General features: G+C 52.4%; 71 protein-coding genes across 71 annotated transcripts; 33 read left to right on the forward strand and 38 right to left on the reverse strand.

Annotated features, from left to right (window-relative positions):
• Positions 1 to 1,204: 1,204 nt before the first annotated feature.
• Positions 1,205 to 2,733, forward strand: AYO20_06663 (hypothetical protein; the record flags this gene model as incomplete). Its single annotated transcript, XM_022644952.1, has 5 exons — positions 1,205 to 1,320; positions 1,426 to 2,096; positions 2,164 to 2,212; positions 2,284 to 2,433; positions 2,550 to 2,733. 5 exons carry the CDS (start codon positions 1,205 to 1,207, stop codon positions 2,731 to 2,733), a joined length of 1,170 nt encoding a protein of 389 aa, XP_022499027.1.
• A 1,197-nt stretch (positions 2,734 to 3,930) lies between these two features.
• On the reverse strand, positions 3,931 to 5,931 carry AYO20_06664 (hypothetical protein; the record flags this gene model as incomplete). The annotated part of the gene is made up of 1 exon (XM_022644953.1): positions 3,931 to 5,931. The coding sequence occupies one exon, from the start codon at positions 5,929 to 5,931 to the stop codon at positions 3,931 to 3,933; it is 2,001 nt and encodes a 666-aa protein (XP_022499028.1).
• Positions 5,932 to 10,574: 4,643 nt separating this feature from the next.
• On the reverse strand, positions 10,575 to 11,177 carry AYO20_06665 (hypothetical protein; the record flags this gene model as incomplete). The annotated part of the gene is made up of 1 exon (XM_022644954.1): positions 10,575 to 11,177. One exon carries the CDS (start codon positions 11,175 to 11,177, stop codon positions 10,575 to 10,577), a length of 603 nt encoding a protein of 200 aa, XP_022499029.1.
• A 2,797-nt stretch (positions 11,178 to 13,974) lies between these two features.
• AYO20_06666 (hypothetical protein) lies at positions 13,975 to 15,039 on the forward strand (the record flags this gene model as incomplete). The annotated part of the gene is made up of 1 exon (XM_022644955.1): positions 13,975 to 15,039. The coding sequence occupies one exon, from the start codon at positions 13,975 to 13,977 to the stop codon at positions 15,037 to 15,039; it is 1,065 nt and encodes a 354-aa protein (XP_022499030.1).
• A 101-nt stretch (positions 15,040 to 15,140) lies between these two features.
• On the forward strand, positions 15,141 to 16,856 carry AYO20_06667 (hypothetical protein; the record flags this gene model as incomplete). Its single annotated transcript, XM_022644956.1, has 2 exons — positions 15,141 to 15,285; positions 15,340 to 16,856. 2 exons carry the CDS (start codon positions 15,141 to 15,143, stop codon positions 16,854 to 16,856), a joined length of 1,662 nt encoding a protein of 553 aa, XP_022499031.1.
• Positions 16,857 to 18,099: 1,243 nt separating this feature from the next.
• On the reverse strand, positions 18,100 to 18,777 carry AYO20_06668 (hypothetical protein; the record flags this gene model as incomplete). The annotated part of the gene is made up of 3 exons (XM_022644957.1): positions 18,100 to 18,195; positions 18,255 to 18,708; positions 18,767 to 18,777. 3 exons carry the CDS (start codon positions 18,775 to 18,777, stop codon positions 18,100 to 18,102), a joined length of 561 nt encoding a protein of 186 aa, XP_022499032.1.
• A 1,618-nt stretch (positions 18,778 to 20,395) lies between these two features.
• On the forward strand, positions 20,396 to 21,366 carry AYO20_06669 (hypothetical protein; the record flags this gene model as incomplete). Its single annotated transcript, XM_022644958.1, has 2 exons — positions 20,396 to 20,460; positions 20,511 to 21,366. The coding sequence occupies 2 exons, from the start codon at positions 20,396 to 20,398 to the stop codon at positions 21,364 to 21,366; spliced, it is 921 nt and encodes a 306-aa protein (XP_022499033.1).
• A 784-nt stretch (positions 21,367 to 22,150) lies between these two features.
• On the reverse strand, positions 22,151 to 22,531 carry AYO20_06670 (hypothetical protein; the record flags this gene model as incomplete). Its single annotated transcript, XM_022644959.1, has 1 exon — positions 22,151 to 22,531. One exon carries the CDS (start codon positions 22,529 to 22,531, stop codon positions 22,151 to 22,153), a length of 381 nt encoding a protein of 126 aa, XP_022499034.1.
• Positions 22,532 to 23,099: 568 nt separating this feature from the next.
• AYO20_06671 (hypothetical protein) lies at positions 23,100 to 23,495 on the forward strand (the record flags this gene model as incomplete). The annotated part of the gene is made up of 1 exon (XM_022644960.1): positions 23,100 to 23,495. One exon carries the CDS (start codon positions 23,100 to 23,102, stop codon positions 23,493 to 23,495), a length of 396 nt encoding a protein of 131 aa, XP_022499035.1.
• Positions 23,496 to 24,359: 864 nt separating this feature from the next.
• AYO20_06672 (hypothetical protein) lies at positions 24,360 to 30,386 on the reverse strand (the record flags this gene model as incomplete). Its single annotated transcript, XM_022644961.1, has 10 exons — positions 24,360 to 25,706; positions 25,817 to 26,341; positions 26,428 to 26,464; positions 26,522 to 26,866; positions 26,918 to 27,505; positions 27,562 to 28,266; positions 28,327 to 28,452; positions 28,501 to 28,723; positions 28,776 to 30,146; positions 30,203 to 30,386. 10 exons carry the CDS (start codon positions 30,384 to 30,386, stop codon positions 24,360 to 24,362), a joined length of 5,451 nt encoding a protein of 1,816 aa, XP_022499036.1.
• An 846-nt stretch (positions 30,387 to 31,232) lies between these two features.
• On the forward strand, positions 31,233 to 31,751 carry AYO20_06673 (hypothetical protein; the record flags this gene model as incomplete). The annotated part of the gene is made up of 1 exon (XM_022644962.1): positions 31,233 to 31,751. One exon carries the CDS (start codon positions 31,233 to 31,235, stop codon positions 31,749 to 31,751), a length of 519 nt encoding a protein of 172 aa, XP_022499037.1.
• Positions 31,752 to 32,194: 443 nt separating this feature from the next.
• AYO20_06674 (hypothetical protein) lies at positions 32,195 to 32,566 on the reverse strand (the record flags this gene model as incomplete). Its single annotated transcript, XM_022644963.1, has 1 exon — positions 32,195 to 32,566. One exon carries the CDS (start codon positions 32,564 to 32,566, stop codon positions 32,195 to 32,197), a length of 372 nt encoding a protein of 123 aa, XP_022499038.1.
• Positions 32,567 to 33,917: 1,351 nt separating this feature from the next.
• AYO20_06675 (transcription elongation factor S-II) lies at positions 33,918 to 34,844 on the reverse strand (the record flags this gene model as incomplete). The annotated part of the gene is made up of 1 exon (XM_022644964.1): positions 33,918 to 34,844. One exon carries the CDS (start codon positions 34,842 to 34,844, stop codon positions 33,918 to 33,920), a length of 927 nt encoding a protein of 308 aa, XP_022499039.1.
• Positions 34,845 to 35,668: 824 nt separating this feature from the next.
• On the reverse strand, positions 35,669 to 37,794 carry AYO20_06676 (hypothetical protein; the record flags this gene model as incomplete). The annotated part of the gene is made up of 5 exons (XM_022644965.1): positions 35,669 to 35,766; positions 35,818 to 37,286; positions 37,337 to 37,574; positions 37,628 to 37,696; positions 37,758 to 37,794. The coding sequence occupies 5 exons, from the start codon at positions 37,792 to 37,794 to the stop codon at positions 35,669 to 35,671; spliced, it is 1,911 nt and encodes a 636-aa protein (XP_022499040.1).
• Positions 37,795 to 39,928: 2,134 nt separating this feature from the next.
• AYO20_06677 (hypothetical protein) lies at positions 39,929 to 40,966 on the reverse strand (the record flags this gene model as incomplete). Its single annotated transcript, XM_022644966.1, has 1 exon — positions 39,929 to 40,966. One exon carries the CDS (start codon positions 40,964 to 40,966, stop codon positions 39,929 to 39,931), a length of 1,038 nt encoding a protein of 345 aa, XP_022499041.1.
• A 1,643-nt stretch (positions 40,967 to 42,609) lies between these two features.
• Positions 42,610 to 44,644, forward strand: AYO20_06678 (hypothetical protein; the record flags this gene model as incomplete). The annotated part of the gene is made up of 4 exons (XM_022644967.1): positions 42,610 to 43,018; positions 43,084 to 43,376; positions 43,429 to 43,553; positions 43,612 to 44,644. The coding sequence occupies 4 exons, from the start codon at positions 42,610 to 42,612 to the stop codon at positions 44,642 to 44,644; spliced, it is 1,860 nt and encodes a 619-aa protein (XP_022499042.1).
• Positions 44,645 to 45,040: 396 nt separating this feature from the next.
• On the reverse strand, positions 45,041 to 46,183 carry AYO20_06679 (hypothetical protein; the record flags this gene model as incomplete). The annotated part of the gene is made up of 3 exons (XM_022644968.1): positions 45,041 to 45,400; positions 45,778 to 45,923; positions 46,099 to 46,183. The coding sequence occupies 3 exons, from the start codon at positions 46,181 to 46,183 to the stop codon at positions 45,041 to 45,043; spliced, it is 591 nt and encodes a 196-aa protein (XP_022499043.1).
• A 365-nt stretch (positions 46,184 to 46,548) lies between these two features.
• On the reverse strand, positions 46,549 to 47,748 carry AYO20_06680 (hypothetical protein; the record flags this gene model as incomplete). Its single annotated transcript, XM_022644969.1, has 1 exon — positions 46,549 to 47,748. The coding sequence occupies one exon, from the start codon at positions 47,746 to 47,748 to the stop codon at positions 46,549 to 46,551; it is 1,200 nt and encodes a 399-aa protein (XP_022499044.1).
• A 920-nt stretch (positions 47,749 to 48,668) lies between these two features.
• On the forward strand, positions 48,669 to 49,696 carry AYO20_06681 (hypothetical protein; the record flags this gene model as incomplete). Its single annotated transcript, XM_022644970.1, has 2 exons — positions 48,669 to 49,337; positions 49,496 to 49,696. 2 exons carry the CDS (start codon positions 48,669 to 48,671, stop codon positions 49,694 to 49,696), a joined length of 870 nt encoding a protein of 289 aa, XP_022499045.1.
• Positions 49,697 to 54,552: 4,856 nt separating this feature from the next.
• On the reverse strand, positions 54,553 to 56,755 carry AYO20_06682 (hypothetical protein; the record flags this gene model as incomplete). Its single annotated transcript, XM_022644971.1, has 4 exons — positions 54,553 to 54,807; positions 55,017 to 56,254; positions 56,306 to 56,579; positions 56,720 to 56,755. 4 exons carry the CDS (start codon positions 56,753 to 56,755, stop codon positions 54,553 to 54,555), a joined length of 1,803 nt encoding a protein of 600 aa, XP_022499046.1.
• Positions 56,756 to 58,795: 2,040 nt separating this feature from the next.
• Positions 58,796 to 60,444, forward strand: AYO20_06683 (hypothetical protein; the record flags this gene model as incomplete). Its single annotated transcript, XM_022644972.1, has 2 exons — positions 58,796 to 58,942; positions 59,011 to 60,444. 2 exons carry the CDS (start codon positions 58,796 to 58,798, stop codon positions 60,442 to 60,444), a joined length of 1,581 nt encoding a protein of 526 aa, XP_022499047.1.
• A 507-nt stretch (positions 60,445 to 60,951) lies between these two features.
• On the forward strand, positions 60,952 to 63,603 carry AYO20_06684 (hypothetical protein; the record flags this gene model as incomplete). The annotated part of the gene is made up of 1 exon (XM_022644973.1): positions 60,952 to 63,603. One exon carries the CDS (start codon positions 60,952 to 60,954, stop codon positions 63,601 to 63,603), a length of 2,652 nt encoding a protein of 883 aa, XP_022499048.1.
• A 986-nt stretch (positions 63,604 to 64,589) lies between these two features.
• On the reverse strand, positions 64,590 to 68,144 carry AYO20_06685 (hypothetical protein; the record flags this gene model as incomplete). Its single annotated transcript, XM_022644974.1, has 2 exons — positions 64,590 to 64,908; positions 65,104 to 68,144. 2 exons carry the CDS (start codon positions 68,142 to 68,144, stop codon positions 64,590 to 64,592), a joined length of 3,360 nt encoding a protein of 1,119 aa, XP_022499049.1.
• A 538-nt stretch (positions 68,145 to 68,682) lies between these two features.
• AYO20_06686 (hypothetical protein) lies at positions 68,683 to 71,761 on the forward strand (the record flags this gene model as incomplete). Its single annotated transcript, XM_022644975.1, has 3 exons — positions 68,683 to 68,714; positions 68,761 to 69,700; positions 69,749 to 71,761. The coding sequence occupies 3 exons, from the start codon at positions 68,683 to 68,685 to the stop codon at positions 71,759 to 71,761; spliced, it is 2,985 nt and encodes a 994-aa protein (XP_022499050.1).
• Positions 71,762 to 72,058: 297 nt separating this feature from the next.
• AYO20_06687 (hypothetical protein) lies at positions 72,059 to 73,561 on the reverse strand (the record flags this gene model as incomplete). The annotated part of the gene is made up of 1 exon (XM_022644976.1): positions 72,059 to 73,561. The coding sequence occupies one exon, from the start codon at positions 73,559 to 73,561 to the stop codon at positions 72,059 to 72,061; it is 1,503 nt and encodes a 500-aa protein (XP_022499051.1).
• A 609-nt stretch (positions 73,562 to 74,170) lies between these two features.
• Positions 74,171 to 76,399, reverse strand: AYO20_06688 (hypothetical protein; the record flags this gene model as incomplete). The annotated part of the gene is made up of 1 exon (XM_022644977.1): positions 74,171 to 76,399. One exon carries the CDS (start codon positions 76,397 to 76,399, stop codon positions 74,171 to 74,173), a length of 2,229 nt encoding a protein of 742 aa, XP_022499052.1.
• Positions 76,400 to 78,521: 2,122 nt separating this feature from the next.
• On the reverse strand, positions 78,522 to 79,458 carry AYO20_06689 (ribosomal RNA small subunit methyltransferase NEP1; the record flags this gene model as incomplete). Its single annotated transcript, XM_022644978.1, has 3 exons — positions 78,522 to 78,998; positions 79,054 to 79,313; positions 79,413 to 79,458. The coding sequence occupies 3 exons, from the start codon at positions 79,456 to 79,458 to the stop codon at positions 78,522 to 78,524; spliced, it is 783 nt and encodes a 260-aa protein (XP_022499053.1).
• Positions 79,459 to 82,734: 3,276 nt separating this feature from the next.
• Positions 82,735 to 85,805, reverse strand: AYO20_06690 (hypothetical protein; the record flags this gene model as incomplete). The annotated part of the gene is made up of 2 exons (XM_022644979.1): positions 82,735 to 83,589; positions 83,640 to 85,805. The coding sequence occupies 2 exons, from the start codon at positions 85,803 to 85,805 to the stop codon at positions 82,735 to 82,737; spliced, it is 3,021 nt and encodes a 1,006-aa protein (XP_022499054.1).
• A 1,311-nt stretch (positions 85,806 to 87,116) lies between these two features.
• On the reverse strand, positions 87,117 to 88,747 carry AYO20_06691 (calcium/proton exchanger; the record flags this gene model as incomplete). The annotated part of the gene is made up of 3 exons (XM_022644980.1): positions 87,117 to 87,263; positions 87,324 to 87,533; positions 87,590 to 88,747. The coding sequence occupies 3 exons, from the start codon at positions 88,745 to 88,747 to the stop codon at positions 87,117 to 87,119; spliced, it is 1,515 nt and encodes a 504-aa protein (XP_022499055.1).
• A 1,230-nt stretch (positions 88,748 to 89,977) lies between these two features.
• On the reverse strand, positions 89,978 to 92,854 carry AYO20_06692 (hypothetical protein; the record flags this gene model as incomplete). Its single annotated transcript, XM_022644981.1, has 2 exons — positions 89,978 to 90,352; positions 90,419 to 92,854. The coding sequence occupies 2 exons, from the start codon at positions 92,852 to 92,854 to the stop codon at positions 89,978 to 89,980; spliced, it is 2,811 nt and encodes a 936-aa protein (XP_022499056.1).
• A 1,146-nt stretch (positions 92,855 to 94,000) lies between these two features.
• Positions 94,001 to 95,736, reverse strand: AYO20_06693 (hypothetical protein; the record flags this gene model as incomplete). The annotated part of the gene is made up of 2 exons (XM_022644982.1): positions 94,001 to 95,371; positions 95,428 to 95,736. 2 exons carry the CDS (start codon positions 95,734 to 95,736, stop codon positions 94,001 to 94,003), a joined length of 1,680 nt encoding a protein of 559 aa, XP_022499057.1.
• A 2,574-nt stretch (positions 95,737 to 98,310) lies between these two features.
• AYO20_06694 (hypothetical protein) lies at positions 98,311 to 100,119 on the reverse strand (the record flags this gene model as incomplete). The annotated part of the gene is made up of 1 exon (XM_022644983.1): positions 98,311 to 100,119. One exon carries the CDS (start codon positions 100,117 to 100,119, stop codon positions 98,311 to 98,313), a length of 1,809 nt encoding a protein of 602 aa, XP_022499058.1.
• Positions 100,120 to 100,427: 308 nt separating this feature from the next.
• AYO20_06695 (hypothetical protein) lies at positions 100,428 to 101,813 on the reverse strand (the record flags this gene model as incomplete). Its single annotated transcript, XM_022644984.1, has 1 exon — positions 100,428 to 101,813. One exon carries the CDS (start codon positions 101,811 to 101,813, stop codon positions 100,428 to 100,430), a length of 1,386 nt encoding a protein of 461 aa, XP_022499059.1.
• Positions 101,814 to 102,295: 482 nt separating this feature from the next.
• On the forward strand, positions 102,296 to 103,957 carry AYO20_06696 (hypothetical protein; the record flags this gene model as incomplete). The annotated part of the gene is made up of 2 exons (XM_022644985.1): positions 102,296 to 102,368; positions 102,576 to 103,957. The coding sequence occupies 2 exons, from the start codon at positions 102,296 to 102,298 to the stop codon at positions 103,955 to 103,957; spliced, it is 1,455 nt and encodes a 484-aa protein (XP_022499060.1).
• Positions 103,958 to 104,820: 863 nt separating this feature from the next.
• On the reverse strand, positions 104,821 to 107,015 carry AYO20_06697 (ATP-dependent Clp protease ATP-binding protein subunit ClpB; the record flags this gene model as incomplete). Its single annotated transcript, XM_022644986.1, has 5 exons — positions 104,821 to 104,950; positions 105,015 to 105,071; positions 105,204 to 105,364; positions 105,558 to 105,673; positions 106,517 to 107,015. 5 exons carry the CDS (start codon positions 107,013 to 107,015, stop codon positions 104,821 to 104,823), a joined length of 963 nt encoding a protein of 320 aa, XP_022499061.1.
• A 1,704-nt stretch (positions 107,016 to 108,719) lies between these two features.
• AYO20_06698 (hypothetical protein) lies at positions 108,720 to 110,612 on the reverse strand (the record flags this gene model as incomplete). The annotated part of the gene is made up of 1 exon (XM_022644987.1): positions 108,720 to 110,612. The coding sequence occupies one exon, from the start codon at positions 110,610 to 110,612 to the stop codon at positions 108,720 to 108,722; it is 1,893 nt and encodes a 630-aa protein (XP_022499062.1).
• Positions 110,613 to 112,207: 1,595 nt separating this feature from the next.
• AYO20_06699 (phosphoglucomutase) lies at positions 112,208 to 113,986 on the forward strand (the record flags this gene model as incomplete). Its single annotated transcript, XM_022644988.1, has 3 exons — positions 112,208 to 112,254; positions 112,314 to 112,624; positions 112,677 to 113,986. The coding sequence occupies 3 exons, from the start codon at positions 112,208 to 112,210 to the stop codon at positions 113,984 to 113,986; spliced, it is 1,668 nt and encodes a 555-aa protein (XP_022499063.1).
• Positions 113,987 to 115,304: 1,318 nt separating this feature from the next.
• On the forward strand, positions 115,305 to 116,272 carry AYO20_06700 (hypothetical protein; the record flags this gene model as incomplete). The annotated part of the gene is made up of 2 exons (XM_022644989.1): positions 115,305 to 115,476; positions 115,548 to 116,272. 2 exons carry the CDS (start codon positions 115,305 to 115,307, stop codon positions 116,270 to 116,272), a joined length of 897 nt encoding a protein of 298 aa, XP_022499064.1.
• Positions 116,273 to 117,166: 894 nt separating this feature from the next.
• On the reverse strand, positions 117,167 to 118,399 carry AYO20_06701 (hypothetical protein; the record flags this gene model as incomplete). Its single annotated transcript, XM_022644990.1, has 1 exon — positions 117,167 to 118,399. One exon carries the CDS (start codon positions 118,397 to 118,399, stop codon positions 117,167 to 117,169), a length of 1,233 nt encoding a protein of 410 aa, XP_022499065.1.
• A 740-nt stretch (positions 118,400 to 119,139) lies between these two features.
• AYO20_06702 (hypothetical protein) lies at positions 119,140 to 119,898 on the reverse strand (the record flags this gene model as incomplete). Its single annotated transcript, XM_022644991.1, has 1 exon — positions 119,140 to 119,898. One exon carries the CDS (start codon positions 119,896 to 119,898, stop codon positions 119,140 to 119,142), a length of 759 nt encoding a protein of 252 aa, XP_022499066.1.
• Positions 119,899 to 120,566: 668 nt separating this feature from the next.
• AYO20_06703 (hypothetical protein) lies at positions 120,567 to 121,841 on the forward strand (the record flags this gene model as incomplete). Its single annotated transcript, XM_022644992.1, has 1 exon — positions 120,567 to 121,841. The coding sequence occupies one exon, from the start codon at positions 120,567 to 120,569 to the stop codon at positions 121,839 to 121,841; it is 1,275 nt and encodes a 424-aa protein (XP_022499067.1).
• Positions 121,842 to 126,443: 4,602 nt separating this feature from the next.
• AYO20_06704 (hypothetical protein) lies at positions 126,444 to 127,749 on the forward strand (the record flags this gene model as incomplete). The annotated part of the gene is made up of 2 exons (XM_022644993.1): positions 126,444 to 127,032; positions 127,094 to 127,749. 2 exons carry the CDS (start codon positions 126,444 to 126,446, stop codon positions 127,747 to 127,749), a joined length of 1,245 nt encoding a protein of 414 aa, XP_022499068.1.
• A 5,391-nt stretch (positions 127,750 to 133,140) lies between these two features.
• On the forward strand, positions 133,141 to 133,494 carry AYO20_06705 (hypothetical protein; the record flags this gene model as incomplete). Its single annotated transcript, XM_022644994.1, has 1 exon — positions 133,141 to 133,494. The coding sequence occupies one exon, from the start codon at positions 133,141 to 133,143 to the stop codon at positions 133,492 to 133,494; it is 354 nt and encodes a 117-aa protein (XP_022499069.1).
• A 366-nt stretch (positions 133,495 to 133,860) lies between these two features.
• AYO20_06706 (hypothetical protein) lies at positions 133,861 to 134,641 on the reverse strand (the record flags this gene model as incomplete). Its single annotated transcript, XM_022644995.1, has 2 exons — positions 133,861 to 134,401; positions 134,547 to 134,641. The coding sequence occupies 2 exons, from the start codon at positions 134,639 to 134,641 to the stop codon at positions 133,861 to 133,863; spliced, it is 636 nt and encodes a 211-aa protein (XP_022499070.1).
• Positions 134,642 to 135,121: 480 nt separating this feature from the next.
• Positions 135,122 to 135,793, forward strand: AYO20_06707 (hypothetical protein; the record flags this gene model as incomplete). Its single annotated transcript, XM_022644996.1, has 1 exon — positions 135,122 to 135,793. One exon carries the CDS (start codon positions 135,122 to 135,124, stop codon positions 135,791 to 135,793), a length of 672 nt encoding a protein of 223 aa, XP_022499071.1.
• Positions 135,794 to 137,064: 1,271 nt separating this feature from the next.
• Positions 137,065 to 137,403, forward strand: AYO20_06708 (hypothetical protein; the record flags this gene model as incomplete). The annotated part of the gene is made up of 1 exon (XM_022644997.1): positions 137,065 to 137,403. One exon carries the CDS (start codon positions 137,065 to 137,067, stop codon positions 137,401 to 137,403), a length of 339 nt encoding a protein of 112 aa, XP_022499072.1.
• Positions 137,404 to 137,951: 548 nt separating this feature from the next.
• AYO20_06709 (hypothetical protein) lies at positions 137,952 to 139,110 on the reverse strand (the record flags this gene model as incomplete). The annotated part of the gene is made up of 2 exons (XM_022644998.1): positions 137,952 to 138,902; positions 139,036 to 139,110. 2 exons carry the CDS (start codon positions 139,108 to 139,110, stop codon positions 137,952 to 137,954), a joined length of 1,026 nt encoding a protein of 341 aa, XP_022499073.1.
• A 1,874-nt stretch (positions 139,111 to 140,984) lies between these two features.
• Positions 140,985 to 141,935, forward strand: AYO20_06710 (hypothetical protein; the record flags this gene model as incomplete). Its single annotated transcript, XM_022644999.1, has 1 exon — positions 140,985 to 141,935. One exon carries the CDS (start codon positions 140,985 to 140,987, stop codon positions 141,933 to 141,935), a length of 951 nt encoding a protein of 316 aa, XP_022499074.1.
• A 742-nt stretch (positions 141,936 to 142,677) lies between these two features.
• AYO20_06711 (hypothetical protein) lies at positions 142,678 to 143,833 on the forward strand (the record flags this gene model as incomplete). The annotated part of the gene is made up of 4 exons (XM_022645000.1): positions 142,678 to 142,740; positions 142,996 to 143,433; positions 143,511 to 143,593; positions 143,647 to 143,833. The coding sequence occupies 4 exons, from the start codon at positions 142,678 to 142,680 to the stop codon at positions 143,831 to 143,833; spliced, it is 771 nt and encodes a 256-aa protein (XP_022499075.1).
• An 89-nt stretch (positions 143,834 to 143,922) lies between these two features.
• On the reverse strand, positions 143,923 to 144,922 carry AYO20_06712 (hypothetical protein; the record flags this gene model as incomplete). The annotated part of the gene is made up of 2 exons (XM_022645001.1): positions 143,923 to 144,827; positions 144,877 to 144,922. 2 exons carry the CDS (start codon positions 144,920 to 144,922, stop codon positions 143,923 to 143,925), a joined length of 951 nt encoding a protein of 316 aa, XP_022499076.1.
• A 330-nt stretch (positions 144,923 to 145,252) lies between these two features.
• On the forward strand, positions 145,253 to 146,216 carry AYO20_06713 (40S ribosomal protein S0; the record flags this gene model as incomplete). Its single annotated transcript, XM_022645002.1, has 2 exons — positions 145,253 to 145,425; positions 145,535 to 146,216. The coding sequence occupies 2 exons, from the start codon at positions 145,253 to 145,255 to the stop codon at positions 146,214 to 146,216; spliced, it is 855 nt and encodes a 284-aa protein (XP_022499077.1).
• A 2,940-nt stretch (positions 146,217 to 149,156) lies between these two features.
• On the forward strand, positions 149,157 to 151,250 carry AYO20_06714 (hypothetical protein; the record flags this gene model as incomplete). Its single annotated transcript, XM_022645003.1, has 1 exon — positions 149,157 to 151,250. The coding sequence occupies one exon, from the start codon at positions 149,157 to 149,159 to the stop codon at positions 151,248 to 151,250; it is 2,094 nt and encodes a 697-aa protein (XP_022499078.1).
• Positions 151,251 to 151,804: 554 nt separating this feature from the next.
• Positions 151,805 to 154,359, reverse strand: AYO20_06715 (hypothetical protein; the record flags this gene model as incomplete). The annotated part of the gene is made up of 2 exons (XM_022645004.1): positions 151,805 to 154,158; positions 154,266 to 154,359. The coding sequence occupies 2 exons, from the start codon at positions 154,357 to 154,359 to the stop codon at positions 151,805 to 151,807; spliced, it is 2,448 nt and encodes an 815-aa protein (XP_022499079.1).
• Positions 154,360 to 154,788: 429 nt separating this feature from the next.
• AYO20_06716 (hypothetical protein) lies at positions 154,789 to 156,342 on the forward strand (the record flags this gene model as incomplete). The annotated part of the gene is made up of 4 exons (XM_022645005.1): positions 154,789 to 154,873; positions 154,931 to 155,708; positions 155,766 to 155,987; positions 156,042 to 156,342. 4 exons carry the CDS (start codon positions 154,789 to 154,791, stop codon positions 156,340 to 156,342), a joined length of 1,386 nt encoding a protein of 461 aa, XP_022499080.1.
• A 76-nt stretch (positions 156,343 to 156,418) lies between these two features.
• On the reverse strand, positions 156,419 to 158,602 carry AYO20_06717 (hypothetical protein; the record flags this gene model as incomplete). Its single annotated transcript, XM_022645006.1, has 1 exon — positions 156,419 to 158,602. The coding sequence occupies one exon, from the start codon at positions 158,600 to 158,602 to the stop codon at positions 156,419 to 156,421; it is 2,184 nt and encodes a 727-aa protein (XP_022499081.1).
• A 662-nt stretch (positions 158,603 to 159,264) lies between these two features.
• On the reverse strand, positions 159,265 to 160,122 carry AYO20_06718 (hypothetical protein; the record flags this gene model as incomplete). Its single annotated transcript, XM_022645007.1, has 1 exon — positions 159,265 to 160,122. The coding sequence occupies one exon, from the start codon at positions 160,120 to 160,122 to the stop codon at positions 159,265 to 159,267; it is 858 nt and encodes a 285-aa protein (XP_022499082.1).
• Positions 160,123 to 160,798: 676 nt separating this feature from the next.
• On the forward strand, positions 160,799 to 162,677 carry AYO20_06719 (hypothetical protein; the record flags this gene model as incomplete). Its single annotated transcript, XM_022645008.1, has 4 exons — positions 160,799 to 161,333; positions 161,397 to 161,768; positions 161,864 to 162,056; positions 162,134 to 162,677. 4 exons carry the CDS (start codon positions 160,799 to 160,801, stop codon positions 162,675 to 162,677), a joined length of 1,644 nt encoding a protein of 547 aa, XP_022499083.1.
• A 515-nt stretch (positions 162,678 to 163,192) lies between these two features.
• AYO20_06720 (hypothetical protein) lies at positions 163,193 to 164,251 on the forward strand (the record flags this gene model as incomplete). Its single annotated transcript, XM_022645009.1, has 1 exon — positions 163,193 to 164,251. One exon carries the CDS (start codon positions 163,193 to 163,195, stop codon positions 164,249 to 164,251), a length of 1,059 nt encoding a protein of 352 aa, XP_022499084.1.
• A 464-nt stretch (positions 164,252 to 164,715) lies between these two features.
• AYO20_06721 (hypothetical protein) lies at positions 164,716 to 166,101 on the forward strand (the record flags this gene model as incomplete). The annotated part of the gene is made up of 1 exon (XM_022645010.1): positions 164,716 to 166,101. One exon carries the CDS (start codon positions 164,716 to 164,718, stop codon positions 166,099 to 166,101), a length of 1,386 nt encoding a protein of 461 aa, XP_022499085.1.
• Positions 166,102 to 166,511: 410 nt separating this feature from the next.
• AYO20_06722 (sulfite reductase (NADPH) hemoprotein, beta-component) lies at positions 166,512 to 173,950 on the forward strand (the record flags this gene model as incomplete). The annotated part of the gene is made up of 7 exons (XM_022645011.1): positions 166,512 to 171,302; positions 172,248 to 172,269; positions 172,326 to 172,628; positions 172,684 to 172,829; positions 172,889 to 172,917; positions 173,230 to 173,468; positions 173,523 to 173,950. The coding sequence occupies 7 exons, from the start codon at positions 166,512 to 166,514 to the stop codon at positions 173,948 to 173,950; spliced, it is 5,958 nt and encodes a 1,985-aa protein (XP_022499086.1).
• Positions 173,951 to 174,595: 645 nt separating this feature from the next.
• Positions 174,596 to 176,824, reverse strand: AYO20_06723 (hypothetical protein; the record flags this gene model as incomplete). The annotated part of the gene is made up of 1 exon (XM_022645012.1): positions 174,596 to 176,824. The coding sequence occupies one exon, from the start codon at positions 176,822 to 176,824 to the stop codon at positions 174,596 to 174,598; it is 2,229 nt and encodes a 742-aa protein (XP_022499087.1).
• Positions 176,825 to 177,181: 357 nt separating this feature from the next.
• On the forward strand, positions 177,182 to 178,733 carry AYO20_06724 (hypothetical protein; the record flags this gene model as incomplete). Its single annotated transcript, XM_022645013.1, has 2 exons — positions 177,182 to 178,576; positions 178,629 to 178,733. The coding sequence occupies 2 exons, from the start codon at positions 177,182 to 177,184 to the stop codon at positions 178,731 to 178,733; spliced, it is 1,500 nt and encodes a 499-aa protein (XP_022499088.1).
• Positions 178,734 to 179,566: 833 nt separating this feature from the next.
• AYO20_06725 (hypothetical protein) lies at positions 179,567 to 181,301 on the forward strand (the record flags this gene model as incomplete). Its single annotated transcript, XM_022645014.1, has 7 exons — positions 179,567 to 179,787; positions 179,856 to 180,277; positions 180,346 to 180,354; positions 180,405 to 180,597; positions 180,690 to 180,810; positions 180,874 to 181,035; positions 181,209 to 181,301. The coding sequence occupies 7 exons, from the start codon at positions 179,567 to 179,569 to the stop codon at positions 181,299 to 181,301; spliced, it is 1,221 nt and encodes a 406-aa protein (XP_022499089.1).
• Positions 181,302 to 181,768: 467 nt separating this feature from the next.
• Positions 181,769 to 183,619, reverse strand: AYO20_06726 (hypothetical protein; the record flags this gene model as incomplete). The annotated part of the gene is made up of 3 exons (XM_022645015.1): positions 181,769 to 182,618; positions 182,680 to 183,166; positions 183,271 to 183,619. The coding sequence occupies 3 exons, from the start codon at positions 183,617 to 183,619 to the stop codon at positions 181,769 to 181,771; spliced, it is 1,686 nt and encodes a 561-aa protein (XP_022499090.1).
• A 570-nt stretch (positions 183,620 to 184,189) lies between these two features.
• AYO20_06727 (hypothetical protein) lies at positions 184,190 to 187,977 on the forward strand (the record flags this gene model as incomplete). Its single annotated transcript, XM_022645016.1, has 4 exons — positions 184,190 to 184,248; positions 184,296 to 186,027; positions 186,081 to 186,345; positions 186,527 to 187,977. The coding sequence occupies 4 exons, from the start codon at positions 184,190 to 184,192 to the stop codon at positions 187,975 to 187,977; spliced, it is 3,507 nt and encodes a 1,168-aa protein (XP_022499091.1).
• Positions 187,978 to 188,400: 423 nt separating this feature from the next.
• On the reverse strand, positions 188,401 to 190,380 carry AYO20_06728 (hypothetical protein; the record flags this gene model as incomplete). Its single annotated transcript, XM_022645017.1, has 2 exons — positions 188,401 to 189,984; positions 190,057 to 190,380. 2 exons carry the CDS (start codon positions 190,378 to 190,380, stop codon positions 188,401 to 188,403), a joined length of 1,908 nt encoding a protein of 635 aa, XP_022499092.1.
• A 523-nt stretch (positions 190,381 to 190,903) lies between these two features.
• On the reverse strand, positions 190,904 to 191,875 carry AYO20_06729 (hypothetical protein; the record flags this gene model as incomplete). The annotated part of the gene is made up of 2 exons (XM_022645018.1): positions 190,904 to 191,297; positions 191,403 to 191,875. 2 exons carry the CDS (start codon positions 191,873 to 191,875, stop codon positions 190,904 to 190,906), a joined length of 867 nt encoding a protein of 288 aa, XP_022499093.1.
• Positions 191,876 to 192,523: 648 nt separating this feature from the next.
• AYO20_06730 (histone H3) lies at positions 192,524 to 193,039 on the reverse strand (the record flags this gene model as incomplete). Its single annotated transcript, XM_022645019.1, has 2 exons — positions 192,524 to 192,951; positions 193,003 to 193,039. 2 exons carry the CDS (start codon positions 193,037 to 193,039, stop codon positions 192,524 to 192,526), a joined length of 465 nt encoding a protein of 154 aa, XP_022499094.1.
• Positions 193,040 to 193,846: 807 nt separating this feature from the next.
• AYO20_06731 (histone H4) lies at positions 193,847 to 194,264 on the forward strand (the record flags this gene model as incomplete). Its single annotated transcript, XM_022645020.1, has 3 exons — positions 193,847 to 194,073; positions 194,128 to 194,198; positions 194,251 to 194,264. The coding sequence occupies 3 exons, from the start codon at positions 193,847 to 193,849 to the stop codon at positions 194,262 to 194,264; spliced, it is 312 nt and encodes a 103-aa protein (XP_022499095.1).
• A 5,971-nt stretch (positions 194,265 to 200,235) lies between these two features.
• AYO20_06732 (hypothetical protein) lies at positions 200,236 to 201,915 on the forward strand (the record flags this gene model as incomplete). The annotated part of the gene is made up of 1 exon (XM_022645021.1): positions 200,236 to 201,915. One exon carries the CDS (start codon positions 200,236 to 200,238, stop codon positions 201,913 to 201,915), a length of 1,680 nt encoding a protein of 559 aa, XP_022499096.1.
• A 5,324-nt stretch (positions 201,916 to 207,239) lies between these two features.
• AYO20_06733 (hypothetical protein) lies at positions 207,240 to 208,169 on the reverse strand (the record flags this gene model as incomplete). Its single annotated transcript, XM_022645022.1, has 1 exon — positions 207,240 to 208,169. One exon carries the CDS (start codon positions 208,167 to 208,169, stop codon positions 207,240 to 207,242), a length of 930 nt encoding a protein of 309 aa, XP_022499097.1.
• Between the last annotated feature and the right edge of the window lie 5,942 nt (positions 208,170 to 214,111).

Below are 214,111 nucleotides of genomic sequence, written 5' to 3' on the forward strand. Positions count from 1 at the left end.
TTGTTTGTATGTGCTCGGTCCCTAAAGCTATTTTGTTGTCTTGTCCTCTTTAATTTTCCTGTGGGACGGGACAGGGGACCAGGGGGGGCCCGAGCGGGCGGCGGGGCGGAACCCAAAAAGACAGACGCACCCATATCATGCAACGGCGACCAGCAATCAGTACCAGCAACCAGAACTGGAATGGGAAAACGCGCAATATATATATATAAGTAGTCCCCGAACAGTCGTCGCCAACGATTTTTTTCGCTGACTCATCGCCCTCCGGTTTGCTCTCCCGCTAACGACTATTTAGTCCATTCGCGGATTCGTCCGCTCTCTTCCACTCGCTTCCTCTCATTGCGCTCCCCTTTCACTCCCCCATGCTCCTCCATACTCCCTCACGGCTCTGGCCCGCTCCTGCCGTTCTCCCTCGTGTGTCGGTGAGGCTCCCGTTCGGGCTCTCGTCTTTAGCCTGCTCTGTTTTGCTCTCAAGGCTGAGCAGAGCCGGGGAGAGCCATGATACAAAAGAAATCTATCAAGCCAAGAATTCTGGACTACCACTAGGCCAGAAGAAGAAGGACCCTATCCTGGGACCTGTCAGTCTCGCTATCCGCCTGTCCACTACAGCAAACCTCCCCATTACATTATTCCGCTCGAGAAATATCATCGCAAGCAGAATTGCCTTTTTACTAGTTTTTACATGTTTAAATCGCTCGCTCTCTCTCGTCAGGAAAGCGGACTTCCCCGAATCTTAGAGATAAGAGAAAAACATACAGAGCTAGCGGGTTAGGACCCGTCAGGCACCAGACTGGATTGGACCGCTGTCCGCTGTGGAGATCTTAGTGTCTGCGATTCCTGCTATGCGGAGGCATTTTCTCGACTTACCACTATTCGGGACCAGTCAATACAAGACCAGAAGACTAGTGTCTATAGATGGAGAAGCCTCACCTTCGCTTTCTAGCCTAGGCGAGCCTCCAATGCCGTGTACCGCGTGCGGATGTCCTCAATAGCTTCGACACGCCGGGATAGTTGCTCCGATCGGCTTGACGTACACTGTACCGAGTAGATGGTTTGTCAACGGGAAAAGATAACAGGACTTGTGGATATTTAAGGGCGACGAACGCACCTCCCACTCTACAACTCGGACTAATCCTCTGTCTGCTTCTTCTGCTTCTCCTGCTTCTCCCGCTTGGTTTGTACGTTGCCCACCTGAGCTTTTGACATGATGTATGCTCGTCTCGTTGCTGCCGTTTGCCTGGCTGCCGGAGCTCTCGCTGCTCCTCATGGCGGCGTAGCGACCCTTGACTATATCTCAAGCAATGCCTCGTTGCCCAAGGTTGTGTAAGTCTTCAGCAATTCCCTTCGTTGGGCTCCCAAGCTATCATCAAGTGGCCCATCTCGGTATAAGTCGCTCAAAAGTCCACCCCGGCTAACTCGAAACTATAGTGTTTTTGGACCGCTCTCAGCCACCCTAATGTCAGCATCCAACTGGAGTCGGGTAGACAACATCAACTATGGCAGCGGTGTAGGCCCAACATTCCCGGAGCTGGTTGCCAACGTATCAGAGGTGTTGCAGGTTGCTCAGCTATCTTATATCAGCATACCATCCCCTGGCGGCAGCTCAAACATCAACTCGTCCACTTTCCTGAACGTATCGCAGATCGCAAACCGGTTGCTCTGCTCGCCAGGCTCTGATATCACTGCCGCCGTCATGATCCACGGCACGAACACACTGGCGGAGACGGCATTCGGCGTGGACCTGACATTCCAGTGCAACAAGCCCTTTATCGTTACAGCTGCCATGCGTCCCGACACGTACGTTTCGCCGGACGGCCGTGCCAACTTCTATCAAGCAGTTGCCGCTGCCGTGTCTCCTGATACCATTGGCCGCGGCGGCCTGATATCGTTGAACGACCGCCTGACCAGCATATACTACTCAACCAAGCTGGATGCCAACACACCCGATACTTTCAAATCGCTTGAGCAGGGCAACGTTGGCGTCTTCCTGGCCGGTCAGCCGTACTACTACTTTGACGCTGCCCTGCCTACGGGCCGTCCCTATTTCGACATCAGCACCACCACGGTTCTGCCGAGTGTGATCACTCTCTACGGACACCGTAAGTCCCCATCAGGATTGAGCCAGAAAATAGCTTCATATGTTTTCAGTGCTAACCCTTGCCACAGAGGGGTTCGACGCCTCTCTCATGTACGCTGCAGTCGCCAACGGTGCAAAGTAAGTCGCAGTGCGCGCAGGACGCACTAGTAGTAGTTGCGTTATGTCCAAGGTCTGACTACTCTCTCTAGGGGCTTGGTGATTCTCGGTGCCGGCGCCGCTTCGCTCAGCTCTACGGCAACAGCAGCCGCCACCGACCTGTATGCCCGTGGAATACCCGTCGTCGCGGCGCCGCGACCCATAACTGGTGCTGGTGTTCCAGGAATCACCCCCGGTCCAGTGTAAGTGCATGAATCAGAATTTTTGCCAGCTCAAAAATCCCCCGTGATCAAAGCATCTTTTTAACCTCCCAAGCTTTTCATTTATATATATCAAGGTTTGCTAATTGTATCGGTAGGATCAAATCTGGTTATGTCGGAGGTGATCAGGCTCGCGTCATGTTGCAGTTGGCCATTAATGCCGGTTACAGTCTCGACCAGATTCGCGACCTCTTCGAGGGCCCCCTGCGTAAGGCTGTCTATGGTCCGTGGGCCAACCAGCTTTTCTACGGTCTCGTGTCAAACCCAGGGAATATCTTCTAGAGATAGGAGTAAGTAGTGTGACAAAATTTGCCCTCACTGACTGAGTTTTTTTTCTTATACTAGCTTTGTACTTTGGTTCCATTCCCCAATGCTCCGTCCGTCACGTGCCCGAGTAAAAAAGCTGCCTGACTCTCCCCTTTCCTGAAACGAATATGGTAAAAGGATAAATCACAGTCCGGTATATGAATATTACTCGTAAGAAAAGAAGAGATTGGCTAGAGCGAAAAAAAGAATAAGCGAATGAACAGGCAGGAAACTCGGGAGTGATCCGATCTGGGTTTGGTCGGATATGGACTGGATCTAACATGGAAGGCACGAATAGTAGTATAGTGTACGAGGTACAAGTACGAGTAGTGTATTTATTGTCTTGATGTGGACCGTACTGGACTGGAGTGGCAAGGGCGAAGGTAAGGGTGGTAAGGTTGTAAGGTACATGTAACTAACTCGGCAATCGGGGAGGGTGTTGGAGGGTAATGTACTCGGCGAGTCGGTATGTATGTACGTACTCGGTATGTACTCGAAACCCGGCACGCGGTACTCGGTCCTGTACTCCGATCACACACTTACCCCGAACTTGTCTGTAGGTGTGTTGCGTTGTTCTCTGTCTGGCTGTCTGGCCAGCTCACTTGCCCTGTCCCCCTGCTCGACACAAGTCCTCGTACTCATTTCACGGCAGAGACTCGCGATTCATCCATATTCATATTCATATCCATTGTCGCATTCACATCCGAAACAAGAACGAAGCATATCGTCATGTTCCATCTTTTGGCATTATCAATACTCCCTCGTAGCAGTAGCAGTAGCAGTAGCAGTAGCAGTGTATATATATATATATCGCAAGTGGTGAGCCGTGGTATCAACCGGGCAAGGAAAAAGGAAAAAGAGAATGGAGTGTCACCAAAATTACGAGTGGGCGTAGTCGGGATGGTCGTTTAGGTTGTTGGGTCATAGGGGGGAATCTCTCTCTCACACTCTCAAAAGCAACGGTCCTTTGCTGCCGGTACATGATCCACACGCACAGACACTTGTTCTTTCGCAAAGAAGGTCTATCCCGCTTTTGTTGCCACTCCCCAAAGGTACAAAGAGAATCGACGTTGTTGTCACAGGGTCCCACATCGTCCACCTCGTACGATCCCTTCTCTCCTTGCAGTGCGTCTCATATCTCCTATTTCCCTATCTCCGAAACAAAAACCGAGTTTAAATACCATTCTGGCCGTTCAATTCCCGGTCCTCGGGGATCTTCTCATTCTCCATTCCCTTTAGGTTGGGTGACTTGGTGGACCGCTTGAAGTAAGACGACACCTCAGAGTGGAAGTCATCATCATCCTCAGCTTGGGCAAGGTCGTCGGCCTCCTTCTCCTCGGCTCTGGCTTGCATGCGGGCTTCCCACTCGCCGCGCATCTCCTCAATCCGCTGCTTGAAGTCGAGCTCAGGGTCATACGGCTTGCCGACTCCACGGAGGCGCTCCCACAAGCTCAAGTGCTTGGGATGGATGGCGATACCGTGGTAGTCCTTCTCGCGACCGGCGCGGATGTAGGCCCACCGGCGTTCTTGTTCCTTGAGATCGAGGCCGGTCGTGTCGGGCATGAAAAGAACGTTGATGATGACACCAGCAAGACCGAACCACGGGACAACCCAGAACTTGGTCTGGGTGGACCAGTAGCTGTAGCCGACGGCGGCAGTCAGAGCGCCCAACTTACCCACAGCAGCGGAGAAACCGTGGGCCGTAGCACGGACGGCGACAGGGTAGACTTCAGCGGCCGCAAGGAAGGTGACACAGTTGGGACCAAATTGCTGGAAGAACGACGACAGGAAGTACATGGTCTGGAATTCCTTGATGTGGTCGCGAGAGGTGTAGTAGCTAAGCTGGGTGCCGGGAATGATGAAGAAGATAAAGTCCATCATGAAGCCGAGCGATTGCATGTGCTTGCGGCCATAGAGCTTGTTGTCAACCAAGAAACTGGCCAGGTAGTAACCGCATAGCGACACACCGACGTTGATCAGGTTGTACAGCCAACCGGGCATGATGGATTTCGTCTCCGGCATGATGACACTGATGAACTCGCTCTGGAACAACTTGTTGCCATAGAAAAACACGTCGTTCATGTACCACGTGCCAGCAGTGGCGATGACACGACCACCAAAGTAGTAAAAGGTCAACTTGAGGGATTCAACGTCGTAACCGGTGACGGCGTTCTTCTTCTTGGCAAGTCTCAGCTGCCTGTTGGCGCTGGCCTTGACCTTGAAGGTACGGAAGTAGATCAGCCAAGCGGTACCGACGGCGGGAATGGCAAAGGAGACACGGTAGGTGTACTGGGCAGCGACCTTGGAGTACGGGGCGTTGCCGCTGCCGTGGTGGAAGACCAAGAGCAGAATGATGAGGATGACCTGGTTGAAGAATTGACCCCAACCTTGCATCAAGAAGGCGCTGACGACCTTGCGACCTCTGTGCAGACGATCCTCACGGGTCGACACTTTGCCGGAACCGACGGCGTTCTCCATACCAGAGGTGGCAGTCATGGGATATTCACCTCCGACGCCAATGCCGTAGAAGAAGAGCGACCAGGCGTAGCAGATGACCCAGCCGTTTTGGGTGACACCCCAGGCGCAGACCAGCATAATGAGACCGATGAACATGATTGTGGCATCCTGGATCAGACCCCAGCGACGGCCGATCCAGTCACCAATGACACCGACGAGGATTTGACCACAGATGATACCACAGATTTCAAGGTAGTCGACAGCATTGATCCACGTCTTGCTGCAGATCTTGTTGGATTTCCAGCAATCGGGGAATGCGCCCTGGAAGAGCGGCTTGATGTTGCCAATGGAGAAGAGCACGTAACCTTCCAGACCGAGACCGGCACCGGGGAGAACCATGTTGCGGAAGTAGAAACCAACGGGCGCCAGAGGGTCCTTCTTGAAGATTTCCCAGAAGGCGGAGAACTCTCTCCGGGTCTCTTCTCGGTCGACCTTGGAGACGAACTTGACTCGCTTGATGATGGGGAGGTCAGCCCAGTAGACGCCATTCTCGTCGTACAGGTCGTCGGGCTTCAGAAGGTATCGGAAGACGTCCTTCTCATTTGTGGTCATGTCCAGATGAGGATCCTCGAAGGGGGCGTGAGTACCCGAAACATCGGGACCATGCGGGGGATTGGGCCCATATCGCGTGACCTCGTCCTCTCCGTTGCCAGCCATGGTGTATCAATCAATGGGATATACCAAGGATGGAATACAGGAGACACAAGGCTGAGGGGGCGTGGAGGTTGTGGTAAAAGATGTTGATGAGTCGAGGTTGACAGAGTGGAAGTAAAGTTCAAGAAAAGGGTACCGGCTTTTTTATGGGAAAAATGGAGCGCACAAGAAATTTGTGTAGGAAAGCGGAGACTCGCACCCGAAAAATAAGAAACGATCTTGACGACAGCCAAGGCAGCTCGTCAATTGGCCAAAGCTTGAGAGTCGACGGACATGGGCTAAGCAACAGGTCAAAGGCCCCAGACCATAGTATAAAAAGGCTTGTCGCACGGAAGTGACGGATGGCTTGCAGGGGAGGTATTATCCACTGAAGAGGCGTGCCACGGGAGCTGGCAACGGGCGAAGCATACCAAAAACAGGCGGGAGAGAGCCACGAGTAGCAAAGAGGTCAATTCATTCGTCCACAAGCGACAGAAAAGGTACACGAGGGGCGTGACAGCGTGCCATTGTTATTGGTATCGGGGGAAGGTAAGGGTCATGGATGAGATTAGAAGAGGGGGGCCGAGTGCTGCCGGCGGATGATGTGACTTGTTGGGTTTAACCCCGAGCTGCACGATAAGAGGGTCAGTCGATGGCTACCGTGGGAGGGACCGTGGGAGGTGGGAGGTGGGAGGCTGGCTAGGGTCGTAGGTGGAGCGATATCCAGATGGAGAATGCTCATCAGTGAGTAATGGGCGCGTTGCCGACAAGGGTCATCATAAGCGGGACAGGGAGGAGTCGAAGAAGGAATCATCGTGGATGGTGTGTGTATGGAGTGGATGAGTGATGTGTCTGGAGATTGATGAGCGGCGTCAGGCGATAATACGCAGGCGAAGAAAAGAAAAAATTTAACATTCGCCGCTACGAGGCAGGCACAGCAGGTATTCGGCAAGTCAAAATGACGGAGATAAAAAGGCAGACTTTGGTGCTTGACACACGCGACAAACTTTGAGTTACGCCTTCTGCCAAGAATCGTTTTTATGTCATGGAAACTTTCATCATGATCTACAAACAAGTATCACCAGGACTAGATATGAGAAGATAGATGAACGCCAGACTCGTCATGTCTCTCTCTTTCCCATCCTCGACAATGGCTGCTACGAGATCGAGTGAGATCGAGTCTCAGACGACTACAAGCTCCATAAGATCGGTGATTCCGCAAAACAGTTCGGTGGAGGTGAGGTTGATCTGAGCAGGGAGGACGCCTTGATCACCGCCCGCACTAACTCGTGCCGCTTGCATAAAACATGCGGCTGCAGTTACTAGGATGAGGATACCTCGTACAGCCCTCTGGACGACCCCCATGGCATCTGGGAATCGTTGGCTCCCGGTTGCTTTGTTCTCGGTATGCCTTTCCTCCAGCCCGGCATATGAGCGGCGGCGCCGTTTGCCATCCGCGCGGTCTTTTTCATTGAAATCTTCTTCGAACCAAGCATCAGAACTAAGAGCAACCGTGTGATCGCTTACAAGGAAACCAAAATAAAATTGGGGAATGGAAAACTCGGCGCGTTGAATTTGTGGTTGCGGTCGCGAGGTGGTTTTTAAGTTTTGTCTACCAATCGAGATGCTGCATTCCCCCACGTGCAGTCAAAGGCTGCGAGTGACTGGCCGACGAGGCCTGGACCTGCGCCGATCAAGCTCATGCCCGATTTGGAGTAGCGTCTCGCTAGGTGGAGATGGCCTGTAATTTCGTATACACAGTATTCATTGTTACATGACATTTCGACAACGACGCATTCAGTACATCACCAGACTTGCCTGTGTGGGTAGGTGCCCTATTAGGTAGAGAACTTATGATAGGAGTTGGTGGTCTCGGGGTCTTCTATGTTCTTTGACATCTCACTGTATTAATTTTAGGTGACGAAAGGGGCAGTGGATAGATGGAGCACATTGACGGCTCTGGTCAAAACCGAAGACAAACGTCGGTGTTTTGATTGGACTATGTTGCAAATCATCGAGGATGCAAGAGACAGGATCGATCCTTCGCCATCTGGGTACATGAAGCCGACGGACCTGTAAACTAACATATGACGTTCCTGGCACGGGAGCACCAGTTGACTGCGGCCGCAGGAGTCGTCGTCTTCAAGCAACAGCGAATAGGTCCCGTATGGCAAGACAGGCATGGTATTACCAGGAGTGTTCAACCAGTGTGCGCAAGTCCATAATTGTACATCTTGAACCAGTAGACTGTTCGGTTCGACCTGTATCCCGCAAAGACAACGTGGTCTCGCCCTAGCAATCGCAAGGGTTACCATGTGCCAGCTGAGAAGTTTACCCATTGTAAGGTTCTCAAGTGCTCGTATCTGCCACCATCACTGGAAGAAGGAACTATTCTTTCGGTAGAAAAACAACATTCGTACTGATGTTGTTGTGGAGATTGACCACTCCTTGTGTTGATTGCATCCTAAAGCGTCACTTACCTACGAGTACGAGTAGGAGAGAGCAGTTCACACGACTAGCCTGCGGATCAGTGCCTGACCCTGGCACCTCTCCACCACTGCTGGGATCGTTCCCGCCACTGGGATTCCCCCATTTCTTCACGAGCAGGGCCATTTCGCGTACTCCATCCTCCTGCCGCAGTGTAACTTCAACTTGACGATGCAGACCTATCAGCGATAGTTGCTTTTCCCGGATGCCCCTTGATCCCGTCTGCCACTGCCACAGAAGGAAAGCAAGGCATGGATGGGTATGAGTGCGGTTCAGCAACCCGGCCAGGCTATGGAGGTCAGCTGCGCAGAGCAGGACTGCTATCTTCTGTATCTTCGTCGTGGCCACACATGGAACTGCTCGTCGTCGACATCTCGCAATGTATGGTCTTGTGCGCGAGAACCGTCCTGGACAGGGTCAATACTCTGTGACAAAAGCCAGGTTCATGGTGTAGAACATCTATGCGTCCTGAATTGCAGATACCTTGCATGAGCCGAATGCAGCGTTCCGATACGTCTCATGGCTGTCCTCAAAACGCGCCGCGCCGCTGTTTTCCCACGTGTATCTATTTCTCCTGAGCCTTCGAGGCGGTTTACTTCTTGACATAACTGTTCTCTTACACTCATTGTTCCAGCTTCCTAGCTTCACTGATCCACTTCCTGTCGACTTGGAGTTCGGAACTCATTTGACGCAGACCAATTGACGAAGGCACGGGTCGAGTGAGCCCAGATCGAAAAGAGGGAACTGTCAGCCCGTCGGACTAGTTGAGCCTAATGCGCTGCGAGGTATAGACACTTACAGGTGTTTGAATTCCATTGAATCCGTTGCCTCCACACATCTGCTGACGGTCAAGGCGGTACTGTGGCGAGCAACTTGTGGAAGGTTGACACGATGTGTCGATTCAATGAGGCTGAACGTTGTCTGAAGCCACAGCAAAGGACTACATTGGTATTAGCACGCTGAGAGGTTTGTGGATGAGTTATCGCCACTCATTTGCTCAGAGGTATTCAGGGGACAAGAGGAGGGATACCGTCCAAGTTGCTTGATGGTAGCACAATTTCGAAGGGCCAGCGCAGCCGAGTTGAACTGAAAATCGCAACGCCATCCCGTCTGCGCAAGTTACAAGTGTCAAGCACTTACGTCGACCGTGAATTGAGAGATCTGCAGAGCCACATAACGTTGACAAAGAGGTACCAACATACTTCTCATTGTAAGGATCCTGTACGAAGTCCACCAGCGCAATTCTTCATGTGGTCGTTTGACCATCATTGCGAAGAAGGCTATAGAATTGGATTGGCCACATTTTACAACAATCCTGAGGAAGGAGCTTCAGAGTTAACAGGTGCCAAATAAAACATGCAAGTATGTAGGTATGGCAACAAAGGTTCTCTGGTTCCTGAAGGAATTACTGGTATTGTACTGTGAATACTCCGTATCGTTACCCGGTACATGCCTTTCCTAAATCGAATTGGTCATGAAATGGTTCAGCTTGGCAGTAATGTAGCCAAGCAGCTTCAGCTGAACTTTGGGATCTTCGGATGCTCGTTAACGTCGATGTGCTTGCTGCACAATGCCATCTGCCCAGACCCGAACTCGCCACCGTGAGCCTTGGGATCCTGACACATGATCTATAAGTATTTGTGACATATCTGCCAATGCTGAGTGTGCACTTGGCCTTCGGTGCACAAGTAGACTTGCTCCCATGTAGGGTAGCCGCTTACCGCCATGGAGCCCGCTCTGAAGCTGCGCGCTCAAACATGTGCATGCGTCGTCAGCAGCGGACCATCACTCTTTCCCTATACGCCGACCAGCTTCTGATTCTTTATGAGGGCTTTTGGCCAGAGTGGACGCTCCAACTGTCTGAGTAACGATTATGACAAATGCGTGGCCTGATCTCGCGTCTTCAATCTCGAGGAGCCGGACGTGGCATCATCTACGAGTAGGAGGACTTGTAGATGCACGTTTCAGCCCAAGATCTGTGCTCAAAAAAGGATCACGTGGAAGGCTGTGGAAGTCAGGTATCTGGAGTATTGTCGCTTCAGAGGCCAGTCTTGCCGATGGCCATCCGCTTCTTTAGGTTATGTTCTGTCGGCTGGGCCTTTGTGGTGTTCATGATATCATTAACCTCGTGTAACAAGTGGCGTGTCTCCCAATCCCCATTCCCTGTCGGGAATACCTTATCATTCGCATGTCTCCAACATTTTCTTGATGAAACTCTGGAGGGTAGGGTTCCACAGAGCTGCAGCAACTCTCTCCTTGTCTGCTAATTGTTTATTGACTTCATCCGCCGTTGAATGTGTACCCTCTTTGATCCTGACGTCAACCCTAAATCTGGGAGGAAGGGATTCTTCCAGCCGGACCCGCACTCCCAGTCCTATCACAGTGGCCAAACTGCAATGCTGGATTGTGGGAGTGATCAAGACCGTAACTGTTTGGAGATTCGAGTTTGGCCGGTTGGGAATGGTAGGTCTGATGGAAATATCGGGCAATGACACGACGGCCAGGGAGCCGAGCGTAATAGGATGTTCAGGATCAGACATGGTGGCTACCAGGTCATAGATCTCCTGGGTATCGATAGGCTCTTCTTCTGCATCGCTGTCGCTTGCCTCTATGGATGACGGACTAGCGGAACGTGTGAAAGGGTCGACAGCGAACGACGGCGCGGGATACGCAAAGGTAGAGTTACCGAAGGTATGGTCGTCCCTTGCTGATGCGCGCCGCTTTCGGGTCGGAAGATCTGAAGGGTTGAGAACAAGGGGATTCGCATTCTTTCCGTCTTCCATGGCGCGTATTTTGGCTAGAGCTGATCTCCCAAAGGGGGGCTATCTGACTTGAAACGGAGAGAAATAGGTTACGAGTGCGCGTGGATCGAGTCGCAGTGGTCGGGAGATGGATTTTGCGCCTGAAATTGAAAAGAGGCGAAGACGACGTCTTTTGCAAGTGTTGGAGAGTACAGTCACGTGGTCAAATCTTGGCAGTTGATCTTCGACCATTGTCTGGAATTTGGTTAGTCAGCTGCGGAGCACGCCTTCAGCACCCATTCAGCAGCACATTGTGGGACAGTGTCGATCATTCATTCAAGGGCCTGTCCACCGAAGAATACGCCTTGAACTGAAGCACTCAGTATCTACAGGTATCTTTGCCGCGGGTTCTCTTCGCACAGCACACGGGCTAGAAGATGAGATGAGGACCCGTGTCCAAACTTCCAGGTGTCATGTTGAAGTCTGCTGCCCTCCAAAAGCGAATAGCTTTTCGTTCCCTGGGCCCTGCACAGCTGATGCACTCCCCGCTTGTGATCCACCACCTCCTCGCCTTCGATCGGCATTGTCTCAAGTGCTTCTGGAACCTTACTTCTTTCGGCCGTCAGCACTTTTCGCCTGAGTGGCAAAGAGCAGGATTTTTCATGGTGGAAGACACGCGAGCTGGGGTGAATTGCTTTTAACGAGTGCGAGTCCAATGTCATCACATGCGTTTCCGGCGGGCCGCTGTCCGCCTTCGTGGTGTGTCCTGATATACCCGCTTTGATTATGCGCAGAACACGTATTCGCACACATTCCGCTGGAAGTTCAGGCACTCAGTCCTTGAGGGTAGTTGGTATATCTGGTTAGATCGATGAAACAACGAGGCTTTCTGTCGAGAATAAACAATTGGGGGGCTCTGAGTAAGTGCAGAGACCGGCTCGCATTGGTGGTGCGGTCCTCTGATAATCCTGTCCTCTAACGCCACGAGCCTGTGATGGCGAGACAGATGGGGTACTCAAGGCAGCCATAGCATCACAGAGTATGTTTTCTTCCGGAAGAATCCCTACTTGTAACAGGTCCAGCTGCAGGGCCGTATCTACAAATTCTTTGCTTGCTCTTCGCAGCTCGAAACGGCCGATCGTGGCGCAGGCAAGAACCATTGTTTGTGCCTCGGGAAGAACCAACCATCTGGTAAGAGAATGGAATTTTTGAGGGCTTACTGTACAATGGAAACCACTATGGCGCTGTCTCTGACGTTAGGTCTTCGAGTTGTGGCATCAGGCTGTCCAGGGGAAAGCCTGTCTGATCTGCGACAATAACTGTCCAGTCCATCGTGGATCAGGGAGTAGCGTAACACTGAACCCCCTGAGCCTTGGGATCAGGAATTTAAGGAGCAGCTTTAGGCATGTGCAGTTATCCTTGTATCGCGCAAGCCGCAACAATGATGGTGCCCCCTTGCGCACCCGCACAGCCATATTCCTTGTAGAGTTTTGCTTCGCGAGTTTTCTTTTCTTTTTATTCTTTTTTCTTCTGAAACAAAACTGGTGGTCTTATCGCCGTGGAACCCTCGCAAACTCTCCATACGCTGGTGCGCAGTTCAATGCCTCCGGGCGCCTGAGGTGCTGTTGACGGAGAACGTGGGACATTGCTGGCACAAATAGCATGTACCCTCCGAAGCGCAAGGTAGAGATGGGATGATTGAAGTGTCGCTCACTTGTAGACGTGTAGACTGACTCTCCACTGGTCGTTGGCCACAGGCTCGTAGGGCGGCGAGCCCGAGGGCACAGAGTTTGGTCAAGCCGGCAGTCCTGACGTTGCATTTAGGGCTGACGGCGCCTCCAGCCCCTCCAGACAGGAGGCCAGAGGCAAAATGGCGAACAGATGATGGTTGGCTGAGCAGGGACACCAGGGAGAGAGCTGGTGAAAGCTGGCTGGGTAAGCAGCTCAACGATGATTCCTTCGTCCGTTCCCTGGCGCTCCGTAACACCGCCCACCACGCACCATTCACCACGCAGCAGCATTCATCCTTGCAATAGTGGTTGACCACTCCCCAAACTTGGGACTGCAAATCCCCTTATTTTGTATCTTAAACTGTCACCCCTATAGGACCAAATCCTGGTGTAGATCTGCCCTCCAACCCTTCCGGTGGCATTTTCGTGACCACAACCAAGTACAAGAACTCGGATGCGAATAGGCTGTGGCTGTTCCCACAAACTGGCAGCATACGAACACCATTCCTACCCACTCCACGGCCGCTGACTTCTTAGGCGAACAAGTCTTGTACCTCGTACGTTGTTCTTGTCGCATGTGCAAAGAGGGCCGTGTCCTGTCAACGCGCTCCGCCCGCTACCGTCGGAACCATCCTCCTCCCTGCGTTGAGACTCGAACATGGCCCAGGCATCTTCACGCCTGATGCCTCGAACTTGGTGAAGTTTTTGCCTCTGCCAACGTTCTTGTGGCTGACCACAAACCCGACTTTGCCTGAACCTGTGCATTCAAAACGCTTCAAAGTGCCCCAACGTGCCGAGGTCGAAGTGTTTCGAGGTTGCGCTACACGAAAAGAGTCCCATCATCCATCATCCAAATCTGCCCATTTAGCACGCGCTCACCCTTTGGCCTCTTCCCATCTCCGTTCAACCTCACCACGCGCCTCTTTTGCGACAGCCCTCTCCTTTGCGGTCGTTCTTATATGCGCGCAATCCGGCTGCCCGCTTATTCACGAGTTAGTCATTGATTCGACACTGGACCATCTCACCACGGCCACAACTCCTCGATCGAGGCACCCGCCGTTCTCGCACTTACCCAATGTGGTGTCAGTCCGAGTGGATGAGATGCCACTATGCAGAGCTATTCTCTGTCATCCGCGCCTCCTCCCGGCCCCAAGAACTACGTCTTTGTCGATGAGCATAACCGACATAAGCGACTCAAGGTAATGAGAGCTTGTGAAGGATGTCGTCGACGGAAGATCAAGTGCGACTCTGCCACAACCAACACATGGCCTTGCGCCGCCTGTGTCCGGCTGAAACTTCAATGCATCCCTCCGGCGGGAGGATTGGACGGTGATCCAGGAGATGTTGGGCCGGGGAGTGCTGGCGAAGAGACGGGCGGACCGCCTTCATACTCGGCCGCATTAGTCGCACCTGGCCAACAACAAGTCCAGAGCTATGCGCCCGCAGCCCCAGCCTTCCAACTCAACCAAGGAAACCCATACTCCTACGATGCATACGTGACCAATCACCAGAAGCCGTTGTTTCAAGCCAACGAAAAGACCTACGACAGCTTTTACCCAGACTCCCATCAAATCCCCGGGACGCTACATGACACCTTCCAGAATGCTTCTCAAACGTATGCGCAGACCCAATATGACGAGACACCTTTCAGGCAAGAGCGCGCTGGGTCTTCCCCGATCGACCAATTCACTGCCGAAGATCTCATGGAACACCTTGGGCAGCTGAAGATTGGTGAAAGCGGAGTCGCTCCCTATATTCGCTCAGAAAAAAGCAGCAAAGAACTGGACCTCCCCATCCAGGAACCTGAGCCTGAACCACGGATTGCTGCTGCCTTCAGCACCGATGCAGGCTCTCAAATCAGGATTCCTCCGGCTCTGATGCCGTCGCACGAGGACGCGATGCAAGCCTTTGAGACGTATTTCAATAACGTCCACCCATACGTGCCAGTGCTGAACAGACAACAATTCTACAATCAGTGGCACAATGATCAGTCATCCATCTCACCTCTTATCCTGGAAGCCGTTTTTGCCAATGCTGGTCGCCTGTCAGATGATCCAGCCCAAGGCGCACAATGGCTTGCTTTGGCCAATAGTAAGTACGATACACCCTTTTGGCTGTGCGCTGCTAACAAGCGGGAGAACACGAACCATTCTTTCTGGACAGTCCACGGTTGAGCAATCTTCAGGCCTTGTTACTTCTGCTAAAAGCGCGAGAGAGTGCCCCCAAAAGGGGTTACTACTATCGTTCATGGATGACTTGTAAAACGGCAATCACGATGGCAAAAGATCTCGAATTACATCTACACTATGAAATCCATTCCTCAGGGGAGTCATGTGGTTCCGACCCGACTGAGTGCCTGACAAAGACTCGAATCTGGCAGACACTTCTGGTTTGCGAGACCATGGTAGGAGGTCCGCAAGGTGAATATTGCTCTTCTTGCCATAGAGTGACTGCGTTGACTGACATATATCCAGGACGAACCGATTTCGGTGTAGATCCGAATTCTATTGATATCAGCGAAAGCCCGCCGGGCTCTGAAATGGACGACTACGAACGGACAATTTCGAGACAGTTTGCATACTTCGTTCGCAACGTCCGCAACATTCGTCTCATCACGGACGTCCACCGCAGACTGCAACGGAAGAAGGATTGGGCTCTGGACAAAGAATTCGTGGCATATAACGCTTCCTTTCAGAAATGGCCCGATGAGCTTCCACCAGACTTACAACTGCCACTTCCACCGACAGGCGAGACGCCTAATGTGACTTCCCATTTTCTGGGAAACATGCACTCTCATTATCATCTGGCCATCGTGATGCTCCATCGGCCACAGCTGTCGGCGTCTCAGTCGTTCGCTGCTGATAGTCAGTGGCGACACCATATGAGTGTCTGCTACAACTCGGCCAAGATCCTTTGTCGACTACAGGAAGGAATTCTCGCTAACTTCGATTTGACGGGATTGTTGGTGATGCAAAGGGGGATCAATTTCACCATCTATGCCATCCTAACCTGTATCATGATTCACCTGGTTGCGCTTTCCTCCCCGGATCCAGAGTTCAACTTTGAAGCAAAGGACTACTTTGTACGACAAATGAGGATCCTTGAGCGGTGTATCTCTGCCTGGCCAATGCCAGAAACAGAGGCTCAGATCAATGCTCTTCGAGCCGCATTTTCAGCCGACGTCAACAAGCCCTTTGAACTCAAGGAGTCGTTTCCTCATGGAACACCGTCTGAGAATTCTCGCCCGTCTCCTATTTCTCCACAGCCGTACGATCGACATCAGCTACCGCTGCAGTCACAGGGTCAGAAACTTGTCGACCTTCAACAGCCGCAGCAGCAGCAGCAGCAAGCACAGCCTGGTCCGTACGCGGCACAACATCTAGGCCAGATGACGCGACAGACCCCATACCTCTCCACGCCGCCTATTTCGGTCTATGCCGCTGATTCCAAACCTCCGACACCCTTGTATGGCCAGAACTACGAACTGGAACAGACACCCTTTTCAAGCATCCCGAGTTCCGCGGGTGGTTACTACCAGCAGCCGACGTCGGCGACCGAAATTCAGTGGAATCCGACCCCGATCATTGACCAATTTGACACGGCATTCGCTATTCCCGCGTCGGCGCTTGCTCCCCCACCGTCCCTGTACGGGGGCAGCGGTGCATCACCTCCAGGGAATATGCAATCCATGCAAGCGAGCTTTACCTCGACCAGCTCCCCCACCTACGGAGCGGCTTCGCTGCCGAGCTATACCCCTCAGCAGCAACAGCCCCAGCAACACTACTTTGCCGCACAGCAGTCGCAGTCATATCAGAATGCGTCACCGCAAATGGTGTCAGACTCCCAGCTGCCCATGTCCGCCGGAACCGCGTACGCTACAACCGGAGTGGGAGGCGCGGCTATGCTCGTGACACCTCAACAGTGGCAGCAGAGTGTTGCTAATGTGATTGATGCAGGCAGGTTGAAGAGGAGGTGGGATTATACTCATTAGTATTTTGGGTTCTCTTGCCTCTAGTTGGGTTATGAACTTTCAATCACAAGAACGCGAAGGTCGATCTGCATAGTGCCTCACCATTACAGCGAGGGCGCGTTCGCACAATGATAGTATTCCAAGCAGGCCACATACTTTGAAGGACAGCCTGGGAATACTGCTTGGTCCGCGCAGACTCGCCTTCGATGCTGTGCCTGCGCACATTCCCGTACCCGCATGTGCCTAATTTCCCCATGCTCAGCTTGGACGGGTGCGCAGGAAAGGGTTCTGCATGCGCTCCATAGTGGAGAGGGTGATCGATCACTTACCGCACGCGCAAAGGAGCAATCCTAGAATGGGCATCAGCGACAATAACAGCGCGCGAAACAAAACGAAGACAAACACCATGGTCAATGGCCACGTATGTTTCACCATATGGGCAGAAAGCTCTTGGGCGAGGAACTGTGAGAGAGAGAAAGGGCCAGGGTGAACTGGACATGGGCAATGGCAACGACTTATGATCAGACGGGATTGACTGACTGCCTGGGCAGATATGCTGCAATTCTTGCAGTCTTACGATCGATCGATCAGGATGGATACCTATCCATGCATACATGTGCCAGTCTCGGAGATATATCTACGAGAAGGGACCAGAAGCCAGCAGGAAAGCCCTATTTTGGAGCAGGTAATCTCTGCTCTAGGTCATTTGCAGACCGGATTGGAAAGATATTGATGACGATGATGACAATCGACGAGAGCGTCTATGGCCGGTTTGCACGATTCTGTGAATCGTAAAATTTTCTCTCTTGGCTTTCTATGTGGTTTTGCTCTTGCCTCTATTCTGCCCCTCCCAGAGTCCGGTTCATGCTCGTCATCGCATTGAGGCAGAGACGCCTGAGATTGCTTGAAGATCCCTCTCGCGCGCGTTTAAGTCTTGCCTTCCCGTCCCAAGGTATCTAGGGGCATGGAGTGAGGGATCAAAAATGTGTTCCTCCGCTACCTAGCGAAAGGCCGTTTCGCTAGCCGTTTCGCTAAGGCTAGCAGGCCCTACATCAACCCATTGTATCCCCTTTATTAGAGACCACTTTCCACACAGTCGGGCGCTGTCACAAGGCATTGGATACACATCGGTGGTGGGAAATCAAATTCCATGACAGAGCATGTATCTTGAGCCAGCCCGAGGAGGAATAATGCCGCTTTTCGCAGACAGTTCCTGCTTGACTGACGGGTTGTGTTTGATAAGCGACACAGCTGATAGTCCAACTCATCTCTTGAACGTTCGTTGTGCGGCTTCTGCTTGCACGTGTGCTGAAGTATATGTGAAATCGCTCATCGCCTCGTCAACCATTGTCCCAAACTCCTGTCCCACGCTTCTATCCTGATAGGCATCTCCATCTGCCAAAAAGGGTTCTTGCATACGTAGTCGGCGTACCGCTCGTAGATGCCCTTCATGAGAACGTCCGTGTTGGGCATGCTCGGGTCGGTGAAGAGGAGAAACTTTGTCCCGCTCAGCGTCTGGAAGACCGTGAGGCGGAAGAATGAGGATTCGAGGGACTCGATGCCCGAGGGCGGCACGGTCGGGTCTGGGTACGTCCAGTTCCTCCCTGACGGTGCGGTGCCCGAGGAGGACGTCACGGGGAGCTTGGGGGTGAGGGAGCGCGTGATTGCGTGCACGCCGTGGAATGTGCCGGCCAGGACGAGGTAGTCGTTCGTGGTGAGCGTCGAGGTGCCTGGTAGTCCCAGCGTGCCCACCGTCTGGGCTTGACTCTGGCCCGCGAGGCTGCCGGCGCTGGTGCCCGGGGTCGTGGTCGGGAAGGTGCGGTGGTAGATGAGCGAGCCGGCTTTGGAGATGATGAGGAGGGCGAAGACGGGCCTGTGCGCGCAAATATTGAATTTAACCAAAGATGGTCAAAAAAATAATCTCCATGGACCTCAGAGGCATTGAATGGAAGGGGGGAAACAAGACGATCGAGGTACATTTCCACACCGCGCCCCGACACCAGGTTGAACTTACATTGTGACTCTGTGAAGAAGTGGAACGAGCAGATGGGAGGAAAGGTCTGCTCTCAAGGGTGTGGCATCTCCGCTGTCGCCATCGCTAACCCGGTCACTGCATCAGGTATCAGTGGTTGCCATGGAATGGGTCAGTCAAGTGAGAACGAGGAGCGAAGATGTGTGCAACATTCTGTGGGGTCTGGGGGCGATCATCGCTCCCCCGCTTACACCTTCCATCAAAATCAATGCTCGACGGTCGTCCCAGATGTATTCATAGACGTCTATTCATTGAATCTACGAGGATATCGGAGCGACTGAAGATCTGACCAAGCCCCAGATCTCGCACTGTTGGTCGTGCTTGCAAGTAACACGCAGGCAGAAAGCGCTGGCCATAAGTCTGTCTCGCCCAGGCTATCTGCATGTATAAATCGTGACAGATTGCGGCTCAAAACAAGTATCATAAGTGCGTCTTCTACTTTCCCTCTGCACTTCCAGGCCTTGCTCGGCCAGGACGGTCGAGAGGCACTCTATCGCGTCTCCTGGCTCCCAGTGGCTAAACCACTCTCAACCCACTCTCATCTTGTCCTCCCTCTTCCCGACCTCCGTCAGCCACTGTATCAGCTCGTCTGGCTCCCTCCTTGGGTCGGTAGGGGTTGCGCCAGACATAGTATAACCCGTTTGCTCAGTCAGCGCTCCGTCTCTAAGTCCCTCTCCCACTTTTTGATGTCAAGATGGGGTTTTAAGCTCTTCGACCACCGTCTGGGGCTTCTCCTGCGAGGCCGTATCGTCCCGGCGCATAGTGAAAAGGTGGTAGTCGAACATCGACGTCCGTAAGAGCTCGATCAGTTGAGAAGGCCAGATCTCTGTCTTCCACTATACTACCCCTCCGAGTGGACACGGGTGTTGTCTGTCCGCGCATCCGCATCTGGCGCCTGAGAGGATCCTCCTTCGCCTTCCTCAAGTCCACGTCACTGACTGTCATCCATCACCCTCCTGTATCTTGCTGCTCTGAAGCGTCAACGGTGTCTGCTCCTATGTCGCAACCACGCCTCCGTCCATGCCCTATCGATCTTCGACTCGTTTCCCTACAGAAGGGTTAGTGACGCAGGTAAAGCATCTCTGAGAAACCTGAATTCTTTGAGATCATCGCACGAGGAGTTTATACTGTTATTCCCTCAATACAGTGGTCGAGCGGAATCCAGAAGTGTAGCCATTTCTAGTGCGGTAGATGAATATAGGATATAGTCGCAGATGGCAGTCCAGCTCAAGAACTCCACGCGGAGGACGCCAAGGCTGCACAGGGGTGGTGGGGGCGGCTCTCCTGCTGCTTGACGCGTTGGCGGCTGCGCCTGCGTCTGTGCCTGCATCAACCTTCAGGTTCCGCCAGCAAGAGTGAATCTAGCTTCCAGATCACTTCATTCCAACTTCCTCCGTCCACACCCTCTATTCTAATTCCTCACAGTCCACTCTCACTCTGAAACCCAAGTGGCCTTTTTGTCAACTCCCAGTTCGACCAGGAATCATTGACGTAATTGTGAAGTTCCGGTTCACACAACACCGCCAATATGGTGCTCGAGGCGACCATGATCGTTGTTGACAACAGCGAGGCCAGCAGGAATGGCGACTATCTGTATGTGAGGACTAGAAGTCATATACGAGTAGCTACTTATTGTCCGCCAGACCCAATCGATTCTCAGCGCAGTCCGAAGTTGTTTCACTCATTTTCAACGCAAAGACCTCCTCAAATCCCGAATCCGCTGTCGGTATCATGTCCATGGCTGGGACGGGTCCCAAGGTCCTTACAACCCCCACGAACAACATTGGTGCCATCCTGGCTGGCCTACATGAGACCAAGATTAAGGGCCACATAAGGTTAGGTACGGCTATCAGCGTGGCAATGCTGGCCCTCCATCACAGAGCAAACAAATCCCAACGACAGCGGATCGTCGTTTTGATATGTAGCGAACTGGATCCGAAATTCGGGGATAAGAACGACACAGAGAAGGAATTGATCAAGCTGGCCAAGAAGTGCAAGAAAAACAACGTCTCGGTCGATTTTGTGGCCTTTGGTGATGCCGTTGAATCAAGTACGAAATCAATACTGGAGAAATTTGTGGAAGCCGTAGGTGGCTCGTCGGGAGAAGGAAATTACCTTGCCGTCATCCCACCGGGACCGGGTTTGCTTAGCGACAGCCTCATCACTACGCCTATCGTCAGCATGGGTGGAGATATGGGAGCTGGAGCTGGTGGTATGGAAGGGATTGAGACTGGCGGCGGCGCTGGTCGATTCGATGAATTTGGCATCGATGCAGCGGCGGACCCAGAACTCGCCATGGCTTTGCGGATGAGTATGGAAGAAGAACAGCATCGTCTGGAAAGAGAGCGTATAGCACGTGAGGAGGAAGAGAGACGGAATGCGGATAGGATGGAGACCATCTCTGAAGAAGGCCAGGGTCAGCAGCAGGGCACAAATGAGGAAAGTCAGGACGGCGCTGGGTCCAAACAACCGCGGGTAGAGGATGATAAGCAGGAGTGATATCCGTCGACTTTGTATTTGTATTTGGGGAACATGGAATAAACCGTGCAACATTTATGGTCTGCTTGACAGATCGGAGGAAATACCACTGAAGGTGTCAAGCTATTCGGAGGGACTTTGGTCTACCCCAGCACACTATCAACTTCTGGCGAGATTCTTTATGGTTTTCCATCATTTCCTCCGGCCAACATTGCTCCAAGACACGAATTATATCCTATTCCATCCAGAACCAACCCCTGTGGTGTTCCAACGGGCCCGCGTTTCCTTGATTCGGCGCTTGCAAAGCAATGTAGATAGATGAGTCGTACGTGGAAAAGCGAATACTATCCACTCTGGTGACCACGATGGGGGTGGAAGTGACACCATAGACAAACTAGCCCCTTCGGTGTGCGCAGGAGACGATCCCCGTAGAGGATACTTCCGCACGACAAGACTTTCCGCAACGTGATGTTGACTCTGACCTACGTCGCAAGTGATCCATTCTGACGATTGCTGGATCGGTTGGTTGATGAAGAGTCGCGTGCAACCACTGCATTCTTCTTCGCAAAGAAGTAAATCTCGATGCGGCGTGCAGGTGTTGTCGGCCCAGTATTTCCGCACGATCATCCCATCCTGGATACCTCTACCAGGACAGGATTGAGGGCACGCATTCTTCTCCGTGCGAAGGGGTATGCGACGCGGATTGTTGGGTATCGTCATTACGCAACATGCCCGCTCTCTCCACGTTTGTGCGTTTGTGCGTGTGATGTGGTGTGGTATGTGTGTATTATGTATGATCGGTATATCACCGTGCACCTGCTCCTCCTCCACCTCCAGCACCACCCATGATCCTCTCCTCCCGACTCCTCACAATCCTGGCCTTGTCCCCAGGTAGCGGCTTGAGCTCGTCGTTCGGATCGATCGCCACCTGCGCCCCTGCGGCGGCGCCCACGTCGGCGCCAGATCCGCGCATGTTGCGTGCGTCGCCGGCGGCGGTGGTCGTGGTCGTCATCATCCTCCCGTCCACGCCCACGCCTGGCCCCGCGCCGCCGTTGCGGAACAGACCTTCGGGATCCTCGCCGGTCTTGAGGTACCTCGCGTAGGCCAGGCGGCGGAGGTACGCCTCCTCGAACGCGGCGATGTCTTCGTTGGTGACGGTCAGCGCGGTGGGTTTACGCCGCAGCATGGCTGCTGGTTCGAGGATGTGATATATATGATGGTGTGCGCGCGCGCGTACAAGGACAAGAGAGGGGACGGGTTCTCTGGGGAACTGGTGGATATGTCTTTCTATGTATGGTACGGATGAAAACTTGGACGGATAGGAATCTGTCGAGAGGGTTTTGTGTCGAAGGATAAAATCGATCGTTTTGTGGCTGTCGCCTGCGACGATATTGAGGATAATGATATTGGTTAGATGTGGTCATGCACAAGTGGCGTTGTGTTCCATCCCGCACTGACTTCAAGGTTGTTTACTAGGTACCTAGCGAGTATTGTACTTGCATGGTGGGTCCCCTAACTAAGAACCCCAGGGGCCGGCCCGCCTAATAATTACCAACTCCATCTTGAGCGGATCTGGTCAGTCAGTTCCAACCGACCAACCACACACACGTCTTGTCCCTACTCGGAGGTACACCTGCTAATGCAACACGCGCTCCCTGTCCACAGACCCAGACAAAACCATTGCCCTACCCAGTCTACGACGACGACCACCACTCTCCCAATCCCGTCTCATTAAAAACCGCGCAGTCATCCAAATGTCCCCGACTCGCGAGACCGGAATCCAACAGGCCATCACGGACTACCGGACGCGCAAGTATCCGTCGATCCGCGCGTGCGCGACCGCCAACGAGGTCAACTACGCGACGCTCAGCCGCCGACTCAAGGGCAGCACGCAGTCGGCCACGCTGTCGCACGAGCCGCAGCAGCTGCTGTCCAACGCGCAGGAGGTTACGCTGAAGGGGTGGATCCTCGACCTGGAGGCGCTCAGCGGCAAGCCGTTGAGCTTCGATTCGGTGAATAAACTCGCCGGTATCTTGAGCACGACGACCGGAGGGTCCGGTCTGGTCGGTCATAACTGGCTGCCACGGTTTATTCGACGGCACCCGGACATTCGCTCAAAGGTCGGACCGCAAAAGACACCAAAGCAGTAAAGAAGACGGCGGGAACCAGAAAAAAACCAATCAAAAGTGCACACGACACATTCACATTCACATTCATGGCCAGGGAACGGATATTTGTCTTGTCTCCAGTAAAACGACGCTACACTCGCCCCCTTTCGACAATATGAGCACTCATCCACAACAGGCCCAGCATTCTCTTTCGATCATAATGGAGATGACGCGTCCGAGGAGAAGATACCATTAATCGCCTGTCTTTTCGCGGTCAAACATGACCCAGCACGCCCAGTTAAGCGTCGAAACAGGGCAGACCAAGACAAGGCAATCCAATGCCGACGAGGCATTCGCTTGTATGGAGAGAATACAAAGCAAGCTCCTTTTTCTTGCTGGGCGACAACCACCACCACCATGATGATACCTAGAATGCTTGAGGCACTCATGCATGTATACGCCCACAACGATAAAGGGGGACAATGGTATTTGGGGGCATCTCGAGCTTGAAGATTATGTGACGAGGGCGATTTTCTCAGCGAGACCGTGCAACATCAATGTTGGCTTATAAACTGATCCCGATCCAGATCACGATACTGCTGGTGGACCTGGACTCACTCGGGACTCGTATAGTGGAAGTGTTTGGCCAGATGGTGATGGTTCATGGGTTTGTTACGGCTGGAAAGCGGCCTATATGCTGGTGTGGACAGCCTCGTTGATTCATATCGTTATGGACCAAGAGTCTCATGAATGGCACTAGCAATACGCAAAGCAAAAGAAGCAAGAGCAGGCCCAGAGTCGACTAACCAGTTCTCCATATTATCATTAAGTATTATATCCCCAGGGGAATCAACCAGTGATTCGACACCTTGGTCTCCAACACAACTGTTGCACTGTTGGCCGGAATCAATCTCCATGTCCCACGGCCTCGACGTCAGGTTCTTGCCGTCTTCTCCAGAAGATTGGGGCCAGACGCTTGTTCCGCCTGCGCGATTGAGTTGCCTTTTCGTCTTCATCTTCGGTGTCGCTGAAGTTAGAGACATTCTCTATCGCGTGACGGTATTTTTGCCTGCGCTCTTCGAGCTCCATTGCCCTTTTCTCGACATCTTGCCTGTGGGCGTCCCTGACCTCTCCAACCGTCATGCCCTCGGTCAAATGCTTCGAAATGTCCTTCAAGCGTGGCTTGTGCATAAAATTCTTGAGTCTTTCGTGTCGCCATTTCTCCCTAGCCTTCTCCGCTGCACGTCTCTGTGCTTCTTTCTTGTTGGAGGCGTCTACCAAAACCTTGCCTCCTTCCTCCTTGTCCTTGGTGGCTTTCTGAGTAGCTGACAGTTGCTCGTCGGATTTTGCAGTTTCGAGTTGATCCTGATGCTTTTTGCGGTTGCGTGGATATTGAGGCAGGTCGAGGAACAAGAGTTTGATCAGGTCGTAGAGGTTCAGCGCCACAAAGCCGCAGATCCATGTGAAGGCGAACAGAGGGAGAAGAAGTATGCCCAGGAGAAGCTTGCCCGCGATGTTTCTACGGTCCTTCATTGCCACCACTCTCCAGGCGACGAGGACACGGCCGGAGGGATAACGCACAAACCAGTGTTTACACTTCTGTCCAACTTTTCGCCATTGGCTTTCCGAGTGCTCGGTAAAGCCAGCCTCATCTGGTAGATCAAAAACCCACATTTTCCATTTTGCAATCTCCCTCATAAAGGTTCCAGCGTTGAGAACAAACGCAAGGGTGGCAATCAGTGCAATAATCGCAGCGGTCACAAACGAAACGGCGGTACTGTGTGAAGGGGCTCCACCCATGCTGAAAATGCTTGACGCGAAGCTGAGCGGTAAGAAGACGACGGTGGCGTAGGTGAAGATGCGCACATCGTCCGCAGATCGATTTGACACTCGTGCTTCCTTAAGTTGCAAGTCGTCAATAAGCCACTCTCGGAGTTGTTTGATATGATTCAGTTTCGCCTCGACCTGGTTCTTCAGAACAGCCATGTTTTGAACATTTGCTTTGGCTCGGCGACACCAAATAGAGACCTCAAGGGCATACGCAGCTTCATCATCACGCGTCCAACGAGGCTGAACTTCGCGTGCATTTGCTCGGTTTTCCCACTTGTCGGCAACATTTCGCACCGCTTCAAGGTTCTCGAGAACGTGACGGAGAAATTTGACCGTTTCGCCATATCGGAAGTAGGTTGTCTTGTTCGTCTCGAAGGTCTCTCGAAAGGTGTCATAGGCAGTGGCAGTGTACCGTCCATTGCGCTGTGACCAGGTCAGCTTCGACGTCAGGATTAATTCAACGGACATATACCGACATCTTCACCAAGGACACCCGAAACGACTCTCAAAATATTTTGTGTCTCCTCACATACAATCCTGGTCGCTCCCTCAAACCACCTTGCTTCCAAGATCTTGCGCTGGCTGTGTTCAGTGTCTCTATTCCCTTCTCCGGTAGGCCTCATTAGATTGAACGAGTTCACATCGGCAAACCATCGATCTTCGGTGTCACATTCTGGCAGATATACTGCGGCATAACAGGTCCAGTATCGGTCATAAAGGTCACCATCAAAACGGAAAGAAATTGCGCATTTCTCGATGCAATTTGTCTCGTCGCCCGGCAGTCGAAATGGCTTTCCCGAGAATATAGACTGACTGCGTGGATCTTGCTCGTCATCGGAATCATCATCATCAGTCGGAGCTGACCAGTCAGAAATGACTCTGTAGAAGCCAATATGCAACTCGGTGATCCAAGAATTGATGGACTTGTGCGTCTGCGATATCTCGTCAGAAATGAGCTTTACAGGCCTTCCAGGGAAATGTCTGTACATCTTCACGGTGAAATACGTCTCGTGACTGGTGGCGAGCCAGGAAAGTCGCCATTGAGTATCGCTCTTTATCTGGAACAGAAAGATAGAGCTTGTTTAAGCTGTCAGTAGAGCAACAGGTAGATGGCTCTCAGTGAGAAGCAGATCGGTGGCCGTACCGCTAATGAGAACCTTGGTCCACACTCGTATACGTATCTGGATGTCAGATGTCAATGTCAATCCCTAGGCTTGAAGCACTTTCTCACAACTCACATCAGCCTCTTCTTCACATCATTCTTGGTCCTAGTCCTGGATGTGCGCTCAAGAAGCTCCCAAGCGTTAGGGATGAATTCTTGAATCCGCGACTGACGCTTGCCGGCCCTGATCACGTCGACGACACTTCCAAGCCGTTCATTGTCAGCATCTCGAAAGAATTCGTCGCTATCACGATCATATAACTCAATAGCTTCGTTGAAAACGGCATAGGGGAAATTGTCGTCGCCATGATTCAAGGCTCTGAGAGTGTCCAATCTTAAGCGTACTGTTTCTTTGAGGTCATCTGGTATCCCATAATCCCCGCCCGACCTGTCCGCCAAACGCTCCTGTTTCGCGAAATACCTGTGAGTGTCAGTCGTCTCTCGGACATTCTCCAATGAAATTCTACAGTACCATGGAGGGTCAAACAACCATTCTGGTTCGCACACCTCAGTCAAGTCGACCACGTTGGCTCTGTCAACATTTGTAATGTTGTACAAGCCAGCCTTCGTCTTGGACCGGATGGCTTTGTAAGCCTTTTTCCAAAGTCTCTCGTCGAAGGTGACGCCATCTCTAGAACCGTCAGAGAGAGTGGAAATCTGTTTTGGGTAGAATGCAATCAGGTTTCCATAAGTTACCCTGAATAGGTAATAGGGCACCCCAAAACCGGCATTTGGAAGGTCTCCATGCCTGCGCTGAGGCTTCTTGTCTTTTGGGTCTACCTCTTCAGCCATCAGTCCGCTGCGCAAGACACACCCCAGCAGAACAGTTGTACACGTAGAAGCCATTGCTGCTGGGTCTTTCGATTTATCGAGTGAGATCTTGCTGTCAGAAGCCAAAATAAGGGCCAAGCTGTATCGGAGGGGTTTCCTCCAAAACGCCTCCAGTTGAAACTGTTGCGCCTCAACGGCATTCGACCACTCTTCAAGTCGGTATGGAGGGCGATCGGTATCAAAGAAACCGAGGTCGAACTTGGGGCAAAGTATCATGGATTCCGTATACCTGAAAGAAATCAGCTCAACACTCCAAGTCCATCGAGAATCAAATGACATATATACCAATTCCATCTCGGCCGCTCCTTAGCACAGCGCTTGATGGCCAGGAGTCTCTTCTTGTTATGTTTCACTTGTTCCACCAACGAACCGGAAATCGGTGTGTGATTCTTGAACTCGACAGATTGGATCGTCGTCTCAACAGAAACCTTCTCGATCTCGAAAGAGAAGCATTCCAAGATCTTCTCCCGAAGAGTAGAAGGGGCTAGCTCTTTCGCAAGACCCGTGCTTTCCAAACCGTCCATAAGTTCCTTTGTGATAGACCGTAGCGCAGTCCACATGGCAACGTCGCCATGTGTTTGAGAATCAGTATTTTCTGCTCGAATTTCGTTTAGGATGCTGAAGACGGTATGAAGAGCCTGCCAATACTGAATAGATTCACACAGATCGTACTCGGGGGTCGATACTTGCTCGTCCTCTCGGTAACTGGGATCCCACCACGACACTTGTATAGTCTCTCGACCCGACTCCCAGAGGCCAGAGTTTTTGTTTCGGGTCTCGTGAAGTGCCTTCAGCCAAGGTAGAAGTGTGTTTTTAAGGGTGGCCAGAACAAAATATCGGCCCATCGGAAACTCCACATAGAAATCAAAAAGTTTCAAGAAGTTTGTAACGGTGTGAAGATGATCGTCCTCAGGAGTGTGCTTAGCACCTGAAGCGTTGTAAATGTCGGTCCACAATCCACTCTGTGTCTTTTGGGCGACTTCAAAACACCTGAGCACCAGTGTCAGACAGGTCGAACGGGCATGCTCCTATTTTAGGACGGAAATTTACCACGCTAGATGACCTTTGCAGATTCTCTCAATGCTTGAGAGTAGGGAAGCTTTCAGCGAGTCGTCAATGATGCCTTCTTGGCTCATAAGAAGCCGATGCATACAACCGAGAAAACGGAACTGATACCTGTGCAGTGGGATTAGAACCGATACAACCGACAGGAACGACCCTTACAGAGTGGCTGAAGGAAGCATGGACACATCTCGCAGGTCTTCAGTACAGAAGAAGTAAGCACAATCGGCGTCTCTTTTCCCAGGTACGGCAATGGGCACCACTGTTAAAATGTGCTGCAAGTATCGACGAAAGAGGAAATTGGTTCGCTGGTCTGGAAGATCCTGGATCCATCTTCCAGGGCAGTTATGACCCAAGTACTCATGGGCATCCACGTAGCCACAAACTTCAAGAATTAGCAGATCCAGGGACAAGAGTTGCTTCACGATGCGGCTCACCTCGTCGAGTCTTGGGGTCTGCTTGTAACATTTTGAACTTGTCGGCAACAAGTGTCTTCATTTCTTGCTCATATGCTTCGCCCGCGCTTCCCCATAGAATGTCTGAGAAATCATCGGTTCTGGGAACATGATCATCTAACCACCAGCACGACCTCCATTCAATCCCAAACAGACGATGAGAGCAAAAGGGGTCGCCTCCAAGATTGTGGAAGGGGACCTGAAACATGACGCGAGCCTCGCCCTCTGGAGAAAGTGATTGCTGGTCCTTGGGGCGATTGGCTCCCATCACGAGATCCTCTAATGTGCCATGCTGTAAATCTTCTCGTGCAGGGGCCACGTGGTATCCAGGAACTCCCTCTTGTAAGAGCTTGTTTGCCTGCTCACTATCGTTGTTGGCTTTAGCATTATCGTAGGCTGTCAGGAATGCTTCCTCATGGCGGCGTTGCGATGCATAGAAACCATCACTTAGTGGCCTCATGATTTTCAAGTCATATACCTGGTCTCTTGTCCATCGTTCATAGTTAAAATCATAAACAGCCGTCAGCTCTCGTTTCCCACTCGGGGCAACCTTGGTGGGCAGGAGATGGTAAATGGCATTTGTCCGCTCGTCCTCTTTGCCCATTCTCAGCCTTGCGGGAGAAGGAGCAAGATTTGGTTCACTGCAAGACTCAAGCAGATCTTTCGCAGTGACAGGTAAGAGTGTCACTGGATGTCCATGGTCTGTGTATAGGGAGGCGCTGAAATTGGCATAACCGCCAGCATTGCCGCAGAGGACGATACAGGTATTACCTGAGACGGATATCCCTCCCTGGAACTCCGTGGGGCTTCGATATTGGGAATCTTGATAAAAGTCTCGCGAGGTATCCAGAGCAAAACTCAGGTCAAATACCAGATCTACCGTGGCTTCAACACTGCCTCTGTTAGAGAGCACACATTGATGCACAACTTTCCCATCCACAACAGCAAACACCATTTCGACTTCAATATCCTCTGCGGTGTATGAGAGCTTCGGCCACCTGTCATGGATGTACGAAACAGGGCGGAAATTTTTGTCAGGCAAGACCGATCGGTTATTCAGGCGCAGCCCGATGCCTGGACAGGAGCCTTGGGTAATGTGGGCTAATTCGAAGATGTCCGAGTTGGGACGAACGTAGATTACTCCTCTCGGACCAAAATCCAGCATGCGCCTCACCTGAATGAGTTCTCCAAACTCGCTGATGTACCCGACTGTGCCCTGTCCATCGCCGAAAGCGATGTCTGTCCTTATAGCAGGTTTCAAGTCTTGTGGCGGCTCGAGGACGCAACCTTGTCCGAGATTGCATTGTTGTTTCGTTGAGGCGGTTGAAGGAGAGGAGTGGCTTGAAACTGAGCCTGCAAACACATCGCCCAATGAGCAGTGGGCGGAGAAGTCAAGAGGCACGACGAACCTTGAAGTGTCCTCCCACTGTTTTGTGCATTCAATGTATCGTCCGTTGTTGCAGTCGACTCCGCTGGGTCACTGTTGAGCTGCAAGGACATGTCGCGACATCCTGGCACAAGGTACCTGGCAGAGGAAGGGTTGCCTTGGAGAGTTTCCTGCTCCGTGTCTTGATTGACGCGGTCGCCAGTCATCTTCCCAACGATACCGTCGATGAGAAGTCTCTGACTGCGGCAGTTGGCCGACAGAAAGGCGAAGGGATCCCATCCGGACGAACTTCAGCTCCAGAACTCAGGCCTGCAGTAAGGCTGGCGCCAGTGAGCCTCAAGCGCGAGATGGCGGCTGAGGGGCAAGCAACCTGGCCGCCAATCGCTACACATTTGGTTCGCTGCCCCATGACTGGTGTGAGAGAAGACCAGAGGCTGCAGAGATAGCGGCACCAGCCTCTCTGAAATCGCTCGATGACTTACAGCTCCACGGCAGACTTATGTCAAAACGTTCAGGGGAGGTAGTAATTTGCGTAGTAGGGCGGACCCTGAAGAATGAGTGAAGTTTATACTGAGTCCTACTGTACCTCGTACTCGGTACGGAAAGTGAGTGCCTGCTCCTAGTGCCTGCTTGTGCGACACAGTGCGAGTAGCACCCAAGTAGCAACGTATGTACCTGGGCTCGGCGGCGCGGCTCCTCCCGCGGGGCATCACCGCACCACAACTGCCTGGCAGGCCACACATCAATCTGGTGCCCACAATATCAAACCTTCAAGTCATGGAGCCGCACAAGTATCCGGCACGGTGCTGGTACTGTGGTCATTACATCTGACCGGCCAGCCGGCCTGCAGCATCTATCTGCCATCCACATCCTGACTTTTCCTGTTCCTTGTCATTTGGTCAACAAAACGCATCCTGCCAGGGTTTCATCAGATTGGTTGGAACTCAAAGAACTGTGGTGCCTACTCATGCAGCCTATTTGAACCTGTGCAGCCCTCAACACAAATCAGAGTACTCCAAACCCCTAATACAACGAAGAGCGATTAGACTGAAATGGATCATCATAAGCAGTCCATCCACCCGATCTCGCACTCTGATCTTCCATTCCTCTCCGACCTCGTCCACACCTGCAAACTCGCCCTCCCCATCAATCGCCTCTTATTCAAAGATTGGCCCAATGAAGCTGCTCAAAAACCGCTCTACGCAGCTGCTGTCGAAACAGCATTCCAAGGTGAATTTGTCGATTGTCTAAAATCAATCGACGAGAAGTCGGGGGATATTCTCGGATATCTTGCCTTGACTAGAAAACGGTCCTCTACTGGGAATACAAACAATCAACCGCCGTCCGGTAAAGGCATCGGAAGTGAAAAGCCGCAGGATATACCTGAATTTTTCAACTCGGAGGTTCTCGAAGCAGTATCCGGGGCGGTGTCTGAGATCGCCCGAAGCGCGGTAGGATTCGATCATTTCGGTATAACGTCTTGTGGCCAACGATGTCCACCTATGCTGACCAAGAGGGAGCAGAGCTCTCATATATCTGCGTTAAGCCTTCGACCCGTCGGCAAGGGATAGGGTCACAACTGGTCCATGCCTGCCTCGAAAGAGCGAAGACTGAATGTGTCCCACTTGTGGTCTGCTCTGAGCCCGCTGCACACGAATTCTTTCTCAAGTTAGGCTTCACGGATACCACAAGCGTGGACATTGATTTGAGACAGTGGGCTCCAAAATACAGTGGTTTTGGCCTATTCAGATTATTTGGAATGATTTGGTCTCCTTGATTCTTAGCCATTGACGCTGGCCAGCAGCCAGCCAAATGCCACCATTCTGGAAAAAGGAGACAGCACTCCTATACTTTCCCCTGCTATGATCAAAGTGCGAGACATGAAGCAAGTGCTCCTATCTCACTCATCGCTCCTTTAGTTTTCCTTGATGCTTGGGACAAACGCCATTGCACACAGCTTATTCCATCGACGTCCAACAGAGAAGATCGCCATGGAAAATGACCCAACACTCCCTCATGCTCGATCTCCCAACACGGCCTGAATGAAGGGCAGAAATCCGCTTGGCCCAGAAGTTGCATCCTTCAAGTGTACGCAGGTATCCCCGCTGCGGGTGATGGCTTCTTTGACAATCTCCAGGCGTACCTCGAGCTCCAAGCCCGCACCTACAAAGACATGCTGGATCGTGCGGGCCTCTTTGGCGGCTTGATCGAAGGCACTTTGTACGTCGTCCAGAGTAGTTCCTACATATACCCGCCTATCAGACCGGGGATATGGGGAGCCTTTCTCGTCGATGTTCGTCTGCAGGAGCCGGGCTTGCGCCTCGTCCAACGCGTTGCCTTTGCGGGCGACGAGGAGGACGGTCAAGGTGGTGTCGAGGGTGGCCATTATTCGTATCCCCTTGTTTTGAAAACCCTGTATGCGGAGCAGATATGGGCTTTTGATGCCTCCTTGCAAAGAAAACCGCAATGGTAACAATATGACGATGATAATATGATGATGATGATGATGAGACAAGTAAGCCACCTCAGATCATGACTGGTCGTTCCCTGGCAAACATCCTCGAATATATTTTATCTTCCCACCCGCTTTCAAGCCCGTTCCATCGCTCTCTTTATATATACATACGTACATATGTATATCCGAGTACAAGGTACCTATGCATGCGGCATGATGACCCTCCCCAGACGGACGGACGGACAAGGCTGGGCGCCCTAAGGGGCGAGGAGGTGCGGCGGAGGCAGACCGGGTGTGTGGGATATCGATCGGCACGGTCAATTCATCGCCCCCTTCGCAGTTCCCCCTTACCTACATACGTAGTACCTACCTACCTAGTACCTCGTACTCGTATCGTCACAGCCGGCTGAGCCATGCTGACCAGAAAGTCGAGGCTTAATAAGCCGAATAGGTCGTGGATCGGGTCAAGGACTTGATTCCCGCCGACTCGTTTTATCTCCTTGGACTCATACAGGTTGCATTTCAGCACTCCCCTCGCTCTCAAAGGGGGTATCGGCTTTCATCTGGCCCTGGAGCCGAGTGAGTGGGTCACCTTGCCTGCCTGTCAGGCCCGCACACCTGTCTACCCCCGGATCATTGAATGATGTTTGGATTCAAAGAAAGGTTTCATTATCTCATGTTCATTGGGGGGTTTCTTGATACAAAGCTGCAATATTCTCCATTGGGAGGACCCGACCTCTCCCTGCCCACAGACCCAGTGTTTAGCAGTTGGCCGCTTTCATCTTGCTCCGCCTTTGTGTCTGCAACAATCTCTATGCGGCCTCACAGTGAGTCTTGTCCATTGTCTCCGCCCGTTTAGAGCCGTGCTGGGCGCGTCCATGGCGGGCTTTTCGTCGACCGGTCCTCTTTCAGCATGCGCTCTGACCACTCGCTGCCTGGCTTTCCACGAGTGCGACACCTAGATTTATCAACATGCACCAGGAGCGTAGAATGAGAAGATCAGCTGGTAGTGCACTTGGCAATAGGCGCCTGGAGAACTCGGCTTCCCAACGCACGGCACGCGACAGCAGCCTGCGTTCGTCTCTCCTGTTGGCTGGAGTCAACCGCGAACAAGGACACCCCAATACCACCTCAAGCTTGTCTCTCTTCTTCTCCCAAGATCCATTTCTTTTGAAGAAACCAGCTCCAATTGTTGCCCAGGATAGCTTGCCCCTTTGGTGCCGCTTTGAACCACACATACCCCGCCCAAAAAATCCAGTAGTACATTAGTTTTGCGCAAATCTCAAGAAAATTTCCACCGGTTGCCACAATTAAGACACTCGCAAAAGGTTGTCATCGGTTCATCAGCACTCCGCGTCTGCGCTTGAGAATAGCTGACCTTTTTCTGGTGACACTTTCCGCACTCCAGAGAAGTACTCACGGACTTCTCTTCCTGTGCCACCATGGCATTATTCATGTTCTCCTTTGCTATCTTGCGGTCTTCCTCTAGTTGTTGCCGCGATTTCATCTCTTCGTGTGACATAGTGACAAATCGTTGCGCGGTAACTTCCCCGGACAAAATGCGCACTCGCAGTCCCGGGTTGGATTTATTCTTGAGGTTCTGGTACAAAGAGCGGATTTTGTCTTTGTACACGGTCGAAGCCGAGGACCCTTTAGCGTCAGGCAGATTGAGGGCAGCGGTCTCGATTTGCTTGGCCAGGTCAAGGATCTGTTTCATGGGAATTTCGGAACCCAGACATAGACCATCGTAGATGAGCCCGATACAATTGTTTCGAGCCGTGTCGGATGTCAACTCGTCGCGGGGTACTTTATCCGTTTTCCAGTTGCGTTTATCAGGTGCAACTCCGGGGCTGGCCGCCTTTGGCGTGGGTGTGGCGGGCTTCTGGGGTACCGGCGAGCTCGTGCCGTTCGACCTCGCCCCGTTGGCGGTAGGTGTAGACGTCCCGCTCGCCAACTTTTGCTCGTTCACCACATGCCGCCAGCGGGATATTATCTCTGCAGCGAGTTGGCTGACTTGAGGGTCCACATTAGGTACTCCCTTCACTTTATTAACGATCTTGCCTATTCCCGTGGCGCGCAAAAGTTCTTCGCTAGGCCGTACGTTTGCCTTTAGGTCACGCAGAATTGTCAGGATATTTGCAGACGGCTCCTTCGCGGCAATAGCTTTCTGGAGTGCCGAGCCCTTGGAGAGGATCTCCCTGCGATCCATCTCGACAGTAGAGAAATGTGTGGTTTCGGCGGAGAGAGCGAATCAGGCGTGAACGGCAGTGACGAATTCCGAATGAGTGCTGAGGGTTCGGACAGAGTCGGCGATGGTGTTTCCCTATTTACTGGATGGTGATTAGCAAGTCAGAGTGAAGTGACCAAAGGTGGGAGAGGATCATGGCAGGCAGAACGCAGTTGGAACATGAAGACTCCCGGTGAGCATCGCACCCCGGGCACTGTGCGCGCAACCTTATGGCCTCGTGGGAAACCTCCTCTCCCGATTTCCTCGCGATGAGCTTGTCTCTTCGGGTGCGCGCAGTGTTGAGCCTCGTTCAGAAGGTGGGATGTGGGCGAGATGCATGAGTACCATCAGGCAGTCCTTACCTGAATCAATATCTCGCTGCGACCATTCCGCACTGTCCCAGGGTCCACGGTCTTGGATAAGTCCTGAGATATGCCGGCCCACGAGATCAAAGCTGGTAACAGAATGAAAGATGTCGCATAAGGCCTTGCGTGGGAGTTGAGGCGAGCGAAATAACGGTTCGGGAGGTGGAGTCAAATGACTGTCATTAGAACCAGGAATTTCCGTTTTCGGATACACCGAGCAAGATCGAGACACCAAAAAGTCTCCTACTACAACAACAGGACTACAACAACAGGCATACAACATACATATTAACATGTCCCGGAAGTGGATTTGACAAAGGCAGCTTGATTTATTTTTTAGTCTCAGAACATACAAATGCTATAGCTGCACAAGATACAAGGGTCAACTCCATGCTGTCTCCCAACCCAAAATGCTTCCCAAGGAGACACTGATCACGCGACCTAATATTCCAGTCGAACTTCTTGACCCTTAACGCGGCCAATGACAATGTCAGCTGCATATTTCGGAATCACTTCGTCGTCGTGAAGCATCTCAAACTCTGTGCAGGTATTAGCAGATGTACCGTCAAATTGGAAGATTGCAGGCTTACCTTCTGTAGCATCTTTGCCCATGTGGCTGAACAGTGCTTGGGGACCACCGGGATGCTCATCGAGCCAGTTGGTGACGTCCATCACGACACCCTTGACGGCAATCCACAGGTCATCCTTCTTGTTGTGTTTGGCGACCTCCTCCAGACTGTACTCTTGCTCTGGGACCTTGAAGTTACTGATGTCGTTGACATCCTTCTTCTTGCCGGGATCTTGGCTCTTGTCGCCGTCCATCACCGGCGCCGCGCTCTTTTGGGATTGCTGTGAGATCGTCTCAGTCCTTGCTGAGGGTCCCGAAGATCCACTACCACTACCCCATTCCACTGAGATCTTCCCGGGAGTGCTGGGATCAATATGTAGCGAGATCTGACCCAGACGCTGAGAGGCTCCGGTAGCACCTCCCTGGGTAGTAAGCTTCTGCAACAGGTATTGAGACGCCGAAGCACCTGCAACACGCCCGTAGACCACACAGCCCAAGAGTGAGGAGCCACCGAGACGGTTGGCGCCGTGAACGCCGCCTGCAAGTTCACCACAGGCGAAGAGAGCCTCAAAGGGTTTATGTTCCCTGTTGAGCACTTGGGCCTTGTCGTTGATCTCCATACCACCCATGGTAAAGTGCAGCACAGGCTCCATCAGTGCAACGTGGAAAGTGTCGTTGATGTCCATGGGCATGTTGTGGAAATATTTCTTTCCCCAAGGATCCTTCTTTTCGCCTTTGGCAATAGCGTTGTACTCCTTGAACTGCTTGTCCAACGCAGCCTCACCGCATCCAATCTCCTTGGCCAGCTCCTTGCCGGTCATCTTCTTCATCAAGCCACGACCGGAGTAGTGCCGGGTATGGAAATCAAGGACATTCGAGGCCTTGGAGTTGAGAACCAGGCGAATGGGCCATTTACCCTTCTCCTTCTCCTCCCACATCTTGCCAGAGACGTAGTCACGGTGGCCGAGATCGTCACAGAATCGTTGGCCGTCGCTGTTGAGCAGAACACCACCTTCACCTCGCAGGGCCTCAGCAGCCAAAAACTTCCACTTGGAGTTGGGATCCTTAGGATCGACTAGACCGGTAGGGTGAACCTGAACCTTGTCCATGTCAATGTCATTTGCACCAATTGCCATCAACATCTTGTGCCCGTCACCAGTGGCGTGTGTGCCATTAGTCGAAGACAGATTGAACGTGTCTGGTCTGTGCTTCTTGAGAAGGGATGTTTCTGTGAAGTCGGCGGCATATCCGCCAGTGGCCAGAACGACTACACCGTCCACCGAGTGCGACGCACCGTCATATTCGTAGGTAACACCGGTGATCAGGTTGCCCTCTGTGTTCAAAGACGTGACCTTGGCCTTCTTGATGACCTGAACTCTCTCAGGGTCGGATTCGCAAAGCTCTTCCAGTCTCTGCATCAGAGCATAGGTGATTGCCATACCGGGGAATTTCGCATCATGTCCTCGGTGGGTTCGGGGGAAGGAGTGGCCACTATACACTGCATTAGACCCGGTGTCTCAAGAATTCGACATCTCACATACCCCAATCGAGAAACAAGAGTCAGGTCGAGATTGAAGACATCCTGAAGCCATTCCACGGCAGCGGCGGATTGGTATGTGAGCACTCGGATGAGATCTGGTCTGGCCTTGTCACGGGCTGACTTGAGCGTATCCTCGTAAAATTGCTTCACACTATCTTGAATGCCGAGATCGACTTGAGTTCGGGTGAGAGCACCGTTGATACCAGAGGTAGCTTTTGTGGAGTTGCCACCGAAGAAGTCTGCGTTTGTGTCAGCCACTGTCTCGTTATGGAAGACTCTCGATTCCACACACTATTCTTGTCCAAAACAAGGACGTTGCCTCCATTCAGGTAGACGGTATGGGCGGCACTGAGGCCAGACACTGTGATTTCGCAGAGTTAGCTATCAATTGCACCAGCATCAAAAGAGGGAGGGTTCCGTACGGCCACCGCCAACAACAATGACACGAGGAGGGGTCATTTTTCGGATAGACAGGAAGTAATTCGAAGGCGGCAATAGGCGGATGGGAGGAGGTGAGAGGTATGGAAAGGAAAGAGAGAAGAAGGATGATGAGTTTTCGAAGCTCGAGCGAGATGAAAACGATCACCTGCGCAGCCAGTAACGGGGACTCGACGCAGTCAATTGTCGTTTATGCCACTGGGCAACCAAGGAGCGAGGAGGAAGACAATTCACATGAAATGAACCTCGGCTTCCCGGTAACATGCCAGCTGCCAGCCGCTGACTGCCAAATATGTTCCAGCTGGTTGGTTGGTGCCCACAACCTTGAATTATTCCGCGTTCCGCTTACGAGTACGAGTAATACTCAAGTGCCAGGTCCACACACAGCGATCTTGCACTCAGCTTCGCAAGAACAAAGAATTATTGCCAGGCGTTGTTGAGTTCAGCTTTTGTACCTTGTGGGATCCAGGAAAGCTTGTCATATTTGCCGACTTCTAAAGGACTGTGTGCCAGCTTGGCCGGGGAAATTTCCTTTCCTCAGTTACAACAGACCAGATGAGGGTCGCAGTTCTCGCCTGTATTCTGTGCCCGGGGTAGTCTAGCATTGTGCTAGGGGCCCTCAATGTCCCTACAAGAGTCGCTCCAGGCTCTGTGCTGGGGTCTCCGCACAAGCCTTCTCCAAGCCCGAGTCGGCGGACTTCACATGCTTCGGTCTCAATGCCCGCGGCCTTCCAGCCTGGCCCGATCCCCGAGGGCCCCTAAACCTGATTCCCCTGTCCACACTCACCTAGTAGGAATTAACCAGTCCGAGGCATGTGAGAAATACCGAGTTTTGGGTTTTAGGTGGTCAGGACACGACCTCAGGTGATGCAATGTAGGAACACGATGTCACATGGCTTTTCCCTTTCAATCAAATCAAATGATCATTATAGCAACTTCTCGAGAATCCACTTGAGATCAAATTCATATTGGGTATCATTAGGTATACTTGTAAGCCACATGTCATGTCCTCAATTCTCTGTACTCCATGCATCATACCTCGTACATGACCAGCCATAAGTTCAAATGTCCATATTTAACAGCCGTCAATCAGTGATCATGTACGTTTCTCTCATCAATCATTAGTCCACACTGTAAGGGTTTAAGAACATCCACGCCGGTGACGCATTAACGATGTTCGGCGGCCGAGGGGGTGAGCATCCCGGTAATGTGTCTGTCCATGCAATTGGTCCGTTGTGGCTTCACCCACCAAGTGCAGGAGTCTCGCCAGGAGAGTGCTGCCTCAAGGTGTGGAAGCACGCGATCGACTTTGATATTGGGTGCGTACTTCCCGAAATTGATTCGATCCACATGCCGGTTGGATGTTTTGAAGTCCCTCCCAAAAGCCCAGGGGGAGAGTCAACTGCGCTGGGTTTTGTCTTTGGTGCGCAGAGCCACTTGGCTAAGGCGGGCTTCCACTGGGTATGAGATATACATTTGCGCCACCCTGCTCATCATCTTCTTCTTGCCTCTCCCTCACTCCTTGTCCGTTGGTCGGACGTCGAATTTGTCGAGTGTCTTGATAAAAGGGAAACTGTCGAAGTCGGTGATCGCAAACTAGATCCGGAGGTCAACGATCCGTTTGAGGGTTGCGCATTCGATACCTGTCTGGTATCATGCTTGGGCTCTTTGTAGAACATGGTAAATCGGAGAGTTTGGTATCTCATGTTTACGAAGAGCAAAGCTGGTGTGAAGACAGATGAAGAATCAAGGTAAAAAGTAACGAAGGAACTGAAAGAGTGACTCGAAACGTTGGAATACGACAGATCAGGGAAGAACTTGAGGTCTCCTACATGATCCTCAACTTGCCGAACGGCCGGCTGTTGAATAAGTATCATTTCTTGGGTTCAAGTTCCGCGGGCCAAAGAAGCCTTTTGCGACGGAGACTCATCATGATGACGCCCTGCGATTTGCGGAGGACGATTCTTGGATTGAGGACAGGAGAGAGGCTAGGAAAAAGTCGGGCTGGGTTCGGAATTGCGCGTTCCTAATAAAGTACTTTGACAGATCTATCACGTGATTCTACACGTGACACTTCTGACCACATCTTGTCCAATCCTAGAATCGTTCGAATCTAATCAGTATCTCCTTGATGGACTACTCATACGTTTCCGCTTCAAGACCAATCCTTCGTAGTGTCACGGATAGTATCCTCCAGGTTCGTCCATCCCGGTCTTCCAAACCGCTTCACAATCTCCTCCGCCCTTCCATTCGAGATCTTGCTGAGATCCCTACCGAGATCGGGTAGATCATCCATGAATTTGTGCTCAGGGTACAATTTCCTGTATATGGCCAGAATATCATTCCAGTTGAAAGGGTTCGCGAACGCAAACAAGCGCTCTCCTTGGACATCCGGACAAATCAGGGCGCCGACGTGGATGCGGGCGTTGTCTTGAACGTTCACATAGTATTGCGGCGGATTGAATGCGAGCTTCTCTTGCCCCTTGAACTCGTTCCAGAGTGCCTTGAGCCAGCCGATTGTGCTTGGTGCTCCTTGATTTTCAGGTGAGAGCACTAGACCCATGTTGCAGTTTGGCAGAACTGTGTTCAAGACAAAGCCAGGCTTCTTCTCTTTCATAAACTTCCAAGCAGCTTGCTCTCCCTGTGTCTTGCTAGCCGAATACACATCGAGTTTTCTCTGTTCGCCTTCGTAGGGAGGAGGAGCCCAGGCTGCCTTGACGGCTTCGTCATTCCAAGTCGATTCATCTGCGCTGAACTCGACATTTGGCTTTGGGCTGATCGCAGCAGTGGAAGACGAAGTCAGCACAAAGCGCTTGACTGAGGGCTCACTGGCCGCAGCTTCGAGTGCGTTCAGAGTGCCGTTTACCACGATTGGAATGCCTTCATTTGGGTCGTACGACACCATCACGGGTGTTGCTGTGTGAATGAATCCAGAGGCGCCTTTTATAGCGTCGTCGAAAGCTCCATCCTTGGCCATTTCTGGCACTTCGATCAGCTCGAACTTGCCGGGACCATATTTGTTGCCAAAATAGTCAATCAACCATGCAGACTTCTGAGAGTTGCGGACCGTTCCCCTGACACGATAGCCAGCCAGCAGAAGCTGATCAACAACGTGGCTTGCGATAAAACCATTGGCACCACTCACGACGACCAGACTTCCTGCCGGAATGGCGCGTTCTGATATGGAACCCATTTGTTCGAAAATGAAGTAGCCCTTTGTCACAACGTGGGAATGTGTTGTGTACTCACAGAAGGTCTTGACAACTGTGGAGGATGAACCTTGACAGGGTTAATCCAGATAGCCTTTATACGTCGCCTTCGAGCCCTCCTCAATGGACCTTACAAGGGTTCACGAGCATTGACGTCTTCTCACCAAGCATCTTGCTTATTCACAGAGTCTTCGAGCGAACCGTGAGTTAAGAGGACAATGCATCAAGACATTCTTGGATATTACATGGCATTCGAGTCCGAATCCCCTCCTGGGTTGGAAGACCTTTGATCCCAGCACAACGACAGCCAATTAGAGACGAGACAAGTTTAACCCAGATCGGCCACAGTGGCCAGGCATGGACTTCCAAGTGGCAGGGGTTTACAACCTCACGATTGCGCATCGGAATGCTTTCAAGGGCGAATGCAGCAATTTTCGCCCGATCGAGAGGCTCTTTCTGGGTCATATCGTATTACTCCGTCCTCGTCCTCGTACTCGACTGTTGGTCATTGGGCTGGTTTCGCTAGGGCAATGAGAGGTTAAGGTAAGTGATGCGCCGTCGTCACCTGGGACTCGGACTTAGTAAAGGCTGCTTTAACAAGTTGCAGCAGCAACATATCCTAGCTCTGGATAGAGAAGTCTGTAGGAGCTTATTGTCCTCGTTGATCGCAAACTTCTATTCGACTCGTGGACTTTCTGGCTGCATCTTCCATAGCGCCTGCCGAATACGGTAGACAAGGAGGGACGACAACGAATGACACAGGACGCCTTCAACGTGGCCAAGCACCGAAGCGACACTGAAGCGACAGATCTTCATCAACGGTCAAGATGGACCAAGCCAAGCATTGAAGTGGCTCGGGAACAAAGTCAAACGTCTTCGTGCCTTTGCCACAGGACGGAGCGAGAATATCTGAATACGAGACATTATCAATCAAACGAGCACTAGCAAGCTAGTCTGGCCTTCTGGTTGTTTGTTGCTGCTGCGCCTCATGGAAAGGGAAAAACGGCTTCGAGCTGACCCCGGATCTATTGTGCAGCGACCCTTTCATTATTGGTCAAATGACGATCGTCCATGCCCCCTCTTACAAGGCTGGATACTTGATCAATCGGATTTTAGACGGATTGCAATTGCTGCTAAGGACAGAGGAAAGTTCCGGCGGATATACACGAAGTGCTGTATCGTTTCGGCGTAGGCGAGCACATCATAGGCTGGGCTGATCTCGGGCAAAAAGCCTTGCAGCTCCTCCAGCTGTTCTCGGGTCGACTGGAACAGGAATGCAGCGGCCAGAATTGCATTTGCAATTCCTCGCCCTCAAGTCCAGAATCTCGCGCATGGGGGAGTCTCGGTCTCGATATCCCAAGCAAGCGCAAGTAGAAGTGGTTTAAATAAGCCACTTCTATTCCACCAACCTCGATTGTTGTCCCGCAAGCTGAGTCATCGATCAAAGGTTCGAGATACCTATTTGGCGCTGAATGAGGCAAATATGCAAAGCAAGGCCAGCACGGGTCATTAGCTTCCATGGCGAAGGACGGCAAGCTACATATATCATCTACAGAAAGTCCCTGGATAAATCCATTTCCATTTACGTCTTCCACCATTCTCCCCTAAGGTGATCGATCATTCGCATATGCCGGAACAGCCCAAGACAAGCAGTCCTTCAGCAAACGTTCCGGGGCACGTCTTCATTGACCAAGGTCCGGAGCCGCGTCGGAGAGACAGATCCAAGCTGGTCTCTAGCCAAGCACGGCGATTTCAAAGTGCAGGAAAACGCCAACAGCAAAGACTTTCAGCGCAGCAAGATGCTGGATATGCCCGGAGCTTGGTTGGGTGGAGGTCAACATCGTCGACACCTCCTGTCGAGAGTCGACGAAAGGAATCCCCTCTAGAAAGCAAGACACCTGCGGAACAGTCGACTGAGTTGGCCGAGTCAAACACGACACAGATGAACCTTGCTCTTCGAACAGGACTGCGAGCAGATCCCTTCAGCGCTTTTCCTGGTACTAATACAAAGGAGGTCATGTTCATGGTTGATTATCGTGAGTACACATAGCCCATGACAAACTTGAGGTTGATTCAGGGACCGTGTTGACCATTTCATCAGATATCCACGTATGGGCTCCCCATAAGGCGGGCAATTTTGACCATCTAATGGGTTACAACACACAACTGGACTTGTGCTGGCCACTTGCGATTCAAGATGCTATGCTGTTTGATGCGACCGTGGCCGTCAGCCAAACAGCGTGGGCTCTATCTCAGGGCAACAGTCCATCGGAGGACAGGTTAATGCTGTATCATCGTGGCTTAGCAATGACGAGGTTGCGACGAAGAATATCTTCCAACGATGGACCCGAAGAAGCTGTCATCTTTACGGTAGGCCGTATGATCAGCATTGCAGTAAGATTTGATTGCATACCCTCGGGTGAGAAGACCAGCTGACATCTGGCAGTACATGTCGAGTGAGGCGGATGCGTTTATTGCCCATTTCGAAGCATTCCGAAACATTGCACAACGTTACATCGACGACCACCCGAACACTGGTGTTGCTCGCGTGGTGGAGAACCGACTAGAGAGGTAAGTCTACAGTCACTTGCAACATTGGAAGACGATCGGAGTGATTGACGCTGTGCAGCTGGAAAGCCCTACACGACTACCGGAATCGAACAGTCCTCCTTCGCAATCACAGCAGCTCATCGGGACCCAAGAGGAGCGACTCGCAATCACGACGAAGTACTCCGCCCAGACGCCATATGCGCGCACACTCCCCGACGTTGCTCTCTGGTCTAGACCTCTCAGCTGAACTCGCCGCATTGCTGAATTCAATGAAACGGCTGTTGAATAGACTACAGACATTGCAGGCTGTTACCAGGCGTAGCAGACGGTCCCTGGAACTTATTGAGCAGTGCCGTGGATTTAGCCAAACACTGCAATCATGCGACGACCTCAGTCCAACGGAGCTACAGCTGTGCTGTGCGCTTATTGGATTTTGTCTACAGCTTCACCGTCGCCATTTTGGAGAAATGTCAGAGACAATAGGGGGAGAAGGGGACCAGTCTGGCTGGTTCGACTTCTTGCCAAGTCCGAAAGACATTGCCAGTACATTTATCAATCAGCAACTCGAAGGTTTCTCTGAGTCTTCTGAACAGAGAATGTGCCTGACGTGGTCTGCCATAGTGCTTGGAAGTTTCCTGCTCCAACGGCAAGACAACCGACTCCGCACAATGGGCCATATCATCCACGTCAACCTGTGGCTCAACCTCAGCCAGGGTTCCGCCGGCGAGCCCTTTCCGACTTCTGGCAGTATGTCTCTTGATGACGGGGCTAGGAGCTGGACCGAGATCGAAACCTCCCTCAACGGACCCTCGAAAATGGGCAATCTCTGGCACACCGATCTCGTGCTGCAATGGCGACGAGACTGGGAAGGTTCTGTCAAAAGGCAGAGACGATGGGAACAGGAGGGGGTCTGGATGCTCGGCGCACCAAAGAGAATACTTAATGAAGAGAGCGGTAGTCCTGGTGGTAAGGGTCAACGGGTGGCGGCGACGATGAAGGGGACCTCGTATTCACCGTTCCCCACGTTATCACTGGCTCGGTCTGGTGAGATTGACGTTATTGAGTATCTGGTATTGAGGGAGGCGAGGGACTCGTTGCCCAGGATCGAATGATGGCGTCGCAGGAAACAAGGCAGCCACGCTTAAGTGTACATTATTATTGACGGTATGATTGAGGAGCACATGATGATCGGGACTAGTCTTTGCGCTCGAATGTCTCTTTCGGTTGGTTGTGTGGTTGGACTATCTCTCCTCTGGAATTCTCTCGATGGTGCCTTGACGTAAGTCACTGTAGAGACAAAAGCACTGTGTTGACTTGACTTGATCCTCAGCTCCCCGACATGGGGTTGACGCGAGGAAGACTGGCTCGTGTTCTGTTTTCCTTTTTCTTTTCTTTCTTTCTTTCCACAGCCTCTCAATGTCCTCCAAACACCCAGTTCCTGCCCTGAGGCTGAGCCACCCACGACATTTCTCCTCTGCCATCTTCCAGACCTTCCGGATTTTTTGGAATCACATCTCACCGCACTGCACGATCCTGACGTCCAGCACGGGCCGTTCGCCCTGGCCCCTCCCCCCGGGCCCCGCGGTCCTCGTATTCTCAATCATGCGCACGACCTTCATGCTCTCCTCGTCGTCCGCGACCTGCCCGAACACGACGTGCTTGTTGTCCAGCCAGGGGGCGGCCGCGCAGGTGATGAAGAACTGACACCCGTTGGTGTTGGGGCCCGAGTTGGCCATGGACAGCAACCCGGGGCGAGTGTGCTTTATGGCAAACGACTCGTCGGCGAAGGCGGCGTTGTTGTAGATGCTCGTGCTGCCCGTGCCGTCCGAGTGGAGGAAGTCGCCGCCTTGGATCATGAAGTTTTTGATCTTTTTGGTTCCCACAAAGGAGGTGGAGGGGGAGTTAGTTGGTGTGTTTGGTTGAAGGGAAGGTGGAAAGAGAATGGGGAGGGAGGGGAGGAGACTATCTAGGTGCAGGTGTGGGTATGAAAGAGGGAGAAGGGATAAAGACTCTGACTCCTCATTCAGCATGGCAAAAAGAGAGTGCTTTCCAGTCATCATTCATCATCCCCTCCCTCCCCTCCGTCTCCGCTCATCAGGTAGTCGACAACTTCGACCCGACATGACGAACGCTCAGGAAACATTTTGAATCTTCCCTTCCCATCTCACTTTTCCCTCGGTCTCCCTCGACAAAACCCTCCAAACACCTGAGAATAACCAAACGAGGAAACAAAAAAAAAACTTACCACCCGGTGGAACTTGCTCCCCTTATACCCCATCGGCTTGTTGCCCATGCCCTTGTGCTCGCCCGTGCAGAACTGGCGGAAGTTCTCGGCCGTCTTGGGCACCGTGTTGGAGAAGAGGTGCATCTTTATCCGGCCGAGTGGTTCGCCTTTGCGGATCGATGAGATTAGTTAGTCAGTTATAGAGAGAGAGAGGGAAGGGGGCGAGAAAGAGACTTGGGGTAGGGCAGGGGGATTGTTGTTGTTGTTTGTTTCCAAGGATTTTTTTTTATCCTCGCTGTAGCGGAAAGAGAGAAGCAGAGGATCCTCCCATTCATGACTTACCGCCAATCTGAATGTCGAAAAATACAATCGGCTCGCCCTCCCCCGGTTTCGGGACGGGGATCTTGTCTGTCGCTGCTGTCGCCATGGTGGCTTGTGTCGTCGATGTATCGATGTATGTATCCAAGGATGTAGAAGCAAATGTGTGGGGAAATGAAGGAGAAACAAATCAATATCTAGAGTGTGGAGCACAAGGCTGCAGTGGCAAGGGATCTACAAACATGCAGCATCCACCAGTTCACGCGATTGATATCAAAAAAAAGGCATAGTCTTGGGACATCATTCTATTGGGGAATCTCATGGTCACGTCAGTTAACTACATAAACATAAACCAAGCATCACTTTCATCATCACACGGTACCAATATCAAGATCCTCGTCAACCACCCAACGCTAGACGCCCTCCCTCGTTACCATACGCCCGGTGCCCGCAGCAGAAATCCCAAAGCAAGGCTCAATAGGCGGTAACGTCGCGTCTCTTATCCTCTCTCCTCCAGAACTTGAGACCTTTCTTCCTCTTCTGCTCGTTCGGTTCAAGCGGCGGTGGGATGATGTACGGCATTCTCCGCGGCCCGTCGCCTTCGTCGGGCAACGTCCTCTCCATCCACTTGGGATCGGGTATCTCGCCAATCTTCGTGCTGGCTGTCATGAATGTCATGGTCGATGTCGGACGCGCCCGTGATTGTGTCGTGTGGGGCCTGCTGTGTAGCGGGATCTTTGGCGGTGGAGGGGGTGGTTGCTGGACTACACCTTGCTCAGGAACGGCTCGCATATCCTCAAAAAAGTCGCCAGGCAGGATGAGCATGCTACGTTGACTCTGTGGCCGTGGGTGTTCGCTTGACTTGCGTCTGTTGGCTGGCTTTGATCCTTCTGCTCGAAGGGCTGTTGTTTTACAGGTGCAACCGGATACTTCGCTTGCAGATTCTTCCTGCTTAGCCTTGGGAACACTGGACCGGGATACTGACGACTTCGACAATGTAAGATCTGACTTGGATCGTTGATGCTTCTCCGTCTGCTCTCCCCTTGCTTTCTTTGCAGCGGCTCCAGAGACAACTGAGGACCCGCTCCTGGATCTCACCCAGCCGCCACGAACTAGTAATGGCGCTGGAGGCGGCCTTGTAGTCTTTTTGGTCGACGATCTAGAACTAGATTTGTGTTCTTTGTGAGGATTCTTTTCGACAGGTTTCCGGCTCTCCCTCGACTCAAGGGCTAGCCTAGACGGTGACACGAGGCTGAGACGCGAGCCGAGCTGTCCGATGGCGGTCATAGTGTCAACAGCAGCGGTTTCCGAGAGGCTGAACAAGGTCCTCTTGGATGATGATATCGTCCTAGGATCTCCGGAAAGGGCATGATTGATCAAGTTGATCAACCCAGTGTTGAGGACAAGAAGCGTATGGGCCAAGCTTGACTGAGCAACGGCGTCGCCAACTTCAAATCGAGGGCCGAATTTTGCCACTTGCTGGTCGTATTCATGCTTGATCTCAACAGGCCGGTTCCTCAACGAATGTCGTAGCCATTCTTCTTCTTCGGATGGACGAGGAAGTCTGGCGCGGGGTTTCCTTTTCTTTCCTCCTAGGCGATGGAAAATGTCCAGTCCACTGCCAAAGGCCGAGATAATGGAGCTCACCACGGAGGAGACATCAATTCCGCCCATGTTGCTGAACGGTAGGACGCCTTCCAGAGTTGAGGGAATCTTTCACATTGCATTTAAAGAGGGAAGCAGACGGGGCGTCCGCAAGCTTGGGTCGACTCGTCAGTGGTAGGAGAAGATAACGCTCAGAAAGAAGGCAACATTATGAGAGAGTGGGAACATTGAGGAGCAAGGAGCAAAATGAGGAGGGCAACTCGCGGAGTGATGCTGCTGGTGTTCAGCTCTAGGACTCGGGGAATTGGAAGCCTGCATGTGCTTTGCCCAGCGCCTCGAATGGCAATTGCAGGAAGAGTTCGACCAGTCAAGGAAGCGGTGCATGGACAGTGCTGGTGGATCGAGGGGGCGAGCCGTCAACTATCACGAAAGAGATACAAGTCTCGCAGGATTGCTGTGTGAGTGGTAGAGAGACCCGGGTGGATGCTGCGAAATCGACCAGGGCGTTTGTTCCAGGCGCCTGCGGAACTGGAGCTTCATCGAATCGACTACACAGGACGCCCACGGGGCGCAGCAATGGTAGAAACATTATGCAGGAAAACGCATTTGGTCGTCGCATCTGTTGGAGGGATGGAGAGAAAAACGTATCAGGTCGTAAACCAGTCGGTGGGAGAGAACGACGAAGGAACCCGTCAACGTCTGAAGCCCCCATGAGGCTGCAGCTGGTGGCACGGCTATACTGCTGGGCGGTTACTTTGTAGAGGCACCAGAATCACCGGTGCACCTAGGTAGGCAAGTAAAACGATTAGGCTTGACGGAGCACTATTGCCACCGCCGTCCCATCCCCAGACTGCGGAACTGCACCACATAATGGAGTTGAGCCTCAGGACAAACCTTTTCTACAGTGTGCATAACCAGCACTCTGATTCCATTCCTTATCCACCACTCCAGTCAAATTCTGTCATTGCCTGTACCACCCCTTCGCACCCATGTCTTCTATTGGCCCCCAACTCCCTCCGCACCTGCAAAACCGCAAGAGAAGCCTTGATGAAGACGAAGATGAAGACGCATCGTCCGATTCCTCGACCGGCCCCCTTCCTCTAGCAAAACCTGCGCAAGAAACTACAAACCCTTCCCCAAAGCGGCCTCGAGTTGCAGGTCCGACCCTCCCACCAGCACCTTTAGATGAACGCCCACCCTCAAGTCCTCCACCAACAGACGAAGACCACTCGGACACAGATGACAGGGACGACGATTTCGGCCCCAGTTTACCCTCAACCAACGACCACCCTACCAAGTCTTCGACGTCTCCGTCGATAGGTCCGCGGACCTCTACGGACACAGTGTCGGCAGCGCCAATAAAGCGTGACGAATGGATGACAATAGCACCGTCTAACGGAGACTGGTCGGCAAGAGTTGATCCCACCAAACTGAAGAATCGTAAATTCAATACCGGCCGTGGAGCCAAGGGTCCATCACAAGTTACTGGAGGCTCAGGAGATTCTTCGTGGTATGAAACACCCGAGCAGAAGCAAGCAAGATTAAAGAGGGAGGTCATGGGCATCAACGATGCTTCTACGTCGGCCAGGTCGGCGAGTTCTGGTTCAGCGAGAAATCCTCATGACGAAGCCACAGCGCGAAGATTGAAGGAATACAATGTAAGATCTTCCCCTGTGGGCAATAAAACCCTCCTTTTGTTCTCTCTTCTCTGTCGGGATTACGTGGCATATAGCATTTTGCCGTACACCGTACTCCTTTGTACTTTGCGCCTTCAAGCCCACGTGCTGAAAGCTGATTGTCTTACCACCATTTACAGGAGACTCAACGGGGACCATCACTCTACTCCACCCACACGGCGTCCCAGGACAAACCTCTGGACGATGATCCCAGTGCTCGTGCCTTTGATCGAGAAAAGGATATAGGGTCGGGTTCGACGATCACCGCCACTCAGCGAAGGGACATGGTCAAGAAGGCCTCAGATTTCTCATCGAGATTCGAGAAGGCGAGGTATTTGTGAGGTAATCTGTGCTTATCCCTTGGACTCCTGATAGTTTCGGTAAGCTCCCACCGAGGGCTTGCTCTGTCAACCCGAGCTGAGCTCAACTCATTTTGCCCGTGCCTCATGCGCCCTCGTGTTCCGGTATGGACCTAGCAGAGTGGAGGGAGCGGTCACAATCCGGAATCGAGGTTCGGTTCATCGCCCTCGAGAAAGAGGTAAGGGGAACTCCGTGCTTTCGTGATCAGCGGCACCTTGGAGGTATTGGGCGTCGCCTATACCATTGTGGAATGCGATGAGCGAGCTGAGATTGCACACCGTCTCGATTGAGCGGAAAAGGAGCAATTTACATAGGGAGCGGAAGCGTGGATGGCGGTGTACAGTCACAAGGCGACGAGGCACATGACCGTCTGCTCGCACCATTCTTTGATGCTGTCGCTGTCCCCACTCACATGGCGATTTCCATCTCACTGCCGATCTGATTTTGGTTCGGAGCTCTGGACTTGGGTTCCCTTGAGAGACGAACCCGGTGCAACGGCCCCGCCTTGATCCCGATAGGGGAAAGCATTGGTGCAAGCGAATTTTCCTGGTTGGGTTGTCTAAGGCTGTCCTCTCGCAATATTCTCTCGACAGGGCAATAACCCTATTTGCCGCCCTAGAGGTGTCCAGATTGCGTCTCCCCACAGGTATTTGGCAAGTTTGGACTTCCAATCTTTCAGAGTTGGCCGACTCCTGAGGTTTCAAGAAACGTTCCCGCCCCCGCCTTCTGTTGATGATTATCCGGACATATTCCGGATCAGTGGCATGGATTTCCCTTGTTTGGTGGAGACAGTACCTTGTCACGTCCATCTCGCACTCGATACCTAGGTCTTGCCAAGGCTAGTCTTGAAAGAGGCCCCTCGCTAGGGTCCCAGGACTATTTCAAGGTCGTTGGGGCATCGCGATCATGGTGCCTCTTTTGGTCTGTTTCCCTTGACGATGGCACAAGCTGCGACGTGTGATAAATCTCGGCGGCATGGCTCCTGAATGATACTCTGCAGCGACGCTGCTGCAGGGTTGTGAAATCCCATCCAACCATGTAGTTTGCTACCAGGATTGACCGCGGTAGTCGAAATCAAGATGCAGGGATAGACAAGACAAGCTTTTGGCTTCCTTCTCGGCCTTATTTCCACCTGCCCCAATGAGGTTGGCACGGCCTTTGATGCCGCTCTGTGTGCGACAAAGGTGTAGTTTGGACCCCAGGTTTCACATCATTCTGGAACAAATCTGAGAAGCGAAGCGCAAGGAAGACACCCATCGTTGACGGCGGTTCCGGTTGTTCTTACTGTCCGTGGTGTCCCTAGCGTCCCAGGTCGTCTCCTTGCTGGGATGTGATGCTCCCGCTCGCCTCGTCCCGTTTGGTGCTTCTCCTGGCCTGCCTGTCTCTGTCATCCAAGTCAAGTACCAACTACTCGCATGTCCTATGTACATACAGGGCGAGGGGAAGCGGAAATACCCCAATGTTCCTGGGGGTTAATATGAGGGCTGCTGCCGTATCTGGACGTATCCCCGTGTGCGTTCACATGCAACGATGCGATGCACCGACGAGTCCTACACCGAGTCCTTTGTAGCGTGTGTCCTCTTCGCCGTGGCTTCTTGTCTTGGTGGTGGATGTCGGCGTCGGCGTCGGCGTCGGCGTGGTCCCGTCGTGTTTGATCGGAGTCCCGTTCGTCTTACGAGCATCTTGAATGTTTGTCAGTGCTTGATAATACTCGAGGTCATTACTCGGTACGCGTGAGGATGTTAGTAAGAAGTGAAGAATCGGAGGGATCTACCGACCTACGTACCAACCTGATTATAATTGTGCCGAGTAATAGTACCTACCTACCTAGTCGAGGTGCATACTCTGTAACTCTGCTCGTTGCTCGTAGCACGATATCTATCTACTCCATCCTTTGGTCCTTTGCTCTTTGGTCCGGTCTGCCATTCTCTCCTCTCACTAACCACCCAACCAACCAATCAGGGACTCCCTGGACCTTTGCCCCCTTCGGTACAAGGCTCACTCGCGCGCACACACTACGAGGTACGGGGACAAGTACTCGGTATTTGTCACTCACCCCGTGGGCTGTGGCGCCGTGGCGCCGTAGCTGTGGGATGTGGGATCGTGGCCCTGTAAGGCGCCGACACTGGCACTGGCGCCGGTGTCGCGCATGTATGTACCTATGTGCCGAGTACCTCGTAGGGATGGATAATGTACCGAGTACATTGATACGAGTAGTTAGTTAGCTAGCGCAATGATACCTAGTACCTACCGATACGAATACTGAGTATTGAGTATTATTCTTGGGTGCGGAGTATCGAAAAGGTTAGAGCCCTTTCCCTTTTTGAACCTTACGTCGACTCTAATTACTGAGGACCGGACAAGGGAGTATTAATTACTGCACATATCACGACGAGTAGGTAGGTAGATTGCCAATGTAGGTGGTGCCTTGGCGCGCGGACCGCTATTCCCACGTACTACTAACAACAGTAGTGCGGAGTGAGTACCTTCTCTTCTGTACATGCACATGTACTGCCCCATCATCTGTCACCCGCCATCTGCCATCTGTCACCTGTCACCTGTGCCTGTCTGTGTACTCGGTATCTGTACCTCGTACCTGATATCTGCACCAATGCCAGTGCCTTGACTATCCAAAAGGGCCCCCCCTCGGCACTGTGGCACTAGGTACACCAACGCAAACGCGCCTCTGCCTGGCCTCAAAACTAGCCCTACGACCCCGTCAGCCCTACCGCGTACTAACTGTCCGACGTAGGTCCAAATAGGCATTCATTTACCTCGTACCTTTTGCAGCCCCCCCCCAGCAACTCAAACATCCTACGACTTACCCTAGCTTGCCTAGTCACCCGTTAGGGCGCGATTGAGATGCCGGAGGCAGGACGAGGAAGGGGAAGCGGAAGGGGGGAGGGACGAGTCGTTTTTCGTAGCGGCACACCATCACTCGCATTCATTATTTTGCTGGAGCGAGTTCTCCGGCGGAAGGGAAACAAAAGTTCCAGTTTGATACCAGGACATGCCTGATACGGGATACCTGGTGACTAGGTAGGTTCATCACTGCCAGGTGTCTATGTGCATACCTTATGTTTACCAATGAATCGTAATACTCAAAGGTAATACGAGTAAGGTGTGGAGGAGAAGTACAGAGCACCACGTATGCTCAGAATGTGTTTCACTAGTACATACATACGTATGTCAATACCGAGCACGAGGTACACGGCGTGAGTGTGTGTGTGGCAAAACCCCCTGTTCCGGTCCCGTGCCTTTGATCGTCTCAGCTTTGGCATCGATCAATGTCCAGGTCCAATGTCCAGGGCCATGTCAAGGTCTAGATCCAAGTCGAAGAGTTGACCTCATCTCGTGACAAACAATGACTACTCGGTACGGAGTACTGGATACCTAGTCGATAGTCGATAGTATCACTTGATTGCCGCCGCCGCCGCCGCCACCGCCCCCCGTCCACGTTGCTGTCTCTGTCTCTGTCATCAACCCCCAGATCTGTCATCATCGTTGTCAACATTAACAAAATCAAACACCAATGAACAGAAGTGAAATAGATTGTCTGTCGGCATGCCCCGAACCACCGTCACGGGGAAAAAGGGGAGCCCTATCTTCTACGAAGTCACGAGGTCAAGGACAAGAATGACAGCAGAATAGAGTGGCAGTAGCAGTAGCAGTGAATTCTCATTCTCGCAGGGTTGAATATCAGATCATCCCTCTCTCCCACCCAACTATCCAGCCCTCGATCCGTCCCAAGGATCCATCCATCATCACGACCCCCCCGTGCTTGTCTTGGTGCTGGTGATGTTTCTCGACTACGTCCAGACGGGCAGTCACTCGCGTTGGGATCGACATCCTTGACCTTTTCCTTTTCCTTCTCCTTGTCTTGTCTTGTCCTGTCTTGACCTTTTCACCTGTCATCTGTCATCTGTATCTTGTCCTGCCTGTCTATGGATTGGTGATTGATTGATTGATTGATTGGTTGGTAGGTTCGCGAAGGAAAGTGGTCATCTCACTCTACCACCACCACCACCACCACCCCCCCAGCCAGCAAACCAGCCAGCATATCGAGCGGATCGAGCGAGATGACCATTCCCAAGGACAGGACAGGACTGGGCTGGGACTGAATGTCTACTACTACTGGTAGTACACTCGCTACCGTGGGGGAATTTAAAGTGATTACGCTATAATCATCGTCTTATACAGCCACTCTTCACTCTTCACTCTCCACAAAGGCTCCTGTGGTGGCCTTTCACATGTACTCTTGGACTTGTCCCCAGGACATATTGGCCAAAGGTCACAGATCGCAGATCACAAGGCCAGAAACATCCCTGCTTCTGCCTATACCCTGGCGACGGGAAGGATGCCCATGCCTGTCCCTTGTTGTCTCTCTCACTGCCTCTGTCCATATTATCTCATCATCTTCACCCCCCTTGGGTGCCCCTGATACCCCCGATATCCGGTTTCAACCGACCATCCCCAGCGTGACGAGGCCCTGCGCGCTCTTGCCCTATCTTGCGTTTGCAGGCTCACATATCACCGCCTCCATGTCTCTCCACATCACCACCCCTGCCTCCTTACCGAGTGGTTTCACTGCCTCTCGCCTGCCGAAGTAATCGCGGATTCGCGGTTCCACTCAAAAGACCAAAGACAAATTTGAGGTCTACTTGCCCAACCACTGTACGAAAGGGGTTTCAGCAGGCAATCCAGGGTTGTTGCAAGTGCAGAGGGAGCAGGAACCTCGGGAAAGCGTTTATGCCGTGTACTTTGTGGCCCACGCTCGCCAGGCTACCCACAGGCGTTGCCAATGCATGTCAATCTCAGGCGGTAAGGACTGTGTGTCTTAGACTTGGAATAGAACATCCCATTTATATCTCGGACCACCAATAATGGAATCGACCGGAAGTTCAGCGTTCTGCCCCCAGCCAACAACTGATTTCATAGTGTGTGGCGACGCATCTTCGAAGGCGAATGTTAGGGGCGCAGCAGGCCATGTTCCACACATCTTCCGGCTGCCTGTGGCTGAGAAGTGGTTGGTCCGTCGCGCAAGAGGTCCGCGAAAGAATGCTGACTTTCGCAAGCCTTTGCCTGTAAAATACTGTTGAACAGTTCAAAAGATATGCCTATTCACACTTTTGTCTTGGGTCGAAAGATCAAGGCATCCTTCGACGGCGCAATCCCACAGGAGCACCCTGTAGAGAGGGGTCTGACACCTCCTCCTTGAAATCCTCCGATGCGGATGATTCTGCACAATGGCTACAGGTCATTTAGTTTGGGGCCACTAAAGATTGGGAGCAATGTACTTACCCACTGCGCCGAGGGGCCGAAGGGACAACTCTGTAGATCCAAGGTATCCTGCAAAGTCGGACTCGATTCATAGGGGAACGCCAGGTAGTTGAGACCTGCTTGTGTACTTCGTTTGTCGGTGATGAATGCTTCCACCGGCCGGATGAGGTCGCGCTCATCTTTGAGACCAGCCCGTTTGTTGTTGATAGACCGAGTGTTTTCAATCTTGATAATCTTCCTGGCAATCAAGTATGCCGTGCAACTGGTCCAGTTGTTCTCAACCACACGCAGACCGTTGAGGTGTTTCAAGGCCGCCAGACGGGTGCCTGGATCCCGGCATTTGGTAGCCGTGAGAAATAGAGGGGGAATATATCCCATGTGGTACTCGAGATTTCCCAGGCCGGAGAAGAACTTGGTCGACTCGTCCCTGGCCCAAATCTCGGCAAAAGCGTCGTACTTGTCCACAATCCACTTGAATTCCTCCGTGTATTGTTCGTAGACGCTCTCCTGCTTGCTCGACGACACTCGAAGCATCACCAACAGCATGGTGTAGTGAACTCGGAGCAGCTGCAGGGCCAGACCGTATCGTTGCCTCTGAGCATCGTTCCGACTCGACTCGAACGTTTCAAAGTGCGTCCGCCACGACTCCAGCAACATTTCCACTTGATCCGGTGGGGATGGTCTCCACTGAGATCTTCTGTAGTCCATCATTCTTGCAATATGGTGGCCAATACCATCCAATGCATGATGGGCTCTGTGGATGATGGTGAAATGGTCGACCCACGGCAATTCCGCGCTGCTGTTGATGAGCGTGGTACAGGCGCACTCGTTGATGGGAAGATCGGCCATGCCGTATGTGGGCGCTTTGTCAATGTAGGCTAGAAAGATGGGGGCTATGGCTTGAATGATCAGCTTTGCGCCAGACGAAAGCTGAAAGTCTGAGGTTCGGGTAGATTTGGCCCATTCATCGATAATGTTCAGGCCTGCCTGTATGTGCCGTAGTCCAGGTAGGACTGAACCTTTCATGAATTCGCAACAGGCGAATAACAGACAAGCCATCAAAACGCTCTCGATCTGGGGAGACGAGCAGGTGGCTTGGATAGCCTTGGTGTAATGGGTCTGATACACCGAGTTCTTTTCGAGAGGGACACCTTCAAGGGCGGACGCCTCGACGACAGATGAGGTAGCAAGCAGCATGTGCTTGACAGCAGGTTGAGCAACACCAATTTTTGGCAACAGCTCAGCCCAGAAAGAGTGACCTGGTGATAGAAATGAGTCTCAAAGCAAGACTGGCGGTGATGGGGACGTACCAAAGTAAGAGGAAAAGATGGGAGCGGCTTGTTCGACCCAAAATTGAAAAGAACGTCTATCCTCGGAATCGCCAATAGGTGTAAGAGGAGAAATAAATTGAACAATGGCCATGGGCGTCGTGTTGTTCTTGTTGGTGGTGGTGTCTTTGACTTCAGACGCCTTTCGAGGTTTGAACAACCATGTCTGCGGAGGTTGATAGCCTTCGCATTTGCGCAAAGAGTCGGTACATTGTCGACAGGCAGGTTTCCCCTCGTCACATTTTATTCGACGTTTCTGTTCGCACCAGAAGAGTTAGAATGTAATCAAGACCACCCAGTATCAGTCGGTGGGAGCCGAAGTGGTGAACCACGCATCGTCCGGTGAGGCGAAATTGGGGGTCTACATACCCTACAGGTCATACACCCCGTTTTCACCTTCTGATGTGGTCGTTTCGCGCGCCCTTGAGCCATAGTGCCATAGCAGGATGTCGTGGAAGTTGTCGAAGAGTTGCAAGAGGGGGAGAAATGGACACCGAGTGCACGGACGCGACAATATAACTTGTTGGTCAGAGGTTGCAGAGGTGGGAGAGGTGGAAAGGGAAGTTCCGCAGTTCAACAGAATGAATTGTGCCTTGAGCCTGTCGGGCTAGTGCGATAATAATTACAATTAGAGCCACCAAAGGGACCCAGAGTCACCTAGAGCCACCGAAGTGCCACCCAAGTGCCACCCATGAGCCCTACCCAGCTACCCAGACACCTAGGGTGCGAGGTACTTGTACTCGATCAGGAGTTGGTCGGCACCTGGGGGCAACTGGGGGGTCACTGGGGGGCACGGAGGCCACTGAGGGCCATTGAACCCACTAGTCACTCGCTATCGCCCGGCGCGACTAATAACCAACAGAAACCCTGGGGGAGTTGCCGATCTGATCTTCCAGGTGCTTTTGGCTACTTTTGGCTTGTGTACCCGCTACCCGTTGTCCTCTTTGGGCTGTAAAGATTGCTCTTGTAGATGATGGCAAAAGACATGGGTTTTCACTCTCTACTGCTCTATTCCTTTCTTTGACTAACCCTCATCGTGTTTAAGCTTTGGGATTTGGGAATCCTTTGTCGTCTCGACTGGCTCTGTGCATCGACCTATCCCTCCTCGATACTCGGGGCTTGATGACCGATGGAGGAGGATGTGCCGGACAGGGAACAAGGAAGAGAGTGAGAGCGGAACCCTGGGGGACCCACGACTCTCCCTACACATCGAGAACATGTACCTGGGTGCAAATGGGGTTTTGATCAAGCGAACACAATCGATGCCAGATGATGCATGCTTACACATTTCCAAGACCTCGTACAGTGTAATTCCTCTTGAATTCATTGGGCTGAGAATATAGGCCATAGATGTCTTCTCAAAGCCCACAGGGTGTCTGATGTGCAAAGCCAAGTTGCCAGGTTTCGGGATTTTGAATCAACGACAACACCCCCGTACAGATTGGTACCGTAACATCGACATGGCCAGAGCAATACGAGTTGATGCTGGGCATTGCGCTAAGCTCTAACGAAATGGGGATCCCCAGGAGGATGGAGGAAGCGGGACGCTGCAAGGGGGACCAGTGGACCAGTTGGTGCCAGGGCCTAGAATTATTACATATTCATGCCTACCTAGGCTGGTCTGAGATGGCCCCTAACGCTCCTCAGGCTCCTAGGGTTTCTATGGAGGACTACCGAGTACTAGATAGCCTATGGGGGCTCTTTTGGAATGACCCTTCTCGTACAAGGCGCATACTCTTTCTTGGGGTCCATCTCTTTGCTCTTCACAGACTCGTACTTGTAGCTACACCATGTGCCGAGTACTTGGCGTCATCAAGGCTGTGCCCTCTTGATCTTCCGGATTCCGAAGTCCAGTTTGCCCTATCTGTGGATGTTCGACAACATACTGAAACCTAAGGTTGGCATACCCACGGCGGCACGTAGTGGACAACGGGCCTAAGAAAAGGTCCGGCATCTCGTAGGTAGGTGAGGGCAATCGGAAGCGCACGAGGCCAGGGAGATTGTGATTTGCCTCGGGGACAGGATCGAGTAGCCAGAATGGGGACCGGAGAGTAACTAGGGACACTTCAATTCGTAGGGTACGGAGGACGAAAAAAGAGTTTAGTGACAGCGTACGTCGACCTTTCTCCCAAAAGATTAGAGAATGATGATGCGCTTCATCCCACAACATGGAGTACCGAGTAATACATATTTTCAGAACTTGGGCCGAATGCTGGTGACTAGTGCTGAAGCGAGGCAAGCAGGGTGAAGTGAGGTGAGGGGAGCGGCAAAACCGTCATCGCCGCCCTTGCTTGTCCTACGCTGCCCTGCGCTTTTTTCACTTCATGCCACAGTGTTCGCAACCACTTTTCACCTCACAATATCCTACAATCACCTCAATGCCCTCATCTATGGGACACAGGTTTCTACACCACCACCTGGTTCCGTGAGATACACTAGCGCGCTCTCTTTTGCCTTCCAACACCTCCCGAAATGCCTACATCAACGCCGCTCACGTTGCTGGTCCTCGCGTTGACCTGCCTGATCAATGTACATGCTCTTTACAGCAAGTCATCTCCAGTGCTTCAAGTCACAGCAAAGACATACGACTCTCTGATTGCACAATCCAACCATACCTCTGTACGAATCCCCCGCCCTTGCCTCCCAATCCACTGGCCGAAGCTCAACTGATTGACCCTCATTGTCAGATTGTCGAGTTCTACGCCCCATGGTGTGGCCATTGCCAAAACCTCAAACCTGCATACGAGAAGGCGGCAAACAACCTAGCTGGCCTAGCCAAGGTCGCGGCCGTCGACTGCGATGATGATGCCAACAAGCCTTTCTGTGGTCAGATGGGTATTCAAGGCTTTCCAACGTTAAAGCTCGTCAGACCGGGTTCAAAGCCAGGTCGTCCTATTGTCGAGGACTATATGGGTCCCAGGTCTACAAAGGGCATTGTGGATGCGGTCAAGGACAAAATTCCAAATCATGTCAAAAGACTGTCGGGTGACACGTTGGACAAGTGGTTGAACGCCGAAGATGTTCCGGCAAAAGCTCTTGTATTCACGGATAAAGGTACAACCAGTCCCTTGGTCAAGAGTTTGGCCATCGATTTCCTCGGCAGCATCGCCTTCGCCCAGGTCCGGGACAAGGCTACCGCTGAGAAGTATGGCGTCGTCGAATTTCCTGCGATTCGACTGATCCCTTCCCATGGCGCGACTCCTGTTCCGTACGACGGCGAGATCAATAGAGACTCTTTGGTAAACTTTTTCAGCCAGGTTGCTCCTCCAAACCCCGACCCAGCACCGAAGAACACAAAGCCAGCCAAGTCTACAGGCAAAAAGTCCAAGCCATCATCATCAGCTTCGGCCGCATTCTCCAGAGCGTCAGCGGCCCATAAATCCTCCGACTTCGAAGAGCATCTCAAGGGCTCTAGCACCATCGTACTTGACGATGACACTTCTACTGAGTCCTCTCTACCGATTGTCGAAGTGGACGAAAAGCCAATGATTGTTCCAGAGGCTATCACGCCGATTCCCACTCTCTCAACCGAGGCAGAGGTAGAGGCTGCTTGTATGATGCCAAGAAGCGGCAACTGCATTCTGGTGCTCCTTGCCGATCCGCAAGATCCGCCGTCTGAACCAGCAACATCGGCATTGGCGGCATTTGCGGAAATCAATCACAAGCACAACATGCGCAAGGCCAGTACGATACCCACTTATGCTGTACCTGCTGAAAACCAAGCTGCAACCCTGATCAGAAATGGCCTGGGCCTTGGACAAGAGGGGCGGATCGAAATCATTGCAATGAACATGAAGAGAGGTTGGTGGCGACGATACTCGAGTAGTTCTTATGACGTCCTTGACTTGGAAAACTTCGTTGATGCCATCAAACTCGGCGAAGGTTCCAGGTCAGCCTTGCCCGATGGCTTTGGAGCATCGACAGAGAACTTTTCGGATCCTGAACCCCCAGAGACGATGAAGGCCACTGAGCCCATCGAGACAGCCGATGATAGTGAAGATCTTGCCGACCCTGAGCCAGAACAGAGTCCAGAGCCCGAGGCTACTAACACTGTTATCAGTGCTGCTGCCCCAGAACCTGAGCCTGAAGAGAGCCCGAGCGCAGAGCATGATGAGCTCTGATGGTGAAACCAAAAAGACTTTCACTTTTCTGGTATATCTCAGGTCAACTACGCTCAAGTTGCGCGTCATGATTTCTCTGAATCGCACGTCCTAGTGAATCTCATCGAGCTGCTAAATCACAAATGTTGTCATTCGACATCGCTCTCTTCTCTCATTGTTCTCTTACCTCGATCTCTTCCCAAGTTTCTCCTCCATTCTTTCATCTTTCACTTACCATTCTCTTCAAATACTCACTCGTTTGAAATGGGTTTGAACGACTTTCATTCTTCCCTTCAACGTCCAAGCGTGCCCTAAGCTCCTACTGCTATCTGCCCCCTTGCTGCCGCCAGTCGCTCCTCTCAACTTCCCCTTGATTTCTGGTATGATTCATTGCGAATTTTGGCTTTGAATTATCGGCTCTAGTCATTCTCTTGCCCTCGATATATTGGATGTTACCATCTTGCCGCACCACCAGCTGACGCTCTACCTCAGGGAATGGAGACCGACTCGCAGCCTGCAAGCACAGCCATGCAGTCACCGACACAGTCCTCGCAGAATCGTGGTGTAAGGGTCGGAACAGATGTCCATCCTGAGCAAAGATGCGTTATCGAAGTCGGAATCATCCGAGAAGAGGTCGATGAAGCCAAAACAAGTGCCGGGATGACTGACACGTCGTCGGCCCCAGATCGAGATGATTCAGCAGTTCCCAATCTTGTCGCCACCATCACTGAACAGCCCCGAATCACTAAGCCCCAGATTGAGACGATGGGTACAACTTATAAGAACTCCCGCGCTGCGATCAGAAAGGATCTTCAGTCTGGTTGCTTCGAGATCCCACCATTCGTATCCACCCAGAACATCGACGACCCTACACAGGAACCCGTGAGGTACCAGTTCCCTCCAGCTCTAATGCCATCCGGGTCCCGATCGCAGCACCGACGACGGTTTGATCGATCAGCCCTTCTGCCTGATAGCAATCTTCCCTTCTGTACACAGGTTATGGAGCACGTGAAAGACTGGGCGGAATGGGGAACAAGAATTCGAGACGACCAGAGACGGAAGGAAGTCCTCGATCATGTTTTTGATGTTTTATCAAAAGCCTGGTACGAGGCATTGCGTTTGGGCTACAATCCTGGTACCACCCCCACAAAGGGCGGAGCACCTCAAGTTTCCAGCAAGCGCTCTGTACAGCATGAAGACGAAATCCCCGCTAGATTGCCGCGCGGAAAACCTCGCTCAAAAAGAGATATAAGTCCGACCAAAATGCCCGTCTTGGTTGCGAGCCACAAACACGGTCCAGCTTGGGCAGTCACAGCTGGTGAACTCGAAGAAGTTGGTATTTCTGAAAGTAAGCTACGAAGACGGGCAGCTGCAAAAGACTCTTTGGGAGCTGTCGAGGAACTTCTGGACAAAGTCCTCGAGGACTATGGGGGGAAAATCCAGCCCAAGGATTGGCACCAGATCGTGGATGTGACACGACTAAACCCTATGGGACGAGATCTCATGGTTTATTGCCTGTACGAGGTGCTAAAGACCCGCGATAACCTCAAGCTGCTTCAGAAATACTACAATGACTTCAACACTGTCAGGCAGAAGGAAAACACCAAACGACGTATTGACGAAGAGCAAGAACGTCATGATCTATTTGTGGCTCTGGCGTTGGAACTTGACGAGGAAACCCCTTCGCCAGGAGATTCGACCGCGTCTAATTCTTCGACCAGTCGTGAAGGATCAGCGGATGGTGTGCCTGCGACAACTAAGGATGAAAGCCTAGTGAGGCCACTCGAGGTACTTATTCGCCTGATCAGGGGGGTTCTTGATGCGACTGATGTTTCTTCCATCGCCTCTAGTTTCGAGTACTCTGGGGTTTCTCGAGACCATCTTTTCACAGAAGCCTCGCCTGTGGGTACGTCGAGAGCTTTCGGCGAGTGCAAGCACATTCTGTGGGATATGCAGCCAAACGTGCAAGAGTGGCTCAGATTGTCCAAGATCGCGGAGCTGGCTATTGAGCAAGATGGAAACGTTGATCTGCGTACACAGATCCGGAACCTGGAGCTGAAGATACTGGACCAAAAAGAGACGCTTATGAGCCGCGCCCCTTTTCCGACGGCCGAGCAAATTGCCAGCACAAGAAGTGATGATAGGAGCAACGCCCGCACCGAGCACTTTTCGGACGCTATTAGTACCTCTGCTACATCTATAGCTGGTTCACCGACGACGCAAGATGTGAGTCGAGTGTCGTCCGACAACGCCGCAAAGCACCGTCTCGATATCACCGATGAAGAGACTGCATTACCACCCACGAAGAAGCCAAAGACGGATCATGAGAGAGGAGTTGTGGACCACCCTATTCCCATGGTGGATGAGGAGCAGGTGAACCGCAACAGTCATAAAGCCGTTACACCAAATAACAAGGACGAGGCGCGCATTTCTTGTGGCAGCCCTTTTGAGATAGCAAGCAGAGAAACACGTCATGACGGCCGAGTCAGGCTTCACATCCCGCGACATTTCAGACCAGACGATTTCACGACCAAGAGAGTCTTCTGTCATCCAAAAGGATTCAGATTCCGCTTCACAGCTGAATCGACCTTGTCTCAGCGAAAGTCGTTTAAAGAAGCTCTGGAGATGTACATAGAGTCTTCAGTTGAGAATCGCGAGGAGAACATCTTCGGCCGGTATGAGGTTGTTGCCGATCCAAACGATCCTGGAAGGACACCGGTTGTCCATGGTGTCTGGGATCTGGAGAATGGAAGCGAGCCGGAGGGATTCGAATGGTTCTACCAGGGTGACGGCACATACCCTGTCACGGAGAAGGAGATATTTCCACTTCGAGATGCAAAAGACAAGGAAGATCTGCCTACCCCGGCACCACAAAACAAGAAGCCCGTCGTGATATTGAAGTTGAAGAATCGCATGCAACGAAAAGTCTCCGACTCGCCAGCCGGTGCTGCCACTGGCACGGACACCAGCTCAGTCATCAAACCCACGAGTATGGCAGGTGCACGAGACAAGAACAAGAAACAAAAGACAGACAAGCAGAGACGAGTGCGCTTTACCGTGGAGCTGCCAGCTGTTGCGCACGCCAATTCCCAACAGTCGACCTCAAACCGACCGAAGCGAAGCGCCGTCTCAAAGAGATCATACAAACTTGAAGATGATTACTACTTCCCTTCAGACTGATACAGTGCTGTGTCATTCTCGTGCAGATTGTGCTCAACGGCCAGATGATGATGATGATGATGGATGATTTGTGTCTGCTGCAGAATTGGTGGTGATGGTGGTGGCGTCAATTCCCCATCAACGACCCACTCACTTACTCATTATGATCGAAGGGTGTCATGTCATGTCAGCGACACTCATCCTGGTGGCAAACGAAAGAAAAGCTTTCAGGCTGCTCGGCCGCCTTTGCCGCCCTTTTGTTCGTGGAACACACACACACACACACACACACACACAATCCACCTCTTTTTTGACTTTTCTCACACGCGGGGCTTGCTTATTTTTTGTGAAGATGGAGAAAGGTGACAAGGGAGGCGGGTTGGGTACCGGGACCGGGACCTCGTTCTGGTTCTAGTATACCGTGCAAGTCACAATTTTGCACACACGACATTGGGAAATAGGATGATTATGATGATGATGATGCATATTGAATTGACGTGGCACTTGCTTGGGACGAGACTAAGACTGAGACCGGACGAGCCTTGGGTTTCTTGCTTTTGTGCTTGGTTGCTTGGTTGCTTGCTTGCTGTGATGTCGCCGTCTTCTTCATCATGAGATCAGTCGACGTCGAAAGGGAATCTAAGCTACCTAGTTAGCTAGCTACGATACGATGCAATTTTCTCCATTCCCTCTCTCTACTGGGTACTAGGTATACCCGAAAAAGATGACGGAGGCAAGAGCCAAGAATTAAAAGTCAAGCATTGTGATAATGTTTGTGACAAGGTTGACACTTGAGTCTTGAGTCTCGAGTTCGACCTGACCTCGCAGTTTGGTGTTACGTTAGCCTTGCGTTCGATTAATGGCTCTTTTTCTCAAAGAAGATGCTCTTGTCCGGATCCTGGTCCTAGTCCTAGTCTCGAACCCCTGTCAAAACGCCCATACATGACGAGCGAGATAGATCCTCTCTCCAGCACAAAAGCAAGGTCGACGTGAGAGGAGGGAATCAATCATGCTTTTCTCCTTCTCTCCTTATCCTTGTCCTTGTCCTTTGTCTTTCCTGTCTTCTTCTTCCCTCCTCCGCTCCCCTCTATCCGGCCTCCTTTCTTGTCTTTCCGCCTCTTCTCCCTGTTGTGATCACCACCTCGAGCGGCGGCGTCTTCGTCTCCTTCTCCACCGTCACCTTCCGAATCGTCAATCTTCCGCTTTTTCACTTTTCCACCGGCACTTTTGACGCTCACGACGGTGCTGTTGCCGGCTTCGCGGACCTGTCGTTCGGCTTGCTCCCAGGCCCGGTCGTCTGCGGCGCTGGTGGTGGAGATTTCGTACCTGCACCGATCGAAAGTCTTATTAGTTCAGAGTGTACATCTCTCTCGTGTCTCGTCATCGGTTGTCTTGACATTGGGTTTCAGGAAGGGGCTGCGTAGGGGGAAAATGGGAAAGAACAAGCACATGAGGATTGGGTAGATAGCGGATAGGATTGAGTTGCTGTGTGTATGCGGCAAGAGACTGAAAGAGACTCACTTGTCAAGCGGCAACGCATCGATCATTGCCCTTTGTTTCTCTCGCATTTCTGGGTCGACTTCTTCCTCATCGTCTTCCCCACCGTCATCACCATTCGCAGGGCCCAGGGGTGCAATGTGTACCCTGCCACCGCTGGGGTTTGAGTTGATTGCCACCTTGCTATTCGTTTCGATCTCTTTCTTCTCGCTCAAGCTCGCCTCCACCTCGCTACTCAAAACTGCCCTCAATGCCGTGCTGATCTTCCTGACCACCTTCACAAACATAGCTAACAGCTGGTTGCTCGGCAAGTTCAGCTCCTTTTCCACGTCACTGAGGTCCTTCCTCTGCAATCCGATTGCCAGTAGTATGCTCTGCTGCACTCCAGACAGACTGACGTTGCAAGGTGGGAGCTTGAGGCGGCCAGTAAAATAGAGGTAAGCGAGGGCAGGTAGCAGGTCGAGGATGACGTGGTAATCAAGCAGGTTGTTGGCGTATGACTCAAGACGGGCAAGATCAAAAGGCGAGAAGTGGGCGTCAAGATCGGCTTTGGTGAGAGGTTTCACATTCGTCGAGGATGACTCGTCAGGGCCAGATCTGGTGGCTCGCGAGGCGGACTCCGAAATAGATAGTCCTTGGACCGAAGGAAAGGTGCGGAATTGATAGGACAGCAGAGTAAGGAAACGTTTGTGGAAATCTTGCGCATAAGCCGCCAGCCACGAGTTATCTGTGGTTGTGCTTGTCGAAAGAGGCCGGAGCATGACGCAGGAATGCTCGCCCGTCAATTCGTTAGGCGTTTGCCGCAGATACACGGGTGCGAAGGAATGTCTTTTCCAGAATTTATGGAGTGGCTGTGTCAAGCCAAACGAGACACCGAGATAGTCTAAGCGGTCGGGTCGCCGTTCGGAGAGCTTGCTGAAAAGTGGCGGCATTTCGTGTATATCGCGTACTTTGATATTGTCATCGAGCAGATTGGATTCTTCGAGTTCGGCGTCTGTGACGCGCGGCATGTGCTCTGCATCCTCTATTGTGGTCTCGTCCGTCTCAGACAAAGAGGTGAACTTGCCCTCGTAAAAGTCCCTCAGGAGCTCCAGTGCCCGTGACCCATATCCCATATTCAGGTAGTCCGGGTTCGTAGCAATTCTAACAACGCGGCTACCTGACAGTCCGGCAAATTCCGAGTCCTGGAATTGTTGACTGACCAGCCAGGGAATCAAGTCGCCCCCTGCCCTCTGACCACGGGACAAGCTGCTCAGAACCGACTTTTTGCTGATCCGACCCTCGAGAGCGACTTGGATGACACACAAAGGCTCCGGTAGTTTGTTTGCGTTCTCAGATATCGGGGGGATCAGCACAAAGAGTTGATGTGCTGGGGCGTCAGACATGAGTTGAAGATCATTGGGAGAATTCTTGTAATGCGACGCAACATAAAGCGCCATCATTTGTTGCAGGAACTTTTCGGAGACAGGATGAAAGGAGAAAAGCGTATCACGGTTGACATGGACCAATTCACATGTTGACGGATGAGGCGTCCCTTGGGTATTCATCTTCGACTTGGGCAACGTGGCGTCGAGACATAATAGCCGATTCAGCCATTTCTCAACACCATCTCCGGGTGCGTAACGGATAGGTTCTGACAGCGTGATCTCTCTCAAACTCCTTCCGCCGGTATAGACTTTGGCGCCATCCTTGGCTGCCTTGCCTGTCGCCTTGTCTGCAACCTCGACATCGTCTCCATTAGTGCTAGGTCCACCCCTAGACTGCTCTCGCAGTTGTTGGATGAGTTTCAGCGACAGCGAACGGCCAGTTCCCTCGTAGCCATTGATGGTGGATGCCATGAAGACAAGATAAGGCCCCATCAATTTCCGTACCAGCGGCAAAGGAATTGCTGCTGCTTCATCGATGACCACCAGTTCTGCTTGACCGAGGACATGGGCATCTTGAGGTTGAATATACTGGATGGTTTGCCGATGTTGCCGGTGGACGTTGATCCGTACGATGGCTTTGTTGTAATCCGGATTTGTTGATTGCAAAATCGTATAGTCGACATGATCCATATACTCTAGGGCGTCGAAGCCTTTGATGACGAATTCAAACAATGTCTTCAAATTTTCAGGACTTGGTGAGGTGATGAAGATGTTGCTGTAGCCATGAGCTATCGCAGCAGCAACGGCCACTCCAAGAGCTGCTGATTTCCCTCGGCCTCGAGCCGCCGTAAGTGTGACAGTACTCCGGAGGGTCTTCTCTGATATCGCATCGACAAAGGTAAGAAGAGCCTTCGCTTGATCGACAGTTTTGGCAAGAGTAATCAGAGGTCCGACTGGTCTGCTGTCCGCCAAACTGTCTTTGATTTCCTTCAACTCCTTCTGATTCGGCAGCACACGTTCAGCCTCGCTTTTCGGTGGGGGCAAAGGCTGAACATTCTTTCCTCCGGATATGGGCAGAACATTGAGCTCGTCATCCACCACCAAGCAAGACTCGCAATTTCCCAAAGAGAGAATGAACCTCTCATTGAATCTGGCCACCACATCATCATGGGCTTCTGTACGATATCTCGAATGGACATCCATAGACATTGTGTATAGCTGCTTCAGACTTTTCATTCCTTTCAGCAGGAGGAGAACCAATCCGCCGCCTTCAACCGTTTCCACAGTTCTGGCGAGGAGATTCGGTGTTATGGCCTCGAAATCCTGAAGAATACACATGCCATATGTGTTACCAAGGATCTTGTCCGTCTCTTTGTAGTAAACATATCGAATATTGTGCAACGTGACGAACAGCTCGAAAGGATCTTCAGTGTCCGGGTCTCGAATGCCTCGTTTGATTTCCTTCCTGATTTTGGCTTCCCGCTTTTTTCGGTGGGACGTGAAACCTAGGAGGTCTTTTTTATAAGCCCACAAGACAGATCTATTCTGCTTGATATCGACCGAGGACATGATATAGTGCAGGTGAACAATAACATCTTTGGCTCGGTCGCCCACCACGACGATGAAACTGCGCTTCTTTTCCTGAATGCCATTGCGGATCAGCGCTGGGATGCGGGAGTCGATGGCTTTTCGAGGCATCTTGGATCTCTCCCGGCCCCCCTCCGCTCGAAGCTTTGACGTAGGGAGAGTGGAATTCTCAACTAGACACCCGTCAGTCCTGGGAATTTGTCTGGTAAGAAAAAGTTCAGAAACATCTCCAAAAATTTCGCCGCAGTTTCCTATCGGAGACAATGTGGGGTGGCTACCTGTGGCTACCTATGGCACCTGTGGGCTCGTGGGGTCCAATAATTTAGGCGCAAGGGGGCAAGGCTATCCTCAATCCTCGACAGCCTTGCGACCCAAGCACCAAGACACCCAAGACACCGGACACCCTAGCCTCGTCTCGAGTTTAACACCCTGAACACAGCCCGATTGCCATTACCTCGTACTGTTTTTGCGCATCAGAAATCGCTGTAACCGCGCAATAGTCAATGATCCTCATTCACTAGAGCGCGCTGTGTTCGTGATGTCGTGCTATAGAGGAATATTGCCCATGCGATATAGTCTCTCAACACAGATCTGTTTGGGTCTCTTCCTTTGACATTTCGTTTAGGCGCAAGGGGCGCGGTCGGTCATCATGGCGACAAAACTCGATATTCTGTGCTTCTGGTGAGCATTTGCCACTTGGTATACTGGCAGATACTGACTGCGACAGCCTATCATTGCTGTTGGCAGCATCCCTAGCACACCTTGTCCCGCTTTCGACTGCTTTCGACCGACCCGTTCACACTGTGATCCTTGCGCTTACGGCTTGTTCGTCCGCTTTACCGAGTGCCAGTCGGGCAATACCTCAGTTGTTCCCGTCTCCAGATGCAAAGCAAAAACAAGGCCAATATACGGCGGTGCCTTTGGAAGAGCTTGGGGAGGAAGCCAACGGAAGGCTGGAATACCTGGAAACAACATCCGCACAATACAAACACACTGGCAAGGTTCGCGTATCGGTACTGGCCCTAGCAGTTGCTGCCTTGTCCTTGCGCATAGAGGTGTACCGGCGCATTTCACTGGCTACGGAGTGCACCATCGCCAGTGTCGAAGTGTTTCTGCCATTCTTAGTGGCAGTCTATGATTGTATTAGGTGTCAGCGCCCAATCGACTTGCAGCATGAGGAAAACCCCGACAATTCGGTTTACGAGTCCTTGTCTGCAGCTGCTAGAACCTATATTCTGAGACCGCGAACTCGGTATCTCCTATGGATGTTGATGGTATCCTACGGATGTTACCTCACTCACGGCCTATGGACTTCAACAAACTCGACCTATATCTGTCCCCTTGCCCTCGGCGATTCGAAGACAATCCCGCTAATGCAAGTCTCTGCCCTGGTGCTGGACCTTTGCCTTGTCCTCATTGCCTACGAGACTATCCCAAAATCTGATGGCAGGGGTCTTTCAGGACGACGATGCGTAGTCCTCTGGAGCTCAACCATGATTGCCACGTCTGTCGTCTGGTCGATTACGGCTATATGTGTGTACATTTTCAAACCAGAGTACCGGCGTTGGCTGTTGTTTGTATTTCCACCGCTGGATGTAGGCACAATCTTTGCCATGGGATATCACGTTCTTCTTTTCTGCCTTTTGTCTATATCTCTTCTGCACAGTGTAAGTCGGAGTGGACTCATTCGCAAAAGCTATACTGACTTTCCGCAGATTATGACTTACGGCGCATTAGACATGACAACGTATCTGACCGCTTCCATCACTATGATACCCGCTCTGGGGTTTATTTGGTCACACAGGAATCCTTTTCCTCAAATACCGTTCACAGCGACGACGGTATCCTTTTTCTTAATATTTATTGGTCAATGGGCATATCGTTGGATACAGCAGGAACTGGGTATCAGAGACGTGATGCGACCGTCGCGGCAACTCCTCCTGCTTTGTATCCTTTGCGGTGCCATCTTTCCCGCTTGGCTGAAGAAAGACTACGTCCACTTTCACCCGATTGATATGCTCATGTATGACGCCACGCTTCATCATAATAAGTATCTTGAATCGGTGGGGAGTACCTCCTCCCTCGCGGAGGCCGTGGCAGAATATAAACACAGATACAACCGAAACCCTCCTCCAGGCTTTGACACTTGGTTCGAGTACGCGAGGAACAGGTCTGTGCTGATAGTGGACGAATACGACCAGATCTATCATGATTTGCTGCCTTTCCGCGCGATCCTGCCGATTGATCTGCGAAGCCAGACGTGGAAGATGGTGTCTAACCCATGGAACGAGATTTCGGGGATTACCATCCGCGACGGAGAGGCAAAGGTCCAAGAGAACGTACTGCCAACCCATCGATGGATGCTGGAGGGTGTCGCCGTTCTCATTAACAGCTTCGCACGGTATCTGCCCGACATGGATTTGGCGTTCAACTTGAATGATGAATCTAGGGTCGCCGTGCCATATGAGCAGCTCAGGTATTTCCAAGAACAAGGCCGAGCACAGGATAAGAGTGGTAGCTCAAGTTGGTCAGCCGATCGCGCGTCAGGCTGGCTGCCAGTGCCCGAAAAAGAATATACGGAGACGATATTTCGGGACAACTCGTGGCGCAACAGCTTCCATTCCTTCGGCTCAGTAAGCTGCCCTCCTTCCTCGCTTGCACGGGCGTCGCCGCACCTTGCATCCCAGTCTCACCTCTGTGGGAGCTGCGTGGCTCCACATTCTCTGGGTCAGTTCGTGGGCAATTGGTCCGATGCAGCAGATGTATGCCATCAGCCAGATCTGGCCCGACTTCACGGCTTCTACCTCTCCCCTGCAGCATTCAAGACGAGCTACCAGCTCATGCCCGTCTTCTCTCAGTCAAAGCCGCACGGCTACAGCGACATCCTGTACCCTTCGGCTTGGAACTATATGGACAAAGCCGTCTATGCACCCAGCGAGCCTAAAGGGACACCCGGAGAAGAAGGCTATCACCCAGGATTCCCTGACCCCCCGTTCGGGGAGAAAGAAAACGTTCTGTTCTGGCGTGGCGCCACCTCTGAGGGCGTCTCCTCCAACAGCGGCGCCTGGCGAGGAATGACCCGCCAACGCTTTGTGCACATGGCCAACAATCTGACCAACCATCCCCACGATGCCGCGACTGTCCTCCTTCCCAGCCCGGCAGACCATTCCAAATACCAGTATCAGACGATCCGAGGAGGCGACGTAAAGAAGCTGGGCCTGAAAACCGACATTGCCATTGTGGATTTTATCGCCCGGTGCGGCGGCAAAGACTGCACGGACCAGGAGCGAGAATTCAACCTCGTGCGACCCACGGATTTCCAAGCGCACTGGCGGTATCGGTTCCTGTTCGACCTCGACGGGGCGGGCTTCAGCGGCCGCTTCCTGCCCTTTCTCCACTCGCGCTCCCTGCCCTTCAAGACGGCGCTGTTCCGCGAATGGTACGACTCGCGTCTCACGGCCTGGCTGCACTTTGTGCCGCAGGACCTCCGCCTGCACGGCGTGTGGAGCACGCTGGCGTACTTTGGGGGTGTCAACGGGACCATGTTCGGCCACAAGATCTGGTGGAAGCCGCACGTCAAAGAGGCCGAGATGATCGCCGAGGCGGGCCGCGAGTGGGCGAGCAAGGTGCTCCGGAAGGAGGACATGGAGTCTTACTTTTTCCGCCTGCTGCTCGAGTGGGCGCGCCTGACCGACGATAACCGGGACGAATTGGGCTTTGTGCTTTGAGCCTGCGGACTTCAGCTCCCAGCCCTCATCCTTTTTTTGGGGAGTGGGGGGTCTTTGGCTTTTTGGCCTCTGGACCTTTGCGCGTGCGTGCGATAGGTATCGTCGTTGTTCTCTTTTTCTGAAACATGAAAAGGAGAGAAAGAAGAAAGAAGAGAAGAGAGGGGAAGAAAAGAGAAGAAGAAATGATAAATAATAATCATTAAAATAATCATTCCAAAAAAGCTAGCTCGTCACTCGGCTTCTTCTCTTTCTTTATGTGCCATCCCGTCCCCTCAAAATTTTCTATTTGGGAGGTTCTTATACAAGGATCTCGGGGAATAGGTCGTTCAGCAACCCTTCTATTTCGGCGGCGTCGGAGGCGTGCATGTCAATGTCGATGTCCATACCCATACCCATACCAATGATCATATCCATCTCCATGTCAAAGTCCATACCCATAATTGGGTTCATGTCCACAGGGATCATCACGGTCTGGACGCCATGTGCGAATTGCGCCGACGGAGGTGCTGCTTGAGGTGGAGGCAGAGCTCCCTCCCATTGCCACTGCTGCGGGTGCGGCTGCGGGTGCGTCTGCGTCTGTGTCTGCGGTCGTGGATCGTTATACCCAAAGTCATAGTCATAGTCATAGTCATAGTCACAATCGAAGAGATTGTCACTGTCGAGCAGGCCGTCCATCCACTCCTCCGTGGCGGAACCCATCACAGGTAGTGGCGCAAGAGGTTGGGGACCCTGCGCGTGAGGGCGAGAGGTTGTCATTTCGTCTCCTTCCGGGATCGAAAGGGATCTGGACATGGACATGGAACTGGATGCAGCAGAGTGTGTTGGATTTGGTGACGTTGTCGCCGTCGCCTTCGCTTCGAGAATCTGCTCCGCCATCTCCCGCGGCGTCACGCCCTGGATCTTCTTAAACACGCGCTGTAGATGCCACTTACTCAGGCCGACCTGCGCGGACAGCTGGGCGAGGCTCAACGGCTGGGCCTTTTCCAGCGCCGCTTGACGCACGAGGTGTACCGCACGCTGGATTTTGGCGTGGATGTCCTCGTTCTCGTTCTCGTTCTCGTTTTCGTCGTCGTGGCCGTCTACTGCCGCATGGCTATGTTGTTCCCGTTCTTGTTCCTGGCCTTGCTGATCCGGCGCAGGTAACAAGACGGGGGAGGTGGTCCTCGGACCAGAGAGGGATTCCGCTGCTGACGATGAACCTGGAGTCCCTTCGGACCGAGGAGACGGCGCTGAAGATGTTGACGTCGACGACGACACGACCTCACCACCACCAAACACAGACGCCTTTGCCCGATTCGGCTTGCACCGCTTACAAGCCCGGAAGCCACCCCGCTCCGCCTGTGCGGCCAGGTCGAAGAACCGGACGTTCGCCCGTCGAGCCAGCCGCGCGGGGCAGTCTGGGCGACAGTAGATCTTTGTGGTGACGACGGCGTAGACGAACGCGTCGGTGGCGTGGGCATCTCGTGCCACCAGGGCGCGCCAGCGCGACGGTTCGCTTCTGTATGTATCGAGAGGACAGGCGGATGGGAAAGAAGAGGATGATGATGATGATGACGAATCCTGACTCTGTATGTCGCAAGGGCTGGGGAAGACGTTTGCCGTGTTGTCAGATCGTCGTTGTCGTCGCTTGTTGGAATCTTGGTGGTGCTGCTGGATAGGAAGAGGAACGGAGGACACCGTCCCCATTGACGTCGACATTGACATTGATAAAGGATCATACGTGGACTGAAAACTCGACTCGTCGTCATAAGGGTATGAGAATGGGAAATTCATCGTGGCGCGATTAATGGCGGCGAGCATGGCTGTGGTGGCGATCTCTCTCTGTACCAGGTACGTACAAGGAAATATCTCGGTCCCTGTGTCGTGTACCAGGGTACACTGTCTTTCTTTTATTTCCCGTCCTTCGTTCTGGTTCTGGTTGACTCGAAATGTGTCGACGCTCAAAATTCTGCCGTCGTGTGATCGAGAAGAACGGCCTGTGTAGGTACAGTGGCAGAGAGTGGGTGGTAGACATCAGATATAGCGAAAAACAAGTGGAGGAACTCCGAGGACCGGGGATACGGCTGTCAGTTCTGATTGGTCATTTCCAAAGCAATGCGCAGATCAAGAGGCTTGACTCACATGTCGACCGAAGAGCCTCCGCGGAGTCAAAGACGCGCTTATATCAGGCACGACATCCATGTCAGTATGAATTTATATTCATGTATGTATATATTAGCGGATAATCCAACGGTAGTTTGCTCGAGCAATCCCTCTCAACCAGTTTCTATGTCTCTTCGGTAATGATTTCCAAACATCCTCAGCCATCTGCTTGCGCTATGCCGCCATGTACCTTCTCCCAAAGAAATATGCCAATGAAATACTTCCTCCTGTCACCTCTCCTCGACTGCAATGCCCTTGCTGTCTCCTTCATCTTCTACTGCTGGCTTTACTTCTCCGGCTCCTTCGGCTCTCCACCGAGATCTGACTGACGCTGTCCTCCGGCATCACCTCCCGATCCGTCACATCTAACTTGGCCAACTCTTTCTGTTTGGACACCATGCTCGCCGTCTCCGTCTTATCGTCCTCATCGGTCATCTCACCTCCATCGCGCACGGGTTTGAGCTTGCCTATAATCGTCCTTGGCCCATTCGGTCCAAAGTTCGACCTCGCAGAAACAAAGCTTTTTCCGGTATCGGAACCTGTCCATGTTGCCGCACGAGAAGGCGGAAGGGGATATTCGGCAGGGTCTCTGCGACTGTGCTTTGAACTGACTCGACTCGCAGGCTTTATCGTCACCTGCGAGTCGTGATTCGAGACATAGCTAGCCGCCTTGGATCCTGCTTTGGACTGATGCGCAGACGCATGACTGCCCGCCTTGGAGGCTGCGTGGGATTCATGGGCCGAGGCATGGCTCGCTGCTTTTGAACCTGCCTTGGAATCGTGCATCGAGATATGACTAGGCGCTTTGGATCCGGCATGAGACTCGTGAGCTGACACGTGACTTGGTGCTTTGGATCCTGACTGCGACTGGTGCACCGAGATATGACTTGGGGCTCTGGATCCTGCATGGGAGTGGTGCGCAGAGACGTGACTTGCTACCTTTGATTCCGTATGCGTGTGGTGCGAAGACACACGGCTCGAAGAACGATGAACGGTCTCCGACACATGCAACACCGTCTGTGCTTCTTCGTCCTCGGCCGCATTATCTTCAAACTCATCGCGTCGACTCCTTCTCGATCTGTTGCTGTGTCGAGACTGCGATCTTGACCTCGGCTGATCTGCCGACGAGCGACCACTGAGACTCCTACCAAGGCGACTTAAACTGCTCGCGCGGGATCTCGAGCGTCCGCCACCACCAGACGCACCCGAAACTTTCGATTTCACCGTCAGTGCAGTCGGAGCACGGTAACTTGTCGGTGGCGGTGCATTCATGCTCTTTTTCGACTGCCGCGATGCTTTCGAGGCGTGCGAAGCTGCGTCGAAATCGCGAGGGACAACCCCAAGGCCAACTCCAGAATCCACGCTCACTCGCCTCGCCACTGAAGCAGGGCGGATTGTGGACGCCTCGTCGGCAAAGGTGTGAACTGTCGGCGCCGGCTGGTCGTGATCATACATGGTGATGAGCTTTTGCTCGCTGGGGTCCCGGGGTGTGTAAGTGTATGCTGAAGGAGCTGGCTCAATGGCTCGATAGCCAAATTCAGGAACTCCGGGATACTCGGATGGGACAGTTGAGTATTCCGCACGCATAACGTTGACGGGCTCGGTGGCACTGCGGCCGACGACGGAAGGGCGAGGAGGAGGAGGCACAAATTTGTGCTCCTCTACATCGTCACGGGTGTTTTCCTTGGATCGGTTGCTGAAAGCGTAGTGGAGGGCGGCGCCGGCCGCGACACCGAGGAGGGTACCAACAATGGCTTCACCTGCTCCGCTCCCACCACCCGTGGAGTTACCTGTAGATGGCGGGGCTGGAGAGCTGAGATTGGGTGCCATGCTATTGACGAGGCCGCGGGCCACATTCGCAGCGTTGCGAGCTTCGTTGATCAACGACCCAAGAACATCCCCAGACGGCTTTGGCTTGGGTTGAGTATTTTCAGGGGGTACACTTGCTGGAACCGAGACATGCGACGGAGCCTGCGAGGCAACCTGAGATGGTGCTCTGGCACTCTTCGCAGCGGAAACGACGCTTTTTGGAGGTGCCACAACAGAAGGGGCTCTCACAGTCGCACTGCGATGGGACACCATAGTTCGCGTGTCGGCATTTTCCTTGTTCGCATCGTCGCCAAAGGCAGGTCTGTAAACTGCCTCGATGGAATTCCCATCAAAGTCGATCACTGCGGCCGAGTAATATCCCGCAGCATCCCGCTGGCATGGCTCTCCGTGTATCTTCCCACCAGCCTTCAGAGCAGCAAGGAAGAAATCCTGCACCTGTGCCCGAGAAGCCGCAGGGAAAGCCACGTGCGCGGCCCCCGCGGGGACACCGGGGATTTCTTGTGTAATCCAGAAGTCGGGGGGAGTATTGGGTGGAGACGCGGGGCCAAAGCCGATGGTTTGCTCTTGTCGGCCACGGAAGACGTAGTTGAGCGGTTGGAGGGCGGAAAGGAAGAACGAAGTAGATGTCGGAAGGTGGCTGACGGTGAGGGTGATAGAGGAAGGCATGGAATCGTCGAGGAACTGAGTGAGATGGTCCCAGGTACGAGAAAACGCTCGGGAAGCAGGTAGGTGGTGGTTGATATTATACAAGATCCCTCTGCTTCTTTTGCTGGCTGGAGCAGAAGTCGTTCAGAGTCTATGTGATTTCTGACGAAGGAGAACTGGTCGGTCCTTGCAGCCTGTTTGTCTGAGGTAGTGATGGGGTCTGGAGCCCTGGGCGAGACCGTGTACTTGCAGTCTGGATTCACCGATCTTCCACGGACTGTGTCACCGTAATGAGGATTCCCTTAGATAGAAACTTGAGGGAAAATCAACGATAGTTTTTGAACCTGAACGACCCAAGGTCAAAGATTTTCGTGGGTTCAGCAACTGACACAGATACTGTCCTCTATATAAAATCCTTAGTAACAAGATGAGGAGTTGGAAGGGAAAAAAAATCAGCAATCAGCAACGAGCAGCCAACATGACTGGTACCAACCGGCGGTTTATTCGCTACAAGTCTTGTGATGATCAACCATCCATCGGAAAACAGTTTCTTTCTCGTCCACCAAACCATAGACATGGGTTTCAAGCGACCCTACAGCGGGATCTGAGGGCTGCCGATGGATGGGGTACCTGCGCCTTGCTTCCTGTAGGCGCCTGATCTTTTCCTACTAAATCCCTAGGCCCATCTGACATGGAAGACGAGACGAGGGGGGGCTGGGAAATACAATGCGTGATGCATGCTGGGTGAGGCGAGAAGAGGCTCCAGATATCACTGGTGGCGAACGAATCGAGAAAGGCGGGATGGCGATGAAACGGTCTGGTGCCGGGGGAAATGCCACGTCAAAGAGGCTTGATGTTGGCTTGGGAGGCGGATGGCAGCCTGTGGGTCGAATGAAAGGAATCGTTCGGGAGAGAGGTGATGGAAACGGAAATGGGGAGTGTTTGTCGAGGCTTGATTGGGAGCGTAGGGCATATTGAGGGAATCGGGGAACTGCGCACCCGCATGAGTGGTTGAGATGGAGGAAGAACGGCGCCAACTGCGCTGTGTTTCGGCCCGTTGCGACTTCGGTCGGGCGTCAATGCATCCAAGTCACGAGTGAGCAAGTGACTTGGTGCCTCAGTTGGGTCTCAGTCAACTGCTTCCTCCTCTAACTCAACACCCACCACCACTCCCCGCTCTCGCCCTCAACTTCGCCTATACGATCCTCCCTCGACAAAGAGTGTGACACGACCTGCATACATTCCCACCATGTAGTTACCATGTACTAAAAGCTCAACATCTCTGTCTGCCTTGGGTTGCTGAGCATCAGTCTTGGACTTTATGACAAAACAAATGATTGGCCCAGGTTGCTTTTGTCACTGGGTGGTCAAATCAAGAATCAAAGAACTTGTCTATTATAGAGAATCGGCTCCGAATTCCACGCAGAAGCGTCGCAGACAACAATCCTACTCCGGCTGCCCATTTCTCTCGTCAGGAAGACAAGCTTAGAGAATCTAGGATGACTCGGAGGTGTCGTGGGCGAACCCAGAGATGCCAGACTTCAATGACCACCAACACAAGTTTTTGTAAGAAGAGGGGCGGTTGGAGACCTCCATGCAAAGATATCTTTGGAGAACACCATTGGAGACCAGAGAACAAGAGCATGGACTTGTGCAAGGTGGCGGTATATGTTCAGGCCCAGCTGACTGCTGGGAAAGTGGCAACATTCAAGTAGATGCCTCTCGCCGCTATTCGACGGACATGTAGAGATGCCCGCATTATTACCAAACTAGATTCGCCGAGACTGGCGCCTCTCCTCCAAACCTTTGTTCATCACACATTGTTTTGATGTCTTATGGATAGCAGTGTAGGGCAGGTTGACATGCGCCTACGGGTATCTCAGACGGAGAAAAGAAATCTCGCCTTGAGGTTTTGTTGAACCATGTTATGTCTTGTTGTGAAAACAAACGCCAGATCCAACACTCCCCCAATGCAGCACAAACCGTATCGAGGGGCCCTTTCATGCAACCCGGCATCGATGTTGTGATCGAGCTGGTCGCTAGAATGGCCCACGGCTGGAAGTAGAGAAAATCTCGGCCTGGGATGAGCATCAGTCTTCTTTTTGACGGCATTACCTTGTTTGGAAAAAGCCCGGTTCGCACTTCAAATGATTTTCCAAGCATCCTCGCAGGCGTGGCAGAATTTGCTGCAAGCGATACTGGCACTGAGGCTGTAGTTGCTGATACTGATCGATTCGTCCTTAAAAGCGTCGGCAAAGTCGTCCTTACCCTTGGCCATGGCCCCGACAAAGACGCATATGCTCTCGTTGGGACCCAAGGTATCGACGTAGTCGCGGACGCGGACGACTTCGGCATCGAAACTCAGAGTGACCTTCCGACAGTTGGGTGGTAGATGGTCGGTGATAGGGTTCTTGATGACCTTGAGCAGTTTCTCCTGCGAGTTCACCGATCGAATCGAGAGCCTGTGTAGCAGCTGGACCATGAGACCAGCGAAACGCTTGAAGGTTCTGGGAATCCGGACGGTAGGGCTGACTTCGATCAAAACGCCCTTTGCTGTGTGAATGTAGATTTGTAGTTTACCCGCCTTGTTTATGGGTGAATCGAGCAGAGTAAGAAGGCACTGGACGTTGAAGTCAGCTCGCCACTACAAGAGTTTCAGTGGGATGAATAGCCACCTGGTGTGTGATATCGGGCCTGGCATCACTTATATCTCGACCCATCTTCCGCATCACACCGATATGTTCATCGCTATTCAAGAGCGAATACTTCTCTTCTTTCCCTCCGGGCTTTCCGCTGTGTGCAGCTCGGTACGTCTCGAGGGAGGCGTTGGACAACACCACAATCAGTCTCTTTGTGTCCTTGTCGGTTGCTGCAATAGGGACATGTTGTTCGGCGACGAGTCGAGGAAGTTCGGGAGGGGGAAGAGACTGCGCTCCTGAGGAAAAGTGTGAGCCAAGGAAAGGTCATGACAAAGGCCCTGGAATGCGGGTATGGGGAGGATCATTGGAATTTGACCCGGACAGTTTGTACGTACTCGAGCGCTTTCTCTTAACGCCGGCTTCAACCATTCTGGAGGACATGTTCGCAGCTGTAGTTGTCGGTGTGGAGAAGGCAGGAGAGGGTAAGCAGAATGCAGTATGGCTCAAGGACTGTTCTGGGTTTCAGACTCTTCTCAAATCATCAAACGACAGACAGGTTCTGAGGAGGAATGAAGAAGGCGTTAATGAAGGATGTACTGGAAGACAAGTAAGTGGGAAGGAAGGGAATAAGGATGACTCTTTTTTTGCAAGGCTCGGCTGTCGGATTGAAGTTTCGTAGATTTTTCTGCACACGATCAAAATTCACTCCCCACCGGGACCCGCATCAACGACGCCAACCAATACCAACTGACCCTGGCACCCTGGCGTGCCTGGTTGACACCTATCAACCCGTCGAGCCGTCAAGCCATCAGCCTGTCAGACCTGTCAACCACCCCTGCTCACCCCGCGCTGGAAATGGCTTTGGGCCTGGAGTCCGCCAGTACGAGGTACAGTCATCAATGTCACTGGCTGGTAGCGGCATCAGGCTGGCTCCTTCTATGGACGTCTTCAATCAAGACACTGCACGCCCAGCCTCTGAAACCTGTTTTTGACCTCCATGATCATAGCAATCAATCTCGACATCTCTCCTAGAGGCCAGTCTGAAGTTGACTACGATGTCTCCGAGTTTTGTAATGTGTCCCAAGGGACATACCTGCGCCTTTGTGGTGCCAGACAGAGGAAGCACACCTGCAATACTTCGCAGCGCCACAGTCATTTGTGCAGGGCAATGAGTCAAGCCGGTGCCCCTCAGGGGTGGTACGGATGGACAAGACTATGAAAAGCCAGCAGAATGATATAATGATTTCATGAAGCCCTACCAAAAGCGGTATGAGCAGACGTCTTCCTTACATGCTCCGTAGTCGTTAGTGCCGATCGCTTGGATAATCCGCCTCTTGAATTTTGACTCTTCCCGCTTCCATCTTCCCGCCCGTGGTGGATGTTGCATCCGCTTACTCGATGCCCTGTGATACCGATACTATGTAAGAGATGCGAGTCGAGGGATTCCAGTAAGATAAGGTGCTCCCATTATTGTAGCATCTTTACATAAGATAGACGATTGTCCTGCATGAACTGGTCTGGCTGAATGCAGGGCACTCTTGGATGTATCGCCTGTGCGGAAGCAATATCTGAGTGTCTGCAACGATCATTCAGGAATAACGGAAAGCATATGGATGAACAGAACAAGTTCAATGGCTTTAGAACAACCTCCAGAATAGAATCACATCGTCGATTTTCCATCATCATTACAGCAGTTAGCTCCCTCCGGTCGAAACGCGCGCAAAAACTGGGTTTGTTGTGGGTATAAAGTTGAACGTTCGCTGTCAAGACAGACCACCACCGCGTCTCTGTACTCCCGAAGTCGTTCTCGACAGATCAACCAACAAAGGGGAAAGCCGACGGGCTAGCATTCCACACAAGGATACCCTGCCTTCGCGTCTGCACAATTCCCAATCCGTCCCCTTCTCATCATTTACACGGCAGACAGCGCCGGTCTTTCATATTTCGTGATGATCCACCACGCATCTGTCCAGATCCGCACATGAGACACTCGTTAGAACATGTGCATGCATCCAAAGCAAGCATACCGCATACAGCACGCAGCATACGAGGTACAAGATTCGGAGTCTCCAAAAAGGGGGGGGGGGGGGGGGGAGAAAGAATAAACTTACGCAAAACACCCGGTAGCCAGCCCAGAATACTCAGTAGGATGTTGATGAGAAAGTTCGAGTCGCATCCGGTCTTGAAGAAGACGGCTAGCGGCGGGAGGAAGAGCGCGAGGAAGTACAGACAGACGTCGCTCTAGTCGCGCGGCAAAGTCAGTCAGTCGTCAATATTAAGGACTTCATGAGGGAGGTGTTGATGGGATTGATTCATCAATTGGAAGAGAGGGACCATCTCGTCAGGATGAGGGCAAAGAACATAACGTACGGTGGAAGACGGGGGACGGGCCATTGCTTTTCCGTCCGTCGGCTTTCTTTCTAAGACTGTTTCTTCAGTTGTGGTTCTTTTTTTCGTTCTCGCGCTGCGTCTGCTTTAGTTGCGTCCAATTATGTTATCGCGGATATCTCGTTGCTCAATCTCTGAACGAATCCTCTTAGTAAATTGTGTTGGTTGTGTCGGTGGTGGTAGTAGTAGTGGTTGTTGTTATTTGATGTTTTATCGCTTAGTGAACCTGACCTCAGCGCAAGGATAAAAGGTGCTCAGATCGCCCGTTTTATATCAAAACGTCCACGGTGAACCACGAAAAAATGTCACTTGACCCGTCAGGCGATTGATTCCATCTCCGCCGAATTACTTGGCCCTTGGATTGGTCCTGGTACTTGTACGCGGCGCAAAGGCGGCGTCGTCAGCATCGGCGGCGTCGGCAGAAACGGCATGTATGACGTAGCCACTGACCCTAGCAGGACCAAATTTCCTCGTTGGTGCCAAAAAGAAACAAAGGCGCTTAAAGGTTAATTGATGAGCTTGTTTTGTGGGCTTGCCAGCCCTGCATAGGTATGGACTACCGAGCACTCGGTAATACGTACAGCCTGTTGGACCAACAGAGAGATACGGCTCCTTGAGCTGCTATCTATAAGTAGACGTAGGTTACTGTGTGGGCTACTACTATGTACTGAGTAGTCCCGGATCTACGTATGCTAGCACCGTTATGACCGACCTCATTCCTACATACCGAGTACTGATACTCTTACTCCGACTCTCAAGATTCGGGGGGCTGTAGAAGACCAAGACAGTCAGAACCAAGTTCGCCATGTTTGCCAGGCTGCCAGGCTGCCAGGCTACCTGGTAACTTTCTGCTATCTGTACAAGATATACCTCTCTTCCCAATTCTTTCTTCTCCCTCTGGCTATGTTTGTCATCCACTTGCAACAGACGTATGGCCCTTTTTCGCAAAACTCTCGACGACGACGCCGCCTCCTTTTGTGGCTGTAAACAGGAGACATGTCTCCAAAGAGACACGCTTCCTTTATGAAATGGCTCCCCGGCAACGGCCCACTAGAAATTGGATTAGAGTTCCCCTTCCACTGACGAAGCCTCATCCTTTGTCAAGGTTTTCCCTTCTCTCTTCTGCCTCGATGTTCTTCACCTATGCGCCCGTCCCAAACCTTTCTGAACCCCTCTGAACCGAACCATGAAAACACCCCCTGTCAGGTGATAGATATGACTGAAAAACACAAATGAAATTGCTGATGCTCTCAAAAGACCGCATGCGCTCTTCGTTCAAGTCGTAGGAGACGTATAATGCTGCAAAGATGACGTGGATGAAAATGACAATCAATGGTCCCGGCCAGAATCCCGCATCTGCTCATCGAGCGACCTCAGCACGCTATCCTGAAGAGGGGACTGAGGCTGGATCAGATCGCTTGCTATTCGCGGTGGCTTCTCGTTGAACTCTCTCCCCAATTCCAAGCTCCGATTGTGCAGCGAGTGGGTGTCGTTGTCGGAGAGCGATTCTCGTTCCAAATCAAGCGGTTGGGTCGGTGGACTTGACATGCTCGTGTCGTCTTCTCCCCTTTCTGTTGCCGTTGCCAACGTCGAAGGTGAAACTCTGCGAACCCCCGGAAGTGACGAGCCGATGGGAACAGGAGATGAGGTTAGCTGAGACGCAAAATCTTCTCGTTCCTCTTCCGCCTCATTCGGTGGACTCAACGCCCGTTTCTTTTCGCTTGACCCCGCGCTTTCACCGGCTTCCGTGACGACAGGCAGTGTCATGGCGGCACGTGAATCCTCTGTTGTTTTCAATGTCCGCTCCGGCTTCTCCTCTTCATTTCTACCCCAACCCTTCTCAGATGGTGTCGATTTGTCGGTTTGTTTGTGAGCCTTTCTCATCGTCCTCTCGACCGCTGGACTCATGGGTGGTGATTGCACGGTAGATTGCTCGAAACCCGTAGTCGCCGCGCCTGATGACTGCCCCATACCCTCCGCCGATGCTGCGAGTATCGGTACCGGTTCTCCGACGCGGCGACTCTCCTCAGTTTCTCGCCTCTGAGCTTCTTCTTGGGTCATGGTGATCCCAGTGATGAAATTGATGAATCGTTCTCCATATGCTTGTGGAGGGATAGCCGATATCTGCCCTCGTGGCGCCGAAAGACCCTTCCAGTAATGCTCAATTCTTTTGATCATACCATACTGCGGAAAGTCAGTCACGGCACAGGAAAGAGGATTGAAGTTCAACTTACATGGGTCAGACAATCAATGATGCCAAGGTAGTAAATCAATTCACCACCTCGCCCATCTTCATGCGTAGCCCGAATTCCACCATCATCACTGTAGAATATGCGATCCCGTCGTTCATCCCCGGAGGCCATCTCAGACGGCATCTTTGCACTCACCATGCCCATGGGGACAGGTTTCTCCCTTTTCAGCGTCATCCTCAATTCTCGCGCTTTTCTCGCGTTCTCCAGTCGCGAGGGGGTCCGAATCAAGACCGAGGATGAATAGTCGTCCTCGTTATTCTCCCCACCAGGCTGAAATACTTGCAGCGTTGTCTCTCTCAAATTCTCCTCATTACCCTTCTCCAGGTCGTGCATACCAACTAGCAAGGAGTAATCCATAATGTGAAGCCTCTGTAGAAGAGCAACGTCTCGTTTCATCTGGTCTAGGAATATCTGTCGTATTCGAGCGTCGAATTCGAGATGCAACCCTCTCCGTAACCAATTCATGTCTTTCAGCGTCGCCCTAGGGTTATTGGCCAAATCTTCCTCACTAAAGTCCCTGCCAACGGTGGATCCCTTCAGGTCGAACATTTGATGGATATCTCGGTGGGGTGGAAATAGATTATTCATGACCACGAAATGGATCTTGCGCCCATAGGGGATTTTGACCCGGTGCAAGCCGTAAAACTGACTTATCAGCGTGTTGGGGTTATCCAGTACATGTCGATAGTAATCCCGCAGGATCTTCCGAAGCAGCTTATGCTCGGCGTGATGAATCGTCTTGATGATGTACTTGTAGTCCCTCGAGAAGTAGAAAAAGGAGCCAGACTTGCCGGGGCTGCCTAATTCTGAGAGGATATACTTGCTGGTGAGACTGACCAAGTAGTCGGCCGGATCAAGCCCAAAGATGGCTCTGAGGTGCCGAAAGACCCAGGGGCTGTAATCCTTGAACTTGAAGTCATATTTGGCGCTGGGTGTCAGTTCATTTCCGGTGATATCGAAGCTGAACTTGTGTTTTGCGTCAAAGTCGGCATCCGTCAGTTCCCGGTCCATCTTTGCATTCGTTCTCGACACAGTAAATCGAATACCGGTCAACATATTGTAGGCAGTAACCCAATTGACGTGGCCCTCCTCAACCTTTTTGCCAACAATGACGCGGTCGTCATCCTCGTCCTCTTTTCTTTTGCGTCTACTCGCACGTTTCTGCTTGATGAGCTCCGTCCAACGTGCTGCATCTTCATCGGGAGGAACTTCGTCGAGATGGGCATCTGATTGCATGGACCGAGTTGTCCTACGAACCAAGCCAAGTGACGCTCGTCTGTTCCTCACCACAGTTCCATCGTGCTGTTCTCGTGTAGGGGAGAAGCGACCAGTGGTGGTGGAGAGCGCTTCTTCAGAGGGGCCGCCTGCGAAGGAGAAGTCGCGCGAGCTCCGGCCGACTGCGCCAATGCCGCCTGCTTTCGGAACTTGTAGGGTGTGACGGTGTGTTAGTTTCGGGGGCTCAGGGTTCAATGACGATTCGGGGTATCGATCTTGTATTGAAGCACCCGGGGACATAGCGGGCGGGGAGGAGAAACGAGCAAGGGCTGGTGCAGGAGCACGAGAGAGGCCACCGGAGGTCGTCTCTCCATCTAATCGTGCAGAGTCTGGGACAGTAGAGGCGGTGACCATGTGGTAGGGATCGTACTCCGGCTTTGTCGGAGGGATGTTCGTTTTCAATTTACCCAACTCCGGTGTCGACTGCGGCCAGGGCGATTGTTCATGGATGCCATTACTCTGATCGTCATATTGTTCTCCCACATTCTCGACGCTAGACAACTTGGTCAGTGGTCCTTCTGACGAAGCCGGGCTTCTCGAAAGTTGTTCAGTGTACTTTGCGGCATTCGTACTCGCGGCCGAATTGGTGCTGCCGGCCTTGGATTGCGTGCGATCCCGCAGGGGCGCCTTGACGTTGCCATTGGGGATACCCTTTGTTAGGGAGCTGTGACTGGTATTGTTGCGCAGGCTCTTGAGCTGATCCAGTCTGTGATCAGACAATCCGGCCTCGACATCGGTCCCGTTTGTGTAGGTAAAGACGCCGCTGATCGTCTTGTCGTGGGACTTTCTCGGAGGGCCTTCCAACGACGAAGAATTCGAATGGACGCTGTTGGAGACAACGGACAGAGGGGCTTCAGATGCCACAGATGGCATCTCAGTCTCACGGAGTTGAAAAGAGACCTACGAGGGGAGGACAGATGGGAGCATTGGTCGTAGGTCACCGGTGCGTAGAGGGAATAGGATGATCGGAGGTCATATCTCGGTCGAGGTTTGTTGCTTGGTTGGGATGTGTGATTGGACGTCTGCGAGGAGAGATTGGATTTGGAACAGGAAGAAGGGAACTAGCAATGCAGCACCGAGGTCAGTGTATAGACTGTTGACTGGTATAGGCACTGTGGTTGGTATGATGCTGGATGTCTGCATACAAGTGTTGTCGTCTCACGGTGTTAGATGGGTGAAGGTTAATGTGGTACGGAGTTCCCAGCTAACTACAGGGTGACCGGGGGGTTCGTGTTTGCCAGAGTCCCAAAGTCCAGACGCCCAATGTTGACCCTACCTGTGCCCACTGTGATATGCCAAGCCCGTGAAGCACCGCCTGGGAGCCCAATCTCCCCTGCCAGCCACACACCAACCATTGCCCACGAACGCCCAGCATGGAGCCTGAATTCTGACTGGTTCTCCGCCATATCCGCCTGAATAGCCCGGTCTTACGAGTCCCTCCCCCGTAGTGTGAGCAGCTGCTCCCCATTAATAATGCCACCAGCAACCCAGAACTAATAGTTAGCCGGCTACTTGCACGTATCTAGCTGCCAACCCCAGTGACTGCATTTCCCTGCGCCTGTAAGCCAGTTCTATTTTAAAGAAACAATTTATTTTGTCTCTCCTCCTCCCGCCTTTGTGGAATCTTTATTTCATGACTGCGCCCTCTGTGGTTCGATTCGACTTCAGCCTTGTTTCACTCCGGCTGACATTCTGCATCTCGAAGACGAGTACAAGTCGCAGCCGGATGACCCTCTCTCTGCAGCTCTAGATACTCGCTGATACCTGGAATTTGTCCAAGTCGTTTCCTCGTCTGGAGCCGGCACGCCGGATACCAGGCAACGCGGAGCATGACGTAGCCTCGCGTGGCCAGAGCCTTGTAGCCACGCCTCAAGTCATCTACCTTGCCACAACCCCTGACTCCGCTTCCAACATGATATCTTGGAAGCGAGCACTAACGGCCATGTCAAGCATTTCGCAAGCATTCACAAGTCGCTTGTAGAATACCTTTTAGTCGGTAACGGATGCAAAGCTCTCGCAAACAGGATTTGCTGCCCCCAGCACAACAAAGTAGACACCAAGACGCCTTGCTTTTGGTATTTGCGCATTCCTCAAATGCATGCCTGCCAAGTTCCAGCCCCTCAGAACAATCCGAGTCTACCTCTCCCGGGCAAATCGAAGTTCGGACAGCTACATGCGCTGCTGTCAGGCCATCAGCATCTTTGCGACATGGACCAGCGCTTCAGTGCCTTCTCCACCACTACTGTTCGTTCCCCCTGAAGCTCCATTGGATGTGGTCAACTCGGCGTTGGGATAGTACCACGCGGTGACTGCGACGATGACATACACAATCTGCGCGTGATTGTAGTCAGCCATGATGTTTCTGTGTTAAACGAGCCCTGGGATACGTACCACAAGCAGGCCACCTTCTAGGTAATTGGACGATCCATCCCGGAGGAAATTGCCAACTACCAAGATAGACATGACCAAAAGCACCACCATAAAGATTTCGAAGTTGAGATCCATGGGTTTACCAAGACCCCAGCCAACAATGACGACTAATGGGGCATTGAACAGAGCGGTCTGAATCGAAGGGCCAAGGCAGTGGTAAAGAGCGAAATTCTGGAAAGTGCGTTAGCAGCCTCTTTTCTCCCCAATTCCAGAGGCAGGGAACTCACAATTTGGTTGTCGTACGCTTCGTCGACGGCAGTCAAATGTTCCGCAGCCTTTTCCACCAATGGCACGAGAATTAGACCCAAGAAATTGTCGGGAATTCCGTTTTCAACCACAAACTCAATCTCCTCCACCAGGAAGACTGCAATGAGAGAGATTAAAGCTAGTGCAAAGACGATTGCCACGATACATTCGGTCATGGTCAGCTTTGGCTTTTTGAGGTCTTTATGCCTGTCTCGATCGTTCTCTTCATCGGCTTCGAGGACTTCTTGAAAAATGTTGTCATGCGAAAGAGAATTGTAAAGTATGTACAGCGCGAATGCAACGATGAGAATGACGGAGACGCCGTGGCTGATGTTGAGGGTATCGCTGCGCAACTGTGCGGCTGTATATCCCTCTTCGCCGGCCGGGACGGTGCTGCGGCTCAACGACGAGTAAAAGGCACTGGGGATCAGGAGGGCAAATCCAGCGACCAAGAGTAAACCGGAGCCGGCTTCACTGATGACCGCGTGGAAAGTTTGTTCCTTGTGCACCAGCCCGCCAACGAGAAAGCAGGATCCTAGACAAAGAAGAAGGTTGGTAAGGATGGACCCGAGGATGGCGGCTTGGATCACTACAATCTTGTTGCCGCTGCCAATCTGGCCAGTTCCATCGTCTTTGGCGATCAGCACCATGAATAGGACGATTTCCACGACGGATCCCAGGGTCGTCTCGATAAGGATACCCATGACCTTTGGTAACTTTCTTGCCAGTTCTTGTCCAGCAAACCCAAGCAGATTGGCAGAGGGCACCATCGCGATGTAATTGATGGCAAAGGTCCAAAGATGGTGGTCGCCATGAATAAAATGGAGGGCAATGGCGGCGGGGACGAAAGGCCACAAGATGTTGACCCAGCTCGAAACTGTGCAAGACGATGTCCATATTATCTTGAAGAAATAGCCCGGGTGAATTCCGCTGCGACCACTCTCTCCGTCAGGATGAATGCCCCTTCTTATCAGATGACCATTGTGATTATATTGTGGGAGGAGACCTTCAGCAACAGGAGTGGCCGACGGGGCATCTGTGGTATCGTTGGAGCCGTTGGACTTTTCTGCGGCAGGGTTCGTGTTTGGAGCTTCGTCTGTAACGGCACCAGACTTGCTCTTCCTGTTGAACAGGCCCATGACCGAGAGTAGGTGGTATGTAGTTCGTGGCAGTCAGGTCCGTTCAGTCTCGAAATTTGAAACGAGGTCGCAGAGGGTATTGGGATGGGTGCGAATGGCTTGAACGTAAACTGGAGCAAAGAGAGATTGACCTATGGACTTTTACGGGGACATGCCGAATGAAAACAAGAGAGGACCGTGTGACAGAGTAGCAGAAGGGACCGGGGAAGAAAAAGCATGAACGGGGAAAAGTCAAGAGACACGAAAGTGAAGTGAGAAGAATGAAGGGACTTTGTAGCAGCAATCGACAAGTGTTTCAAGGAAGTGCGAGGCAAGCAAGGCAAGGGAGGCAGTGACAACACCGAACTTTGCCAAAACCTGCCACCATCTGCTGGTGCTACTGCTGTCATTGATTAATCAAATCCAAGAAAGCAAACAAGGAGTGAAACCTGGACAAGAGTTGCTTGGCCTCCGGACCCGTTGGGCTTGGTCATGTCTTGTTGGTGCTTCGTGTCGCCCTTCAGCTGGGCTGGAGGAAAAAAAGGGAAAGAATGGGATGGAAGGATTGTGGAGAAGGGGAAAAAGGGCCCGGAAGGCCTTATGGAGGAATTGATGATGGGCTGATGGGCAATGTGAAATGATCCATACCCAGCGAGTAGCGAGAGGTCTGGGCCACGCTGGGCGGGCGGGTTTGACTGACGCTGGCTGGGCTCAACAGGGGGGATGGGAGAGGGGGGTTGTCCCTTTTAGGCTCGGCTCGATACGGGCTAGACCATGAAGAGCATGTTCCAGAGAGACTGAGGTCGCTCCCTAACCTACTTATTAGGTAGATGTACCTCGTACGCACTACGGGGGCACGTTAGGGTGGTTTTGTACGTGTATCAAATGCTGGCGCCTCTTGGCCTTGTTCAGCTCGAACTCCCCGCTTCACTCACTCTTTACGTTGGAACTTAGAGCTGACAATAAGCTATCGAGTCATATTGCGAGTAGAAGACGAGACAGATGAGATAGGCAAGCAAACGCGAGCAGAGATATTCCCCCATTCCACCGCCAAAGCATTCCTTTTTTATTGGTCCGCAGCCTCAATGGGCCTTCATACATCTTGGTGTCGGCGTATATCCGGTCCTCATCCCTCATCTACACACGTCCTATGGGTGCTTCCCCTTCTCAGCGTAATCCATTCCCTTTTCCGATCAACAGCTAAATCGTTACAAATCAAGGACGGGTATCATTCTCGAAACATCAAAAACCTCATTTCTTGTCACTCATCACAGTCCACTTCCAACTTGCACCCGGTGGACTTTGCACACCCATAAACACCTCTCCCGCAGCGTTGTTGTCGTTGCTCGCACCCACAGACGAAGTTGCACTCAATTTAGGCATCTGCTGCGTCTGTCCAGACCCATCAGTCTTGGAGAGGTCTGGTGTCGACCCGGTCATCATGCTCCCCAGGGTTTGTGGATAGAAACTAGATCCTGTACTCATTCCAAAAGTAGCATCCGAAGTGGTGTTTTCGGGAGATGAAGTCTGCGTGAAAAGATTGTTGTTGGGCGAGTTGTTGGACCACAAACTTGCTGCCGGATCCAGTGTGAGACTCGAGGGTTGCATGTATTGATCCCATGCCTCCTGCGCACCAAGATCAGTATTCGTTGCCAATACCTTCCCCCGGGGGCCGGAGGGTTCGAAACTTACCCAGTCCAAATTCATGCCCTGGTCTAGGTTGCCCATCGGACCGCCAAACCATCCACTTGGGAAAGGGCTTGTCGCATTTGCTGGTCCAAATATTCCCGCGTTATACTGCTCGTTGTTCCCCCCAAGATTGGGATATAATCCTGTCTTTTCCCATGCGCCACCCGGTGATGCTGCCTGCGGTATGCCGCCTGCCTGCCCGCTAGATCCTATGCCTCCAGCTTGAAGCATGCCCAACGTCATTGCTGCATTCTGCTCGTCGTTGTTCGAACCCTGCGGCTGCTGTATTCCTATCGGGACCTGCGCGTTTTGAGTATTGTTGGGAGAAGCGGGTTGCTTGATGTGGTATATCAGTACGTTGAGAAGCTCGCTGGCCTTGTAAGCCTCGATACTCAGGTCACGGTTCGCCATCCAGACGTCGCGGCTCTCTTCCAATGCATGGATGAGATCTTCGCGATTGTAGCTGAGTCCGGGTATATAAACTCCATCTGACGACATGCTGCCTTGACTGATACTGCCGCCACTAACGGAAGTATTCGGGGTGCTCACATCGTTGGTATTACTGTCGGGTCGCTCCCGGTGATTGTACAGATCCATACAGACAATCGTTGCTGCCAAGAGGTAGTCATGTGCGGTCAGTGAGTTCACATGGTTGCGTAGACTCCTCAGTCGTCCACGTTCCCGACTCTGTTGGTGTTGAATTGCCTGGAAGCTCAGTAACTGCATAGCTGAGTCCAAACACTGTCTTCTTGAGTGCATATACCTGTTGCCATTTCTGGCAAGACGCATATACCGGCGGTGGAGGACGCATTGAGACTTGTGGTAAACCGTCGCGAGGCTGAAGCGCGCCATGATCAACGAGATGGGTGCCAGCGTCTGTTCTGCCATCGGTCGCAGTTTGAGGTGGTCGGGGATGCTTTCGTAGATATCTCTCAATCCACGATCAATCTTGAGAACTTCGTCATAACCTTTGCGGTTGACTCCATTAATCTCCTCCAACACTCGACCAAAACCAAAGGACAAGCGCCCCTTTGCAATCATGTACGAGATCGGCGTGGCTTCGCTGGCAGGACGAGCGGGCGGTAATGACGCAGAATCTTCATCGAATTCGTCGTCGTAGATATTGCGCGGCAACTCGGTGTCGGAATCGCCAATGCGAATCATCGAAGGCAACGCCACTTGAAAAGAAAAAAGAAGATCAGCACTTCGGACAAATGTCCAAACACGACGCCGCATCTCGCCTTGAAATGGGCTCAAATTGGGAAACAGTTTCGCGTCACGGTGATAGCCCATCCGCATGGCGAGACGAGCGATCATGCCAACCAACACCCAGACACTGGCTTCGGCATCTCGATTGGAAGTGTATTCCGCATGCAGGTGGAATATCAGCGTCTCGATAATGTAGTTGTGTGGTTTTGTATAGTCAGCCGTGATGAGACAGTGGGCCATTTGCGTGCGGAAATTCGCGGCCAGATCCTGACATTTGCCACGAAACTCGGGTGGTTCATCACCTTCCCGTCCATACGATAACATGGCAAGGCGCATCATGGCGAACAACATGGCCACCCATACAATCGAGCTTTTGGACGGGTCCACCCAGTGCTGATTGTAGTGTCGCTGAAATGTCGGCCCATGCAGGATGTGAGTGGCAGGGTCAAATGTATTGAAATATCGTCCGATCAGGATATCGGACATGTACCGAGATGGTATTTGTGCGAGAATCTCTGCTCGACTGGGTGGAATGGTAGAGCCAAAGAGCAAAGCTGGACCTGAGCCCACGTCTGCGCCCATGGATTTTCTGGCCTGTTCGACCTTCTCCATCTGAGCCTCGTACTCTTTCTTGTGAGCGACGAAGTAGTTCTTGACTTCGCCAATCTCATTCAGCAAAGCCGCCCAATGCGCCTCGCCAATGTAGAAGGTCTTTTGCTTTTCAGCGTCGACCTTCAGAATTCCAAAGCTCTTGGTCACACCATCCGTCTCACTTTCAGGCTCTTGGCCATCTGCATCATCCATCATCGCGCTCTCGTCCAATTCATTATCAAGATTCGGCCCCAATGAACCACTCTCAATAGTGCTCGATCCGGCCGAAAGGGCCTGGGCAGCGGCGGCTGGGCCTACGGCTGACGAGCCATTGGTCATGAGCGACAAAACCAATCCTTCCAGCCGATCTATCCGATTCTGCATATCATCGGGTGTCGCGTTAGCAGCATTTTGACTCTGACTGCCCTTCTTCCTTGCGGCGGGAGCAGCGTAGGTACATGAGCCAGTATCGCCTCGTTTTGTGCAGTTATCGCAGGGAGACTGTCGATTGCACTTCAGCTTTCGGTGTCTGCACGGCGCGCAGGATAAGGGGATTCGATTTCGCTTGCGCACGACCCGGAACTGATCGGGAGAGGCGCCAGAATGCGACGAGTTCGTCGAGGGAGGCGTGGGCGTCATTGTGAAATTGAATTGGGCTGTCTTGCAGTCCAGTCACTCAGTAATTGTGTTTGCGTTATTCGTAAAACCCCGCGGCAGAGACTGGCTGCGGACGGTTACACTAGACGCTTTAAGAATCCCCCACAAGCCTGTGTGCGATCGTAATTCCTGTTGCAGCGCTTCGGACGGATCGGTCAGCTTTTTCAATTGACGTTTGCGATTCTGGTAGACGTTCTGCCCAATGTAAAGAAAATGCGATTGAACGTGTGGTAGGATGGTAGCCTGAGTGAAGAGTGAAGTGGGCGCTCGGATTTAACACGATTATCTGCGGGTGACGGGTAGTAGAATTCGGTTGGGGCAGCACGTGAATCGCCGGAGAAGGTTTCCTCAGCGCTCAATATCTCCAGCTGAGAATGCTTGCTCTCAGAGCCACGTCTCACAGAAAGAGAGAAAGGGAAAGAAAGAGAGTCGCAAGAAGGAGAAATTGCCACGAATGAATAGAAAAGTGAAAGCAGGCTAGCGAGCTGCGAGAACCTTGGGGACGGTAAGCGACTCGATTGACCGATGCGAAGGAGCTGCACTGCCAATGCTGCCGGCGAAGCTTTTGGATAAGTCTGCGCAGTTTATCAGCACCAAATGCAGACGGCCATGTAAATCATGATCTAGCAGTGGGTGACCCCGGCTAGGCTGGTCGATGACTCACGGCACACGGAACCGTGTGCGTGTGTGGAAACTCAAAGTCATATCGCAGTACTCGATTGAAGGGGGGGAAGGAGACGCCCAGGGCGCCTTAATTCCGAGTGCGCCATCACCCCATTTCTTACCAGCATCTACAAGGTGGTCGTGGTTGTTTACTCGCCAGATCCTTCACCCGTTCCTGGACCCAGTGAGCCCACGACCCCATCGAAAAGGACGATGATGTCAATCTGCAGACGCACCAGCCGGAGCAGATCATCCGTCGCATGCATACAATACAAAGTACGATGGCATTTTGGTATTCAGCTATTTGTATCTGTTGGCGTCTGCAACAAGGCCGTGGCAATGATGCTATAGACATCTCTCATTCAATCGTCGTGCAATATCAGACACGATCAGGACAATATCGTTGTTTTTCGCTCACCTTCGCTTCTCTGTGTCCACTGTTACTGCTCGAGCTTCACAGAATGCTCAAAAGTCCCAGAAGCTCTTTTGAGTCTTGCTTTTCCCATTGGTCCCCGCCTTTTCCTCCTCGTCTCCCATGCTCCAGTGACTCTCCATCCCCTTTCTCAACCGACTCTGCGCAGGCGGGTTTTGTGGCTGGTCAGTCGTCTCCTCGTATGGATCCCAGTGGGTATCCATTTGCGATGGCTTCTTGCGGTGCTTGCTGGCAACCTTGTTCTCATTATTGGCCTTTCCATTGGCTGGTGATGCATCAGCCATTGTCCAGTGGCTGTCGAAATCATGTTTGCGGTTGGTGTTGTTGGTAATCGTTGAGAGCGGAGGCTTTTCCTGCGCTTTGCCATTTTCGTTCTCGTCGAATACATTATTTGAATATAGTCCCATGCGATCACTTGCCGAGCTGGTTGGACGATCTGAGGTACGATTGGTGGCCGGTGTCGCAGTGTCTCTCAGTTGAAAGTGTGTTTCCGCATCTTTTCGAGGCTTTGGGACAGCGTGGCGCTCGATGGGTGTTCCGTCGTCCTGGAGTTCAAAGTGGATCTCGTTGTCGCGGCGTGGCTTGCCAGCGATCTTCTTTCCCGGGGTCTCCACATCATTCACGGTACTGTCCAGGCTGAAGTGGACTATGTCTTGATCTCGCACCTTTTGTGTAACCTTCTCGGGCGTAAAGAAGTCGGCAAAATCCCATTGAGATTGCTGTCTGTTGGACTTCCCTCGTACTGGCACTGCTGGCATCGTTGTCTTCGGCTTGGGAGTAGCATCACGATACTGCAACGGGTCATCTTCCAGCTCTTCTCCGAGATTGAAATGGTTGTACTTGGCAGGGTTGGACTTGTAGCCGACAGGAGCAGGCTCGTTCGGGTCATCGGCGAAGAGGCGGGGAGGGCCGAACTTCTGGTTGCTGCCCTTCTTGGGCGCCACAACAGGCTCGACGGGGACTTTCTTTGGCGATCCTGGTTCGTGGTCTTCATGTCCCGCCGCGAACAACTCGCTCATCTCCCGTGGTGGGGGTCTCGCTGATGCCCGGGGAGCCACAGCATTCGGACCCAAGGTCCGTTCATTCTCATCAACGGGCTTCGGTGAAAAGAGGTCAAGACTTGCGTGAGGATCCTTGATGTGCCTCTTGCTTGGGGACACATTGCGTGAGGATGCAAGACTTTGGTTTTCGGAGCGACCTCGAGGAGTAGTGGGGAGTTCTGACGCAGAGAGCGCTGCGGTCAAGCTGGAGTTGATGAGTCTGACCTGGTCTTTGCCGTCGACCACAGGCCAGTTCTTGCCTCTCGAACCAATCACTTCAGTCTGTTTCAACAATGAGGCTTGATCCCAGGAGATGCGGATGACGGAGATCTTCTGTTCGGCATCGAAATGGACAATATGTGTCTAGCCAAGTCCGCCGTCAGTTGCAAACGCACTCATGCGGAGAGGAGCACTCTTACCATCGGAATTGTCGCAATCTTGTCGACAACGAAGTTCTCAAGCCCTGGCAAATATGATCCTCCTCCTGAGATGAACTCCAGCACCGTCTCAACTTCAAGAGCAACGGCATTAGGTCCCTCCACCGCCGAAATTATTCTTGCACTTTTGGTCTTGACTAACTTTTTGTTTTGAGTCTCAAGATGTCGAACAATATTGACAGGCTGTGCCAAGGTAGTCAGGGTGGTGATGTAGTGGAGGGAGGCATTCTCGGACAGGCTGATAGGATTGGGTAACTCCAAAAACCGCTGGTAGATGTCTTTGAGTGTCATATTGAGGACGACGCTGCGGGTTCAAGGTGTAACTCCGCGAAGCAGTCGTGAGCGTCTGGCAAAGGAGGAGGAAAGGGTTCAATCGTCAAGGTATACGTGTGGGAGATGCGTTCGACAAGGGATGTGTTGTTTGTGTATGTAGCAGCAACAGTCAGGTGGAAAGAGCCACGACGCAAGGGTAAACAACAGATCGAACAAGGGTGGAAGGAGAAGGCAAGCTATGCGACGTCTTTATTGGGAAAGGATAATTTGACGCTTGTTGACTACAAGGTGGAATACCAACCCGACGACAGATTTGAGTCGCAGGCAGCAGAATCTATAGGTGTCTTGGTAGTCTAAAGGGAGGAAGCAAACATGTCAATGGGCAATGGCCTGTCCCTGAAAGTTGCATTTCGTTAGCGGTGCCAGGTGCGTGAGGTTGTTCAATGAGAAGACGCGTTGCCCCGCCATCGCGTCCAAAACACCTAAAGTTGACCTTCATGCAGGTGTTCCGCCTTAGCGTCGTTTCAGAACTTTACTCCGGGCTGGGGGCCATGTTTGAGCCCTATGCCACACAAGCCTGGCCTTGAGTGATGGAGCCTTGGCCCTTCTCATCGACGGTCAGTGTAATCATCACTTTCTGATCCAATCTTTGAATCTGCATATCCAGAATACCCATCGAGGTCTTTTCATCGTGTACCACCTAATACTGCGGCCAAAGTCACAGTGTCTGCGTTTCGCCATCAGGCTGCGGTCCAACATGACTGTTTGTCACTTCAACTTGGTCGAGGACAATCTCTAGACAGGGAGAATACTGTGACTGTGGAGCCTAGAATGTTGGTTTGGGCCAACTGCACTGACATGGCGGACGACCTTTCTGCGAGAAGAATGCTGCCCTGCTGTGATCAAAGCTCTCATGCGACACTGTTCCTGTTAGTGGCCACTTCGCAAAGAAGGGGAAAGGGCTCGCGCCTACCCAAACCATTGCGATGACATCTTCCCAATGGCATACATATTACCCACATCACTCCGCAAGCCGATCAGCTGGACCCTCACGGCCGAGCCTTTCTCGATCACATCGCCGGCGTTGTTGGAGTATTGCGGTGGAGTAGCGTCAGGGTTGTGTCGCATATCAGGCGGAAGATGCTGTCGTCTTGTCAACGCTTCGACGCTCGAAATGACCACCACTGTGACCTACCAGCTTTGAAACGAACACTGTAAGCGGGCCAGCTTCACAGAAGACACCTTGGGGCTTTATGGAGGAGACAGCGCAATCGATCTGTTCATTGTCACTTGTGAGGAAAGATCTCTTCGCCCAGTCACAGCAAATATCCTTACCGTCTCTCCCTTGAAAGGTTTCCATAGGATGGCTCGATAGAGGATTGTAAAGTGCGCTTCCCCAGAACCCGGCCTCACTCTTCCAGGAGAGATGTTGTAGATGTCCATTATGCACACGATGTAATATTCTCCATTACAGCTCCCTTCTAGATCCGCATAGAGCTGATCTTTAAGCCTCTCGTTCACATTCGCCGCAAAAAAGGATGGATGGATGCTAATTTCGCGCTCGAGATATCGTAGAAAGAACATCGCGCTCGGCTGGCTTGTTTGCCTGCCTGCCTGCCTGTCTGCGGACCCGACTCGCCCCTTGGTAATAAATGCGCGTGTACAAGGGACGAGGTAGGATGTCAGCTTTTCGCTTTTCGCTTCTTCTTCTTCTTCTGCCGCTGTGTGGCCTCAATTCATCCTCTTCTGCACGCGGGGGAGGAGGCGGCGTCGCTCTTGTCACCCGGAGGTGGAGGTCTGAGACAGAAGATTAACACAAAGAGGCCAGAAATGAAGTACAGCTAGAAGACCTCAATACCTCAGTGAAAAGCCCGAAGATGAGAAGGGGGACTTTTGATTGTGCGCCGACTGGGACGGAGAGAATGTAAATGGTCGCGCGAAGGCTGTGTTCTCTGATTATTTTTTGATGGCGGCGGCGCCAAACGCATGCGCGATGATGCTGAGTGGGCTCGGCTCGTTAACCACTCAGGGCTTCCCGTGAAGTACCTCGTATGGCTATGGATATGTATCGAATTAGCTCTAGAGGGGCTTCTCACCGCCCACTACTAATAAGAGTAGTCCAGGCCTAGGTGCCCAATGCCGACAGCCTTGGCGCCTGCGTGAATCCTTTCCAACTTCACGCGATCACACTCACATATTCGGCAATGTCCATTACCCATAGAGGAGGCACCTTATACTTACCATTCCTGCTTTGCATTTCTTCTTCTACCCCTATCATTCTCCATGTCGCGTCTCCTCGAAATCATTGTTCCAGGATTGGACAGGTCTCGCTCCAGCTTGGTTGCATTGCCCACTTTGTGTTGACATCAACTACACATGGGACGAATGGCGAGAGATAGAAAGAGAACCAAACAAGAAAGAAGTGACAAGAGACCCCCGGAATGTAAAATAATGATCTGGTTTCGTTATTTACATATGTCTCGTGCTGAACATAGCCCATACGCTGGGTTTTCTTTCTAGACTCGGCCGGGTTATCAGGGGATACATAGCGCTGAGGACAGAGCCCGCCATAGGATACTACAAGGGTGAAACCTATCGCACAGCGACATCCGCAGAGCCCTGTCTCTGGACGTGGTCGCCCCTTTCTTGTCCCGCAGCCAGAGCCTCCAGCCTGGCCGCTTGTACGCGGTGTTTCCGGATAACGGATATCCATTCTGGCTCAGGCGGGGATTTTGTCCTCGTCTCTGTCGCCGCCGGTGCTGCCGCTGTTGTTCTGTCCTCGGCGCCCGCTTGGCCACTGAGGTCATGCCCGCTGTTCGGTGTTGTGGACTCATCTTCGTCCACTGTGGCTTTTGTATCCTCGGCCACACTTTCTGGGGATACCTCAGCTACGTTCTCGCCCTGGTTGACGTCTTCGTCTTCGTCTTCGTCTTCATCGTCATCTAGCTCCGCTATCATTAGGCTGAAGTCCGCACCTAGCCGGCCTAGCGAATTCGCCGCGTAGAGCACCTGCATCAGCAAGCTCTCCCTCGCTGTGGGGTCTGTCACATTCGGAAGGTATTGTTTGAGCGTTGAAATGAATATGTCAATCAAGTACAATGGGAATGTCTGCAGGGCTGAAGGTAGCGTGAGGGATAGATCTAGCGACGCTGCTGGGGTAGTTGCAGAGGAGGGGAATTGCGGCACCTGTGGTTGCTCGTCCTCCGGGAAGATGTTGCGGTACATGCTTATTGTCGCAAAGGACTGTTCGCGAAATATTTCAATGAATCGTTTTAGATAGCGTTCCGTTTGTTGGCCAGCCAGAGAGGGATTATAGCCTCCTCCGGAAGAGGACTTGCGGTTTGGTAGAGGTCGCGTTGTACTTGAGGGCGTCAGATGCGTCTGGGAACTTGATCCGGAGCTGGCGGCTTCTTTCCGCGCCAATGTCTCTTGGTCCGCCAGATCGCGTAGTGGAGAAAGAGCCTCTATCATATTCAGGAACGTGCATAGCCGAGAGACCAGGAACAGGGCGCCAAAGTGACCTTCGTCCTGGTGTGACGAAGCAGTCGTGCCTAGTCCGAGTTGCGAGGTCAGTGTCGGTGCCAATGGGCCGGGCTTATTAGTTTGAGAACCTGCTGATGGCAAGCCCATTGTTGTACTTGTTGACAGCTCTGGCGCCACGCGTCGTAACCAACCGATCATCCGTATAGCAGCAGCAAGGCGAAGATTCTGGCTCCGAAGACTAGCAATCAGGTTCGTTGTCATGTCCTTCATTGCATTTTGGGCATCGGCGAGTACAGACTTCACCAGCTGGGAGTCAGGATAGAGAACCTGAAGACGTTTGATATGGGCGAAGAGATCAAGGGCTTGAGAATAATTCGCGCCGCTGGTGCCGGAGGATGCTGAATTCGTTGATGTCGCTGATGTAGTGTGGGCTGAGGCAATTGCCGCAGAGAGTAAAGATGGAAGCTCCAGAATGTCCTGAGCTTTGTCCGCTTGCCGAGCGAGAAGCGCGGACTCCCTTCGAGCGGTAAGGAGGGCATTTCCACTGCCTCCAGTAGCGCTATCCTCTTTGGACTTGCTATAAGTTGAGGCGAACTTCACGGCACTAGCATCCAATTCAGGGATCGCATTCTTGATCGATTCGGCGGATCTTGATATAAGCGGGAGTGACGATCGGAGAATACTGAGATGGTCTGATGAGGTAGTCGTCGTTCGGTGAGACCGAGAACTCAGTGCCTGGATCGAGAATAGATTGGACTGTGCTGCTTGACTAAGTGATTGAGGCTCTGTGGTGGTCAAGTCACTGAGACGGAGGGAGACGAGGCGGGACAGATATGTAGAGATTTCCGGGTATGAAGATGGTGATTGAGATGTCGATACGAGATGAGGTTGCAGAAGTTCGTAAAGGGCATCTGTCATCTTGACATAGATTTCGAGGCTTGGAGGATCGCGGTATTTGTTGTGTCGGAACACAACGAAGCAAGTCTATCACCGTGTTGCCATCTATTCGATCGAAGTGGGATATTGGATCAGTCGGAGAGAAGGAGAGCATGAGAACCACCAGTTTCAATTGGCTGAATCCAAGATTGTCTTGGCGTAGTGCCACAAGGCTGCGAGGCTGCGAGGCTGCGAGGCTGAACATCTCCCAGCCACCTTCACCCGCCATATTCTCCCACCTGATCCCTACTAACAATGTCCGGGGTTCATCCAGTGACCCTCATGATCGTCTAGTATATACTTCGGTGACTCCGCTCCCGCCTCTCTTCATCTAGGATTTGCTGCAGCTCGCCAGAAACTCGCTCCTGTGTCCCGAGCTCCAGATCTGCCTCCTCCACCTCTGCATCACTCTGATCGCCAAGCGCATCTGCCATCTTCCTATTTGGATCGTCCAACTCTCCTCTCAATGCTCGAGCCAGTGACGAAGAGAAGGCCTTCTTGCCTTTCTCATGAGACCCCGACAAAGAGCCAAAAGACTGCGTAGTTCCCCTGGGACTCTCGCTTTCCAACTCATCATCGGATCCGAAGGGTGAGCCCTGGCCCGATCTTGTCCCGCCACCGTCTCTACCAAGGTATGATTTTATCCCACTCAGATTCGCACTTTTTCTCCCCGTATCCAATGTTAGATTAGCGACAGAGGTTCGAAGGTTGCTGGATGACCGCACTCTTGTGCGACTTTGTTCCCTGCTCGTACTATTTCTCCTCTCGGCCGGGGTTGCCCTTGGATTACGCTTGAATTCGCCTCCTTCCTGTACGGTTTCCGGCTCATCTCTGAACATGTCTATCGTACTTTTCCGTACCGGCGTAGGAATGTAACTGGCACCGGTGGGGTCATGGGCGTTTTTGGACATCGTCCAGCGTCTAACTGGTATGTTTTCGACATTTGCGGGTGTTGATGGAGAAGATACGCTGTTTTTTCTGGCCGCCTTCTCTCTCCTAAGGTCTGACCATCGCCGTAGACTGTTCTGAAGCACATACCTCCCATTTGCGCCCAACTTCATCACCAAAAATTCGCAGTGGTTGATGTTTCGGAGATCCTCAAAAAACTCCACACTGTAGTGATACCAAGCCATCAGAAATACGCGACTGCAGAGACCGTGAGTGACGAGAACAGCCACACTGGCCATTGTGTCTTCGGAAAACCGTCTCCAGAGTGAACCATTGAAGGATGATACGCGGTCATAGACGTCTGCTCCACTTTCTCCATTAGGAATGCGATAAAAGAAGTGACCATATTGTGCACGCTCTCGCCACAGTCTCTCAACTTCTTCGGTGTCTGGCTGAAAATTGCCAAAGTCCTGCTCCCTCAGCCTTGGTTCCTCATATACCTTGATGTGGTGTCGCTGGAATGGTGAAGGGGCAGGTTCATTCGAACACAGACTCTTCAGAATACCTTCTGTCGTTTCCCTGGTCCTCCTGTATGGAGAAATGAAGAAGTGTAGTGTATCATCGGTTCGGAGGAGAGCACGAAGCTTCTCTCCTGCTGCAAGCGCTTGGCGATGCCCTTCTTCCGTCAATCCGACTCTGTGGTCTGGCGTCGTCTGGTGGATAGCTTTGTCACGGTTCCCTTCGGATTGAGCATGTCTGATAATGATGATCAACCTTGGTTTGCCCATGTTGCTGGACCAGTATTCAGAATGGCTGTGGTGGCCTCTCTGCCAGCGGTTTGATGTCAACTCGTGACTTCCGCACTCCCACACTTCCTTCGTTGAGTCTTGACAATAAGCCCAAACTAACTCAATACAGCGCAAGTTTAATCCTGGGGTAAAGACCCGATATTCATACCATATGGTTTTAGATAGAAGGGAAGGAGTCATGACAGCCTTGCTTTGCAGACTGTCTCATCTGATGCCAAGAGAATTTGTGCCAGATTAGGATTAGCCCAGCCGCATTTGAATCGCGTTCTGCAATGTCGCGATCATGGCGGGCAAGGCTCTCTCTCCTTCAGCCATCTCACTCGATCACCAATGCTTAGCTGAACTTATTGACACGCTCCAGCCACCAAGCTCATGCGCAGATCGTAGTCGCGACGCCGATATCCCCTTCCTTCCCTCCGAACGATCAAGGGTTTCAAAGTGACAACAACGCCGACAACAAGATGAATCCCCAGATGCAGAATTATCGACAATATGCCCAGGCACAAGGAAGATCCCCAGCAGCACGTAGGCCAGGTGAGTGCGATTTGAGCACCAGGATACTTGCAAAACCAGATATTGGTGGAGATCCCAAGAATCCCTTCGAGGAAAAGGACAATCATGACGGACAACACCTCATGGCCCTCCTGCCCCAATACCGTCGTCTGGTTGACACTGGACAGATGGCTCTCTTATCTACTTTTCTCACCCAACAACAAGAGATCTTTCACTAACAGACCCTAGGCCAGATCCCCCCTGTCCAACATGCTGCTCAGCAGGCGCAAGCTCAGATGATGCAACAACAAGCCCAACAGCGCAATGCTGCGATTGAACACCAATTGGCACAGCGACGTGTGCGAAAACCTACCGACCGAAACATGCCGGACGGGCTAGAAGAGATTGTTATTGGAGATGGCGTCGAGCAGTATAAGAAATTGCGCGAGGCAGAGAAACAACTAGACCATCTGATGGCACGGAAGAAATTGGAAATTCATGACAATTTCAACAAAAATGTCAAGAGGCAGAAGACAATGCGGATATGGATCTCTAATACGGTGTCAAGCCAACCTTGGCAACTGAATCCGGATGAGGAAGGCTTCACATTCGACTCCAACGGCGAGCCTTCTTATAGAGTCAAGATTCAAGGAAGGTTACTGGAGTATGACGACGATGACATCTTATACAGTGACGACGAAGATGAAGAGATGGGAGGTCAAGACCAAACCAAAGAGAAGAAGATTAGACCGCCTTCCAAGAAATTCACACAATTCTTCAAGGGGATGACGGTCGAGTTCGAAAACCCGAAAGACAGCCTGGGCGATAACAATCAGATGATCACGTGGAAGAAGGGTCAAAACAGCGCTCAATCTGGCGAACATGACAGCATCGAGTTCGAGCGGAGATCCGACGAAAACGTCAACATTACAATCTGCCTAACACGCGACGAACAGCCCGAAAGATTTCGCCTTTCCAAGGCTCTGGCTGAAACTCTGGATATGGAAGAGGCGGAGCGTGCCGAAGTCGTCATGGGTATCTGGGACTATGTGCGCGCCATGGGCTTGCAAGAAGATGAAGAACGCCGGAGTATTCAATGCGACGACTCACTCAAACGTATCTTTGATACCGACACGTTCTTTTTCCCTCAGGCGGCTGAACGGCTAGTCCCCCACCTACACCCCTTGCCGCCTGTGCGACTACCCTACACCATCCGCGTGGATGAGGAATTTCATAAGAATCCCGAACCCACGGTTTACGATGTGCAGGTCGCGGTTGAAGACCCTCTCCGTCCATTGATTTTCAAACTCACCCAAAACCCAGAACACCAAAATACACTCCGCTCGATTGCCAAGTTGGACGACGAACTCGCCATCGTGGTACAAGCGCTACATCACCACAAGGCACGGCACCAGTTCTTCACGAGCATGGCAAAGGATCCGCAGAAATTCATCGAGAGGTGGCTCAGCAGTCAGAAGAAGGACCTCAGCGTGCTGCTCGCGGAGCAAGAGCGAGGGGATGTGGCTGGCATGGAGTTCTCCAAGGGTGGAGAGGACAGCGTATGGGGCGGCCAAGTCGTTAGGGAGGCGGTGAGGTATCGGCTTGCCAGGGCAGAGACCTCAGGGAGGTAATCGACTAAGGAGGGTCACCTATAAAGTGTCATGTGTCATGGAGCTCAAGACATACACACCCCCCAAAGGGAAGGGAGTTATTGTATTACGAGCAAAATGTTTCCATCCGTTCAACCAGGAACCAGGCGGCGTCACTCCAAGGGGTAATTGGAAATGGGGGACGGGGGACGGCACAGTCCACAACATGCACCGGTTGGGAGCATCACGATGTATAATTATGTAGGTATTTAGGTCGCACAGGCGTGGGCAGGGGCCGTCCATATCCTTGTCCCTGTTCCTGTTCCTGTCCCTGTCCTTGGGAAGCGAGGTTCTTGTCCTCTTACCTGTTCTTATACTGGTTCTTGTCCGTGTTCTTGATTGTTCTTGACAAGATTTCTTGGAGTTTGTGCTCCGTCCTGCTCCGGCTCCAGCTCCTGCTCCGGCTCTGGTATAGTATAGTATGGTGCGGTGCGTTGTGTTACGGTATGATATAGTATGGTATGGTATGGTCCCCAAGAAAGAGGTCAAGTCTACCCAGCAGGGTATGAAACCATATTCGTTATCACCCCGTTCGATGCCTGTTGCCTGTTGCCTGTTGCCCGTTGCCTATACTCGCCATGTATGTATATCCGAGTATGTATCTATCGATAATGTATCTGTCATGTCATGTCTCCTTCATAAGTCCCGTTTCTGGTCTGGTCATTGTATGTTTTGTTGATGTGGCATTCTTATTCTACCAATCTGCATAGAATCTACCAATGATTTGTTTTCGTTTCGTTTTCAGGTGGTGATACACATCAATTAATTACGTTTGACGAATCATGATCAGGAGGTAGGTCCTCTCTCTCCCACGCCCTCTCTCTGAGTACTCGACCAACACTGACTCATTTCAACGGACTGATGACAAAGGGAATATGCGTGCCTGTGATTCCAATATCCTTCCGCGGGTCGTACGTCTCCAAAGTATTCGATGGGCCGTATCTCTCGCAGAGGTATAGCATGTCATTGTACGCTCTGCCGAAACATTCGTGAGCGTTTCATCAACCAGGGGGGAGATAGAGGGAGAAGAAAGACTTACATCTGCCGCGACGGACCACCAGGATGTCCCGCGGAATCAACCAGGTACGGGTATATACTATATAGACGATTCCTGTCGTCCCATTCCTCGACTGGCTCCGAAGGTTCGATGTGGCGATGTGCTTATACCGGCGGAGTCCGTCAGTCTTGGTCGTCCTATGAGGGAGGAACTCGACAGCGCCGGACCAACTAATAGACCTTTTCGTAGTGGAGGGCCCAGCCGAAAGCCACGACGGAGCAGATTGTGGCGGTCATAGGAAACCACATGACGCGCAGACGGGCCTTTTCAACTGGGAAGTTGTCCAAGTCGTCAGCCACGGCCTTGTCGGTATTGAGACCAGTTCGAGCATCCTAGTGACTTCCTAGATCTGACGATGATGCGAGGGCGGAAAACGGCTGTGGCGCTTGCGCGAAAGGAGAGCTGGGAGGGTGGAGGTGGGTATCTCTCTGGCCCGAGCTTGGTCGCGGATAATGTGACAGAGGATTGACGATAGAGATTGTTTCCTGGTATCAGCGGCTTCCACCGAGCAATGTACATTCCTACCCTGTTTGCCCTCTCACCATAGATATCCGTCAGTTCTCCCTCCGGAACAGGGGCCAGGATCCGCATGCCATACTTCATATTCGCCAGATCCCTAGGCGCGCACGGCTGGAAAACCACTGATAGTGAGCAGTCAGCGCTCAACAGGTGTGCTCTGGAAAGAACCGAAGTGCATGTAGTGGGGAGAAGGAACATGGGATCCTGGGAGGGGGCTATGAGCGAAGTATCAAGTGAGTTAAGACCATCGGTCGAGCGTCACCGAGCATGCCTACGCTGTGAGGCTAACAAGTAGGTATCGATGCTGGCGTGTGATGAGAGTGTCTGGCTGAGTAACATGTAGTAGGGGTGAGTAGCCACTGCCGTAGCCCTTACCGCTAAAGTGAAGGCACGCGATCCTCGAGGAGAAGCCATTAGCACCCATTAGGATAACCAACGATGATGGTGGGTAGAAAAACACACATCTTCCCCCTAAAATGCCCTACCGAAGGCCCACAAAAAAAGGGAAGACAGAATGAGGCTATATTCAGTCCTTATCTTCCAAGACGTATGTATATATGTAGTTTACTTCTGTGGAATGTTTGTACAAGAATTTTGAAATGGCCGATATTCGCGGGGAAAAAAAAGGGAATATCGAACAGGGTTGTCATTTGCCGATCATGGTATATCGGTCCTGAACCCTGGGTCAAGATTTCCAACGTCGCCTATGGCTGTGCCGCTGTTGCGGAGCATATCGAGAGCTTCTTGGCCCTGCTTTGTTCCGGGAGCAGGCATTAGCGGTTGTAACCCTGGTTGGATCGGCATCGACGTTGCAGGTACTGAGGGAAGACGGAATTCTGTTAGTCATTTCTTATGGACAGTCGTCGAACGATGGAGGCGGCCAGACAATGGCTGCTTCCTGCTTGAAGTAGAAGAAAGTGAAACGAGAAGGGAAAGTGTGGCTGGGGATACAGATCAGTACTCACCGGGTATGCCCAGACTCATTCCCTCGATCAAACGCTTGTAATACTGCGCCTCCTGGATGCTCTCCAACACATCTGCTCGGGCGGTATGTTTGAGTTCTTTCCTTGGCGCCGCCATCAACACTGAATCACTCGCCCAGCGTCGTACCATCTCTTTCATGGCCGAGACATCAAACAGTCGGTAATGGAGGTGTTGCAGGATGACGTTCCAAGGTGGAATAGCCAAGAAAGCACGGTCAGCGTGGATACTGTTCCCTGCCAGAAGAGCTCGACCTGGTTCGGGGATGTAATGTTTAATGTATGCGAGAAGCTTGGTGGCAGCTTCTTCAGCACTGGTCGACGAAACCAGGCATGCCTGTGTGAGACCGGAGTTGCCATGCGTCTCGACACACCACTCAGACATCCTCGAGAGTTGTTCCGGGGTGTGGAATATCACAGCCTCGAAGCCCTCTGTGTCCAGCGGAGCGAGGTCGGCGGTAGTGATGATGCACGCTATGGACATGATTGTATCTTTGGCGGGGTTGAGACCCGTCATCTGGGAGCCAGTCTTCGGTCAGCGCGACGCAGAAGCAATGGCCATAGATGAAGTTGGATAGGGGTAGATGGGCCAAAAGACGCGGTAAACATATTGCAAATCAACGAGGTGCGGTCGGAGACAGATGTGCGTGTGAGGCTTCATTAGAAGTTTCTCCCCCTTGTGTTGGGGGGGAAATTTCAGCAATGATGGTTGTAACAGGTAAACAGGGGTGATTCTTTTGTGTTGCTGGAAAAGGGCCAGTAAGGGGTTCACTCGGTGTGTACACCTACCTCGCAGTCGATCCAGACCAGCGGATCGGTAGATCGGGTGAGTGCCATGGCTGGTGCTTCCTTGATAAGTTTTTCGGTTGTAGTTTGAGGTTTGTGTCTAACCTGACCAACCTCTCAACATATGTTTTTCACTCCAGTCTCGGCCTGTCAACGACGACTGTCTGGAACAAAGGCTCTGGACCCATATACCCACTTTGAAATTGGGGGGAAAACTGACTTGACAGGCCTCGCATGAATTAAAATGAGCTGCTCGACAACATTGCATCGAAGAAAGACCTGGAGGAATAGAGGAACTTCGCCCCACGAGGAACTAAACGAACCTCATCCAACGGGTGATTGAGCCCAGGGGAAAGGATAATGACGATTATCTGATCATCTGTTACCCTTCGCCACTAGTGCGGCAACGTTTCTATGGGAGAGAATTTGTGACGAAGGCAAAGAAAGGACGGTACAACGCGAGAGGTGATGACGATATGTACCCTAAGTCCAATACTGTTCGGGGCCAAGACCCACAGAATTCCCGACCAATGAAATTGCAGCGGAATCGGAAGGAGTCCGGAGTGGAACTCCACCCTCCACCCACGCAGGTCCCTCTTTACCCGTCACATATCAACAAACTACATCTATAACACTATACCAGGGCTGCCGGGAACTACAGGGCCATGGACAGCCAGATCAGCTTGCGATCAATAGGTGCTTTTAACAATTTGATAATGTCATTGGACCTCCGGCCTGGTTTGCTGGCTGGCAGCTCCAAGCTTTTTGGATCGTGCCTGTATGAGGTTTATCTTTTTGATGGGACACGAAAAGGACACTCGTCAATGCCTGGGAAATTGGTACATTTACCACCGCGGGTTGACTCGGCAGTCATGCGTCCACGTCCATGCTCATGCCTTTCCCCCGCTCCCTTGGCCTGTTGATCCCTCTCTGGCCTGAAGCACCCTTGGAGACTGTTTACAAGCCTCTGCATCCTTTCCCTAACCCATGCCCTCCATGCCTGCAGCCTCTCGGAGGGATCTATTCTGCGATCACGTCCTGCATCCCATTCTCCAAGCACAGGCTCGTGCTGCAGGCGTTTGTTTCGCACAATTAATCAAAATATTCGACGGCCAACCCTTGCTTGCGTGTATCTTCACTCTCCATCTTATCATCCTGACTCCAAATTCTGCGGTCTTGACAAAAGAAAGTGGAAGAGTCGAATTTCCAAATCGACTGCTGACAGAAGCCGCCGTATGCGGCTCTCATTTCCTGTATTCTCAGCGCGTGGCATAGTACTGACAGGCAGCATTTATGAAGTATCCACACACGTCTGTCGATAAAAGTCTTCGGAAGCCGTGGACGAAATTCTGGGTCCATGGTCAACTCGCGGCATAGAGTTTGTGGGCTTGTTAAAGGGCTTTCAGAGCTCTTCATCGTCGCCAGCTGTCGACTCTTTGACCAACGGCCCTCCGAACTGCAGGCCAGAAGCAGTTGAACTAGCCGCAGTCGGTTGAGATGGTCCCGAAGTCCCGAGAACCTCGCCGATAGCGTTCGAAAACGTGGACGTGCTACCCCCTAATCGGCTTTTGATGTCATCGTCAAAGTCCGCAATGCTAGCCCGATGTCGCTTCATCGGACTGCCGACCATGAAACTCTCATCGTCCTTTTGAACGTCCAGGCTGCTGCTCAAACCCATGGACCCCGTATTCGTGCCTGCAGGTGACGTACCAAGCTCAACAGCGCCAGCTTTGGGTGTCGAATTACCCGAAGTGCTACCAGATTTCGAGCTCTTGCGAGGTTCTGTTATACCGTTGCTATTCAGCGGTTCCGCCGAATGCTGTCGCTTGAGCTGATGATACCTTAGCCCATGCCGGATTTTCAACGGCGAAGGGTCTCTTACCTTCATTTTACGGATGCCCTCTGCAACCTGACCTGTCCGCTCAGCATCTTCTGGACTCAGCATGCTCGGATCTCTCTTTGCATCTGCATCATTGATGTCCTCCATCTTGCCAATGATGCCAGCACCGTCATCGTCGCTCTCGCTTTCCATCTCATCATCGCTTGTTCCTTTACCCTTTCGACTCCGTCGACGTTCTGAGTCGCGGAAGTTTGAGAAGCCGGCAGTACCTTCTTTCTTCAGGGGCCCAAGTTTGGGAAGCTCTGCCGCGATGCTACGTCTCTTCGTGCTGACCGCTGCCTTATCAGTTTTGGGTCCAGACAGGATGCCCATCTTCTGTAACTGGCGTTCTCCCCGATAAAGGAATGTAAAGACAGCATATGGTTTATCGGTAGGGTCAATACCAGTCACCGTCTGTGTTGAGATGGTTTTGGGGTCCAGGGTCTTGGGTTTGGCAAAGCTGGTAGTGTGGTCGACATCGGCTCGGTTCTTGCCTTCACCATTACCAGCGCCTTCTCCGACGTCTGAGCCTTCTGAGTCATCGTGGGCATCGAATTGAGGTGAATATTCTCCGCGTTTGATCTCTCCAGAAGCCAACACTCGGAACAAGGCAACCTTGATCTGCCCAGCTGCTTCTGGTATCGGGTCATCATCGTCTTCTGAGGAACCGCTCTCGCTTACCGAGCCCTCGTCATCGGAAACGTCCTTCAATTCTCCATCTTCGCCATAGCGCATGGTGTTCTTTCTTTTGTCCTTCTTTGAGAGTCCATTGGTGTCATCATCGCTCCCGGTGGTTTCCTTCCGCTTTCGTCGCCTTCTCTCCAGTTTCTGTCTGCGTCTTTCAATTGTTGCCGCGGCGTCCTTTCCATCGAGGTCCAGACCATTCAACCAGCGTTCGAGACCGACTTCACGGAACAAAAACTCGCGTTCTGCTAGTCCACCTCCCTCTTTCTCAGGAACACTGACCCATCGGGAATTCACCCACGTCTCTTCGCCCTTTCTGAGTAGTGTTGCAACCTCCTCTTTGGCTCGGCCATCAAAGTAAATGTAGGCGGCAATAGTTTCGTTGGGGGAGGTTGTCAAGGGGACATAAGGCCCAACTGAACTTGTGTATTTTCCTCGTTCGCTTGTGTGACCTGGAAGGCCCCCAACAAGTTTGGGTTTCGGATTCGGAACATCTGGTGTTGCCTTTGGGGTGGAGTAAGGTACTTCCTGACCAGGGGTGAGGAGGGTGATAGAGATGGCAAAGGTCGATTGCTCGGGTTTTCCCGTCAGAGAGTCGGCAGGGATTTGTGCAGGTGGAACGGGAATGTAGGCACTGATTCTTGAGAGACGAGAGGTTCTCTGTACAGAGTATTCTGGCAAAGGCCCTGTGGGAGTGTGTATGCTCACAGCAAGACCTTTAAAGCAGGGCATGGTGGCTGTCAGAAATTTGAAGGCTCCTTAAGGGAAAGTTGATTCTCCGCTCTCTGCGCGCAGAGATGGCGGAGAACAAATCTCCGATATGATTCGTGAGGCAACAACCCGCGCTGTGTGAATCTTGAATCCAACTTTTCCCGAATTGGAGATGCTACAGTTACCAAAGCGTCAACTCCACCGCCAAATGAGATCTCATGTGCATTCAGCGAGCCGGGGAATAGGAGGGACTGCCTGCTCCGCAGACTCGGCAAGGAACGGTGAGCTATCGGGGGAATGGCGCACGCGATGGAGGAGGACGGTCCTCAAATGAGTGGCAGGGTTGATTTGAACAAAGATGAACAAGGAGTTTGGACGGAAGTAATGAAAATGTCCAGATTGACAACGTGGATGAAGAGAGAATTGTCCAACTTAATTTACTCTTGGACCGAGTTCATAGAGGCTCCGTCAACTGCAGTGACTTCTTTGACGAGGCAGAAATGCCAAGATATCACTAAGCCTTATCCGGATAGACCCAGCCTGATCAAGCTGCGGAGAGACGAGGCTGTATCCGTTGACCCTCTCGCGAGAGTACGGAGTAGTCACAACTATACCAGGAGGAGAAAACAGAAGCCGTCCAATAATATGACTGATTCCATAACGGGCTTCAGACACAGCTTTTGCCTGCTCTCTTTCGCTAGGCTTGCAATGCTTGTTGAGTGGCTACGTCTTTGGACACTGAAGCAGATCACACTGCGCCTCTGGTATCAATCTAGCATTCTTATTCTTGGTCTCGTTCACGTTTACACAGCCATTTACACACCCCCCAAAAAACCAGGACATCCATGACAGAGAAATGATACCTTTGGATGTCTGCAGTCTAAATGCCGATGGATGTTGACGGCTGTGAAGCAGAGTCATGAACTCGTCTCCACTGGCTGTCGCCTTTGAGCAAACTTTTCAAACGTGCAAAACCAGGGAACTTACATTTTGGCAAGAAAACTGAAGCATCCGTCCCAAGTGTCCACTGAAACCCATGACCATGCTTGTAATCCGCTTTTGGCTTTCTCAGAGGTGGATGAGACTCATCAACCGTTACCGTTTGCCCTAGCTCCTACTCTATCTGGCCACGATACTTTTTGGGTCACTCACCTTCCCCTGGTTCTCACTTAGCTTACCAAGCCAGCCTTGACTGTGCGCACAATCTACAAGAAGGGTGTAAGGTGTGGTGCGAACTGTACATCAACAAAGTCGAGAGTGGTGTGAGGATGTCGACCTGCAGCATCAGCCAGCCAATCATCAGCCCTGGTTGACTGATCGGAGAAATAATGATGGTCCTGGTGGCCCCAAAGGGCAAGGAATAGCGATGACGTATCGCATGCAAGTGTTTCGTTAATGGCGGATTTGCTAGGAAATTATTGCCCCGCGATCATTTCCTCGTGGCTTCATCTTCCAGCGGTTGCGGTTGAAGGGATCTACAATTCAACAGAATTTTCTCCCGGCCAGCTGGCTGAGTTTTACCAAGTTTCCTTCCTGTTATATTTTGTCTAACTGTTTACCAACTCTCAAAGCCATACCCTTCCTCTTCAGCCTCACAAGCCGTCAAGCATTTCACCATGGGAAACGTGAAAGAAGTCCAGTTTAAATCCTTCACCGACCAGAAGTAAGCTCGAGACTAACACCTCATCGGTGACGACTGTCTTCTAACTCTTCTGTCCGCAGGCCTGGTACCTCAGGGCTTCGCAAGAAGGTCACCGTCTTCCAACAGCCACATTACAGCGAATCCTTCGTCACCTCGATCCTCCTGTCCATTCCTGAAGGCGCAGACGGTGCCTTTCTTGTCATTGGTGGCGATGGTCGATACTGGAATCCCGAAGTGGTGCAGCTGATTGCAAAGATTGGTGCTGCATACGGTGTGAAGAAGCTTCTGATCGGTCAGAATGGTATTCTCAGTACTCCCGCTGCCAGCCATATCATTCGCATCAGAAAGGCCACGGGTGGTATCCTTCTCACCGCCAGTCACAATCCAGGTGGTAAGTCAAGACATGTCGGGTAGTGTCAAAACTAGGTCTAACAGTGCCACAGGTCCCAAACAAGACTTCGGCATGAAGTACAACCTCTCCAACGGTGCCCCAGCCCCCGAATCCGTGACAAACAAGATCTTCGAGAAGTCAAAGTCCCTTACCTCATATAAAATAGCAGACATCCCAGAAGTGGATCTGTCGACGATTGGCACCAAGAAGTATGGCAATCTCGAAGTTGAGATTATCGACTCTGTAGCGGACTACATGGCCATGCTGAAGGACATTTTCGACTTTGACCTCATCCGATCCTTCTTCAAGTCTCAACCCGACTTCAAAGTTCTCTTCGATGGTCTCTCTGGGGTCACTGGTCCTTACGGGGTGGCCATATTCCAAGGGGAGCTCGGTTTGGGACCTGAAAGCACTCAGAATTGCCAACCCAGCCCCGACTTCAACGGCGGTCATCCAGATCCCAACCTGACGTACGCCCATTCTCTGGTCGAAAGAGTTGACAAGGAGGGCATCCACTTTGGCGCTGCTTCGGATGGGGACGGCGATAGAAACATGATTTATGGCAAGAATGCTTTCGTCTCGCCCGGAGACTCCTTGGCCATTATCGCCCACTATGCTCAGAAGTATATCCCTTATTTCAAGAAGCAGGGTGTTTATGGTCTAGCGAGATCGTTCCCCACGTCGGCGGCGCTTGATCTTGTGGCCAAGAAGCAGAATTTGAGCCTCTATGTCGTTCCCACGGGATGGAAGTTTTTCTGCGCCCTCTTCGATACCAATAAGATGTCAATCTGCGGTGAAGAGTCCTTCGGAACTGGCTCAAATCACATCCGAGAAAAGGACGGCTTGTGGGCCATCACTGCTTGGCTCAACATCATTGCTGGGGTGGGGAAAGATACTGGCAAGTTCCCATCTATTGCAGAGATCCAAAAGCAGTTCTGGCATGAATATGGCCGCGTGTATTTCACTCGGTACGACTACGAGAATGTGAGCAGTGACGGAGCCAACGACATGGTGAAGTATCTCAAAGAAAAGATCGGAAAGTCCGACACGGTCGGTTCAGAGGTCTCAGGCCGCAAGATCCTGGAAGCCGACGATTTCTCATACACCGATCTCGACGGTTCGGTGTCGAAGAACCAAGGTATCTATTTCAAATTCGACGACGGCACAAGAGTCGTTGTTCGATTATCGGGTACGGGCAGCAGCGGTGCCACCATCCGCCTCTACGTCGAGAAACTCGAGGAGGACAAGAGCAAGCTTGGCGAGGACACACAGGACTATCTCAAGGGCTCGGTCGGACTCGCCATTGACCTGCTGCAACTCCAGAAATTCATTGGCAGAACCGAACCGGATGTCAAGACCTAATTCATCTGTTGTTGACATGTGGCAGTGACTCGCACGGGTGGCCACCACGGAAGATTCTGGGAAGAAGAGGGTTTCATCTTCCACAAGCGGTTGTCTTTGCAATCTTGATAGCTTTCAAAGGTCGACAAAATGACCAATCAACACAGATAGACCGCAGATGTCCGTTGAAATAGCACTGTTGAATTTTTGAAACCCGGCCCTCAGATTCTAGGTTCGTCAGCGTCAAGACGCGATGACCTTGGCTTCTTGGTGTTTTAATGCGCCAAAGTTGATATGCTCCCCTCGAGCAGTGTGTTGCGGTCAGTTATGCTTTTTGTTTATTGAACTACTGTGTGTAAAGAACTCCATATGCAGCAGCAACAGAAACCTGGTCAAGCGCGGCATCTCGCACAGTAGACGAGTCCTGAGACACTCTCCGTGAGCAAAACCTCGCTTGCTATACGAGGGCAAATGTCTCGCCTGTTTTCTCAGTCGGCAAAGTCTCGCTTTCCCTTCCAATCTCTTTCCCCCAACGCCTTCTGAGAGTCTGGCTCTTCGCCACCGTTTGCTGGAGGCTGAGGATTCGTTTGTGGGAAGAGAATGGCACGGATTGCTGCGTCGAACCAAGACCAGGACGCGCCATCTCGCAGAGGGTGATACAACGCTGTAACTCCATCTCTTTCCATCGAAGATTGTTCAACTTGTAACCACATGGGTGGACTAGACGGAGGTCCAAGATTGAGCGCTGGCAAAATGACCATTGGAGCGTGGGAGAGGCGGGGAACTGGGTGGTTTAAACACGCAGCCTTGCGATGAACTTTATGAACCATCTGAGAGCTGCGATGTGGTCAGTTTCCTGTGTGTGTCAATCGGGAATGGAGAAGAGTGGCTCACTCACTCACTCACCCACCTCCAAACGACTCGCGGCCGCTGGCATGTGCGTTGCGAACAAATGCATGGCGTATCTCCCATATCATCACTGCGACACCACTGCGACCATCCTCTTGGATTGAACTGTAGGGTCCGCCCAAAGTGTCCCCCCTACCTGCATCTTGGCAGTACGACACCGTCTCCTATACTGCACCACGTCCCCTCCCCATTCCTCCCGGATACAAGAGATCAAACCCCTTCTTCCGAGCCGTTTGTTACACTGCAAGTCCATCCGACATCGAGCAACGAAACTGGCCTTGGCGCTTTGATCGTGGCGTATAATATGGTCTTGACGAGGCGAACCTGTTTTCTGAGACGATAAAAGAATTTCAACCCATCCTTCAGTTCAACACCGGAATTCCCTCCAGAGACGTCAGCGCGCCATCTGAAAAAAAGTGCGGGAAGCAGAATGGGTTGCATGGACAGGTTGACAAGAACGGCAGATGCCTCGCAAAGATATCTCTCCCAGGACCTTGATTCCTCGTACATGAGCGTGGTCCTCGTCATCTGCTTCCTCATCTCAGGTCTCATTGACAGTGTGGCATTCAACACGTGGAATTGTTTCGTCAACATGCAAACCGGTATGTTGCCTCTTGAAAATTCTCACCTCAAACATGCGCTCGATCACCATCTTTGACTTGTAACACTTTAGGAAACACCGTCTTCGCCGCCCTCGGACTGGGTGGCCAGCCACAAGCCAGTCACAAGCAGCAGTATTACAAGTCCCTGACGTCCATTGCAGCATTTTGCTTGGGTGCGCTCTTCTTCAATGGCCTGCATCGCTATCCTGCAGGCGCTGGCCAATCAACATTGTCCCGGAGAAGAGTCAATCTCATCGTGTCATTCTTTACCCAGACCGTGTTCATTGTCATTGCCGCAAGTTTGGTCTCCACGAACGAAGTGTCAAATCAACCATTCGTCGCTGGCACCTTCTCTTCCGGGAACGACGAGATACCTTCGTCCATGATCAATTTCTTGGATCTGTGTCCCATCGCCTTGATCTCCTTCCAGGCAGCCGGGCAAGTCACCCTGTCGAGAATGCTCTCCGTGGTCGAGCTGCCGACAATCGTTCTGAGTGCCTTGTACCACGACGTTTGCGCGGACCTGTACAACATCCGGGATTCCTGGAGGAAGAGCTCCAGTCTGTGGGAGTTTGTGGTGGTGAGCGAGAGAAAGCAGGAGAGACGAGCGGCGTGCATCGTGGCACTTTTCCTCGGCGGAATCCTTGGTGGTGAGATGTACAAATCATCGGCCGGAATGGGCGGAGCACTGTGGCTTGCAGCTGGCTTGAAACTCGGCATCTTTATCGGGTGGTTTTTCTGGAAGGGACAGAAGGGGGACGACGATGACTGTCGCGGCGATCAACTACCGCGGTGAACACGGTGTCAAGAAATCAGGCGAGCCCGGGGAATATCAGCAAGCACTCCACCGACATCCTTCAATAATGACGGCTCTGCAGTCGGAGAAAAGTCAGGATGAGCATCTGCTGCGCCAGTCAACAAGGACATGAAGACATGGCCACAGCCTCGACCTGCCATTTTCTCTGTGCTCGCATCGGTCTTTGGAAAGAGACACTCCAAACGGCGTAGTCAGGCGTGGAAGACACAATCTCAAGGAGACGATTGTCACTTTCGGTCCCCTCGAGTCACCACATTCGTGCAAAATCTGCCCCCATTCCGGAATGCCTCAATAGTGAAGACTGCTCTTCGCACATAGTTAGAGAAAGACTCCCACCTAGATTTAGACTGAATTTGCGTCGTCGGCGTCGATGGAAGAGACCGCGCAAGAAGTGAGGTGTCAAGGTCATGCTCTCCTGTTTTCCCTCCATTATCTTGTTCCCATCATGGCGTCTCGCCACGGTGAATGTGCCGACCATGAAGACAGCGTAAAGCCTTTGACTGAGCATGCGCACCCACAATCGCTGTAAGCACCGTACCGAATACTTTTCTAATTCCCACCGCCCGCATTGCCTGCTCGTTAGTTTCTGCGCGCGCTAGCTGACATTCGTTTGATCAGTGACGCAAAGATGCAGAGATATCTGTGAAAGATTGAGTCCCCAAACGCCGGAACTGGTTCTGGAATGACCATTCAATCTCAATACTAAAGGAAAGAAAAGGTGGAGGAATCGCGGGAAGGAGAAAAGGATAGATCGTAAGGGCGATATTTTGTGTGACTGGAAGGTCGGAACTTTTTTTTTTTTTTGGCAAGGAATCTCATGACGGGGCGTGGAGCTACCATTGTCACTTTTTTTTCTCTCTCTCTCCTGGGGTTTCAGACATGCGAGGGACTCTTAAACAGCCGCCCGCCCTTCCACACATGCGTGATGTTCTTTGGCTCTTTGAACACGTCCATGTTCTCCAGAGGATTCATGTTCAAGGCGATCAGGTCGGCGTCGTACCCGACTTCGATCCTACCGCTCTTAGGCGCCATGCCTAGAGATCCGAGCACTTCGGGCCCCATGGCCGTTGCGGCTTCAATGGCCGCCAAGGGCTCCATGCCGCCGTCGCTGACCGCGTAGGAGAGTTCGCCGCCGCTTCGGCCGTGCGCCAGTGGGTGCGTTGCGGGCGTGCTGATGCCCAGGTCGGTACCCAAGGCGATCTTGACGCCGGACTGCACAGCCAGACGATACGCGGTACGGTGGTACTTCGCCGTCTCCAGCATCTTCCGGTACGATTCCGGCGACATGAGCTCCGGATGGTCGACGCCGACTTTGACGATCGTCCGCGTCGGCACGTACACGGCCTCTCGCTCCTTCATGAGCTCGATGCACTCCTCGTCCATGTACGTTCCGTGCTCGATACTGTGGACGCCCGCGTACAATGCGGCCATAATTCCGGCCTTGCCGTGGCAGTGCGCGCCCACGACACGCCCTGCACGCCTGGCCTCTTCCACAATAACTTTCAACTCGTCGAGTGAGAACTGTTGGCGCATAGGGTCGTCGGCAATGCTCAGCACGCCGCCGCTCGCGAAAACCTTGATGCATTTGGCGCCTCGTCGAACTAGCAGCCGGACGGCGCGTCGACACTCGTCGATGCCGTCGGCGATGATCATCGGTCCTGTACCTGGGGACAATCCGTTCGCTTGAGTATCCCTCACTCCAAAGAGAGAGCCGACGAATCCCCAGGGTAGGTCAAAAACGTCTCCGTGTCCTGCAGTCTGGGATATCGCAGCTCCTGAAGAGTATATATTTGGTCCGACGAGGGTGCCTTCTTCGATCGCCTTGGAGACTTCAAGCCCGTAGCCAGCAAGTTCGCGCACGGAGGTGAACCCGCTCATTAAAATGTCGTGTACATTACGGGCAATTCTGGCGCCAGCAAGAGCCGTCGACTGGGTGGCAATCTCGGAGAAGTTGAATGTCTTGCTGCCCAGGAGGTGGATGTGACAATCCCACAGACCGGGCATCAGGACCGGGACGAACGTGGTCGGAAGGTTTTTGAAGGGTGGCGGCACTGATGCCGTGGGTTGGATCGAGGTTATGGTCCCGTCTTGTACAATCACAGACATATTGTGCTGGGGCTTGCCACGTCCGGGGATCAGAAATGAGGTGCTGATCAGGCGCGTGGACCCAGAGGAGAGGTCGGAGAGGTTGGCTGAAAGTGACGGTGGGATAGAAGCATGGCTTGCTGTGGGATGAGATGGGGCTTCTGGGCGTTCTTCGCTTGCCCTACTTGAAGCGCGGTTGATTTCATGGCCACTACCTTGTGATAGATGAGAGGTTGAACCTCCCAAAGGTATGGGCTTGCGACGGGTCATGATGCGAGGAGCTCAAGGGAGAACGCCCGTTGCCCGAGTTTGGGATCGAAAATGATGGCAAATATTGGTCTTTATCATGCAGTAATAGTCAAGCAAAAATAAGTGCCTCGCTCCAGGTCAAGACTGTTCTCTGTACAAGTGCCGGTGTGTTTGATCGCACCTGCGATGGCCCAGTGCGACGGTCACGAACCTAACGTATTGGAATGTTGCCGACACGACAATAGCAGATGTGCAAACGTGAAGGATGCGCTGACTCAAGTTCATGAGATGATGGAGGATCAGATTACCCTCTTCAATGCACGCTAAGTGTTGATTAATCCAAGAGAGCTTCGGTCGAGGTACCGTTGGTGTCGTTGTCGAAGGATGAGATCAAGCTCGAATTAGGACTAGCTTAAATAGTGCGCAGGTCCATTTACCACTCTGTCATTGGCTGAGACGCTGGATCATTATTCCGTTCCGTCGTGCATCACCACGAAGAAAAGCCAGAAAGCCTATGCGTCTATTAACGTATTTAGCCCTTCATCTTCGAGAAGGCGCCGAAGCTCTTCTTGATACCCCTCTTCTTCTACAACTTTAGTTTTCGCAATTTGGTCGACCTCCTCTTGCCATAGGGTCGATATCCGCTTCAAGTCGGCTACCAATTCTTTGCCAGTGGAGAATTTTGAAAGAAGATGATCCTCAAATATGAAGGGCCAGGCATTAAGAGATCTTATGCAGGCCCCAAACCACACTCGTTTTGACAACCAAGAGTCTCTCATTGTCTTTGTGATCTGGATGTCATGCTCATGCCGTAAATTCTTAGCTTCCTCATCCATGATCCCTAAGAAAATCTGTCGCGCCTCATCAAATTTGTCGTAACGTTCGTCGATGGTATCATCAGCACTGCAGTTCGTAGGCCAGTATGGTACTGACAACATTTCCGCTGCGAGAGCGCAGATCCACTCAAGATCGATCAAGCAAGTGATATTCCAGTCGTCGTCCACGAAGATATTGCTTTGATGGAAGTCGGTTAGTCGGAGGATGAATGGACCACTTCGTCGACTACCACTTATAAAATGATGCGACACAGCTCGAAGTAGTGTCCTGATGGCCATCCGTTCGCGAGCGTCGTCCTCATCCCGGACCGCATGAGAATCATGAAGTAAGTGGCTGTCATGCAGCGTAAGCATATCCGAAACAAAACTGTCCGTATTCTGATATACCTGGAAAGGCTGGATCGTTCGCGGAGTACCGCTGTGCTCGAATATCATCGTAGTACATAGAAGAGGCCGGTTCGTGAGAGTAATAGTATAATCACTTGGGTTGAAAACGAAGGAACCAATAGATGGTTGTGGGAGACGTGCGAGAGAAAGGATAATGCGTGACATGCCTTCTTGTTGGTATTCAATGCTTACCGACATACGTGCACGATCTACTATGTACGCTTCACATGTTTGACTTTACTACCTTGGTGAATCCGAGGTTCAGATCTTCTAGATACATTTGCCACACGTCGTGGACATCGCACTCCTGCCAGTTATTAATGATGTGGAAACATTGATGGACCAAAAAATACGAAAGTCGGTCAAGGCGAAAACTTCCATACGAACCAAGGTTAGCGTCTATGTCTATTTCTAACCAGATACAGCCCTTCTCAGCGTCAACGGTCGGCCTGGTTTTACAACGGTGCAACTTGAATAACCCATTCACCTATTCAGCAGAGCAGGTCCGGGATGTCGATATCTCCGCGCCCACTTCTTGCTGCGAAGCCAAAGGTGAAAGTTGTTTCTCAACCTTCCAATATCGCCGTGTTCAACTCCGTTGCTCGATGGACGTGCCGACAACCACTCCGTCGATTGAGCCCTATATAAGGGGTCTGGCATGCTCTGAGATGAAGAATGACCCAAGCATGAAAACTTGCCTTGGTAGAGGTTGAATCATGCGTTCCTTACTTGATTTGTCCGTTTGTGCTCTGCTGTTTGGTCTTTCCACAGCACTCCCGGCCACGTCCCTTGCAGTGTCCTCTACACAAGATACGTTCTACACTGCTCCTACCAACTATGAATCCGCCGCTCCAGGAACAATCTTGCGGGTGCGGGAGGCAACAGGCAATCTAACATCGATCTACAATTTCAGTTCATCGGTGCACAATATCCTCTTTCGCACCACCGATGCACAATATCAGCCATCCTGGGCAGTGACAACTTTATTCGTGCCGTTAAATTTCAACAACAGCTCCCAAAGCGACGCCTTCCTATCTTACCAAATTCCATACAACACGGCGGACGTGAACCACAGTCCCAGCTACGTGCTTGGATCCGAGCTGGCAACAGGCCTAGTCCTTTCGGACATCAACTCTGCACTCAGTCATGGCTGGTTCGTCAATGTACCCGATTTTGAAGGTCCCTTGGCATCGTTTGGGTCAGGAGTTGCAGAAGGACACGCCACGCTTGATTCAGTTCGAGCCGTGCTGTCTTCAGGATTTGGTCTTTCTCCCAGTGCACGATATGCCATGTGGGGGTACTCAGGAGGATCGATCGCGAGCGAATGGGCAGCAGAGCTTCAAGTCCAATATGCCCCGGAACTCAACTTCAGCGGCGTCGCACTGGGTGGTCTGGTCCCGAACGGCACGAGCATTCTACACACCATTGACGGGACGCCGGCGGCAGGATTGATCCCTTCGTTTCTCCTCGGCGTGGTGAAACAGTATCCTGCAGCGTACCAGGCCTTGACCAGCAACCTGAGACTCTCGGGCCCTCACAATGCAACAGGGTTCTTGGCTGTTCAAAACATGTCGTATCTGGAAGCGGCAGTCGCCTTCATGAACCAGAGCATCCTCGCCGACTATTTTGTCAATGGCACGGCTTTCCTCCAGCAGCCGGTCGTCCAGAGGGCATTCAACGTCGATGGTCTGATAGGCTATCATGGTGTCCCGCAAATGCCAACGTTTATCTACAAGGCAATTCAGGACGAATACAGCCTGATCAGTGATACCGACGCTCTTGTCTCTAGATACTGTGGCGCAGGGGCCAATATCTTATACCAGAGAAATAGAGCAGGTAATCACCTCGACGAAGAGACAAACGGAGATGGACGGGCTTTCGACTGGTTGAAAGCAGCATTGAATGGGACGCTCACGATGCAGCTAGGATGCACGGTTCAGAATGTGACGGTCAATATCACCTCGCATGCGCCGTTTGCGCTGCCACCCTGATTACAGTAATGTCATTTAGGAGAGTACTCAATCTACAAGTACATTATAATGATAATTTAGTCCCACATTTTCTGGTCGAGTATTCCACGACTTTACTTGCATTGTTAGAAATGGCGCAGGGGGATGGCTAAGTGAGTCTCAAACTACAAGTGCCACCCCTTCGACAGAAAGGAAAGGCATGTTCGGCATTGGTGAGCGGCATGGGATGCTGGCGTTGTGGACAAAGACAGCGGAATTTCGTTTAACCCCTCGCTGGTTGACTCCCAGACGGAACTCGCCCCTGGCTGCCTGGTCAATCGGTCGCGAGACATTGTCTTTCCACTCCCGTCCTCGGTGCGGAAGGATTTTGGGCTATCCTTACCAGATTATACGGGTAGGGCGTCGACCAAAGGAGTGCCGTAACTGACGGAAAACGATGGAGGGGTGGGACCTCCAGATGGAATCGATATACCACCAACACACCCGAACAATAGTCACAGCGTTTTCCGCGGTGGTTTGTGGAGTATGGCACTTCGAAGGCTTTGTTGTGTGGACTTCCCCAATTGAGTGGCAACTATTGCTTGCAAAAATGATCCTTTGTCCGGCCTCTATTGTTGTAGTGGTGGTCGGGACCGTCGATCCTGAACGGGCGCATCCGAACCCGGACCTGAAGAAACATTGCCGGAAGCCCTATGAAGCTAAATGTTGACACTCGGGCTGTCCAGGGGTCAGTAAGGTGAGACGTCACCAGACGCGATCTACCTGAATCCCTTCCGTCTCCAGACACTTTCTCATGCCGAATGCTGTCAGCGGGGGAAAGGCAAACTCGAAAATTCTGTTGAGAAGCCAATGCAGGACCCTTTCGCTTGAGGACAGGGGGAACTGAGGGCCTCTTGAGGTCTCGACTCGGGCATTTAACAAGGTGTGGCAAAATCGGGACAGCATCTCAAGTCAGTAGCAGACCATTGGAGCTGAGACTGACTTCAACTCTGTTCAGGGCCATGATGATCGACGAGTATGCCGGTAAATCTCTCTTTGTCCAGACGATGCTGAGCACCTTTCTGGACATCTCGATCCATCCCCGGCAGATAGACTGGAGGGGGCGACGACGACGATCATCATGCTGGATCACGCAACAGTGAATATCCTCAAGTTAGTATATAGAGAAAACCGCCTAAAGTTGCACGGTAACGGAATGGCCCTCGATCATGGGAAAGTATCGCGATCAGATTCGGAAGGCAACATTTCGATAGACGCAATCGGGAGTCGCCGGGGCATTGGATGCGGTCTTGGCAGTGGCGGTAACGTGACATATGAAAAAACGGTGGAGCAATAAGACAGTGAGGGAAACATACGGTGGAGCATAGAGGCTGCGATTTGCCGCTGGGTCTTTTGCCACCTCGCATCGCACTCTTCATCGCGCCTCTATCGAGTTGTCATCTCCGAATCACGTAAATCTGATCAAGCAGAAATTTCCCACAAGACAAGTTGGGTGCCAGTGGTACCAGAGTCCAACCCATCGCCACGTCCGAATGGGGTCTAGCAACCTCGTGATCACCTATTTTGCACGCAACCAACAGACGCATCCTTCTTCGTGGACAAGTCAGAGTATGTCACTCAGGCTTGTCGCTGTTGTGCTCCTAGCGTCCTTGCCACCCTCAATGTTGACTCGTCAGGCAACGTGGCTCGAAATCTGTCAAACCAGTCAGCTCGAAACTCACCCGCAGCGAACCCAAAGGGGGGCACTGCTGCCTCACCAGAAAAGGGCGCTTGCCGACGTCCCCATGTATTCCTCCTACGTAATCTTGTGTCACCAGGCACTAAGAGTTGTTTGACACGCTCGATGCGAAGCTCGTATCACCACCAGTCAGCGTTCGCTCCAAATGGCATCCTGGTCAATCAATGCCTCAAGTGCAAAAGCTAGGACCCCTCGCCTGTGGGCTGGTCGAAGTTTGACTGCCCAACACCCATGCAAACAAGCCCTTTGGAAAAGACGGTTATCAATGGCGATCCTGAGACACGCGAAACGACCCTCTCGCTGCAAGCGTTCCACACCCTACGCACTCGAGAACAATTTCGGTAAGGCTCAAAGTGGGGACAACTGGTCTATCCTTTACTGGCGCTATTGGTTATTGTCTTCTACAAAGTACTCCTGATCTGCCATGTTCATTCATTCTTTGGAAGAGGTCACATGGACCCGTTGAGAGCGGAGCTCCATCCACCATTCACAGTCACCCATCTGTAAATTGTGTTGCGGATCACAATCCCCTTTGCCATTTTCGAATGGTGTAGGGAGACAATTGGGCCTGCCTTACCACTAGCACACCGTGGCGAATCAAAAGGTGTCAGATAACAATAAGTTAAAAGCCACAGAGAAGTCGGCTGCCGACAATTCCGCCGAGGCTGGCACTGCAGCGTGACCCAAGCCGTAGAGGCAAATTGGGTTCTGGTGCAAAGGGGCCAACTACACTACTGGGAGCCTGGACTCTGCTAGAGCCCTCTGTGTGTGTTTGGGCGTCCCGTGCTCTCGATCTCGACAGTCTCACCACGCTGTAACTCTCTTTCAATTTGCAAAAGTTGGTGGCTGAAAACAGACTCCGGCCATTGTTTAGCAGCTAGGGGCCCCCCTATCTGTGGAATGAGTGTGCAGCAAAACACCCTCAAGGGTGAATACCTACATAGAAACAAGTGGGCTCGAAAGTTATGTGGTCAACGCAGACTACGTAGCGCTGACCAGAATGCAGCCCTCGCCAGAGATAGTAATCTCCATCGTGAAGGGAGCCTTGTGTCCGGAGTAGGCGACAGAGTGTCCGCCGCCCGGATGAGTTGCAAATCTCAGAACGCTCATGGGGGCAATTGGGCAGGAATGAGGGAAGAGCACTGCATGATGCTTCTGCCGCTATTCCAGCACACCCCCTTCGCGCTGGGGTGGAGTCTGGTAGGCCGTGCGTGATTGGACGTTCAAAGTGATTGAGAGCAAGGGATGCAGTTGAGCAAGTTCGGACCGTCAGGGTGCGGTTAGTGCTGGGGAGGCAGGGCCAGTGTCCAGCATTGTTCAGCATTGCGACCTGCGTACTTTGCAGACCGACCAGGCCGCAGTTCCTTTTTGCCCTGCCATTTTCAGAGTCTGGGCTACTGAACCCGCCATCATCTGGCATCCAGGGACCCCTTCCTTGGTTGAAACACGAGCGAATGGCGATGGATGTCTGCCCAGGCCAGCACTAGCCCCCTTCCAACTCTTTCCAGGCGCGAGGCGCAAAAAAGCAACACACGATCCAAGCGTCTCTCACCGACCAGGCCACTCCCCGACCTGCCGATGGACGATCAAATTTTTTCATGGTTGCTCGTCTCATGTCCGATGCCGTCTGTGCTGGCGCCGGGAGCACCCAATCGCCATCCACCAAAGGCCCCCTCCAATGGTGTCAACCATTCCACACTTGACAGAGACGGTTTGACCAGGCTTGCCTCGATGAAGCAGAACACGGCAGGCTGGATGGGAGTCTGCGTCTACCTGGTCGTGGCGTCACACCTGAAATCTCTCACAGACGGCCATTGGTGTTAATTTTACAGCCAACACCCGGAAGAAGGCGGGCGGCGAATTTGGGTATGGCAACCCGAACACAGTGCCCTCGTGCTTTGCGAGTCAACAGCCCAAAACAAGTGTGCTTCCGGGCATGGCCATGTCGAATTTCGCCTTCCTCCGTGGTGTGGGAACCCAACCCTGCAAGCACCCCAAGAATGCAGATTTGGTTGATTGGGGTGCTGGATAGTGCTCGTCAAGGAGAGCAGCTACTGGTCAACCTGCTAGCGCTGGCGCTCGGTCTCGCAAGGAACGCTGATCTGTTGTCGGTGGTGACAAGAAATGCGCCCAGCCACTTGGTGATCCGCTCATCGCCCACTTTTCCACCGACCCAAGACTATGCAACCCACTTGTGCCCGTGTCTCCTGCTAGACGGTGCCCGCCTCGTCTTGCTTCCTCTGGCTGGCCTAAACCAAAACCGCTCATGGAGAGCTCGTCATCCAGCGTCCCCAGCGTCAGACTACAGCCCAGGGTTTGCGAACTTTGACGCATCGATGTGGGCCCTACCCCTTCCTGGCGTACTATTCGCAGCACCCTCTGACCAGGTTCTGACGGGTTTTTGCCCCACAAGCATGGGTGGCATGAGTGTAGGCGGTCCGTGCGTCGACGCTTGCCATGTTCGCCATGCTCGCAATGGCTCTTTTCGAGTACAACGTCCGTCATACCTAAAAGGACATGATATTGCCTCTATACCTCAATACATCTACTCGCATCAACACCACCACAAAACCATCCAACATCCCACCTGGAACCTCTCAACCTCTCTCCTATATCTCACCATCTACTCTCTGCCCTGTATCACTTTGTATCCCCATACCTTCTGGTCTCTCCTTTGCCTGCTCGACTTCCAAACCGATCACCACATATAATCCATTGGACCTACATTCCATATCCAGGGACTGGCCGCATTTCTTGTTACATTTCCTCAAAACACGTCTCTGGACCTCTTCTGGACCCATGTTTTGAACTGTTCTTTTTGGTCTTGCTCGACTCTCCTCCCTTTTCCTAGACCAAGTACTCCGTACTTTTGGGCTCTCCCAAGAATGCTATTGACGCCACCATCGTCCCCTCAACTCGCGACTTGCCTTTCACCAGAGGACCGATTGGGGTGCGTTCTTGCTGGCCGACTCGAACTGGTCTCCATCCTAGGGATTGGCGCTTATGGAGTGGTCTACCAGGCCATCGACAGACACACAAACATCCCCTATGCCGTGAAGGCCCTACCCAAGATTGGATTGGATCCCAGACAACGACGCTTCCAACACCGCGAGATCGCCCTTCACCACCAAGCCAGCCAACATCCCAATGTTGTCTCGCTGCTTCGCATTCTGGAGAGCCCGGACTGCACATACGTGGTGATGGAATTCTGCCCTGAAGGCGACTTGTTCTCCAATATCACTGAACATGGCCGATTTGTCGGTGACGACCAACTGGCCAAGCATGCTTTCTTGCAGATTTTGGATGCCGTCCAGTATTGTCATTCCATCGGGATCTACCACAGGGACCTTAAGCCCGAGAACATCCTGGTTACCAACCACGGCCACACTGTCAAACTCGCAGATTTTGGGCTTGCAACGACCGATTCCATTACTTCGGACTTCGGGTGTGGATCTACTTTCTACATGTCTCCAGGTACGCCCAGCTGGCCCCCCAATATTACCCATCGTTGAGTCACTACTAACAGTCTTCGCAGAGTGTCAACAAGCACCCACACGGCCGTACGCCCGTTATGCCGCTGCCCCCAACGATGTCTGGAGCCTTGGCGTTATCCTGGTGAACTTGACCTGTGGCCGCAATCCCTGGAAGAAGGCCTCTCCCGATGATTCCACGTTTCGTGCATTCTTGAAGGATCCCAAGTTCCTCAGCTCGATCTTACCCATCTCCCCTGAGTTGAACATGATCCTGAGACGCATCTTCGAGTGTGACCCGCACAAGAGGATTACCCTTCAGGAGCTTCGCGAGTTGATCCTCAATTGTCCGAGGTTGACGACCAATTCGTACAATACTCTCCCTCCGTCGCCTCCTGCGTCTCCCTACGATTACGTGGACCCAATGGATTGTGCCAACATGGCTCTGCCACCCTCGCCACCTGCTTCGCCGTCTCCACAACAACACTTCCAACCTCAACCTTCCGAGTGGTCTTTGTTTGAACCTGCTTCCAAGCAGAGTTCCTCTTGCTCTTCGCTTTCGACGGATTCCGGATACGAATCCGAAGCTCCTTTCCATGATGCTGGTCAACGTTTACAACCTCCCGTCTTCAACTTCTATGGCAACGTTATTCCGCTGAATGAGCATGAAAAGGCTTACTATCCGCAACCGAATTTTGTTCCTTCGGTTGCTGCGTTTTAATCTTCCGACTTTGTTTTACATACGTTGTGCAGCAATCTTGTCGACGCTGTAACGAGTTAACGGTGTTACGATTGGGATTTCCCCTCCCATTTTCTGGATAACCCTGGTGGTCGATTTTACGATATTTACAACAAAAACTTCTTTACCGGAATGGACTGGACATTTTTCAGGAAAAGCCAAGGGGTGATGCAGATTTTTCGGAGAAAGTCAGCGCATTTGTCGGCATCTTTACTAGACCGTGGATTCTCTTTTATGTGTGTGTGTGCATGCGCGTGTGTTTGGGAGCTTGAGCGTCGAAAGTTATCGGATGAGAAGAAAAAAACTGGGGGAAAGGCAGGCGCGTTTGGAAGAGTATAGTCGCTGTCCCTCAAACCAAGTGCTGGCGCGAGACGACATGTTGGGTATATGGGGAGGGTTTTTTGCCACTGTTACTGTTACGCTACGAGGATTTACCTGTGCAACATCCTATCTGAGGACATATCCTAGGACCAACCATGCAAGCTGGCTCTGGCCATCCGAATCTGAGGATGATGAACACTGAGTTTCTTAACGCTGGATCTCACGGACTGACTCTGGACTTCTTGTCCGTCGCAGTCCGTGTTCAGCTGCGGGGCACATGGCTTGAAGGTTATATTGTAAATAGCTTCAATCGACTGAGAATCAAAATGTCGAATAATATCCAACTTCTCTGGGTCAAAAAAGATTGTACTCTGCTGATTCATAACAGGGTTTTGAATTTTGGAATCCTCCTTGACCTCGCCGTCGCTCTGAGGGTCACGTGGCGAATGCACGTGGCCGAGGGCGAACTTTCCAGATGGGCCTTGTAGCATGGAAGTGGCAAGAAGGGGAAATCTGTCTTCCTCCCCCCATTTCACACCCTTCCAGACCTCTTCCCATCCATCCATCGCCGATCAGTCGAGGATATCTCCCTCCGACCATTCAGCTGGGAGAGAGGGGCTTGTGGCCGCCCTCTCCCGCGGTTCTATTCCTGACGACATCATGTTTTTACCATTCAGCGCAGCCTGCGAGGCAGCCTTCGCCCCGACTGTGCCGCTGGGGTGGCTCACTAATGCAAGCCCCTTCTGTTCCAGCCTTCGTCTTTGACAGCGCATGCGTCAGCCTCTCGGCTTTGCTAGGATGCATTGGCTGCCTTATTCCTCCTCGTTGCCCCGCTTTGTCGACCCTTCGATGACTTTCTTTGGCAGGATCCTCACCCACCTGCGGGCTCACGGTTGGTCAGGCTGGCAAATCTTCAAGACTTTTGCCACTGACTACTGCAAGGTAGGCTGCAACCTTCACCTGCGTCTTCAATCCAGATGAACCTTGGTATCCTCCGCTCCTACGAATGATAGAACAAGATTTTGGGGTCTCCGGCTTCAATGGGGTGGCACGAGGGATCCCGTCCACCCTATTACCTGGAGAAAGGATATCCATGTCCGAACTTGAGGGCGAAACCGACCAGATTTACATGAGACTAACCCAAGGATATCGGAGAAATAGCCCCTCCCCTCCTGTGCCGCGCACACTGAGCACCACCGAAACCTACCGCTAAGAATATGACCACCCATCAGAGTCGAAAGTGTCCCTCCATCATGGGCGACTTATGCAGGAGCTTTGACGTTCGCTACCCTCCAGCGATCGACCCTTGGAACTTTGAGAACGACGATGGGCTCCAGACCGGTTTGCTAGGCGTAGTTTTGGGCACGGATGAGGGTTGTTCTCAGTCCTGGCTGAAAAGCAGGAGGCTTTCGATACCCAAGAACGACTCCTGCAGCCTTCCAGACAAAGGATTAGTTGGACCAAGGAGTGCGAGGAGGGGCAGCGGCGGAGCAATAACCACACAGTCCCACGATGCTGATTGACCAGCGAGCGCCCACACGAGGGGTCAACAGCCCTTCCAAGTACCTCCGATGCTTGTACAGACAGTTCAGTAACTCAGTACCCCTCTCCCTATCCCGCTTTGACAGGTTGGGCATTGTGTCACCGATAAGCCTTGATCCAATCCTGTCGACGATGCTGAGTTCTACGTCAGCCCCATGATTGTGCGCCTGCACCACCTCGATGGGAGCCACGATGTTTCAAACAAGAGAAAAACTGGGGCCGAGTTGTTGAAAGTCACAATATACCTACTGTTCGGATGCTGACCGTGGCAGTGACCGAAGTCAGCAGAGAAACAAGAAGCCAGGAGTCCCGTACCTTGAACCTGGAGAGCAAGCCCATGTCCTGGCAGGCCTGAGACGGCCGACAAAAAGCCACCGAAGGACTAGGTACTACTCTGGAGGGCCAAAGTCACTTGGGCACAATCGTTCTTGACGCCGTCCTCAGCCTCAGCGACGAGCCAGTGGCTTTCGCGAGGCCATGTGCTTTTCAAAGCGAGCTTCCTTTGTTGGAAAGGTCCATTTTCTCGAACAAACTCGGGGACCTTTGGCAGACTGTTCTTGGATTTGACTTCCACCCAATTGAGATGTCAGACTCTTCCGAAGCGAGCCGTGCTACAAACAACTCGGCGATCTGTTAGGGGTATAGATCGTTTGCGAATTGTGCCCACTCACGTCGCTTTGCGTCCGGAATGCCTGGCACGCTCAATTCTAATGACAATGTCTACTGTTCGAGCGGCTGTTCAGGTTCGCAAGCACGTTGAATAGCCCAGGAGCCACCAGATACAGTTGGCATCCTCACTCTTCGCCACTCAGTCAGCTGGAGTGTATCGCATGAAGGGGTGGCATCACCAGGCTTGATCACCTAGTCTATGAAGCCGAGCACTGCTCGACGACGACGCCAGTACTAAATCGGAGCGTCCATCTAGATGCCTTCTGTTGCCGCCATGATGGTTCTACATGGTCTCCTGACCATCCGTCATTTGAAAAGGTAAGAGTCAATTGATCGAAGCAGCATCTCTGCGGTTGGTTGAAAGACAATGTCAAGTCATACCATATATGGCTAGTTTAATTCCTGGAGCTGAAAAGGAACTGCAGATGTGTGCTCCCAAATCTTGGTGTCGATAGCCCCAGCCTGGAGTACAGTCATCATTCATTCAGCGAAGGCAGCACCCAGGCTTTGTCGGTGATGGGTGAAAAGGCCCATTCCTTTACGGATAGGTTTCCGCGAATGGTTTCCGGAGAAGCGGAACCCGCGACCAACTCTCACTCACGTACCCCTCGAGTTTCTTTTGCCAACTTGGTCTGGATGCTCGTGAATACGACATGTCCCTGAAGGCAGAACCCCCCACCGATTAGCAACGAACCACACCACTCAGGCATCAAGGTACTAGGGCCGCAGCCCAAGCAACCTCTTGAGCCACGAAGCAAAGCCTCAGCCCAACTAGCGACAAGCACATGGCGAAAATGCCGCATACAAAGTCAAGAATGGGTTGTACTCTGATGGTTTCGTGGCGATGGGTGAATTCCCCTGAGGCATGCACCGCGACTTATCCGCCAGAACACGCGCCCTCCTGCTGCGTTCGCCTTGTTCAGCGAAGCGCTATCTACCATGATCAAGATGATTGCTCTGTGGACGTCCAGGCTTGGGTCGGTGGATCAGGGGCCGAGTCTATTGCGAATTGTCACTCTCCCTCTTGTAGACAAGGAAGGTACTGGAAAAAGATATAGGCGAGAGGCATAGATCACATGACCCATCCGAAGATTTGGGAATATTGTTGGGACATGTGCCGGTAGGGTGGAAAATCCCAGTCAAGTTGAGGTTGGTATTGAGGAAGGCAGGGTGAGCCGCCGCATGCAAAGGGTATGTTGTCCACGCTGACTGGAGATTGCACGATTGATCGAGTCTAACACCTGGACGCCTCCCTCGGTGTCGACATTGGATTCCAACCAGACACAAAAATGGATGCTCAATGGATGTGTCGTCAGAGCCATCAAACAGGCCAGCCCACACGGTCGGCGGTATCTCAGAACACCTACATCAGCTGCCGAGTAAAGACGTTGAGGTAAAGACAATACTCCAGGTCCAGGCTGTACGCCAACGTCAGCCTCGTGAAAAGAAGGCCAAGCGATCTACTGATCAGAAACGCTGCTCTCATATCATCTTCGTCTAGTCTCAGCCTTGTCGATCTTAGAGGAAAAGGAAATCATGGCGTGGTTCCCATCTTGCTGTCTATTTTTGGCTGATCTTGCTGTGGACGGTGGATCTGGGGACACTTGGACAAGATCCTGACCAGGCATCAACGCTTCTCGGGAAGAGCCATTTGTGCCATTCCAAGAAAGCAGACCGAGGGGATATCAATCTACTCGAAATGATATCATCATGAGAAGAGACCGGAGATTCTTGCCACTTGGTCTCTTACCTCGGGATGCTCCAGCACTGATCCGGCTGAGGTGAGAAACCAAAGGCACTCGTGATGCTCATTGCTGAGTACCTCATACGTCGGCAGCTTGGTCTGGGGAAGTCAGATTGACGCCACATCTGGTCCGTGCCACAGGCGAGACTGCGCCTCGAACTCAGTCGCAAATAGTAGCTTAACCAGGTCTAGCGGCCGCGTGGGATTCGAGGAGGTACCTGTACCGAGTGCCGTGTACTCGCTACCAAGTATCTCCTTGCAACTAATGGTCATTGTGGGCAGCAGTTCCTCTTCCTCTCGAATAATTGATCCACTGTTACATTCGCATCGCTCTTCGTCCTCAGCTGTTCAGTCTCTCTTTGAATCTTTTCTCAGGTCATGCTTTTTCTGTCCAAATACAAGATGATAACGGGAAAGAAAGACCAAGTCCGACGTTGACAAAGTGATCGTGGCTGAGCCAAGTCACTCCCAAGACTCACTATTACGCGTCGCACTCCGCGGCGGTTGCTTCCCTCGTCTCGCAACCCTTGCCCAGCAATAATGGCAGACACAGAGTGAAACTTCCACTATATGGAATCCCTTTCTTCATGATTATTCTTGGTCTAGAGTGACCCCAGATCCTCTTCACTTGTTCACAGCTGCTCTCTGTGCGTGCAGACCCTTTCGTTTGCCCTCAGTGCGTAGGTGTATATCACTGATTAGCTTCGCATCACCCAAAAAGCAAAAATTCTCTCCGCACCTTGGAGTGACTGCAGGCACTTCTCCCTCGGCTCTTCTAAGCAGCCAAAGCCCAGCAAGTAGCAGATCAAATCTTTTGTTGTTGGTCAAAGCACCAACCGCGTTCATTCAAATCCTTCATACCAGTCCTTCAAAGCGAACAAATCGCCTTTGCCCCAAAGATTCGAATCTGACATATCCGCTCCGCCGCCTATCTGTCAACGAACCGAGCTCCAGATTAACGCGCCCTATCGAACTTTTTCGTCCTTTCTCGAGTCCCCCAGGCAAGCCAGTTAAGCGAGCACTACAACCACCACCCATCCAACACTAGCGAACGAAATTTCAAGGTATTAAGAAAGAAAGAAAAACAGATCAGAACCATGGCCGACAAATTCGACCCCCCTGCATACCCTCCTCCTGCGCAGTACGCGGCCCCCAACCACAGCCAAACGGGCTTCCAATCGCCGCCGCCCCAGATGGCCTACGATCCCAACTACCAACAACAACAAATGTACGATCCCAACCGCGGCGCGAACCAGGGTTATTACGGTGGTGGACCCCCGCCGCAGGGCTACTATGGCGGACCTGGCTACGGACCACCGCAAGGCTGGAACGGCCAACAGCCCCCACCGCAGGTGGTTTATGAGCGGGATCGAGGCGGCTCTGGCCCGGGTATCTGTACTGGGTTATTGGCCGGGTTGGCGTGTTGTTGCTGTTTGGACGCTTTGTTTTAAACAAGAAATAAAGAATAACGAGATTCCTTTTCTCTTGATGTGTGAAGGGGGCGGATACGTTAGGAGAGAAGCAAAGGAAGGGGGGAGGAAGCTGGGTGCTGGGATTATTAATATGAGTTTTTCGGTTTCCCCTACAAATGGGTGATTGTGGGAGTGGGAATGGTTCGTGGTGTTTGAAATGGGATTGTTGCATAGCGTAGCGATGCGGATTCGGGGACAACGGGGCCCTTTACTTGACTCCATCACAAGTACAAGGTACAGCTTATCGATTAGAATTGTTATATCTAATTCTTTCTATTGGATGGAATGGCCATCACAGTAGCCAGATTGTCACTTGTGACCAGATTCATTGTTCATGTCCTCTTCTCACATCACAGAACAAGTATTCGTCCCGCTCAGTCCACCACCCTCCTTTGTCGTCGTTTTCGCTGCGGTCCGGGTAATGTCTTCCAGGACCTCCCACATCAACTCGCCCGTCACGGCGCTGCACTCGGCGTAGCGATCACAATACATCTCTTGGGCGACGCGCAGCGCTTCCTGCGGCATGACGCACTCGTAGGACCCGTCCTCGCGCCTCTCCTCGGTGCGCTCGTCCCGCTTCAGGCCCAGCAGCATGACGGGCATGGTGTGCTCGAGGTCATGGTAGTGCAGGGACAGCTGGTGGCGCCAGTAGTGCTGCGCGTTGTACAGGGAGTCGCGGGACGAGATGGAGAAGGCGATGATGGCGAAGGCCGGGTTGGGGGGAAACGGGTCGATGAACAGCGGCGACGTCGACGGGTGGATGCGGAACTGGTACGGCCGACGATACAGGGTGACGTCGAAGGTCACCGGCCCGACCGGGGCGAAGACTCGCCTGTGCGGTGGCGCGGGCGGGTTGAGCTTGCCATCGCGGATGTGTTCCAGCTGTCTATCACGCCCCCCTCCACAATTTGAGCCTCGATGCCGGACATACAAGTACATACAAGCGATTGGAGCGATGGGGGAAAAGGGGGAGACGCAAAAAGGACCGCCTGGCCGAAGCAGAACTCGCACAGGGAACGAGGAGGACTTACGACAGGAAGGTGGCTTTGCCTACGCCGGGGCTGCCGAGGAAGAGAATGTCAACTTCCGGCACGGGTTGAGCCTCCTTGGGCACTTGCGCTGTCATGGCTGAGCTCTTTGATAGAGGGCGTATGCTCAGTCATCGCGACACCTCAAGGGCAGAAAGGGTTTTCGCGCCATGATATCGAGGATAGAAGTGCGTGCACCAGTAGTTCGGTGCTTGGAGGATTTGGACATGATAACAGCCTCGGCCAAGGGGAGCTAGACCAAGCCTTGACCAGCGCCACCAAAAGAAACGATGTGGGTGGAAAGGGTGTCGGTCTGACGAAATATTATTTGTTTCACGCTGGTGCATTGACACCATAGAGTATTAAAAATGGAAGTAATTGGTTCTTGTCAGACTGTGCTTATCTCAATCACCAGCCCGGAACGTGGCATGATACGTCATCGCGCTGGATGGCAGCCACCACAGCCACTGTCACCTTCCTTGACGCGTTTTCATCTCTCTTGAAACGGTGCCGCCTGCCTGCTGCGTTGTCTCAGGACCCGTCAAGTACCATTCCCTCATCCATACCCTTCCAATTTTATGCCAGTCACTCAACTGTCCCAGCTCAAAGCGGGTCAATTCGTCTCGATCGTCCTCAAAGCAGACCAAAGGACCGGGCGTCAGGTTCAAGGCACCGTCTCTCAACTGCTCACCCGCCACAATCACCCTCGAGGCATCAAGGTCAAGCTGACCGACGGCCGGGTCGGACGAGTCCAGCAAATTCTCACGCACGCACAACAACAACCACAAGCTCCATCACACGGCAGGATGTCGTCGAACAATCCCTGGGCAAGTGCCGAAAGCCAAGGGAATCCGTATACCGCCCCCACCGAGGAAGAGCAACAACAGCAACGCCAACAACAGAACCAAGGCGCCGCACAATCCTATTACCAGTCCCGTCCTCAGCAGGGCCAGACACAGCAGTTTCAGCAGCAATCGCACCAGCAGTCATTCACGCCCGCGCAAGGCATCAACCGTAGCGACACCGAACAGCTGTTGGCGCAGCAGAGCGATCGGGCCGAACAGGTCGAACACATGCAGCAGTATGAAGCGAATGCTCGGCAAACAGAGGACGACAGAATTCAAGCGCAATTGCAGCGAGAGTTCCCCAACATCGACAGCAGTCTGATAGCTGCCATCTACAACGAGAGGAAGGGACAGGGCGATCTGGGTGAGGTCAGGGAGTTGTTACAAGAATTGAATACCTCTTGAATTGAGGGACATGATCATTAAACTGAGCGCGGAAAGAAGACCATTGTCCTGGCTCCTCAATAATACGGATCAGTGAATCCGTTTGCACCAAAGAAGCAGAGAGGGCACACCGTGAAATCGAGGTTATGAGGGCTAGTGCTTCGCTCTAGACAGGGTCAACCTTGTTTTCGGTCTGCCCTCATTCATGCATCTCTGGTTCTCTTCTAGGGGCTCGAGTAAACTATGCAATTAACAGACATGCCTATTTCTTACGAGATATGTTTCACATTGATCGTGTGGGAGACTGTGCTCGAGCTGATAATGGATGTTTGCAAGTGCTATCACGGAAGTTACCTTGCAGCCAGCGTTGCCTCAACCCGCTCGACGATGTTGGCTGATCACTCTGGTGATGCTAGTGCAAATCTGATCTGCACCGAGTTCTCCGGTCTTTGGACCTTTCAATATGTTAGGGTCACAGGTTCTGTATCCCTGAAGATAGTATCCGGCAGTCAAGCATTTCCGCAGATCATATCATTGACCAAATGAACAGTATGGTGAGGTTCCCGAAGGTCGGTTCTTCGTCGGCCTGGATGTGCTGGCCTCGTCTAACAATAGATCCATGACTCTTGTGCCGCTCTGACGGAACATTTTGTTTGGCGGTCAAGGCTGTCTTCTTGCCGCCGCTTTGTGATGCTGAAACCCGACACGGTCAACTGTCAACTGTCAAGCCATGTTAGAAATGATGTCAGTGGTATCTCAACACACGCAGTAATCCCGTTGTCAGGCATTCTAGTCAGTTTGTGCGAGGTGGTTCGGAGACCGACTGTCTGACCCCCGATCAACCGTTGGTATAGGGCAGATACAGAGAGGATGCGTGAAGGCTTTCGGCGATTCAGATCCAACGTGGAAGGGATGGAGATCGCGATGACGTTGTCGATCGACCAATCGCGGTCGGCCATTCCTGCGCAGCCTTGCACAGGGTCATCATCCATGGCTTGAACACAGAAGATGTGAGGCAGCAGTGCGCTTCTCGTGTATATAAATACACCTCGATCTTTTGATTTTGGACTCTCAATCCACACAGATCCAAAGCTTTTCAACAAGAAACCCTCCTCCCTCCAGGAGTCCCTCTCCCGACAACCTATCAATCTACCAACTCAACCCAGACAATCATCCATCCAATCCACACCATACCATATCAACCCAAACCATTGAGATATCCAATGGCGCGCTCCTGCTCCCTCCTCAAAACCGAGCCCCATCGCCTCCTCTGCCTCGGCGCCCACCACGACATGGCTTTGAGATTGCAAACAAAACTCGCCCCCCACTTCACCTACTGCGCGATCCTGACCAAGATCGAGCCGAAGCGGACGTACTCGCTCGACAACTTCGCGCTGCTCCTCGACGCGCTCTACCCGCCACCCGAGGGCGTCATTGTCGGCGGCGGATTCAGTGATGAGGAGGCGGAGCAGATGCGCAGGGTGGTCGAGGAGCGCGGGGTCACGGACGAGAATGGCACGCCGGTCAGGTTGGTCAGGGTCCCCGGTGGGACGTTGGAGAGGGCAGGGCCGGAGGGGTTGGTGGAGACGATTAGACAGTTGCTCGGGGAGGCGTTTGGCGTTGAGTGGTGATTGATATACTGTCCTGTATACCGACGCACGTACCTAAACACCTGTGGTTTGAGCGGATGTGGAGATTGGTGCATACTGAGGTTCTTGGGGTTTCTTTTTTTTTGCCTCTGCAAATCACGAATGTATACCATTCTATGCCATCCCTTATCATACCATACCGGCGTTTTTCGATTCCAAGCTCTGAGAGGGGCGTGGGACGGATGTGAGAGTGCACGAAGCTGCGAGCGCAAAGCGGGACTGACGATGAAAGAAAAAAACGGAAGTTTCGTACGATTGTATACAGTGTTTCAAATATATTGCTAAAATGATGCTTGTTCATTGGGAAATGCGTGCCGTATCGCATGCACAGTTTGTATGAATATGAATGGTACTTGCTGTCCCCTACCTCAACATTCCAACGCGGCCGATTCAGTTCACTTCACTTTCGTTCTTTGCCGCCTCTAGAACTATCCTTCCCAGCTCAGATCACATATGTGTACGTATGTGTGTGTGTACGTATGTGTGTGTGTGTGTGTGTGTGTGTGTGTGTCCTCTTTAAGGTTGGCCTCTCAGTGACGGCGCTGGGCAAACGGACCGCCCTTTGCAGCCAAGTCGACGGCCCGCTTGGTGGCTTCGTCGAGGTCCTCCTTCGGCAGGCCCAAGAGGTCGTTGTGGAGGCCGTACTTGGACTCGAAGTCGCCGTCGCCGTTCGGGAAGAAGACGCGCGAGTACAGCATCTTCTGGAACCCCGCGCGGTCGCCCGTCTTCATCTCCTCGGTGCCGGCCTTGTACCGCGCCTCGACGTCCTCGTGCAGCACGGTCCAGTCGGCCTCGCGGTCGCCCGTGACGCGCAGCACCGACGCCAGCATGTCGCGCTGGCTGACCCGGAAGGAGGACACGTAGAGCACGTCGTTCCGGAATCGTGATAGTGTCGGGGAGCGGTCGTCAGCGTCCTCGGGCAGGACCTTCAAGCTCAATAGCGCCGCCGCGGCGCGCCCGCACTGCAGCCACGTGGTCGTGTTGATCTTGGTGTTGCCGTCCCCGTAGAGGGTGACGGTGCGGTTGGCAAAGTCGAAGCCGTAGCTCGCCGGGCCCGCCGACAGCGAGTACTCGTACCAGAAGCTGCAGGTGAAGCTGATCCAGGCGCTCACGCCCAGCTCCTCGATGCGCCGCCGCGCCGCGTCCTTGGCCGCCCCGATGAACGTCTCCTGCTGCAGCGCAGCGTTGCGCGGGTCGGTGCTGTACTCGTTGGGCAGGACCCAGGGAACCCCGGCCGCGGCGGCCGCTTCGATCAGCTTCGTCTCCGTCTCTGGCGGTGCCGTCACCGCCATCGTGATGATGAGCACGTCCTGGCCCCGCAGCGCGTCCACCAGCGTCGCCGGTTTCGCATAGTCGACCTTCTTCACCGCGATGCCCTCGGGCACAGTGCTTTGTGAGTCCGCCCGCGATATGGCAGTGAGTCGGTGCTTGCCTGTTTTAAGCAGTGCTCGCGCAATGTATTCGCCCACTTGACCTCCGGCCTGGTTTTTTGGTGGTTAGTATTTGTCGTCGGTGTCAAAGAACAAATCAATTTTATTCCACAACCCTTGGGGAAATGAAGGAGATGAGGGAGGAAGAGGAAAGAGTGAGGCGGCGGCTGCTTGTGACACTTACCCCGACGATGGCAATGTTTTCCACATGGTTCTTGTAGCCCGCTGGCTGGTCCTTTGCATACTGTTGTTGTGCCATGGCGCAAGGTCAGGGAAGAGGGATTCGTTTGTCAAAAAGGATTTGTGTTATCTTGTAAAGGAACTCAGGGTCTGAGAGCAATTCACACCCAGTATAGACTCGACCAGGGCCAAAAAGGTGCGCTTTGAGCAATGACAGAGATCAAAATGCTCGATTGACTGGAGAATTATTGTTTCTGGCGTTCACTTGTCTGTGCTTGGGGAGCAAGACCCAACCTGCACATTGCGATGCGGCGGTATATATGTACTTTAGACATGTTATACCTCTCACTGTATACCCGTTCAGCATAGAGTGACAAATCCCCGCATACGGAAATCAAACCTTCCCGACAGTCTCCTGGCTGGCCTGGTCTCGGACCTTGGGTCTCTATATCCGACCACAACATTGCCAAACTGGGCAACGGACAAAAAGGTAAAACATGCGATATACTTTGCTCCGCACATGTCGAGTATTGTACGAACCAAAGAGGACCAATCGAGGCCGTCGTTCCGTCATGAGCCGGCAAAAGAGGTATAGCGACTTGCTGTCCACCAATGGTTCAGCGTGAACACCAGGCGGATACGAGTGGTTGTTAGTCGTAAATCTAGGGCGAGGTCGGAGTGAAAAGAAGCCGACTTTCTCGGTGACTTTTTGTAAGGGCCCCATCACCCCATACTGTGCTTCAGAAATATACCTCGTACATGTTGTACATGTCCCAGGTTGGTAACTCCGTACGATCTCAGACTGGTAACTGTTTATCAAACGCTCGTACTTGGTCTCCTGATTCTGACTTGGGGCTCGGGCGGATTGGCGCAACTCGGTCGAAACTTTCGGCTTTAACAACGATACATCACTGCTTCTTGCCAGGGGCCTCAGCCTCGCCATATCCACCTGGTCGAATTCCCCAAAGGTTTCATTTTCGTGCGCTCGTTACCAGGACTATCGTCATAATCTCATTGCGCCGGCGTCATGACCCAGTCGCATTGCGTGAGGATTGCCGGACAAATGCCATGCAGGGTATCAGGCATAACAGACTCAGGAAGATACTCGCCACCTGCCGCGAACCGGAAGATTAACTTGTGCCGGTCTTCAGCTATTTCCTTGGAGTAGCTCCACTCGCGATTACGACGCATTCTTTTGGGGACTCACAGCATGTTCCAGAATACCTCATTGGATCACTTGTTCAGTATGCTTGAGGGGATCACCGTCACTGTCGCCGATTGAACGAAGGATTCGCAAAGTGGGGTGATAGTATCATGATCTGCCTGCTGCGAGAGTCTCATTGCTAGGAACTTGTGTGTCTGATTGCCTCTAATGAAGGATGTGATGGCAGCATCTTTGAATGGAAGCGATGAATCTCGATAGTAGTGCCAAGTCTCGGAAAAATGTTACTCCGAAAGACACACTCTCTTCCCCTCTTCCACCTGACTCTGGCAAGTCCGGCTCACCACAACAGAATATCAAAGGAGCAAAGTCTTTGCTTGGGTGAAAACTCTGGGATGGCCTGAGCTGGCTTCTTCGGCCACCGAGTCTGTCTGTAATAGAAGCGACAAGCTCGTTTGCTTGCCTCGGAACGACCTTTCAAGGCGTGCAGCCCATTTAAGAGCATCGACTGTTTTCAGGCCCGACAAGTATGATAGCAGCGGACCACCAGTCGCATCATATTCTTTGCGAATACGAGCGCCCCCGAAGCGGCAACCAAGGGGAAATGGGCGGTAAGTGATGGGCCGCAACCCAGCCTATAACTAATATTTACTGCTGCCTAGCTTTACACCATGGACAGCCCCCGAAGCATTGAACAATCTGGGGGATTTATTGTGTTTTCAAGGTATCGGCTTCCGTCGTGGATAAAATTCAAGTGCTCAGGTTGACCCATATCCCCTGATTCTTCATTTATGGCTTTCGAACTGAAAACAGCACACTCGAGGGATGGCACCAAGATTGCCTTCTATCAGATCGGCCAGGGGCCGGGAATCATAATTCTCCATGGCGCGATGCAGCACGGCCTCAGCCACATGGACCTTGCAAAAGGTCTGTCGGATAGATTCACTTGCTGTCTCCCCGACCGACGAGGACGGGGGAAGTCCGGTCCAACCGGGAAGAACTACTCGGTCCAGAAGGAAGTGGAAGACGTTGAAGCCATCCATCTGGTGACGGGTGCACAGTTCATTTTTGGCGTGAGCTCGGGGGCATTGATCACACTGAGAGCGACGCTGGCAGCGCCCCCGTCCCACATCCGACGGATCGCGGTGTATGAACCGCCCTGGCGGCCCGAGTCCGATCGAGAGGGAATGACGGCGTGGGTACAGAGATACGGGGCCGAGATCGAACGCGGTGAGCTTGCAAAAGCTGCCGTCACTGCAATGCTCGGCGCGGAGATGGGTCCAGGGATATTCCGTTCGAAATACTTCCCGCAAGGTGCTCTAGTTCTCCTGACGAAGGTCATGATGACATTGGAGCAAACGAGCAACAAGCCAAACAAGGAGGTGGCCGGCAGAGAGTATACGCAACCATCGGTCAAGGATCTAATCCCAACGTTCAGCAACGACATTGACATCGCAATGTCGATGCTCGGAGAAGAAACCCTCCAGAAGCTGGCGGCGATTCAAACAGAGACGCTCATCCTGGGTGGAAGCCGGAGCCAGGCGTATCTGAAGAACTCGGTTCGCGAGCTTGAAAAGACCCTCCCCAACGCGAGGCGCGTCGAGTTGGCAGGTGTCGATCACGGCGGGACGTTCAACAAAGCACAACATGGCAGCCCGGAAGTATTCACGACAGAGCTCCGTCGATTCTTTTCTCATGGCAATGGCGATGGTGTGTTAGAAGATGACACCTCACCACCATGAGCAGTTCTCCATCCAAGCGCTGACCTAGCTAGCATACCTCAGGAACCGAGGCTCGGGAGAACGAGGTCACCCCTTTTCTCCTCTCGAGGGAGGACGGCTTGTCTTTTGGCTCGTTTCACATGGTCGAGTTGGAGAAGTCGCAATGAGGATGGCGTTTAGGAGTGTGTTGCTTCTATCAAAGATGAATGTTACAGAAGATAATGCAATGAGTGTACATGGTTCTTGGCTTGGTTGCAATACTTGTATGGATTTCTGTGACCACGCTGCCACGTTGGATCCTGAGATTGTTATTGTACCCGGCTAAATAACCGGGCTCCCTTACTTGCTCTCACTTACTCTCGGGACTCGACTTCCACATCCTCACCTGTAGCCGAGCATCCAAATACGAACGCTCTTCCAGTGCCTGTCTGACTCGGCAAACAGCCCAAACCCCCCCTCACTCACCACCTACCTACGAGTAGTACGTACCGCAGTCTTTCTCCGCAAAGTCAAATATTCATGCGGGCAAGAGGTTGGGGGACTCCAAGGATAGAAAAGGTGGAGTAAGTAAAGTAAATAGATCAACACGTTGATATAAGACCTACCCTACCAATCGCACACGCACTGCAAGGCTATCCTTGGGCTTTTATCTTTGCAAGAAAGGCACGAAAAGTATTTGTCGTCGTCGTCGTCATCGAAAATCACCTATCAACCCAGTCAACTGTTCCTCAGAACTCAAGAGTATAGTATATGCGAGAGGAAAATGGGCCGACTCGACGGGAAGAGTATCATTGTCACGGGCGCGGGGGCTGGGTTTGGGCGAGCTGTAAGTACATAGCATGCATAGGACTTGCGATGCATTTGGTCGGGAATGCGAATGGGAATGAATGCCAGGTCGGTTGGTGGTGTGCGTGTCCACTTGGTCTCCCTTGAAGGACTCGAAAGGGGTTTGGTTATGATGTAGTAATATTCAAAAAGAAGATTGGATTAATCTGTGATCAAAGGGGAGCAGTGAATTTGTTTGTTTGGTATATCGGAACACAGTCCAGCATCTCTCTAACGCACATGTCTCGCTCCACAGATCGTCCAGAAGCTTACGGCCGAGGGCGCCTCCGTCCTGGCCGTCGATGTCAACGGCGCGGAGAACGAGAAAACAGTCGCATCGTGCTCCTCCAACCCCGGCAAAGTCCACGCCTTCACAGGGGACATCACAGTCGAGTCCTCGTGGCGTTCCATCCTCTCGGCAGCCCTCGAAACATACTCCAACCGTCTCGATGTGGTGGTCAATTGCGCAGGCGTAGTACACCTCCCCGCTCCGTCGCATGAAGTGGCCGAGGACGAATTCGACAGGATGTTTCGGGTGAACGTGAAACCGCTGTATTTGAGCACAAAGGTGGTGGTGCCTTGGTGGAAGGAGAATAAAATTCCTGGATCGTTTATCAATCTGAGCAGCATCAGTGACCCGCGTCCGAGACCCAATTTGGTGTGGTATGCTTCAAGCAAAGGAGCCGTTACAGTGGTGAGTACAGGAATCTCGTCTTCCCACCGAAATGTCAGTCATGGACGGGCCTTCCCCAGCTGACGAAACCCACCCAGGCAACGAAAGGTCTTGCAGCAGAGTACGCCGTCGACCAGATCAGGTATAACTGTATTCGACCAGCGGTGGGAGAGACAGCCATGTAATTTGTCCACACTTGTCCAGCTTGTGATTGACTTCTGACCCATTTCCCAGGCTTGCTCGAGCGCTTGGAGGGCAAGACACGCCCGAAGGGCGGCAAAAGATACTTGGAACGATCCCGCTCGGTCGCGTGTGTCAGCCAGCAGATATTGCAAATATGGTGTGTTTTCTGGCATCGGATGAGGCGAGCTATATCACGGGTGCAGCGTTTGACGTCGACGGGGGTAGAGGCGTGAGTTGAACGGATCCTGTTCAGCGCAATCTGCACAAGCGCCAATATATAAACAAGTTCAGTACATGATCGTACATGTGTTCCTTCCAACCGATACTTTACAAGCTGATCTCTCCTTTCCACATGGCGTCGTTGAGCCCAAGTTTCTCAACAACATTCTGCCACCTTGGCCCGCCTCGGTCTTGCCTTCTTAGGTAGGCCATCAACTTTTGTCTCTTGTGCACCATCATCCTCAATCGCCTCTTATTGCTCTTATCCTTTTTGTGCAGGTTGTTCGCGAGGACGTTTATCTTTGCCGTGAGGATCGCAATTTGCACTTCGGGAGACCCTGTATCTGTGCCGACCCGTTTCGGGACAATGACTGCACTTGCAGCAGTGCCTTCGCCTTCCTTGAGGATATTCTGCTTGCTCTGAAGTCCTGGCGCAAGAACTCCATCGGTGTTGTGACGCCCAAACTCTTCAATGCATCTTTGGACGTTGATGCGTGTGCGATCCTTGCTATTCGCATTATCTAGCGAGGCAATAGCCAGCAGAGCCTTGGAGGCATTCTCGTGGGAAGCGACATGCTCCTTGACCCTTTCAGCAAACCTCGCCTCAGCACCCACAATAGGGTTGGATTCGGGAAGAGGTTCACTGAGCCATTTGGAATATTCCAAAGATTTTTGCACATCTTCAGGTTTGAGGAAGTAGTTCAGGTAGGACTCTTTGATCGTCGAGATGGGAGCATTTGCCTGCAGAGAGTTGACAAACGGTGTCGGTCGTGATCGGACAGGGTCACCGAGGGCGAGCTCGCGTTCTTCTTGCAGGACTTTCTGTCGTGCCAAGTTTGCCGATTTGCGCTGCCGGGCCTGTGCCAGCCGATATGGATCGATATGTTTCCTGACTTTCCGTTTCCTTGTCCGCTTCGCTTCCAAAGGAGCTGTGGTTGAGAAGAGACAGGCAGAGCACTTTGTAAGGGCTTGATTCCGCGTGGTTGCGGGCAAACTTTGAAGGAGACTGGTCACTGCATGTCTGGTCAACACAATTGTCGAACAAGAGGGTAGTGGACTCACGATTAAAGATACTGCCTGTGGCAGTAGCGGGAATTCGGGGAGGCATAGCTACAGCGTTGAACCCGATGAGACTTCGACGCAGTCTGGTGTCCTCTTGTGCAGCACAGAACTTTCCCCAAGTCTTCAATCGAGCTTGGGAATTAGCCCGCCAAAAAGTATTTCCGATCCGATAGGGGCATGCTGTCGCATCCGGGAAGTGACCCGAAGAGAAATCTTGGCACGGATTAGCTAAACGCACATTGGAGATCATTGCTCGATCTTTTACCTGAACTTTCGAGATTCGCTGCTGGACTTCAACTCTCAACCCTCACATTCTTACTCCCTTCTTTCTCAAGCACTCGCCTTTTTGGCTGATCAAAGAACCTCAGTCGCAAACATGGCGAGCCCAGCGAACCTCCCCGCTATCTTCAACCCCACCTCCCAGGACATTGAAATGCTCCTCGCGGCACAATGTCACTTGGGCTCCAAGAACCTCCAGGTTCATATGGAACCTTACTTGTGGAAGACTCGTCCTGATGGCATCAACGTCATCAACATCTCCAAGACCTGGTATGAAATACACCCGTTCTGAACTGGCTTTCAGGGAGCTTCACAAACGCTGCGACTCTGGCGCAAAATCGCGCCTTACCCGAACTGAATTGACCCGATCGTCCCGCAGGGAGAAAATTGTCTTCGCAGCCCGCATCATCGCCGCTGTCGACAACCCAGCCGACATTTGTGTCATCTCTGCCCGTCCCTATGGCCAGCGCGCAGTCCTGAAGTTCGCCGCTCACACCGGAGCCGTCGCCATTGCCGGTCGTTTCACCCCCGGTAACTTCACCAACTACATCACCCGCTCGTTCAAGGAGCCTCGCTTGATCATTGTGACCGACCCGCGCACCGACGCCCAGGCCATCAAGGAAGCCTCGTACGTCAACATCCCGGTCATCGCCCTCTGCGACACCGACTCGCCCACCGAATTCGTCGACGTTGCCATCCCCACCAACAACAAGGGTCGTCATGCCATCGGCTTGATCTGGTGGATGCTGGCTCGTGAGGTGCTCCGTCTCCGCGGCACCCTGGCCAGCCGTGAAATCGAGTGGGATGTCGTCGTGGACTTGTACTTCTACCGTGACCCCGAAGCCGAGGAACAGAAGGAGGAGGAGAAGGCGCCGGGTGCGGACGAGGCTGGCACGGCTGTGGTCGAACGCGGATTCACAGACAATGCGGACTGGACTGGCGAGCCCGGCGCTGCGCCTGGTATCGAGGGTGCTCCTCAGGCTGATGCCAACTGGGCCGAGCCTGGCACTGGTACCGCCGACTGGGCCCAAGAGGCGACCGCCGGCGCCACCGGCTGGTAAACGTCTCTTGCTCGAGCAGACACTATGGCAGAGAAACCCGCTTGACAGCAGCTTCACTCTCTATCTGCAAGTCCGCCGCACCAACACAGTTCATCAGCACCTGAGTCTCACCCGCAACCACTACTCTGCTACCACCGCCGATATGTTCAAAAGTTTAGACAGACAGACAATTGACCCCGAACCCACACACCACACCCAACTCGCAAAGCAAAAGGCCAAAAGTCAACGGCACTCACGAGGGAAAGATACTCGACACCCTGAGGATCAGTTTGTTCGTCCTCGGTGTAGAGGGAAAGCCCTGTGCTGGAGATGAAGGGATTGTACTTGATAGTTGCCCAGCCTTTTTGTTTGTCCGAATGGATGGATGTGGCTTAAGCGAAAAACGACGCTGAAAGTACCTCAGCCGGTCTTTTTCGCGTTGAGAAAACAAAAACAAAATAGCTCAATTCCATCAATGTTGAGAGCCCAAAAGAAAGTAAATGTAAAAGTACAAGTCGGATGCATCCGTGACCCTTATCAGAGATTTTCCCATCCTGCATCGTTGCACTCTGGTGTTTTGTGTTCTCAATTTTCAAATTTATGGGTTTCGTTTTCTAAGACTTTTCTTTCTATTTTCCCAACATTGCGTGGCCCATTGGCCCCAACATGTCCGTTCCCTACCACCACACCAGAGCCGAAACAAAAGAAATTGTCCAATACCATCGACGGTACAGTCCAGCGGTGGCACTCTCTCGTTGATGTCCCGTCACGCGAGCACTGTCCATTTCCATTTCCTAAAAGAGTGTGCCAGGTTGTGAGAGAGATCGCAAATGTCCTTCAGGTGACAAGATAATTTCCCAAAAACCTCACACGTTGCAGTCGCAGCAGAAACCAGATTGTATACACAGAACGCCTCCCCATCCGCCCCGTCTCTTGAACACCATGGCTTGTCTTTCTCACTGCCCGAGACGCTGACAGCATCAGAGGCAGCAGGTTCCGGATTTTCAGTTGTATAGCATTGTCGCATGAATTTGGTGGAATGCTGCAAAGCCAGGACATAGTTGTAGATTGGTTCGATGGTGTCTTTGTTCCTCAGCACTCGAATCGATTTTCCGAGGCCAAGGACAACCACTGAGAAGTGTATGCGATGATTTTCTGTCCAGCAGAGATGAGAAGGACCGAGTCGGAGACTTGTGGCCGCCGAATGAATCCTGAGGTGAATTTCTTAGTTAACAGTCCTGCCACCGATGTGTGCAGGGTTCTTGCATTCCAATCGAGTGCAGGCTCGTGTCTGCGGCTTTCCGCGGTGCAATCGACGTCCGCATGGGCACCGAACATTGGCACAGGCTCGGCAAATGCATTCAGCAATGTGTGCTGGAGCCGGCTCTGGTGTCGGAGACTGATACTTCTGGGTCTTCTTGTGCATGATGCTGTGAGTGTTCGTACGATATGGGAAGGATAACTGATGATGTTCGAGAAATGGAGGATCGCGCCAGTGAAAGCAGAGAGTGCTGAAAGGTAGTTCTAGAATTGAGATGTAGACTTGATGGGACTTGGAAGAGGTAGTGATGCTGATGAAGGAGAGATGGAAAACCGAGAGCTCGCGGACAAACTTATATATTCGAAGACTTACCGTTGCCGAACACTGCCTTCATGTCCCAGAAGCCTCAGATAGCAGTCTCAGAGGGCAGCTTCAACAAGCAGTGTCTCTAGGGCATCAGGAACCCTTTATGATCTTGTCTCGTAACCACAAAGGCTCGGAAGCCGTGCTTTTGTCCACGACCCACGAGTCGTCCTGCCTTACCGAGACTGCTGCGTGCTTCCAAGAAGAGAGTGGAGGACTGCCACTGCCCACAGACTGGACTCATTGTTGTAAATGAAGTAGACAATTGCTTCTTTGTGCGCGACTGTCTCAGGCCAGAGAGATCCTGAGCAGATGACACGTAGAGGTAGGCATTTAGAGACTGCTTACAATCAGGCCTGCTCCAGTCTCAGCCTTGAGGACTCCTCCGCGACTCTTGTCTCAAGAAGTCGCTGCCTCATCACGACGCGGATATTGAGTATGCTCTGCGAATCAAGGATGTTCTTGAAGCTTATCAGGACATATCACGAGCCTGATGATCGCGTTTGCGATGCTATCATTCTGCGGCTGTAGCCAGCAAAACCCCATCTGGAAAGATACTGCATTCGGACGCAACATCTTGCCGTGTTGTTTCCAAGACTGATGCGGACAAGACAATTGGCAATCATGTACGAGGTAGGCTGAACTCCTCCCAGACACGAGGCTGTGGTGAATCGTGACGAAGGTTGGGATTTGGACTGGATCAGGGGAAAGTTTTCCGAACTCAGCCTCGCCAAGATTCTTATCACGTGCGCGTTTCATTTCAGCCTCGCGTCTTCTAGACAGGTTCATGACACTCACTTCGTTCTCAGCATTCTTGTATGATTTTCGTCTTCAGGGGTCTAATTAACTACAAGGTATGTATCCAGCACGAACCAATCAGCCTTTTTATTCTGCTACATTTATGCATACACTGGTGCGGCACGGTCAACATGAATCTCGTGTGGCACCCAAGTATTCAGGCTGAAACAGACGATGTACTTTTCGGTTAAGGGCAATGGCTAGTCTCTGGGCGAGGCATCCCAGCCGTCACTTCGCATTCGATTTGGGGGCTGAAAGTGTCCACAGGAGTATTGCAGTCGCCTGTCTCCAGAGCAAGCTTGACTGGTTTTCAGCCGCATGAGAAATTCCCACTTCTTTGTTTTTCTCTTTTCGTTGCTTGCCCTTGTCCATCAGTCCAATATTCGAGCACATCTCCCCTCTCTTCAATCCACCCATGATGGATTTCATCGTTTGTTTTTGAAGAGTCGAGGTTACTTTCCGGCGCCGTTGCCGCCTCCCGACGACCCGTTCCACGCCATCCTTCCGATTGCTTGTCAGAACTATATCAGAGATCCACCATGGCTCATACTGACGCGACATCGTGGGCTCCCTGGAAAGTTCTCCTCCACTGGTCTCCTTTTCATATTGACGCTCTGGGTCTTGTAACACTCTTGGGAGCTGAAGAGGTCAACGCAGCGGTCGGCCGCCTCGTGAGCAGTGCCTATCTTGAATATTTGCCTTTGCTGGGCGCGTATGTCATCGCCGGGAACCGATTCACAGACAAAGCTGCTGGCTTCAATCTCTACAACATATCACAAGGTATCCATACAACCGACCTCGCCGCCTGGTTGACGAGATGGATGCTCTCGCAGAAATTTGAGACCACTCGCAACTTTGTGGTCTGGACGGTGACGCCGCCGATATCTCGAAAGAATGAAATAACAATCTCGGTAGTCATAAGCGTCGCACTGAATGGCTTCCTCGTTGCCGGCACGATTCTCTCCAAGGATTGGTATGGCTTCGCCAACGCAATTGCCATGATTGTCTCCATTATCATCCGGGCCTATGTGATCGGTCAGCAGCGCATCGCATTCGATGCTATGGTCGATAAAGTCGTCAACACAACAAAGCCCAAAGGAGATACCTACGAAGCAAAACGATTCACGTACGAGCAATGGGAACAAGAAAGGAAAGACAAGAAGAAGTCCAATGTAAGAAGCAGGGTGAAAACGTCAGCCTCTCAGGAAGCCCAGTCGGGTGGGAGCACCTCATCGACTCCTTCAAGCGGACAGAAGCAAACTATTCAGAATGTGCAGCCGATGACTCGCCCTACTCGCCCAAACCCCAAAGATTACGACAAAGAGACTGATATCTGGACCGGTACACCCACCAAGGTCCTCATTATCCAATCTGATTCGAAAGCGGTCACCTTCTGGATGCCTAATGAGTTGCTGTTTGCGCCGTCAGTCTTTATCCAGGGGCCTGTAATATTAAACCCCAAAACATATTTCGCCATGCGATCCATCGGATGGCTGGCCTTTGCCGTACACATTGTCGCCATCGGCATGGCAGACCTGGCGAGTCAGATGTACACGGTCGCTCTGATGGTGCTACCAACCATCTTACTGATATCAAAAGTTGGGTGTGACGACTCGGAGTGGCTCACAAACTTTGAAGGTTGGGTCAGGGACAAACTCTACGGACAGAACATCAAAAGCAAGCAGCAGGAAGATGTAGAAAAGGGCGTGAACTCCACGAAATTCAGAAAAGTCCGGCACTGCTGGATCGGGTCCCGACTCCGGGCCGAGATCTACGAGTGGCCGGAATCATACGAGTTTCACGAGGTAGGCGAAGGCAATGACAAGAAATGGGTCAGCGGGCGCAAGAAAGGACAGGAACGCTCCACGAAACGGCAGGACCTGTACGCGTGGCTCGCGCTCACGACGGACGAAGAGGAGAGCATGGACAAATGGGACCTGTTCCCGCATATCCGTCAGGGGACTACTTCGTGGTGGAAGATGTACAAGCTCAAGAAGGCCACGCTAAAGGGCAACAAACGGGACAGTATGGGACCGCAAGATCCCCTTGATACGCCGCCTCCTCCTTCACAACAACAGCAACGACCGCCACCACAGACACAACCGGGCAAGCCGCCCGCCACCAATACGACTAATACCGCCGCCACCGCCGCCGCCGCTCAAAGCAGTCCCCATGAAAATCGACCAAGATCGTTCCAAATGCCCGGCAGGACAGCCACGTTCCACTTCATCGACGCCACCGCGGGTCCACAGACAAGCAGGCAGACAAAGGCAGAGCGCCGCCAGAGCAGCTCCGTCACGATGGGCAGTTCCGCGTTCCCTGCCATTAGCGACCACGACCAGATCCAGGCCGACGAAGGCGAGCAGGTGCACACAGACGACGCCGAGACGCAGACCTTGGGGGATCCCGCCGCGAAAACTGGCAATAGCGACGACAACCCCGCCGCCGAGGGTCTCCCTCCCATTACCACCCAGCTCCTCAGCACACCGCGACCAGAGCACGACGCTCCCGCCAGCACCTCTACCGCCGCCTCCGCGTCCCCTCACGTCTTACCGTCCTCTGGATCTCTCACCCAATCGCCCATCACCACCACGACCACCACTGACTCGCCGCACAACGAGAAACGCGCCTAAATACGGGGACCCCCCTTTCCTCGACTACAATAACAAATTTTCATCAGCTTTGCGTTTTCTTTAGCAAGCGAGCGCAAATTCTAGCCTTATACCCCCTCGTTCTCGCCCGCATGACTCGCGTTGATCTTGGACACCCCAAAGTTAATGAATGAACCGGATGACATCAACATCGACATCGACATCTACATCGACATCTATATATATATGTGTTGGGACATGACATGACATGACATGATGGAAAAAGTTTTTAGTGAGAAGAGATTTGATGAATCATATATGTGCGCATGCTACATACTACGTACTACTCGGACAGCACAGGATAGTCTCTGGTGTTTGTCAGAGGATGCTATGTTATGAGGGGCCAGGCCGTGATGAGACGGAGATGGAAATTGGGGGGTAATCGGGATACCTCCTGGATATAATATGGCATGCATGCATGCACTGTAATTGAGCGATTTCAGATTAGTCAGTTCTACAGTATAGGAACACACTCGCATCATAGTTGTATTCATTTTCACCCTTTTCCCACCGCAGTAAGACATCCACCGAGACCTTCAACGCGCAACAAGCTCGTGGTCCAAATGGACCGTCGCGGCGGGCTGTAGCTCCATCTCTACGGATCGTTCCCGGTAGTAGACCTTGGCTGACAATACGTCCTGGCCGGCATTGTGAATTGTCCCTTCGACCAAGATTCCCTCGCTCCACTGGATGTCGACGATGAGGTTGCCCTTTGCCCGGAGGCCCTGGACGTGTCCGCCCACGGCCCATTTCTCCGGCAGAGCGGGCAGGATCTCGACGTCTCCGACGAGCACGCTGCGCAACAACAGCTCTGCCAGCGCGGCCGTCGCGCCAAAGTTGCCGTCGACGACGAAGATGTTCGTCTTGGCCCCGGCGACGCCCGGCTTGGAGAAGGTCAGGAGGTTCTCGAACGACAGCTCCGCGATCAGATGCGTCAGGGGCTTGAGCGCGCCGTCGCCGTCGTCGAGCCGCGCGAAGCCCATGGCGAACAGCACCGCCGTGAACTCAATGTCTTCCAGGTCGGCGCGGGCTCGGCGCCTTTCGAGCGTGACGCGCACAGCCTCTGCCAACTCGGGAGTGTGTCGTTTGCGGATCTGGCTGCTGCGGATGAGGGCGATGATGTGCGACATGTGGCGGTGGTCCGGTTGGGCTTCCTCAAAATCTTCCAGCCATTCTTGCAGTTGGCCATGCCTGCCGATTTGCAGGGGTGGGAGTTTTGCCATGGCCTCTTTGAGGCGCCGCATGAAGTCGTCGTTCACGGCATCCTTATTGTCCAGCATTGGCAGCACATCAATGCAGAATGCCAGAAGGTCTCTCACCAGGACCACATCTAGAGTTGGGGATAAACTCAATGCATGTTCCTCACGCTTACCTCGTTGATCAACAAAGAAGGTGTTCTCTGGCGACACGGAGGGTCCGGTCACTATGTAGCCCATCTTTGGGTCGGCTGTGGACACATACTCCAGGAAGAATTCGGCCGCAGTTTTCAAAACGGCCCAAGCATAGCCTTTTAAATATGCCTTGTCGAGAGTATACTCCCAGTGCTCTTTCATTTCCATTGCCATCCAGAGCCCTCCCGTGACATTGAGCCCCCAGCTTGTTTCCCAGCCGGGCGCGGTGAACCCCCAGACGTTCGAGAACACGTGGGCAACCCAGCCTTTTTGCGTGCCGTAGAAATTCTTCGCAGACTCGACTCCAGCCTGTGCAAGCTTCCGCAGGTACTTTGCAAGTGGCTCGGAGCATTCATTCCCAAGACCACAAAGTTCGAGCGGGAAGTAGTTCATCTGCGTGTTGATGTCGAGATGGTAGTCGCAAGACCAGTTCATCGCATTGGCTTCTCGGTCATTCCAGAGGCCTTGTAGATGAAGCGGAAGTGGAGAGTCCGAGCGGGTGCCTGCAATCAGAAGGTAACGACCATAATTAAAGTATAGTGCATAAAGGGATAAGTCGTCTGTTTGGCCACCCTTTGAGGCCGCGAGAGCTTTTTGACGCTGGTCTGTAGGACGATATGATGTTGATGAAGGAAAGCCGAGCGTAAGGGCAACTCGAGTGTAGAGGCCCTGGTGGTCTTGTATATGAGATCGCTTGAGTTTGTCATATCCGGCCTCCAGGGCAGTCTGGATCTGAGCGCGGGACAGAGAATACCAGTCCTTATCGGGCGGGACCAGATAGTTTGTGTTCATAGCAGCCAATATCACCACGGAGGAAGCATTCACCACAAGAATGGCTTCTTCTGTAGGAAGCAGCTCGCCATCAGATTGGAGATGAACCAGACCATGCAGCTTGACACCGCATGTGCCGTCACTGTGCACCGTCTCGAGTGCGTGCGTACGGAATTCCAACTCAGCCTCGTTTGGCTTCTTTGTAGACCAACTTCTAGTTTCTCCTTCGAAACTTAGTTTGCAGGAAATGCCAGTCTGATCGTTTGTTGAGATTCTCATGGCTATGACCTGATGGGGATGGGAGATAAACATCTCCCTACTGATCCGGGCGTTAGAGTTGTCCAATGCATAGGTCGCCCAGCCAATTCCTTCATCCAACCTTAGACCTCTCTCGAACTTACGCTTCTCGACAGTGCTTCGAGGAACTGATGCAGAGATAGAATGCTCGACTTTGAGTCGTCCAACCCCCAGATTCGTCCCGAAGTTCCCTTTCGAGGGTTGTAACCATTTCTCTGCCAGGGTTTGCACGGCCTGATGATTCTTTTGTATATAGCGCTCACGCATCTCATTGATGGCAGCCTTACCACCATATTGGCTTTGCGGCTCGTATGGCTTGCCTGACCAGAAGGTGATCTCATTTAGTAGAAGTATGTCCACGTCTGCACTGGAAATAAGACTGGCACCTATCCTGCCATTCCCAAGAGGAAGTGATTGCGGAAAGCCCGTGGCTGGTGCGGTGTAATAGAGATGATGTGATGGATCCATTCCAGGCAGACAGTAGGTAGTGCTTCGTCCTCAGTATAATAAACTGATTTGATAATGGTTCAACGCTTACTGAGGAAACTGGTGCTCGTAAAGTATATCTGAGCTTCTCCGCCAGATGACAACAGCCGAAATTTCACACGACCGAAATGCTCGCATTCAGTCATTGTCTCGCACGCTTTCAAGGTACGTATTCATCATATCAGGTTGTCGAAGCCCGAAGACCATAAGGCCGTCAACGAGACCCCCAGCCAGTTCCATGTGCCTTCAGGAATGGAGCAGATCCCCGGCTCAGTGTGTACCAACCAGAAGCCGATATTCGGTAATTCGGTCAATTCTCAGGAACCGGCCCCATTGAAGTTCCAGTGGCTCATTCGGATATGACCAACGCCGGAAGCTGGTACAGTGCCACAGGCTGTCGTTGAAAGTATTTGAAAGAGAAATATTTGTGTTATTTCAATCATGATTCTTGTGAACTTGGTCATTACTCGAGAAAACCCGGTATCTCTGCGAATCGTGACAGCCACACCTTTGCTCACAGAAGGGTGTTAAAGTGACGACTCAATCTAGATCATTCGAGCATTTTGAACAACATAATGGCGGGCGACTCGGGAACGTCGAATGGCGTTAAACACGGCTCAAAGGACCTCGGTGAAGTAATCCGGTCATATCAAGTCTATGGTGAGTTTGAATATATGTGAGCTTGAGACACTTTGAGGACCTAAATTGTCGAACCAGACCTGCGCTTCCCAACGAGCCTCACCTCGGCGGGCTCAGACGCGATGAATGGAGCTCCTGACTATAGTGCCGCTTACATCGTTCTTAGTACCAACTCGCATTTGGCAGGACATGGCTTCTCATTCACTATTGGTCGTGGGAATGATCTGGTCTGCCAAGCAGCCCGTGCCACAGCAGAGCGTCTTGTTGGTAAACGGCTCGCTGATTTAACGTCTGATATGGGCAAAACATGGCGCTATCTAGTCTCTGACTCCCAGCTCCGGTGGGTAGGGCCTGAAAAGGGTGTAATCCACCTGGGGCTAGCCGCCTGTGTCAACGCCTTATGGGATCTCTGGGGACGGGCGGACAACAAGCCTGTTTGGAAACTCATCGCTGATATGAGCGCGGAGGAGTTCGTGAGGTGCATTGACTTCCGCTATATTGAGGACGCGATAACACCGCAGGAAGCAATGGCTTTGTTAAAGGCCCAGGAGACAACAAAGCCACAGCGCCTTCGCGATGCCGAAGCCAATCGAGCGGTTCCTGCTTACTCAACCGAGGCAGGGTGGTTGGGATACTCGGACGAAAAGATGCGGACATTGATGAAAGATCTCCTCGCTGCTGGCCACGACAAGTTTAAATTAAAGGTCGGAAGGGTTCTCGAGGATGACAAGCGACGATGCCGGATCGCTAGAGAACTTATGGGCGAAGAGAAGACTCTGATGGTGGATGCGAATCAGGTCTGGGGTGTATCCGAGGCAATACAATGGATGCTTCAGCTCGCCGAGTTCAAACCAGCGTATGTGTCACCCTACCCCCCTGAAGCAGCGACCACTGACAAGGACTGAACACGCAGTTTCATTGAGGAGCCCACGTCACCGGATGACATTCTTGGGCACGCTGCCGTCCGAAAAGCCCTCAAAGCTCATGGCATAGGCGTCGCAACAGGGGAGATGTGTCACAATCGAGTAATGTTCAAGCAATTGCTCCAGGCTGAGGCCATCGATGTCTGCCAGATTGATGCGTGCCGTTTGGGCGGCATAAATGAGGTTCTGGCCGTCCTTCTTATGGCCAAAAAGTAAGAGGAAAGACCGTAAAGTCGCTTAGACCAAACAGCTGACGATAATCCCAGGTTTGAAGTCCCTGTTGTCCCACACAGTGGTGGCATAGGCTTGAATGAGTATACGCAGCACTTGTCTCTGGTAGACTACCTTTGCGTATCTGGGGAGCGGAGCATGCTTGAGAACATCACCACTTATAACCACGTCCTCACAACGCCGTTACAAACGCAGGATGGTTTTTTTGTGACACCGTTAGAATCCGGATACAGTGTCGAGTTTCGAGACACTGCGATCGCGCAGTACAGCTATCCAGAAGGCACGTTCTGGCGTTCTCAAGATGGCTTGTCGATCATCAACAGTGGTTTGGCCTGAGGCACCGATAGGATTCAGGGTTCAGTCACTCTAAGAATGGTGTACCGCCTCGAGCTGAGGTCCGCGACGCAGGACTTCAGGCAAATGGAATGGACTGACCAGCCCGCGAATGCGCCGCTAGCCATTCATTCATGTTCATAGATTCAATGTGGTTCAGGTAGACCGGGTCAGGATCCGCCGAGACAGACGAATGGCTTTGTATGTTCAGATTCGACGACACCTCTCCTTGATTATCATAATCGTGACCGTCTGGTCTCGCGTTTTGAGGCCATCCCCGCGGATATATCGGTGATGTTGCCGAGGTCAGGGATAGATCATCCACTTCACCATCCCTGCCGAGATTCTGATAATGTCGAAGCACCATGAGATCGCCGACGCTGATGCGTTGAGTGAGGAACGAAGCTAGAGGATCATGAGCCTCTGACATTTGCGTTCTCAATTGATGGTCTTTGATTGATGCGGCCAGCTCGAAGAATTCGCAGTAAAAAATAGCGTGCCAATAAATATCCCGCAACTGGCGCAAAAATATCATGCAAAGCTCAAATCGGTTCTTATGAACCTGAAGTCTTTCCTCCGGTCGTGAAGATCTAATTCCGAGGACATGCACAATGAGAGGCGCCAACGTAAATGTCACAGCGATTGTGGGACAGAATCGCACCAGGTCGAGGTTGACGAGATGAGTAAAGAGCTGCGTGTTATCCAAAGCCGCAAACTCGACCTTTTGCTGGCAAGTGGTAGTCCAGTCCCCGGCTCCATTCCACAAAGTGAGTGACTGATACAAAGCAATGCGAATGGTATTCAAGCATGCGTGCAAAATTGCACGATACATAGTAGCGACCCCCATATTCTCCGAGACAGTCTGTAGGTGGTCTTGTAGTTTCGCTTGAGGAGGCAGGGAGCGCGTCCAGCGCTCCAGGGCATCTTCACAGACTTGAAGTTGATCCGGAGGAGTCGTATCTGTCGCTGAGCTTGAATAGCGCAAAGTTACTATGCCTTCGACGATCTGGCAAAGCTTGACGAATTCGATGAACATGGCTTTGATTTCAAGATCTTGCTCAGAGTCACCTTCTTCTTTGACATCGCCAAGGACCAGCATTGCCGTGGTACAGTCCAGGCTGTTGATCACAAGAGGACGACCGGTACCTAGGCCATTGCAGCGGTCCCGTACAACACAAGCCCACCAGATTCGTGCCCACAAAGCCCGATGGGCGACATTTCCAGGATCTCTGTGCAGCCCGCTAACTTGCGCCAAACTGATAGCTTGGTGTATCCAATGCCACGTATGCTTCCGCTCGGTGATGGAGGGATAGTACTGACTGATCAATAATAAGGCCTGAATAGTTGCAATCGGGTCTTCTTCATAGTCAAGGTCATAGAGTCTGCGGGCCTTGAGGTAATATGCATGGCGTGCTTGTTTGCGGGATGTGAATCCTGCCGCCGAAACGACCTCTGAGGACACAACTCCAATCGCTATGAAAAGCACAGCCTGAAGGAGTAGGAGACTGAACTGTGAATTTTGAGGGGCCAACTCGTGACCAGAAGCATTTTGAGCTGGGCTGGCTTGAGATGCACCGTATGGGCTGGTGGTTAGCGAAACTTCAATGGACTTAATGGACTTTAAGAACTCCGGTTTCTGCACAACAGGGAAGAATGGGTGGAAGATGGTGAAGTAAGCATCAATCAACGCCGAAAGAATATCTCGTCGAGGAATGTCGAAACAACCAACAGTCCTGAGATAGTGCAGTTCACTCTCGCCGCATGTCGAGCTCGGGGCAGAAGATCCTTGGTTTTTGTCTGATGCCAACTGAAGCACAATGTCCTCCAAAGGCCTTGTATCGGAACGTTGGGGTTCAGAGAGGCGCATCAAAAAGGCATAATGGGGGACCGAATGCAACAAACTGTGCCTGGAAAAGGACGATGTCCGTCGAGTTGAACGTTGCTCAAGCCCCTCTGGAGTTGCCGAGAGCGCATCGACAACAGATTCGCCACCTCCCTGGAAGCGAGTCGCCGATGTGCCGGTGGGTTCGTGACATGTCTGGGCAAGCGGAGAAGATAGGTTGGTAGTGTTCACTCCAGGAAGAGTCCTTACGACGGTGGTTTTTCGCTTCTTCCTTTCCACCGCCAGGCACTCGAAGCCATCCTGGTCACAATTCGAGCACGGCGACCCTTTTGTTGCATAGTCGCACTTGATCTTCCGTTTCCGACAAGACAGACAGGCTTTCGCAGCACGTTTGATTCTGTGCTGCACTGTTGTAGGCATCCCATGGTCTCCTGATGACGGGGCGGAAAGCAGAAACCAGATGCGGCGAGGCCCGCATTTGCCTGCGCCTCGAGTGCCAAGACTTATCACGTGGCAGCAGTGCCTCCAGCTTTCCGCGTGCCTCTACAGAGCAATTTTCCTACTTTATGATTCTTACAGATGACCACGGATGAATACACCACTCATATTCAGTGCCTCCATACCTTCTCGCTAGCCTCAGAGCCACCTTGTAACGCAGAATATCCTCTAACCCCGGGGAATAGAGGGGCAATGTCTCATCGGCTATACGTTCAGCTTCACAGCGCCACTTCCCCAGTCTGGAAAGATGAGCATGAAGCGGCGTCGGCATTTCGGCAAGGAGAAGGATATCCTTTGGTGTCCTGGCAGTCATTTCCCCCGCGAAAAACATGGGCGCCCTCTCTATCGTTGGCCGTTGCAGCCTGTCAGCAACGTCAGGCCCAGATATGTTCGAGATTGACGTTACCCTACGCACTAATAATTGTAAAGCAGGACGACTACGTGCTTCATGGCATGGAGCAATTGGCAAGAGGAGTCGTCACAATCTCGATAATACCTCGCTGTCGAGCCCAGGAGATTTGATCAACGATGCTGGTGCCAACGATCTAGTGGTTCGAACGCTCGGTTTTCTGCATAAATACCATTTAGGCCTCCTCTAAATGCTGCCACAATGAAGCTTTCAGGTTGCTTGGGTCTATGTCAAAAATGTGTGGGAAAACTGTCTTCAAATTTTCCGACCTGAGCGCCGGCCACTGTTCGCGAAGGGTCTGTAGGAGCACGCTGTACCAGATCTGGTACCCCTCTGCTGTGAAGTGTACACCATCCGAAGCCAACAACCCCGAGAGCGTTCCAGAACCGGCGAGATCTTGGGAGGAGGCATTCAAGTGAACCTCTCCAACGCGTAATCTCCGTCCAGGGATAGGCTGTTCTTCCGTCCACCCTGCAACATCCATGAAAGCGTGCCACAGGTCAACGAAAGCGACATTGCCCTGCGTGCCGAATTGCCTTGCGACTCGTGCGGTGGCATCCGAGTACAGTCTTGCCCTTTCGGTGAGTCGATCTAATGGGGCTTCGGGTGCGAGCTCGTTGACTGGTCCGGGTCCTACGAGAACCACGGCTTCAACTCCATGCTGTTTCGCTACCTCTACCATATGTGATAGGTTTTCCATGTATCTATCGACGGGCACGCTTTGTGAATGCTTGTTGTGTCTGGGATCTGCCGCATCGTTTGTACCAAAGGATATCACCAATAACTTGATCCTAGAATTGCGACTTTGCGTGGTTGGGGTCGATAACGGCGCTTCTGCCTGGAGAATGGCGTCGATAATATGGCGTCCATGTTCCGTGTTGTACCCGCCATATCCATGTGTTACGACCTGTAACTTGGACCAGTATTCGTGCTGCAACGCCGGCGCAAGGTTGAACCCGCCAGATTGGCTTGAGCTCTGCTCAGTCTGTGAATCACCGAACAGGATGATTTTCTTGACAGCAGCCGATCTCATGGCTGCTGATTAGGAGTGGTTGTCACAGTTCTCCTGAGGTCGCATCTCCTTGCCAGAGACCTCAGCCACGCCATCTCTGATATTTCTTTGATTCTTTAGACATCGAGTGTACGGCTAAAGGCAAGTCTTCAGCATCTCGGTCCAGAAGGCTGACTCTTATTGCCGATTAACCGTGATGAACATCAGCCACCAACTCATCAGCAGCCACTCAGGATGGTCTCTTCGGCAATACGGTTACGGCAAGATCCCGCTCGACTTGACAACTCAGAGAAGCGATGCGACCTTGACTTCTGGCTTCCCCACGGGGCGGTCGAGCAGATGAAGACCCAATTGTCGCAGATCATTCTGAAAACGATCAAGTCTTTACGCTCCCCAGAAAGTTGGGGTGTTATGGCTAACCAAAACTTGGAAGATGGGCCATCTTTGTCGGAAAACATGGCGGTTTTGCTGTACCGTCATTGGACTTGTATCACACCAAAGCAGCAAGCTGGCAATGTTGCATTCAAGCCAACATGTTCATAAGAATGAGATGTCTCTGCTGGAAGCTTTCAATCGCCGTCCTTCGAGCTTGATAACGTTCGAGCTACATTGTCTACTTTGCATTCTTCCCAACCTCGAACCCTTGTGACTTTGCCGGGGGCGTATTGTATCCGATACAGCCAGTCCAGCAACCACCATGGCTACCACCCAGACACAGGAGAAGGATGGCACCACGCTCATTGAACACTCCGCTAGCCTCGAACCAGGCCTGACCATGGAGAAGACACTCACTGATGCAGAGGTCACCGGCAAACTCGACAGCATCAGCACGTCCATGGCTAACCAGGGCACACACACGGAACATGAGCTCACCTATCTCGAGGCGTTGAAGATCTACCGTAAAGGTGCCTTCTGGTCCATCTTCTTTTCCTTGTCCATCATCATGCGCGCGTACGATATTGAGATCACCGGAAACTTCTTCGCGCTTCCATCGTTCCAAAGGCATTTCGGCCACGAAGTACCTGGTCATGGTTATCAGATCCCCGCCAATTGGCAGGTCGCCATGTCTATGGGCTCTCTCGTCGGGCAAATCATTGGTGCATATATTGTTGCTTGGCCAATGGAGAGGATTGGGCGCCGCAAGACATTGGCTATATATCTCCTCTTAACCTCTGCATTGGTGTTCATGCAGGTCTTTGCTCCAAACATTGAGGTCTTGACGACGAGCATGTGTAAGTACTTTCCTACTACCGTATGAACCAATAGGGCGACTGACATTTGCTTTTCTTGAATAGACTTGTCAGGCATTATCTGGGGTGGGTACTGCGTCCTCGCCCCAACTTATGCTTCGGAATGTCTTCCATTGAAACTCCGAGGGTTCTTCACGGGATATATCAATCTGTGCTATGTGATGGGCCAGTTCATCCAGACTGGAATCACGAGGGGCTTCATCAACAGATCAGACAAGTGGGCATACAAGATACCCTATTGCATCCAGTGGCTATGGCCAATTATCATCCTCCCAGGCTTGGTTTGGGCCCCAGAAAGCCCTTGGTGGCTTGTACGACAGCATAAGATGGAGGAAGCGGAAGGGTCTCTCAAGAGACTGTCGGAGAAGCACGAAAAGGTGGAAGTGACAAACACTTTGGCTATGATGGTGAAAACCGGTAAGAGCCATGTTTCTTTCTCATCTACTTGGGCACAGAACATTTCTTGTTCTCGGTGACTTCGCAGTGTCAATGCTAACGGAGAATTGGTCCAGATCTGTACGAGCGCCAGGTCGAAGTCGGCACCACTTACATGGATTGCTGGAAGGGCCCGAATCGCAGGAGGATGGAAATTTGCATCATGCTCTTCGTCATCCAGAACTTCTCGGGCAATCCCGTGGGGTTTGCAACCTACCTCTTTGAGCAAGTTGGATTGAGTGCTAGACACTCGTTTGACATGGGTCTTGGGTGAGTGCTCGAACAAGGCAAACCGCAAGTCATGATCATGTGCTCTGATAACTGACATGTATTCCACCACACCACAGGCTCAACGGCCTTGGATTCCTCGGAACTCTTGCATCTGCCATCCCCCTCATCTACTTTGGACGGCGCATCTGTTACATGGCAGGCCTGGCCTACATCATCCTCATTCTCTTCGTCGTGGCCTTCATGTGTCTTGCGTCAGACTATGAAAGCAACCCATCGTACTCTTGGGCGCAAGCATCACTCTTGTGCACCCTCCAGTTTGTTTGGCAGATGACTCTCGGCCCGCTTACGTACGTTGTCGTGTGCGAATCTCCGTCCACGAAACTCAGGTCGAAGACGATAGCGCTAGCAACCGTGATCAATGCGGCGACCGGACTGGTCACCACGGTGATTGGCCCGTACCTCCTCAACCCTGGTGCGGCAAATGCTGGGGCCAAGATCGAGTTTTTGTACGGCGGTATCTCCATCATCTCGCTCACATGGTGCTTCTTCCGTCTCCCAGAGACCAAGAACCGGACTTTTGAAGAGTTGGATATCTTATTCGAGAGACGCGTGCCGGCTCGACAGTTCAAGGGCTATGTCATTGATCATTCTGACGAGTAATGACGGAGAGGTCCAGTAATGTATGCATGGGGAATCCCGCGGACTTGAGTGGATGAGAGATGTATTCAGATTTATTATGACTGGTATCCGAGCTAGCCATTTACTGTTTCTTCCAAGTATTGAGCCAAAGTCTTCGTTCTAGGTCCATGTGTAGTCGAGCTCGCGGTCGCTGCCCGGAGACAATCCGGATAGTCACGCCGGTTGTACCCCTGGCATTTGCTTGGAGTACAACGATGCCCGCCTGATCTACCGGCGTGGAGAATGCGGGGAAAAGAGGCAAAAAGGACGGATATATAGATACGTGATAATGTATAGACACATGCGTTCTCCTATATACCGTGTGAGCTAACCTCGACGAAAGGCCACGCAGACGAAAGATACAAACAGCACGGCTTTTGCTATACGTGAAGCTGGTGCTTACGCTACACTTTCGGACTCCTGCTCAGAACCTAGTACGATTTCAGTGACTCTGGATTTCTCCGTGAGATTGCATATCTCTACGGGCCTCACAAGCCATGGCGGCAGAGAAGAGCGTGTTCTTGATAGGCCCCGGCCTGATCGGCACTGACCTGCTTGAACTCTTGGTGCAGGCCGGCTATCAAGTCACCACCATGGTGCGGCGGGAGGCACACGCGGCGCAGGTCCAAGGGCTCGGGGCCAAAGTGGTCATGGGCACGCTGGACGACAAGGAGACCATCCGCAAACACTCGGCGGCGAGCCCCATCGTGATCCACACGGCGACGGCCGACCATCTGCCGTCTGTCGAGGCCGTGCTGGCGGGCGTGCGCCAACGCGCCGAGCAGGGACTGGAAACGACATTCCTCCACACCAGCGGGACGAGCGTCCTGGTCGACAACTCCAAGGGCATGTACAAGTCGGACAAGATCTACTCGGACGAGCGGCCCGAGGAGATCGACAGCGTGCCAGACACGGCGCCGCACCGGGCCATTGACCTGGCCATCCTCGCGGCGCGGCGCGACCTGGGCACCAAGGCCAAGATCGCCATCGTGCTGCCCTGCCTGGTATACGGCATCGGCAAGTGCTCGGGACGGGTGTCGATGCAGCTGCCGACCATGGTGCGGTTCGCGCTGAAGCACGGCTGGGTCCCCGTCATCGGCAAGGGCGTCTCGGTGCGCAGCAACATCCACGTCCAGGACCTGGTGCGCGGCTACATGGTCATCCTGGAGTGGATGCGGCGCAGCACCGCCGACGAGGTCCTCGCGAACCCGTATTTCTTCTGCAGCACCGGCGAGGACATGGCGTGGGGGGACGCCGCCGCCGAGATTGGCCGCCTCCTGCTCGCGGCCGGCAGGATCGAGGACCCCACCCCGCGACCCGTGCCGCCCGAGCTCTATGGCGACCTGTTCGGAGTGTATAGTCCAACCACTGTGGGCGCGAATTCAAGAAGTCGTGCCGACAGGCTGCGGAAGCTGGGCTGGCGTCCGACAGAGAAGGGGGTCTTGGAGTCATTGCGTGACGACGAGGTGCCCGTCCTGTTGAAGGAAACCGGTCCGTTCAATGGGTACACGGGCCTCGCGTCTTCGGGGACACATGCGCTGAAGAGTTTGGAATAGTTTGGAATAGCCTGTGGAAGAAGTCGAAGTCGTGGGGATCTGCATAGAACATTGTCAGAATGGAATGGGGTGCCTTGCCACTTGAACTGGGTTGGATAACCTCATATACGGACCAACAGCTGATTGTGACGCTTATCACCTCTATCATTTGAGAGCTGTCGGAGGATAGCAGGACCGTGGACACTGTGAGAGACAAGTTTATCAGACAGACCATGTTCTTCAGGTCTGTAGTCGAAGTAGTAGCCATGGTGGTTGTGATAAGTACGAAAGTCATTGCCAGGGCGTTAATTAACTTTCTGTCGCGGTCTTTTCCGACACCAGTAGTCTATCCAGTTAGGAATACCTTCAAAGCTAGGCTTCATATCAATCCGACGATCGAGGAGATATTTCTCTCTGGTGATTGTTGTATCATGTCTCTGCTGCTTTCGTCACCTCAGCGTCTCTCAAATTGAGCATCAGTCGCCATGTTGGCAAGGCTGCTGCTGCGAGAATTGGACCGACAGAGTCTCCTCCACTGCACTCTCAGTATCATCCTGTTCATCAACATCGGCATATTCATTTTAACCTGTATCAGACATATCTACGTGACCGGAAAGTTTCCAAAGCACTTGCAACGGGCAGGTATACACAGCACCAGCAACCTCGCCGACCAATTCGACGCCAAGTATGGCCAGGACCAAGAAGGCACCACGAAAAGACCGATTGTGATCAAAGCACTGTACATCCACCCCATCAAGTCCTGCGCCCCTATCGAGCTGGAGCGGGCGCAACTCGTCAAGACAGGCTTTGCATATGACAGGTGTTTTGCGCTGGCGGTCGAAGTGAAGAAGGACGAGTGGCAGTTCATCAGTCAACGGACCAAACCTCAAATGTCGCTCGTTAAGCAGCAGCTGTGGTTTCCAGGGCCGGGCAGTAAACGAAACGACATGCTCGTCGAATCAGGGGGCTGTCTCACCGTGAGCTTCCCTGACCCGGATCCCCCCAATATTCCCCAGCGATTAAAAGCCATGTTGGAGACATGGTCATTGTCTGCAAAGCCCGAGGTCCACTTCACGGTGCCACTACTCCCAACGGCTGAACATATCAGACAAATGAAGATCCCGATGAGGCCCTTCACAATCCATAGCCGCCAGGCAGTGGGGCTTGATCTCGGCCAGCTCCCTGGTGTAGCGGGCGCGATACCCAAGCTGAAGAGGTTTCTCCATATACCTGAGCGCCAGAGCCTGTCCCTGATGAGGTGCACACCGGACACTCTGGTGCGTACAACCAGAAACCTAGCTCCACTAGATCACATTGGCACCCCTGCCATGCATGGCTACACTGACCAGCAACCCGTCCACATCATCAATTTGTCTTCGGTGCACTCGGTCTCAAAGCTTCTCCCGCCAGAGAACCAGCCGCTCAGCGCGCTCCGATTCCGCGCAAACATCTATTTGACCGGCACCCCTGCATTCTCCGAGGAAACGTGGAAGAGGTACCAGATTTTGCCAAAGACCGTAACCTCTCGAGCATCTACAAGGGCGGCTAGCACTTTATCCGTAGTGTGCCGGACGTCGCGCTGCACCATGCCCAACGTCGATCCGAACACAGGGATCTTCGAGCACGACAATTCACGTCCGGATCGGAAGAAAGGAGTGCCGCAACCTAGTACGACGTTGATCGAGCATCGTACGGTCGAAGATGGGAACCCTGCCGCGCTGGGATACCTAGGGATGCATTGCGTGCCCGAGGATTCATGTCTCCAGGAGGCGCGCGATCGCGGCAGCGAGCTGTTTGTCGAGGTCGGCGACGAGATTGAGGTCCTGGAAACGGGGTCTCATCTTTACGGGTCTACTGGGAATGACTATTGAAGTGAGATATGGTCGACGCTCCCGAACATGTCTCCAAAACACAGGCTTCGCTCGAGGATGATGGCTACCTTGAGTCTTTAAGGGGCCGGCCCCGTACATGATAGTTAGATGTTTCGTTCGCTAATAATCTGGGTAGAGGAAGAAGAAGAGACGAAGGGGAAAGTCCACGACAGAAATCATGAGATTTCCCCACAGAGATTTTTCCGTCTCGGAGCACACGGCGGGGGAGACAAATCATCCAATCAAGAGTCGTAAAATTAATGCAAGGCTGTGCTAGTCCAGAGCTAGCACCAACACAGTCTAGACCCGCCAAGACATGAAAATAATCATCCTCCGAAGCTCTGAAACCGGTGCCTCTCCGTGACTCAGTCTCACAAAACCCACAGGTCCCGTATCTTGAATGTGCCATCATGCCTCTGGCCAACGGGACGGCGAAGGAAGTACGAGTCAGCCTCCTCGGGAAAGAGAGCATCATCATCAATTTCGGGTTGTGGCGGGACTACGTCGCCCCTGATCTGCTGTCGAACTTGGAGTCATCGACGTATGTTTTGATTACCGACACTAATCTGGGATCGCTCTACACCCAATCCTTTCGAGAGGCCTTTGAAAATGCAGCCCGTCAAACGGGGAAATCGGCACGGTTGTTGATCCATCAGATTCCACCTGGTGAGAGCTCAAAATCTCGACAGACAAAAGACGACATTGAAGACTGGCTGCTCAGTCAAAGTCCACCATGTGGTCGAGACACGGTTATCATTGCCTTGGGGGGTGGCGTTGTGGGCGACCTGACGGGCTTTGTTGCCGCCACTTATATGCGCGGAGTGAGATTTGTGCAGGTACCAACAACCTTACTCGCCATGGTCGACTCTTCGATCGGTGGTAAAACTGCGATCGACACACCTCTCGGCAAGAACCTTGTCGGTGCCATCTGGCAGCCACAGAGGATATACATTGACCTCGACTTTCTCGGGACTCTGCCTCGACGAGAGCTGATAAATGGGATGGCCGAGGTCATCAAAACCGCTGCGATCTCAGATGAAGCAGAATTCATCGAGCTGGAGCGTCATGCTGACCGAATCATGGCCGCCGTGAATGCCGATATCAGCCAAGGGGCTGCTAGGTTCAAGGACGTAGAGGCAATCATGATCAGGATCATTTCTGCCTCGGCCAAGTTCAAAGCCCACGTCGTCACCATCGACGAGAGAGAGACCGGTCTGCGAAATTTGTTGAATTTTGGACACTCGATCGGCCACGCCATGGAAGCTTTCCTGACTCCTCAAGTGCTACACGGTGAATGCGTCGCGATCGGCATGATCAAGGAAGCCGAGCTTGCTCGCTACTTGGGTGTGCTTAGTGGAGTTGCAGTCGGCCGTCTGCAAAAGTGTCTGACAACGTACGGCTTGCCAACTCGACTGGACGATGAAAAGGTGCGCAGGCTGTCCGGAGGTAAGGTCTGTACAGTCGATGGTATGCTCAAGAAGATGGGCGTCGACAAGAAGAACGATGGTGCCAAGAAGAAGGTGGTCCTTCTCTCAGCAATAGGTCGCACATATGAACAAAAAGCCAGTGTTGTCTCAGACTCCGATTTGCGTGTGGTGCTTTCTCCGAGCATCGAAGTGGCGCCCGGTGTACCCAAAGACTTGAATGTTGTCTGTACGCCACCGGGCTCGAAGAGCATCTCTAACCGAGCACTTGTCCTTGCTGCTCTGGGTCGCGGAACATGCCGCATCAAAAATCTGTTGACTTCAGCAGACACAGAAGTGATGCTGGAGGCATTGACTCGACTTGGGGCTGCTACGTTCTCCTGGGAAGAAGATGGAGAAGTCCTCGTCGTGAATGGGAACGGTGGTCGGCTTGAGGCCACACAACATGAGCTCTATTTGGGCAACGCGGGCACGGCCGCCAGATTCTTGACGTCGGTCGTAACCTTGACACGGCAAAGCCATGTGGCATCTACAGTTCTCACTGGCAATGCCCGAATGAAGCAGAGACCCATCGGAGACCTTGTAGATGCATTGAGGCAAAACGGTGCCGGCATCGACTACATGGAGAACGCTGGGAGCCTTCCACTGAATATTGCAGCCTCGGCTGGTTTCAACGGCGGCGAAATCAAATTAGCAGCAAAGGTTTCGTCACAATACGTCTCTTCTCTGCTGATGTGTGCTCCTTATGCAAAGAATCCTGTTACACTCAGGCTCGTGGGCGGAAAGCCGGTTTCGCAACCCTACATCGACATGACTATTGCGATGATGGCTTCTTTTGGCGTTGCTGTGCAAAAATCGAAGACAGAAGAACACACATATCATATTCCGCAAGGCGTCTACAAGAACCCAGACAAATACGTGGTCGAAAGCGATGCAAGTTCTGCGACGTATCCACTTGCAATTGCCGCGATAACAGGAACAACATGCACGATCCCAAACATCGGCTCGGCGTCTCTCCAAGGCGATTCGGCATTTGCTACCGACGTGCTGAGACCCATGGGGTGTGAAGTGAAACAGACGCCTTCTTCAACCACCGTGACTGGTCCCCGTGACGGCAGACTTACCCCACTCACAAACATCGACATGGAGCCCATGACCGACGCTTTCTTGACTGCTTCTGTTCTGGCGGCCGTGGCTCAAGGAGGCAAATCCAACAAAACACGCATATATGGCATTGCAAACCAGAGGGTGAAAGAGTGCAACCGCATTCAGGCGATGGAGGATGAGTTGGCAAAGTTCGGTGTTACATGTCGACAATTTGACGACGGCATCGAAGTCGACGGGATCGACCGTACCAGATTAAGACGTCCGGAAGGAGGTGTCTATTGCTACGACGACCATCGAGTCGCCATGAGCTTTAGTGTTCTCGCGCTGGCGGCCCCTCAGTCCACCCTTATTCTCGAGAAAGAATGCACAGGCAAAACTTGGCCGGGATGGTGGGACACTTTGGCACGACAATTTAATGTCAAGCTTGAAGGTGTCGAGCTACAAGAGAACAGCGAACATGCCAGAGGGAAGATATTGGATAGAAGTGCAGCCTCGATTTTCATCATCGGCATGAGAGGTGCTGGCAAGACCACCTCCGGGCGCTGGGCAGCAAGATCACTCGGCAAGAAATTGGTTGATTTGGACACCGAACTGGAGAAACGTGAAGGCAAGTCGATCCCGGAGATTATCAAGGGACACGGCTGGGAACATTTCCGTCAACGTGAGTTGGAGCTCCTCAAATCCGTCATGAAGGAGATGCCAAACGACTACGTCTTTGCCTGCGGTGGCGGCATCGTTGAAACTCAAGAAGCGCGTAATCTATTGATTGAATGGCGCGAGAAGAAAGGCCACGTTCTCTTGGTACAACGGGACATTGGCGAAGTGATGGGCTTTCTACAGGTCGACAAAACAAGACCAGCATACGTCGAAGACATGATGGGCGTCTGGCTGCGCCGGAAACCCTGGTACGAGCAATGCAGCAATCTGTTGTATTACAGCCAAAGCATCCCCAACGAGCAAATGTCCGAAGCCGCCGAAGATTTCGATCGCTTTTTGCAGATGGTCACTGGCAAAGTCGACGCTCTGTCCACGTTCAAACAGAAACCAGAGACATTCTTTGCAGCTCTGACCTTCCCGGACTTGCGGCCTCATTTGAAACTCCTCCCTGAAGTCTGCCTGGGCTCTGATGCGGTAGAACTGCGCGTTGACTTGCTCAAAGATCCCAACTCAGACAGCGCCATTCCCTCCGCGGAATATGTGACTGCACAACTCTCCTTGCTCCGCGCAGCTGTTCCTCTCCCCGTTGTTTTCACCATCCGCACGAAATCCCAAGGGGGGAGATTCCCCGATGATGCTCAAGCAGAGTATCTACACCTGTGTACCCTCGCTATCCGTATGGGCAGCGAATTCTTGGACTTGGAAGTGGCATCATTCCCCGAGTCCGTCCTCTCGCCGATTTTCAACTTCAAGAACAAGTCTAGCACGCGAATCATTGCTTCCCATCATGACCCACAGGGGACGTTATCATGGTCGAAGCCCGGTTCCTGGATCGCCGTTTACAACAAATGCCTGCAGTACGGCGACATCGTCAAACTGATCGGGATCGCCGACAATCTGGACGACAACTTCGCGCTGCGACGCTTCAAGCAGTGGTCGAAATCCCAGCACCCGGACCTGCCTCTGATTGCGATAAACATGGGCCGCACAGGACAGATTTCGCGGATCTTGAACGGATTCATGACGCCGGTCTCTCACCCGGCGCTCCCGTTCAAAGCGGCACCGGGCCAACTCTCAGCGAGCGAGATTCGGCAAGGACTGACCCTAGTGGGCGAGATTGTACCAAAGAAATTCTACCTGTTCGGATCACCGATTGGCGCGAGTAAATCGCCGGCATTGCACAACACGCTATTCAAGGAGACCGGGTTACCACACGTCTACTCGTTATGCGAGACGACCGACCTGGCGGTGATCAAGGAAAAAATCCGCGCCGAGGACTTTGGAGGAGCGAGTGTGACCATCCCCCTCAAGTTGGATGTCATGCCTCTTCTGGACGACGTGGACGCATCTGCTCGTCTCATCGGGGCAGTGAACACCATCGTCCCCGTCCACAACCCGGTCTCAGGCAAGAACACCCTGGTCGGATACAACACAGACTATCTGGGTATGATGGATTGCCTGCGCGCAGCGGGCGCCTCTGCCGCGCTAGGTGAAGGTGAGCAGTCCGGCCTCGTCGTGGGTGGAGGCGGTACAGCGCGCGCGGCCATCCACACACTGCACGCGATGGGGTACAAGCCGATCTACCTGGTCGGGAGAAACCAGGGCAAGATGGCAGAGCTGGCCAAGACGTTCCCGCCGACGTATGACCTCGTGTTACTTGACACTGGCGCCGCGGCCGGGAAAACAACAAAATCGACGATGCTGGAGCAGCAGATGCCGACCGTGCCTGTCGTCGCGATCGCCACCATCCCGGCCGACAAACCCGTCGACCCGGCCCTGGCGTCAACGCTGCAAAGTATCTTTTCGCGGTCCGCGCAACTCGCGACCTCGACCGCGCCCCAGGGCCAAGGCACCTCGGCCCCGACGCGCACGCTGCTCGAGCTGGCGTACAAGCCCGTCCACACGGCCGTGATGCAGATGGCCGAGCAGGTCGGTGGGTGGAAGACGGTGCAGGGGCTCGAGACTCTGGTCACGCAGGGCCTGTGGCAGTTTGAGTTTTGGACGGGGATCCGGGTGAGGGGGTTGGGAGGGAGAATTAGTCGGGTGAGTTTATCTAAAGGATTTCGTTATTACTAGGTTGCGTTGTATGGCACCATGCTTTGCCTGGCTTCGCGTCGCCTCGCCTTGCTTTACATTGGATTGTTCCTGACTAACCCTCTATTCACAATAGGATGTTGTCCTCGGACCAACCGCCTGAGCTGAGCTGAGATCAGCCCGGCTAGTTGATTTCGCTACATTTCATTTCTTCTTTCTTCTCGCGCACACTTGTACAATGTTGCCAAAAGACGATTCAAAAGTACGTTGGATATGGGTGTGCAATAGTGCCGGAATTTCCCAAGGTTTCCAAAAGAAAATTGAAAAATGTACCGCCGAGGACTTGAAAAATCCGCTAATAGAGATAGAGGGAGGAGATTCTTTCTTTTGTACCGAGTATGGTCAGCCCTCGCCCTCTTCGTCGAGGCGGCTCTCTAACTCGACCGACTATACATTCATCACGTCGCTTGTTCAGCGTTTGCTTTGTGGGGGTGGCGAAGGTGGGGAGAGAGAAAGAGAGAGGGAGGAAGGAAGGGAGGGAGAGGGGAATCAAAAGAGGGAGTTCAGAATTTAGAAGAATAATAACAAAACTTTTCAATAAATTCCAAATACCGTCCGTCTGTCCGTGCATGTTCCACAGGAGAATACAGCTCGACAGTTTGGGTGTAGACAGGCAGACAAGTAGAGCAAAGGTTCCCTCGAGCCCCTGTGCGGCACCGTACTTATTGGCAGTGATCCCCCGTACAAAAACTGCGCCCTTTGGATGGTCTTTTTTATTTTTTGAAACCAACTCGGACTTTGTATGAGTCAAGGGACTAAAACTGGCCTGTCCAACGAAAATGAAGCCAACTACGTTGCATCTACGGTCAGAACGTAAAGTCTATCTATCTGTCTAACCACGCGCGTTCGCTGATGTTCTTCTAGTTGGAAAGCAGCGCGAGCGCAGGTTAGTCTAATCTCTTCGAGTCACGTCCGCCGCGGGGCCTTCAGACACAGATCCAGGACTGTCTGTCCAAGTCGCATGGTCCACCTGGCATAGCAACTCAAGACGTTGCGCCTCAGCACGATTCAACCCTCTTCATAGAGCAGTCGCTGACACTGGAGGTAGAGCCGCGCTGACTCCGACCACCACAAAAGCCCTCATCAATGCAGGATACCAAGTTAATGTTGAGCGGAGCCCTCAAAGAATCTTCGACGACGAGGAATACGAAAGGGTTGGAGCCACATTAGTACCAGAGAATACGTGGCGGGATGCGCCAAAGGACAACATCATCATTGGTCTCAAGGAGCTGCCAGTCGAGACATGTGAGTTTTTCATGGACAAAAGATATTGTCGCATTGGCAGCTGATGTCGCTAAAGTCCCCCTTGAGCATGTACATGTCCAATTCGCCCACTGTTATAAGCAACAGGCCGGATGGGAAAAGGTTCTCGCCAGATTCGTCCGAGGAAATGGTGTGCTCTTGGACCTCGAATTTTTGACCGACGCGAACGGAAGGAGAGTAGCAGTATGTAACATGTCCTCTGTCAGTGATTCTGCCTGGATGTCAAGTCTGAAATCGAATAGGCATTTGGCTATCACGCTGGGTTTGCTGGGTACGTCTCCTTCATATCGTCTTTCCCCTTGTCTCAAGGTGCAATACTGCCTGGGTGGCACTCCACTTGGACAGTGTTTCGATACCCCTTCTACTTCTTCAGAGAGTAATTGCTAATCGTTTGGATTGAACAGTGCTGCTTTAGCAGTCATAAACTGGTAAATCTCCCCTATGGACTCCCAAACTTGCTTTTTTTGAACGTACTGTGGGTGCCGAGAAGACTATCTGAGTTATATTGCAACAACAAAACAACTTCCCCGGCACCCCCAATGCTTTGCTTAAATAGCCAGGTCTGACCCAACGAGCATTTTAGGGCATGGCAAATCAACCATCCAGACCAGCCACTTCCATCTGTGTCATCATATCCCAACGTCGACGCCTTGATCACCGACGTCAAGAAGGCTCTCGCACAAGGAGCTGAGAAGACGGGCAAGGCACCAAGAGTGCTTATTATTGGAGCTTTAGGGCGCTGTGGCAGTGGTGCAGTTGACCTGTGCTCGAGAGCTGGTATCCCAACCGAGAACGTCCTTCGGTGGGATATGGCAGAGACAGGTAATCAGTCGTCAGAGTTTAAGTGAAATTGAGGTGGCTAACAGACGCAAATAGCCAAGGGTGGCCCCTTTCCAGAGATCGTCGAGAGCGACATCTTCATCAACTGCATTTACCTCAACACGAAGATCCCCAACTTTGTCGACATGCCATCGCTCGACACGCCGAGCCGCAAGCTGTCCGTTGTCTGTGACGTTTCCGCAGACACGACAAATCCCAATAACCCGATCCCCATCTACACGGTCGCAACCACATTCGACAAACCAACCGTTCCTGTCGAGGTCAAGGGCAAGCCGGCGCTCAGCGTTATCAGCATTGATCATTTGCCGAGTTTGTTGCCCCGAGAGGCCAGCGAGGCCTTCAGCAACGATCTGTTGCCCCATTTACTGGAGCTCAAGAACTGGAGGAGTAATCCCGTGTGGGCCGGCGCGGAGAAACTGATGCGAGAAAAGGCTTCCACTTTACCAAAGAGCGAGTTATTATAAAACTTGAAAAGACATGAGATTTTTTTTTTTTCGCTAGCGGATTCTCCGTCGATAAAAATGTTGAAAAAGTTTGGCCCGGTTTTCGAACCGCTTGCTTGGTGCGTATGTATCGAGTATATCGAGTAAAGGCGAGGAAGGGAATTCCTTTCATTTGAATGCCATTCATTGGACGCGCTTACACTGCAGGGTCTTTGTCACTTTCGTCTGGGGTTTGATCCGACAAACACCATCCATCCAGCCAGCCAGCCAGCCATCCATCCATGAATTGTTCAGCAGGAGACAACTCGCTCGCGGTGCTGGAGATACATAGCAATTGGTAAAAGCAGCGAGCGAGCGAGCGAGCGAGCGAAGACGGGCCCAGTCAAAGTTTGACTTCGGCTCGAGCTCGAGCTCTCTACCGCCTTGGCCGCGTGCATTGGACAAGGAACATGCGATACTAGGTAGTCGCCAGGCCAGGCGTTTCTTGCGTTGGTTGAAGCGGCGGGCGAGCCTCACTGAGGGTCGTGCCTCAGGGCCCAAAGATAGAAATTAGAGGGGTGGGTAGTCGAGATTCCGACGTCGAACTTGTGCCTATTATTTCCAAGGCTGAAAAATCAAAATCATACAGTACATTTATCTCTATCGCCCATAAAACACTTTTTTATTCTACTGTCCCTGTCCCTGTGCCCGCCGCTGTTCTTCCACTTGTCTCTGCAGCGCCGCTGCGATCGCCGGGTTACTGGCCCATGCTCCGGAGAGGTAATTCTGCGGTCCGCCCTGGTACTGGCCCAAGTGCTGCTGCTGGTGGTGCTGCGCCTGGTGAGGGGCGAAATTGCCACCAGGGAACAAGGGCGGTGGAGGCATGCCCGGTGGAGCGACGAATGGTGCAAAGTTGGTCGGTGGTTGAAAGCCCTGGCCAAAATTGAACGAGACATTCGGGAGAGGAGTGATGGGTGAAGGCGTCATTGGTGGGTATGTTATGTTTTGCGGTGTTATGGAAGGCGTCGTCGGGACGTTGAGACTAGGCAAGGGTGCGGTGGACGATGGGTTGTACCCATTTTGATGGTTGCTGTGGGATGCGTTATACTGACCGAACGGAGGCTCTCGAGGCTGCTGAGGCTGGTGCTGATTGAAACCTCCCCGTCCACGCTGCGGCCGGAATCCTCCTCGACCCCCTCGCCCGTGACCGTAGCCTCTCCCTCGCCCACCCGACTCCCCTCCTCTGAAATGTGAAGTTTGCGGAGGCGGTGGAAGTGGATGCGTCATACCGCGTTCCCGGAACGCCTCTTGAGGCTGCTCGCCTTTGGCGACCATCTCTGCGAGACCAGGCGGTCTTTGCAATGGCGTATAGCCGTCGTCGCCTGCATCTGGCACCGGGGCATCGTCATAGTTCATTTCCAGGGAGCCATTGCCGTAGGCGGAGCCATCACCGGGGTTGCGGTGACGATGGTCGGTATGATGACCTCCTCTGCCCCCGCCACGATGCGACCCTCTAGAAAACTTCGAGTTGCCACGGCCCCTGCCTGGCTCCAGCGACCTCCCCTGCCTCTTGGCTTTCATCTGGCGCTTGTGCTCGGCCTCGGCCTCGTCATCCGAGAACTCCATCTCGTCCTCACCAACTTCCTCATCGTGGAAATTCGACGCGTCACTTCCCTTGACACCCTTCAGGGGTTGGGTGAAGACAAACGTGGAATGTTGAGGGACGTAGAAGACCGTGGTGCCAGTTTCGGAAACCCCGGCGCTTTTGATATCGTCCTCATTGGTGAACCGAATCGTGTATCTGGGTTCCTCGACTCTTCCAATCAAGTCGGCAACCACTCCAATCACCGATCGGTCCTTGAGACAAATCAAGGATCCAGGTTCCAAGACTTGATATTCTCCCGAAGTATGGGCCTTCACAACGACCGTACTCTCGACCACGAATTCAACGTTGCCCAGTTCTTCAATCTTCATATCTTCTGTGACAGTAATGTTCGGTTTGGGTATGACTTCTTCCACACGTTCATTTGCCGTCCGGAGTGGACCTCCCTCTTTTCTGTCTCGGGGTCCTCCTCCTTCGTCATCCGAACCTGCATCACCTTGCATGAGTATTCTTGCCGTCTCCTCGGGGTCCAGCATGGCGTAGTCGCCGTCAGCATCCTCGTCGCTGTCTTCCTCCGACGACGTATCCTCAGAGGTGTCGGAGTCGGAGTCTGAAGAGGACTCGTAGGGTGATGAATCGATTTCCCACTCGGCACCCTCCGCACCTGGTTGGGGTTCATCGGCGCCGTCAGGGAAGGTTGTATCTGTTGAGTTGAGACCGACGACGGTCGGTGTATCCGCAGCATTTCCCACAGTGGGTATCGAGACATTGGCGTCTGGTTCAACGTGCGTAACGCTGCCTTGTTGCGCATCATGATTTTCTGTCACGTCCATTGTCTCAACATCGCCCGCGCCAGTAGCATCCTGTGCAGGCTCCTGAGTTGTAGTGGCTGGTTCCGTTGTATTTGCCTGCGGAACATGTCGTCCATCTTCAACCTTGTTATGTTCTCCGTCGATTAGCATAGGCTGGGTGTCACTGGCTTCTCCAGAAGGGTGCGAGGAACGTCTTGCGGTGGCAGCGGCCTCGGCCTCGACTTGCAGCATCAACGCATCTAGAAGAGAATTCGACGGATGTTGGGTGGCATGGTCTTCACTCTTATCCAAACGGCAAGATGTTGTCTCTGGCTCGGCCTGTGATTCTGGTGCTGACTCTGCCACGGGAACGCTCTGCTCGGCAGCGGGCTGCTCGTTGACGGTACCATTTTGGTCGGTTGGGGATGTCGACTGGAGAGGATCGAGGTTACTTCTGGTTTCTTCTGGAGAGCCTGTCCTCTGACGCTTAGCAGGAGATGTTGGAAAGTCTTCGGCGTCCATGCTTCAGTGATAGACTGGGACTGGGCCGTGAACTGTTGTTCTGGTATTTATGGAAGGACGATTAATCGCGTCCCAAAAAAAAGTTTCTGTGAATGCGGAGAAATTCAAGAGGGAAAATTGGCTGCGGCTGGTGGCCACTCGGAACAATTCCTCGCCCACTTGTCCCGTTTCACTTCCACTCAATCCTCTTCAATACATAAGTTATGGTCTTGCAGTTGCGGTGAGTTGTTAAAGGATGGTCTTCATTCCTCCTTGGTTATGAGCTCTACAAAACCTGTCAATCCTGCACGTCATTTTTAAGCATCAACGTGAGGCGTCGCTTTTCTCACACTCTGCTACTGAGACTGCTACAAGTCAATGGCCAACGAAGCGCGATTCCGACCAGACAGCATCGCTCTATCAAACCTCTCTTCACAGGCCCCTCTTCCCAATGGAATTGTTAACATCGGTAGCCCTCTGTCATCTTGCTCTCTCCCAGAAGATGATGTACCCTTCCTGACAGAGGAAACTGCAACGGAAAACTCAGCAAACGATGAGTTGTCCCCTGGACTTGCTCGACGGCTCTATATTTCCCACTTTCTATCAACGTGGAATTTCCGGGGATTCGAGTTCGGCGCTGTTTTGTTCCTAGCCAACGTCTTTCCCAACACACTGCTGCCTTTGTCTATCTACGCTCTAGTCCGGTCTCTGGCCGCGATTGCCTTTGCGCCATTAGTCGGACGGTACATCGATACCGGCTCACGTCTCCAGGTTGTTCGCAATTCGATCGTCTACCAGCGAGGAGCCGTCGTTCTTTCATGCGGCGTCTTTTATATCATGCTCTGGCAAAGGCCACACCTCCAAACGGTCAATCTTTACACACTTCTCGCCTTGGGTACTATCCTGGCTTGTGTCGAAAAGCTTTGTGCAATCATGAACACTGTGTCTGTCGAAAGAGATTGGGTCGTGGTCATTGCTGGTGACAACGAAGCGATACTCCGAACACTCAATTCCCAGATGCGTCGCATCGACCTTTTCTGTAAACTCTGCAGTCCTCTGCTCATCGCATCATTGGAAAGTTATGACACAAAAGTCGCCATTGTCGTAATGGGCAGTGTCAACGCCGTCTCTACCATCGCAGAATATTGCTTCATTGAAAGGGTATATGCGGCGGTCCCGAAACTTGTGCGCGGCTGTACACCTCCCATCAGGAACCATGGGAGCGGTGATGACCTGGAACAAGAATCGGCGTCCGTTCCACATGATGTTGTTAGACTATCATTGTGGCGGAATTTGAACATCTACACGTCTCAGGGAGCTTTCCTGCCCTCCCTCTCACTGTCCATCCTGTACCTAACGGTCTTGTCCTTTTCCGGGCAAATGGTTACGTATCTTCTGGCCAGTGGGTATACTTCGACCATTATTGCGGTGATTCGTTTGATATCAACTGGGTGTGAGATGTCGGCCACTTGGATGGCACCGTCCGTCATGGGTTTGATTGGGCCCATTAGATCCGGCCTCTGGTTCCTCAACTTCCAGATGGTCTGTCTGGCCATCGCTCTCGGTTTCTTCTGGATGGCGGGGTCGCCAGTATGGGCGGCTTCTGGACTGATCGCCGGCACGATCCTTAGCCGCGTTGGCCTTTGGGGATTTGAGCTATCGGCACAAGTCATTATTCAAGAGCAGGTCGAACCAGAATTCCGTGGGTCCTTCTCGACAACCGAATCCTCGATTCAAAATATCTTTGAGCTCTGCGCATATGCCTCGACCATTGTATTTCCCCAGCCGACCAGCTTCAAATGGCCTGCCACTATGTCCGTTGCAGCCGTTTACACTGCCGGAGCCCTTTACGCCAGTTTTGTTAGACGCAGACGCGGTCATTTGGTCCACGTTTCAAGATGCCTGGAAGGCAGAAAACATTCGACTCTAGAATCAGGAAGGATCTATCGACGTTGCAGGTCAGATATCGGATAGCCCAGGAGGTAAATCAGCAAATGAGACAGGCATCTATCTATGTCTCTTGTGGTTCATGTCCGCAATCGACATTGCAGATCCAGACACATTTGCATTGCGACCAGTCAAGTAAACCCCCCGGACCTTGCCGCGACTTCACAATAGTTGGTATATACCCATGCTTCCAGAGCCTTAGGCCGGTATCCATATCTATGCGATGCACGTAAGCCACTCCGAGATCTCGCTCAACATGTCGACTGCTCGCCACTACGGAGGCTCTAGATAGTACCTCAGCTTCCCGCCGACCAACGCCCACATTCGGTACTTGTTGATTTGGATTATGCGGAGAACATCTTGGGCAGCATCAGCCCCACATGTTGCTGCCACAGCATCCAGCTTGTCTCTGGTTGCCTTGAATCGACACCGCCGACACGAGAATTCCTTGGTCGAGAAACAACTGTCAGTTTCCTATGCAGAGGCACAGATTCTCTCGGGGGGGCACGAGGGATCGAATGACGCACATCATCCTGTCAGGGTCCATGAGAGCACATAGTTAACTTTGGGCCTCCTCGGCCTCCCAGATGTCAGACTGTGCAGCCCGCAAAGAGGAGTGGTGCATCCAATGGCCGAGGTCTTCCACTTTCCTCAAACAAAGGACACGACCGTAATCCATTTGTATAAGAGATTCGAGGATCCCCATTACCCCATGCTCGCCCAAACAACTTCATCCGGCCTCGGTTGGTTTCCTTCTGTTCCTAACACCTGTGTCTATCCTTTTGATCTGGGTTTCAAGCATCGTCTCGTTGCAAGATGGCAGGCTATGACACGATCCCGCAAAATGCTGAGTTGAAGGTGGATAGATTCACCTTGTCGATCCCTGACCAGCAACTGTCTGATTTCAAAGACCTGTTGCGACTCTCCAAACTAGCCCCACGCACATACGAGAACTTGCACACCGATGATGGCGAGTTTGGTGTCAGTTATTATTGGATGAAGAAGGCGAAAGACTATTGGCTGAACCAATATGACTGGTAGGTCCTCATTCAGCGGAACGAGCTATGTACCACAACGACCAGAGACACTGAAGCCCTTGACCTAGGCGTGAGATTGAAAAGTACAACAACTCGTTTCCGAATTTCATCGCCCACATCAAGGATGACGACGGCGAGGATTTCCGCATCCACTTCGTAGGTCTCTTTTCCAAGAAGCAAAATGCCGTTCCGCTCCTCTATATGCACGGTTGGCCCGGGAGCCATCTTGAACACCTCGAGATCATGGACCTGTACCGCAACAAATATTCACCAGAAGAGCTGCCTTACCATGTCATTGCTCCCTCGCTGCCAGGATGGACCCTCAGTTCCGGGCCTCCCTTGACCAAGAACTTTACCACCGAAGATATTGCTCGAATCATGAACAAATTGATGGTAGGTTTGGGATTTGGGAGTGGCTATATATGTCAAGGCGGCGACATTGGTTCTTTCACGGCCAAGGTTATGGCAGGAACATATGATGAGTGCAAAGGTGAGCCAAACATATTGAGCCCATATCCGATCGATCTTCTTGGCATATATCTAACTTGTCATCAATAGGTGTACATTGTGAGTGTGATGCTTGCGCCCCCGTAAGTCCCCAGCTGATGACTTTCCAGACAACTTCGCCGTGTCTAGCGTGCCGCCAGAGAACGTGGATGAAAGTCAAATCACCGAGTCCGAGAGGCATGCCATGGAGACACGAATGAAGGCATTCAACACGACCGGAAATGCCTATGCGCGAGAACACGGCACTCGACCGGCGACGATTGGGTTTGTGCTGGCTTCCAGCCCCCTTGCCCAATTAGCATGGTAAGCAAGTCCCAACATAACTTGGAAGCGTCCAAAATATCGGCGGTCTACGCATCTGACGGTCAAATACACTAACTCCCGACATTTGACAGGATCGGCGAGAAATTCATCGAATGGACCGACGAGACACCCCCTCTCAAGAAGATTCTCGACTCCGTCAGTTTGTACTGGTTCACCGAGTCATTCCCACGCTGCATCTACTGCTACCGCGAGGTATGAGTCTGCCTGCCTGCCATGATGCCAGTGATCTCTCAGTTCTGACCGCTCTCGAAACAGTTCTCCCTCCCTGGTGGCCCGGGACTCCCGCACGGAAACCCGAAATACAGAAACGACAAGCCGACCGCATACTCGTGGTTCCCGAAGGAGCTGGCGCCGGTGCCGAAGGCGTGGGTGCTCGCACAGGGCCACAACCTCGTGCTCTTCCGACAACACGAATCGGTGAGTTTGGCTTTGTTTTTCTCAAGGTTTGCCCAATACATCCCCACGCGATCACTTTGTGTCGTATACATGAGAGCTGTACCGCAAACCATCCTCCGCCCACTCATTGGGTATTGGTTTATTTACATGCAAGTCACACGGGACTAACCACCGAGTAACCTCTTATTTCACAGGGCGGCCACTTCGCGGCAATGGAGAAGCCAAAGGAAATGCTCGAGGACATGGAGGAGTTTATCCAGAAGATCGGCTGGCCTGTGAAGAAGTGACGGAAAGGAAACCTACTCGTTGTGCCGTGCAGAGATGGTGGTCGGGCCAGTAGCGGCGGAGGACTAATGAGGTACTCGATTCTGTGCTTACGTTGATTTACTACCTCGCATATCGAGTCATGAAACGTCGGCTACCTCCGGGATAACGGGAACAGAAAAGTCAAGGCCTGTGTTTACAGTCACTGATTGACTGCCGAAGGGATAATGGATCAGGGTTTCTGCTGATGGGATGACTGCAGGACGGACGATCCAGAGACCAGATAACACACAGCATCAATCAGAACCAACTTGAGTGATACTCTAGAACGACATGACTAGCCCTTTATCAGTGTTTTCTAGCGCAATAAGTAGTAGTGCTGTAAGGATCGATCCCACGCCATGTTCTGTTACGATAGTCAAAGCTGTAAAGGACCGCTCTCAATCCCAATCTCACTGGTATGGCCTGGCCTAGCCTGGCCTAGCCTGGCCTAACAAAACACGCACTGCTCGTCCCGACCAAGCGAGGCTTTGACATCGTGCCAAATCTCCGCACACGGTACCTCGCACTCACTACCCAGCCAGAGGAACCGGGCGAGCATGTCCTTGACAGTCGTCATCTCCCAGGGAACTTCCTCCTTTTTGACACTCTCGGCAGCGCTGACGTGTTGAACGAGGAACTCGACGAACCAGTCGTAGAGAAAGGTGCTCTTCACGGACCACGCAGTCATGACCGCGGTCCAGAGGAGGAGAGGACGATAGGTCTGATCGGGGTGCAAACACAAGTCTGGAGTCGTGGCGTGTTGCAGACATCGCTTGACCCGCTCGGCGTACGGAATCGTCACATCGACATTGTCGTGCAGGTTGGGCAGGAGGACCGTGACCTGGAAGACAAAGGCGCATAGGCGACAGAGCTCGTAGGCCGCGAGTGCTCGACGTTGTGTTTGTACGAGGGCTGGGTTCTTAGCAGGGTGGACCGAGCTTGACGACGATGAAAACAGCTCCTCCGACAGGTCCGGCAGGGTCAGCAGCTCGTGCTGATTCAGGTTTCGTGCAAAGATGATCATCCTGATCGGGGGAGCTTCACGACGGTCGCCGCGTTGGTAGCTGTCGAAAGCGATAATCAGATCGCGCATGTCGTGTAGAACATGCAGCATTTTGAGGGCTGGCGGCAGGTCCAGATCTGCGAGAAAGTCGAAGCCGGTGGCCAGATTGGGGCATCTCTGAGATGCGAGACTTCCGGGGTGGCTGGTGGGCCAGGAGCTGATGGCCGACGAAGAGGGCATGAATAGCGGAAAGGAGGGCTTCCTCTGAAACATGATCGATGTGTGGATATCGAAGCTTCAATTCCCCCCAATCAGCATATGATAGTTCGGTGACTCTGTTGGTGTTTAAGACTCACGAAGCAAGGGCAAAGGCAAGCCCGGGGAGTCGGATCGTATGTAATCCGCCTTTCATCTTGACGATCTCGACCACAGCCCTCATGTGTCGCCATTCGTACTCTTGGCTGGAGTAGAACTGGCCATCTTGCTGGGCCGACATTGTTCGTTTCTCGCGCTTTTCTGCCGCCGTCACCTTCTCTCCGTAGCCGACGATTGCCAACATGGCCATGGCGAAGATGACCTCGTCGGTTAGGGCTGACGCTTGAGACTGGAGGGCTTCTCTGAGCGACTTGATCGCTTCCAATTTGCTTTTCAGCCGCAAGACCGCGCTCTTTGAATTGTCCACCGTTGGAGATTGGTGGAAAGCCTTGTGTGCGGCACCGGTATAGACGAGGGTATGAAAGCACAATGGGGAGCGGATCGCAGTGTCCATGACTGACTTTTTCGCCGCGAGCAGAGATCCTGGCCGGTCATCGGCGGCAAAGAGGGACCACTGGTACGAGACGGCTGAAAATCGCAGTCAGGTCTCATTGAATCGTCGCGCGAAGTAAGATCTCAATATGGCGCAACTTGGGGACAATACAAAGCGCTGAGCGGAAAGACGGACTGACCATGGTCAAGCATTTCATGCACCATCTGAGGCTGGTCCGGCAGACAATAGGCGTTGAACGGGTCAAGTCTGCCGGCCCCTAGTACGGTGCTCGGATCGGGAATCGGAGGTTTGGATCTCATTTGCCCATGGCTGCTTGATTCGGGGAACGATGCTTGCACAACCCTTGTAACAGTCTCTTTCATGCCCTTACCTGCAGAGGGTCGTTGGCCGCGAAGGCCAGGCGTCTTGAGGGACTTGGCCTTGCGGTGGTAGACCCTTGCGGCATGCTGTTGCGGGGACTCCTCTGCTGTCTCGTCAATGTCATGAGAATCCGTCACCGGGTTATACGGTAGGAAAAGGAGGCGCATAATTGCTCTCAAGATCAATGAGGTTCAATCTGTTCTGGATACCAGCTGAGTGGCTTATGGTCGACCGACAAGGTATGAGACTCTCAAAGGTTCTCACAAACGAGAGATCAGAGCAGTATCATCACCCCATTTTCGACAGTACTTTTCATTCGAGTCAGACCTGGCTGTCCTGATTAGCAGGTGTGGGAGGCTATGCCACTGGTGAAGACACCCTTTAACGCGTGTTTGGAGACACTCGAGGCTTTGTCAAATTCGTCAGTCAGATAAAGTTGGAGTTTGACTGGGAAACCCCTCGGCATGAGATCTGGGGTTCTGGGCATCTCGGCAGAATGATTCTCAAGTCAAATACGAGGTACTGAAAACATTATTTGAACAAGAAGCAAGCAAACTGCGGCTGGCTGAGACAAACTGAGCGAGCTGCTCGATTGGGACTAGTCGATATATTATTATTACAGGGGCTATCCCCAAAATAGCCATAATCTTGGCATATATCTTGGCATATCTGTCTCCTTTGCCCGACCAACTACTTTTCTGAGAAAACCGAGCGACCTAACCGTCAAATATAGGGAAATGGACCCGAGCTTGGAGGACTTCAAGAGACGGAAAGATCCTATTAGATCTCCAAAAGGGTAAGAACGCCATAACTCCCTTCCAATCCAGCACTGACGCTCCGAAGAGCGACAGGTCAGCAAACTCCCCGGCCAGCTCCGACCAAGTTCTTCCTGCCGCTGAACATCGCCTTTTACGTCTGCTTTGCTTCACACCTTGTAGCAGCGCTGTATGCACCAATTCAGGACTGTGATGAGACCTTCAACTACTGGGAACCCTTGCACTACCTAAACCATGGCTACGGCCTCCAGACATGGGAGTACTCTCCAGAATTCAGCATTCGGAGCTGGGCATATATCGGCCTACATGCCCTTCCCGCAAAGCTCGCCGGCGTCTTTGGTGGGTCGAAGATGTTCGAGTTCTATTCCCTCCGTGTCATGCTGGCATTTGTCTGCGCGGCAACTGAAGTCCGTCTTTACTCGGCCATATCTCGAACCATCAATCCGAGGGTCGGGGTGATTTACCTTATGATTGTTGCCTTCAGCCCCGGATTCTTCTATGCCTCTGCTGCATTTTTGCCATCTAGCTTTGCCATGTACACATCCGCCTTAGGTCTGACCTCTTTTATGGACTGGCATGGAGGATCTAAAACTGCGGCCGGCATCATGTGGTTTGGAATCGGCGCTCTACTTGGGTGGCCATTCTCGGGAGCCCTGATTGTTCCATTCGTCGTTGAAGAATGGCTCATGGCGTTGATAGGACAACAAGGTCTGTTCGAGACGTTCAGGCGGTATCTGGACGGTGTTGTACGGTGCTTGGTGGTTCTGGCCCTTCAAATCAGCATCGACACGTTCTTTTACCACAAGATCGTGGTGGTGCCCTGGCTTATCGTTGCCTACAATGTCTTTGGCGGCAAGGATCGCGGTCCTGACATATTCGGAACGGAACCATGGGACTACTACCTAAGGAATCTGCTGCTCAACTTCAATATGTGGTTTATCCTTGCTGCGATTTCAGGACCACTCGTCTTGTTCCAGTCCATCATCCTGAACCAATACCCCACCAAACAAACGCTGCTCAGGACGCTGACCTTTCTCTCCCCATTCTATGTGTGGCTGGTCATTTTCACCATTCAGCCCCACAAGGAGGAAAGATTCATGTTTCCTGCGTACCCCTTCCTCGCTTTGAATGCCGCCATCGCATTCCACTCCCTTTTGGCGTGGATCGGATCGACGGACTCGTTCATCTTTGGTAAAATCCCGGCAAAACTAAAACTAGCGGTCATCTTACCCATTGTGCTTCTGGGCATTAATACCGGGCTGTTGCGTATCGTGGGGACGCTGACCGCATATCGGGCTCCATTACAGATATACGACAGTCTCAAAGCATCGAACCTGACCCAGGAAGACAACACAGTCTGCTTCGGCAAGGATTGGTATCGCTTTCCAACCTCGCATTTTCTGCCTAACGATACCCATGCGAAGTTTGTCAAAAGTGAATTCGACGGTCTGCTACCTGGAGAGTTTCACGAGGGCAAGACTGGGTTTGGTTTCTTCCCGGGAACCTGGTTGGTGCCGCCTGGGATGAATGATCGAAATGAGAAAGATCCTGCAAAGTGTGTCGATGTCCAGTACTGCACGTTCTTGGTCGATTCGTACATGCCGGGCATGGAAGCCACCGAGCACGAGCCATTATATGTTCTGGACGAGGATCATTGGGAAAAGATCTCATGCGCACCATTTTTGGATGCGTCAAGGACTGGGACTCTTGCTAGGACGATCTGGATTCCCGAATCACCAGTCATACCACCCCGGTATCGTCGACATTGGGGTGAACACTGCCTGCTGCGGCGAAGAGAGGTATAAATATAGAGACCATGACAAGAAGCGGTACAATTCTGGTATTAATACAGGCAGTCATGCTCGAATACTTGCCTGCGACATTCCAGTTCCAGCAGATCCACGGCCAAGTCCGCGAACCTGGAAATCATGAGGTCGCGGTGGCTTGCCGCACTCCAAACGCCGTCCCTGGGGACAAAGTGCGCCATTCCGAAAGAGGCATATTTGTCCAGTATCGACGATGCGAAGTGATTGGACAGCACCAACCACAGGTCTTGAAATCAGTGGTTATGATAAGAATCCAACTGGACGGCAGATACCCATGCGATATCAGCACCCGTACGTCTAAAGGTCTGGCGTTGTCTGGGGGGCCGGTCAGGAATAGCTTCTGGCCTCTCGGCGGATCAGCACGTCGAATCCAGACATCGATTCCATTCCAAAAGTTCATATACCCTGCCCGAGCATTTGGATTTTGTTTTGAGGGTTTGGAGTCTTCCCTTTCGCTTGCTTGAATCTACAGCGCCAGCCCTCGTTCCGCAAGCCACCGCCATGGAGTCGGAAACACTCAGACACAAGATCTCCGACCTCATCGCTAGGTCACAGCCGTACATTGAGCAAGCGAATGCCCATATCCAGCCATACGTGGAACAAGCCAATGGCCACTTTCAAAAATCCAAACACCATTGCTCTTCGATGTTCAAATCAGCCCAATCAGAGTTGCACGCTTTGTCACAAAAGCCCCATTTCCAAGAAGTCCTCTATGGCCTGACCTTGTTCGTGTTCCTCGCCTTTGCAATCAGCCGTTTCGTCTCTTCCCGCCGCTCTCGGTACCCTACATCTCGCCCATCAACCCCGCCGACACCTCTCCTCGAAAAGGCCACTCATACCAAGGGGCCCAATGCCGCCCAGGCCCGAAAACCAGGGACGTGGATTCCGTCCGACTTTCAACGGCCCAAACCACGAGCATACGAGAACTGGTCCATCGAGCACACCAAACCTCTGCCTTACCGGCCGTTTCGCTACGGACCCAAGTACTTCGTGACCATGGGTCTCCGTAACGTGAAATGGGACAACTGGATCGAGCTGGACAACCACTTCCCACGGTTCCACGCGGACAAGGCGCGCCGAATCAAGGAACGCGGGCACAAGTGCTGCAGGACGGCGCCCGAGGCGTATCCCGCGGCGTTGGAACTCTTGGAGGAATTCCGCTCGTACTTGCCGGACCGCTACCCAACACTGTACCAGCGGACGGAAAAGGGGATAAAGAACCTGTGGTCGGGCGAGGAACTGGACACGACGTCGCGGCCGCTGCCAGAGGACCCGATGCAGACGGCGGCGCGCATGGTGCAGGACGACCTGGCGATCATGCTCGAGGGCGAGGACGGGCAATACTACCTGCTCGCGGGGGCGGTGCTGCTGGCGGGCTTCTGGCGGCTAGAGGACAAGTACCGGATGCCGCTGTCGGAGATCCACACGAGCGGGGACGTGCCGCAGTTCAAGGAGAAGCTGGAGAAGGGGATGATGAACTTCTTCCGGCGACTCAAGCCCGAGGAGCTGGTCGCGCGCAACAACTACTTCCTGCAGGTCGACGACGACCTGGCCTGGTCGTACTCGATCGGCAGCGAGGACAGCCCCTCGATCAGCTGGAACACGGCCGAGAAGAACCGCGCCGTCGAGCACCACTACTTCCGCTCCGAGCGGCAGACGCTGCGCCGCCTCCCGCGCTCCGGCGGCGTCGTCTTCACCATCCGCACCTACTTCCACCCGATCACCGAGATCGCCGAGGAAGACTACGTCCCCGGTCGCCTGGCCAGCGCCGTCCGCAGCTGGGGCGACGACGTCTCCCGCTACAAGGGCAAGGAAAAGTACGAGGCCGTCCTGCTCGAGTTCCTCGACCGGAAGCACCAGGAGCAGCTGGACCGGGGGCTCAAGCTGGACGAGGAGGACGAGAGGAGGAGTTATCCTTGGTGATGGCGACCCACATACCTTGAATGGATATTATATACATATACATTCCTCTCTCTCGATATGAATATATACATAACACGTGTTGAGGTTCGTTTCTGCATGCTGTCCCTCGAAAAAGAAAAGGAATTGACGATACCGAGTTGAATGAATGTCGTCTCGTCGGAAAGAAACCATGCATTGCATATACTGTAGTCTGGTGTGTCCGTAAGTGCACACACACATACCAGATTTGGACCAGCGGGTAGAGTTCCTGGACACCTTCTCCACCAGTGATCACCTCCTACCAGCGCAAGGCTGGAAAAGAGCTGCTCATTGCTCAAACCATAACGGCGCCGCCTATCCTATCGACTCGTCCAGTTTTCTGAGAAGGAGGAATGCACTGTCGAGATATACGCTGTAACCTCTTCTCTCGTTATCAATCACTTGTTACACCCGACTTCTCCTGCCCCTGCTTTCCTCTCCCGGCTCTCCACCCTCGAGCTCCTCCTTCAGCCGCCTACGTTCCCTCGCCTCCCTGACCATGTTCTCATCCCTCTGTCTGATCCAGGCGCATTCGTCCCGAAACTCGCAGACGCGACATTTCCACGCATCGACGACCTCGACGCCGCGCGGCTCCCGCTCTCCCTTCCAGAAAGACAGGGACGAGTAGAGAGAAGACGTGAGGAACGAGGGGTTGAAGAGGATGGATTTGCTGCCCAGCATGTGCGAGTGAACTTCCGCAGTGCTATTCGCGTTTTCACTGCGGTGTTTGTAATTGGTGGAGATGTAACGTGCCGTAAGGATGGGGGAGAGTCGTGTCGGCTGAGACGGCGGCGCAGGGAGGGCGGATAGGGAGGATGGGGGTGGGACATCAGGATCTTGACTTGTGTCAAAGGAGTTGGTCACGCGTGGAACAGACCCCGGCGTCGAACTCGACGGGATAATGAACGTCGATCGGAACTGCTCCATCATAAAATCCCACAGACTAGCAAGGGTGTTGTGCTGGAGAAGGACATCCATAGAGTCCTGCGTTGACGGCGTCGGTTCCTCCCTGACATGGTCACTCTGTTGTGATAATTCAAAGACTTCTTGGTTCAAACCGCCAATCTGCGCGATGAACCCGTCCGAGAATGTCTCGTGTATGTCAAACTTGTATCTCTCTGCCAGTTGAGAGAGGGAGAACTGTCCCTGTGCCATGTTTTCCAGCATGTGGTGGTACAGATGTAGTTGGACTAGGGTCGGCCGAATAGCGGACCCTGTCGGTAAAGTGGGAGTGCCTCGTGTCTTGACATCGATGATATAGACCTTCCTCTCGTCATTCTGCTCTGACTTGCGCATCCTCCGGGCAGTAGGACTGCCACTGGCTTTTTGGGTGATATCGGCTTCGTCCCCCTTCAGAGCCTGTGACAGAGACTGACCTTCATCCCGGATCTCGTTTGTGACAAGGTAGTCCCTTATACTGGCCTGGTATTCTGGTAGCGGAGGTTCTGTATTCTTCTTTTCTAGCAGATTTCGACTCATCTCCTCGAGCTTGGGGTCAGGACACTCGTAAGTCAACTCGTCAATGACTCCGTTGACGATCTGTCCGCCTATTGATCCCCAGACCTCCAACTCGCGCGTCATTCCTTGTTCCCTGAGTGTTTTCAACCCTTGGATGATGTTCCATATTCGAAGACCCCAACTATCTTCTCTTTTCGTAATCTCCACGGGAACCGTGGCGTGTATCTCGTCTTCCAGCGCTTGGTGGACAGCACTACCCTGTTTCATTGCCGGTGTCCTCCTTTTTCGCCCGTGTTTCGTCAAGACATAGTAATATTGTAGCTCGCACCATGCGGGAGATATTAGATCGGTGACGGAGAGGGCTTTCATGGGAGGTTTGCGGAACCGTTCCAGTGGGGAACGAGCGTCTGACTCGGGAGGTTGCTGCTCCTGCTGAGCATCTTGTTTGGGTTGCGTGCGTCGTGGAGATGTCCCTCTTCCCGTTCTCACATCCTCTTCAGCGACAGGAGACAGTCTTTGCGAAGCTGGGTGCTGGTCAGCTTGTCAGCGGCCAAAAGTATTGGGGGGTAGTTTTGTACAGAACTGACTGCTTTGGTGGCATACGTTCTGGACAGGGACACTGGTAACTGAGCGAGGCTCAAGTTCCCATTGATGCGTAGCTTCGAGGCCAGACACCTTAGGCAGACGAATACCTCGAGGTGCTTCATAGTCTTCGATATCTGTCACGACCAGGGGCTCGATTTCCTGCTCCGGCCTCGATTTGCCTGCGGCCTCGAGGAGGAGTCGGTCAATGATCTCGAGCGCTTCAAGATCTTCCCCAAAGTCGCTGTACTCGTCCGTGTCCTCATCATTCGGTGGCGAGCCTGGCCCGGTCCTCGTGTTTACCAGATCGAATTGCATCAATACATTGTGACGTTGGGTCGACATTGTCGGGGTTTGAATGGGGCCTGGAAGCAGGTTTGTAGCCGTCATGATTCATTAACCACCAGCGACGACTCGGACAACGTGAAGGCAAAGCTGCAAACTTGTCCCGTCCCATCTTCAAATCTTAACATGACAGCCGTCTGCCTCGATATATTACTTGTTTGTTCCAACTTCAGGCCGCTTCATGTCGAAGGCCCGTCTGCCTAGCAGCGTCCTCGGAGGCGCGCTTTGGGGCTGCTCCCCACGCGTCGCGGGGCTAGACACGACACCCAATCGATAGGTTATTGGCATAGTTTTATTCTGTATTCTATGATCTAGCCCGCCATTGCTGCCTGTACGCTCTCTATCCTGGAACACGGCCTGACCAATGCACCAATGCCACAGATATTTCCGCGATAGAATGGCATCCGTGAAACGAGCTAGCCAGCCTTCCCCTGGACACAGCAGATGTCTTCTTTCCAATAGATGCTCTGCAGGCTGCTCCGAGTCATTCAAGCGCCGAACTGTACACCTGGACCATCCGTGTTCACTTCGTCAACATGCTCTCCTTCAGCACTGGCCTGCTCAGCGTATCAATCTGCGCTTCAATCTTCTCTTCCGTCCGGTTGAGAAAACTCAGATAGCACTGCCACGCAACGGCAAAGATCCCGGAGAACATGAAGCGGTATTGAGGCGGAACAAAGGCAAAAGAGAAGGCGGTCACCGCAGGCCATAATTTCAGAGAATTGAGCATGCTGATTGGCACCGCAGCTTGAATGCGCATAATGATGCCCATCGTGTGCTCGCCGGTCAGCAGGGCTTGCATGCCGAAAAAGTATGTGTTGAATACAGGAGTGAAAACAACTTGGTTTACAGCAACCTTTGTCGCGATGGAAGCGATTTTCGAGGGGTAGTTGAAACTCTGGCCCAGGAAGAGGAACCTGAACATCTCTGCTGTTAGCGCTCGCGTCTCCCTTGTTTTTCACCTTACATGCTCTGCTGGCGACCAACTGACGGTGTCTGGCCGTCAGGGCTGAATTTCATACCATTTGTAACCCGGTATCGCCGCGAGGGCTCCAATCGTCAACATCCTCAGCGTCCGCCATGGGTTGTACGGTTCCCCTCCTATGTCTTGCGCCAGAATATCACCGCAAAGGTAGGTTGTCAGGGTCGTGCATAGTTGCACAGTATAAGGCCTCTTCAACTGGGTGCGGTGGAACCATTGAAAGAATGTAGAAACCGGTCCCAGACGGTGATACCACAGTTGGATCGGGATATCGACGGGGTCGACGGGCTTCGCAGTCTCGCCGACGGGAACTTGATGAAGCGAGTGAGGAGGGATTGTATTTTGTGACGTTGGTCGAGGGCTCGTTGTGTCTTTCACAGGGCCAGAATTGGTTGAGTGCGACGAGTTTCTCTGCGCATGATGGTTGAGTCGGGCTCTCGCGCCCGACACTCGCACCCGAAACGACGTCGATCTGGCACTAGATTTGAGCGCTGCCCAATGCAAAGGGTGCATTATTGACGAAATGCCATTATGGATAGAATTGTCAGCCGTCCGACCAGGAATATTTCTCTCTGCAAACACAACTGCAAAACTAAATTCCTCTACTGAAGGGCAAATTTTGCCGTGGTCGCCTTGGGGCCCACTGGTTGCGTGCCCGGATGACACCCGCCTGCAGCCCCCCGATGCAAGCCAAAATAGGCGCTCGTACCCCTGGATCGTCGCCTGGTGAGCCCCAAGCAGATAGCTTGCAGCAAACTCGGATCTCGAACGCCCCATGCCAGCTCGCAACAGGCAGAACAGCAAAAATCAAAATGTCCTGAGATGGGAAATTGAAATTACAAGTTTGTTTTCGTGTTAACCTGAATTGCATTCAGATTCTATCTGGTTGATGCAGCGCGTTCTGCTGGTTCCATGTCATAGTCATGATGACTGGTATGATGCTGCGTGATGTACAAGCACGAGCAGAAGCAGAAGACGCCAGAAGTCCCCGTAACCACCCGTGATCAATGTTGTAAAAACCAATACAAGCCCCTATGAATTCATTCCGTTTCGCCTTGTGTCAACTCATGAAACCCCCCGTACTCAAATCATGACCATGATCAACGCTCCCAACCTGCCAGGTGACTATCGATTGAGATGTTGCAAGTTTCAACCCATCATCTAGGATCGCTCACCACGGAGACGGCGGGCAAGTTGGATGTCCTTGGATTGGATGGTGACACGCTTGGCGTGGATGGCGCACAGGTTGGTGTCCTCAAAGAGAGAGACGAGGTAAGCCTCAACGGACTCTTGGAGAGCGCCGATGGCGGATGACTGGAAGCGAAGATCGGACTTGAAGTCTTGAGCGATCTCACGGACCAAACGTTGGAAGGGAAGTTTGCTGTTCATGTTATTAGCTGATGTTTCTTCCAAAGCAGCAGTGACGATGACATACCGGATAAGCAACTCAGTGGACTTCTGGTAACGACGGATCTCACGGAGAGCGACGGTACCAGGCTTGTATCTGTGAGGCTTCTTGACACCTCCAGTGCTGGGTGCGGACTTGCGAGCTGCCTTGGAGGCGAGCTGCTTTCTTGGGGCCTTGCCACCTAGAGATCGAGTCAGCGATGATTTGGTGGCGATGAGATGAAAGCACTTACCAGTGGACTTGCGGGCAGTTTGCTTGGTACGAGCCATTGCGATGGATGGATTTGATGATGAATTGAAAGTGTTGTTGATGGAATGGAAGATTTGCGGAAAACTGGAGATGATGAGTGAGGCTGGATGGGGAAGAAAAGCTAAGTGGACAAGGTGGGTGGGAGCGAGGTATTTGTAGTGAGGAAGGGTTGAAAGGCAGACGCTTGGCGTGATCTGATGTGCGGTTGTGGGATGATTTCACCAACACGGAGCCAAATGACTCAAGGGCAGCGGCGGCAAGTGATTGCAGACCAAAAAACAAAGTGATCAGATCAGGGCTGCCAAAACCCCCATGATTCTGCTGGCAATTTTGCTGGTGATTCAGAACTCTGCCAAAATTGGCGTCTGATCCCGCCGCTTGGCATACCACATCAAGATCTGGACCATGGCCCTGCACCACTGCACACCCCCGCAATCACGCTCAACACTGGATAGTAATTGATGCATTTTGGATAAACTTGATCGCTAGGTGATACTGTCACGACCTATCTGAAAGATCAATTGATTCATGTGGCTGTGGTTGAGAGATCAGTCAATCAGTACCGCAGCAAGGTCAAGTGGGCGGGTGAGTGCAGTTCTCAGATCTGAATTCTGATTGGTTGTGATCCGAACTGCGCCGGGTTGATCTCAAGGGTGCGCAACAGGCACTGCCGGGGTGCATAAGTCTCCCCCCACCCGTCGCCTTTTCCAACCAAGTCTTACTCTCTCATCTCATCCATTCAACCATCGCAGCCTTCACAGCAATCTTCTTGCAACAACTCATACCACACCTTCCATTCTCTTAAACAACTTCATCCCTTCATCAAAATGACTGGACGTGGCAAAGGCGGCAAGGGCCTCGGCAAGGGTGGTGCTAAACGCCACCGAAAGATTCTTCGTGACAACATCCAAGGTATCACCAAGCCCGCTATTCGACGTCTCGCCCGTCGTGGTGGTGTCAAGCGTATCTCAGCCATGATCTACGAAGAGACCCGTGGTGTCCTCAAGACCTTCCTGGAAGGTGTTATCCGTGATGCTGTCACATACACTGAACAGTGAGTACTTCCTGTGAAGCATTCGATATCAACTTTGTACTAACAATCTTGCAGCGCCAAACGAAAGACTGTCACCTCATTGGATGTTGTCTACGCCCTCAAGAGACAAGGCCGCACTCTCTACGGTTCGTCAATCTTGCGTCTTCTACTCTTAGGCAATTGCTAATTGATATTCAGGCTTCGGTGGTTAAACACTTCACCAGTCATACTCTTGCTTATTACGACATCTTGCCTCGGGTTTTCGTGTCTGTCACGGTTCATGGCACGTCACCCGATCCTTTTCTTTGAGTTTCGGAGTGGTTGGGCATTCACATGGGTTTTTGATCAATGGGGTTGTGCAAGGGTCATGGTTATGATGGGATGGCAAATCAATCAGTGCTGCCTTCAGTGCAATGATGTATCATACAGGCACAATACGAGCAGCCTGCTTCGGCGTTGACAGATGGGCTGAGCCGCGACATAAGCATCAGCACCCAGAAATGAAATAAAGACTTCAAATAATTGTGCTCCGAGTATTCCAGTCGCTGTTTTTGTTCTGGTCTTTCGTCGCGTCGCGTTCAGGCGCGTGGTTATCGTGATTCATTGATGATTTCCGACCGATCTCGCCGGGGATTCCGGTGTCGCGAGTTCAAGGACTTTGAACATTCGAAAGCTCTTCTGACCTTAGGCTGTTAGGGTATTTCGATCTAGGCAGCAGTCATCCTTTTGAAAAGTTCGGCTCTCTACAGTATGTCTTCGATTATTCGATTCGGTGTTACTGGTTTATTTGTAAATGGTATTCACATAGGTGACTCAATTGAGAGCCCCTCCATATTTTATGTAATGAGTTGCCTCTTTCCACGATGGGCTGCTCAACGCACCATCTCTTGCGCGTCACTGGGGGAGTCACCAGCCGAGACTTGAAGATCAGTGTCTTTCGAAGCCTGGGTAAGTAGGTCTAGTGAAGCGGCTTGACAGACGTGGCGGTTGGTTGTCGCGGCAATCTGCCCTATTTGCCCCTTTCACGGACTCGTCGTTGGCGGAGGCACATCTGTGGCCTGGCTGACTCATCTTGAGTATGGAAATGTTGATGGCGCTGAGCAGAGCTGGCACATGTGTTCACCTGGGGCTTGGATACTCGTTGCCTGCGCATTTCTCGTTTCGAGGATCAATGCTTCTGCCAGGAACCCGGATACAAGTTCGCCCTTGAATGAATGTCAGCCAGGGGCTTTTGTCTCGTATACATCCTAGGAGGCACCAGGCGCCCACCATGGTCAGGAGGATTTGAGCTTCAATATCTTTGTTGGGGCTGGTTGTACTCGGCGGCGTTTTTGTCGCGCACCTCCACGAATAGATCCATTCCGGCGTTGTAACTATATTATTCCACTTCTGCGTACGTTCACACCCTCCCGTTCGATCTCCAAGCTCGCAGAGTCCTCGTGTTTTCTTGGAGCCCTGCTGTCATTAACCCGTTACTGCGATCTTCGCGGAGACTTGTGCGACTGTTGGGCACCTGCGGGTCCATGACCTTCATGACTTTGGCATTCGGCGGAATGTCACTCTGGGTTTCAAAGCCTGCCCTTAGATGGCTTTTGCCAGTTGCCAGCGCAAGAACACATGATAATCAAATACGAGCGAGACCACTTTCATAGCATCGAGAAGTATTGTGAGGGTGTCTTGGTGAGGTGTGTGGTGTTGGCGTTGGAACATGTGAGCGTCACCGAGTTTATTTTCTCGATTTGGAAAATTAAATTCTACCAAAAGTCCAAGCAACGTTAGCCCACACCATCCACATATTCACAGCCTCAACACACCCCAAAGGTATCCTAGACCAGGAGAAAGTGCACCTCGATAAGCTGTGAAAAATCCAAATGACAGAGACAGATTGTATCCAAATACCCGCAGGGGAAAGTCCAGCTGCAACGCCCCGCGTTTCTCTCGTCCAGCCCGTCACGTCCAACGCACCCTAGACCCAGGCTGGTAAAGTCCGCAGTCTCTCACTCACTACGATGGACGAACCTCCGAATCACGGGATTCTGGTGCATGGCCAATGGTGCACCGAAGAGAGTATCTGTCGCATGGCCAGTTTACCCACGTCGACGGCGGGTTGTGGCAACAGCCTTTTGCAAGGCGGCGAACACTATACTCCTGCAGACTAGACTCTGCCACCTACAATTGCGGGGGTGGCAAGCGTCCACTTCTTCCGGGATACACTGGGGTCTCGGCAGAAGACGTACAGTTCGACGTTACATGGGAGCATGGTGCAGAAGGGTGTTGATAAAGATCAACCCAGTGACGAATACGTCGTCCTTCAAGTTGGCGCAGGAAAAGGAGCAGTTTGCTCAAGGTCATAAGGACTTCTCCCTTCATCAGGTGAAAATTGCGATGCGCTTTCAAGGATCCCCAAACGGCCGAGAATGATAGCGGGTCATTCCAAACCCAACCACACGATAGGTACTTCAACAAACTGCCTGTACAGTCGCCCCTTGAGAACTTCCCAGGTCGCGGTCCGGTATCGAGGCCTCGATACAACGCAAACCAGGCGATGCGGACACAATACCTGACTACCGAGGAAGGCTGGTGTTGTTCCTAAGACAAGGAAGCCACCAGCTCCACGAGCGAGCTGACTAGACCATGCCAGCTGCCGATATACCCAGACGCCAGCCAATGCTGCGAGCCTGTCACCAGCACTACAAAATCGAGGCACACAGGACGCTCGCTGTTGCTGGAGCGGTGAGTGACAATGCAGGATGTGTTCAGCTAAGGTTCGGCAGGACTTTTCGGATGTTTCATCACCAGGAGGGTATGGCAGGTTTGTTTAGGGTATGGATGACTCGTCCTTGTAGAACACAGCTAGTGTCTTTCAAGGAGTATACTGCTGATCCTGGCAAAATTACATTTCACCTTCCTCTTTAGCGACAACCCAGGACTTCCATGGAACCGTACGAGCTGCGGTGTTCAGTGATACTGCCGCATGGATGAACTGGCGGCTTCTGGGGAAGAGCCCTGTGTTCGTATCCATCAGCTTACGCGGATCACCAATGATCTCGAAGACGACTCGCTGCAGTGCGTCGACGAGAAATGCATCTGCGAAGAGAAAACTGAGAAGGCTGGCGGGTGTACTTTCCCCAAACGGCATGCCTTACCCAACCCACCGGACGACGGAAAACCACAACAAAAATATACGAGGATCTTTCAGGTAGACCTGGGTTATTGCGGGGGATTCCGCCACGTGGGTCGGAAGCCTTGTGGAGGGCCAAGATGTGCCACATTTCCGCAGCATATTCAGCTGTGTTGTCTGTGAGAGGATCTACGCTGCTAGAGGCACCAGAGGTGACAAATGATGCTCAGCCATTTTCCTCGGAAGAAGCAGCAAATGTGGCGGTGCGGGTCCTTGGTGGTCGATCACAGCTCCACAAGCGGACAAGCAGCTGAACCCAGGTCGCTGGACAAATGCTATTCGGTCGCTTGTAGGGTCACCAGCCACACCAATACATTCTGCATGTCCGAGAAACCTGCGGTGTCTCAACCGACACATGGCATTTACATTACCAAATGGGTCAACGGGAACGCCGACAGGTGACACAAAAGCCCAGACTGATAATCTACAAGAACGGTAATAATGGCAGATTGATATTGTGGCTTGGCCAGAGGACAGATCAACGAAGCTTTCCACTGAAATTCTCTGAAGATCCAGCCAACCATTGGCAGGATGGGTAAAAGCCTTGCCCAAGAAGGGAAAAATGAGCGGCATATGCCTTCCCCATGCAGGTTAGGGTGGTGAGAATCTTGCACGAGCCCAGCCTGACATGGCCCTTATTGGCTTTGGCCCGATGCCAGCCGAGCATTGCCCTCAGCACCAATCAGGCTGCTTAGTTCAGCCAACAGAGTTTTCATTGCAGCTGCTCGATCGGAATCTGGACCGTAGGACCGCAGGACAGCCGGAACCGCGACACGCTTAGACGCAAGTCGACCCCATTCCTAGGGTTCCAGCCTTACCCAACGCTCCAGCCAAATGCGATGCAACGGCACCTCGGCACGTTCCTGCATTTAGACGAGAAAAATCGAAGTTCTAGAAGGAATACCCAACATGGATCCCATTCGGCCGGAAAGCCCCGCCCAGGACTCAGGAGAGCGAGGGCGTGTCTCAACCACTGTCTCAAAGAGGGCGATGAGATGCCGCGTTGCAATTGCCGATCCTAGCTGAATACCGCAAAGAGAAGAACCCCGGAGAAGAAACTTCACCAGTCAGAGGAGAGTGCTACCTCGTATACGGACTACATGCAACATGCAATACATGCGAGCTGGTCGGGTTATTTCAATTAGGCTGATACCCATTCGGCATCCCCTGGTTGTGCTGAGCGGGCGCGGGCCCAGGCTGTCGGATTTTCAGATTGGTCGTCTTTTGACATTACCAAGGAAGCGGAATTTGGAAGCAAGATATGGTTATTCAGATGGGGGTTGCGGGTCCTTGCTAACGTAAGGACACGTACAGAGTATATCGTGTGGACAGGAATTTGTGCACAGGCTTATGCAGGTGAACAAGGGTTGACTAAGGTCAGTTCAGTGGAGGTGGTGTGAGGGAACAACTCAAACCCCGGCGACCGGCGGGCATCGAGAGAACTTGAGGATCCGAGGGGATTTGGTCGTACGAAGGGGAACGGCTGGGATCGGCTTACAGCAGCAAGAGCAAAAACCGAGCAGCCTGGATGATTCTCGGGATCGCTCGGGCTGTCGTCAGCGGGTGCCAGCCATTGGCCAGATCGCAACGAGATCCAAGCACAGCCACAGCAAATCCCTCATCGATTGGGTTCTGGTCAAGTCGCCAAGTCACGCAGTCTGGCCGATCATGACCGCGGCTCTGATTTACGGGTAGCAAGGAAAGGGCCTGGTGAACCCTACGTGGCCTACTTTTCAGATTCTTCCAGGCCTGGATGCGAGCATAGGGTTCATCCGACGGTGCAATACGTGGACGTGAAGGCTCAGTGCGGTGCGAGAGAGTCGAGTCTCGCAAGCAAACCACTATCTTACGATCTCGAACGGGCGGAAAAAGGCTGTGCGTGACCTGGGAGAGATCTTGAGACGTGTAATCTACCTGCCTGAAGCGGCAAGCGGCTTATGCCTAGAATTGTCACTATGGGCATCAGCTGGGTGCATTTCTCATGCTGCTTGACTACTCAGAATCAGGCATGTGCAGGTTGCAAGCACCCGAAAGTCACTCTTCCGGTGCCCTTTCCATGAGGTCTGTTGGGGGTCACTAGGGGGGTGTCAGGCCCGGAGAAAAAAAGGGCTGCAGCCCAAGGCCATGACACAGGCCTTACCCGTAGATTACAGCTAACGGAAGCACCACCAATCGCCTACAACGATTTACCGAGCCAGGCCTTGGAAGAACCTCACGCTGCTTAACACCTTTGGGGGTAGGCCCATCACGCCCATCCCCCTCTACCACTTGTCGGGTCCACCCCCAGCAGGGTCCGTCCGAGTCGCTCAAGTGCTCATCCTAGTCTTGGGTTAAACTCTCGCAGTCACCGCAAGCCGGTAATCCCTGTCATCACGACGTCACCTTCTCTCCCCCTCCAAACAAGCAACCATCACCACACACCACTCAGCGCTACCCTTACATTTTCTCCCCTGCAGTTTCCGCTACCCTTCGTCTCTTCCGGCCGACGTCGCTTTTTTTCCTCAACATACACTAGACGTAACCTCAGCAGCACAAGGACTGCTCTCTTTTTTTCCACAATTGCCCTATTCGTATGCCGCTGGGGAACTGGGCCAGCAAATCTTATTTCCTGGTTCCCGAAAGAAACCAAAAGCCATATTTGACTATTGCTATTCCGCTCACATCACCGATACCTCCGCTTCCCATCTTCCCCTTCCATCCTCTTCGACATTGCTCTGTCGTCAGCCCTTGGACAATCTTCCCAGTGGCCGGATACTCAAATATCCTGCCTGCATATAGATTTCGCCACTTCGGTCTTCCATACCTTTTCCTATTCCTCCTGCCAAAGTCCACGTACCTTACGCCGAATTCTACCCAGATTCGATACCCACTCTGTACATTACCAATCTGTGAACAATTCTCGCACCCACGACTATACAACTGATACAAGATCCTCGATTTTGAGACTCGCCTTCTCATCTTCGCCTCCTACACAATACACCACTATCTTCAGAACGACCTTGATGCAATCATCGACGTCGCTATCTCAGAGCCCTACGATTCGCATTCAGAAATCGAGTCCTACGCCGACCCCATCATCACAAGCGCCCATGCTGGCTCAGAGTACCCTAGTGGGTGGATGGAACGACGGGTATAACAGCCCAGGGGGTTACCTGAGTGCGCTGCCTAAGAATTTTCAAGACCAACGATTCCATAAAAGAGATTCGTCGGGGTCATCTGTAACCTCGCTGGGTCCGCCTTCGCCGCTCAACCAGAACAATATATACCCACATATTGTCGCCACATCTGACTCGAGTTTTCCACCTACCTACGATTTTGACTACACTCAAACTCCACACACGGCAAAGTCAGATTCTGCCATGATGTACCCCTCGAACTTCGCTGCCGTCGATATGAGGAGGATACACTCGACAGGCGCCGACGAGCGTGCGTCATATGCTCTCTCTGCGCCGCAGTCGGTCTCGACAATGAGTCACAACTCTCCTGCGACGCCGCATACTACTTATGAACCTGAGTACGACGAGAAAAATGTTTATGGTGAGGAGAACTCTGGCGAGGACGAGATGCTGTTCGATTACTTACAATTCGACCCAGGCTACACCAATGCGTACCAGCAGTCATTGCAAGATGTCTTTCCCGACCAGCATTTTACCAACCCCATGGCCGCCTACTCACAGGCGCAACCAAACATGCAGCAGAGAATGGCCGTCAACGCCCACAGGCAGAATATGATGGCCGACAGGCTGCAGGCTGCACAACAAGACCACCTGAGAACAGACTCGCCAACATCAAATCCTCGCGACAAGTCGCCCTTCCGGCAAAATTCCCCCTACAGCATGCCGGCGCCAACACAGCGACCTCAGCCTACGTTGCAGAAGCAGCGCACCTCAATCTCGCCCAAGGAACTGATGTTGGACGAGCACGACGTTGACGATCACTCAACGCCACTGTTCGCCGCCGACCAGTCACAATCCATGTTCGCAACCCGTAGAACCCCATCGAACCTCTCGAGTTTCTACACCGCCGCCAGCGAACCGTCAATACAAGTCCCACCACAATATTCGTTTGTCAACCAGCAGTCGAGACAAGTAACTCAGGCAGGTATGCACGAAATCAGTCCCGAGTTCCCGGCACACATGATCTCGATGGAGTCAACTGCAGACGAATCATCGGAGCCTTCCAGCCAGCAGTCGATGCAAAGGCCTCGGCCACAGTCACAGGTTGCTGCGCCTCAACCGCAGCCACAAACCCAACAACAACAACAGCGGCCGGTCGACACATCATCTGACTCCGGCACCTACTCGTGTACGTATCACGGATGTCACTTGAGATTTGACACTCCCGCCAAACTCCAGAAGCACAAGAGGGAAGGTCACAGGCAGACTTCGCCGTCGTCATCCGGGTCGACCAATTTGGCGCTGCGCAACTCACAAGCCGGGCCGCACCGGTGCGATCGGATCAATCCAAGTACGGGCAAGCCTTGCAACTCGATCTTTTCTCGGCCGTACGACCTTACGCGACACGAAGACACTATTCACAATGCCCGAAAGCAAAAGGTTCGCTGCCATTTGTGCACCGAGGAGAAAACTTTTTCGCGAAACGATGCGCTGACACGACACATGCGCGTGGTTCACCCCGATGTCGACTGGGTGGGCAAGCAAAAGCGCAAGAATCAAAAGTGAACGAGTGAAGTGGCTGGAACATTCACGAAATTGGTGCGACTGAGTCAGCCACCCGAGCGCTGATGAACTAGGCCGCCGCAGGGCCTAGAACTCCGACGCGAGGGCGAAACAAACACGTCGCCCGGGGACTGCAGGATTGTTGTCCGAGTCCAAAAAAAGATCTTCGCCCTGGGGCCGGCCGATGACAGACTCATGCAACAACTTTTTTCTACTGTGTATGACTAGCCCACGAACAAACACCTTGCGAGGTGTGTGTTTGCTTCTGGTTTGACCTGGACAGAACAGCGAAGCGAGGGATTTTTTCGGGGGCGCGCAATTTTTCCTTCGGGGGTGTTGGCTTGGCTTAGCTCAGCAATGACGTATGACGAAATGGGAGTGGTTCTTTTTCGACACTAGCGGGGTATTGGAGGCCGGCAGGTCTTTCCGGATAAAGCATGGCGTCAGGCTCGAGGCTCGGTCAAGCTGCAACAAATGATGACGACAAGACGAGGCTTCGCGAGGCGAGGCTGGCTATGAACGATTTGAATATGAGATGGATCTGCATGTGTTTGAGAGTTTTTCTGGGCATGATTCGTCACTGGATTGTGGCTTGGAAATTTTTTCTATTATTTCTTTTTGGGTTTGTTTTGGAGAAGACGCAAAAATGGGCGGTGGCTGTTTTGTATTGAACAAAAGGGGGGAAAGATCAAAAAGTGTTGGACCAGGCGACATACTGCACTTATACTGCATTGACCTTTTTCCGTATCGATAGACTGTACAACAGCTTGTGTTCATATGGTCACTGTTATCTGCATGGGGCCACGGATCAGACGGGGGAAGTGTGTTCTGGAGCTCTGCTTTGAGGTGGTGCTCAAACATGCGATCACAGCACAAAGCCTTTTGTACATGATTCATACATGAGATTGTTAAAATAAAACTTTTCTCCTAACGTCCAGCTACTAAGGACCTTGTAGGATTTACTTGTGGCTTGACAGGACGGTTGACCATTTCCTGCGGTTGGCCATCCTGCGTTTCCTGTATGCCTACGTGTACGTGTACAGACGTACTTAGACAGTCTAACTATGTCATTCTATCTGTTCTTGCGCTCCGAGTTTCGGTGCGAGATCACATTCTTCTCCCTTCGCAGTCTCGCTCGTTCTCGTCCCGTCCCTCTCGTTCTCGTACAATCTCGCGCACCGAGTCGAGCGAGTCGAGCGAACAGACAGCCAGACAGCCAGACAGACAGACCACCTACCACCTACCGAGTACTTGTTTGTTGGCCAGCGATGGGACCATCTCAGATGTGAGGATCAGCCGACTGACTGACTGACGGACGGACGGACGATAAATCCGAGAAACGCCCATGGATCCATGGGTCCATGGGCCAGTGGTCACCGCAAACGCAGCACACTTTTACAAAGAGTCTCAGATCTCAGATGCAAGTTAGAGAGCTCCTTGTAGGTACTAACGTAACTCCTGGAGACGAGGTTTGTGTTGTGGGGATCAACGCTTGCTTGCAGCTTGCAGCTTGAGCTCCCGACCGACCGTCAAAGACTAAAACAAAAGTTCCGTGATGTCTCTCTCTCTCTCTCTCTCTGTGGATGTTTTTTTCCGGGCTTCTGTGGTTCGCTCAATCGGTCGGTCACAACTTTCAATAGCTCGGAGCTCAGAGCTCTCTCCTGGTAAGTTAGAAGCTACAAGTACGCATCTGGTGATGGTTCGCATAGAGTTCGGCAGCTTCGAGGTTCGCATACACAAGCGGCAAATTCTGCTCCCGTGGACCGTGCACGCATGTGAGGTATGGTTTGAGAGCTGCTGTTGTCTCCGAGTGTGAGGTAGGTGACCTGGTTAGCGGCATCCTGCCTGGTTTGCTAGTCTCCGCAGAGCGACCTTGCTCTACAAGTATCTCGATGGCATGTCTGATAAGACAGAGAGAGGTTTTGCAACATCTGACTTGATCAGACCCAACTCAGTAGTTGGGCGCGCGCACCTATGAATCGGTTCGATTGATTGATCCCATGACGCGGAAGTCAACCCCGTTCTCGAGGGTTTCAAACGCTGAAGTCAATTGTTTGCTTTTTGCTGGTTGCGCCAGCCAGGGTCACGACAATACGACCCCTGGCTACAAGAAATACGAGTTGGCATTGTCTGCCAATACGGCAGCGCTGTTCATTAGATGTAGTACTTTTGCGTGGGTTGTGCTTGTAGGTAGTAAGAATGTGGTTTGGCATTGCCTGATGTAGTGGTCTGACAACCACGGCATTATCGGCAGTCAACCATTGGATCTTGCCTTCGCTTGCAGATAGACTCGACTGGATGCAAACCTATTTCAGAAAATCTGGGCGCTGAAAATCTACTTACCGACCGACCGACCCAAGTTCTCTAAGAGCTTGCTTGCTGCACCATGCAGGCTGGAGCTGGAGAAACACCTGACAATCTGAATCAATCGCCAACTAACACACGGCTTGTTCCAGGCCTCGAGAATTTCAGAGTCTGGTAATATTCGTGCAACGAGCGTCCAGTGGGTCCGGTTATAGCAGCGGCTGGCCGGCCATGGTCGTAAGTTTTTGACCACATGGAAAGGAAAGGTTACTTGGTACTAAAGAGATGAACTGAACCGCTCGCTACTGACTCGGACAAGTATGAAATGCCCCTGAAGCATTCTTTCCTCGGGAACAGCTTAACCAGACCAGCCACCAGCGAGCCCATGTGCATCGATCGGGGAGGCACCCGCAAATTTGGATTTGGTTGAAGCCCTTTTCATGAACATTCCTTGGCTCAGTGGAGAGAACGGCACAACAACCTCGACGACAACTCGTGACGAGACTTTGTCAGAAAGCTAGCAAAGCATCCAGAGACGCATCTCGAAAACTTTGACCTCGCGAGTGAGAGCTTGACATTGATTCTGCATGTACAGGAAACACACGAATAGGCAGACAAACAGACTCACTCACTCGAGAAGGAAGGTATGTACTGATATCAGAATGGAATGGTCCAGAACATTCTGGCACAAGTTCAACTCCAAGTCAAGTTCAGCCCAATCAAATCAGGCCACAGACAACAGACAGACAACCATTGCCGGTTCATCAGTGATCAAGAAGAACTTTGAAGTTAGGTTAGAGAGGCCGATCTCGCACCCACCAAATGTAACGCTCTCGTGATTCCACCGCTAGAGGTACTACAGGTACCAACCACACTTGGAGGAGACACACTTCGTCGGTGGGCAGCCCACACAGCCAAACCCCAAGCACCAAGGTTCCCTACCCGAGCCCGATACCCGATACTAGTACTAGTACCCGACGCATGCATGAGCAAGGATGGGATTCAAAAGTTCACCATCTCTGCATCTGCACCCGCGCACTGCACCTCTGGGCAAGTGGCTGGGATCAAGGTCTCGGGAATTTGCGGGGCCTAACTACTACTTAGAATTACTCGTCGTACCTTAGCCACGCACACCTAAGAGTACGAGGCCTAACCTCCAGAAGATTACTCGTACGAGTGTGCTCGGCACCGTTTCGTCTGGCTGCCCGGCTTGCTGGCCGGCTGACTCAGTATAGCATTTGTCAAACGTCGTGCGGAATGTAAAATGTCGCGGAATCACTTACAAAAGAACCGAGTAGTATGGATGGATGGACAAGGGAACTCGGCACCTCGGTCTCCGAGTGACTAAGTGAGTGATTGCCTGAGAATAGCCGTCCGTTGTAGGTTGGGTTATGCAATGAGGGTTGATTTGATTACATGAGCACCATCTCCCCCGCGGGAGGTGGTAGGCGCAAACTCCCAATCAAGTACTTGCAAGTACTACTTAGCCTAGTGATAGGAGCCTAGTAGCAAGGTTAGTTAATATCCCGCGAGCGTGTACAGCCTTACTTTGCTCCGTCATCTTTGCCTCTCCTTTGTCCCCGTGTGGTATTTGCAGAGTTACTTAGTTGAATTGTACAAAGTCGAGGCTCACGCAGCAGGTACGGAGTACGGAGTACGCATCCGCTGCGGACCACCGACCTTTTCCCAAAATAGGCATCTGCACATGCCCAAAGGAGGTCCTGGGTAGTAGCGCAGTCACTTAGTACTCTGGTATAAACTAGTATTCGCAGGTATTACAGCCTTGCTAGGTAAGAGATCAACTAACGCCACAGCCACTACTAGTACTTAGAAGTTATTCCCCTTGGCTCGCTGTAGGGCCACCGATCGTGCAGCATCAGCGTGAGATACCGATTGGAGGTTCGCGAGGCTTGCCCTTGCACAACAGAAGACCAAAACTACCACTTCCTGGCAATGGTGCCCGCCACCCATCTGAAGATCGATCGATGGATTAGTATTGATGAACAAAGGGTTTACTACCTTACGGCCCACCCACTCGGATAGTTTGATGCTGTATAGATGCACAGTTTTGATGATGCTGCTACATCAGATACTACAATGACGCTGCATCAAAGGGTTTAAGAATGCATTAATGCATCAGGTGCACATCAGAGTATACAGCATCAAACAACTACTAATAGGGGGTGGGCAAGATAGTACTAGTAGTACCTTGCTGCTTCCTCTTATATGCATAGCAGCCAAGTACTACTACCTGCCGTGCCGAACTACCAATACTACAGTCCAAGTGAGATGCTACATTAAACTAAAACGCCAGTAAGACCTGGATTTACTACCACTTGCAGAGTGTGGTCAAAAACGCGACTTTTGTAGTGGAAGGAGACGGTGCATCCTCCTTTCTTCGAGGCAGGAACGATTGCCGTATTGGGATTTCCAGGTTCCGTGGTCCCAAAAGGGAAAGACCGTTGACTTGAACAGAGTTCAGTGTTAGTACCCAACCATTATGGCAGACAGGGAGGCAGGCCAGAGAGACGCATTAGAACTAGTATCATCCGTATAGATCTTGATGGATGCTAGCATTATTCAGAGTCGGAAGTGCAAGCCATTGGTAGTATTACCCGTTTCGGCGAAATTCGTGACGCGTTTAAAACACTTTCCAGTAGCTCAACTTTTCCAGTTTGGAGACTGAAACACCTACCTACCAACTACACTGTAACTACAAAGTAACCAAGTCACGCACTGTGAACTGTACCGTGCATATGATGACTGACATGATGAGTGACAGGTTGAAGCAGTAGTATCCAGCTTCCTGGTGCAAGAACCAAGTACTAAGTAGTAAAGATGTGAGGCAGATTAGGATATCTTCGTCGTAAGACAAACTGACCATGGTGTTCTCCAAATCGTAAAGGTCTTCTCATCCAAAGAAGATGCAAACTTTCATCTAATCTGGACTGGGATTCCACATATCCCTGCCACCAAGCAAGAGGTGGTGTACGCCTCAAATCTAACCAAGGAGGCCAGCACAATCAGTCTATTGAGATCGTTCGACCCGTCCTGACCCGTTCAACATGCACAGGACGCGATTCCAACTTGGCCATCCACTCCGGAATCTGATCATTCGCATCAGTGTAGGCCGACGACGGTGTTCTTCTGAAAGAATCGACATCGGCCAGCGCATTCGACAGCGTCCTTGTGCTCGACTGCACAAGATTGACCAGCTTCCCCAGCACGGCAAACTCCATCTTCAACTTGACCGAGTAGATGAAACTCTTGAAAGCTCTTTCCATCGTCCGCAGGCCCTTGTATTCCAGCGACAACAGGGCCATGTCCATGAAGATGATGACGGTGTTGATGGTCAACAGTTCCCACATGACCCTCCGCGTGCCCTCTTTAGACACCAAGTTCAGCAGCTGCACCGTCTTCCACAGGTAGATGCCCGAGATGATGAATTCTTGCACGCAAAACGCCGTCATTTGTATCTTTTCCATGTAAAACAGAGCGCGATCAAAGGCGCGCTGCTCTCCGCCGTACGCCTGTCCATACTGGAAAACCGTGGTGAGGGTATGGAAGATAAGGGCGTCCGTGATGATCATCCACTTGATCCCGTTTAGGACCTGGTGATTGCGTAGAATGAGACCCAGACGTGAGTACAGCACAAAGGATTGGCCGGTGATCATCATGACCCAACCGATGGTACTGAACATCTGAGCGGCCCAGAAGACGAGGAACTCAAAATACTCGAGCAGGAACCCAAGGCAGTAAGGGAGGATGCCGACGGAGGCGACGATGAGCGCGGCAAAGTAGAGGCCGTGCCATTCTCGGAACGTGGTCAGGATGGTCAACAGGAGTTCGACGCAGTTGTACAGCGACAGGGTCATGCAGGTGACGACGATGATGGCTTCGGCCGTCCATTCATTGTGAAGATCCTGCGATGCCTCAGTTTGAAGTGATGACATTTTTTTCCCTTTGCACCGGGGCACATGAATCGTGAGGCGGAGGAGAAGGTGGGTTGACACATTGCGCGATACGACTGGGATCAAAATGAATGAGAAGTCTACTAGAGATGGTGAGAAGATAAGGCGTCTGATGAGACGAATGGACGTTACACGCATGTTTGACTGAGACGTTCACTGTACTCTTGTAACACTTCAAACTCGAAAATGCTTCATGAAAGCAAGGCTGGTCAAGTAAGGCTGGCGATCTCAATCTCCCCACAATTTCTCCCACTGGCTTCTACTGACCGGTGAGACATAGTGGGCGGCGGGTGACTGGAGCCTCCCGCTTGGTCTTACCCATTAAAAGACTTGGGCACCCACTCACCGAGAAGTTCTCCAGTTGCACGCCTAAGCTAAGGACTTGGTAAGTAAGCAAGTACCTGCGTTTGTGGGTGATTCTGGGCGGGTGGCCTCGGCGGGTCGTGCCTTGCTTAAGCGGACGAGTGTTCCTCCTTTCATCGCTTTCATTGTCAACGCAAAAGATGATGTCTAGAACTTCTGAGAGTCGACCCTCAAGAAGGACACGAGCCAACCGTCCAGTAAAGCGGACAACGTCCTTTCTCCCGATTCCTTATTTGTGCCGCAGACTGGATGCCACCCTCACGTCCGGTCCTCTTTTCCCCAGTAGACCAATACTCAAACAAAGCTCCCTGCGCCGACACGTTGTCTGTCTGCAACACCTACCTCAACAAAAGATGTCCATCCAGGCACCTTGTCCGGGAATACTTTCAGGCATGGGATCAATCACCTACCTACTAGTAGAAGTTGTTCAACAGTTTGTCTAATTGGCGCCATTCGGCGGACATCTCGCACAACTCTTCCCAACTTGTCAAGGCTGCATGAGTGGACGTTGCCTTGTGGTCACTGCGGACTGGTTACATATGCACGAAGATATGACAAAGTCCGGTGCACACGACACGTACAACCAATCGTCAAATCTCTCACAGTCTGGGCGAGAGCTTCACTCACCATGAGGTGGAGTCATTCATGCCTGCCGACGGTTCATTCGGACTTTGCGGACAGACATCACTGTAGACTGGCCCAGAGCAGATGCTGATGTTTAACAGGCTGCAGCCCATTTGACGACGGTGACCTCAGCAGCCGAACTGCTGCGGCGCATCAGTCGAGTATCATCCGCGTTTGGTCGATGCGGTAAGAGCCTCTAGTCCGCCTGGGATGCGGGAATATCATTTACTCAGTAGGTTGATCCCTTTTGAAGACGGCTGAATCATACTGCGATGGGTCAAGGTGAGGATCTGCTTTCCCATCCTATCTTCCTGCCATCCTCAAGGTAGAGATAGACGCAAGATCCTGTTCGTATTCCGGGGATTGATCTATGGCCGATCGGAACCTCGCGGCCCTGCGACGGATTCGTGGATATTCGATATGGCGGCTCTGTGCTTGGATAGGCACATATGCATTCGTAGAGACAAGTTGTTCGGCATCAGCACAAAGTCCGGATGAATTGCACAATAGGGATACGATGTGAGAGACACGAGGCCGACCGAGTATCAAACCCCCAAGCCAAGCCGTCAGCGACACCGGGAATGTTCGGCTAGACTGGATTATGCTCCCGCTCGACGGTGGTCACGCCCTTGGGATAGTTCCCCTTTTGTCATGGCTTCATCTCATGGCTTTGTGGTACGTATGCGGCAAGTGTGGTTGTTCCGGAATAGTGTGCGATTTGAGGATTCAATCCTACTTAGTATTCAATCCTCGCCGAACGGAGATCAATCGGCAATGAGCACGTATCGTGACCTTTGAGATGGCCGGGTCGAGATCTAGCTCGGACTTCGCTTGCATCTACGAGGCGAGATCAACTACGACTAGTACATGGTACAGGTGACCTTTGAGGCTCTCTACCTCGTACTTGGGAGCGCAGGCCCAGTAAGCCTAAGAGTCGGCGCCTTATCCGCCCCAGCGTCGCAAGCTGACTGGGTCCATTCTAAATCGGGCACTGCGATGGATGGGATTCACACTATTACTTGGTGTCAGATCTCTATCTCTCTCCACGGAGGGTCACAAAGCGGCGAGTCATTTTGCATAATTGTGTGGAGCTTCCCTGCTGCTTTTATCATTGTCGGAGGGGCTGAAAATTACGGCCCCTTGTACTTGAGGTCTAGCTCGCTGCAGGGATATATTACCGGCAGAACCATAAGGCAGAGAACGCAGAATGCAGTATTCTTTCCTTTCCTAGGGCGAGGAGACGAGACTAGACGCATCGCTTCCTCGCGACGCGGGTATTCCGCGGCCAGATGGAGAGAGACTATTACATGTGGACGTAGGTAACGAGGCCGAGCACATACACCGTCTTTCGATAACTACGGGGCACTCGACCAGGCTCCGGTCTGAGCATACATGCGTGGCACATAGGTGGCGCACGCGTAGATAGATGATCGGATGAGTCCTACCCAACCAGATAGAACTCGAGGATATCCAAGACGGGGAACCTCGAGCATTTGATATATGTTTTCGCGACTCAAGCGGACTTGACTCGGCGAGTACTCGTCAACCTCTCTTACTCAGTAACTCCTCCGTGTGCTCTCCATGTCTATATTTCGACGTCTCCCAGCCCCCGTCCCGTTTGACCGACCGCCCAACCAATCAACCAACGAGAGAGCAACTACTAGCAGTACTCAACTCGAGCGACGAATGCACAGCTGTCCCCAACAGAAATCTTTGGATGATCGTGGTATCACATGGGTAAATACTTCATGAAAGAGGCTGGTGAGGCTGACACCTTCCCAAAGAGGGAGGTCTGCCTGTTCAGTACTAAGTACTTAGTAAGCCGTGTGTCAAAGAGAGTTGGGGTGTTGGGAATCGGGGAGGATCTATGCCGAATACGTGAATATACCAGACCTCCGTGATTGGATCGTCCAGTTGGATATTTACCCAGGTATTCAGAGTATGTTCGACGGGGTTTGCTGCCTGCTTACATGGTTGTATGTGCCATCGTGGGTACTATTATGCACGCATGCATGGATAGGCGTGATGGGCGATGTGAACCCAAGATCGAAATTGTACATTTGTCGTTATTTGTTGTTTGTTGATTACCGCCGGATGCCCTTGGACCCTGAATCCAGATCAGACTATTGCACAGTCAATGAAAACATCTTCCCTGTAACACAGTCACACGGCACAGTGTTGGCGATGGTCTCTTCTCTTGGCTTACGTCACGGCCTTGATTGTCTCCGGTGCTCTGTGCTTCTACGCCTCGAAGCCTCTCCATCTATACTCTTGCAAGGAGTGTTCGATAGTGTCTGTCGATCATGTGTCTCTTTAGTGGACGGGTTCATACCGCCGATTCCAGTTCCTCGCACATGTTTTGATGCAATCATCTACCAATACATACTAACTAGTATATCCAGCACATTCGTTCCCGAACAGGGTTCCAACCCGTTTTCGATCTGATCATATGTCGTCAACATCACTACCCTGTCCATATTCCAAACTCTGCGGAATACAATGCCAACATCGTAATGGTACCAACTAAGACTGGTGACTGAACCAACCAAGTTTACCTTGTGGGATTTTGATCGTCGTCAGTTACAGTTGATCTTGGATCAGTGGATCAAGCCAACATGATGCATCACCACTACCACCGCGTCCACTGAACCTCGAAGAGCTCAAGTCTAACTCCAACCCTTGAAAGTACTGACTTAGTGAGTGCCCGACTGTATGTACAATGCCATGGTCCATAGAGAGATCCCTTACCACCCCCCTTCCCTTACTATCCCTTACTACCCCTTGCCTCCTCTGCTGTTTCCGAGCCACTATCCTGGCTGGATATGATATCACGGCGCGGGACCATCTATCCATCTGACCTACGCGTACCCTTTCTTTTTCGTTGAATTGACCAAGAGATGGATCCGGTGAGGATATACCCAAGTGATTAGGAGTGCAGTACTTGGTACAGCACAGCACAACGCGACAGACAGACAGAGCAGGTAGTACCAAGTAGCCAGTATTAGTGCACAAGGGACAGCTAAGCCGAGAGCTCCATGACCAACGACCGTACTCTTGACCTCGCCTCGCACACGTCCTTAGTACTTTGTAGGATTCATGATCGACACGACTGTCGGTACTACCGAGTACTACACGAGGCTGTGAAAGGGATTAAACAAAACATACTCCGCCGGTACCAAGTACCTACATAGTAGTATCACTGAAAATCATCAAACATTCATTCCTCGCCTAGTGCCTAGGGTAAGGAACTTGGTACATTACCCAACCCGTGCGCCTCAGACCATTGACATCGTTACCTGTGGCGCCGGCTATGTCGCTAGTACGGGAAACTCCCCCTCAAGACTCCTCTCCTCGTCGTAGACGTCGCGCGACTGCGCCCACAGCAGCCGTGCGGGGCGATCGCAGATGTCTGCCCACCACAGGAAAGGGCGCATGCGCTTCACCACCGAATCATCATCCCCACTCCCACTCCCGGTACCAGTACCGCCACCACTTGTACATGCCAGTGACTCGCCGTAATACTCGGCCAGCTTCTCGATGTACCAGCCGCGGTGCCTGGTGAAGGACGCGGCGATCCCGCCGAGCGTGAGCACCCAGAGGAAAAACTCCGAGGGGGGACCGTACTCCTCGATGTCGAGGATGGGGAGGGTCCGCAGACACCGCCGCAGCTCGCCGGCCAGGCGGGGCTTGATCCCCGTGGCGGGACTGAGCGGGAAGAGGACCATGTCGCTGAAGATGTTGGCGGCGAGGCGGGTGATGTTGTTGAGCGTGCCGGCTTTGACAGATTCCTCGTGCGTCGACGGCTTCAGCCAGAGGAGTTTGTTCTGCACGGCGTTGCGCTGTAGGATGATGTCGGACCATTCCGGCGGGTGGTTTCCCTTGCGGACGTGGTGATCCAGGGCGACGACGAGGTCGCACATGAGCTGGAGGACGACCCGGAGGTCGTCGTCTAATTTGAAGGGGACAAACCCGGTACCGAGCTGGGAAGCGAGGTTTTCGGCCCTCGTGTCTAGCGAGTGCAGCCCAGCATCGACAAGACTCGTCACCGGCGTGGGCCAGACTTGACCCGGCCTCGTGCCCAGTATGGATGAGAAGTAAATGTCCGCCCTGGGGGAGGGTTAGTCTCTAACCACAACCTACACCAAGAATGTCGGAGCTTACAGCAGAAGCGTATCTCGGACACCGTACGTATCCACCGCTTCCAGGCCCCCCTTCAGAGACACGAGCTGGGCAACGGCTTTGACGTGCGCTTCGACGACGTTCAGCAGACTGAAGAGATGGAGACTCTGGGTTTTTGCCAGGGGAGAGACCGGATGAGGCTGTGGTGGGATGTGTTGTCGCCGTGTGCCGTTGACGGCGAGGATGATGACCGCCAAGATCATCCCGTCCGAAGGAGGCCCTTCCAGCGACTCGATCTCGGTTCTGGCGTGGTTGAGAGCCTCGCTCTGGTGGATCGACGGCGCCCGCACCGCCAGCTGCGACATGTCGTCCTCCTTCTGCCCTCTCAGGCACAGTAGCTGCTTGGTGGTGGCGAAGATGAAGGTGTGCAGCACGAGAGGCGACGCCATGACCAACCGCATCCACGTCGCCCGGAACGGTATCACGATCTTTTCGAGATCGGTGGGGAGACATTGCGGCCAGGTGAAACTCAATGCTGCCGGCAGGAACAATTTGTCGTGAGTTAAAAACAACAAACTCCTTTGGCTCTCCTTTTGGGGGGTTCCCGTTTTCACAGAACTTACCATGATCCATTGCTTCATGCGCGTAGTGAGGGATGGTGTAGTTGGCAAAGGGATCCGTCCTTGCCGCGCTGAGGATCGTACATGGATTTGGTGGAGGACTCGTGTCTTCGTCGCTAGTCGTGCTGTTCTGTTTCTCCGCCGCGTCGTCTGAGGTGGGGAGGAGGAGGAGGAGGAGGAGGAGGAGGAGGAGGAGGA

Source organism: Fonsecaea nubica (assembly GCF_001646965.1).
Source record: "Fonsecaea nubica strain CBS 269.64 chromosome Unknown Scaff43, whole genome shotgun sequence".
In the NCBI taxonomy this organism is placed as follows: Eukaryota; Fungi; Ascomycota; class Eurotiomycetes; order Chaetothyriales; family Herpotrichiellaceae; genus Fonsecaea; species Fonsecaea nubica.